Source organism: Ambystoma mexicanum, chromosome 7q (assembly GCF_040938575.1).
Source record: "Ambystoma mexicanum isolate Mex_15411 chromosome 7q, UKY_AmexF1_1, whole genome shotgun sequence".
In the NCBI taxonomy this organism is placed as follows: domain Eukaryota; kingdom Metazoa; phylum Chordata; class Amphibia; order Caudata; family Ambystomatidae; genus Ambystoma; species Ambystoma mexicanum.
In genome coordinates this window covers 285,230,439-285,518,796 of record NC_090941.1, presented here as the reverse complement: position 1 = coordinate 285,518,796, position 288,358 = coordinate 285,230,439, and the positions used below count along the sequence as shown (strand labels likewise).

At 46.3% G+C, this 288,358-nt stretch overlaps 1 long non-coding RNA gene across 1 annotated transcript; it reads right to left on the bottom strand.

The window, feature by feature from the left end:
* Positions 1 to 145,990: 145,990 nt before the first annotated feature.
* LOC138528362 (uncharacterized) lies at positions 145,991 to 273,821 on the bottom strand. The gene is made up of 2 exons (XR_011284130.1): positions 273,628 to 273,821; positions 145,991 to 146,489 (listed from the first exon to the last, which is right to left on the bottom strand). It is a non-coding gene; the product is annotated as an uncharacterized lncRNA (long non-coding RNA).
* Positions 273,822 to 288,358: the final 14,537 nt, after the last annotated feature.

The following is a 288,358-nucleotide window of genomic DNA, read 5'->3' as shown; positions in this document are numbered from 1 at the left end:
TGGAATGGGCTCTACCTTTGAGGACCTAGGAATACCGTGTGAAATGGCCCATTGATCATCAATAAAATTTCCGGCTGCTCCACTGTCCACTAGAGCTGGTATGTTTTGAAGCAGACGATTACCAAAAGAGAAGGATACCATGAGTACCACCATCTGAGAATTACTCTGACTGGTACAGAAGGATGAGAAGGATGTTGGAGAGGAACCTTGTTTACATGCTGGTTCCCGTACCGTGGTTCCTCTTACGGCCGGGAGCTGGCGTTTCCCGAACGCCTAGGTGGTGTAATTGGGCAATCCTGTACCATGTGGTTATTCGAACCGCAGTACATACATAAACCCAAGGTCCTCCTACGGTTTCTTTCTTCGGGAGTCAAAGGACCTCGAGCTGTTGTACCCAATTGCATAGGTTCATCGTTAGACTGTGAACGGGAAGAAGGAGCGAACGTAATTCGTGTATTCCTTCCCTTCTTTCTCTCTAGTACTCTTTCCTTCATGCGGTAATCAATTTGCATTACCAATGCAATGAATTCAGATAGTGTAGTGGGGCGTGGGACCCGAGACACCTCGTCTTTGAGGTCTTCAGATAATCCCCTTCTGAAGAGTGTGACTTGAGCGTCATCTGACCATGTGGTTTCACTTGCCATCTGCTTGAATTTGGTTATATAAGCCAAAATGTCTAAACTTCCTTGTTTTAGATCTAGGAGGTGTTCCTGTGAAGCCACACGAATCTCTTGACGGCCAAACATGGTACGGATGCTATTGCAAAATGCAGTATGAGAATCTAAAATGGGATTATTGTTAGTGATTAATGGTGTGGCCCAAGCCAGTGCTGGTCCAGTCATTTGTGCGACCATATATCCCACACGATCTCTATCGGTATGAAAATATGCTGCTTTAAAGGCAAATTGCACAGTACAGGAGTCTAAGAACTCCTTAACCTTATGCGGGTTACCATCAAACTGTCCTCCAGGTAAGGGTCCTGGAGGAACTTCTGAGCAGTGTGGGGTACGAGGGGCTGCAGCCTGTTGGGCCGTTTGCTGTTGGAGTTGTCTTAAGGAATTATTCTCATGTTTTAACTGCTGTACTTCAGTAGTTAAGGATTGAACGGCAGCAATCAGCTGTTGGATTTGCTGTTGCTGTTGCTGCTGTTGTGAATCCATGATTTGTGATTCTTATGCCTCTTGCCCAGCGTAAAAGGAACAAATGTACACTCGGGCGTTGCTAACTGTTATGACTATTATGGTTGTTTAAGAATCGACAACAAATTTGTTCCAAAATACTCTGGAAAAGAAGCAAAGACCACCTACCTGGGATCTTGCAGGATGAACAGGTACCCGAAGAACCCCTGGTGTTTCTACGAATAGGTGTGATCCTTTGAAGAATAAGAGAAATTCTCCTGAGGATTTCTCAAAGGACCTGCAAGAGCTTGTCCTCAGTGAAACCCTGAGGGAAACCCTCGTGGGGAATAAAACCCTTGAAGAGCTGCTGGGGTACGTTGTTTCCCTGTGAAGACCAGGCGAGGAAAGTTGATCTGGGTATTCTTCTGGCTGATTTCCTGCTGATTTAGGCGAGTTGTTTTAGTTACTGGGCTACATGTAGTAAGTAAAAGAAACACAGTTAATCCTGATAGTCTGGTGAAAAAAGGAATACCTATAGAAAGGTTTTAGAAGCTTACCATGCGTCTAACAGGAAGAGTGCGGAGAGGTAAAGGATCTCCGTTGGAAAGTAAAAGGTAAGTGATTCTATAATGGTAGAAAGAGAGAACCCATAAGATTAGGATAAATGAATATAGTCCTGAAAATAGCGGGATGGATAAGGAGGTAACCCTACCCTTTCTCTTTCAAGTCTTTTTTGAGCCAGCCTGAGTAGAAAAGAAGCGTCCAAAGAATTCCAACAGGATATCGCTAGAAAGGAAGGATGAAGAATGAAGATCCGAAGTCTGATCACCGAAAACAAGATGGACCACAGATTGTACCTAGGAACTCACTAGAAGGAGGTATGAAGAGGATTCCGGTTCTAAGCGTGCTTAGATGAAAATCCGATCCCGGAAATGAAAAAGAAGGGTTCCGTAATACCTTCTGAAATCAAAGGGAGGAGAGGAAAACAAGAACGTGAGTATGGAGTAGAGGAATTGTTTGGAAGAGAGAGCTTTTCGTAATTCTAGCAAGCGGACTTACGAAGCGTGTGCCGGCTCCTGTGAGAGTAGCAACGCCTCTTCCTTCTGAAGTTGCTGGGTTATAAGGAGGTAAACAGGAAGTTAAGGTGGAAGATTGAGAGGCTTCCTGGGAGAGAACAACTAGCCTGTGCTGTGCGTTTGCGATGGTTACCGCTGCGGCGGCCATCTTGGAATTGGTTTCCTCAGGATCACGGAGTGGGCGATTTCTGGCTACAGAATCGGCGGCCATGTTGGATGTCGGGTGGAGGATGAGAAACACATTTGGAATCATCACAGGCATGGAGGAACATTCCCTCCCATGAGAATGAACACGTCTCCCTGACTGCATCTGATGGCATGCAAAGGCCTTGCACTTCTTGTTTACAGCAGTCACAAAGAGATTGACGTCTTGAAACCCCCACCTGGAGAAGATGCAGAGTACCTGGTCTTACAGAAGTTCCCATTCATCGCAGGATCAGAGTTGCCTGCTGAAGGAATACACCACCGTGTTGTGGATCCTTGGTAGATGAAAGGGGATAAGGAACATCTTGAGGGTCAGAGCCCACGACGACAGCGCCTGGGCCTCCGTTGACAGAACAGGTAAGAGGACGCAGCCCTGTTTGTAGATATAAAACATGATGGTTGTGGTGATTGTGAAGACCTGAACCACATGGCCCTGGAGTTGGGGCCAGAACACAGCGCCTAGCTCTAGGACATTGATGAGAAGATGCTTCTTGTTGGGCAACCAGAGCCCTCTGGCATGAAAAACAAACCGGGTAAGCTCCCAAGCTCTCCATTGATGGTCCGGAAGGCAAAAAAGTACTCTGAGTCACAGAAGCGATGTGTGAAAAGAATCTGGTCTTTCAATGATCCCAAAATGTGTTGCCCACGGGCATCCAGAAACTATTGGAGGGGCCTCACCTGGAACCTGCTGTCTTGAATCAATGGTATGTGCATCCTTTCTAGCAAGGATTTCAGAGTGCAGATTGAAGCAACTGACAGTCGTGACAACAGGACTTTATGCAGTCTTCGGATGGTGTGGCGACACAAGACAGTGTGTTCAGATGGGATCCTAAGAACAGAGCGTTCGGAGATACAGTCAAGCAAGACTTTGTATAATTCACTGGGAATCCTAGTAATGTCAAGCAAAGGATTGTTGCTTTGTTATGCTAAACTGCCAGTGGAAGCGACACAACCCTCACCAACCAGTTGTAGAGCTAAGGCTAGACGTGGATTGGTAAGGTAGATTTGGATCCCTGAACAACAGAGGTGATCCGCGACGGCTGCGAGACACTTAGTGAACACCCTTGGTGCTGATTTTAGACCGAAGGCCAAAGCTCTGAACTGGAAGCATCGTCCTGCCACCATGAAGTGAAGAAAACATGCGTGTTGCCAATGGGTTGGGATATGGAAATATGCATCCTTCCCATCTTCCTCCAGTCAGGATAGGAAGCCTCCTTGCTGCAGCTGGCTCAAGTTGTGTTGGAGCGTCACCATGAGGAAGGTCAGGGAACGGAGGAACTTGTTGAGTCTGCGTAGGGGGAGTATGGGACTCCAGCCTCTCTTGACCAGAAAGTATCTGGAGTATACTACTGTGCCCTGCAGATGAACCGGACGGGCTGTATCGCTCCTTTAACAAGGAGGGTGTCTACTTTGCGCAGGAGCAACAGTAGATGTTTTCCAGCCTTCGGAATTGGAGGGAGGATGGCCCTAAGTTTGCCTGTGCCAATTGAGGAATAACTCTCATTTGGTCGTGGTGGTGGAATGCCACCGAGAGACGAAGCTGGAAAGTCACCCTCACACTGGGGTGTGGAAGTGGGGCGCCAGGGCCAGTCAGGGCCATTTTTAAACCTAGCTTCTGTGGGAGGAACCACAGGCATGCTGATTTCCCTGATATGTTTGGGATTTCCCTTTGTTTTTCCTGGGCGGTGCTGGAACGAGATGCCTGTGACCTATAGGGTGTCTGTAGTCTGCGAGTTCCTAGGAACATGGGACTTGCCAGAGTGAAAGGACTGGTGCCATTGATGTAAAATCCCTAGGGAATGTTAATGTAAAGGATATTTGTACTGCGCACTATCACCACCGGAGTGGTGCCCTGGCACTCGAATGAGCAGTGTTTGTATCAGCCTTGATGGTTTGGATTGTGCCATCCAACATTGTTGCCTCAACAAGTCTACACAGTCGAACAGCATATCCACCACCTTGGACTGTACCTCTGGGCAGATGTTGGTGGCTATTAGCCAACACTGATGGTATAACAGAGCTCCATTGCCCATATGTCTGAATCCTGTGTCTACTATAGCCACTGCAATGGAAATTGCATGGTCCGACTCTGCCTCACCTTCATGCAAGAGTGTCAATGTCTCATTCTGCTTGTTGTCAGTCAGAAAGATCAGAATAGACTCCAACCTATACCCGAGCTCCTGGTCATCTCGGACAAGGATAGCCATGGAGTTAGCCACCTGGATGGTGCTAGCAGCACTGGAAATGACACGCTTTCCAAATGTGCACAATTGCTTTCCTTCCCTGTCCGCAGGTACCATGAAAGATGAGGAAGGGTTGGCGGAGCGTTTCAGAGCAGCTGTTGAGATGACTGAATCTGGGCTAAGTTGTGTACAGAGACATTTCAGAGCAGATTCAGGGACTTTGTACTTTTTCTCTAAATGGTCTTTCCTGGGTGCTGCAGTGAAAGGATTTCTCATAACCAGAAGACCGTCCTCCCAAATGTCTTCTAGGACTGATATGGCCACCCCCGACTTTCTAGTGGCTTCTTGCCATTGATAATGGAAACCTTCCTTTTTGTGCTCTTCAGGAGGCAGATCAAATGTTGTTCACTGCCTGAGACATGAGGGGGTTGGGGGGGGGGATCTCATTTCATAGGGGTGGGTGGTGATGCCTGGGGGAAGATCCGCTGGCACCTGCACCCGGAAATCTAAGTGATCAGTTAGAGAGGCCTTGTCATCCTTGTCTGTATTCGAGTGGTTCCCTAGTTGAGGAGGAACTGGAACACTGAAGGGGTGACCGGATGGCAGTGGAACCAGGACGTGTTTCACAGGAAAACTATGAGGACTTTTAGGAAGAGGCAGAGACAGAATAGGCAGCCAATGCTGTAGCTCAGAGACCAAAATCTGCAGTGGGGACAAGATATCCATTGAGACATCACAAGACCCCGAAGGAGTAGGGTCTTGAAGGGGGCTCAGAATGATCAGGAGACTGTTGTAGCGAAGGTGCGAAACTCGCACTTGGCGATGGTACCGGATACCTTTGACAATGTTTAGACGTTAGCCCTGCAGGTGCCAAGAGTGCGCATGGGGGCTGCATGGCAGTAGGCAGTCTTCTGCATCAGAAAAGATTCCTTCCTGACCTTTCAAGTCTGAGTCTAACCCATGTTGCAAAAGGTCCTCAGGGTGTGGCAGACATAGGTGGGCATGGAACAGCAGTTGGCACTGTGGGGTATGTTCAGCCCCAGGATATAAGTGAACTGCATGAGGCTAAAATGCTGGCCAAAAGACAGAATGATGGAAAACTCATTGGGCCCTGTGTTCAAGTGACAAGGCCGAATGGCTACAGGCCTACTTCACACTACATGTGACAGATGCACTAAAGTGCAGCTTTGCCAAAACAGAGAGATGCCATGGAGAAGTAGGTGCATTCTGTAGCTTGGATTGATTGAACAATCAACATATTAAAGATGATAGCCCAGTGCTAGAGTCATTCAAAGGCACCATATAATGCAAGAGATTGAAGCAGGCCTTGTGTAAAGAAAGAAACATGCAGAATTTAAAAACACTATGTTCTGTTCATAAGAACTGAAATAGTCATAAGCAAAGGGCAAACTTCCCCTATCAGCTCACAAAGGTCACACACTCCTTCAGCTATCCATTTGGTCAAACCCCTTTGAAGCTCAGCAGAGCCAGGAAGTCGACAGAGCTTGTGCCTGGGACAGAGGTTATTGGGTGGAATGATGATCACTGAGTAAACAAAATTGCAACCCATGGATTCTGAACTTTCTAAAATACACAAAAATGAATTCAGATTGTGGTGGGGTTCTGGGCTGGCTGACAATTTGACATATAACAGGAGATAGAATGATCCCAGGGGGCGGGATATACACCTCTGCACAAGGAGATAAAGAAACGCATGTTCAGATCATTAGCCTTGGAAGAATCTTAAGATGTTTTATTGCAGACTATGTCAACAGGAGAGATAACCAGGCTTGCTACAGCATTTGGGAAGCAACATATGGCATTTAATTAAGCTAAAAGTATGCATATATGTAATGGAATTCTATGGAAAATCATATATTTCTCATAAACTGGGGAACAATAATAAATACAGAGATGGTTCATACGTCTTTGCGAAACACAGGAGGAGCACTATATATGTTGATAGGACTCCCCTCAAAGTTCAACCTAGGGAAACAACATTATAAGCTAAACTATGATTGCCACTCCCAGAAGAAGTTACAGATCATTAGTACCTGGCACGCGCGGCGCAAAGGGAATACTGTGTGGTGATTTGCTCCTTTGCGAGCCATACCACACAGTATTCCCAGTTACGCCGTACGTGCCGGCTACTCTGTTCCCGGCAAGGGGCGTGGCAGCCCCTCAGCCAATGAGGAGGCTCGAAACTGGGCCATCCCCGCTCCGAGCCTCCCCGCGGCTGAGAGGCTGCCTTCGCCGCCCGCCGGGGACTCGGGTAAGTCTTTTTTTTTTTTATTCCCTTCCCTCCCACCGCCCCCCCAACTTACCTTCTTGTTTCTGCGTCCCCAACGGGGGACGAGGGAAGCCTCCAGCCGTGTGGAGACTCGGAGTGGTGCCATCCCTGCTCTGTGCCTCCACACGGCTGGGGCCTTCCCTCGTCCCCCGCCGGGGAGGCAGGTACGTTTTTTAAAAAATGTTTCCCCTCTCACGCCCTCTCAACCCCACTTACCTTTTTTTTAATCCTTTTTCGGGAGCGGACGCGCTGGGAACACTTGTGTTCCCAGCGCGTCCGCTCCCGATGGCCGCCATGGAAAGGGAAAACAGACTCAGTTTTCCCTTTCCATGGCGGCGGCCATTTTCTTGGTCATTTTTTTTTTCTGGTCCGAAACGTTTCGGAACAGAAAAAAAAAAACAATTAGTACCCCGGTCTAACGGACTGGGGTACTAATGGCAATAAGACCCTCGGCGGCGGGCCAATACCGCCCACGTTAATGCCCAGGGCTTCGTTAAGGCCCTCACTATGCTCGGGCCTATAACTACGGCCCTGGGCATTACCTGGGGTGGTATTGGCCCGCCGCCTCGGGTATTATTGCCACAGTATATTGTAACTTATGGAATCAAATACCTGTCTGTAAAATATCAGGCCCCTAACTTTAATTCTTTCTGGGGAAATCACAAAAAACAGTCATTCGTGCTAGCAAACATCTGCTGACACCGGACACAGTTCATTGCAACTGGTATTATCAGAGCAATTTAGAGTTATATTGTCTGTGACGATTAGTGGAAAATTGGATAAAAGTGCCATGTTGACGAGTTTTAATTTTATATTTGTGTTGTTCAGAAATGCAATATCATATGGGTGGAGGAAGAACTCCCAGAAATGGGGTTTGGGGACCTGATGGCCAATCCGTGGGAAGGGGTTAAGGCCTTGTGCAGTGGGAGAGCAATTGATATCCAATCCAAATCATTAGGCAATGAGCTGGCAGAGCCTAATTTAGATATTTTGTGGTGTGACTAGGAGAGGTTAAAACTGAATGCACAATGGAAAGGGGGAGAATTTAAATTTCTAGGAGGGAATGTGAAACTAAACTCAGGAGAGAAATGCAGGAGAAGGGCTGGGTGCCATCTAGGTCATGGACCAAGAGAGGTATACAGCAGGATGTTGCCGGAGGTCATCCATGACAGACATCAGGAGAAGCTGACAGAAGTGCTTGGCGTGTGATCCATAATCCGGTCCCATCGCTTTGTGTGAGATGACACAGGATGCCTGATGACATCTCCTGTGCACAAACCCAGAGAGATTCAAAGTAAGCGCGTTACTCCAACAGAACCAACCACTGGTGAGGATCTATTGGAATTAATATCTTCCCCTATATAGACCTTAATGGCGTGGGCATCCTAAAGTAGATCCCTAGCATGTCCTTATTACTTAATAATGTAATTCATTCCCACATAGACAAAGAACGCAAGGCGATCTCAGGGAAATTCAAAATCTCTGATCTCTCCCAGCACTGATAATGAAATACTTGTTAAAGTAACTGTGGATCACCTAGTACCAACCCCAAAAATGCAGGGGTGCATTTAAAAACGTAATTCCAAATTGTTCAACACTCCCCAAGCCCTGCATTACAGAAGAAGGGGTTCCAAATGGTAAACTGAATCTCTGTGACTGCGTTGTGCAGAAAAGTTCCTTTATGGTTAAGCAAAGTGAAAATAGTTGACTTAAAAGCATCCTTCTCTATATAAATTGTGCAAGGAATTCCGACTTGAAAGGGGGACAGTTTCACTGCATAGTGGCAATGTAAAAACGTTTTTTATTGGTCAGAGTTGTTTTCACAACAATAATTACTACTAAATAATTTACTTCGATTCACTTTGAAGAAATACATGTAGTTGAGAGTTAGGGGGTAAAAAGAGGGTGGGGAGGGGGTTGGGGAAGAAGTGAAGGGGAAGGAAGCGGTATGGGAGGAAACATGAAACAAAAAAATGAAAAATCAAAGTAACATTTTTAAGTAATTAATTCAAAGTAAATTACTTCGAAGTGATTACGGTCCTTGAAATAGCATGGAAACTTTTCATTATATGCTGAAAAGAGTATTTCCTTAAATGTTTGTTGTGCTAGACTTTTGCTAGAAATAGAAAGTGCACAGGGAGAGATGAAGAGTGCAGCGCAGGTACATTTATTTTGTTCAACAAAAGGGTGCTGCATTTTATTTAAGTTGGACAACATACAAATTACACTATAAAGCAGAATTGTCATGTTATGTTCCAGGGTGCTTCATTAGTTATCTTTACACTAGCAGTATTATTGTGAGTGACCCAATTATCTGAAGTATTCTTTAGACCAGTGTTTCTTTTTGCATGTGACCATGGGAAAATAGAGACCAAAAGTGGAAAACTGTACATGTGGTTGTGTCTTATATGTTATGTGAATTACGGTTATAGATAAACTAAATTGTGGCTTGTGGAGTGGCATGTTTCTTGATAATAATATTGGTCAATAAGGATGTCTATTGATTAAATACACATTTATTTTATGCCTGCATCCCAGCCTGATTCTTGGCTTCTATATTGAAAAAGGTGTCAGGGAATATAGTGGTGATATATATATATCTCAGAGGCAGTGTTAGTAAAGAACTCAATTAATTTACCAATTGGTGCGACGCTCCTGATTGGGGTGGGGGGAATTAACTATGAAATTAATTTTTCCCCATGAATATATTATACAGAAATGGGGTCTGGTTCCGGGATCTAGCTTTCCAATTTGATTTGTGGCAATTTGCATTGTCAACAGGATATCCATTTCAGTGAAATGTCAGAGAAGAGCATGGAAGGTTTTCAATACAGCTGTTTAAAGTGCCACTGTATTCTTGAACCCTGAGATATCAGGGCGGTGTCCAGAAGAATAAGATTGTGCAGTGTTAATGCCCAAAGATTTGGTATTCATTGTTGAGAAATATGGCAGGAATAAAGCATCAGGTTTGTATTCCTGTGTAGGGAGAATTTTGAGGGAGGGTGTGTGAAAGACATTCTCAAAATGAGTGACGTAGAAATGGAAGATTTTGGGAAACACATCCTAGCCAAGCTCTCGATTTGTGGAGATTGGCCTGAACAGGAGGCAGGGAGTTGGCAAACCCGAATGGTACAGAAAGTCACATTAGCAGGCTCTGACATTTGGCAGGATGGTAGAGTTTCACAAAAAGCTCTAGAGCAATTTTATGTGACCCGAAATGGCCATGAGGTACAAATTAAAACGGCCCAGCTCACGGCTCAGTTGTATTTCCATCTGCAATTAATATAAGAGTGATTACAAAATAAAACTGCCAGTATGCTGAAACAGACTGGAGACCTGAAACAGCCCAATCAGTTGACAGAACAGGTCAAGCAATCACTCAGGCAGTTAGAGGATACATTACAGCAAAGCCAAATTCTTGAGCTCAAATATGAAAGCCTCATTGAACACCTTAAAAATGAAGTAAAAGCCCACCAACAAGTCAGTAAAGACCGAGAAATGCAGTTATCTGCACTCCAGGACATGCATAAAGAGATAATAGAAATCTTGAACCAATTTCAACATAATTGGAATGACCAGACTATACACAATAGTGTATTGATGAAAGAAATGATGGCCTTCAAACAGTCCATTAATGAGCCAAAATAAAAAAATAGTAAATTAATCATAAAAGATATTCACTCACAAAATGATTTTGATCAATTGCACCCGGATTTAAATATTCTGAAGCAACAGAAAATACAGCTGATCAAAGAAAAACACACTTTAAAATTGTAAATGGATGCATATTAGCGTCAACCTGTTTCTCAGGAACTTCCCAAAATCAGAGAAGAAAATTTGGATGTTAGAGAGCATTTGAGACAAGCAGAAGCTGACCTGTTGGAGGCAGTTCATAGTAGAGACGCTCAGGAGAGAGAACTTGTTGGTTTAAATGAAAAATGTAGTGAAACAGAACGCATAATGCAAGGCTCTCAGAGGGAATACAAAGTCCTCCAAGAAGAGGTACAGAACACGAGTGACTGACTGGCTGCTCAGAGCAGAATGCTTGAAGCTAGACAAGTCTCAGTGTCAGATTTAAAAGTTCAACTCTCTGAATGTCAGCAGAAAATGATGGCAGCGAGAAACAAGTGTGAGAAATTAAATAATGAAATGAAAGAATACAAACTGGCGCTGAGACAGTCTGACCAGTTAGTGTATGGGATAGGGTCCTATGATGGAGGAGAGCATCCCCTCCCATCAAGGCCCTCATTTCATTTGCCTACATCTCCCCCCATGCAAAGACTGGAACTGACCTCATGCATTCCCCCTATAGAGATCAAGGAGACACGAGGCAGGTGGGCACGCCTATCCCAAGCCAGTCTGATAAGGAAGGCCAACCAGTCCTTATCAGATATTGATGGATATGCGCCCTTACCAAACAGAAGGGAAGGTGGCCGGGCCAGTGTGTTGTGGGAGGTCGAAGATAGCCCTGCGAGTACTTCTGAACCTGAAACTACATATTAGGAGAAGATCAGACAATTAGATTTGCATAAGATTATGCTGCAGAGAGATCACCTAGCCTGCTTAGCTAAAAGGGAAAGGCAAAAGCTTTTACAAAGTGTATTTTAAAAATCTCACCACCAGGTGAATGGCTGGATTCACCCAGGACACTGGGAAGGAGGGAAAGTGCATATTTGCAACAGACTGAAGAAGAGACTATTATCCTGTGCCAAAAAATGGGTACAAGGAAAGTGACCCTGGGATCTCACTGCGACACATGCAAAAGGAGGAGTCCAGATCCCATGCTTTTGGAAGGTCGTCCCAATATCACAGAGATGGGGAATGCCTAGAAGACAGGGAATGGAGTTCCAACAGCAGCACAGATTCGGAAGGAGAATGGTCTCAGGTTCAGAGGTGCAGAAGGAATACAAAATGGAGAAAAGATTTTGATAAGGAGCCCATCAGGCAAAGTAAAGCCATAAAAAGCGTTAGGACCCCATACGACAAGAATGCTAAATATTTGGTCTGGAAACATTTGGAATTATACGAACAAATGCTTTCATCATTTGAAACAAAAAACGATGTCAATTACATTGAATTTGTAAAATGGATCTTTTCTCCACAGTACTCCAGTTTCTTTGCAGGACTGGAAAACCAAGATCATTATTAATGGTCCACCTACAAGGTGGCCATTTTGAAAAAAGTTTCGACCCACACAAACCCACAAGAGGCATGCAAGGCTGCCTATAACTTACAATGTGGGGAAGATCAGGTGCCTAAGGAGTTTGCACAAGAATTGAAACGTGCCTTTTCCGCAGACTTCAAGGTGGGTAAATACAAATAGCAGAGAATGTGTTACCACATACTGCCACGCATTGCCCAAATACATTATTACTCAATTATTTAGAGACTTCCACAATCGTAGGACAGTGGATGGGGTAATAAAGCACGCTACTTGGATTAATGATGTGCAGAAACCCAAAGACACTAAAGGTAACCCCAAAACCAACTAGCACGCCCCCGTTGCGAAAGTGAAAAGTACCCCTCCTTTGGACCTGGAGACTGGGGGGGGGCTAGAAATAATCCCCCAGCTGACAACCAGAGTGAAAGGCAGAGGAGACCCTCTGCACAGGCCCAATCAAATGGTAGTCAATCAGGGTATCAAAGCAATGACCTCTCTGACCCTACTACCTACATAAGTCCCAGGTATAAAGGTTGAGGCCCATTCCAGATTTTATTTACACTCCCCTAGCACAGGGTGGTAGGGGGGGTTTAAACCAGGTAAGCACATACCCAGGGAATTTCCCTCCGAATTTCCTGCAGGAAAGTACCACCACGCCATCCCCAAACATTCATTTTTCCAACAGGTACCCTTCAAACCCTCATTTTCAAAACAATTCTGCTCTTTGTCCCCGGTTCTAGGACAATAGATCCCTGAACCAAGGAGATGGGAAGATCAGGACTAAAAATTATTGGGGACATTTTCAACAAGACTAGAGTCAAAATACCAGAGTCAATTCGCTAGAAAGGATAGTTATGCTTTTAGGGATCAACAGAGGTATGAGCAAAGACCTCTGTAGTACCCTCAAGGAAGAGAAAAAGTAACCCTTTCTTACCCAAAAAGAACCCCTGGAAACCTCCCAACCTGATAGTGACTCTTCTACCCCCTGGAAGCTGGAACCCAAACAGCAGAGACTAGGTAGAAAAGGCAGAAGAAAAACTCATTTTGAATCAAAACAAAACCAAATAATCCCAGAGGCAAAGGGTGCTGCTGTTTGTGAGCTGTTCCCTGTTGCTTTCTGTCTGTTCTGTGTGACGTACTGGTGGCCCTGCCCCTCCAGGTGGAAGAGGAGGGTGTGTATTTAACATACAGCAGGATATCCTTGGAGGGAAGCCTGCTGAGGCAAAGGGCGCCGCTGTTTGTGAGCTCTTTGGGAAGCTGCTGGAGGTGCCTAATGTAACTCAATTAGGCTGAGGTGCCCAGACAAACTTAGAAGTGGATAGAGGAGATTCAGTGCCATAGCTGAACTAGTGCACAGTGAGTGAGCTTTTGAGCACCACTTTGAGAGATTCGATGTGGAACCTGTGCATGTTGCGGCGAGATATTAGGGCACATTAAGGCACACTGACAATTAATGGGAGGAAGTGTTTGCAGAGCCCTGGAGCCTCTGAATTGTTGCCGCATTAACCTGGTTCATTAACTTGGCAAGTATGTAATAAGCATCTTTTAAAAACTTGCAAGAGGCTCGTTATCCTTCCAAAGAGTTAAAGGCACTCCTAAAAGCGGAAGACTTACTGTGCCAACACTGCAATATTGTAATATTCTGGCGCAGATATCCTAAAATCGTTGTGAAGGATTGTTGAACTCAATTCTGCAACGTACGGTGCTTACACACAGGCTTCATTAAGAGCATTGTTAGTAGTGGGGAGGGGGAGACGGACTATGGATGTCCACTGAGCTATCGTGCATCCCCCGCTCTCCACACTCCCTATGCTTTTTCCATGTTCTTTTTATTTCTGATTTGTATACTGTTTTGTAGTGTTTATATTGGACATTTTTGATATACAGGATTTAGACTTTTTATGACATTGGCTAGTCCTGATAAGGGAAACTACTACGACACTCATACTAATATTATCTTGCGTTTTTGCACATTTTATGTACTTGGTTGCTAGCAGTTTTTAAATTGACCACATATTTTAGATATATTTTTAGAATAATTTCATACATACAGCTAAAGTGCCGAATTATTGTCTATTCTCTGTCCATTTCTGTAGTCAGGGAGTTTGCACTTTGTCGCTTGTACTTTGCACTCTGTATTTTGTAAATGCACCTGCACTTTGAACCAGGCAGACATTTTAGTACTTAAGCACTTAATGAGGAGTAACGGAATAAGCAGCCTACTGGTAGGGAAGTAGGTAGTACAATCTACCTCTGAGGTACCAGCAGTGACTGTCCGTCCCAGGGAATTTTTAAAAAAAATATAGGATCAGCGAACTATTTTCCAAGAACGGTGAAGCGCAAAGCCAACACTACAATCTCACCTGAGGCTGGGCCAAAAAGAACATATAAACTGTAAGCGAATTAACAAAGTAAATGTACTTGTTTCAGAAATCAAAAGTTGGTTATATGATATTGATGGGGGGGCCCACAGGAATTACAAAATCTAATTGTATAATTCAAGATGAGGCCAAGAATGAATGGAGTGTGATCTGGCAGATGAGCGTGGTTCTGCCTCTGGCGATGGTAGAACAACTGGCTTGTGGTGTGCAAGGAGATTAGGCAATGATGATCCCCTAGACAAATTTATATTAGAGAATGCTAATGGTCAGCGGGAGAGAGGGGGAGAATTACCTCATCCCTGTGCATAGCTCTAAATCACAGTGTTTGCCAACCAGTAATGTGATCGAAGTATATCCCATCCCGGGCAATTACAGGAACTTGTAAGTACTGAGATGGCTCTGTCTACTCCAATTCCTAATGAAGTGGAGGGGGTACATATGATGGGGTCAGATGCAGGATTAGTAAAATCAACTAGCTCTAACCAGATTCCGGGCCCCACCAGGGTTGAGCCCGAAACTCCTCTTCAGAATAGATTTTCCGCCTTGATGGTAAGAACTGTGGAGAATTGGTTCAGCAGAGTGGCATTTCTAGTTTAATATCATCAAAGGCAGCTGTCCATTGTGAGGTGGGTAAAAATAGCCACACCCCAGAGGGCGGAAAAGCCTTAGGAAAGTACCATCTACAAACAGAGCGGAAAAACAAAATGGCCCGAAAAGACGGACAGCAAACCCCAACCCTCAACTGGAAGAACATCATGGATTATTGATGTGTGGGTGTGAATGCAATCTATGCAATAAAGGAGATATTAGGCAAGGTTGGGAAACTGAAAGAAATGGTGGTTGAAATGTCTAATACCGTTATCAAAAGGGGATCCAGTTATCCAAGTTCCTAAATGAGGTGTAGCTTCAACGACCGACAACCTGCTTGGGATGGATGCAACACGAGTATCAGTCAAAGGGTTGGCCCCGCCACAGTACCAGAGTGTGGCTAATAGTACTGTTGGGGATCAAGTGCAGTCCACAGGTAAGGCTATGAGGGCTGGGAAAGATCCCCAGTGGGCGAAATGAATACAAAAATACTATTAATAAGCATCACCTCAGAGTATTTGTAATAGGAGGCATAAACCACCACCCAATATAAGATGACCTAGCCCCAGTGTTTATACCATTAATCAGGTTGGGGTGAAGAGTGCTACAACTGTCTATATGTGTAATGTTCCCAAACTAAGACCAGGATCTTATGAGACCAAAGAGATCCTAATTAATAAGAGCTACCATTGGGTATGTCACGACAGGGGATGTACTTCTGTCATAAAAGAAGACATTATTACCTGTGACAGAGGGACTGTGCCCAATGGACAAAACAATTATATCCAATTAACACTGAAGGACAAACTATTTGTTGAGGGGCTATTGGCAATCGAGGCAAGATCCTACCGCCCACGTGGAACAACAATATCGCTAAGGTCTCTCCCCCATAGTGGGTGGCAAACGAGAATCACTAGGCAACTGCCGCCTGGAAGATGTTATCTATCTCCAATGGGTTTAGAACTAGAAGAGATGGATTGAAACCTCCACCCCCATGCCCCATCCTGCAAGCCCCAATTCCGAAAGCCCTGATAAAGCCCCAGGGAATAAGGGTGCTATCCTGGAATGTTGCTGGGATTGAAAGGGACTTGATGGACCCAGACTGAATGCTTTAATACAGGATAGTGAAATTGTATGCATCCAGGAAACCTGGACCTTAACAACAGCTGAAATACAGGGGTTCAAGGTATGCAATACCCCAGCGGCTAAGGGTGCTAGATGGAGACCAATGGGTGGCAGGGGCGGGGTTACTGACTTTAGTAGCAGTAGGCTCGTGGTGGGAAACATATGTAAACGGAGCTCATTAGATCTGCAACTGAGAACTGGTAAAAATAGAGAGGGGCGTACCCTACTTATATTTAATTTGTACAATAGACCTTATGGAACCAACCCTTTGGGGGCATTAACATTATTGCAAAAATGAATAACCAGCCTGGGACGACAAAACACCTCGGAAATTCCATATTTTAGTAGGGGGGTTAATTTACAATTGTAATCCTTACGAGAACTGGAAGGGTTATGGGACGAGGTTGATTTGGAGTGGGAGATCCCAGTCCTAAGGCAAGTTATCCCCTGTGGGTCCATAAACAGGCAATAGATTCAGCCCGGATATTACAAGGGCTCCATCTAAGGACATATAATGGCAGGTGTAATGGTGATCGTCCAGGTAGGAGTACGTGTTTGGGGGTTGATTGTTCATCACAGATTATCTTCTTGTGCTATTATTATTATTATGATGTTTAAGCACGGACCTAGCTTCGATAAGCAACGGAGTGCTTCACAGAGGTATACAGCAATACAGATGCATAATGGAGCACTTTACAGTGGTAACAACAGAACAGATATACATCGGGGGAAGGATACAGAGGGGCATAGAACAGAGTTACGGCTGAGTTGGGTGGCGACGAGGAGAGGGGCAGGCGGCATCTAGCGGGTCAGGTGGCGCGAAGGGCGACGTGACAGCCTAGGTGTTGATATATTGAACGATTCTGAACTTGTTGAGGAGTTTACTATCATTGACTGCAGAGAACGCTACCATAAACACCCCCCCACCCCCGACCTCCCTTTGCTGGTTGTGGGATTAAAAGGCAAATTAGGTGACATGCCAGTGCCAACTGTACCGATTAGGTTTTCTGGGACCACAGAGATGGCTAGGTTAAAAAACATTATTTACCAAACAGCACTAGAACATATTGAGAGTATCTCTAGCAGTGATCTCAGTGATAGGGAGGTCCTGCTTCATTTTGATCATCTGGTTGCAGGTCTCTGTCCCCTTTTTACTAGACCGGTAAAACATAAAAACGAAAGGGGTGGCAAAGCCAAACTGGTTTGATGATTAGATGTAGATGAAGGCCCAGAGATAATTGAATGTAATCGGCCACTAGTGGGCATTACCTCAGCAGAGATAAAGAGTTACATTTTAAATTCCAAGAGTCAGAAAGCCCCAGGTCCTGATAGGATCCCATCGGACTTGATGAAGGCATCAATTTGGGCACCAATTGATATAGTTTTCAGCAGTTGCTAAACTTAATCAAGTTCAAAATTCCTGGTGAACGGCTGAAATGCTGATTTATAAAAGAGGTGGCAGGGGAAAAAGTCTGTAATTGCAGGCCTGTTTCATTACTTGATACTACCAGAAAAATATTTGCAACGGTAGTATTAAAACAGTTTCAGGATTGGATGAACTGTAACAAATTAATTTCCCATCTTCAGGCCAGCTTTCAACCAGGCAACAAGCATTATTGATCAATGTTTCCGATTGTCCCTTGTCTTACAAAAATATATGCTACTGAAGAGGATGCAGGTTTATGCGGTCTTTGTAGACCTCCAGACTACTTTTGATTACATCCTCAAAGAGCAGTTATGGCAGGTAATGTTGAAGTAGGGGGTGCCTGTCCATTTGGTAGCAGTAATATGCCACCTTTATTGCAATAATACTGCAGTGGTGAGGTGGGGCCTTGCAGGTCAGATTACTGACGAGTGTAGGGTGGACAGGCGCATGCATCAAAGCTGTGCGCTTGCCCCGCTCCTGTCCTGCCTTTACATTAATGTGGTCACTTTGGAGAAGATGACTGAATGCCCAGGTGGCAAGTCTTGCCCCCCCAAACTTAGCACCTACATCATTCTGGCGTTATTTTTTGCCGATGATATTGTTGATGGAAAATCACCTATAACGGCTCCCAACTGGACTTGACACTAAATAAGAACAAGACCAAAATAATGCTATTTAAGCCAAAGAAAAAAAAATCCTGTGTATGTCAATTGGCAGTAGTTGGGACCAACCTCGAGCAAGTAACCCATTATAATTACTTGGGAGTAAGATTCACTGATACTGTGGTAGGGCCAGCACAGTTGGAAAAATCACAGGTTATTCTTGAAAGAAATAGTGGTGGTCTTAGAAATTTTTTTGTAGACCATGGGAAAGAGCTGTGTTTCCAGCCATTCATATCTACAAGATTCAGACTGCTTGAGCTGCCCTCTATGGAGCCGAAAAATGGAGCACATTAACTGCCAGAAACTGGAGATTGTGGAGAACACATTTTTAAAAACATTATTACTGTAAGGCTCACCTGGTTCCCACGGAGGCGCGGCGTCAAAGGCGCAGAACTCTGAAGATGGACAGGAAGGGCCCCTCTATTCTGGCTTCCCTGGCTCGTTGGATACCCTCCTTAGGGTTTGGAAGGATGAGCTCTCCATCCTGCTTCTGATGCAGGGGCGCGTTGAAACCCAGTTACTTCACTGGATTGAGGATTGATGGGAGTTCAGGTAAGGCGCTGTAAAAGTTTTGTTCAAAAGTTCAAGCTTAATAATAATGTTCGTTGTCTAATTGCAGCAAGCGCTAATGCTTATGTCTTTTTCCCCTTAGGGGCCGGGGTTCGGAGTGCCGGAGATATGGCGCCGACCCGAAGTGAAACAGTTCTGGATGAGCGCTCAGGTAATATCTATGCATTCGCTCATTCAATGTCTTTGTCTTTTTTCCCCATAGGGGCCGGGGTCCGGAGATGCCAGGAAGCGGCAGGACCCGAAATGCAGTGGGAATAATCCAACAGGTAAGACTTAAAAGGAAACTGAGCTTTCCTTATTCCTTTTCTCCCTCTCACCTTTGTTCTTGTCTTTTTTCCTCTAGGCGCCAGGGCGTAGCTGAATCCGGAAGATCGCTGCTGAAGATGGAAGCGCCTTGCAAAGGTGAGTAAAATGCAGCGCTGCAGCGATCGAAACAAAATGCCTTTAAAATGATGTCTTCCTTTTCAGGGCCGTTGGAGAAATGACTCCGGAATGCAGATTTAGCAAGTAAGGGCTTTTCTTCTCCTATTCTCTACCTTTCTCCCCTTGCAGGTGTTCCAGGGTGCTGGCAGGCGTGGCTGAAGTCAGGATGCAGGAGCTGACACGGTGAGCGTCCAAGCTGCTAGGTGCAGAACAACGCGAAGCATGTGTGGCTGTTCGGGTGGGGTTTAAATAGCCTTGGAAGAAGTTCCTGGTATATATCCTTCCACCAATCAGGTATGTATCCTTCCCCGACCACACCCGGGTGGTGAAGTAGTCCTACAGGTTAAGTAGTCCCATTCAGGCCTCAAGAGGGCCTGGATGAAGCAGCAAGGTCTGCATCAGGTAAGTGTGCACCCAAGCACTTAAACACATATCCTCTTCTATGAGCCTGGCGCCTAAGGCGCCAGGACTGGGGTCCGCTATGAGCCTGGCGCCTAAGGCGCCAGGACTGAGTCCAAAGGGCCCCGACTTGGGCCCGCTGAGACTTCCCTGGGGAAAATGATGTCTGCCTCTGGGGTTGCTGGGCCCGGCCTGGCTCCTTAGAGGTAGGCATCATGACAGTACCCCCCCTCAAGGCCCCTCCCAAGGTCTTTTCCTCCGGGGGTTTTGGTTTGTGCGGGAATCTTCGATGGAATCTTTGAATTAATTGTGTGCGTGAACATAGTTACTGGGTTCCCAAGATCTTTCCTGAGGTCCATATCCTTTCCAATCAACAAGATAGAAGAGTTTCGACTTGGAATCTAAAATGTCTTTCACTTCAAATTCTAATTCTCCATCAATTTGGACAGGGCCTGGGGGCTCAGACAGTCTGGTTCCAGGTTGTACTGGTTTTAGAAGAGATGCGTGAAAAACGGGATGAATCCGCATGTTGGATGGTAAATCGAGTTTAAAGGCCACTGGGTTGATAATAGCTTTGATGGGGTAAGGCCCAATGAATCTGGGATTAAAAGTTCGCTGACCCTTGAGGGGTAGATGTTTAGTTGCTAGACATACCTGTTCGCCTACTTGGTAAGGAGGAGTTTTACTTCGGTGCAAATCAGCGTTTTCTGTATACTTTTTCTTGGCTTGCTGTAAGTGGGTTGTAGCTTCTTTGAAGGCTTGGGTTATTGTGGAATGTAGGTGATTTACTGCAGGCATCTCCAGGGTCAGAGGTGGATCTAGGTCAGAGGTCCGAGGATGGTGACCATACAGGGTATAAAAAGGAGTCTGTCTGGTTCCAGAATGCACTGAATTGTTGTATGCATATTCTGCAATCCAAAGGATGTCCTTCCAATTCAACTCGGATTGGTGTAACATGCACCGCAGATATTGCTCGAGAGTCTGATTGGTTCTCTCGGTTTGTCCGTCGGTCTGGGGGTGGTGGCTGGTGGATAACTGCACGTCTATTTGTGCTAGTTGGCAACATTTCTTCCAAAAGTGGGAGATAAATTGACTTCCACGGTCTGAGACTAATATGGAAGGGAAACCATGTAACCGTACTATATTTTCCATAAATTCCTTGGCCAAGGTGGAAGCTGACGGCAATCCTTTTAAAGGGATAAAATGGGCCATTTTGGAGAATAGATCCACTATTACGAGAATCGTGTTGTACCCACCACAAGGAGGCAGGTCAGTTATAAAGTCCATTGACAAGGTGTGCCAAGGTGCTGGTGGAATGTCCAAAGGTTGAAGTAGGCCGGCTGGCCTTTTCTTTTGACTCTTATTTTGGGCACAGATTCCGCAAGACAACACAAATGACTTTATGTCTTTTCTCCAAGAAGGCCACCAGAAGTGGCGTTTGATCTTTTCTTCTGTTTTCGCGATACCGGGGTGTCCTTCCATTAATGATTCATGATGACGGGTAATGACAAGTTCCTGCAATTCTTTACTTGGCAGAAATAACCGCTCTTGGAAGTAGGGTAAATCATCCTTAACGGTGTAGTGAGGACCCTTTTGACTCCATTCCAGTAAGGCAGAAGAGTCAAAAAGCTGTTTTACTTGAGCTTGGATGTCCTCAATGGTTTGCAATGAAGTCAAGCCCAGAATTCTTTGTTCCGGTATGATTGGCACATGTTCTAAACTCGAATTGGGTTCTTCCATGCCTATCCGGGATAAGGCATCTGCCTTACCATTCTTGCAGCCAGGGCGATAGTTAATTACAAAATCAAATTCCGCAAAGAATAAAGCCAATCGGAGTTGTCGCAAAGATTGAGCTTTGGCCGTCTTTAAATACTGCAAATTTCTGTGGTCCGTAATTACGGTGATGGTGTGTCTTGCACCGAGAAGATAGTGACGCCAAGCCTTGAAAGCTGATTTAATAGCCAGTAGTTCTTTGTCGGTAATTGCGTAATTGAGTTCAGGTGGAGAGAATTTTCTGGACCAAAAGGCTACAGGGTGTAGTTGGTTAGTTTCGGGGTCTCTTTGTGACAGGACAGCTCCCATGGCCGAACTGGATGCATCGGTTTCCACGATGTAAGGGAGATCTGGGCGCGGGTGCTTCAATACAGGTGCAGAGGTGAATTTGGTTTTCAGGTCCTGAAAGGCTTGTTCAGCCTCAAGAGTCCATTCAAAGCGTTTGTTTTTCTTTAGGAGAGCTGTGATGGGTTGAACAGTTCGAGAAAATTCCGGGATGAACCTTCGATAGAAATTGGCAAAGCCAAGCATGCTTTGCACTCCCTTCACAGAGCTAGGAGATGGCCATTTGAGAATGGCGTCCACTTTCCGCGAGTCCATTCGGATTCCTTGAGGTGTCAGGATGAATCCGAGAAACTCCACTTCTGTGGTATGAAAAACACATTTTTCGAGCTTGGCAAATAATTTGTGCTGGCGCAATTTCTCAAGAACTGCCCTAACATGGTTTCTGTGATCAGATTCTGAGGAGGAATACACCAGGATGTCGTCAATATAAACGATGACACAAACATCGATAAGTTCCCGAAGAACATCATTCATGAAGTACTGAAAGGCGGCAGGTGCGTTGCACAAACCGAAGGGCATTACTTGATATTCGAAGAGCCCAAATTTGGTGCGGAATGCAGTCTTCCACTCGTCGCCCTCTTTTATACGTACCAGGTGGTAGGCTCCTCGGAGATCTAGCTTGGTGTACACACGAGCATCTTTTACTTGGTCGATAAGCTCAGGTATCAGGGGCAAAGGGTAACGATTCTTAATCGTTATCTGATTTAGGGCGCGGTAGTCAATATAGGCCCTAAGGTCTCCTTCCTTTTTAGGTACGAAGAACAAAGCGGAAGAGACTGGTGACTTTGATGGGCGAATGAAACCATTGGCCAGGTATTGATCCAAATACTGGCGCAAATGCAGGTTCTCAGGTTCAGTAAGAGCATAAATCCTACTACAAGGTAGTTGTGCATTGGGTACCAAGTCGATTTGGCAATCGTAAGATCGATGGGGAGGTAAGGTGTTAGCCTGCTCTTTCTGAAAAACGTCTTGGAATTCTTGGTATTCAGATGGTAGCTGTACAGGGGTGGAAGTTACAGAGGCTAGACCCATAGCTGGATTCCTTGGGTAACAGGATGGTTCACACTCAGGAAAAGTTATCTTCTTTGCTCGCCAGTCTATTCTCGGATTATGTGTTTCTAACCAAGGGATTCCAAGAAGTACTTGAAATTGTGGGGCCTTGATCACATCAAACACGATTGCTTCCCGATGTCCGTCCTGACCCACCAGAGTGATTTCAACTGTGGAATGCGTTACAGGCCCTGAGGCTATTTCGGTTCCATCAACTGTAGTAATTACATCTTGGGCTACTTTCGGGCGGAGAGAAAGCTTAATCCTGGAAGCCAATTCACGGTCTATGTAATTTCCAATAGCTCCACTGTCTATGTATGCTTTTATAGCATGCAACTGCTGAGGCTGTTTTGGGTTCACAAGCACCATTGGCATGACAAAATGCGAGGTCAAAGAGTTTGTTTTCAAGCTCGGCAAGCGGACCCCTACGCTTGTCGGGCTAGGTCGTTTCCCGAACCAGGTGTCAATAACTCGTTATCAGTGGCTCCAACCACCTTCTTGGGTGGTTTAACTGGACAACTTTGAAGAAAGTGACCGGAAGTTCCGCAATACAGACAAAGTTGCATTTGTCGCCTTCTCTCTCGTTCCTTCTGCGTTAATGGTCCTTTAACACTGCCAATTTGCATAGGTTCGGAAACGTCAGTACTCTTGGAGTTAACGTGGGTCTTGATAGGTACTCTGGTTTCATACTTGAGCCGATCTGCTTTTCTATTTTGAAGTCTGTGATCAAGTTGAACCACTAAGTCTATGTAGTCTGCGCAGGCCTGGGGTGGATCTACTATCTGAGCTATAACATCTTTAAGCTCTCCGCGCAGGCCTCGATGAAACAATGTGATCCTTTTATTTTCAGGCCATCCGGTTTCCACAACTAGTCTATTAAAGGTGGCGATATAGGACAAAAGATCCTGATTACCTTGTCGTAAGGATAGCAGTTCGTTGTCAAGGGCCTGTCCCTGCGAGTGTCGAGCGAACAATCTTTCCATGCTGGCCTGGAAGCCCTGGAAATCCCGGAGAATGGGATCATCCTGATTTACCAATGGAATAGACCAATCGGCAGCACAGCCACTGAGGTAAGATAGTACAAAGGCTACTTTGGTCTGGTCGTTGGGGAAGGCCCCGGGCCTGCATAAAAAGTGTAAACGGCATTGGTTCATAAAAACGGCATATTTCTTGGGATCCCCCGCAAAACGTTCTGGCGGGGCCAAAGGCATGTGTTCAGGTAGATTGATTTGTACCGGGTTATTCGAACCCATTGTTGTAGAAATATCTCCGGAAACAGGTAAAGGAGTGTGCTCTGCCTGGCCCTGCAATAACCTTTTGGCCAGATCATCAGTTCTTTCCTTGGATAGGATTAGTTCCCTTCTGAGAGCATTAGTCTCCTGGCGGGCTGAGTGCACTTCTGCCCGTAATTCCCCTAAAAGATGGGCCAGCTGATCTGTCTCAGAAGTCTCCATAGCGCCCAGGTGGGAAATTGTGGTAAGGCTTCGCGTTCTGTAACGCTCACCTGGTTCCCACGAAGGCGCGGCGTCGAAGGCGCAGAACTCCGAAGATGGACAGGAAGGGCCCCTCTATTCTGGCTTCCCTGGCTCGTTGGATACCCTCCTTAGGGTTTGGAAGGATGAGCTCTCCATCCTGCTTCTGATGCAGGGGCGCGTTGAAACCCAGTTACTTCACTGGATTGAGGATTGATGGGAGTTCAGGTAAGCTTGACTGTTCATGTAAGGCGCTGTAAAAGTTCTGTTCAAAAGTTCAAGCTTAATAATAATGTTCGTTGTCTTATTGCAGCAAGCGCTAATGCTTATGTCTTTTTCCCCTTAGGGGCCGGGGTTCGGAGTGCCGGAGATATGGCGCCGACCCGAAGTGAAACAGTTCTGGATGAGCGCTCAGGTAATGTCTTTGCATTCGCTCATTCAATGCCTTTGTCTTTTTTCCCCATAGGGGCCGGGGTCCAGAGATGCCAGGAAGCGGCAGGACCCGAAATGCAGTGGGAATAATCCAACAGGTAAGACTTAAAAGGAAACTGAGCTTTCCTTATTCCTTTTCTCCCTCTCACCTTTGTTCTTGTCTTTTTTCCTCTAGGCGCCAGGGCGTAGCTGAATCCGGAAGATCGCTGCTGAAGATGGAAGCGCCTTGCAAAGGCGAGTAAAATGCAGCGCTGCAGCGATCGAAACGAAATGCCTTTAAAATGATGTCTTCCTTTTCAGGGCCGTTGGAGAAATGACTCCGGAATGCAGATTTAGCAAGAAAGGGCTTTTCTTCTCCTATTCTCTTCCTTTCTCCCCTTGCAGGTGTTCCAGGGTGCTGGCAGGCGTGGCTGAAGTCAGGATGCAGGAGCTGACAACACTCAGAACTCTGCCCGCTGTGTGATTCAGGTCCAGGCACAATTATGCATATCTTGCTATTTTGCGAGATTTAAAAAGATTTGAGAAGTTTGTATTTATTGCCCTTGTTCAGGAAAGCCCACGTGCTGTGGAAACTTTAATCTTATGTTAATCTTTTGAAATTGTAAATTAGATATATTCTGGGGCAAGATTTGTATATCAAGCTTGGTCACGTAGGAAATATTTGACATGGGAATTGAATTAAGTTTGAGCTATTGTCTTTCTAAAATTCTTTCATTTGCAAGTCACGTGTATTTTCAGTATTTGAATATCGTCGTTTTAATGTATGAAATATATATCCTGGATGTCACACAAAACTACTGTTAGAATGTCGATGTGATGAACTGTGTCTGATGAAGGCAAATCTATCGAAGAAAGCATAAAGAAAGAAAAAAAGATAATCCCCTTTGAGAAAAAATAGTATCGACTGAGGATTCAGGTAAGGAAATCTCTTTCAGGAATGGGGGAATCCCTCCCAAAGAAAAATGGGTCATAAGAGACCCAGAGTCCAACAGTGCATATACTGAGTCTGACACAGGTAGAGAAACCTCCTAAACCTCAACTACGTGAGCCAGATAATCCCAAGACCGTAGAGATATCCTGCCCACAAATTGGTTCTCAGGACTCTCTTCAGATACAAAGAGACAACAAAAATCTGGTGAGAAAAAGAATCGGCCTACTACAAATATTTCCAAATGCAGGTTTATTCCCACAGATTCCTGATCTCAGCCTCTGGAACTCCATCTTAAACAGGGTGAGGTCTCCACTGAAACCGCCCAAGATCACACAGCGACAAAGTTCAACACTAAGAAGATGACTGCCGAGCTGGCCACTAACGCACACTTTCTCTGTAGATTTGAGGCAAAACCGGGCAGATGTTATGCACCCGTCAGGGTGAATAATCAGCTATATGATATGATACGATATGGCATTTATAATGCGCCTATACACAAGTGTTTCAAGGCGCGACGGGGCAAGGGAAGGGGAACAGAGGGAAGACAAAGACAACGATCTTACTGTCACGCCACATTGGAGACCGGGGTCCACCGCGCCCACGCATCCCTTCACCTCCTGGCGAGTCTACCCGCGCTTCCGCACTTGGGGGCTCGCCAGGGGGAGAGCGCTGGGCGTCGGAGCCGGAGGGTTACGGCGCATGCGCGGAAGACCTCTGTCTCGGTTCCGCGCATGCGCCGTGGACTGGGCTCGAGCCCTAGGAAGGGCTTCCCTTCCAGGACTCGCTTTGAGTACGCCGGCGCCCGGAGGTGAAGCGGCTTGCGTTCCAAGCCTCACGGGTGCCGGCGACCCATAAAAGGAGGTCGCAGTCCGAGGCAAGCCGCGTCTCAACGCGGTTTGCTTCGTTCTGCGAGCTTCCTACCTGGGCCGCCTGTACTCACCTGAGCCCACTCTGGGCTGCCTGTTACCTTTCCTGAGTTGTTTCCTGGGCCTGCCTGATTCCTTACCTGAGTTGTTCCCTGGGCCTGTTTGTTACCTTACCCGAGTCCCTTCCTGGGCCTGCCTAATTCCTTACCCGAGTTGTTCCCTGGGCCTGCAGCTTACCTTTCCAGTGTTCCTCCCTGGGCCATCCAGCTACCTTACCTGGGCTCTCCCTGGGGTTGCCAGCTTTCCATATCTGGGTTCCCCAGGCCCTGTCATTATTTACCAGAATACTCAGGTTCTGTCGGCATACTTTTACCTGGACCATCCTAGGTCTGCCCACATCCTCTAACCAGGGTCCCCAGCGTTTGCTGCCCTAGAGTTCTTTTCGGGCTCCTCCTGTTTGATATCCAGACCTGTCTTCGTTCCTTCCTTTCCTGTCCAGCCTTACTTCTTCATTCATTCCTGTGGACCAAGAAGATACCTGCCTCACCGGAATCTAAGACCTACGCTTCAGTTCACATACTTTGGACTTTATTCCTACGGACTCCATCCCGGCCCATAATCTGTTACAAGACCGCTGCCTCTCCTGCCTGTGCTTGCACAGTCCCTTCGTCACGTTAATCAGGAGAGTGCCTTCCGTGACATTGGGAATCGGCCCATCCTCCACCCAGTATCAGTTTTTGGGTGGTGGAGGGGCTGGTCTCTCGTGCCACAAGCTCATCTTTCAACTGGATACAGACTGGCGACCCCGGCAAGATCAAAGACCAAGAAACCAGGTACGCAGCCCTCTCGTGCTTCCCAACTTGACACTTACTAGGCCAGATGACATTGAGATCTTGCAAGTGCAGAGGACAGGGGGGAAGGGAAAGTGCGGGGGAAGGGGAAGGGGCAGTGCAATACATAGCATCAACAGTAAAAAAGAAATAAAATAAATAAAAACAATAGGTAAAAGTGCAGCCAGCAAGTGCAGGCGTAAGTGCAGACATCAAGTGTCAAGAGCTGGTGGGGACTGTAGGGATACAGAAACAGCCCCCAAGTGCAGGGGTTACCCGTGAGGCAGTGCAGGTGTGCAGCTGGCGGGGGAAGGGGCCTGGGCCCAAGATCAGAGGGTAGCCAGGTGACCAGAACAGTTTCAGTCAGAAGTCCAGCAGGGGAGACAAGGAGAGAAAGCAGAAGCAAAGAGAAAGGTCTTAAGGTGCTTCCGGAACCGGAGATGGTTCTCCTAAAGTTTCAGGGAGGCAAGGAGTCTGTTCCAGAGGGTGCCCCCAGCCAAAGAAAGAGATCTACCACCAACTTGTTGCTTGGAGAAGCGACTGACCCTGAGGGAGTTAGAAGCGGATGATCAAAGAGCTCGATAAGGAAGATATTTAGGAAGAGAGAGTTGGAGGTATTGAGGCCCCAGAAGGCCTTGTGGACAATGAAGAGGGTTTTTAACTTAATCCTTGCAGCCACTGGGAGCTAGTGCAGAGATTTCAGTCCTGGAGAGATACCATCCCTCGGCTTGAGTCCAAGGACAAGTCTCGCAGTCCTGTTCAGGATGAGTTGCAGAGGGCGGAGAGTAGAAGCAGGCAGATTTAGAATGAGGCTGTTGCAGTAGTCCAGCCTAGAGAACCAGAGCTCTGGAGACAGTGAGCTTCTGTGGGAAGGAGTGGAAAGGAAGAATACCTCTGAGGAGGTGCAGCTGGTAGTGTGACTTCTTAGAGACGTCAGAGATGTGAGGAGAGAAAGAGAGAGTGCAGTCGAAGATGACCCCGAGATTTTTAGCCTCACAGGTGGTAGAAGGAAGAGGGCCAAGAGAGGCCGACCAGAGAGCAACAGAAAAGGAGGGAGCAGGTGTGCTGATGAGGAGAATCTCAGTCTTACTGGCAATAAGGCGGAGATCATTGGCGGCACACCACTCCTGAATAGCAGACAGTCGGAGAAGAGGTGGCGGAAGGGAGCCTGAAAGAGTTTTGTCCACATAGCACTGAAAATTGGTGCAGAGTAGCAATGCGGTGGCCAAGAAGTGCTAGGTAGTGGCTGAACAGCCAGGGAGAGAGGTTAGCCCCTGGGGAACACCACAGGTAGAGATAGAGGAGAGGAAGGATCCAAGTTGGAACTGGGAGGGTCGATCAGAGAGGAAAGAGGTCAGCCAAGCTAGGTCCTGATCGATGATACCCAGGTTATCACAGAGACGGTTGAGCAGAATGGAATGGCTGACCATGTCAAAGGCAAAAGAGAGATCAAGTAAGATCAGGACAAAGGGATATTGGAGTCAAAGTTGGAGAGCAGGTCTTAATGGATGTTCAGAAGAGCAGTTTCCGTGCTTCTGGCAGCTCTGAAGCCGGACTGATGGTCATGAAGACAACCAACCAATTCAGTGTGAATATTAAGCTGAAATGAGTATTCCTGTACTTCCAGGATATCTTTCAGTAGATTCCTATGGACATACATCTATTCATTCAACTAGGATACCCACAGACCCAGAGATGGCTCTGCTATTTATCAAACAATACTGGTTACCTCTCGCATTCATGGAGTCACTCAAAGAGAACTTGGAATCCCGTGGGATAATTTGTCCATTCCACTGTACCTTTAACAACCCGTTACTGGGGATACTGAAACCCAATGGGCAATGCAGACTATGTACAGACCTGGAGTTGAACAAACTGGTCCACATGTCAAGGTGGCCACTTCCCTACATCGATCAAGGGCTGGCGCAGATCCATGGGTCAAATGTGCTCTCAGCCATTGACTTGACCAACGGTTATTGGATGGTACCCCTGAGTAGAGAAGACCAATACAAACTTGGCTTTACCTTTGGAGAGCAGCAATATATGTGGAACCGAATACCCTTTGGATAAATAAACTAAGGAAATTAGTTCAATATATTCCTTCATAAGGCCATGCTCGACTTGAGTGAAAGGGGAAACCTAGCCTATGTAGATGATGTATTGATCAAAAGCTCGACTGTGGAAGACCATATTGCAGAAATCTGCTATTTTATGACCTAGTTGCAGGAAGCTGGAGCAAAACTGTCCTTTCAGAAGGCACAATGGTGTAAGACCAGGGTGATCTTTCTCGGGCACGAAATCCCTTCTGAGGAGCTCAACCCCAGGTTAAGAAAGTGGAAGCATTGTTGAAATTGAAAGACCCTGAGAATTGAGAAGCCTTCTTGGATTCACCAATTACAGTCAAAGGTTCATTGATGACTGTGCAGGGGTCACTCGAACCCAGGTCCATTTATTGAAGGCCGGCATCAAGTGGGAGTGGGGACAGAACAATCCGAGTTAAACAACTGAAAAGAAGCCTTTGTCAAGCTCCTTGTTTAGCTTACCCCATTAAGAATAAGGAGTTTTTCTTAGAGACAGGATTTTCAGAAACCTGCCTGACAGCAGTATTGTATCAAAAGCAGGACAAGGACAACAAAATGATCTGTTACGCAAGCAAAATGTTGCCCTCTGTTGAAGAGAAATTCAATGATTGTGAAAAGGCACTCCTGGCAAGGATCTATGTGATCACTGCGCCGCCCGCAACTGCGATGCCGAAAATGCCGACGGCAGTTACGTTGCAGCACAGTGATCATATGGATCACTGTGCCCGCTTCCCCTCGCCTGCATTACCCCTCCAAACCCCCCCACCCCACTTACATTTTGGGCGGCACACTTCTGTGCGTGTGCCGACCACACTCTGCGATCCCTGCAGTGCCAGCTCCTCCCACTAACGTGGGTTAGAGCTGATGCCGCAGGGTGCTTTTTTTTTCTTTTTCTTGCATGTCCCCCGCTTTCCGAAATGGTAAGCGGGGGACATCGCCGCAACCCCGAACCCCATTACTGTGCCCAGGAAGAGCAGGGACACCCACGCAACCCCTGCTCTGTTTGGGTGCAGTAAATGTCACCCTCATTTTGTGCGCCTCTAAAGTCGCAGTGACTGCGGGGGCGCACAAATGAGGGCAACATTTTTGTACAATACCCGTGGCAATGGTATGGGCATTGAAAAATCATGCCCGTTCATACAGAGGGGCACATCATTGTAGGGACTCGGCACAAGCCCTTGCAGTATTTACAAAGTGACAGAATACAGGCTGGGAATGTATCCAATTCCAGAATTACTTCCCAGATTCCGTTTATGCAAGGCTTTAATGTGGCGGTCAGGAATGTGCAAAACAAGAAGAGTGCTTTAGCAAAAGGGTTGGCGAACTTGCATGGTTGTGCTCAAGAAGACTGTCTTGAGGATGAAAGTTTAGCGAAAAAAGATCATCTGGAGGCATACCTAGGAACCCCAGACAATGCCTATGAAGACATTTGCCAGGAGATGACCACAATCTATGTGGATGGGTGTTCGTACCATGTTTTCAACAATGGGGAAAAAGGGCTAGTGGCTGACATTAGGAATGCATGCATTAATGATACCGCAGAACCCTCTGTTGGTTACAAAACAGGAACTTGACCTAGTCAGGTGACAGAGTTGATGGTTGTATACCACAACGTCACTGTGGTACCCCATCAACTCAAAGAATTATTGATAATCACTGACCTTGACAATGTCAGGAATGGGTTTGTGGAACACCTGATCGATTGGAAGGATAGAAGCATCCTTTGTGCTATAAGTATATGTTGACGGTAACATGCTGATTTACAAAGTGTGTAGAATGTCTTCCTGCCCCCAACTGTAAGGCAGAGACAGCTGCCTGTCTAAAGATCAACCACGTCTTCTCTCATTTTGGCCTTCCGCAAAGGATTGAGTCTGAGTCATTTTACCAGTGAGGTGATGACCAAGATGTGGAAGATTCTATTGGTAAATAGAAAACTCCACATAGCTACCGCCTGGCATCGAGCAAAGGTGTTGAGAGATACAATAAGACCATTGTGAGTATACTAAAGAAGTTCATGGCTGACTCTGGGCCCAGTTGCGACATTCGATTACCCCTTTTCTTGATGGATCTTAGATCTACAACCTCTTCTGTAAATAAAATGTCTCCATTTGAACTGACAGACAAATGTTATCTCAGCATCTGCTCTTTAGAACTCAGGAGAAGACTCTGATAAATGTATCCCCCACTCATAAATATATTGAGACCCTAAGGAAGCACCTCCAGCATTCTTTTGCTTATGCCCAATGTAATTTAGAGACATCGGCTAAAGGAATGAAGTCATACTATGACTTGAAGATCATGAAAAAGGAGTATGAAGTAGCTGAAAAGGTCTCTCTATAACTTTCAGACGAACCAAAGCAAGGAATGGAAATTCCTTCTGTCTTGGGTTGGCAGTTTTGAGATAGTGGACAGAATATTGCCTGTTGCCTATAAGATCTGCATCCCAAAAGGAGAACAGATGGAGAAGTGGGTCGATAAAAATCAGTTAAAAATCTGTCATCCCAAACTGGCTTTAAGAGTGATTAAGGAGCCTGCGGAAACTAGAGCCACAGAACCATCTGAGTAATGAAAGGTAAGCTAGAGATCAAGTTGGAAAATAAACTGGTGAGTAAGTAAATGAAAAGACAATTTGAAGTGCTGAGTAAGAAAAATTAATAGTGTCTTGTATTAAACATTTTAAAAGAGAAACTGCCTCTTCAATTATGTAAAATTTTTATCCAGGGAAATGACGTTTAAACAAATTCTTAACAACTCGTTTTACTCCTCTCTTTAGAAAACTAATTCAAATTCCTTCAGCCTGGGGACCTGATGATGAGGAGTACAAAGAGGACACTGCAAACTAGGAAAGGAAAAAAAGTAATGGAAATACAGGAAGGAGGCCCCTTCCATACCCCGATAACGCAGAAGATGGATGGAAGTAAGATCAACCGCTCCCGAATGATAAACAGAGAATGGGCCATTCTCAATCGAAATGAGTGAAGAAAGGTTTGTGACTGCAGTGAAAATATATTTAAAAAACACTGTCCCCTGCCTTTCTCAGTAGTTTCAATGTGAGAAGAAAAACAGGTAGGGGGTTACTTCTGTGATATTTTCAGCCCCATGATGTAAGTGAATTGCATCAGGTGAAGATGCTGGCAGAAAGATGGAAAACTCACTAGGCCCTATGTTCGAGTGACAAGGCTGCATGGCATCAGGCCTACTTCCCAATATATGTGACAGATGCACTAAAGTGCAGCTTTGCAAAAAAAAAAAAAAAAAAACAGAGCTGGCATAGAGAGGTCTGTGCATTATGTAGCTTGGATTGAACAATGAACATATTAAAGATGATACCACATTTCCAAGTCACTCAATAGGCACCATATTATGCAAGAGATTGAAGCTGGCCTCATGTAAAGAAAGAAAAATGCAGAATTTAAATGCATTATGTTCTGTTCATAGGAACTGTTGTAGACCTGAGTATAAGCAAAGAGAAATCTCCCCCCATCAGCTCAAGAGGTCAAACACTCCTTCAGCTCCCCATTTGGTCAAACCCCTTTAAAACTCAGCAGAGCCAGGAAAGAGGCAGAGCCTGGGCATGGGACAGAGGTTATTGGGGTGGAATGATGACCACTAAGTAAACAAAAATGCAACCCAAAGATCCTGAATTTTCTAAAATATTCAAAATTGAATTCAGTTTGTGGTGGGGTACTGGGCTGGCTGACAATGTGACATGCAACAGAAGATAACATGATCCCAACGGGGCGGGGTTATACCTCTCTGCACAAGGAGATAAGGAAACATGTTCAGATCATTAGCCTTGGAAGAATGTTAAGAGGTTTTATTGCTTACTATGTCAACGGGAGATATAACCAGGTCTCGCTACAGGGTTCAGGAACCGAAATGTGCAATTTCATTAAGATCAACGTATGCATGTAAGAGGGTGTAATGAAATTCTATGGAACATCATATTTTGCTCATGAACTGGGCCACCGTAATATATACAGAGATCGTTCTTACGTCTTCAGAAAACACAGGAAAAACACAATGCGTTGATACCACTACCCTCAGAATTCAACGTAGGGAACCAAAGTTATAAGCTAAACTATGATTCTCACTCCCCAGAAGAAGACACAGACCGGAGAGCCTGGTATCTTGTAGCTTATGGAATCAAATACCTGTCTGTAAAATATCTGGGTACCAAATGTAATTCTTTCTGGGGGAAATCACACAAATCTGTCATTCGCACAGGCAACCAACCACCTGCCGACACCAGACTCAGTTCATTGTGATCGGTATGATCAGAGCAATTCAGAAATATATGGGTTGTGACCATTAGTGGAAAATTGGAGAAAAGTGCCATTTTGAAGAGTTTTAACTTAATGTTTGTGTTGTTCAGAAATGCAATTTCAGATGAGTGCAGCAAGAACTCCCAGAAATGGGGCCTGGAGACCCAGTGAAAAATCTGTGGTGTGGGATACATTGACCGACTTTGCTGTGCTATGCAGTATCACTCTAATACTTAATGCGCAAGAAACTGCAACAATGGCGGCAAAACTCTTGTGCGCGTAAAAAAACCTACAAAAAACCTACAAAAACGGTGTGCTTCAGCACACAAAGAGTGGGATGCACAACCAACCAACCAGGGTGCATGTGTGGTGGAATAGAGCACACCCTGCAGAAAATGTGCCAGTGGGCTCCATGACCAGCCAACAGAGTGCAGAGAGAGAAGCAGCACTTCACAAATGAAACTCCCAAAATGTGCTTCTAAATGACATTTGCTATGTTACTAAAAACTCCAAAATGCCTATAACACAACACTTCTCAACATCCAAAACCTTGCTTGGCGCTAAATTTTATGTAATCGAATGAAGCATTGCGAACATACAAAGTCCTAAGGTGAAGAGCAAAACATTTCATCAGACAAACTGGATTGTCTGAAAACTGACACCCCCTGCCAAAACCTAGGTGCAGTACCTTGGGCTATCTGAATGACAGCTGTCAGATGAGTTACTGATGAAACTTTAAAGTGATCTAAACTAAAAAGTCTGCTGGTTTAGCAAACACAAAAAGGATTGTGGCTAAAAACAATACAGATCTCAGTTGCTTTTTATCCCACAAAGTAAAGCTAAGAAAATGTATTCATGTTTGATGCAACAAGTTTGTTTTTTCCTGGATTTTTAATTAAGAATACATTTAGCTTGGCTGAGCTGCCACCCTTTGGAAGTGGGCAAACAGGTTTTTCCCAGGGGGAGGGATATCCTCTCAGCTGAAATTTGGAAATTGTGTTCATAGCGAAAATGACAAAATTCTGTAGAAAGTTGAAACAAGATCCCACAGCCATGGGATTTTGAGGTACAGATGCTACATAAAATATGGAATCATTGTGTGTGATTTATGTAAAGAGGACCAATGCAGAAAAATGTAGTCAGTATAAAATCTGATTTTGAGACCAATGGCTAAAGGGAGGTTTCTTAGAACTGTAAAGCAAACCATAAAATGTGACATCATTCGGCCTTCATCCAATCACTCAAACGCAAGGCGCAGATGAAGTTTTGGTCCAATCCCAGCTCATAGGGGCAAGCGTAGCTAAGCCGGCCCATACACCCATTTTAAAGCATAAATAGAGACAGCTGACAACACATAGGGACTTACTGATCCACTCACTTTCCCGATTCCGGCAAAGCACTCTGATCCAGCATTCTAAATCTAGCCTTTAAAATCCTTCCAGATCCACATGCCAAGACTCTTGCCAGCAGTAGAGGACTATTGATTTCAGCAAGGTCCAAATCCTCAAACTTATTCTCACCCCCCTTTGGGGTGAGAAGGCCTTTTGAACTAGTATCCTGAAACTCTCTGGCTTGCCATCAAAAGGCTTGCCCGAGGAACTCGCTATCCAGCTGATTGAACTACTCACAAACAAGAAGTACAGATCCTGCGCAAATCCAGTGACCGGCCTAGCTGATCCAATCCCGTGCCTGATGTGCTGTTCTTCCTAGACCAGATCCAATCCATGACCAGAACTGACAGTCCAATTTAATAACTTATTTTGTGAGTATTAATAGGAAGAAAAGTGACCCTAATATATCTGCATTGTATGATCCAAATCTCAAACCCATCCCATCTGTAATTCAGAACCATCGTATTGCTAGAACTATCTAGGCGCTGACTCCTCTCTCATCTGTGTTCCTAAACCCTAACTTCTTATTGATTGATTAAGAAAAGTAATTCCCAAACCAAACGGAAACTAGAGTATCACACATGAATTGTTATGATCGGCCGTGAATGACCTTCCTGTGTTGCATTCTCCTTTTTGTAGTCCTTAATATAGCATAACAAAATCTACCTGTCATTTCTAAACCAGAGTTTCTGTTTCCCATTCTCGCACCTATTTTATAAAAACCGATCTTACTAAAACCTCTACAGCTCCCTCAGATTTTATGATAGAAACAAAATTTCAACTTCTACTTGTACCTAACATCCGTAGCTATCCATAGAACCCAGGATTCTCCAATTATATCTCCCGAATATCGCACAAGGAAAAGTTTGCCGCGATTTTACATTCTGAGAAATTTTACATATGTGAAAAAGCTTTAATTTGTTTCCGACTTGGACTTTAAGATTTCAAATGTTTTCTTCTGACTAAATCATTGCTTGTGATTGTTTGCAACTGTTCAAAGCGGCTCCCATAGGAATGTATAACAAATTAAGTATTTTTGACCACATTTGGTGTTTTTGCTCAGTCAATTCCAAAGAAAATTCAAAGCCATTCTGACAGCTGAAAAGTCAATTCCGTTTTTCTCTTGTGTTTGAAGGGGGAAGGTGGGACTGATATTCTGTTTGACTTGGGCTATTCCTGTATACCTGCTCTCTCCTCGCATCTATTTAATTGCATATTGGGGGGTTGAGGGGCATTGCAGGGGGAACCTCTAACCATAGTGCCATCTGTCCAAACCAATACAAAAGTAGTCTGTTCTGTGCTGCATTTGTTTTATGCTCGTTCCTTGATTCTTAGTGTATTAAAGATAATATCCAGTGTTCTGTCACCCCATTGGTGATTGTTGTTTACCTATTAAAAGATATTGTGATTAAATTCTAAATATATAAATAAATATTTACCTTTGCAAACTAGCCTGATTCCTGGTTCAGTGTGACCAGTGGGGGGAGGGAGGTTCCAGGAGAAGGGTGTGATACGAGTGGTATATCGTTCAGAATATTGAACTTATAGATACAAATAAATAAGGGTTTCAATTGTGCACTACACGCTGGGCTTGACTTGGGTGTGTGCCGGATTGAAATTACTTACAGTGGGGTAAGGGGCTAGGCTTTGTTTAGGGGAGAGGAATCAATGTCCAATCCAAATCATTAGCCAATGAGCTGGTACATCCTATTTTAGATATTGTGAGGTGTGACTAGGAGGGTTTAAAACTGGATGCACAATGGAAAGGGAGAGAACTACAATTTCAAGGAGGACAGGTGGAAATAAACTTGGGGGAGAAAAACGGGAGAAGGGCTGGGTGCCATCCAGGACATGGACCAGGAGAGGTAGACAGCAGGCCGGAGCCTGAGGACATCCATGACAGAGACCAGTAGAGGCAGACAGAAGGACCTGGATTGTCATCCATAACCAGACCCCATTGCTTTTCATGAGATGACACAAGACGCCTGATGATTTCTCCTGTGCACAAACCCAGAGAGATTCAAAGTAAGTGCATTACTCCAACAGAACACATCACTGGTGGGGATCTATTGGAATTCATATCTTTGTTCTAAATATAGCTTTATGGGGTGGGCAAACAGAAGTAGATCCCTAGCATGTCCTTATTACTTAATTGAATTAATTCCCACATAGCCAAAGGATGTGAGGTGATCTCAGGGAAATTCAAAAACTCCAATATCTCTCCCAGCACTGATAATGATATAGTTGTTAAAGTAACTGTGGATCACCTATTACCCTTGTGCCAACCCCAAAAATACCCTAAAGGGGAGGGGTGCATTTAAAAATGAAATTCCAAATTGTTCAACACTCCCCTACCCGGCATTAAAGCAGAAGGGGGTCCAAAAGGTAAACAATCTCTGGGTCTGCGCTGTGCAGTAAAGTGGCTTTATGGTTAAGCAAAGTGAAAATTGCTGACTTAAAAGTATCCTTCTCTATATAGTGTGTGCAAGGAATGCCAACTTGAAAGGGGGTTATTTTTTACTGCATAGTGGCAAAGGAACCATGTTTTGCATTATATACTGGAAAAGAGTATTTACTTAAATGTTTGTTGTGCTAGACTATTGCTAGAAATGGAAAGTGTGCTGGGATGTTGGAGATAAAGAGCGCAGGGCAGGTCTATTTCTTTTGTTCAACTAAAGGGCGCTGCATGGGGGTGTTGTTTCACAGCTGGACAATGGTCGTCGCCTGCAAGAGCTCTGACTCGGGCCAAATAAATCCTTCCTGATATCCTCCTTTCTGGCAGCACCGAATTAATTATCGATTGCTGTGCACTGGAGCCTATTGTGCTGCAGTGGGGAGGCTCTCAACCCCCCCACCCCACATTCCTGCAATCTGATGCTTTAGCTTCGGCTCTCCCACGAGCGGGATCACCATAACCTCAGAGTCTGCGGTGCAGGACCAACGCACACTACCCGCACACCTCCCTAGACCACCTTAGCCTGCATTGGCTTGGAGACGCCGCTCTGCTCGCACCTCTCAGACCGGCGGCCCAGTTAGGGTTCGCACCCGGCTTAGCCGTGCAGCTCCAGTCAGCCCGAGTCTAGCAAGCAAGACTGAGAATGCCAGCAAGATGGAGATCCTCCTCATCAGCACACCATAACCCTCCTTTCCCCTCACTCTCTGGTCAGCCCGCCTCTTACCCCCAACTGCGAGGCTAAGAACCTCTGAGTCATCTTTGACTCCACCCTTTCCTTCTCAGCCCACATCTCTGATGTCTCTAAAAAGTCAAACTTCCTACTGAAGCTCCTCAGAGGTACTCTGCCTTTCCTCTCCTTCTCCCAGAAGCTCACTGTCTCCCAAGCTCTGGTTCTCTCTAAGTTGGACTATTGTAACAGCCTCTTTCTAAATCTACCTGCCTCTACTCTCTACCCTCTGCAACTAATCCAGAACAGGACTGCGAGACTTGTCCTTGGCCTCAAGCCCTGGGATCATATCTCTCCAGCTCTGAAATCTCTCCATTGGCTCCCAGTGGATGCAAGGATTAAATTCGAAACCCTCTGCATTGTCCACAAGGCTTTCTGGGGCTTGGGTCCAAAATACCTTCAGCTATGCCTCCGCAATTACCTCCCCTCTCGAGCTCTTTGCTCCTCAACCTCCGACTCCCTCAGGGTCAGTCGTTTTTTTAAAGAAACAAGCCAGGGGTAGATCTCAGTCTTCGGCTGGGGCCTCCCTCTGGAACAGCCTCCCTGCCACTCTGAAACTTGAGGAGAGCCATCTCCGGTTCCAGAAGCACCTCAAGATCTTCCTCTTTGCTTCTGCCTTTGCCCGACGCCACCCTTAATGATCTGTTCTCTCTCGGCACTGTGCACCTAGCCTACCCTCAGTCTTCCGGGCCCAGGTACCTGCTCACCCTGCCACCCTCCTGCACTGACTCCAGGCCCCCCCTCGCACTGGGGTCTATATCTGCACCCATACAGCCCCCCCTTTTCTTCTTGCACTTATCAGACATACCCTGTCTGCTGCCTTAATCCCAGCACTAGCCACTTGCTGGCTGAACTACCACTGTTTGTTGCCTTTATTATTATTTTTTTATTATTTATCTGTTTCTCCTTTGTTCCGCACTTCCTTCCTCTCCCCCCCTTCCATGCAATTTTCCCTATCCCTCTCCCATGCACTTGCGCGTTCTCCATGTCAGTGGGCCCAGTAAGATTGTTGTTTTTGTTAGCCCCTGTTCCCCTCCCTTGCCCTGTCACACTCTGAAACACTTGTGTACAAGTGCAATAGAAATAAAATATCAATTCAATTCATTGCAGGCTTTCGGCTGCTCCCTCCTGCGGCAATGTGGGAGGGTCGCGCCTCCCTGCATTCTCGGGAGGAACCTTCTCCCCTGAGTCTTGTTGATCCTCGGCTGACCTGGCCGGCCCAGCCCTCTGCTTACCCTACTCCACTCTGCATCCAGACCCCTGCACAGCACCCACGACCCACCATCCCTGGGTGTTGCGGGGAGCCTGTGGAACTGAGCCACACCTGGCTGACTTAGGTGAGATTGGCCCCATTGTTCTTGTGGATACCCCTGCCCTGACTGCTCCTCTCATTGGTCAGCCCGGTCCTGGAACGTGTCTCTACTGGGCCGCTTTGCTTCTGTCCTCCTAGGCCCTGCCTGCTCCTACAGACCACAGAGGCGGTCATAGGCCCAGACTGTGATAGTCAGCAACATTAGACCGAGGTCCATCCCCGTACTCCCATAGTATTCTAGTTGGCTGGCGCTGCCCCGTCATTCTGACACCCGACCCCATACTTTATTAGAATTTCTGGGTGGCCTGCACTGCCAACTGGCCTGGGGGTGTAAGGGTCCCCCACATGCTGCCCCCCCCCCAAGTTAGAGGCCCAATGGAATCTACTGTTCTGTGGATCCAACGCAGAGATTGGGCGGTTGTTGCCGGGTGTGGGTGCTGGGGTGCCCGTAGTACATGCATGGGTCCATACGGTCAGCCGCACCATATTATCCTGAACCTCTACAGACACAGACCGACTTAGCCACCCCAGAACATCAGCAACCATCAGTACCACTGCCCACGGTGCAGCCTTTTGGCTGCTCTGCACAGCACCGCCACAGCTCATCCTCCTGTTCAGTGAAGAGTTCCTGGTTGGTTGACCAGGCAGATTGGGAAATGCACAGACTATCAACCTTGCAGTAAGTGTGTGGGGTTGGGGCTGTATTCACTACCCCTGGTTACCTTTTGAGGCCCCATAATCCCCCACCCGTCTTTTTTCATGTTGAACCATCTGCATCAAGAGGGAGGGCCTAAATTTTACGCACAAGGCCTCCATCGTCTCTCCACCCCCTGTTGTCCCGGGGGTACTCTGCCTCTCCTCTGCAGGCTCAACGGAAACCTGTACTCTACCCATATTATTCTGGCACTGTTTATCCTTCAATCAAGTCCCTGTCCGCTGGTGGGGCAACTGCGAGGCCTCTCCGGTCTGCCGAAAACAGAGGAGATTGACATTGTAACGCCAAAGCACATTTTGTTGTGAATAACCTCAACCTTTGCACCAACCTTTCTCTGTGGTTCGGTGGGGCAGATCGCTCATCCACCCCCCCACCGGGGGTGGCGGTAGCAAACCTATAAGGTCTCCATGAGCCCTACCAAAAGTGGCAGTGCATACACCAAGATCCTTTTGTGTGCTGTATATGATGATATGATATATGTTATTTATAACACGCTTACTACCCAGAGGTTTCTAAGCGCGGACCCGGGGATCGAACCTGTGTTGCTCTGTGTCATCTTGCTTCCAAAGCGAGCATGTTGCCCCTGAGCTATCCCCCCGAGACATCAACACTAGCACCCACTGGCCCTAATATTGGCAACCCTAAGAATCAAGCTAAAATCAACCAATTTACCAGATCTGATCAGATGCCCCCCCCCCTTGAAATTCCAGTTTCATTTCAAATGGACGTTTCCATGCTAAATTAAATGTTACTAGCTCTGAAAAACAGTACTGATAACCTAGGCGCGAAGATCGACGCTCTTACTTGCAAAGTAGATATTTCAGCAGTCCAGATTGACCAACTTTGTAGCCGAATGTCGGAAGTAGAACAAATTGGCGATGGGGAGGACAAAATAGTGGCCCTTCAGCGAAAAGTCTCAACCATTCAACAACATTTTAAGAAAGTGATGGCTAAGAATGATGATCTCAAAGGGGGATATAGGAGAAATAACATTCACATGACTGGGGTACCCGAGTCCACTCCAATGGACAATATGGAATCATTCACAGAGAAACTGCTTAAGGAGGTCCTTGGTGACCCCCCGGTCACAAATATGTTCATGGTGGAGCAGGCACATATATCGTTGACAGCGAGGCCCTCTCCAGGGGCACCAGAAAGGTTGATCAAAGCTTGCATCTTTAGCTACAGAGACGTCCTACTCCGAGCAGCCAGAGAAAAGAAGGATTTATGCTGGGGCTCTGCCACCATCCAACTCTTCCCTGACTTTATCTTTCAAGTACAGGATCAGAGAAACACATTCCAGGCTGCAAAGAACATTCTAAGGAAAAAGTAGGTAAGCTACTCAATGTTATTCCCGGCCAAGCTTAGGGTGGTCCTGGACGGCAGGGTGTCATTCTTTCCATCCCCAGAGGCCGCAGAACGCTTTGCAGGGGACATTCCAGATGCGGGCGGCTTCCCCCTGCAGATCTCCATAATGACCTACTTCACTGGATATGTATCCCGACTTATCCTAATCCTACGATGTGAACTTAAACTGTACAGTTAGTAGCAAGGTGCATGGAACCCTCCAAAAGGCAGCAGAAAAGCAACCGCAGCTTTCGGCATGTGTCACATGGAGTGACCCCGGCCGCGCTCGCTCCCTGTGACTGATGGGAAACGTTGCACTGTTTGTTTTTGGGTTTTTGGTTTCTCTTTTTGCCCTTGAGGGAATGCATAGGGTGTGGGTAGGGCTCAGGGGGCCGGTAAATTGCTGTTTCTGGCATGGGTGTGGGGCAGGAGAGTACGCAAGATGATATTGCTGGTTGTTCTGGGTTGGGGAAATAGGAAGTGTCAATTACTGAAGCGTATGTATACAGTTAATGCCATGAAGGAGTGGAAGTGCTTGCCTCCACTGGAGGCACCATTATTGGGTTCGGGAAAATTGTATAAATGCATGCAAGGGATCTTAAGCAATTCACAACACAGGTACCCCTAATAAACCTCGAGTACACAATATGACCCTGACATTGTTAACCTGGAACATACATGGCTTCACCAATGGGAAAAAGGCAAGGTTGTTCTCAAACTATGCCAAAAACCATGGGGCTAATATCCTTTGTCTGCAAGAAACTCACGCAGCAAGGGATGATAAACTTCCCAACCTGATGGGATGGGGAGTCCATAGATACGGCTCATCCTACTCAACTCACTCCCGAAGAGTAGCCACGTGTATACATCAGTCACTGGAATTCACATTGCATACCCAGACTGGGGATGAGGAGGGTAGGTACTTAATGCTCGCAGGAGAGATAGCAGGCTGGCGGGTCCTCATCATTAACGTATATGCCCCGAATACTGACAATCCAGACTTCTTTCAGCACTGTGCCGCTCAGTTACATACATCTCCAAATTATGAGGTCATATGGGCAGGGGACTTCAATGTAGCCATCTCTTGGACCTAGACAGATCCTCATCGATCCAAGATGCTCTACCAAAATCTGCCCAGAAATGGGCAGCCATAGCAGACTACCATGACCTCCACGACTCCTGGCGAATCCTACACCACACTATTAGAGAATACTCATATTACTCCGGGATGCATGGCAGCTCCTCTTGGATCGACTATATTATGGGGACTTCAGACTTGGCCCGAGATAGTATGAGTGCCCAGATTCTCCCCCAAACCCTCTCCGACCACTCTCCAGTGCTGGTATGTTTTTGTGGCCCGGTTCGCCCTCCTATACTCATGTGATGGCGTTTCAGAGCGTGTGCCCTAGAAGACGTTTTCTTTCGCGATGAGATCCGCCGGAATATTCAAACATTCTTTTAAGTAAATGTAGGCTCTGTGTCAGACCCCAGAGTGATATGCGAAACCTTTAAGGTCTATGTTAGGGGGTGCTGCCTGGCTAAAGAGGGTGGTGTATTGAAATCTATACGTAATTCCATATCCTCTTTTGAACGAGAGATGAAGGGTTTAGAAGCTCAACAGGAGGTGCGTTCACTACACCAAACAGCCAGGGAGCAAATGTGCCTCTTGATGACTAGGGAGGAGCGCTACCTGGATGACCCCATTACAGTGGCCTCTTACACCAACGGTGACCGCCCAAGCCAGACTCTGGCATGGGTGAACAAACGCGAATGCCAGCTGGAACCTATAACCGATGCACACCCAATAAGGCCAAGAAAAAGTTTGCAAAACAAAGACATGAAAATCTTTGGATTCTTCACTATCAGAAATGAAGGTTGTAGAAACTTTGGGAAATCGAATGGCATTCCATCTGGCAGTGAAGTGGCGGGGCAGACGAATTGGAGTTGGCTTGCGGGAATCCTGGCAAAGTCCACAAACAAATAGATCTCCACAGAAGAAAATTGAATATCCCTTAGAGTGGGATCTTGGAATACACAGGGATTTGAGTTTCTATTTACAGATGAGGGGTTGATTCTTGGGGACTATGATATCATATGCCTCCAAGAGACATGGTTAAGGGACAAGCCGGCATATGAAGGATATGAAACTTACTTGAACCCGGCTCTGAAGGGGGTGCAGGGTAGACCCTTCTCTGTCCTGCTTACCCTTATCAAAGTAAATTGAGGCTTTAAGGTTTGTCATCACTGCTCACCTAATCCATATATCCAAACATTGGCAATTGAAAGGTTACAACAAAAGGGAAGCCCAAAACTCCTGTTGATCCGAAGGTAGATATGTACACATAAACGCTACATTATGGAACCAAACCCTTGCGATTATGGCAATATGCTCCCCACCGGCACTCCTAGCTACACTACTGGCAGAAATTACCCCCATCCTCACCGCAAATACAGTGGATACCTGGCTTTTAGGTGGGGACTTCAATGAGGTTATGGACAACACACTAGAGGGAGGAACCCTACAACTAGTACCAAACAGGCCACCTTTGCCTCTGCACTGGGCTTGAGAGATGTATGGCGTGACCTGCACAGAGACACATGCGAATACTCCTTTCATTCAGACGTGCATTCCTCCCTATCTAGGATAGATGGCTTCTTCCTACCAGCTCAGAATATCCATAAGGCACATAGCGCGTCCCTACTGCCGTGCGGCATATCCGAACACTTCCCATTAATGTTAGAACTCGAAACAGAAAGACCACGCCCTCCACCCAACTGATGGCTTATCAACTATTACCTGGGGTTTCCAGACCTACAGAAAAAAATTGAAAAAGCTACCTCCACTTATTTTGAGCTGAATACAGGCTCTGTGGACAACCCCGGAACATTATGGGAGGCTTATAAGCCAGTTTTGAGAGGAGAAGTCCTCTCATGGACGGCAGCACAGAAAAAGGCACACTAGAAAGAGGTTGTAGACGCTAAAGAGGAAGTGGCACATAAAGAAACACAACATATAGAAAACAACACACCTGAGACAAATAGAGCCTTGATACTGGTGCAGAAAAAACTACACAATCGTTCACTAGACTGCGCCAAGAAGGCCTATAGAGCCATCAAAGCACGTCTGTATGAAACAGGGGAGAAAGCGGGCAAACCGTTGGCCAGGCTGGAAAAAAGAGACGAGGGGCATCGACAAATAAAAAATATAAAAAATATAAACGCAGAGATAGTCTCAACTGACGAGGAGATAGCAGAATGCTTTGCAAAATACTACGAAGAACTATACAGCCCCCTGAATACCCCAATAGAGAATACAGCAATAGACGAAATCGACCTTCCCTCACTCACCACAGAGCAAGCAAGCACACTAAACAGTAAAATAACAGAGGAAGAGATATCGACAGCCATCTCCCAACTTCAATCAGGCAAAATCCCAGGTCCGAACGGTTTCCCGGTAGACATTTGGAAAAAAGTAAGTCATCTAGACATAGCAGCCCACCTGCTCAATATGTTTGAATACTCCAAAAGAGAAGGGATACTCCCGATGGGCTTACATAAAGCCACCATAATAGTAATACCTAAAGAGGGAAAACCCACAGACGAATGCAGCTCCTACAGGCCCATATCCCTAATCAATAGCAAAGCCAAAATACTGGCAAAGGCACTAGCCAATAGACTTCAAAAGGTAATCACATCTCTGATCCACCCAGATCAATGTGGCTTTATGCCACAGAGATCCACGAGAATGAATATCCGTAGACTACATTTAGTGCTTGAAAGAGCACCTACCCTACAACAATCGCTGGCGCTGTTAGCCATTGATTTTGAAAGCCTTCGACTCCGTCCACTTGGAGGCACTATGGATAATCATGAGGAAAATGGGCTTCAGGGAACAATTCATAAACTGGGTCCAGCTCCTATACAACGCCCCAATAGCATAAGTGAGAGTGAATGGCTGGCGCTCCCGTAACATTCCACTGGGGAAAGGCACCAGACAAGGTTGCCCACTATCGGCCATGCTATTCGCATTGATTATTGAGCCACTGGCAGTAATCCTGCGAAACACACAGAAGTGGTCTGGTTGCCGATGAAACCCAACCTGGGAGGACAAAGTATCTCTCTACACGGATGACCTACTGATTTACCTGGGCGATCCGGCAATCTCTTGTCCTATAGTGACACAAATACTGATAAAATACGGTGCCTTCAGCGGCCTGAGAGTGAACTGGACTAAATCATTACTTTTCCCGGTTAAAGGAATATACTTTACATCTCCCGGTGGCTCCCCATATAAAGTCGAACTAAACCAATTACGATATCTGGGCATCCTGATATCGAACAGACTAGAAGACTACGTAACCCAAAATCTATATCCAATCATGAAGCGCTTTGCACAAGACGTAGGCCACTGGGGGTCATTGCCACTGACAGTATTAGGAAGAGCACCGCTCTTCAAAATGCTTACTCTGCCCAGCTTCTTATATATATTACAAATATATAATATATATACACACACACAGCAGAATTTCACAAAATAGACAAGACACTACGAAAGCTATTATGGGGAGGGAAACACCCGAGGATAGCTTTAAGTACCCTCCAACGCTCTGTGTGGGAAGGAGGGATCGGGCTCCCAAACATCCAAATATACTACTGGGCGAGCCAGATGGCGACAGTAAATGATATACTACACGGCAATCCAGAATTACCGCACATACGGGCAGAAAAAGCAGCAAGCCACGGCATACCCCCAATCGAGAGCCTGTATAATATGGGAGGCCGCCCCCTAGCCCGCACAATAACAGCCCACACAATCCAAATCTGGAGGAAAACTCACAGACACATAGGCTGGGAATCAAAATCACCCCTGTCCAACCCCTCTGGAACAATACCTACCTCCCGGAACTTCGCAACCTGCCTAAATGGCCAAACTGGGAAACAGAGGGAATACAAACTATCCAGCCAATGATCAAAGAAGGCAGAATCGTATCCTTTGCTGAATTTTCGGCCAATCATGGTCTCCCACCTTCTGAAAACTATCACTACACACAATTATCCCATGCACTCACCAAACAAATGACAAACTTCATAGACCTGCCAGAATGCACACCGATAGAGAGGAACATAGTCATGGACAGTGTGAATGCCAAAACTACATCTATTATGTACAATGCAATCTCTTCCTTTGCTACGAAAGAAATGAGTAGTCTAAAAGCAAAATGGGAGAGGGATGTGGGCCCGCTGTTACCCGAGGAATGGATATCAACTTTAATGTACCCCAGAGAGACAGCAATATCGGCCAGGATCCGACTTATACAATTGAAAGTACTACATAGAAAATACTACCCCCGAGTAGCACTATACAACTGTGGCAAAACTACAGATGCCAAATGCCTACGCTGCAAGCGTAAAGAGGGAACCTTTTACCACATCCTATGGCAATGCGCACGAATACAGTACTTCTGGCAAAAATGTTGTGACAGGTTGTCAAGGGTTATGGGCCGACCTTTCCTAAACGAACCAAAACACCTTCTACTGGGGATTGAAGAGGAGGGAGAAATGACCCGCTTCGAAAAGCTTCTGCTTTCAACGACCACAGGGCTAGCCAAATGGAAAATTGCACAACTATGGGGTTCAGCGATCACCCCTCAATATGATCAATGGGTAACTGATGTGGACGCCTGTATACTAATGGAGCGCTGAGTCTACCAAGCAAGGGGATGCCAGGGGAAAGCTGACAAAATATGGCAGAAATGGGAACAGACTATGTAAATAAAAAATCAAACCAAGGGACCCTGGTGTGCGTTATGCAATAAGCTTGAATATGTAAAGGATCCAGCCCGGGAACGGTCATACTATGTGCTAATGTACTTTAACTAAGTATGGTGACTAACCGCAGTACCTTTAACAAATGCATGTAAGTTATGTTTGTATATTGTATGTCGTTGTTTTGAAGTCACAAAATACAATAAAATGTGTTATTTAAAAAAAGAAAACTCCTATTGATAAATGTGTACCGTGGTATGAAAGAACCCTTAGCGGAAAAGTGGCTGGGAGTAATCATGGATAAAGTGGATCTATCACTAATAGAGGGGGAAACTTGGATATTCCCATCTGTGGAGACTTACATTTTTGCCCGTCTAAAGAGGGTTGGCCTCTACAGTGGGAGAAACTTGATGGGTATGCACAGAGATGGAAGGAGGAGGCAAACATGCAGGAATTGAGATTGTTGAATGGACAAACGACAGGCGATTGCCCGGGTGCTCCTACCTGGAGCAATGGTACCCAGGATGCATGTATAGATTTTTGCTTCGCGTCATCTACTCCGAGGGATAGGATCTCCGAATTTGAGGTAGTGCATCTACCCCAGAGTGACCATGACCTGCTATCCGTCACTATTGGCATTCCTGTAGCCCACTATAAACATAAAATCATGCCCTCCGTTGAGATAAATGAAGGCTTAAATCGAGTGAAAATCCCAGTAGGAAAAATTCCCCTTCTGGCCCCCTGGTTAAACCAAGGCTTTGCTAGGGACGATAAATTGGTGGAATACGATTGGGTTCTGAGAGGTTTCATGCAAAAAGTTTGAAAACGCAGCCAAACCAATCTTGCACCCAAGCACACCTATAATATTGAGCTAGTTAAAGCCTGACGTATATAAAGGGTGGAGAAGAGGAAATTAAGACTAAATACAGCTTCCTCTGAAGTGCTACTTAAAAAACATAGGCAGGCCTATATAAATTTGGTGAAAGCACATAAAGCAATACTCGTTCAAAAGGACGCAGAGCGAATCTTGTTTGCAGTTTGCAGGAATAACTCCTGCAATCTATGGGAACTCATTAACAACAGGGATTGTAGTAGAAAGAATCGATTGATTGGTGGGGTCACGGAAGAATGATGAGTCAGTCACTAGTCTGAAATCTTTGAGGGATCTTCCTCTACAACCCAATTCCATTTAGATCATGACCCTTTTGGCTGGTCTTTTGAATTTGATGAGGCAGAAGCCAGCTCTATGATCATGAAGCTCAGTTCATCTAGAGCGGCAGGACCTTATGGGGTCTCCAACTCAATGATGAAGACACATGCTGATGCCTGGGCAAAATTTGCAATGTCCCTATTTAAACAGGTGATAAACAGATGTGTGCCGGGATCATGGCGGGAAGCCTGATTGGTGCCAGTTTTCAAGAAGGGCGATAATACTGATCCCAAGAACTATCGCCCCATCGCCCTCTTGGACTCACTAGGCAAACTTTTTGAATCAGTGGTCCTTCGTGATCTTAGCTCGTGGGCGTCTGAAAAGGGATTTCTTGATCCCAGGCAAACGGGATTCGTCAAGGGGGTGGGTTTTTGTCCTGAACATGTTAAAATGGATTAACAACAATTAATTAATAACAACTCCACAGTTTATATGGCCTTCTTGGATTTACATCAGGCATTTGACAGAGTTGACAGGAACAGTCTGTGGGTTAAACTGAAAGCCTGGAAGTTCCCAGTAGACATCTTAGAGGCAATGCAAGCTCTCTACACACAAACATCTATACAGATCAGATTGGGGGCTGGTGGCTTGATGTCTAGAAAGATCTTGACATTCTGCAGCCTTAAACAAGGCTACATGCTTGCTCCCCTCTTATTTCGTTTGTATCCGTCTGATCTGTGGATTTCACAAACTACCATTCGCGCATTTCCTCCTAAGTTGAATGGAGGTGTTATCCCATGGCTGCTATACGTAGGCGATATCGTCTTTCTTGATCAAATGGCCGTAGGCCTTCAACACAGAGTATAAGCATTTAATGTGTATTTAAAGGAAAATGGCATGAGAATGAATGACAAAAAATCTCAAATTCTTCTTATGTGTAATGCTAGGAAGAAATCAAGGTTGTCTTTCTCACGGAAGATTGAGGCACTGTGGCTGGATGTAGTAGAAACCATCATATACTTAGGAGTCAAAATCAATAAGAACATAAATGAAAACGCACATTTGGTTTGGCCGAAAATAACATTTCAAAATCTGACTAAGGAATAGCCATTCATAGACGCTATGGGGCCTTTTCTATGTTACCTATCATCAACTTTTATCAGCAAAAGGTGATGCAGGTCCTAACTTACGGATCAGAAACCCTGCCCAATCCAAGTAAAAAAACCTGGTCCCTGATTGAAGTCCACTTTTGGCGCAAGGTTTTAAGACTTCCAAAGTCTTTACCAGTAGCTAAAATTCAGTATGAGTTATGTTTAACCTCAATGGGCTCCATAGTTCTATGGAAGGAAATGTCTTTCTACTGGAAACGCATTATGGTGAAAGCATCCCCTCCATTTGCCATTCTGAAACCTCTTGATAGGACAAGTGAACCCTTGAACCAGTGGTTTTAGATAACAAAGGAGGCACTGTAAATGTGGAGCAGACTTTGACCTATTGAGGAAAAACCCTCTGAAAGTAAAGTCAATCTTGGAAAGGGCGGATTCGATCAACACCTGTGAAGCCAGACTAATCACCCCCCAAACTTTTAGATGGTGGATGGAAAAAAAGGGTCTTAATGATCCACCTTCATATCTTTGCAAATTTCCCTCAGCATTTTACAGGGATCTCCTTTTATGTTGCCGGCTGAATATCACGCCTACATGTGAAGTGCAGTCTAAATGGCACCAGGGAGAGGTAACGATTAATGTCTGTCACTTCTGTAAGAAGGCAGATCAGGTCGAATCATTATTTCACATCGCAATGGAATGTGAGGCACTCCAGGTGAAAAGAGCACCCTTCATGGGAAGGCATTTAGAGGGATGTTTGTCCCTGGAAGATCATTGGGATTGGTTACTAATGGGACAAAGAATTGTGCGAATTTTGGCTTTGCTTAAATTTATAGACTCAATAATTGGTTTGAACTCTAAAGGAATTTGCGAACAGGTTAATTGAGGGAAAACATTTATCTGAATTCGCGCTTGACGTATGATATTTTTTCACCTTGCTTTTTGATTTATCAGTGGAAACTTTCATCAAACTCGTAAATCCAAGGAACAAATCTGGCTCCCCCATGGATCCCTGTCCCCCTGAAATCTATAAATCAACCCTTGCACAAGGAACACCAATGGAATACTACAGGAACGTCCTCAACCAATCAATCTCAACAGGAGGAGTGCCTCAAGCCTTCAAATCAGCATACATCAAATCACTCCTCAAGGATACACCAGGAAACGTAGAGGACCTCTCTAACTACAGACCCATCTCCAACATCCCCTACCCAGCTAAACTCCTGGAAAAACACATATATAGAACAACCCTAGATTTCATAGAAGAACATCACCTATTAAACCAGGCACAAGTAGGCTTCAGACCAATGAGAGGAACAGAAGCAGCACTTATTTCAATCTGGGATGATCTAAAGGCTAACGCAGACTCAAACAACAGCACCGCTCTGATACTTTTAGACCTCTCTGCAGCTTTCGACACAGTTAACCATGAATCACTAACAACACCTTACTTTGGGTCAGATCCTTCCGAACAAACAGAACAGAAATAATATGGCTGCAACCTTACAAATCAAGCCCACGAGAATCATGTAGAGTCCCACAAGGATCATCTTTCTCGCCACTATTATTCAACATCAACCTGTCACAACTAATTAAAATCATCGAAAGACATGGCTTCACCTGTTACAATTACGCTGACGACACACACACAAATAATCTTCAAAATACAAGACTCACAAGAAGACAACGCAACATTAGAGAACTGCCTTTGTGAAATATACAACTGGATGAACTTAAACTACCTTAAACTCAACCCAGGCAAAACAAAAATAATGATCATCACAAAAAATGGAGAAGACAACCTTTACATCCCATGGCCAATCGAACTTGCGAAACCTCAGCCCCATCATCGACTGTAAAAAACCTGTGATGTGATGAACAACAAACTCACTCTAGAGCCACAAGTAAATGCCCTAATCAAGAAATCTTTCTTCCTCCTGCGATCGATTAAAAGGATCCTACCATTCCTCTCTTTCACCAACAAAACAACTGCCGTCATCGCCCTCATCATGTCCAGACTAGACTACACAAACAGCCTATATCTAGGCTTGCATGAACGACTGCTGAATAAAATCCATCGCATACAAAATGCAGCGGCCAGACTGCTCAAACTACCTAGAAGAGAACATATCACACCAATGCGGAAAAGGCTACACTGGCAACCCATCAAACAGCGGATCAAGTTCAAATCAATGTGCATAACCCACAGAGCAATCCACAACCAAGGTGCAGAGTTCTTCAGAAGAAAACTAAACGTACACCACACTGCAAGGCCACTCAGATTCAGCAGCGACATCGTCTTGGACCCAAATTATACAACAAGAGGAAACTCTGAGGATCCTCTTTTTCTCACCTCGCCCCAAAAACCTGGAATGAACTACCAAAGAACATACGGAACACAATAGATCACCTACAATTCAGGAAACTCCTAAAATCATGGCTCTTCACCCCATAACCAGAAAGAATACTGATAAGGACATACACAGAGGAACTAGACTGAGAGAAGAACCTACCCTGATACCCTAAATCATCACCCTTATTAAATAGGACATACAGATCTGTAACATATCCACTTATCAATAAACAAACCACATCAGTCATACCACGGATTACACCCCAGATCAATCGGGAGAGCAGGTTATGACCCAAGAATGGCACCTGGCTTTTCCATCGAAGGCACAAGCAGTAATGGATGGTTTATAGTCAAAATGTCGACTGCAAAAATGTTGCAAAAAATAATGTAGAATTTTTTTTTTCAAATGTGTTTTTTTAAAAAAAAAGATTTTTTAATGGGGGGGTTCCCCCCCATCCCCCTGTTTATTTTTACTAGCGAAACCCAAAAAACCATACACATTTTTAAAAAAAAACATTCGGATTTTTTTTTTTCCACATTTTTGTATTCAACTTTTTTTTTGATATTATGACTTGATACCGTAATGGACCACTGACAGTAATAGATAGGAAGGAGCGGGATTGATAAAATAACTCCACTACCTAAGCAGGGATCATACTCGCCCCCCGCGTGTACTAAGGTCAAACTGCGTGTACTAAGGTCAAACGTAGATAGAGGCCAGCCTCAACCCCTGAAACTAGGCAGTCAGGAAAGGGAAGAGAAGATTATACCACCCAATGGACCATCAACAGTAAATAGATAGCAAGGAGCTGGTTAGGGATAATATAACACCACTATCGAACTAGGGACAATGCTCACCAAACCTGTGTGTGGTACTTGGCCAATTTAATCTGCTGGGACTAGCCATGGTATCACCACAGACTAGACAATCAGTAAACCTAGAGAAAGAATATACCAACCCAGTATGACAACCTGATACATAAACTAAACTTCAGGGATTATGAGACATACAACCCACCTCTCACTTTCCTACACCCTATTCACCCACTAACCCACCCCCCACCTTTTTTTTGTTTACAGATCCGCCTGAACGCCTGGAGACCAATTCAGTTGGTGATGGTGCGCTATATAAATACCTTTAACATTAACATTTCTCACCAGTTGGTTTTAATTCTCATTGCAATAAGAAAACAAACTGTTTTTATCTTTGGAATGGATGGATTTCTGTTTTTGGTTCCTTTAAACTGTTAAAGGTTTCTTTTGCTATTACTTTGTTTATAGGTTGAAACCAATAAAACTTTAAACTATTTTTTAAGAAATAATGGAAATTGAGGATTCTGAGGGAAATTTAAGTAGAGATGAGGTAAGAATCAATAATGTGTTCCGGGACTTTTATGAGAGACTATACTCCTCTCAATCATAGTTTGGACACAACTCCATCTCACAATACCTGGACAGGGTAGCGCTAGGTTGGCTAGCCCCCACCTTAGGTATGGCTCTAAACGACCCCCGTACTGACGAAGAGTTCCATAAAGTAATTTTCTCTCTTCGCAACGGCAAGGCCCCAGGTTTGGACGGATACCTGCTGAACTATATAAAGCATATGCTAACCTGCTGATCCCCCAATTACGCGATATGTATGAGGCTGCCAGGATACTCAGAGTACACTCAGAGTACTCCCAGAGTCCACCAGGACCACCCTCATAACTGTGCTATTGAAACCCACTGAAGATCTGGGTAAGTGTGCCTCTTATAGGCCGCTATCACTGATTAACACAGATAATAAGATTCTCGCGAAGGTCCTGGCCGACAGGCTCCTGCTCCAAATGCCGGCACCGGTCCTCGCTGTAAAGACCGGTGGGGGGTGTCTGTACTTCCGCTCTCTATATGGTAGAGGAGAGGCACAGCGGACCCCAGCCAAGATTCTCTATAGGGTAGCAATAGACGAGCAATCAAGGCCTAGCTTCTCAGGAGGTGATGCGGGCTGGTTCTTAAGTACAGTGTAGTCCCCAAACCCCCACAAAGGTATGTCCACACACTGTATTACTGAAAACACAGTCTTTATATAATTAACATTCAAAGGTATGTACACGATCACAATAACGCACTTTGTACTCGGAAGTCAATAATGATAAATATATACACGTCTAGAGTGCTACCACTAATGTTATCAAATCTCATTAAAGTACATCAACTGTACGGTTAAAATGTCACACAGATCAATAATGAGTAAACCAGCAATAGAGATAGGCAGGAACGTAAGATGGTTGAAACAATAGGCAGAATGCTGACCCCTACTACTAGGCACAGTTCTGTGTGGAGATCCCCCCACCTGGGTGTGATGCTGGAAATGCATCAGAGGGACAGGGCCTCTGAATCCTTGTCCTTTACTGCTTTTTATCGTGTGTTCTGTCATGTTTTCTGCCCAGGAGTCCATGTGGGACTCCTGGCAGTGCAGCTCTCTCTTTTGGTTTGGTGAACAGACCCATGGGATACCCTTATGGCACCCATGGGTAGGGGTACAACCCTGTGCCCCTAGTGTATGTTTTTGGGCACCTGTGGGTGGCCCACAGAGCATGGTATGGGCTGGTGGCAGCTCCATGCTGAATTTGACAGGTGCTCTGGGTGTCCTCCATTTTGGGATACCCAGGCCCTGCCATTGGGATCAGTTGATTCCTGATAGGAAACAAGATGCCCCCTGTGGCCTCTTGCTTTCTATTGCCTGTTACCTTGTTTCCCAAAGTCCTTTGAAGCCCTGACTCTGTCCCTTCCCCCTGACTGGCTGTTGGGTGGAAGTTCCATATATGGTGTTGTTGTGAAGGCCCAGCAAGACTGACTGGAGCCTTCCCAGTGACTGTATGTTGTGGGTACCTCCTGTGGGTGGGACCTGGGTGAATGGAGTGTGTGACCAATATACACTCCTTGTTGTGGTTGTCTGGTTTCTGGCATGAGAGACAAAGACTGAGACAGCCCTGCCCGAAACTGGCCTGAATGCAGTGTGTAGTGTTGAATGGCTGGGTACTTGTCCCAATCCACATTCCTTGTTGTGAGTGTCTGAAAGGGAGGAGTGTGGCCTGAATGCACTGTGTGCCTGATTGGCTGACTGACTGCATGAATGCCCTTCTGTGTGATTGGCTGCTGAGTGTGTGCCAGCAGTGTGGATGAGAGACAGAATAGTATATCTGGGGACCTCTCACCACTGGTAATTGTTCAGAAGCGTTCAGAAGCTGAGTCTCCACTCTAAGAGTAACTGGAACTGCTGATCCTCGACGCCCAGCTGGAAGAAGAAGACTTGCTGCTGCATTTGCTTCGACCGATTCGATGGCTGCCGAAATCGTCGAAGACTGACCCGAGAGAGGACCTGGTAAGGCGCCCTCTTCCCGTGCTCCGAGGGACCATCGAGCACCGCTCCATCTTCGCCGAAGCGCCCTGGAAGACAGACCCTCGAAAGGCTGCCGACCCGAGACGGGACTGCCGAGGAGATCGAAGTGAAGCACCCGGACATAGCCGCCGTCGAAGTCCACTGCCGTCGACCCGGGTTTGCAGGTTTGTGTAACCGCTGGAGGCCCGTCGAAGTTGTGTTGCCCAGCCGTGGGAACCACTTGACGCCGTGCCGCCAACGACCGGAGCCGCCCGCTCCTTTGCCTAAGAACATTCGAATCGAAGGACTCCCTCGTCCGCACCGTCGACCGCTTTATCCTGCCGGAGAAAGTCTAGGACGACCAACGTGCCGAGGAGAGACCTGCCGGTGGGTTTCCCGCCACCCGAAGACCACAAAGACTCGAACGACTCGACGCCCTTGCTGGGCCTCCGTCTCCACAATCTTTGCGGTCCAGAACTATTGTCACCGAGGTGCCCCGCACGCCTCTGCCTTGCAGGACGCCGAAGCCCCGATGCCGACGAGCACCGCTCGGACGAAGCTGCCGCCTCATCGAAGCCGTTCTACCCTGTTTGTCGACGGACGTTCGACACCCCGTGTCTCCCGCTTGAAAGGGAAGGCATTCAAGAAGGGCCGTCGATTCCCTGCCGCCGAACGCCGAGTTCCTCGGCGCTTCTCGACGCCTCTCGACGATCTGTGACTCCCGCTTGAAAGGGGGTCGCTCAAGAAGGATCTGTCGACGCCTCTTCGAAGAACTCGACTCCACCAGGTACATTGGGGGGGTAAAACCATTATAGGAGGGAATAAGACTTGCAGAACAATATATGGACTTGGCTTGTGCTATATCTTTATTTTACAGGTTGCCCAGGTGGGGGGGATCTCCACACAGAACTGTGTCTAGTGGTAGGGGCCAGTATTCTGCCTATTGCTCAACCATATTATTTTCTCTCCTCTCTCTATTGCTGGTTTCACTCTATTGATCTGGGTGACATTGTTACAGTATTGTTGATGCACTTTAATGAGATCTAATACAAAGGGTGGTACCACTTTAGAATTGTATATATTTGCCATTGTTGATTTTCCTAAGTACAAAGTGAGTTATTATGATAAGTGTACATAACCTTGAATATTGATTATATAAAGACTGTGTTCTAACCAATACAGTGTGTGGACATTCCTTTGTGGGGGCTTGGGGACTACACTGTACTTAAGAACCAGCCTGCATCACCTCCTGAGAAGCTAGGCCTTGATTGCTCGTCCATTGCTCCCGTAATAGAGAATCTTGGCTGGGGTCTTCTGTGCCTCTCTTCTACCATATAGAGAGCAGAGGTACAGACACCCCCTACCGGTCCTTTACACTGGTGGCAGCGGTGGGATACTTATGGTTTTAAGAATCAGTGTATAACCGTGCCACTTACAAAATATCTGCACTTTATTAAATTAAGGTTTAGTTGTGTACAAGATAACTGCATTACAAACAATGGAGTCTATTGCAAATGGCAAATTGACTCGGATGAGCTTGGAGGCTCTCCAGAGTGCTTGTGAAGCCAGGGAGTTAGACTTTGTGGATATGTCTAGGGCTGAGCTGATAGCTGCCCTGGTGGACTACCAGACTGATGGTGAAACTCTTGATGAGGGGGGGAATGCAACCAATGAGGACTCTGCCCCTGGGGTTTCTGCTGAATCTGTTTCTGGGAATGCCGCCATTCCTGCTGCCTCTGTTCCAAACCCCAGCAATTCCTTGGAGCTTGAGTTATTAAGGATGAAATTGGCCTTTGAATACCGCAAGTTGGAAATAGATGCTGAACTTAAGAAAGAGGAGTTGGCTCAACAAGTGGAGCTCAAGAATAGGGATCTTGAACTCAGAAATAAGGACCTTGAACTCAAGAGCCAGGACACTGAATGTCAGAGAATCCAGCTAGAGAAAGCTAGAGTGGAGACTTCAGCTAAAACCAGTGAGAGTGTCAGGTCCCCAGCCACCAAGGTTATGAAAGATTTGGTTGGTGTATTTGTGGAGGGTTCAGATACCCTCCAATGGATTGAAGCGTTTGAAATGGCTTGTGCGATTCATGATGTTGATAAAAGAGATTGGGCTAAGTGTTTGCTAAGCAGAGTGCCTCAAACTGGATATGACTGTATTCTGAAGCTGAGTGTGGAAGAAAGGGGTCAGTATGTGTGTATGAAGTCTGCTCTGATTGCCAAGTTTGGCAAGACACCTACCCAATACCTTAGAAGGTTCAGGGATTTTAAGAAAAGAGAGAATGTGTCTTGGGTTGACTGGGTGAGTGCTGCGCACATGAACATGATGGGGTGGATCGATGTATACAAGGTTAAGACTTTTGTTGAATTGTCCCACCTCTTGTTTTTTGAGCATTTTTCTGAAGCCTGTTCACCAGAGCTGCGTCAGTATGTGGCTGACCAGAACATTTTGGACCCCTCTAAGCTGGCTAGGTTGGCTGACAAGTGGGTCTCCCACCAGGTGTCCCCTAAGGACTCCAGTGGGAAGGACAAGGACAAAGAAAAGGGGGCCTCTCAGAAAGCTGAGGAGTCCCACAAGCAGTCACAGTCGGGTAAACCTAAACCTTCCTCTCCCAAGACCCAAAAATCTAGTGGGGATAAGTCATCTGCGGGTGGGAATAAGAGTAGTGGTCCACCTGCTGCAAAGCAGGCTCCCAGTGGTTCCAGTACCGTACCCCGCACTCCTGGCGCTTGCTGGGACTGTGGGGCTCTGGATCACAAAAGGGGTGACTCCAAGTGTAAAGGTAAGGCACTTGGAGTACAGGCTGTCAGCCTGACCTACCCTTACCCCGTGTCTGAGGTGGAGGCCACTGTCCTCCCCTCCTCTACCGGGATCACATTTGGTGCTCCGGTAGAGATTTCCTTGGGGCCTGGGACCAGTATGCAGAAGTACTGGCGACTATCCCACAGAACACCCGTAGGTTTTTGAGAAGTGTCCTCTTGAATGGCCAGCCTTCTACTGGTTTGAGAGACACTGGGGCAAGCATGACAGTGGTGGACAGGACCCTGCTCAAGCCAGAGGACTATGTAGGTGCTCCTCTGAGAACCACCAGGTTAGCTGGTGGGCCTCCCAAATTATCACCTGTAGCCTTAGTCACACTCATGATTGGAGACAAGACAGCAAAGCTTCCTGTCCTGGTTCAGGACAATGTCCCTGCTAACATTCTGTTAGGAAATGATCTAGTAGAGTTGGGGTTGATCTCGGATGGTCTTCCCATGACTGCTGCTGCAGTCACTAGGTCACAGGTGACACCGGGTCTGGCTGTGGGTCAGGTACCCGAGCCAAAGGCGAGGCCGAAGGCAAGAAGAAGGAAGACCAAGAAGGCCACCTCTGTGGAGGGAACACCTTCTCTTCCTGCTGTTCCGACAGCACCCATTGGGATCCATGCTCCGGACGGGCTGGGTCCAGTGGAAAACCCAAACTCAACTCCAGTGGGAGAAGAGACAGAAGACTCTCCTGTGGGAGAGGTTCTCAACCCGGAGGATCATCCCGACCTTCAATGCTTGTTAGCTGAAGGGGGACCCTCCCGGGCAGACTTCTGTAAGGGACAGAGAGAGCGCCACTCTCTCGAGGGACTGAGGAAACAGGCCCTGTCCCAGGCACAAGGAGAAGTGCCTAGGACATTCCGGATTTATTGGGCGGGTGAGCTCCTTGTTAGTGAGCCCACTAAGCCTGAACCTGGTGCCCTCAAGAAGTTGGTGGTACCCCAGGTTTACAGGCCCTTCCTACTGCAGTTGGCCCATGAGGTGCCCTTAGCTGGTCATCTTGGTACCAAGAAGACTAAGCAGAGGCTCTCTGCCCATTTCTACTGGCCCCGGATGGGAGTAGAAGTGGAGTCCCACTGCAGGACCTGCCCAACTTGTCAGTTGTCTGGCAAGACTGGAGGCAGTGTCATTGCCCCACTGCAGCCATTGTCAGTGGTTGGCACACCATTTGAGAGGGTGGGCATCGACATTGTCGGTCCCCTGGATCCTCCCACGTCAGGTGGACATCGGTTCATCCTGGTTTTAGTAGATCATGCCACCAGGTACCCTGAGGCTATACCCCTTTGGACTGTTACTGCCAAGGTGGTTGCCAGGGCTCTCCTGGGCATTTTCACCCGTGTTGGATTCCCCAAGGAGGTTGTCTCTGACAGAGGATCCAACTTCATGTCTAGTTACATGAAAACCATGTGGAAAGAGTGCGGGGTAACCTACAAGTTCTCCACCTCTTACCACCCCCAGACCAATGGTCTGGTTGAGAGATTTAATAAAACTCTCAAGGGCATGCTAGGGGCTTTGGAAGAACCCCTAAGGAGGAAATGGGATCTCCTCCTGCCATGCCTGCTGTTTGCTTACAGAGAGGTACCTCAAGAGGGTGTTGGTTTCAGCCCCTTTGAGTTACTCTTTGGACATCCCGTGAGGGGGCCCCTCGCCTTGATCAGAGAAGGCTTGGAAGCCACCCCTCCAGGTCCCGCCAAGCAAGTGGGGGACTATGTGTTAGGCCTCAGACGGAGGATGACACAGATGATGGGTCAGGCAACAGCAAATCTCAAGGCCAGCCAGGAATTGAATAAGTACTGGCATGACCTTAAAGCCTCGCAAGTGGATTGGACTGCGGGACAGGAAATCCTTGTGATGGAGCCTACCAAGCCTAGAGCTTTGGCAGACAAGTGGACTGGACCCTTCATGATCATCTCCAAGATGGGGGAAGTCAATTATCTGGTTGACATGGGAGCCTCTGGGGTAGCCCCTCAGATATTCCATGTCAACGGGCTCAAGCCTTTCCACCGGCGAGCAGAAGTCTCATGTCTCTTCCTAGCTTCAGGGCAAGAAGAGGATGAGAGTGAGCCCCTTCCTGATTTGCTGCATAGCAACCCTCAGGATGGTTCAGTAGAGGGAGTACATCTCTCTCCGGATTTGACAACAGAGCAACAGAGGGCCTGCAGGGCTTTACTCCAACAGTATGCCTCTCTGTTTTCACTGACGCCAGGCCTTACACCGTGGTGTAGGCATGAAATTGACACTGGTGACAGTGTGCCTGTCAAAAGCAGGTGCTACCGTATGTCAGATACCGTCAAGAACCACATCCAGGCTCAGGTCGCCAAGATGTTGGATCTGGGTGTTATTGAACCCTCAACCAGTCCCTGGTCCAGTCCAGTGGTCCTTGTCCCCAAGGCAAGTTCACAGGCGGGTACCAAGGATTGGAGGTTCTGTGTGGACTACCGAGGAGTCAATGCCGTCACCAAAACTGACGCGCACCCATTGCCCAGGGCTGATGAGCTCGTGGACAACATAGGTGCTGCCAAATTTGTGAGCACCTTTGACCTTACCTCAGGCTATTGGCAAATAGCTCTGACGGACCATGCCAAGGAAAAGACGGCCTTCTCAACACCTGAGGGACTCTACCAGTTTAGGGTCATGCCTTTTGGGTTGAAGAATGCCCCTGCCACCTTCCAGAGATTGGTCAACCATGCGCTCAGTGGGCTGGAAGCCTTTTGTGTGGCTTACTTAGACGACATTGCCGTCTACAGTTCCACCTGGGAAGACCATTTGACACATCTGGATAAGGTGTTGCAGGCCTTGAAAAGGGCTAACCTCACTATCAAGGCCACCAAGTGCCAGATAGCTCAGGGGAAAGTTACCTATCTTGGTCATGAGGTAGGAGGGGGTCAAATCCAACCTCTCTCCAGTAAAGTACAGGATGTACAGAACTGGGAGACTCCCACTACTCAAACCCAGGTGAGAGCCTTTTTGGGCCTCACTATCGCAATTTCATGGCAGACTATGGAACCATAGCTGCACCCCTGACAGCTCTAACTTCACCCAAACAGCCTGGGAAGGTTAATTGGACCGAAGACTGTCAGAGGGCCTTTGATGGCTTGAAAGAAAGTCTGTGTAGGGCACCTGTGTTGTGTGCGCCTGACTACAGCCGACCCTTTATCGTCCAGACGGATGCCTGCGACACCAGAATTGGAGCTGTCTTGTCCCAGTTAGATGACAAAGGGAGAGAACATCCTATCATATTCATCAGTAGACAACTGAAGGGTAGAGAACTTAGGTGGGCTACTGTTGAAAAGGAGTGTTTTAGCATAGTTTGGAGCCTTAGGCGTTTTAGGCCCTACCTTACGGGGTCTACCTGCAAGGTCCAAACAGATTATAAGCCCCTGAAGTGGCTTATGCAGATGAAGGGTGAGAATCCGAAATTGCTCAGGTGGTCCATTAGCCTGCAAGGGCTAGACTTCACCATAGAGCACAGACCAGGGAAGAGTCACGATAATGCAGATGGCCTTTCCAGAAGGTATGTTGACCGTCTGGATGAGGGTGTCTATCCCGTGGGAGATTAGACACCCTCCACCTCAGTCTGGGGGGGGCGACTGTGATGCTGGAAATGCATCAGAGGGACAGGGCCTCTGAATCCTTGTCCTTTACTGCTTTTTATCGTGTGTTCTGTCATGTTTTCTGCCCAGGAGTCCATGTGGGACTCCTGGCAGTGCAGCTCTCTCTTTTGGTTTGGTGAACAGACCCATGGGATACCCTTATGGCACCCATGGGTAGGGGTACAACCCTGTGCCCCTAGTGTATGTTTTTGGGCACCTGTGGGTGGGCCCACAGAGCAGGGTATGGGCTGGTGGCAGCTCCATGCTGAATTTGACAGGTGCTCTGGGTGTCCTCCATTTTGGGATACCCAGGCCCTGCCATTGGGATCAGTTGATTCCTGATAGGAAACAAGATGGCTCCTGTGGCCTCTTGCTTTCTATTGCCTGTTACCTTGTTTCCCAAAGTCCTGGGAAGCCCTGACTCTGTCCCTTCCCCCTGACTGGCTGTTGGGTGGAAGTTCCATATATGGTGTTGTTGTGAAGGCCCAGCTAGACTGACTGGAGCCTTCCCAGTGACTGTATGTTGTGGGTACCTCCTGTGGGTGGGACCTGGGTGAATGGAGTGTGTGACCAATATACACTCCTTGTTGTGGTTGTCTGGTTTCTGACATGAGAGACAAAGACTGAGACAGCCCTGCCCGAAACTGGCCTGAATGCAGTGTGTAGTGTTGAATGGCTGGGTACTTGTCCAAATCCACATCCACATTCCTTGTTGTGAGTGTCTGAAAGGGAGGAGTGTGGCCTGAATGCACTGTGTGCCTGATTGGCTGACTGACTGCATGAATGCCCTTCTGTGTGATTGGCTGCTGAGTGTGTGCCAGCAGTGTGGATGAGAGACTGAATAGTATATCTGGGGACCCCTCACCACTGGTAATTGTTCAGAAGCGTTCAGAAGCTGAGTCTCCACTCTAAGAGTAACTGGAACTGCTGATCCTCGACACCCAGCTGGAAGAAGAAGACTTGCTGCTGCATTTGCTTCGACCGATCCGATGGCTGCCGAAATCGTCGAAGACTGGCCCGAGAGAGGACCTGGTAAGGCGCCCTCTTCCCGTGCTCCGAGGGACCATCGAGCACCGCTCCATCTTCGCCGAAGCGCCCTGGAAGACAGACCTCGAAAGGCTGCCGACCCGAGACGGGACCGCCGAGGAGATCGAAGTGAAGCCGCCGTCGAAGTCCATTGCCGGTTTGCAGGTTTGTGTAACCACTGGAGGCACGTCGAAGTTGTGTTGCCCAGCCGTGGGAACCACTTGACGCCGTGCCGCCGACGACTGGAGCCGCCTGCTCCTTTGCCTAAGAACATTCGAATCGAAGTACTCCCTCGTCCGCACCGTCAACCTCTTTATCCTGCCGGAGAAAGTCGAGGACGACCAACGTGCCGAGGAGAGACCTGCCGGTGGGTTTCCCGCCACTCGAAGACCACAAAGACTCGAACGACTCGACGCCCTGGCGGGGAATCGACGGCCCTTCTTGAATGCCTTCCCTTTCAAGCGGGAGACACGGGGTGTCGAACGTCCGTCGACAAACAGGGTAGAACAGCGTCGATGAGGCGGCAGCTTCGTCCGAGCGGTGCTCGTCGGCATCCTGCAAGGAAGAGGCGTGCGGGGCACCTCAATGACAAGAGTTCTGGACCGCAAAGAGATGATGAAGAACGGTGGCCCACCAAGGGCGTCGAGTCGTCGGCGTCTCTGCGGTCTGTAGGTGGAGGGAAACCCACCGGTGGATACTCGGCGCGTCGACGGTCGGGCCTTCTCCAGCGGGAGACGAGCGGATGACAATGCAGAAAAAAGCGTCCGATGATCAATGAAAGTTCTTAGGCAAACGGGAGCATGGCGGCTCCGGTCGGCGACGGCGGTCGGTGACAGTGGCGGACAACAGTCCGAGTGCTTCTCCTTGGAGTACCGCGGCAGTCCCCGTATCGGGTCGGCAGCCTGTCATAGGTCTGTCTACCAGGGAGCGTTGGCAAAGATCAGCTGTGCACGATGGTCCCTCGTAGCTCGGGAAGAGGGCGCCTTACCAGGTCCTCTCTGGGTCAGTCCTTGGAGGCACAACAGCTTTCAGATTGTGAAGGAGAGCAACAGCAATTCTTCTTGTCCAGCAGGGCTTCAAGGTCAAGCGTCAGTTAATCCAGTTACTCGTCGTAGTGGACTTCAGCTTCTGAACACGATTCCTAGCAGTGAGAGGTCCCCAGATATACTGTTGATCTCCCATTCATTCCGCTGGGTCACACTCAAGCATCCAATCACGACTACGTGCATTCATGCAGGCAGGCAGCCAATCAGGCACACGAGGTATTCAGGCCATTCACTTCTCTCCAGACACTCACAACAAGTTATGTGTATTGGGACAAGTGCCAAGCCATTCAACACTCCAAGCTGCATTCATACCGGTTTCGGGCAGGGTTGTCTCAGTCATTGTGTCAACCACCAGATACCAGATACTAGATACCCACAACACAGAATGTATATTCGTCACACACTCTATTCACCCAGGTCCCACCCACAGGAGGTACCCACAACATACATCACCGGGAAGGCTCCAGCTAGTCTGACTGGGCCTTCACAACAACACCATATATGGCACTTCCATCCAACAGCCAGTCAGGGGGAAGGGACAGAGTCAGGGCTTCCCAGGACTTTGGGAAAACAAGGTAATGGGTAATAGAAAGCAAGAGGCCACCGGGGCCATCTTGTTTTCCATCAGGAATCAACTGATCCCAATGGCAGGGCCGGGGTATCCCAAAATGGAGGATACTCCGCGCACCTGTCAAATTCAGCATGGAGCTGCCACCAGCCCATACCCTGCTCTGTGGGCCACCCACAGGTGCCCAAAAACATACACTAGGGGCACAGGGTTGTACCCCCCACCCATGGGTGCCATAAGGGTATCCCACGGGTCCATTCACCAAACCAAAAGAAAGAAAGCTGCACCGCCAGGAGTCCCACATGAACTCCTGCGCGGAAAACACGACAGAACACACAATACAAAGCAGTAAAGGACAAGGATACGGAGGCCCTGTCCCTCCGATGCATTTCCAGCATCACACTCGCCGATCAGGCCAGCTCCATCCCAGGCCACGCCACCCAGAATAATCTGCATTGCCTATTCTCGCTCATACACAATGTCGACCCGAGATCCCGATTGTTGTAGCAGCGCTAGAAGCAGAGAAGGCTTCTGATTCAGTGAAGTGGCCCTTTCTTTTTGAGGTTCTTTGGAGTTTGGGCATAGGGACCTCCTATATGTAGTGGGAATGGTTGCTATATACTGCCCCGAAAGCAAAAATATATAGTAATCGCATACTATCCAACTGTCTCCTCCTGACTCGGGGCACCCGCCATGGTTGTCTCCTGTCTATTATCCTCTTTGCATTGGTGATTGAGCCCCTGGCCCGTGTCATTCAGGAATATCATGCCCACAGAGGGGTTAAAATGTACTCTCAACTTTCCATAGTCTCCCTATATGCAGACGACTTGATGCTGTATGTGAAACATCCCAGACATAATCTGCAGTCCTTAGTGGAGGAGATTGCCTGATTCGGAGACCTCTCTGGGTAGAAGATTAGTTGGTCCAAGTAGGAGGTACTCCCTTTGACACCGAGCACAGTCCGCTCTGACATTGGTGACGCGTTCCGCTGGTTTCCGGACGGCATCCGGTATTTGGGTATATTGGTGACAACCTCTCCGTCTGAACTGTATAGAGCTAACTATTTCGAGACCCTATCGAAAATTAGGGCACAAGGTTGAGGCATGGGTTCTTTCATCAATTTCCCCAAACAGCCAGTTTGTCACTAGCAAAAATGGTGGTCCTTCCTAAACTCCTTTACATCTTTAATAATGTCCCTGCTTGGCTACCAACTGGATTTTGGACGTGCCTCAAGAGTTTTATGGTTCGTCTTGCCTGGGTGGGAGGTCAAGCCAGGATCTCTTACGATATCCTAACATTGCCATACAAACAGTGCGGCCTAGAATACCCTGAGTTGTGGACCTACTTCTGTGCAGCACATACTCAATATTAAGTGTGGTGGAGGGTTCCGACACACAAACTCCCGCATATCCTACTCAAAAAGCCTATGACTCACACAAATAACATGAAGGGTTTGCTCGGGGGGTCACCAACCAGGGAGGAGAAATCTGAGATACAACCTGTGGCTACCACCTGCGAAGCTTGGACTAGTCTACTACACGTGACTGGGCAGGGAGGTTGGTTCTCCCCCAAGTTGGCACTTTACCAAATCATTGGAATACCCCTCACCAACCATGAGAATATCTTCCAACAACATTTGGAGAGGCTGGGGGTACACACCACCGGGTGACCTCCTGCAGGATAATTTCATCACATTGGAGGCCTTGAAGGGTAGAGGGGAATGCACAGCGGTTACAATGCTGTTATACTTCAAGTTGCGCAAAGTACTTAGGACTAAATGGCCGGATTTTCTGGCGGCCCTCCCTTCTCACCAACTCTTCAATATGTTACAGCCCCCCCACCAAAAGGAAACTCGTCTCTTCCCTATATAAACGTATTAGATCTCAGAACATCCCCTGTATCTCTAACTTTAATGTTAAATGGGAAACCGTACTGAAGAGAGAGCTAACCGAAATACAATGGAGACAAATAGGCACACAGACACGCAAAATATCCATGAAGAATCGTCTATGGCTGATACATTTCAAATTCATTCACTTCACCAGATGTACTATTACCCAGCTCGCCTACACCATTTCTACCCAGACAGATCTCTCCAATGCATTAGATGAAGATTTGACCGGGCCGATTTCTTTCACGTTTCATGGGATTGCCCACTGATACACCCATTTTGGGATGATGTAGAGAGCACCATGACCCAGATACTAGAAACCCAAACGCAATACACCCCGAACTATGGTTGTTGGCCCTATCTGACCTGAGGTCAAGGAGTGAAATGAAACGAATATTGATGGCCTCCGTTGTGGTCAGATCTTTAATAGCCAGGGCATGGGGGAAACGCAAAGCTCCTTGTCTGCAGGAATGGATTAACAGCACTAGCATGTGTGAAAAGAGGGAGTCCCACTACGCTGCCTCTCTAACCGAGGGCTATAGGCCCCTGGACTATTGGGCCCTTCTTAGGAGCTATCTAAAACAAGATCCAGGCAACGCACTAAATGGATAGTCCGAATGATCCGGTGGTATTCCGATCCACCCAGCCACCCAGCTGAATCCTAATTTTTCTTCTGGTATCCCCGTAGGATTAACAGAATGACACTGTTTGATGCGCTACCACTGTGTATGTACATTATATTTTGTAAAGGCGATGAGTCTTGGCACTTCAGTTGGGGGGTTGGGGTGCGTGGTGTGAACTGTTTCGTTGTCTTTTCTGCAGGTATTGTTTGCATTTATTCGTGTTGTTTTTCTATTCTGCCAGTTGATTCAAAATAAATCTAATAAAGAAAGTTTAAAAAAAAAGGGCGCTGCATTTTATTTAAGTTAGACCACATACAAATTACACTGTAAATCAAAATGATCATATCCTGTTCCAGGGTGCTGCATTAATTATCTTTACACTAAGGGTATTATTGAGTGACCAAATTATCTGAAGTATTGTTTTGACCAGTGTTTCCGTTTTACATGTGACAGATAGAGACCAGAAATGGGAAACTGTACACGTGGTTGTGTCTTATATGTTATGTGAATTACTGTTATAGAAAAATGAAATTGTGGTTTTAACCGGTTTGCTTGTAGTGGGAATTTGTGTCAGGAAGGAAAGATTTTGTGCCACAGAGTGGAGTGGCATGCTTCTTGATAATTTTGGGGAATAAGGATTTTGTCTATTGATTACATGAAAATAAAAATATACTCTTTCTGCACCCCCGGCCTGTTTCTTGGTTTATATATTGAAAAGGTGTTAGAGAATATAGTGGTGTTATATATATTACATGGCCACAGTAGTGGCCATGTAGTTATGGTTAAGTTGCTGTTTCCATAGGAAGAGCACTTTTTGGGCGGCTTATAACTTCGCTCTCCCTGGACGGATCCTCACCAAACTTTGCAAAAAAAGTAGTTGGGTCACTCTGAATTTATTTGCAAACTTTGGTGAGGATTCGTCCGGGGGGGGGGGGGGGAACTTGTAGGGGGGTCCCAAAACTTTTTTTTTCCCATAGACTGAATGGGAAAAATCTTTGCGCACGGCTACAGCCCGAACCGCTGGACGGATTTACACCAAATTTGCGGCAGGAGCGGCGGCCTGGTCCCAAAAGCTTTTGTAAAATCCGTCCAGTAGTTTTTTTAAAAATGACCAAAATGTAAGGCAAAAAAATTAGTGATATCTGCGTTCGCTTCGCGGACGGACTTCCCTGTTCGCTCCGGGGACAGCACCCCGATTGGCCCATGGCCTTGCGTCATGTCTGCGGACATGCGACGTATTCGCTGATTGGACGGCGAGGGGCGTGGAGCACGTCAGATTTTCTGTGGCGCCCGCCATCTTGTATTCGCAGTCGACCGCGTACAGCGCAGTGAAACGTGGATAAAAAATTGTATTTAGTGCCGTGTGTTGGTGTGTAAGAGTGTTTGGGAAGGGTGGGGGAGTACGAGATAGGTTCAATGTTTTGTTTTTTTATGTGCTATACCTTTTTGTTGCGTTCAATTTGTCCGCGGAGAACACGGCTGTTCTGACATTTTGTAAATAAACTAAATGGTGGGGTGTTTAGAGGACGGAGTATGTGTCATTTTTGTTCGCAAGGAAGGTAAAAATGAGCTATGAACACTCGCAGTGTACTTAATTGTTCGTAAATACACAAACTGGGGGTGTCCTCAGGACACTGTCCGTATTGTAATCTGTCTAGTTGAATGTGTTCTAAGAACACTCGCAGTGTCCCGAAATGGTTGCAATTACACAAAATGGGGGTGTTCTGAGAACGTTGTTTGTATTGTTCGTTGTCAGGGTGAAAGTGTTTTAAGAGCACTCCTTTTGTCCGCTAATAGTACAATTTCCTAGGGGCGTCAACCGACTTTTTGTCCACTAAAGAAACGATAAATCTGGCTGGTGTGCGCCGACATTATGTGATAATCCTATGACTGGCGCTATTGACCTGGCTGTCTTGCTTTTGCGACACTAAATCATATCTCCCGCCCCTAAGCCTGATATTATCAAAGCATTCATATTCCCCGCCTTTCTCTGTGACGTTACAGGGTGCGTAATGAAACGCGCCCAGTCGTCTCCAGTACTACGCAACTTTACACAGAACCCGGAAGACAACAAACATTATGTCACAACACAGCGCGCCACAATTCGGAATATGAAACTGTGATTTAAAAGCAAAGAGCAAAATTGTAAATGTTGTAAAGTACATTTATTTGACATTAAATGTTTAGAGAATATTCAGCAATTTGCATTTGTCTTTGTTGTCGATCCGCAAAAGTTCATGTTGAGACACGCGATGTTCCTTTGCGGTACAGAGAGTGTTAGATCAGCTTACAACTCAGTGCGCCACAATTCGGAATATGAAACTGTGGTTTAAAAGTAAACAGCAGGATTGTACATTTGGTAAAGTACATTTATTTCACATGAAATGTTTAGTGAATATTCAGCGATTTGCTATTGTCTCTGCTGTCGATCAGCAAAAGTTTATTTGGAGCCACACTTTGTTCCTTTGCGGTAGATAGGGTGTTGGTTTATGATAAAAGCAGTAAATGGTCGCTCTGATAATCGGAAGGTTGCTCCAACAACGAGCCATTAGACCACCCTATTGGTTGGTATGTTGTTTGTAGCCGCTAGTACTGCGTAAGGGCATATTGGTCCTTGGCGATTGTCCCATAAAATGGTGAGGGTCATGAAGTTGCATATTCGGACCTGCACCTGGCAGTTGAAGACCCCATCCGCTGGAGTCTGTAAATCATGACATAGGCAAAATGGGGCCACGTACCTGTTTTAAAAAACATAAATTAGTCTCACCAGCCGATCTTCATTAAAAATCATCATTTTATTTATTAGGGCATGAAAATATTTGCTATCGAAGATAGTGCAACAGAGTATGTTAATAATAAAATAATAATATTTTCCCATTCATATAGCGCTAAGAACCGTGAGGTATGTAAGCGGTGCTTATTATTAACCACGGTGTGTGGTGCTCATTTATCGAACATGGAAGGATGAAAGGCTGAGTTTGGCCTTGCCGGGATTCAAACTTGCGTTAGCAAGCTGTGCACGGATGTCAAAGCGAGCGCTGTACTCGCTGTGCCACTTGACAGGCTACAGTGAAGTGGCACAGCGAGTAGAGCGCTTGACCGCCTATAGACCGGTTAAATTATTTCTATTAACCCACCATGTGTCATCTGCCTTTTTCAGAGCCCTCTAAACGCCAGGGGATCAATTCGGCGGTGATAGTGCGCAGTAGAAAACATGCCACTTTCAACGAACAAGTTCAACTTGAGCGGTCTTTAATGCTACGCTATTGTAATTATATTTGGTATAAAGTAATCTAAAGGGTTACTTACAGTACAATTGCAATTTCCATTGTCTACGAGTGGTGCAGTCCCAAAATACGACTCCGCGTGTGCCAACAATCTTTCGCATAGTGATATAATATATAAAAGTGGTTTCGTTTCAGAAATTTCATCTTTATCTTCTCTTACGTTTTAGCAACACTCCTTCAAGAGAAGTCTTTCATCACAATCTCTGTCTGTCAAGGTCAAAACACAATACAACCTTATAGTCTGCTTCGTGAGCCTCTCCGGGGCCCGAGAAAAAAATGGAAGCAACTGACCTTCACTGTGAACGAGCATAAATTCTTACTTTGCAAAATTCTGTGTAAAGCCATCTTTAGAAGTTGTGGAAGCAGCTGACCTTCACTGTGAACGAGCATAAATTCTTACTTTGCAACATTCTGTGTAAAGCCATCTGTAGACGTTGGTTTTTGCACGCCATGTTTGTATATTGTTTGCGTGATATTAAAAAAAGTTTGTTTAAAGGACGTTATGGTTCTAAGTACAGCCGAAAGACCCCTGAAAATCGCAAGTTATGGTAAGCTTTGAAAAATAACTGGCGCCACCACCGTGCACTGCTAAGACTAACACCCAGGACATCAAAGATGACATCGCAATTATCATTGATGGAATCACTGATGACATCACATGTGTATGTACTTTTCATGGAATTTGTGTACTAGGGATTTTTATTATAATGTTGCGAAAAAAGTGTCAAGGATATTGCAATAAATATCATACCGTTATTAGTGCTTTGAACGATGCATTGATATAAATAGCATTGTATTATGGGATTCTATCTAGTATACTGAGCTACTAATGGAGAAACATAGCATTGTGTGCAGAGTGCAAGATGAAAGTATAATATTTGTAATGTTAATATGTTGAATAATGAAATAATAATTGTCCTGAAATGTTCGAAAATTCACAAAATGGGGTTGTTCTGAGGACGTTATTCGTATTGTGTGATTGCTTAGCTGTATGCAATGAGGGAATGGCACAGAGAGTAAAGTGGACGCCGTCCGCGGACACCGCGGCTGTTCGTGGACAGGGCGTGCTACATCCGGGTTTTTCCAGGAAATCCAACATGGAAAGAACACTGTACGGATCAGCCAATCAGATGTCGAGGTTGTGGATTTGTGTTGAAAGAGACTGTGTGTGGTGAAGATGGCAGAAGTGGAGAAAGTAAGGGTGTTGGTGCTCGGAGATATGTTTGTGCATGGTTTACAGCAGTACGCTGAATGCAGGCATGTTGCAAAGAACTTTTATGTGAAAGGAGTGGAGGTGGTGTGGAGCAGTGTGCCTGATTGCAATGTACAGGGAATTGTACAAGTTTGTGAGGATATGGCCACGATGAATAGTCCGCATGTGGTAGTTTTGCACTATGGTGCTTTCCATTTGGGCAACGTCAGTGCCCCTACTTTGTTGGCTGATTTGGAACGCTTGGTTCAAGCAGTAATGAAGATCCTTCCAAATGCAAAAGTAATTTTTTCTGAATTACTGCCTAGGGCAATATGGGACAATAGTTCAGTTTTTTATCCTCAGCAAAATATTGCTAGGTGTGTCATCAACCGAGGCATGTGTGCCTTCATGCTTAGAGCTAGTATGTTCTTCTGTAACAATGAGAATATTGATGCCAGTAATGCTCTTAATTTGAAAGAAGATGGCATTTCTTTATCTTTTACGGGAAATGCCTTTCTATTTTGGAATGTAAGGGTTGCTTTGGAGAAGGTTATGTGAAGATTTTAGGAGTAAAGTAAGAAAAAAAACCAAGAAAAAAAAATACAAAATAACAGGTGTCTGTCAAGCATCTGTAAAAAAAAACCAAAAAACAGCTCTTTTCAGAGCCAACTTCAAAGGGGAAATGGGGCACACTATTTAAATTTACATTCACCACGCTCAGATTTTCGATGTGTCCGCGGACATGAAAATCACTATGAGGGGGTTAGTATGTTCTATGTTACATGTATCTGAAGTCAGGGATATTATGGTTAAGTTGTGCTACTAAAAACCTATGAAATTCAGTGAAAAAACTTTGTTAAAGGGACGTTATGGTTAAGTTGCGCTACTAAAAACCTATGAAATTCAGTAAAAAAAACTTTGTTAAAGGAATGTTATGGTTAAGTTGCGCTACTAAAAACCTATGAAATTCAATGAAAAAACTTTGTTAAAGGGACGTTATGGTATCAAGTAAAACCGAAAAACCCTTGAAATTCGCCAGTTATGGTAAGCTAAGCAACCATAACTCGCGCCACCACCATGCACTGCTAAGACTAACACCCAGGACATCAAAGATGACATCACAAATGTCATTGATGACATCACTGATGACATCACATGTCTGGCTCACTATTTTTTCTTTTGCCGACATATCTAGGCCACATGGTTTTCTTCAGTAACAGTCAGAAACTAAAAATGTTATTTCATTTGTAGACGTATCCTTCTAGTAGGTTCTTACAGTAATTCCCTTAGAGTACAGTCACATCATATGAAACATATACATATGGGAAAACACAAGCTTGAAAGACAGCAATCCTTTTTGTGCATAAAGATAATCACTAGACTTATGACCACTTTCTGATAGTTCTGTTTTTTTTATGGCTGAACTTTCCCTGTATATGGTCATATTTGTATACATTGTACTCACACTACTTTCCTTAGGGTCCAATCACATCAAGTGATACATGTACATAGGCTAAATAGCAGCTTTGAAACAGAGCAATCATTTATTTGCATGAAACTAATCAGTTAAATTATGACTTGTTTCTGCTACTACTTGTGCTTTTTTGCTAACTTCACTTTCCCTGTGTATACCCATATTGGTATGTGTTCTTGTGTCTTTGTGTTTTGTCTATAGTAATGCAATTATGTAATAGATGGGTTTTATTAGCTACTTATTACATATTTCACAGTACACAAAAATGTATTAAGAAAACAATTATCATTTCATTATTCAACATATTAACATTACGAATATCATACCTTCATCTTGTACGCTTCACACAATGTTATGTTTCTGTATGAGTAGCTTAGTATACTAGATAGAACCCCATAATAGGATGCTATTTATATCAATGCATCGTTCAATGCACTTATTAGGGTATATTTCTTGGATTGATTCTTGACACTTTTTTCGCAACATAATAAGAATCCCTTCTACACATATTTCATGAGAAGTACATACACATGTGATGTCATCAGTGATGTCATCAATGACATTTGTGATGTCATCTTTGATGTCCTGGGTGTTAGTCTTAGCAGTGCACGGTGGTGGCGCAAGTTATGGTTGCTTATCTTACCATAACTGGCGAATTTCAAGGGTTTTTCGGTTTTACTTGGAACCATAACGTCCCTTTAACAAAGTTTTTTCACTGAATTTCATAGGTTTTTAGTAGCGCGCAACTTAACCATAACATTCCTTTAACAACGTTTTTTTTAATGAATTTCATAGGTTTTTAGTAGCGCAACTTAACCATAACGTCCCTTTAACAAAGTTTTTTCACTGAATATATATATATATATATATATATATATATATATATATATATATATATATATATCAAAGGCAGAATTAGTAAAGAATCCAATTAATTGATCAATTGGTGTGGCGCTCTAGTTTAGCGGGGGGGTGAACTCCCTGAATTATTGTTGCCCCATAAATATATTCTACAGCACATACAGTGCCAGTAAGAGTGGCTGCATATGAGTCAGTCTAGGGTGGAATGACAGCACAGACAATGGGGCTCGACCCTGCACAACCCCTTTCAGAGCTGTCGACGGTGAGACATAAGCCTTGGTGGCAGACAGGGTGGTTGTAGCAGTAGTAGATGCAGACTTCTGCACCATTGACGAGATAGTTGTCGGCTTGGTGAATTTGGTCATCATGAAAGTGGACTCGACTCATCTGTGGGTCTTTAACAAGGAGGGCGTGCATGGGGCAGCCATCGTCATGGATGAGCCTTGTTTCACTGAAGCAGAGTGTTTCGTCGATGAGGTCCACGATGGAGCACCCTGAGCATGCAAACTATGTCCCTTCTTGACTCTCTTCCCCCAGGAAGAATCCTCATGGGACTTCAACCTTTTGATGAGGAAGTATGCTCAAGGGGTCTACCGTACCGTAAAGAAGCATGACAGAGGCAGCAGCAACATCATCCAACCACAAAACTAACCTCCTGTGGCAATCCTTAAGAGTCTTGGAGAAAAATTACTGAGCAATGTAGCATCCAATTATGTCATGTCCCAGATAAAGGCAATGCAGGCATTTGTCGTGAATATTTTCCACGTACACATTTTTCAGGTGACAGGTTGAACAGGCCTTGAACAGGCTTTTCTTACGTGAATCTGCCATGTTGTTTCAGTCAACAGACTTGCAAGGGCCTCAACGGTAGGAAGCATGCCAGCAACCTCTGAGGCAATGGAATGGACAGGAATTCCACACCAGCAGGCCAAGGAACAATCCAATACCAAACTGTGAATATGTTGATCACAAAAAATGAAGAATATAGACAAAAACGTCAAAAGACTGAAGAGATTGTTTAAGGCCTCCCAACACAAACAAATCTGAAGATGGCCTCCAGGGGTGGAGCTAAGGGAGGCATGTATATTGGCTCTGGGGAAATACGACCCAAAATGACTAATAGTGCACTAAAGTGACACGCAGTTTAAAAATGTAAAGGTAAACTTCTTTGATGTTACTGAGAATTCCCAGCCTGTCTAAAAGGAATATTCAAGCAGTATGGGAATCTATGAATCTATGCACACCATTCAGACAAATGAGATTCTGCCTTACCTGTTATCCCTGGCACAAACAGGTTTGGCGCATTCCTCCATCAAGGTGCATCTGGCAGTGATATCCCAATACAACCGCTCCACGTCCATGCCTTCTCTCTGGTCTAATCGTTTAGACAAGATATTACTCGAGGGCCTTTTTTGTTCTTTTCCACCAACCAGGCGGCCAGCACCGGTCTCGGACATCAATGTGGTCCTGTCCAGACTGATAAGACCTCCGTTTGAACCTATGCACAAGACTTCACTCAAATATCTCTCTTGGAAGACTGACTTTCTAGTCGCAATCACATTGGTGTTAAGGGATAGGTGAGATCCAGGTTTTGTCCTGCAAGGCACCCTTCCTGACCTTCCACAAGTCCAGGGTGATTCTACGAACCAACCCGTCCTTTGTGCCCAAGGTGCCTCCAGCAGTCCACCTCAATGAACCAGTGGTGTGACCTGTTTTCTTCGCACCCCTGTCTTTACGGCAGAGCTATCCTTATATTCCTTGGACATCATGCATGCTCTGAAGTACTGCAACGCCCACACACAGGTAATACGAAAGGCAACTAAACTGTTTGTGATGTTTGGCCCCTCTGGTTCTGGTAAGACTCTCTCCAAGTCTTCAATTGCCAGGTGGATTTTATCCTGCGTTTCATTCTGCCACCAACAAAAGAGCAGACCTCTCCCTGGCAGGCCCCAACATCATTCTACCAGAACGGTAGCCATCACTATGGCTTTCCTCTCTGGGGTTCCCCTGCTAGACATCTGCATGGCAGCAACCTGCAGGTCGTTGCCCATGTTTACTTGATTTTACTACGTCAACAGGTAGTATGCGGCTGAGTCGAGAGTCGGCCAGGCAATTCCACGTAACCTGCTTGTGTAAGGTCAGTGTCTCCTGTAGTAAGCGTTGCTACAAGGAGCTTGCCTCTGCCCTTTGCACTTATTGGTACTGCTTTGTAATCTATTCACAGCCTGTGAATCTATGAAAGATCTACTGCTGGAGAAGACACTTTTTACCTGTAAACCTTGTTCTACAGCATTTCTATCTTTCATAGATTCACATGCGACCCCCATAGCTACCCCTCTGGCTCTTCTTGGCTCATACTGCCACTCCACGTGCACTATGCTAAAATCTGAAGATGGCATCCAGGGGTGGAGCTAATGGAGCCCTTGCTATTGGATGTGGGCAGTATGACCCCAAAATGACTGTACTAGAGCACTAAAGTGACTGAAGTTTTTCAGATAAACTGCTTTATGTCACTGGGGATACGCAGCCTGATGATTGGGAATATTCACAGCATGTGAATCTATGGTGGAACCAATGCGGGAGAAGAGGAGGTATGCTCCTAGGGTCTGGTAGGGCGAAGCACAGCGTGGCTCCGAACAGAAGCAGAGTCTAAGGCCACAGTACCCTAATCAAGCCAAGTCACCAACCTTTTGTGCCGATCCCCGAGAGTTAGTCCAGAAAAAATGGCAAATGGAATACGATTTGAGGTTGTGTTCTGGAAACAGGCAGTAGATGCACTGTACAGAGTGGTCTTCCAGGTATATTTCTTCAAGTGGCAGGTGGAACATGCCTTGAAGAGACTTTTCTTAGCCTGTGGATCAGCCATGGTTGGGTGAAAACAAGAAGCCTTCAACAGTCCTCAATCATGAGGTGGCAAAGATTTGGCTAGAGATGTAAAGACACTTCCCACCACCACAATAGGAAAAAGCTGAAACAAGGCTTTCTAAACTGTCAAAAAGACTGATGAAAATCAAAGAAAAATAAGTGTAGATCGAACAAAAAAGAGAATTTACAGAGGACTCCGAATACTTGAACGTGCGGCATAAACCTGAAGATCACCCACAAGGGTGGAGCTAGGTGAGTCTCTGCCTACTGACTGTGGGGCAATATGATCCAAAATGACGAAGAGAATGCTAAAATAACTGCAGTTTCAAATTTAAATGTAAACTGCCCTAATGTTACTGAGTATTCCAAGCCTGATGACGGGGAATATTCAAACAGCATGTGAATCTATGCAATTAATCTGCATATGGATGGGATAGTTGAAAGGAATGGCATTTTCAACGCAATGAGCCTAGGCAGGCAAAAGTGCGATGGCTCAAAAAGTGCTCTGATTAGGAAGGTTGACACTTGATAAAGGTCCCAAGCCAGCACAACGAGGGGGCTGGGGGGAAAGAATGGGGGACGGTAAAAATATATTTGTCAGACCTTGTAGGAATTGGATTACAATCGGAATAGAGAAAAAATAGCCCTATCCAGGCATGCGCTTGAAGGTAGAAAGCGCCCAAAAATATTTCTTGACTGTTCCAACCCTTAAACCCTGCTTGGTAAAATGCAACAGGAACGACAGAACCTTTGCATTCTCACTGAGAAAGGAACCACCACATTCATCTGTGTACCAGCTGCAACATTTCTTCTATCAGCAGCAGTACAGCGTCTTTGTCACCAGTCTTCTGGCACGAAAGCAACACTTACATAACATCTTCAGGAAGGTACCAATCCTGTGCCTTAACCTTTCAGTAGCAAGGCATGCAGGTTGAGCGTGTTGACACTTCCATGAAGGACTAGAACTTCCTGATTTGAGAGCAGTTTAGGTCTCCGAACAAGACTAAGTGGAGGACAGATGGCCATGTCCAGAAAGTCCAGTATCACCTTCTCCTGGCTCAATCCGGAGCAACTATGATCCTGGTTGTTCTGTACCTCCACAACCTCCTGTTGTCTTGAAGTATGACTTGGATTGGGAACGCATACAGAAGTGGAAAGTTTCAGCCCACCATGAATGTGTCATCCAGAGATTCCATGGAGCAGAACAGCTCCCACTTCCTATTGGAACTGGATGTGAACTGATCCACCTTAGGGGTTCCCCCAAAGGGTGAAGATCTCCAAAAGAACTTCTTGGCACAGCTCCCACTCATGACAGAGCCCCGCCTACTCAGGGTGTTAGCCATTGTGTTCTACATCCCGACTAAGTGAATTACCAACAAGGAGGTCTTGTTCTGTTATACCCAATACCCAACCTGTATTGCCTCCCTGCAGAGGGAGTGACCCTACACCACCTCTCTCGCTGATGTGGTGGATGGCCACCATGTTGTCTGTCATGATCAGGAATGTCTTCCCTTGTATGAAAGGCAAAAAGGCCATCAGCGCCAGTCTGATGCCCTCAGTTCCAACATGTTTATGTGGAGTCTTGACTCTGCCACGGACCACAGCCTGCTCACCGTCTGCTGGTTCAGATGAGTACCCCATCACTTCAAAGTGGTGTAATGAACCTCTGGTCATAGTTGCCAAAAGGGTACTCCTGTTATCAAGTTCTACTTGCAGATCCACCACAGGGAGTTGTGTGTGACCTTGTTCGGGACCTTAAGTAGGGTCCATCATGCTGCCCGAGAACTGGGACCACTGAGATCTGAAGGTCCACTGTAGTGACCTTCACTGGTAGACCTCTGGAACTAGAAAAATGCAGGCTGCAAGGAGACCCAGCAAACATAAGATGTATTAAGCCGGCAACATGTGAGCATTTTGGAATCTGTTGACAATCTTTTGAATGTGCAGAGCCTTGTCCTTGGGAGAAAAGGTCTTCCATCCATGAGAAAGAGTCAGAACCACTCAGCTGAACCGGAGTGTTTGAGAAGGGGTCATGTGGGACTTCTCACTCAATTTCTAGAAGCCCAGTCTGAGCAAGTGGATGCAGATGTGGTTGAGATGGCCCAGACCTGGTTACAGAGAGTGGGATCTGATCAACCAATTGTTGAGGTAATAAAATATGTGAATTCCCTCCCCTCCTCAGAGTGCCCGCAACCACTGCCAATGGCTTGGTGAACACCCTCTAGGCAGAGGTGAACCCAAAAGGCAGAACTTGAAAATGGTAGTGAAAGCTGCTGATGGCAAATGTCAGGTACTCTGTGATTCGAATGGATCCGCATGTGAAAGTAAGCATTCTGGAGGCCGAGTGACACCAATCAATCCTGGAGCTCCATGGCCTTTAAGATCTGCAAGTGTTATGTTGAACTGGTCCTTTCAGAACAAATTGTTCAAAAGTCTCAGTCATCAATCCTTCTTTGGTACAAAAAAGTAAAGGGAGTACCACCCTTTGTTTCTGCTTGAGGTACCTCTTCTATGGCATCCTGCTCCAGTAGGGAGGCTATCTCCTCTCCTGCTGACACAGCGGGTCCGGAGCATAAGTTGGCTGAGTGGGCGGGCTACAATCTGGTGGGCTTCACAAGAAAGGGAGACAGTACTGGGCCTCATTACAAGTTTGCCAGTCTGCTATCAACAGTACCGGTAAACTTGCCGGTACCGTCGTTACCGGACCGGCAAACTATGAGTTCTGCTCGTAGGTGCCTACCCACCCGCCAGGTCTGACCTGGCGGGCATATCGGCACCCGTGATCAGACACGGACGGTAGCACCAGCACCATTCAGAATGGTGCTGGTGCTACTGTCCTCCCCATTCCCATTGAGGCCTATGGGACTCAATGGGAATGGGGAGTAAAAAATTCCGGCGCCTGGCAATGGGGAAATACAGGGTCCGCCAGGGCTGTAATAGCCCTGTATTTCCCCATTGCCAGGCGCTGGAAAAATTCGCAAGTTTGGCAGCAGCCTGCGGTTTTACCGGCAAGGCTACCGCCAAACTTGTAATGAGGTCCAGTACCATTGGTTGACAACTTGCACAGGCGTCTGAAATATTATTGCACCATTCTTTGGAATGCGCCAGATGTCCTTTATCGCAGTAGAATGAGAGAAGTTCTTAAAGGGGTCTTGGAGGCACTGCCGTACAAGAGGAGACTGAAGCATCAGTGGACTGTGGTTTTTGCACTTGTGCCTATCTATCGTCTCGCAGATCTTCTCTGCCCTTGTAAGGCGCTTGACCGTTCCTTTCTTTTGCTCTGATAGCTGTAGTAACAAAAAGGTTTCCTATTCAGGTGCGAGTTGCAGTCTGAGTGGGTTGGCATACTGCTTTGCCTAGTGACTGAGCAGTTGCTCTAGAAGCTTGCAACTTCTCCAGACTACTGTCTGCCTTTGGACAAAAGGGTTACAGCCATCAAATGGCACATCCAATAGTCTTGGCCAATAGTCTGCCCTGTACATCTGGGGCAAAACCTGATTTCCTTAGCCAAGAGAATCTCTGACCGGGAACTCATACCCATGGCTCTTCCGACACAATTAGCCGGATCTACGCCGGACTGAAGCACCTGGCACAGTACCTCCTTGCCGTCGCTAACAATGCTTAAGAAGGTGTCCTTCATTTCTTTCTTTGGGACGTGCTCTGCAGCCTCAGAGAACACTGCCCATAAAGTATGGGTGTACTTGGCGAGGGTGAATGTCACATTCACAACTTTTAAGTCCATAATACTGACACCATACTTTTTGTCATCCTTATGCGGGGAAGAGGATAGATATGTAATAGTTTTTGCTCCAGGCGTAGCCGCTTGCATCACAAGGCTCTCAGAGCTGGGGTATTTTGAGATGAAATCTGGGTCAGAAGATGCTGCTTTCTGACTAGATCAGTGTGCACTGCTGGTGCAGAGCAGGGTTTCTTCCACAGCTACAGTAAAGGATCCCTCAAAGCAGCATGAAAGGACACAACTGTAGATTTGGAGTCCTCTGTCCAAGAGGTCTGTGAGATGATATTCTGTGATCTCTTTGGCTTGGCAGAGGGGCCATATCCCAGAGCATCTGTTACCTTAGCCATTACTCTTCTGTATCAGGGGGTCAGGGTGCCCATGAGGATCTAGATGTTCAAAGTCTAGCTCCGGGGAGGTGTTCAGACCACTAGCATCCATCAGGTTAACATATAGTTCTGTTAACCTGGCATCCTCCGACTAAGTGTTCTCTGGCGCCTTAAAAATGTAAAAGTCTCAAAGCCAAAATGAAAATCAGGTCACTGCCGAATTTCAAGAGTCATCGACGCCATTGGTCGTTACGCTTGACTCGATGTTTTTCATCGCATTAGTACCCACCTCAATGTTGAGGAAGGGTCAACTGTCGCCTAACCTTTCGAAACAGGTGCTGATGTGACAAAGAAAATGAAGCAGGGCGAAACCACTGATGGTGTCGACGACTTTCGATTTTCTTCGAGGTTGCCATCATACCCGTTCTCTTGGCCGCACAGGATGTTCGGGACCCCAATACCTGTGCTAGCTTTGTCAGGTGTGGGGAGAATCGACTGCCTTCCGAAGAGGAGCTTGTTTTATCAAAAACGTGCATCATCTTACTAATTTCTATGCCGAAGCTGATTTGGAAGGAAAACGTACCTGTCTGTCAGGTGAAGAGTTGGATGAAGAGTACCTGTGCTTTCTCTTCTTTTTCAAAAAGGAGGAGGAATGTCGAGATTCGCTCCTCGAATGGGATTTCTTCCAATGTTCGTCTCTTCTCTTCAGTTTCTCTGGAGATCTGCACTGCCTCAGACCTTTCTCTCTGAAAATGTGCTTTTCGATGGGGTTTAACTGTGTGACAGAGGTCTCCTTCAATGCTTTTGGTGTCCTAGTTAGACAGGAGCCACAGTCTGTTTCAGTACCGAGGTACCAAACACAAACCTTGTGATGGTCTATTGGTGAAATCTTGGTGTCACAATCTGGACGGCTTTTATTACCGGAAGGTTTAGGTGCCCATAATTTGACAAATAATTTAGAAATGCATTGAGTACGTCAGAAGAAAAATAAGAGGTGCAAAGAAGGTTCCTGAGAAGCATGTGGAAATAAGGTTATGGGGGTGTGGTGCAAGCTATTTATACTGACGCAGATGTCCCATCTGGCCTCAAAACTGAGGAGTGCCAAAGGACATCAACGCCAATGCCGCCCCTTGCTGTCAAAACGTTCCAGAGATCTGCTGTCAAACCGCAAGAGATCTAAGATGAGGAATCTGTGGGTTGACACAATCTATTAGAACAGTGAGTGAGTTAGGCAATGTTGTCATATCATTACAAAACTAATAAGAATAACTAAACCCAAGCCTTTAAAATAATTGTAAGCAATTCATTACCCCCCACCCCCAAAGTTTTTTTTTTTTTTTTTTACTCATCCCAAAGCAAGGAACCAATATTGCGTTATAGAAAGTGTCCAACATTTTAGTTTCAATTAAGTCCTAGAATAATAACCATTTGCAAGGGTCAATATTTTTCACAGACACCAAAGTTTGTCAATGGTTTCTTTGACAAATTTAGCAATATCGTCACTGAGTGTCTGGGGGGGGAGCTTCTCCGACGTGGCCAGGGAAAGGCAGAGGCTACTTGACTCTGACCCAGGGGTCAGGGGGGGAGGAGGTATCTATCTGTGGGAGGACCACGTAGGGGAAGACAAACTCCACAGGTACAGAATACTAGATCAAAGTAGTCTTGCAGTCACAATTCCCAATGACACATATATGCCTCTGCAACATACATGCATGGCTTACTGTGGTATAGATGAAGAAATCCCACCTTACACCAGGCAAACACCTTATGTGCCCCAGCACTCCTTTTCAGTACTGAGAAGAGGAATAGGGATGGAGTAATGAAGATGACCAGAAGTGGTAAGTACACTGTGCCAGGACATTTAAAGTTGACACAGCTGAGAGAACACCAGAACAAAAAGACCTGTTCCGATTCCAGCCAGAACGCTGAGGACAAGCAGACCGGCAGAACCAGAACGGAGGCCAACACGAACGGCTTGCAGGAGAGGCAAACCGAAGGAAGCTTCCCACTTGAGGGCCCGAAGCAGCGAGAGTCGTGCGCCAAAGAGGAGCGCAAAGCAACAGCTTATCGGCTCACGGGAAGCACACCGAGTCAGCAAACCGAATAAGACAGAGAAGGGAAGACATGACAAACACTGATCCCGCCCGGTAAGCCTAGAGAATGCAAATGGGTTACCGGAAAGCATGTAGGTGAATGCTTTGTCTTGTTAAGTAACACCATTGAAGAAGTTGATGCAGATGCAAGCAATATTAGAAAAGGGTTGCTGACCCAACGTTTCAAAACAGGAATTTGTGTGAGTGCGAACAGTGCTGGACAATGGTTGAGGACCTTGTACCTGAAGGAAGAAGTGAAAGCAGAAATGAACTGTAATGAGAAAGGATCGGTGACCCAATATTTAGAAAAGATTGTTTCGTGGATGACAAAGAAAGTAGTTGCAGAATGAAAAATCCCTGGCAGATTAATCAAACTGCAAATAGTGAGCCTGGGGCTCAAACTCTCAGGAGAAGTGAACTTTGTTAAAGAGTGCGACATCTTGGCAAGAGAGTAAACCAGGACAATTGAACTTTTTGAAAAATGATATGATGTGGCATTTATAACTCGCCTGTACACAAGTGTTTCTAGGCGTGACAAGACAAGGAGGGGGAAACAAAGGGAGGACAAAATAACGATCTTACTAGGCATTGTGTCATTCAGTTCGCGCAAGTGCGGGGAAAAGGGAAGGGGAGAAGTGCCAGGGGAGAGGGGAAGGGGGAAGTACAGTTAACACACAAGTGCAGTCAGCTGGTGGCTCATAAGTGTAGAGAGAAGGGACTGTCGGGTTACAGATATAGAACCTTAAGTGCTGGGGGATCTGGAGGCAGTGCAAGGGTAACTGGACATGCAGGAGCCTGGGCCCGAGTTCAGAGGGTGACCAGGTAAGCAGTGTGCGGAGCAACAAGTGCATCAGCAGGGGAGAGGAAGTGCGGAAGCAAAACGGAAGGTCTTGAATTGCTTCCAGAAGCGGAGGTGGTTCTGCTCAAGTTTCAGAGAGGCTGTTCCAGAGGGAGGCCCTAGCCGAGGAGATAGATCTGCCCTCAACACTCTGCTTGGAGAAGTGTCTGACCCTCAGAGAGTTGGAGGTGGATGAGCAGAAAGCTCGAGAAGGAAGATGTTTTGGAAGAGAAAGTTGGAGGTAGAAGGGTCCCGGGCCCCAGGAATCCTGGTGGACGATACAGAGGGTCTTGAACTTGATCCTTGCAGCCACAGGGAGCTAGTGAAGAGATTTCAGAGCTGGAGAGATATGATCCCTAGGATAGAGGCTAAGGACAAGTCTTGCATTCCTGTTCTGGTTAAGTTATAAAGGTCGAAGAGTAGAGGCAGGAAGATTTAGAAAGAGGCTGTTGCAATAGTCCAGCCTAGAGAGGACCAGAGCTCTGGAGACAGTGAGCTGTTGGGGGAAAGTGAGAAAAGGAAGAATACCTCTGAGGAGCTGCAGCTGATAGTTTGACTTCTTAGAGATGTAAGGAGAGGGTGGAGTCGAAGATGACACCAAGGTTCTTAGCCTCACCAAAAGGATCAGGAAGAGGGCCCAGTGTGTGCGACCAGAGAGAGAGAGGAAAGGAGGGAGCAGGTGTCCCAATGAGGAGGATTCCAGTCTTACTGGCATTAAGGCACAGATCATTGGCGGCATACCATTCCTGAATTGCGGCCAGACAGTCTGGTATGAGAGAAGAAGCAGAGGTGGCTGAGGGGAGCCTGAAAGAGCCGAGTGTCATCCGCATAACATTGAAAATTGGAGCAGAAAGTAGTGATGCGGTCGGCAAGAGGTGCCAGGTAGTGGTTGAAGAGCCAGGGAGAGAGGCTAGCCCCCTGGGGAACACCACAAGTAGAGAGAGAGAGAGAGAGAAGAGAGGAATGACCCCAGTTGGACCTGAGAGGGTCGGTTGATGAGAAAGGAGGTCAACCAGGTCAGTGCCTGATCAGTAATACCAAGGTTGTCGCTGAGGCGATTGAGCGGGATGGCATGGTTGACTAAATAGTGTGATATCCTGTCAGGAGGGTAAACCAGGAGAATAGAACTTTATGAAACAGTGTGACATCCTGGCAGGAGAGAAGGCAAGGGGTGGGAAGAGAATCTGAAGTTGGGAAACGTATAAAACCAATGCATACAAAGACAGAATTATACCTCTTTTTGGAATCAGTGAGAAAGGAGTAAATACTCTGGCAGAAAGAGTCAAGAGGGACTGTAGAGGAGGTCCCAGACATGGCCTTCACCCCTTCCCCTCATTTCGAGGTACCAGGCGCGTACTCGCCAAGGTATGTGACGTATGAGGAACAAATGAACACAACAAAGAGCTGCACTGGGACTCTGCCCAGTATACATCAGAAGATCCATACCTGTTGAAGCGCCCATAACCAGACAACCCTGGGCAGCACGGTACCCTATCAGACAGCCGTACCAGCCGCTGATACAAAACGCAGAGTACCTACAGATGGTCCATGAAGAGACCCAAAGAGCCCTAAGGGAAGGCCAGTGGAAATGACACAAGGGCTTGAACAGACCCGTGAATGAACAAAAGCGGCTATCAAAGATAGCACGCCAGTGCGAGAAACTACGAAAATAAATATAATGGACACAGAAAAGAGACAATGTTAAAACGTGAGGAAACGTTGCTACGAGACAAGATGGGAGCAACCGACCTGTCAGACGTGTGTAAATAGGCTTGGAACGCAAGAGGCAAAAGAAACGATACTGCTTGCAATGCTTAGTAGAAGATTAGAGCGGCAAGCGCCAACCATATATCTACCTCAATAAGGCACATTATGCAAGTGCGACTCCATTTTGTAAAAGCAAAAATGTACCCAGGCTGCCAGAGGCCTGACAGGCCAAGTTTCGTAACCCAGCCAAAGGCAAGAGAAGGAGCGGAATCGAAACTCAACAAAGAGCGGCTCATGCCTAGGAAATTGAGGTCAACCAGAGAAAGGGAGGAGAGCGTCAGCTAACAAGACTCAAACCTCAGAGCATACCAGCCTACCTCATGAAGGTCAAGATAAGGGGGCCCATGCAGGTGGTGAGGCTGAAACAGAATTAAATGCACTAAAAGCTGGAACTGAAGCAGATTCATGGTGAACTAACACGTGACCAGCCAGGCGCGAAGAATTACCACTGCCTGATGTCATCCAGGACCCGAGGATGCCATAAATTTTCCCAATAAGAGACTACAGTTTCAAGGCCATCCTTAGCCAACTAATTGACATATCACCCTAAAACACTGATTGATGGAAAGGAGGCAGGGTGAATCCTGGGGCACTAGGCACCTGGGTGTCCACTCTGCATGCTGCTACTTAAAGTGGAGATTTATGCTTAGCGTTGTAACCTGCCCAATCACAATGGACCAAGTTATCTGGAGTCCTATAGATAGTAGAACCAATAAGACGTCGTACCTGTAGTGACGTCAATCACGTGTGGTGTAATGGGATGGGCGTAGATGCCCACCCGATAAGAGTTATCGAATCCGCATGCCCTATTATCATATACAGCACCTATTCTTAAGTTACCTTTCCTAACCAATTAAATTGCATGTCGAGTTTTTGTAGAGTTAGACGTCAATGACGAATATTCCTATAAAAACTGCTGTTCAACTGAAGTTCGAAGAAGTTGGAGCGAGACAGGTGATCGCAATGCTGCTGATTTCCATTTGTTTCTCTGTTTGATGTACTTGTCATTAAACGGACGTCCCTTTGCCAATTTACTGAGTCCTCATTATTGAGTCGTGTTAGAGTAAATAAATCCTGCACCCCCTGTCCTCACATGGTGCAGCTATCTTGTTTTACAAGTTCTAGAGGGTGACCGCTGACCTATGGGCCCGTCAGTGAATTCCTCTCCTACTGAACAGGACAAAGAGGAGCAATCAGTGGAGAAGGGTAGAGCGATACCCCTGGGAGGCAAGTGGAAAATACAGAATGTGACAAATAAGAACAATTAAAAGGAATTGTGTATTTAAAAGGGAGATGCAAAGGTAGGCCCCTTGAAATTGTGAAGTGAAGAGAACCATATGTGTAAAGGAAACCCATGGAAAGATTCATATCATTTAAGATTGTGAATAAAGTAAAGCATTGAAGGTTGAATGAATACAAGAGAAAAGATTATTTTTTTTCCTTACATAGCGTGAAGGCCTAAAGAAAGATAGAGAAGCTCAAGGGAGGAGTCATTCTCATTGAACTTGTAAAGCAAAGCCTTAAAAAGGGAAGAGAAGCACAGGGAAGTAGCCCCGCTTTTGTTGAATAGAGAAACTTTGCTGAACTTTATCCGGAGGCCCCAGATAAATACTGAAGGATACTGAAGTGACATGGGGGAAGGGGAGGATCCCTTTTCCTGATGGAGCTTTCTTTCTTTTCTGCACTTTAAACTTTATATTTTTGGAAGTCTGAAAGAAGGCTACGGATGCATGGTGTATAGAAATCCCCTTGTGCAGATTTTATTAAGTTTAGAGTGTAAGCGTCAGGTTAGGGTTTTTGGACACAGGATGCTCTTTTGTCTAACATCCTGACACAGACGTTCCTTAGTTTTATTGAGGCAGGAAAACCTCTCTTAGGTTAAGTATATGTAGGATTTCCCCCAACCATCTTATTGTTTTGAGAAATAAAAGTCTATAGAAAACAACAAACATGCCACTGTGTCCGAGTCTTACTCTTGATCCCTTACATTTCATAGAAAACTAAGTGCCTTTTTTGTTTCCAACTTTATCCTGAGAACTGCTTCTCTTGATTTCAAGGGGATATTGCTTTTAGGTAAACACCAATTCTATAACGTGGGTTGTGGGCATCAAGTTTTCTGAAACTGAGTGTCAATTTGTATACCACAAATATGTATGTATGTGCTTATTGTCTATAACAGTGGTTCACATTTGTTGTTATATGTATGGATGTGTGTTCGATTTAAAATGAAAACATTAGTGAGACATCAGCAGGCAGGTTGCATGAACCTTTCTATAATGCTGCAGCTGTTTAATTTCTTGGTTTACTATCATTTTTAAACGTATTGAGATTTAAAAAAATACTGTTTCTTGTACCAAATTGTGGGGTGGGATTGTTGTGGTATTGGTATTAGATCAGAGAGATTTTTCAATAAATGAGTCAACCACTACAAATTAAATTACTTCCATATATAGATGTCATTAGGGTATTCCAAATATTTGTATATATGTTCTGAGCACTACTCCTGCCACTGCAATTCTTTGTTCAACTGAAAAATGTGTTAACTAGACTAGCATGGAAAGGCCAACAAGCCAGGTTGAATTGGGAAATCTCACAAAGTCACATAATGGGGAATGACTGGAAGTCCCTGATCTCCAATTGTATCACGTTTCATCACATGCACGTTTCGCCAAGCACTGGATCAAACAGATATAGATTTGCCACCTATCCAGATGGAGAAAATGCTAATTGCGCCACGACCGCAGGCCACATCACTTGCTGGTACTCTGAACCATCCACTAACAGACCAGGATGCAATAAAATGTACACATTGGGCATAATCCTGAATGGACAGTCTATTTGGAAATAAATGTTTTCACCTTAATTTCACTGCTGGAGAGTATTGGGCTTGGAGATCACGTTTGATACTCATGTTAGTATAACCTAATTTAGTCATCACTAAACGGACAGACATGTTGAGTAATTGCGAGTTCACAACCCTGGCATCTTTTCGAACACAGAAAGCACATTTCAAATTTATATATTTTCATATCATAGGAGTCACTGACCAGAATTTCCAAAACTACCACAATCACAATTGAAATTGCAGATATGATAACTAGCAAGGGGATGGCCACAGGCCTAATTTTAAAAAATCTATTCTGACAAATAGTGCAGCATTTTGCTTTGATGAAATACAGAAATGAACTCACATGTGACCTTGATGAAAAACCATGGGCAGCAATATTCAACCTATCCAGAAATATCTCAATAAAACAGATTATCCATGACTCACTTGAACCAAGTACACCAACTGTGAGGGATTTGACCATCCACAAGGTGGGCGTGCTTTCGCCTGGGCTTTTTGAAATTTTTAATTAAATGGAATGATCCACACACATTTTCCTATGCTCACACCAGAACAAACGTATAGTCCCATGTACTCTGGGTGGACACAGCCTACAGGTACAGTCCGGCCTGTCATATTTTGTTGGAATGTGACAGCCAGGAGTACATGATGTCATCTCCAGAAAGTGGGGAGGACCAAGCTTCGCCCTGGCCAGCCTGATTAAGAAAGTCCCAATGGATCTGCGAAAGTCCCAATGGATCTGCTGTGCAGCTTGTGATAGCGATGAACATACTAATTAGATGGTTCTTCAAACAGGCCCACATGGGGCTTGGTTGAAGAGATAAAAGGAGACAGGAAACCCAACAACCTTTCACACGGAACTGTCAACTTGAAGCCAACTCCAGCCCTCAGTATCAATGACAGTGAGTTATGTCTGGGACTGTGTGTTTACGGTAGGCCACCCCGGTAGGGGGACTCCTTTCATAAGGTATGAGAATGTGGTTTGCAGGAGCCTAAAAGTCTGTTCTTGCTGCAGCTTCAAGGGAGACCTGCCGCTTTAATCATGAACCACAGAGAGTTCCATCAACCAGAGAGACACTGATCAACAACAGACAGGAAGATGGGTGGGATTTAGTATCACATTTTTACCCCTTTCCCTTTACTGTTGCACTCTGGTTACGACCTCATGCGTACAGGAGGTTGTTGGTATGGACCCCAGGATTGGTTCATTAAGGTAGGCTTAGCAAAGGCCACCAGGGGGCGCAGAGATGAGCTAATTTCTCTGCGTTGCTCCGTTACTGCTGGGATGAAAAGGGTCCTGAGCCCCCCCATATTCTCGAGCAGAAGACCCCTCCAGGTGCCCCAACACCCCAGGCTCAAACGGGTGCAGTTTGAAGCCACAACCACAGGGATTTATGAAGATACAGAAGAAATCTCCAGAGCCAGGGACGACAGCCCTCCAGGGCCGTCCCTCAGTCACAGGCCGATAAGGAGCAGCACCACAGCAGCCGTAAAAGGTGGTGAGTGGCCTGCCTAGACCCCCCTCCTGGTCGAGGTCCACTGGGGTGCTGCTGGCCCCGGGTGTGCTGACAATCCAGGACATCCCCCCCAGTTGGAGGCCCAATGACGCAGCCCCTGGAGACCCCAGGGGGTCGGGTCGCGAGTGACGCAGTGGAAACCATCTCAGGGCCACGCGTGAGAAACTGCGACCTGCCCCCTTAACGAGCCAGGGTAAAGGAAACATTTAGGCCCCCCTGTCCCCCCACAGTGGACAAAGGGAAGACACCAGAAAGGAGGGGGCCTAGTGAAGATGCCCAGGGAAAAGGCTAGCCCCTTAAGCCAAGCAGACACAGGGCCTAGGCTGGGCCCGGAAACTTCCAAGTATACATCAAGGAGGGACTCCCTACGGAGGGGAAGAGAAAACGAGAGCCCCCAACAAGGACAAGGAGAGCGACTCCCCAGGACTGTAGAGGGATGTGTGCTGGGGCATAAGGAGGTAAAATCAAGCAGAGTCTGCCCACTGGACCTAATCTGCATAACAAAGCCAAAGAAGGGTCACCACCACCACCCGCGCCAGGCACCTCAAAAATCGGCGACCCGCCAGCAAGCACCAGCATACAACCCACGCCTGCAACAGGGTGCGGTAGCAGGCCCAGGATAGGGCCGTGTTATCCAGAAGCGCAACCTCGCTCCCACACAAGCACATACCATGACACCAAACCGCCACCAGCCGTGAATGCCTCAGGAGGGCCCACACCCTGCCCACTCCCCTGTGGGGGTCTACTCCCTACTCCACAGCTAGTCGGCCCGGATGAGCTGGAAGGTGGTGTTACAGGAATCCTGCTGTCAGGATAGCCCAGCACAACCAACGGTTGGGACCCCTAAGGGAATGGTAGACCAAGCAGACAACTCCATGTCCACTAAAAAAGACATTGCAGCCCTGATGCAAGAAATTAGGGAAATGCGAGACGACATAGGGCACAGACTCCAAAAAATAGACCAACGGGTGGACAAGCTAGACCAGAAAGTGGATAAAATGGAGGACAGAATCCAAGGTTTGGAGGCCAACCAATCCTCAGTTTGATATTCTAGAAGCACAGATTGACACTAGACTGGCGGCCCTGGAGATGAGGGACACAGAGAAAAACTTCAAAATTGACGATTTGGAGAACAGGCAGCGGAGGAACAACCTCAGGATTTTTGGCCTCCTGGAAGCAGACGGAGAGACAGACCAAGACATTTGCAGAGCCATCAAAGAAATAGTCTGCCCACTGTTCTGCGATGGAGCAACAAATGAACCCACCATAGACAGTGCACACAGGGCCGGTGGTAGAGCTGGAGGACCACGATCCATCCTGGTACGCTTTCATTACTATGCAGAAAAGGTAAAGATCTTGGAGGAAGCCAAGAATTCCTCCACCATCACATACAACAATGCATCAATCTCAATATTCCAAGACGTCTCCTTGTTTACCCTGGTTGAGAAAAAAGGGGATACAATACCGGTGGGGCTACCCATTCTCATTAACCTTCGAATATAGGGGTCAGCAATCCAAGCTGACCTCCGAAGAAGATATCAAGGGAGCGATCCGTGAATACATAGATGGACCGAATGGCCAGAGACAACCCTCCGCTGAAGGGAGAACCGAGAGAGGATCTTTAAGGGATAGGAGAAGGGTCCAAGGCTCGAAAAAATTAAAACAAATTGAACACACTGCTGCCGAACGACGGCATTGGACTCAGATAGTTTGGAAAAGATGGTATTCATGTCTAGATCAACGGGGTCAAACTCCAAAGAGGACCACGAAAGAGGCAGAGGGGGAATGCAACGATTTCACATGCATTGTCCCGGAGAGATCCATGGAGGTGTGAGGGGTAAGGGTAGGGGGAAGGATCCTTCTACTGGGGGGGTAATGATCTGGGCGAGGGAGACAGAGAAATTGGGGGATTTTCTAAGGAGATCCGGGGTAGGGGGGCTCAATGAAAAGAGAAACTTAAGAATTGTCCTGGCGTGACCGGGCACCATGGTGGTTCAGTCAGGGTCCCAAAATGGATTGTAGACCTGACTGGCCACTGGGGGAGGAGGTTGGGGGGACCCTTAAGGGGGAGTTGCAGAGTGCAGTTGTGGGTGGGGGTGAAAGGGGTGGGGAGCAGGCAGCTCAAGAGTCACGAGGGGTGGGGGTAGGGGGTCCTAGGAAAAAAGAAGGTAGGGCGCAGTTAAAGGGTTCTGGGGAGTTGGGGTTTACAGTTCTGGCGGTTCTGTGCTACCGGCAAAACACATGTTCAAGCCCTTAGCATCAGTGGCTAAACCAAGGGTTGAGTGTGAAATAAAAGACACACAAAAGGACCAAGTTTCTCAAATCTTAATGGCTATTGTACTACCAGCTCTGGTGATGGGCTCTCTAAACGCTAGAGGAGTCAACTCTCCGATGAAGAGATCGCTCCTGGCCCAAGAATTCTACTGAGCCAAACTCGATTTGCTCTTTTTCCAGGAAACGCACTAGGTGAGAGAGAAAGAACCAGCTCTCCGAGTGGGGAGAATAGGGGAGGTACACAGAGCATAGTTTACATCTAAAAAAAGAGTGGCCATTGTTATGGCAAGTGGCCTGGGGTTTGAGACAAAGGTGACACTGGGGAATCTGGAGGGTCGCTACCTATTTGTTAAAGGAGACATCAAGGGGAACCCATTGACACTGGGAGTGATCTACTGTCCGAATGAGGGCCAAATAACCTATTGCGAAAGAGTTGGGGATAAGCTGCAACTTTTTTCAGAGGGCCCCATTATTGTAGGGGGAGACTAACATGGTATTGGACCCCATCGGAGACAGGAAGAGACTGACTCACAGAGACTGTCCCAGTTAGACAAGGTCACCTCTCAAAACTTCCATAGAGTTAATAGGGATTTAGGATTGGTAGATTCTCTGACACCTCCGACAGCGGGGGATTCCCCCTTTCACATTCTATTCACGAGTCCATGAATCTTTCTCGAGGATCGATCACATCCTGGTGGACAGTACCTTGTTAGCCACATTGAGGACTCCCGGGTAGACCCAGTACCCTTGTCGGATCAAGACGTAGTGCGAATAGTGGTGGGAGATCCCTGGGGGCACCCACGGCCAGGGAGATGGACGTGTAATTACTCCCTCCCTAAAAGATAAGGAAACTGCGAACGCATTGCTCGCAGTTATTACAGAATATTTCGAGCATAACGATAACTGGGAGGTGGGCCTGCATACCCTAAGGGACACATTTATGGTCACCATCCAGGATCCCAAAAAAAAAGGAGAGGCAGAGACAGGAAGATCTTCTCAGGGGAAAGATCACAGAGCATCAGCCGGGGCAAATCCCAGGCAGCTCCATATCCCTGGACCAGACGAAAACACAGGTGGCCCATAAAGCAGAGTTAAAAACTCCTGCTGAATAAAACCGAGAAGAAATTGCTCTTTCTCAAACAAAAATATTACGAAAAAGGCGGCAAGGCGGACAACATTCTGGCCTGAAAACTGAGGGAAGCACAGAAAAGTAAAATGGTTAGGGCAGTGAGAACCAACGGGGGGACCACACACTACGACACCACCAGTTTAGGGGCAGCGTTCAGGCAATACTACAAACTATTATACAAATCCGAATTTGATGGCGATGAATCGCATACAGTAGAACTCCTGGCACAACTATCCATTCCAGGCCTACCAAGGGAAACCACTCTCAACCTAGATGCACCAATATCAGAGGAGGTGGTCCTCCAGGCAATCAAATCGATGAAACTGGGCACAACATCAGGCGAAGACGGGTTCTCATTGAAATTATTTAAGTTCTACCGGTCAACCCTGGCCCCGTACTTGATGAGTCTTTAACGCAGTTCTCGAGGGTGGATCACTGCCCGAGTCAATGATTGGGGGCCATTATAGTGGTGCTCCCTGAAAGAAGGGAAGGACCTGACACAATGCTCATCCTACTGGCCCATCTCCCTACTCAATACAGATGTAAACATCTTGGCAAAGGTGTTGGGGGAAGAGACCCGAGGGAGATATGCCGTCCCTGGTCCATGTGGACCAGGTCGGCTTCATCAAATGGCATCAAGGGTCAGACAACATTAGGAAGAAGCTACATCTCATGCATTATGCCCAAGAGGTTGACCTTGATGTAGGTCTCCTCTCAGACTCAGAGAAGGCTTTTGAGGTATATGTATATGGCTATCCTCCTGGAGAGGATGAGAATAGGGGAGAATTTCTGGAAATGGGTGGGAGCACTATATAGGGCGCGCGCGTGCACGGGTCCAGGTCAAGGGGGAGCTGTCCACCCCCTTATGGCTGTCTAGAGGCACGAGGGTCCTCTGTCCCCCCTATGGTATGCACTTACAATGGAGCCCCTGGCGATAGCAGTAAGAAAACACCAGGGAATACAGGGGATCCAAAGGAGAGTGGCCGAGTTTAAACTCCTGTTATTCGCCAATGATATTCTGGGGTACTTGCTGGACGCTCCCTCCTCGTTCCCAGTGCTGTTCGCCCTCATTGACGCTTTTGGGGCCTTCTCAGGTCTGCAAATCAACAAACCAAAATCAGTGATAATGTAGATCCGGCCCACTGACCAGAACTTCAATAACAGAAACCGTATGATGGGACTAAGGGTTTAGCAATCAGGGACTCATTGTTACGCTCACCTGGTATCCACAGGGACGCAACCCAGCTGGGTTACTCGCTGGTATGCTTCTCAGCTTTGCCCTGATGTGGTCTGCGGGGACGGTTTTGCCTGAAAATACAGGAGGACTGTGTTCAAGACTGACCGACTGGGGTAAGTATCCTCCCTCCACCCCCGTATGATTTCAGTACCTCTGGCGCCCTCTCCTCACCTTGTGGTAGAATCAGGCGTGCTCTCCGTCATGCCTTCTTTGCAGGGGCGTGTTGTCTTTCATGGGCGAGTGCGGTCCAGTTACTTCACTGACGCCGGGCCGTTTGATATTGTTCAGGTAGGTCTTATTGCTGTTCTTTAGTTTTGTTGCTATCCTGCATGCCTTTCTTTATGTAAAATTTCTCTTTTTTTCGCCCTTAGGTATGCAGAGCTTCAGCGCGGAGAACTGGCTTGGTTGAGCCCCACTGGTAAATGATGGCTCATTAGAGCCCTATGATGCGGTAAGTAAGCGCTATGCGCAGCACTGCGAAGTCTTGCCTTTGCTAACCTATGTTTTCCTTCCTTGTAGGTCGCGGTGTTCTTTAGCACGAGTGGAATGTCCGGAGTGGTGCCAGCCAAGAGGCGACCAGCCAGGTAAGCCTTTTGAGCAGTTCGTAATTTGTAAATGTCTCTATTGCTTTCTTTAATGTTGTCTCTATCTTCCTCTTTCAGGTCGATCTGTCCAGGAGGCGTGCAGATTTGAGGAAGCAGTTCTCAGTAGCTGCAAGTGTTTAAAGATGAAGACTGCAGGTAAGATGCTGCTGCTAATGATGTTCCTTTTGTCTCCTTGCACGTTCTGCTTCTCCGAGGTTCGAGAGAATAGCTGGACACGGTGAGCGTCACGTTACAAGCTGCAAAGTAACGCAAAGCGTGTTGTCTTGCTCGGGTGTGGTTTAAATAGCCCTAACAAAATAGTCCAGGTAAAGTAGTCCCTAGGCTACCACACCCAAAACACTAGACCGCATAGCTTGGTTCTTAGGAACCAAGCTATGTGGATGCCTCCATGTTGGCTGACAATACAATAAAGTAGTTCCCAAGCACATTGTTTTTCATGGTGTATGAGCCTAGCGCCATAGGCGCCAGGACTAGCCGCATGAGGGCTTTTAAAGAGGATGTCAGGCTCTAGAGGCCCGAGTCCTGACTCCACCTGGCCAATGGGTTTGCCAGAGGGGGTTTTGGGCGAGGGCTGTGGCACTCATATCTTGGGGTCCGGATACCTAGAAATCTGGCAACACTCGCAGCGGTCCACTAGGAGCCTCTCCTTACGGCCATTAAAACTGCTCTAAACCAGTGGTGCGCACATATACTCTTGTAGTATGGGCGAATGACAGTGTTGAAAATGAACATACTTCCGTGGCTCCTATATCTATTCACGGCCCTACCCACGAAAATCGCAGAAGCCTATTTTAGCGACCTTCAACACTGTGTGCAGAGGTCTGCCTGGCAGGATAAGACTCCAAGGATTAAAAAATCCATCCTCACCCTCCGAAGGGAAGAAGGGGGCTTGGGCCTCTGAGACTTTGCTCTTTACTATAAAGCGGCCCAATTACGAGTCATCCTGGAACCCATGAGGGACAACCTGGGGACATATTGCAACTACCTTGAAGATATGGACACCCACCCGGTCAAAGTGAGGGACTGACTATGGGCACCATATAGGGAAATACTAAATAGGCTGAAGAACCACCCGTGTCTGGGGTACACTTGGTCCTCTCCGATGACCTCAGTGTGGGATCCAGTGATTGGACTGGGGAGTAAGGGATTCTACAACACACAGACATGGTCTGAGAGAAGTCTGGAATGGGTGGGACAGTTGATCAGAGAGGAGGCATTTTTGGAGCTTGGAGTGGTAGCAGAGGTGCTTGAGTGGGGAGGGAATCTCCATATTCGAATATCTATGGCTGAAAGGGAACCTCACCATTCTGAGCTGGGGCGACAAATTGAAATGCCCATTTACATTTGAAAAAACACTGGACACTTCGGAGTTGAGAAAGGGAATAGTGTCAGGACTGTATAAGATATTGATCACAACAGATATGACAGACAGTCAAACATTTTAAAAAAATTCTGCAGCGATTTGGAGGGAGAGGAGATCTCAGAAGAGGCCTGGGCGAAAATATATAAAATTACGTTCCATGGGAATATTTTCACGGCAGCCATGGAGCATAACTTCAGGTTTCTACAGTGATGGCAGAGGGACCCCCTGAGAATATCACAAATGTTTCTGGGGCCCTCCCCACTATGTCCCAGGGGATGTGGCCTAATCGGGTCCCAAGCACACATGTGGTGGCACTGCCGGCGGGTTCAAGCATATTGGCAAGACCTCCAGGGCTGGATGTCAGAGGTTATAGATGAGGTCCTCCCCCTAGATCCCCTCCAGATGTTGCTGCCGCCCCCCACCCCCCGAGGAATTCTGACATTTATAGATATCCGAGAATGTGAGTGAGAAGCCACGTTCAGGGCCGCTAGGGTGGCCATAGCTCACAAATTGAAGAACAGATCACTCCCTAATAGAAGTGAATGGCTACAGAAACTCAGGGATATATATCTGATGGATAAACTGACCGCAATGGTGAACGATCAGATAAGCGCATTCATGGTAGAATGGGGCTTCGCGATAAGTTGGTGGGGATGGGATGTGCACTAGCAGGGTGAGGGGAGAGGATGCCCACCAGAGGTTGGAGGGAAGGGAGAGGCGAGGCAGTGACAATTGCGGTAAATTAGAGTCATTGATGGGGGGGATGGACCTAGGAGCCAGGGGGCCACCAACGTTAAAACACAAAGGAAGAGGGGTTAGTCCACCACCAGAAAGATATTGTGCAATTAGCTGATTTCCACTACTCACCAGATCTTGGAGGTTAACCTTCATGGTGGCAGTGGAGAAGCAAGGCCTAGAAGAGACATTACACAGAACCACCTGTTTTGTTGTAGGGGGGGGGGGTGAGGGAGTTACATTTGGAGATCCAAGAATGCTTTACTGTGATTTGTACAATTGGTTCCTTAAAAATTCAAGTTACAAAAGAAAGGTTGACTCAGCCTACACCAATCACTGAGGCCCATTTGGCTTTAAAAGAGGGATGAACCCCTCTTTTGGCAGGTCATCTGAAGACTTCACAAGAAGTAAGAAAGAAGAATTTATCCTTGGACCCTGGCAAAAGGTACATTCTGTCTTAAATGTTCTGCCAGTGAAGGAAGGCCAGGATATCCAAAGAGGGAATCACGATACCTCCCCTAAATGTCTCACAGGGAACAGAGGGAGAAACAGAACTCCAAGGCCGCTCCAGAAGCGGTACGCAGCCAGCACACAGCGTGCCCTGCTAGGCTCTGCAGCAAGCATCCTGGATAGAAAGTGCCAGAAAGTCCCTGAACCTACAACCAAGGACAAGGCAGCTGCCTGTAACACACTCCTCAGCTTTGGGCTGTCCGCCTTAAAGGACAATACAAGCCCATTGAAGAAGCTAGGAGAAGTGCTTTGACGAGCATCTACGACGTCTGCCTTAAAGGACATTTCGAGTTCCTTGAGCTGCAACCGACTGCAACGCTGACTGTTGTCAAGCCGCAGTCGCTTAAAGACAACCAAGACGTCTCGACCAGTGCTTTAGAACAGCCAGACAACAATGAGACAACAATTCCTGACCCTGAGCCTTGTGCGCAGAATCATCTTGCCCCCAATACCTGCAGCTGACTCCCGTCTTGAACTCTGTCACAGAAGCTGCAAAGCGCCGTAAAGCCAACTTGATCCTGTCGAGCACAAAGAACATCTACAGCCCAAGGTACATTGTGGTTCTGTTCCCCTGGCCCTTCCAAGAATGCTCCTATAGACATTTTAATACCCATTGCTCCCTTTGCGCTTAAGCCAAGAAACCTTAAACTGTTATGGGTATTAACCATTTCAACGACCTTCCTGTCGGTCTCCAGAGCGCATACCTTCTTCTTTGAAACTGCCTGTCCCCTGCATTCCTTTACAGTGTGGGTTGAATTCTGTAGTGTTGCAAGAACTGTCTGTTGTGATATAAAGTAGATATTGTGGATACAGCATTAACTGGAGAATACCTTTTATCAATGGGTAATAATTGTTTTTTTGCTGTGTTGCAACTAACAAACGATTCACAACCTTTCGGCAATAAGCCTGCCGTTCCGGCCACATTACCAAAATTGGACAAGGAGGTTTATAATGTGCTTGTTATTCAAAGTTTTCAGATCCCTTCTGGTGTATTAGAGGTGTGGGGCTGATTGATGGTTTAGAAACCAATATTGACTCCTGGACCACTGATGCCCCGGAAGTTGATTCATCACAGCAATTGTACTGCCCACAGGTCAGACTTGGAGCACTAGAAGCTTCTAAATATGACTAATGTCTGAAATGTAATATCTCACTAGCTTTTTTTTCATATGGTTTGCTATCGTAAGAAAATAACTATTTTGGGAAAAGATTGTGCAAACACTGGCTAAAACACCTGAGATACACAACTCAAAAAGAAAGTTGTGAGGTTAGATATACTATTTGCTAAATGCAGTAGAACAATGCATTGTAGCCCCTACGTGTGAGCACTGTTCAAAGATATGGTCTATGTAAATGATATCGAAATTTTCATTTTGAACCATGTAGAGGAAGAAGCACAAGATGAAGGTGACAGAAGATAAATACATGTGGTAAATAAGAGAGTTGGTAGTCTTGTACAGGTATCAACTTCCACATGACTTAATTCATGAAAATGAAATGTATCTAATAGGAGTGGGGCACAGATTAAAACGTGTGAAAACTGTATAAGATAACTGCATTATGGTCTGCAGAATCTGCCAGCAGAATATGGGAATTATTAGTTGCCATTAATGGTTATGGGGAAATTGTTATTATTGCAATCCTAATGATGTATCAAACTCAAAGTTTTTAAAAAAAATAGACCATGTATGAAGAACAGCTCAGTGACATTGCAACCTTACTTAGCAGTTACTGGTCATGAATTGCATGGCCTACCACTTAACAATAGTCCTGCACGGTGCACACCTTGATGTGTGTAGAAAAGTATAGAATAAAGTAATAGAAGTAACATGCAGAAATTCTAAGGAGTACAGGTGCTGGAGAGAAAAGACAGCCCTGGCACATGTGCCGTATAATAACGTGAACAAGGGTTCCCAAAATTAGGGAGCTTGAATCCTCTGCACACTATCTAAAGCCAAAACTAAGCAAAACCTTTTATTTAGTATAAATCAGAATAAAGATATTCTGTTGTCAGGCTTAGGATAATAATTCCATGCGACCTAAAACACTTCACATTTGTAAGCTTATTCAGCAAATATTCAACAAGACAAGAACTTTTCTCAACTTATTTTGGTACAAACATGTTTTCTATATATTTTAATAAACATAAGCTTGTGACCACGAAATATGAAACCGCACTAGCATTTAGTGAAGATGAGGCAAGTCTCATTCTGGAATTAATCTCAGACATCTACCGAGACACCAGTTCAAAAGAAAACCAAGAAAGACTCATTGTAAAATTAGAAAGACTTATCAGGATGGAGATATCTAAAAAAACTCCAGCAACACCATAAAGCACTGACGATCCCACAAGGACTCAGTGAACCTCCGGTCAACTCTCTGTAAAGAAAATCAGGAGTTTGTAAAGAGGTGGAAGCACTCTTTCTAAATCTACCTGCCTCTACTCTCCGCCCTCTGCAGCTTATCCAGAACAGGACTGCAAGACTTGTCCTTGGCCTCAAGCCCTGGGATCGTATCTCTCCAGTTCTGAAATCTCTCCACTGGCTCCCAGTGGATGCAAGGATTAAATTCAAAACCCTCTGCATTGTCCACAAGGCTTTCTGGGGCCTGGGTCCAACATTCCTTCAGCTATCCCTCCGCAAATACCTCCCCTCTCAAGCTCTTCGGTCCTCTACCTCCAACTCTCTCAGGGTCAGTCATTTTTCTAAGAAACGAGCTGGGGTAGATCTCTGTCTTGAGCTGGGGCCTCCCTCTGGAACAGCCTCCCTGCCACTCTAAAACTTGAGGAGAACCATCTCCGGTTCCGGAAGCACCTCAAGACCTTCCTCTTTTCTTCTGCCTTCGCTCCCCCTCCCCGCTGCTGATCTGTTCTCTCTTGGCACCGTGCACCTGGCCACCCTCTGTCTTTTGGGCCCAGGTACCTGCTCATCCTACCACCCTCCCGCACTGCCTCCAGGCCACCCCTTGCACTGGAGTCTGTATCTGTACCCATACAGCCCCCCCTTTTTCTTCCTGCACTTATCAGACCTACCCTGTCTGCTGCCTTAAACCTAGCACTTGCAAATTGCTGGCTGCATTACCACTGTTTGTTGCCTTTATTATTTATTTATTGTTATTTATCTGTTTCTCCTCTGCTTCGCACTTTCGACCTCTCCCCCTTTCCATGCACTTTTCCCCTCCCCCTCTACCATGCACTTGCGCGTTCTCAATGTCACTGGGCCTAGTAAGATCGCTGTCTTGTTCTCCCCTGTTGCCCTCCCTTGCCTTGTCGCGCTCTGAAATAAAATATATCATATATCAAATGCTTATTAGATCTCATACTATTAACAATACAGGAGCTCTCTAAATCTCCGACGAGCATACATCAGGAGATAGATGAAATAAAGGAACAACTAGTGAGCTTAAAATCAAGGGGCGATCTAAATAAGGTCCTGGAAGATATCAACTGGAAATTAGACTCCTACCACAAAGAAATCGAACAACGTAATATTAGGACATTTTGCATATACACTCTCGATTACACCTAGCAAGAATTTTGCAACACAAATGGACAACCTAGACAAACACCTACTACGGGTAATACTGAGAACAGTGATGTCATAATTAGGAAAAGAGAACACTACCAACACAACTTTTACCACTGTAGCCCAAGTGGAACAAACACTACGGACCCAAGCAAGTACTAGTTCTACAAGGTCTAATATAATAACAACTACTTTTTTAGATGAAGGAAGACCAGAAAATGGGAGAAGAAAACAAAGAACAAGTGACAGATTCTATTTTCATGACTATTTCGCCCATAAATCTGAGTCAAACACAGATGGACACACTCAACCTAGGTTTATCATTCATACCTGTAAACAATAGTTCACATATTGAAGAAGAAATCAATCTCTTCAAACTTGTAAGGAAGATGGAACTCGAGGAATTTTCTGAGACATTAACGAACCTTCAAGAAAGATCTGCTACTTTTGATTAACTTGAGATGAAACCCAAGAGTATATTCCATCCACAGGTTAATCACACTGCTATGTATATGTTCAAATTGAAGGCTACTGGGGACCTAAAGAAAATCAACTACAGTCCCCAATATAGAGGTAATCTCAGGAAACATCAAATATGCCTCCTTAAAGAATTGGCAGAGGACATATCACTGAAACCAGCCGATAAAGGGGGTGCCCTGGTCATCATGGACACCAACTTTACCATTAGGGATGTCTTGGACTGCTCCAAGACACCAGGACATATCTAGTATTGGACCAGGATTTCACTATCTTCATCAAAAAAACAATTGCGGAAACTATCTTGAAGGCCAATTAATTTGAATGGATAGCCACTAAGACTGACACATTTTTTATCCAAAAGTATCACATCATTCCATTTTTTTATGCACTCCCAAAAATTCCTAAAACCCCAAAAACCCACCATTTTGACCGGGTACGGAGAGATCTTTGATCCTCTGGCCATTTAACTAGACACAGCATTACAACCACTAGTGCAACGGACATCTACATACCTAAAGGATACTTCTCACTTCTTACAACTATTAAGTCAGAACCAGATATCATATTGTTCACATTGGATGTAAACAGCCTCTACACCTCCATGCCTCATGGTGAGGGGAAAGAGGCAATGGAGCGATTTGTTAAAACAGGATGTTGTTCAAATTCATAAAGTCTTTGCAATGGAGCCGATTTATTTGATACTATATAACAACTACTTTAGATAGGACGGTAAATTTTACTTACAAAATCGGGTACATCAATGGGCTTCCCCGTAGCACCAACATACGCAAATATTTTCATGTTTCATTTCAAGAAGACATACATTCTTGACACAGACCCTTGGTCTACCAAGATACTTTTCTGGAAACTGAACTCAAGCTGTTCAATGAATATCTTAAACGATGCCATGAGCACATTAGGTTCCCTTTGGAAATACAAGAGCCCAACACTCACTTCCTGAACATTACGGTCACCTACAAAGAAGGCTCACTACTGGCTAGTATATACAGGAAACCAACTGACGTCAACAACACATTACACTTTGGCAGTTTTCATCATGCACACCTCAAGGCAAGTTTACCCTACATCCAATTCCTGAGATTGAGGAGAATTATCTGTAACATGGAGGAACTGCAGAAAGAGTATGACAAATGTCAGAAAGTTTCGGGAGTGTAAATACTCAGCTGATATCCTAAAAAAGGCAATAGCAAGAGCAGAAACTCAAAAGGCAGGAGCTCTTAAGATCAGGCCCAAGAAAAGAAAAAACTCGGATGATGCACTCTCAACTGTATTCAGCACAAAGTGATCCAGTGAGTAGGATCATCATGAAAAATTGGAACTTAATAAAATTGGACTCTGTTAGGCAAGAATGGATGTAGTGCTTGCTGCGCCATAGGGAACCAACCATAGGGAACCAAGCTGCACCTCACTGAGGAGGCCCAACAAGGCCGAAATATGTCTGGGGTTGGCTTGTGTTTCCGTGCAGAGGGGACCTGGTCTAGCAGTTCGGGCTGGGCTGCTACCATTGGTGGCAGTACATGACTAATTTGCGTATGGCTGGACCCCTTTTGCAATGGCGCAGACGGGATAAGAAACGGTGGTGTGGAAGGTTGCAGAGCAATGCCAGTGGTTCAGATTCATTTAAAACCTTCCACCCATCACTTTTGTGGTCACAGTTTGTCTCACTATGTGAGAGAGGGTATGCCCAGACGTGGGTCCCTTGCTCCCTGCGCCATAGGGAACCAAGCTGCACCTCACTGAGGAGGCCCAACAAGGCCAAAACATGTCTGGGGTTGTTGTGTTTCCGTGCAGAGGGGACCTGGCCTAGCAGGGCTGGGCTCCTACCATTACTGGCACTACCTGACTGATTTGGGTATGGCTGGACCCCTTTTGCAATGGCGCAAACGGGCTAAAAAACGCATCACTTTTGTGGTCAAAGAATGGATGTAGTAACACTGTGTGAGACTACACAACCCCTGTCTACTTGGTATTAGGTAACCCACCTTTTGGTATAGGGCTGTAATATACACGCTTTTTTTTTTAAAATAAAACATTTTATTGTTTTCTGGTACATCATATAACTTACATACAACATTCCCACCGTCCCTCTGGACCCAGAGTGGGCCCATTGAGCCACGCTTGCCACGTCACAACCTTCGCAACATTATAGGTGCGTAATTCTTACTATGTTCTCGGTACCTTCCCACCCGCCATACCCCCACTTTCAGAGTATTCTCAGTCTACACCATTCTCCCATTTACCCATATTTGGTAGCCTTTGTCGGGCATCCCCGTACAGCATATATTCTATGTTCCGTCGCGGCACACATGTCCATTTCAGTGGACCATTGAGCCAACCATTGAGCCAAGGTCGGGCATTTCGGGGCTCCCCACTTCTGTGCAATATCTTGCTTTATCAGTTGTAGCGCTGTGGATAGAAACATTCCTTCCAACTCATTCGTAGTATTTTCATCTGGGACCCCCAGTAACAATGTCGCTGGTTGAAGTGGCACTGGACGACCCGGGATCTATGTCAGTGTGTGACAGCATTGTGTCCAGAAGGTTTTAATTTGGGGGCATTCCCAGAAGATATGAATGAAAGTGCCTTCCTCCCCTCGACATCTCAAGCAATTAGGGTCGGAGGTGCTCCCCCAGCAAAACAGAGCCACATGAGGATAATAGACCCGGTGAAGTATCTTGAGCTGTACCAATCAGATTTTGGAGACTATTGCAATTTCACGTGAGTGCATAAGGAATCGGATCCAGTCTTTTGGGTCTATAGTGCTCACGACCCTCTCTCACTTGGCCCGGAGGTTAGCCAGTTCCGGGGTGGCAAATGCCTTTATGGCCTTGTATAGAAGAACAAGTTACTCTCTTACATGGTAACGTTCTTTCGATGGGATGGTCCGACGACGTATTCCATACCTACGACAGTAATCACCACAGCTGTGCTGCTTCGGAAAATCTTCGGCGTCTGCGTCCTGCGTCAATGACGTCGATACGCCGCCCTCGAGGACCTCCTCTGACGGCAGACGTCACTGGATGTTATAAGTAGGACACACGACGCCCGTAGCCTCAGTTGTAGTTTTTTCCCAGAATGTGTGCCACCAGTCTTCTGCCAGTCTGACACACAAAGCCGTGCGGAAACGTAAGCTGCAATCGCATAAGAAATTCTGTAGCGGGGAAGGTAGGGAGGGAGCGATATGGAATACGTTGTCAGACCATCCCATCGAAAGAACGTTACCAGGTAACAGAGTAACTTGTTCTTCGAGGGGATTGGGTCCTCCGACGTATTCCATATCTATGACAGACTCCCAAAGCAGTACCAATGCAAGGAGGTGGGAAAAGAATTTAGAAAACAGAAATTTAGCATGCCCAATCAAATTGCGTAGTAAAGGACCGCCTTGCCAATGGCCAGATCCAGCCCAGGATGGAATAGAGGGAATAGTGACGTACAAATGTATGCACCGAAGCCCAGGTGGCTGCATCACAGATGTTGCGAATAGGAAAACCCCTCTGCAGGGCAGTAGAGGCAGCCATACCGCTGGTAGAATGGGCCCGTAAACCGACCGGTGGGTCCTTACCCGCCAAGCGGTAACACTCAGATATAGTCAAAATACTCCAGCGAGACAAAGTCTGTTTCGTCACAGCCTGTCCCAAACGCTTTCAAGCGTAACCAATGAAGAGCTGATCGTCCACTCTGACCAGGGACATGCGTGAAATATAAAAGCTTAATGCTCTCCTAGGACCAAGCCTATGGAGCCTCTCCTCTTCCTTACCAGGATGTGGAGGAGGATAAAATGCCAGAAGAACAACCTTCTGGCCTAAATTAAATTCCGACACCACCTTCGGAAGAAAAGAAGGACGAACTCTAAGGACAACCCTGTCCTTATGACACACAGTGAAGGGTGGCTTAACTGAAAGTGCCTGTAACTCACTCACTCTGCGAGCGTAAGTGACCGCAACTAAAAATACAGTTTTAAGAGTTAACAGTTTCAAAGGGCATGAATGCAGAGGCTCAAACGGAGCACCCATCAGAAACTTGAGAACAAGGTTCAAATCCCAACCGGGCATCTGGAAAGGCGACGGAGAGAACACGTTAGTGAGCCCCTTCAGAAACTGAGAAATTAAAGGAATTTTAAAATAGGAACACTCTTCAGACTAGTGCTTAAATATGGACAGCGCCACCAGGCAACCTTTAATGGTACCCACTTGAAGGCCCCTGTGGGCCAAAGAAAGCAAAAAAGACAGAACCATGGGAATTTCACATGCACCAGTCGCAGAACTTTCTTCAACGGCAACGGTACAGGGACTTTGTTGCGGGCCTTCTGGCCGAAAGCAACACCTCTATCACGTCTTCAGGGAGGTCCCAATCCTTTTTTAAAATTTTTTTTTTACCCTTTTTATTAACATTTTATTCGTTTTTCAATACAACCAACAATTCAAACGAAACACGCAGTGCAATCCACCATCATTACATTAGCATCAATTGGTCTTTGTTCACTGCCCCCCTGTTGCCACCCCCCTTCGCGAGCCTGTTTGTCCTTCACATCCAGTATCTGCCGCACATAGCTGGGCGTCATTTTCATATCAGATTCCTCTGGGTCTGACACTGTCCCAAATAAGCCTGATATCAATGTTTTCCATGCCATCAGGGTACCCGCTTCTTCCTCCCAAACCATGCAACTTGCTTCCTGCCACTCCACCGTCTCAGCCTCTGCCCACTTCTGTAAGTCTTTCCACCACACCTCCACCCGTGGCTTATGACACTTCTTCCAGCCCATAGCTATCCTTCGCTTTGCAAGCACGTACGCTAGGTTTTTCAATTTCCCAACATGCTTCAGCTTTCGTGGCCTAGGAAACCCTCCCAACAGACAAGCCCAAGCCGTGTCAACGGCAAGCGTGACCCCTTTCTCTGCTAGCTTTTGGGCCACTTCTCTCCAGAAACCCTCAATCACTGGGCACGCCCAAAACATATGTGTCATATCCACATTCTCCTCATCGCACTTAGGGCACGCCGGTCTCCGGCATTCCGGAATTTAGATTTCCTCAGTGGGGTCATATACGCTCTATGCGTCACATACAACTGTATTTGCTGCAGTCTGGCATTCCTAGATACTTTCTTATGGTATCCCAGGGCCCGCTCCCACATCCCATCATCCATTTGGGCTCCCACTTCTGTTTCCCAATCCAATCTCAAATGTGTCAATTCTTTCCCAACCTTAGTCATTACCATTTCATACAATCTGGAGATCTCATGCCCTCCCTCAGTTATGTCATATATCATCCCCACAATGGCGTCTGGCTCCTCCGCCAGCACCGTCTCAGGCCACGTTATCCGAATCTTCCGCACCAGCCTGTGATATGTAACATATTGGCCCCCATGTAATCCCACCTCCTCTTCAAGTCCTTCAAACTCTCTGATGGACCCCTCCTGCCATATATCACCTAACGTTACCAGTCCCACAGACTCCCAATAGGTTCTAATAATCCCCCTCAGTTGCTCATCTCCACCCGCCAAAGCAACTAGAGGTACCTGCGGGGAATACGGCAGCGGATCCCCCATCATTATACATGCTCGTCGCCACATTTTCCACCCCAGCCTCATCATCTTCGGGTATTCCTTAGTCTCTGCCTCAGGCAACCAGATAATTTCTTTCAGGTAGTACAGGGCACAATCACGCCCAAACAATCTAAAATCGCTGGTCGGTTCGTCAGAGAGCCATTTGGCCACAAACTTTAATTGACCTGCTATATAGTAGGCCTCAAAATTAGGTAGCTTGACCCCCCCTTTTACGTGAAAGTTCTGCAACTTCCAAAGCGCTACTCTGTTCCTGGTACCATGCCACAGAAAGTCTCTACACACCCCATTCAATTGGGCAAAAAACCTCTTAGGAATCATATATGGGATATTGCTAAAGAAATGCAAGAGCCTAGGCAGAGCCACCCTCTTAAGCATCGCACCCCGTCCCATCATCGCCAAGGGCAACTTCTCCAAAAACCTCATACACTTACGGATTTTCTCAACGGCCATCTCAGTATTACGCCTGTGTTCCTCCTCCGCCGTATGGCACACCTCTATCCCAAGGTTGCGGAAAGATACCACAGTCCACGGCACCTGCAACACCGGTAACCTTTCCACAGGGATCCCTTTGTAACTGGCCAGCGGGAAAATGCTAGATTTTTGGGGATTCACCGCTATACCGGACAACCTTGCATACCCTTCCATCACCTCCAGAATATACTGAAGGTTTTCTTCCAGGTATCTCAAATATAATAACAGGTCATCCGCATACAGGGATATCAGGTGCCTTTCCCCCCCAACCATGATGCCTATCTCATCGTATTGCTGCCTCAGGTATAGTGCCAAAGGCTCCAGAGCTAGAATGTATAGCATCGGGGATCAGGGGCACCCCTGTCTAGTGCCCCTGCTAAGTTGCCATCTCTCAGATATCACTTTCCCTGTTCGCACCCTGGCTAATGGCGCACTATACAGCATCTCCACCCATCTAATGTATCCCGGTCCCATTCCATACCCCACCAAGGCTGCGAGCAGCCACGCCCACCTGACCGAGTCGAAAGCTTTTACCGCGTCCAAGGACATCTCTCCTTCATTGTCACAGCCCCATTCGATCACCGAATGGAGTCGCCTATGGTTGCGAGTAATATTCTTGTCCGGAACGTAGCCCGTTTGGTCTGGGTGTATCAGTTTGTCTATTACTTTCCGCAATCTATTCGCCAGGACAGCCGTTAATATCTTGCTGTCCTGGTTCAACATTGACAACGGCCTGTATGATCCACAGCTATGTCCCGGTTTATTAGGTTTGGGGAGTGGTATTATGACCGCCTCTCTGAGGGACTCCTGCAACTGTCCCACCTCAAACGCCTCGTTGAGCATTTCCAACATCGGGGGGAGCACTTCCGCCCCATATGCTTTATAAAATTCACTAGGTAGACCATCTGCTCCCGGGGTCTTACTAATAGGTAGCTGCCTAACAACCTCCTCCAGTTCCTCCAACGTAATCGGAGCATCTAGTTCCTCTCTTTCTTCTGTGCTAATCTTAGGCAATCCAATGTCTTGCAGAGTTTCCAGCATTTCCTCCCTGCTGCCTCCCCCTCTGTCTCCATATAATTCTCTATAGTACTCTGCAAATTCTCTGTTAACTCCCTCTTGGGTGTCTGCCACCTCTCCATCTTCTCTGGTTATTGTCCTAATCGGGGGCCTCAGGGTTTCACTTTTATATAGCCACGCCAAAAGACGGCCCGTTTTATCTCCGCCTGCATGTTGTCTCTCAACGTACTTTTTGTAGTTGAGATTGCAGAGCCTTTCCCAGAGTTCCATGCACCGTTGCTGTAGCTTAAGCACCAGCTCGGTGTCTATGCGTTCACCTTTTAGTTCCCTCTCTAATTCGCCTTCGGCTCTCTGTAAATCAGCCAGGACCCCATCCTGCAAGCCCTTGGATTTAGAGATGGCCACCCCCCGTATCACCACTTTGAAGGCCTCCCACAGTGTCCCTGCCGAGTCCACACTGCCTGTGTTCACCTCGAAATAACTAATGATTTCATCTCTCATATCCTCCCGAAAAGCCGGATCTTTGAGCGCCTCAGCCCGGAGGCGCCACGTCGGTATCTGTGCCCTAGGGGTGCAGTATTGCCACCCCACGACCAGAAGCGAGTGGTCCGACAGGACCCTCGCCTTGTATTCTATATGAGCGATCTCTATCATTACATCGGACATGGCAAAGACATAATCAAGTCTAGTGTGTAACTGTTGCGGTGCCGAGTAATGTGAATACTGCCTAACCTGAGGGTGTTTAGTTCTCCACACATCCACCAGTCCAAAGTCGTCTAATAATGATTGCAATGCTCTAGCTGCTGGGGCAGGCCTGGCCATCTTGTCATCCGACCTGTCCACTGCGGGGTTCAGTTAAAATCCCCTCCCCAGATCACCGCACTACCCGCGCACAAGCTCAGGCTGGTGCACATAGTCCGGAAGTACTCCGCCGTGTTTTGATTAGGGGCGTACGTGTTCACAATGCACACCTCTTTATTCTCCACCACTCTTCTCACCATGGCCAAACGCCCCTCAGTTTCCATCGTTTCCTGTAGCAGCTGGAACGGGACATGCGGCGCCACCCAGACCAGCACACCCCTAGCGTAGGCCGAATATGAAGACCCCACTACTGTACGCCTCCACTTCCTCTTCACCAGCTCCAGTTTTTCCCGTGTCATGTGCGTCTCTTGTAACAATGCAATATCTATCTTTTGTCTTTTCAAATACATCATGACTTTGTTTCTTTTTAAATAGCTATTAAGTCCCCTGACGTTCCATGTCACTATTTTAAGATCTCCCATGGCTCATCAGCATCCAACTCCCTCCCTCTTGGCCCGCTCCGTCCGCCTGCGCAACACAAATACAATATGGGGCTATTCCCTGAAGGCTCGCGTAAAAACTCAAACTCCCAAAAACTGCATACACCCCAAACTCCCCTTCCCCCTCCCCTACCCCCACCCATCCCTTCCCCAAAAACTCCCTCCCCAACTTTTGCCCAGCTACATCCCTGGATCTCAGGCACCCCCACATCTAGCCCCGTCTGATACACACAGAGCTCAGTAGGGTGAAGTCGCCCTAATAGCCACTTAACTATTAATACTAACTGGGGGTATGAGGACTAGCCCTGGAGGGCTCCCTACAAAGCAATAGCCACAGTGCAAACAGTGCATTATCTATGCTACTCCAGGCCCGTCTACAAACAGGCAATTCCAATAACTATAATCCAGTCCCATAGTCTTACACCGCACAATCTCACTGTGCTCCCAGCACTCTTTACTTATCTCTACCATCTCCTTCTTTCGCCTGGACGTCCGGCTCCTGGGGGCAGCCTTGTGTATCAAGCCATCCCATGGCATCCTCCGGCGTGTCAAAAAAAAAAGTTCTGTTCTTATGAAAGACCTTCAATTTCGCCGGATAAATTAACATGTATTTCTGGCCCGCCTCCCTCAGTCTCCTCTTTACAGCCCCGAAGTTCATTCGGCTCCGCTGCACCATCAGGGTGTAGTCCGGGTAAGCTGTTATGCTTGCCTCTCCTCGCTTGATTGTTCCCCCTTTACGAAAATGTTCCAAAATCCTCTCCCGGTCCCGATAATTAAGGATCTTGGCGATCACTGGCCTGGGTGGATTGCCTGGCGCCGGCCTCCTCGTCAGGGCCCTATGCGCTCGTTCCACAGCAAATCCCTGAGACAGAGCTCCTCCTGTGATCTCCTGCAACAACATGTTTTCGATGAACTCCGTGGGGTTGTGGCCCTCTGTTCCCTCCGGTATGCCCACAAGACGGATGTTGTTCCTTCGGGCGCGTCCCTCCGCTTCCTCTGCTCTGCTCTCCAGGTTGCCCACTCTTTGCACAAGGGCATGCAGTTCAGATTTGTGTGCGGCACAATCCGCTGTGTTCGAGCTCCCTTCTTTATCCAAGCTCTCTGTGCGCTCCGCCAGGGACCTCACATCCTGTCGGAGTAGGTTCGTCTCCTCCTGCACTTCACCAACTTTAAGGTCCAACACAGCCTTCAATTCTGCCACCACTATTTCGAGCTTAGCCTCCAAGGCCGCTTTTAAATCTGCTTTTAAGTCCGCAATTGCAGCCAGAACCTCTTGATTTGGCCCTGCGGCGGCCATGCCACCTGCGGGGGGTTTATCTTTACTTCTAGCACTTTCCGGGCCTGTCGGCGTCCTGGCAAATTCGTCCAGTGTAGGTTGCTTCACTTTTTGTCGTATCGGCTTGGTAGACATAACGCAGCAGTTACTTGTTGTGGGTCCACCCACCGCTTCAACTCCGCAACCAGAGGAAGAAGGGCACACGCCCCGCTCCAATGTCCAATGCCCTACCACAGCATGGGGGGGGCCACAGACCCTCAAAAGCTACAAACAGCAGACTCCCCCGCCAAGCCTCCAGCACACCCGTTCATTTCAATGGGCCTCTCGCTCGCCAATAACACAAATTGTTGAGAGGTATGTATCCAGGGCTGAAACTGTAGTGTTATTATGGGGGGCACCGTTGGTGGCTAGCTGCCCCTATACCTTATCTCATTGTCCGTGGCTGTACCCCTCAAGTGCGCTCCTTCGTTATCTGTATCTCCCGTGTGATCTTCCCCAACTGTCCTCTCCTTGTATCTGCCTTCTCTGGGGAGAGCTGTCTTTAGTGCCTGTTTGAGGCCAGTCCTGTGCACTATGTATCACCACACAGCCTAATGCTGCCGTGTGCACTGTCTTTTGTTACCGGGCCCCCCTCCGCAGCCACTCTTTTGCTCGTTACTGTGGCGGATACTTTGTGTCCAGCCCCATGCATGATCGCACTGCACAGATCGATGGCCTGTTTTGGCGTCGGAGAAGAGCTACAATGTGTCCCGCGGCGTCCGTCCCACGCCCTTCCTCATGTCTCGGAGAGGCAGCCGTTTACTAGCCTCATCCGGCTCTCATGATCAGTACACTTCTGGTGTGCTGCTCCTCATACCTGCACCGCCCGTATTTCATACGCTTCAGGGGGTCCTATGACTTCCAGGGCGGCGTCTCCTTGACCAGGGTTGCCTCCGCTTCTCCGTCGCCCGCAGCAGGTCTCTTTATCCTTTCACTGTCTGCCATCGGCCATCTTCCTTTGCTCGGTCGCCTTCATGTCACGACCTTCCTTTGGACACTCTTCCTCTCTCGCTGCCAGGATCACTCGCACAATACGCCTCCTTGTTCTCCGAGGCTTCACACGCAGCTTCCTCTTTTTCCAGGTTAAAACGCTGCAGTTTGCACTGTCTTTTTTTCGGATGTTTACCGGATCTGCGGGAGCCCACGGAGAATCCCGTCCTCTCACATGGCTCCTTAGCCACGCCCCCCGGTCCTAATCCTTATACCTCAACCTTTCAGAAGCCAAGCGTGAAGATTGAGTGACCTGACCTCTGGATGGAGAACCTGACCGCCCTCCTGTGAGAGCAGATCGTCTCGGTAGGGAAGACGACGTGGAGGGCAGATGGACAAGTCGAGAAGGTCTGGGTACCAGGTCCTCTGGGCCCACGCCGCAGCAATGAGGATCATCCAGGAACCGAACCTCCGTAACCTCCGCAGTACTTGCGGGATGACAGGGACTGGAGGAAACGCGTACAGCAGTGGGAATGACCACTCCACCACGAATGCGTCTCCTAAGGCTCCGTTTGGAGGAAATTCCCGCAAGCAGAACCTCTCGCACTTCCGGTTGACACTGGAGGCGAAGAGATCCACTTGAGGGGTCCCCAAAGGGCGAAGATCTCCAGAATCTCCTGAGCCAACTCCCACTCGTGAGAGATCGCGCTCTGCCTGCTCAGAGCGTCCGCCACCTCGTTTTCGTCTCCCGCCAGATGAACTGCTGGGATCAAAACTTCCTGCTGGATTGCCCAGAACCAGAGCTTCATCGCCTCCCTGCACAGAGGAAGTGACCCTGCCCCCCCCTTTTTGTTGAGGTAGTGCATGGCCACCGTGTTGTCCGTCAGGATGAGGACATTTTTTCCTCGCACAGTCGGCAGAAAAGCCTTCAGGGCTAGCCTGACGGCCCTCAGCTCCAACAGATTGATATGGAGTCTGGACTCCGACGGAGACCAACGACCGCTGACTGTCAACTCGTTGGCATGAGCTCCCCATCCCATGAGGGATGCGTCGTCACGATCGTCACCTCCGGCCAGGGCAGCCAAAATGGAGCCCCCCCTCATCAGATTGCCTTCGTCGGCCCACCACAGAAGGTCCTGGGCGACCGAAGACGGCACCTGAACAGGGTCCGACATCCTGCCGGAGGACTGAGACCACTGGAGCTTGAGTGCCCATTGCAAAGATCTCATCCGCAACCTGGCCTCTGGCACCAGAAGAATCCAGGATGCCATGAGGCCGAGCAGTCTCAAGAACTCGAACTCTGGGAGAGTCTGGGCAAGTTGAAACTTGTGCACCATCTGCTGAATGTGATGAGCCCTCACCTGGGGAGGAAAACACTGCCCCAGGGACGTGTCGACTACTGCTCTGATGTACTGGAACCTCTGAGTTGGTGTCAAATGGGACTTCTTTAAGTGGAGGGAGTGGCAGGTGACGGACAGATGATCCAGGACTTGCTCGGGAGAGCGCGCCCTGATCAACCAATCGTCCAGGTAGGGGTAGACGTGAATCCCCCCTTTCCTGGGGTGCGCTGCCACCACTACCATGAGCTTGGTGAAGACCCTCGGGGCGAGGGTCAATCCGAACGGCAGGACCCGAAACAAAGTGCGAGTCGCCAGCAGCGAACCTCAGGTACTTCTTGTGCTTTGGATGGATCGGCACATGAAAATAAGCGTCCTTGAGGTTGAGAGACACCAACCAATCCTGAAGTTGAAGGGCCTGGAAGACTTGAGAGAGAGTAACCATCTTGAACTTGTCCTTCCTGAGGAGTTTGTTCAACCCGTGCAAGTCCATGATGGGTCTCAATCCCCCGCCTTTCTTGGAAATCAAAAAATAAGGGGAATACAATCCCTTGGTCCTCTCCGCTACAGGCACCAGTTTTATGGCGCCTTTCTCCAGCAGGGATTGAATTTCCTGCGCAAGGAGCGGATCCGGACTCCCCAAAGAGAGATTCCCTGGTGGATTGTCTTCAGGCCTCTGCCGGAAAGGAAGACAGTAGCCGTGGGTTAAGATCTCCAGAACCCACACATCTGAAGTAATGGCAGGCCACTCTGCAAGATGCTGCGCCAGCCTTCTCCCAACCGGCAAACCATGGGACATGGCCTCATGACTGAGCTGAAGCAGCTGCGGCGTTGCCTCATGGCAAAGAGGCAACAGCCCGAGCGGCCTTGGCACCTCGAGTACCTTGTTTTCCACCTCTGGCACTCCTACTGTGGCCCCTTTGACTGGCAGCTCCTCTCGCTTTACCAAAGGATGAGTAATAATGAAAGGAACCTCCCCCTCCATTGCTGTCCCCTAGGACAAAAAGGCAGAGGTTGTCTAACTGCAGCGCCCAATGACTTTGCTGCAGCCTTTGAGGTCTGCAACCTCTCAAGGCTCTCGTCAGCCTTGCTGCCAAAAAGATGTTCCCCGTCAAAGGGCATGCTGAGGAGCCGGGCCTGCACATCAGGAGCAAACTCCGACTTCCGCAACCACGCAAACCTGCGTATCACGGTGCTCGCTGCCGTGGACCGGCTGAAGCAATCTGCCATGTCCAAACCCGACTGAACGGCCTCACAAATGGCATCCTTGCCATCCTGAACCATGGCAAGGAAACCAACCTGTTCGTCCCCTTCGGGAATATGTTCAGCCGCCAAGGAAACAGTTCCACAGAGTGTGCGTGAAACGTGACAAGGCACATATGGAGTTGGACGCCTGAAGCGCCATACCCCGTGCAGAAAACACTTTCTTCGCCCAGCCATCAAAACGTTTGTCGTCCCTATCCGGAGGGATGGTAGGGTACGACGCCTGCTTTGCCGGGGCCGTAGCCGCCTGCACCACCAAACTCTCCGGAGTAGCAGGGGTCACTACTGGCTGGGCGGTATTTTCACAGGAAAGACTTGCCCACTGCCGCGAGACTCTCCGGAGCAGTCCAAGCCACCGTCACCCTCCTCTGTAGAGCCATATGAAACGGCAGTACCAGGGTCAGTTGGTGGACCAATGTCGAGGATATCCGTAAGGTCATCCTGAACAAACTCCCCCGGCGGAGCAGACCATCCTAAGTACTCGGTGACCCTTGACATAAGGCGCCGGTACGAAGAATCGGCATGAGTGCCAGGCTCAGGCCTACAAAACTCCACCCCACTAGCATCATGCAGGGACTGTCTCAAGTCCTCAAACTGGCTATGGCCCGAGAGAATCTCGTCTGGCACTGTGTCAGGCACCATGCCATCATCAGAGCCCTCATCCACCTCTGAAATGAACTCCAGATGGCGGTAAGAAGGCACAGAACTTGAACCAAAGCCATGCTTGACCTTGGCCAGAGCCTTTCTAGGTGGTTCCCCCGAGCCACAGGGTACCCCCGTTGACTCAGCCTCGAAAGGCGTTGAGGGCGTCGAGTGAATCGGTGTCGACGCCGAGCGTGGCGTCGACAGCACCGACACAGTCCTCGAGGCCGGGGCTCCGAGCGTGTCCCTCGACGGCCGGTACGCCAATGGCATCAACAACTTCTTCGAAGGCAAGTCCCCGAAAGAGTCAGTTGACAACCTTGGCGCCACCAGCGTTGACGTCTTCCGTGAAGACACCACAGGTTCACACGGTCTCGAGCGCGTCGAGGACCGGGACCTGGACCGGCATGGCGAGAACGATTCCCCTTGTCCGAGCGGGACCTTTCCCGCGAATCGTGAAAACCACCCGAGCCCGAAGGCGTGTGAGCGGTGTCTCTCGGCTGATCACGACTGACCCCACTCGGAGGCGCGGACAGACCAGTGCCCTGCGATTCGAGAATCGCCAACATTTTCTTCCCGAAGGAAGCCCATTCCTCCGGTGTCGCATGCTTGGTGGGGTAAGCGACCCGCCGACGGGGGGAGTCCTCGGATGAGGATGGGGAAGGCGACTGACGACGGTGCTTCCGGGAGTGCCTCGAAGAGGCAGAGGAGTGGCGAGACTGACTCTGGGACCGAGAGCCACTGGACTTCCGACGATGATGCGGAGAGTCGCCCCTCGAGTCGTCCGTCGAAAGCCCCGCAGACCTCGACTTCCGGGGCTTGGACACCTTACCTACTGATAACTTCTTCTTGCGCTCCCGCAAGGCTTTCGACGTGAGCGACTGGCAGTCGACACAGTCATGCATGTCATGGGCCTCCCCGAGGCACCAGAGGCAGGCGTCGTGCAAGTCCGTAACCGACATCTTGGACCCACAGGCCCGCACTTCTTAAAGCCCGGACGCGGTGTGGAAGACGAGGTAGACATCTTCACGAAGAAATACTTCACAAACACCAAACAGGTTTGAAGAACCGAGAAACAACAGAAACTCCAAAGAGTTGAGGCGCGCCAAGATTCCCGAAGTGAACACGTTCGCGGAAAAAACGGAACTGAGGCTACGGGCGTCGTGCGTCCTACTTATAACATTCAGTGACGTTGGCCATCGGAGGAGGTCCTCGAGGACGGCGTATCAACGTCATCGACGCAGGATGCAGATGCCGAAGATTTTCCGAAGCAGCACAGCTGTGGTGATTACTGTCATAGATATGGAATACGTCAGAGGACCCAATCCCCTCGAATAGAGGTGACTCTGGTGGGAATTTGTAAGTATGTTGCGTTCTAAGGGTGTACAGTCAGGTGAGTCAGTGAGTGCTGGCAGGTGCTTTCTAAGGGCGTGGGTCATTTGTGTATAGTGGTAGGGTTCAGTCACGGGAATTCCGAATTTCTGTTGCAGCGAAACAAATGGGACAAGAACACCACCAACAATAATGTCGCCTACTTTGGTTATCCCGGCCTCTACCCAACTTGTCCATGCTGCAAGTTTCTTTAATTTAGTAAGCATATAATTGTGCCATAAGGGTTGCAACAGAGTGATTCTATTCCCCCAGCCTTTGTGGGTGTGCGCCTGTCTCCAGTTGAGCGCAATGTGTGCCACTGTCATTTGTGGGGGAGGTTTAGTGAGTGGCTAATACAACCTATCAAGTGGTGGAGTATTCTGGGTATTGGGTGTTTCGGCCCTAATGTGTGGCAATTCAGTATCCCTGTGAAGGTGGTCATTAACCACTGTCATCTGGCTGGCCCAATATTAGGATTGTATGCGGGACTTCAAGACAGATCTTTGTAGTGTGGCCAGCGCAATACGAGGTTGCCCGTCCATATAAGTTTCTTGAGGAGGCCTTCCACTCGGGTAAACTGAGCTAGCGACTCAATTGCCAAAGCAAAAAGGAGGGGGCGATAAGGGGCAGCTGTGCCGTGTGCCTCTGCCCAGCGGGAAGGCCCTACAGGGCCAGCCGTTCACCCGAACCTCTGCGTGTGGAGTTTCATATAGAAGCTTTACTCAGCTCAGGAAGTTTTCTCCGAAGCCCATGCGCCTCATCGTGACCCAGATGCTTTCCCAGGTCACCGAATCGAACGCCTTCTCGAAATCAATCGCGAGGAGGGCAAGTGGCGATCGAGAACAGGGGTCCTTTCCAGTTATAAGTGAAGACGGTGTATATTCATTCTTGTTGACCTATGCAGCATGAAGCCACACTGATCGGGATTAACTATAGAGGATATAACCGATTGAAGTCTGGTGGCTAGCAGTTTGGTTAGGACTTTGGCCTCTCCATTAATAAGTGATATCGGCCTATATGATGTACATAATTCAGGGGGTTTGCCCGGTTTGGGAATGACCACAATGCTGATTTTATGTAAATCCAGAGGGAGGGTGCCCTGTTCTTTTGCTGCGAGAAACATTTCATGGAGTGGAGTTGCCATCTTGTCACTGCCCAGCTTCTTCCAAGTCTCAACCGGGAATCCGTTGGGGCACAGCGTTTTCCCAGACTGCAGCTGGGCCAGGGCTTCAGCGATTTCAATTTCTTCCAAGTCTCAATCAAGGTGTGTTCTCTGCTGTTCCGACAATTGCGGAAGCACAATATTATCGAAGAAAGACAGATCTGTTGGGGATGTTGGGGCTCGATAAAGGGTCACATAAAAGTTAGAAAACGCCTCCGCTATGTCCGCGTCTGTTTGGGCCATCCCATTTTCGCTATCAATGACCTGTCTGACGTGACAGTGCCCCTCCTTGCGTTTCTCCCACCAGGCCAGCAACTTGCCTGCCTTATCACCACATTCGTAGATCCTAGTCTTTGATTCCCTGTGTGCTTGCTTAGCATTATCTAGTGCTGTGTTGTGGTGGGATTCTCTAGCTCTCAGAAGGGAGTGATGTGTCTCTGGGGTGGGATCCAGTATAGATTTAGTTTCACATTTCCCTACTTCCTCCTCTGCCTCTATCACTTTCTTATGTTGCTCTTTTCTTTTGTTGGAGTTCCAGGAGATCACCTCCCCCACCTAAGCACCGCTTTATGTGTCTCCCACAGCATGACAGGGTCATCCACTGCGCCAGCGTTTATTTCAAAGTATTCATTGGATTTCTCTGTGATGTGTTCCACGAATTCGTGGAAGCCCAAATAGTAATTATTCAACTTCCAAGTCTTGGGGGGCATTGGGCGGTCAATTCGGACCACCACCTCCATAGGTGAGTGATCAGAGATGCCTCGGGGGAGCAGTTGTGCAGTGGTTACCCTGTACACTTCAGGGGTCAGGAGGAAGAAGTAATCTAAATTGGACAGGGAAGCGTGGGTGCCTTAGTGAAAGGAGTAACCTTTATCAATGGGGTCAAGTTCTCACCGCACATCACAGAAGCCTAACATGGATATAAAGGTCGCCAGTTTTGTGGGTTTATTCGGGTTACGATTCTGGATAGGAGTATTGCACATCACATCATTGAATTCCCCACCCCTAGGATCCACATATCTGGTTGTTGTTTTGCTAGTAAGGTGGTTATTTCGTCTAGAAGATTCTCCCCAAGCCCGGGCGTGGAGTATATCGCTAGTATGGCTAATGTCTCCCCCCAAAGCGTGCCCTGCAACATCACAAAACGACTGCAAAGATCCTGTTCCAATGCACGCAGTTCGAATGGGAGACAGCGCTTGATTCCAAAGCCCACACCATTCACGTTCCAGGTGAGAAGTTTGAGGGATTTACAACGGTCGGTAGCTATCGTTGGGGTGCGTGTATCTGCCATGGGGGGTCCACAGTGGTCGTGTGATGGCCGCCATGCATGAGAGGATCATGTGTCGTGTATGGCGAGTGAGTGGTGAGTGTGTGATTAGGAAACATGGCGGTTGTGTGAGATGGGAGCGTGAGTTGCGGGGGTAAAAGTGAATGGTGGCATTGTGGTTGGCGTCATACTGATGTAACATCCCAAGAAGTAAACATTGAACAACAACTTATCCTCCCCCCTCCCCATACTCCTCCCCAACATGAAGTATCTGTCACCCGAACTCTCTGGCGAACTGCAAAACTGTTGCCAGCTCAGCTAAATTGGTATAAACTGTTCCTAACTCCCAACAAACTTACTGGTCCTAATGTATGTCAATTGTTCTGGATAGACACGCCATCAGCGGTCATAGTGACCGCTGATGGCGTGTCGTCCTGACAAAGATGAAGTGCGACAACTTTCACCAGTGCTCCAAAGCCGGAGCCGATGTCGTGATATTAAACTTAATTTCTGCCTTCATCGCTTTCAGGCGAACTGTTGTGAGAGGATCTCTCTCAGGAGTACACTGTTAGCTTGCATCTGACCTTGCGCCTACAGGGTGCAGATCTTGCAGGTCCTAGGGGTCTGCGCCTTCGCCCAGTTCATCCTGGGCCTCCGGTATGGGTTGTCAAGCAGGTCTGTCTCGGTTCAGACGGGGTCGTGGTTTACCCACAGGGTTCTGGTTGATCCCTGTCCAGTCCCAGTCAATGTGGTTCTCTGCCCATTTCCAGGCTTCCTGCGGAACAGTGAAGTGTACCGTAGTACCACCATGCTGGATCCTCAACTGGGCAGGGAAGAGCAGCCCATATTTTACATTCATGGAGTGAAGCTTTTTCTTTAAATGTTCAAAGGACTGTCTAGCCTTCTGGACCTCATGGGTGTAGTCAGGAAAGAAGACGATTCTGGCACCATTGTATGTGACGGTTCCTTTTGTTCGGGCCATTTGCAGAATCTCATCCCTATCACGATAATTGAGAAGTTTTGCAATGACTGTTTTTGGAGAAGCGCCCGGGGTTGGTCTTCCTGCTGGTATCCGATCTGCACGTTCTATCGAAAATACATTTTAGAAGGATTTGGGTGTGAAGAGATCGGCCAGCCACTGGCTCAGAAAGAGTTCCATACTGGGCCCCTCCGTTCGCTCCGGTAGGCCGAGGATACGGATTTTGTTTCGACGTGAGACTACTGGAGCTTCTGGCCGGATTGCAGAAGTTGCACTAGACTACGGATTTGTTGATCCCTGGCACTCTGTTCCTGCAGCAGCAAAGTACAGTGTTACGCTCACCTGGTATCCACGGGGACGCGACCCAGCCCTGGTTGGATGATTTGCACTCTCGAACCCTCTCCCTGTCCCTTGTTAAGGCCTCTGGTTAGAGATGGGTTTGCAATATAGGAGAGCTGGATTCAATACCAGATTGTCTTTATGTTTTCCACCTCCCTTGGCCTCAACTCCTTCCTCCCCCTTCGGCCCTCTCCTCACCTTAATATTGTAAAAGGTGGATTCTCCGTCCTGCTCCTCGTGGCAGGGGCGCGTAGGTGTGGGGGGCGAGCAGCGACCAAGTTACTTCACTGTTGCAAGCCCCCCCTGTGGGAATCCAGGCCTGCTGCGACTCCGTAGGTTTGCTGCTTTACAGTCTTTATATGCAGTTCTTATGTTCCTCTTAGTTCGAATAATAATGTCTTGCTTCTTTCCTTTTAGGTATGGAAAGGTATTTTGGTGTTGTCATGCAGTTTGAAGATGAGCATGGGCCGGTAGGCGAAAGCACGGTGTGCGCGATGCTATCCGGTGAGTAATACGCGATGCCCGGCGCTATTTTGCCTTTTATATTGCTAACCTGTGTCTTTTCTCTCCTTGCAGGTTGCGATGTTCCTCGCCGAGCGCCGTAATGTTCCAGCAATGATACTGACCAGGAGAGGACTACCCAGGTAAGAATTATGTGGCTATCTTCATTCGGGAGGGAACGTCAGTAAACGCTAACTAATGCTGTCTTTCTTTCTCCTCTTTCCAGTTTATGGTATTCCAGGATGCATGCGGTGCCGGATGATGGAGTTCGTACCTTCAGGTGAGTGGAACTGAAGTCGGCGATGGATTGAAGACAGGATACTGTTCAAGGTATGTTTCGTAGTGTTCTTTCTCTCTCTGCATGTCCTTGGTTTCAGGTAAGCTGGAATCAAAGAACTGGACACAGTGAACATTACGCTGCCCACAGCAGAATAACGCAAAGCATGTTCTGGTGTTTGGGTGCAGTTTAAATAGTCTCAGGTAAAGTAGTTCAGGTAAAGTAGTTCCAGGCCTGCCACACCCAAAAGACTAGACCGCATAGCTCAGTTCCTTGTAACTGAGCTATGTGTGTACCTCCATGTTGGCTGAACCCCTCTCAACCCCCCCCCCCCCCCAAGTTAAATAGTCCCAAGTAAATAGTCCCATTCTAATGTTGGTCTTCATGATGATTATGAGCCTGGTGCCAAAGACGCCAGGACTGACTCCAAGAGAGTCTTGGATGAGGGTTTAAGGCCTTTGACCTGGCCCTAACTGGAAGGCTGAGGGCCAGGGGCAAGGGTCATGACATACAGTCAGTTGGAGAAGATGGTCCAGTGAAGTTCGTCTCAGGGTTAGTTGGTCCCACTAACCCAATGGAAGAAGTCGTCCCTGCTGGAGCTTCTCGTGTCGATCAGAAAAAGGAGTTTTCAGCCCAGCAGCATGGCTTCACTGGGCAATTCAAGGGTCCAGGAGGATGCTGCAAGCATTGTTCATGGTTTGGTCGGGTGTTCTTTCCAGTTGTCCACTCTGCCTTTAGTCCCAGAACCCTTGCCTTTTAAGCAGGTTTCTCCCATTCATGCACAGCCTAGGCCGTCAATCACACAGCAGGGTGGCTGTCCTGAAAGGACAGCCAGCCAGCCAGGACTGGTTGCATTCAGGAATTCCTAGAGACAAAGGACAGGGGAGTTTCGGGAACCTCCCTCACTTCCTGCCTTTCCAGACACACTGGAGCCAGAGGCAGGTTTCAGGACTGACGCCCGCCAAAGGCAAAACGAACAAAGGGCTCAAACCCAGCCATTTAAAGTAGTGAGGGTAACATTACATTTTTTACATGAGTAGGTAGGTAGGATAAGGGACTACTAAGCAAACCCCGAGCACTCCACATAAGATGGTGTGTGCTGGACCTACAAAGAGAAAAGGTAAGTAAAATCAATTTCACTTGCCTATTCGTGGGAACGGTAGTTCACACAAGAAAAGCTATTTGAAACTTATGAGAAATCTAAAGGATTTGTCTGTGACCCTGCACTAAAGGTGCTGTGTGTCACCATACAAAAAGTAGATGCCTAAGGAGTTTGTCAGACTCCAAAAACAAAGGAAACACAATCCAAATCAGGTTAAAACACATGAGTGAGAAAAAGGTCCCACTAACTTCAGGGTTAAAATAAAAAAGTCCTGAAGTCCAGCAAAAGAGGTTGGGGTCTCCAAGGTTGAAGGGAATTAGCACAGAAATGAGAATTCTCCCTAACAGACCCCACTCTCCAGAGATTGTTCCCTGAACCTCTGATGATGGCCTTCGAAAGGGGAAGGAATTTAAGAGAAATCCTTGTTCGAGCAGAGAGAACCGAAAAACCTCCCCAGAGACTACTGCATTAACCTAAACTGGGATAATTTCCCTGTTTGAACTGCTAGCATTGTTCCAGTATTATTAAAGGGGACCATATCATACTCTCCAATACAGGGGAGAAAATCCTACTCAGTGACTACATGACTTATGACCGCATGAATGCAATCTGTGCCCTGGGATGCAATTGCAGGAAATATTATGTTGGACAAACGATCTGAAAAACAAAGATAGACTGACTATAAATCAAAGAACAGAACCGCCAACAATGAAACTCTGGTTTACAGACATTTCCATGAACAACGCCATACAGCTGCACACATGAGATGTGATATCTTGGAGATAGTACATCCCCCTCACTAGAGGAGGAGACTATGAAAAAACATGTACAACGCAAGCTCTACTGGATATATCATTTAGATGCAATAGCCCCACTGGGCATGAAGAATATTGCCAAGGTCCTTTCCTCTAACGAGTCTGCAATTCACTGGATAAATCTGATCAATATTAAACATGACCTACTACCTCCCATCGGATACCAATTTTTCAACTCGCACTCGGAGTATATAAGCAACTCCTTAGGTATGACACCCTGAGTCGCTCCAACATCTCGAGGAATATTTACAGGTATCGACATTACTTTACAAAAGGTTATCACCTATAATGGGTTCTTGAAATGACTTATCATAGGACAATCATCAGAGATCAAATATAAGGAATTCTATCATTGCCTACTAATATGAAAGTGGCATGAAACACGCATGAGGATATCACAGTGAAGACCGTACGCTCCCAGGAGATAGAACAATAGAGTTTGTTCAATTGTGAACAAGCAATGTCTCTTATGTGAATAGAGCATTGATAGAAATCTTAAAAATGTACTGTCATGAACTACAGAACACGCCCCTTTTGGACTTCCTGGTCCTTGTCTCAACGGGGCTTACACTCCCTTGTACTCCCAACATGGCCGTCCACTGTGAAACACCTTCCTCGCTCTACACCTTGGACATAGCGTGGTCTATTAATAGACCGCGGCTCCACGCGTCTCAATGCTATTGGGAAGTAGCGACCAGACGTGTGCTCCGTAACTCGCGGTATTGTTTTCCTTACTTCTTTCCAGCCAATCCCAGTAGCGCACTCTGTAAATTTCCCGGATTCCTGGATCTTTGCATCCCGAACTTTGAATGCACGCTGGAGTCGGAAGAGGCTCGTGCAGCCTTACTCAAGACTCGATCCGTCCGCAAGAAGGCATCGATCAAGAAATCCAGCAAGGATCGAACTCGGGTGAGAAGCGGGGAACTCCTTGGCAGTTTGAGACGCCACCCGACCGAACTCGATATGGACATGGAAGCGGCCGTCCAGGACCTGATGCGTGGCATGCAAGAGCTATCAACCGAGGTGCAGAATCTAAAGGCGGAAAACGCCGCTCTCAAACAATTAGTTCTATCCTGTGATTCTGCCACAAAAGAAAGTGCGTTGCTGGGCGGCATAGTAGACAAATACAATGGGTCGGCAAAAACCCATCGCGGATTCCTGGATTCACGTTTGGTTCACTTTACTTTTAAGCCCTACTACTTTTCAACTCCCAGGGCTAAGGTGGGGTTCATAATTTCCCACCTTTCAGGAAACGCCTTAACCTGGCTACACCCCTCGTTAATTCCGGCGATGCTCTCCTAGATGACTATGATGGCTTCATACAAGCCCTTAAAACCAGGTTTGACCGTCCAGAGCAGGTCTATAGTGCCCAGGAACACCTGTTAGACTTTCAGCAAGGATCCCAGGATATGCTCACCTATGTTACCCAATTCAAGCAATTAGTCAAGGAAGCTGATTGTTCCCCTGAGGCGAGTTTTACCCTTTTCAGGAGAGGACTGAATGAGGAGATTAAGGATGAGTTGGCCAGAGTGGCTCGCCCAAACTCATTCCAGGCACTAATGGACCTTGCCATGCAAATAGATTTCCTTCCGTATCCAGGAAAGGAAGGCAGAGACAAAGAAATCCAGAGTTAATCCTCCGAAGCTGTCCTTTGAGAGTACCACCAAGACGGACACAAACCCATGCTCAGTCTCTGAACCAGAACCCATGCAGATAGGAGCCTTCCGTGGACCTATATCCCTGCAAGAAAGAATGAGAAGGATTCATACGGGGTTGTGCATGTATTGTGCCTCAGACAAACACTTGGTTAGGGAGTGTCCTCTAGCCCCTCCTCGGCGTTCGGGAAATGCCAGCTCCTGATCCTAGATGGAGCAGAGCTTCGGGAGAGAGATGTTTGCTCCACATCAATTCCATCCTTGAACTCTCCTGGACAAAACAATTTGGTGATACTACAGGCCTTCCTGTCGCCCTCCAAGAATAAGACCTATCCCATTCTAGCCTTGGTAGACTGCAGAGCTATGGGAATTTTTGTTTGTTTTTTTATTTGTTCATGGTTCAAGTACAAAATGTAGAACCTTTACAAAATTGATTTAGAAAAATAAAATATTTACATTTACATTAATTTACAGAAACATGATACTTTTATAGCACACCTTAAAAAAACAGGATATCATATCTAATGATTGGTATCCTCTAGTTTTTTAAAATTGAAAATCTCTTTTTCTATGTACTTGCACAGACTGACCAATTCAAAAACAGGGGGCTTATGCATACCTTGCATCATTCGCACCCATAACGATTGCAAAGAATCCTCAAAATAAATGTTTACAAATTTCATCAATCGGTTGCTTCGCATTGAATTGAAGTGTGGACATTCCAAAATAAGATGTTTCATAGTTTCCATGGGTTCATTGCAAGAGGGGAAACGACATTTGATTTGATTATTTTTGTCTTTGGTACCCCAATTAGCTGTTCTTTCCCTGGTATGATATAGGTTCATTCTGTACCATATGTACGCTTTTCTATTATGGTTACATGGAAACAACAGAACATGATCAAATCTTGGAATACGTTGTTTAACAAACATGCTATATTCTTTATACAGTTTGTAGGAAGATATTCTTTCTATTGTTAGCCGCCAATGCTGTTCAAATAGCTTCTTTTTAGAATAACCTGGACGCTGATGGACATCTTCAATAGTAAAACATAAAGACTTCAGTAATTGTTGCATTTTATGGTGGAATTGATTGAAGGAAGCTGAATTAGAGGAATCTAACATACCTTTCAGGTCTTCATATAATGAATTTTTAGGAGGATAGGGAATTTTTACATAACTGCATAATTGCCGCCATTTCCAGCGTCCAGATAATGCCACACGGCCAAACTCATGGCGAATCACTGAATTTGGTACAGACATTGGTAAATGCATGGCAGATTTAATCAATGACCCGTGTATAGAATCTACGGTTGCACTCAAGTCGCATAGGCACATATCGAGGGAATATAAAATGACGCTTTCAATTTTTTAACGTCAGGAAGTCAATCATAGGTGTCAATGAGAATTTACAGTATTTTGTGTAAATCCTTTTTAGCTGGGACAATAAAGGACGTGTCTTATTTCTAATAAAGTCCGTCCATGCTTTGATTGAATTTTGAGTAGTGAGATTATATCCCAAATAAAACGCTCTTGAAACAATTGGAATTTGAAATTTCATAATCTCCCATCGATATCCCTTGCTATTTTGTTTTGTGCCAAATTTCATAATAGCCGTTTTTGCAGGATTTGATGTCAAATTGTGTGCGACTGCAAAGTTCTCAAAAAGTTGGAGCTTTGTTTGCAACCCAGCCGGAGTGGGGTCAAAAACAATGATATCATCTGCGAATGCAATCCATTTCATACGCAGGGAACCAATTTTAACAGAAAACAGATTACTATGATCCCATTCCTTGTCATGATCTGTAAGGTATAAATTAAAGAATGTTGCCGCAAGATTACAGCCTTGTTTAAGCCCAATGGATGTTCTAATTGGCGCTGTAGTTCTGCCATCAAGTGAGATTTTAATTTTGTACAAGGTATTAGTGTGGAATTTAATGAACCAATATAGTAACACTGTAGGTATTCCCATGGCCCTCATTTTATTCCACAGCAGGTTTCGTACCACATTGTCGAATGCTGATGACATATCGTTCATGGCCACATAAACAGAGTAAGCATTCTTTCCTCTTGTACCCTCTATCATATGAGCCATGATAGCAGCATTCAAAGCAGTACTCATGCCCTTCCTAAAGCCTGTTTGGTATTTTGAATAGAGGTTATTTGCTTTGATGAATTCTTCCAGGTCATATAAGAGGAGAATTGCAAACAATTTTGCATCGGTATCAATCAGAGAGATTGGCCTGTAATTCTGTGGTAGGGCAGGGTCGCCTTTTTTGAATTTCAGAACAATATTCGCGGTGGTCCAAGAGGGGGGGATAGAGCCGGTGTTAATAATAGCATCAAATTTGTTTTTCAAAATTTCTGCCCAAAACTCAGGATCCGCTTTGTAAAGGCAAGGCGGAACCCCATCAGGGCCAGCCGATTTAGAATAGGATAATCTTGAAATGGCCCATCTAAGATCTTCCCGTGACCATTCCAAGCGAGCGATCTACTGTAACACAACTGTACACCTGGGACAGACAAGAATTATTTTGGAATATGATATTTTGCTGTTATATAATCATGCCATTTTTGATCTGATATGCAGTAAGATGTGGCCAATGCAGCGCTTTTATCACCGCTTTTAATTGTGCGCCAAATTGTGCGAGTGTCATATGATGATATTGCTCTTATCAGGTCACAGTTCTCCCTATTATATTTTAGAATACGAGCATGTCTGAGATTCCGTTTGTATGCCTTCAAAATTTGTAACCGCATGTTCTTACAATTCATTACTCCCTGGTCAGTTATTTTAAGTTGTCTTAATGCCTTGTTTTCATTGATCAAGACTGGGTTGTTAGTCATCATATTCCGTACGAGACACGAAGCACCATCCAGCCGGTGGAAGCAATCAACGGAAAACCCCTCACTTCAGGACTCATAAGCCTGCAGACAAAAGAGATCCAGCTTTCCATAAACCATCACTAAGAGCGGATTATATTCAACATCATTAAGTCAGCTCATTACCCCATGGTATTGGGTATGCCCTGGTTACAGAAGCACAATCCGTATATCAATTGGACAGCAGGATCACTATTCCTAGGCTCAGAGCTTTGTATGTCCCACTGTCTATTCCTGGATCCCTCCTCGACACCCCCTAAAAAACCACTAAGAGACCAGCAAACACCACTCATGGTTTCCAATATCATACAAGTCCCCGAGGCCTATCAGGGATATTCTGATGTATTTTCAACTGCCATAGTCCAGGCCTTACCCCCTCACAGACCTGAAGACTGTGCCATAGATACAGATCCCTCAGCAGTGATTCCCTTCGGCAGAATGTTCATCCTTTCCGAACCAGAGAAAAAGGCCCTCTGAGAATACCTGGATACCAACCTTGAAAACGGCGCCATAAGACCCTCAAAATCTCCAGCGGGTGCTTCGTTGTTCTTTGTTCCCACGAAGGACCCCAAGGAACTCAGACCTTGCCTTGACTATTGTGGCTTAAATCAATGCACCCTCAAAGATCGGTACCCACTGCCCCTGATCTCGGATATCCTGGAAGCTGTGAGAGGCGCAGTAATATTCACGAAGTTGGATCTCCGGGGTGCCTATCATTTGATCCGTGTCCGGGAAGGAGACAAATGGAAAACAGCCTTCAGAACACCCTTTGGTCACTATGAATATCTAGTCATGCCCTTTGGACTAGCTAATGCCCCCGCAGTCTTTCAACGTTTTATGGCTAGGGTGTTTTCTGACATGTTATTCCTCTTCGTCATTGTCTATCTGGATGACATATTGATTGTTTCCAAGGATCCTCTAAAGCATGAAGAACATGTAAAGGCAGTATTACGACGACTCCGTGAACACAAACTTTTAGCCAAACCCGAAAAATGCTCGTTTCACGTTACTTCTGTTCACTAACTAGGATTCATCCTTAGCCCAGAAGGAATTGGTATGGACCCTTCAAAGGTAAAGGCCATACTGGCATGGCCTGGTCCCACGTCCGTGAAACAAGTTCAATCCTTCCTGGGGCTTGCCAACATCTACCGGAAGTTCATTTCTACCTTTTCCGAGATCGTTCAGCCGATCGTTGCCCTCTTGAAGAAAGACACCCCCTTTATCTGGTCTACACCGCAAGATAAGGCATTCCAATGTTTAAAGACAGTTCACGCAAGCCCCCATCTTGGCCCACCCTGACATGAATCTGCCTTTCCTAGTGGAAACGGATGCCTATAACTATGCCATAGGAGCGGTCTTGAAGCAGGAACTTGAGGATAAACTGGAACACCCCATTGCTTACCTCTCACAAACCCTGACTCCCAGTGAGACATATTACTCCGTCCTGGAAAAGGAACTGTTAGCCATCCGCCAAGCCTTCACTGAATGGCGACATCTACTTCTGGGTGCTAGATATCCAGTTCAGGTCCGCATGGACCATCGGAATCTTCAAATTCTACAGTCGTTGGAGTGCAGGAACAGTCGTCAGGCGCTTTGGGCCTACTTCTTTGCCCAGTACCAATTCCAAATCACTCATGTTCCCGGATCACAAAAAACTTGATTGCTGACGCCTTATTGTAACGCTCACCTGATTCCCGTAGAGGCGCCGGTCTTGACTGGGCGTATACCGTATCTTCAAAGGTGCTGTGTAACACACGACTGGCTCTTTGGGCTGGACCTCTGTGCACTGTATGTCTGACTCGAAGGGTAAGATGTCTGCAGATAGAAAATATGGTATTAAGGAACTGGGTTATTGAATGTCTCTCTCTTCTTCCCTTTCTCTTCTCCTGTAGAACCCCAAAGGTTAACGCTCTCACCTTAGGTAAGTGAACGCCGTGCTCTCCATCTGCCTCGGGGCAGGGTGCTGTAACCAGTTTCTTCACTGGATAAGGGGAGCAGGCCTCTTGACTTCAGAGGACTGCTGTCTGTCGTTTACTGCAGGAACGGTAAGTTTCGAGTAATTCTAATGTCTTTAAAGTCTTTAGTAATGATGTTTCTTGTTTTGCAGGGTTCCGGCGATGGCGGATGACGGGCTGAAGTGAGTTGAAGATGGAGCCCGTGTGATGAATAGACGCGCCTGGAAGCACGTAAGTAAGCGCTTGTTGCCTGCTTCACAATGCGCTCTAACTGTCTTTTTATTTTGCAGGTACAAGTTCGGAGCGCCTGCAGGGTGCCGGAATACCCACTGGGTTAGATGTGGAAAGGAGTAATGGCACGTGAGTATTAAAGTTCCCCACTGTCTTTAAACGCACCTTGTTTTGTCTTTCAGATGCGGGATGCAGCGCCGAAGGCCTCCGGAGCGTGCAAAGAGTTGGTAAGCTTTTGTCTTTCAGATGCCGGAATGCAGTGTGAAGACCTCAGGAGCGCACGAAGAGTAGGTAAGCCTTTGTCTTTCAGATGCCGGAATGCAGCGCGAGGCGTTGGTGACAGCCGATGGACCAGGTAAGTGAAGAGCTGTCACTGAAGACTGTAATGCTAACCTGTTCTTTCTTGTCTTTATAGGTGTTGCTGAAGACTGGATTCAGGATGGTAAGCCTTTTTTCTTAGGCCCAGGATCAGATGCAGAAGACACGATGAGCGTTCTGCTGCAGAGGATGCAGAATAACGCAAAGCAAGATTCATCCATCGGGTGTGGTTTAAATAGCCTCCTGTAGTGCTTAGGTGTCTCCTTCCACAGCCACGCCTAGGTAAGAAAAGAGTTCCTGCTTTCCAGAAGAGTTCCAGTGTTCTGAATCTAGGGAGTGGCTCCTGCCCCACCCAACAGGAAAAGTAGTTCCAAACAGAAGAGGATCAGAGGCTCAACTGGCAGGCAAGTAAGCAGCATGGTCTGCTGCAGGTAATTCCACCCAAGCATTATGAGCCCGGCGCTTCCAGCACTGGGACTGGGCATATTTATGAGCCTGGTGCCACTGGCGCCAGGACTGGGTCCAAAAGGTCCCAATTGGGACTGGTTGGCACTCGGAACCTGGGTTATGGATCTGCTTCCAAGGGAGTTGGGAAAACCCTGACCTTTTGGAAGCAGAGAACATGACACTTATCTCGACGTCCTGACTATGTAACTACTGAAGACAGGGCCTATCCTAAGATATTTCCCCACACGATCTTTGTAGTTCAAGCAGTCAACCTCCTGGAAGAAATTTGAGTGCAAACCCAATACTCTGACCTCTGGAAGGATATTTCAAGGAATAAACCATGGAACCTAAGAGTTAAGGAAGGATATTTATTCAAGGACAATGCACTGGTCATTCCTACACAGAAATTACAATAAAGAATAATAAACCTCTGTCATGATACCCTTCACTCCGGACATCGTGGCATAATCAACACCCACCGTCTCATACAAAGAACTGTTTTGGTGGCCTGGAATGAAGACCAACGTAAGCAGTACATCAAAGTTGTACTATCTGCAGTCAAAATAAACATGATAACAAGAGACCGGCGGGTCTTCGACTGCAACCTACACTGCCAACAAGGCCATGGGAATTCATTGCTACAGACTTCATTGTGGAATTACCACCTTCCCGAGGATACACAACCATCATGGTTACCATAGACTTGTTCATTCATACGGTTCATTTTACACCCCTGTGTAAGCTACCATCCTCGTCCGAGCTTGCTGGAATCTTCCTGGAACACATACTCTGTTTACATGGACTTCCTTCCAAGATCATATCTGATTGAGGACCACAATACGTCTCTCAATTCTGGAAACATCTCCGTCGCATTTTGGGAATCCAACGCGCCCTCTCATCTGGTTATCATCCCCAAACCAACGGGGCCACAGAACGTGCCAATCAGACCCTGGAGCAGTATCTTCGATGTTTCGCCACCAAGGTTCAGGATGACTGGTCGCTCCTGATACCCGTGGCTGAATTCGCCTATAACAATTCCGATCATTCAGCACTTAAGACCAGTCCCTTTTATTGTAGCCAAGGTTTCCTTCCATCGGTTCTACCCTCTGTTCTCCCTCATCCTACACCAGTACCTACTGCCGACTCCTGGATAGAAACCCTCATCAACGTAATCCAGGAGGCCAAAGAAAACTTAGAGAGGGCCAGAACACAGACCAAGAGGTATGCGAATTCCAAAAGAAGACCAGGTGCCTCTTATGCAATTGGTGATCAAGTCTGGTTGTCCTCGAAATTACTACCCCGACATCTACGGCCAAACAAGTTGGCCCCTCGGTACTATGGTCCATTTCCCATCAAGGAAATGATCAATCCAGTTTCATACCGGATCAGACTACCAGACTCCTGGAAGAAAATTCACCCAGTATTTCACACATCCTTATTAAAACCCTACACCCAATCCTCCAGGAAATCCTGCCGACCTCCTTCTCTGCTGGTCGACAACCAATTGGAATACGAAGTATCCTGAATATGTGACTCCAAGTATAAACGGGGTCAGCTTCAATACCTGGTTGAATGGAAAGGATATCCTCCTAGTGAAAGAACCTGGGAACCACTTTCTAATCTCAAGGCCCCTCGACTGCTCAGAGGATTTCACCTTATACACCCGGGCAAACCCGGAGGAACGGGTCTTCGGAGGAGGCATGCTGTCATGAACTACAGAACACGCCCCTTTTGGACTTCCGGGTCCTTGTCTCAACGGGGCTTACACTCCCTTGTACTCCCAACATGGCCGTCCACTGTGAAACACCTTCCTCGCTCTACACCTTGGACGTAGCGTGTTCTATTAATAGACCACGCCTCCCACGTCTCAATGCTATTGCGAAGTAGCGACCAGACGTGTGCTCCGTAGCTCGCAGTATTGTTTTCCTTGCTTCTCTCCAGCCAACCCCATTCCTAATCCCTTTCCTTCCTTTCTTGATTACTGGACTCGTGTGCTAGTAGCGCACTCTGTACATTTCCCGGATTCCTGGATCTTTGCATCCCGGAACTTTGAACGCACGCTGGAGTCGGAAGAGATCAAGAAATCCAGCAAAGATCGAACTCCGGTGAGAAGGGGGGGGAACTCCTTGACATGTACGCTCTAAGGAGATAGAACAATGTATTTGATCAAACTGGGAATAATATATGCTTTTAAATGTGACTGTAATGTGCTACATACGATATCTAGGACGTTGGGGACTACATAACCCTACAGGCACTCTTATCATCCAACAACTTATCCTAAGTGGAATTACTAAGTGTGATAATGTGTTCTTTAGCCTAAATTTCATGTAAGAAAATTCCGACATGTTGAATCCACTCTCAGTAGTATGGAAGACCTGATTCTTACCTACTTATATATAAGTATTAACATACAATCTTTAGTACCATTATAAGTTCAACATAGCTCGATTGAAAATTGTACTAATACACATATATCCATTGGTACCATTAGGCATAACACGTACTCTCCAAGGAGAAACAAGTACCTACCTTACCCACTGGCTACATTCCATTGACATTAGCTATTCCATTTTACCCATTTTTTTTGTTTCATTACTTACACATCATATTTCATCTACACCATTCCGGATGCACGTAATGAATTTTTTTCCTTCCAGATTGAGACCTAATGATAACACTATTTCATTTACACATAGCCTTTTATTTTACGTTATGGTTTTACATTGATACAAGATAACTTGTGGTCATATTCTCTTGTCACATATTTAAACTATTATTACCATCCATAGCGACTCAATCTCGGGGAGATTCTATCCTCATTGGACACCATTCATCCTATTGCAAGTAAGATATGATTTAAGTTACTTACCTGTAACTATTGTTCTCTAGCATGGGTCTAAAAACGAGAAAATGTCCTGACCAGTTCACTAAACATACATATAAATTAAATTTATAGTAGTCTCCTCAATACCAAGGGCATAACTCGAAGAGTCTGTATATTACTCAACTCGAGTTGGAGAGTCCTAACTTGGACTTCCTGTATATCTGAAAAAGCTCCTAGCATGGGCCTGGCATGGATTCATTCACATGCTCATGAATATTCACTTTCAGGCTGGGAATCCTCAGTGAAAGAAAAACACAGTTTCACTTTCACTTTAAAACGGTTTCTCTTCTAAACCAAACACTGTCCACTGGGGTCATACTGGCCCATCCAATGACAGTCCTCTCCCCAAGCTGCACCCTTGGTGGCCATCTTCAGATTTGATGAGCACAGAGTGGCAGTATGAACCAAGAAGAGCCACAGAGGAGAAGGAGGGAGGGTTTGCATGTGAATCCATGCCGGACCCATGCTGGAGAACAATAGATAGTTAAGTAACTTAAAACTTCTCCAGCATGGGGTCTGGCATGGATACTGTGCCCATGAATAATGATTACACAGCAGTACATATACACAACCAGGGGAGGTGGCAACGCTAAACAGAAGCAATAAACACTCACCTCTGGAATAGACTCACCTCACACAAACCGGTTGCGTAGACTCCTCCCTGGAATCCCTGTCGACATAGTAGAACCTCGTGAAAGTGTGCGTGGACTTCCACATAGCAGCTCTGCAGATGTTGAGCAGGGGCACACCAGAAAGAAACGTAGTCGTTGCTGCAATGGCTCTGGTGCTGTGGGCTCTCGCTGGCCTGGCACTTGCCGGCTAGCCATCGATGACAGTGCATGATGTAGCCGGAGAGCCACCTGAAGATGGAAGCCTTCGATAAGACTTTTCTGTGATTCACAGGACCAACGAACAACTGAGAAGTCTTTCGAAAATACTTTGTATGTGCCACGTACAACTTCAAGGCACAAGCAATGTCCTTCGGCATAAAGGTGGGGTGGGTGCGCAGTACCAACCTTTAAGACTGGAAAGGCAAGTAAGGCTGCTTGCAAGACAGGGCAGCATCTCCCTGACCCGCCTCGCCGTGGTAATAGCGACGAGGAAGGCCCTCTTCCGTGAGAGAAACTTGAGCTTGATGCATAGGCTCGAAGGGAGCTCCCATTTATAATAAATGTTCATTTATTCTTCACCTGTTAGGTGCTTATACAGGAAGGAAATACTGTTTCAAAGCACCAACAAGGCAACAGGGATGGGACATGGGATGATAAACAATGTGATACAACCAGGTTAATTAAAAACAAACAAAATAATACGATACAATGGGGAGGACGACCATACTATGCCTTGAGAGTGTTCAAAACCTGCAAGTGCAGAGGGGAGAGGGGTGTGGGATGGGTGCTGTGATGCTCATGGAGAGAGCAGCAGGTGAAGTGCTATAGAGAATAATAAGTGCAACCTCCAGTGGGGGAGAGTGAGCTGAGGCAAGTGCAGAGGACAGACAGTAGCTGGGAAGATAAGATGTCGAAGGTCAGGGGCCCAGGGAAGCATAAGGGCTCCGGGGATGCATAAGGGCCCTGCACACCAGTCTGGCGACTGCGAGATTAGACGGGGAGGAAGGGAGGGAAGGAAGCGATAAATTGGAAAGTCTTGAGGCTTTACCAGAAATTAGCTTAGTTAGGACTACATTGAGCTCCCAAGCCGGTGCAGGAGCCTTCACCGGCGTAAAAATTCCTGAAGAGCCCCTCGAGGAACCCCTTGACGAAACTGTGCGACAGAGAAGGTCTACCCAGAGACCAGGTGTAACGGATATGGCGGCGAGATGTACCTTGACAGAGGCGTGAGCCAATCCCGCCTTGGCCAAGGAAAGCCAGTATGGTAGAAGTTGCGGGGCTGTGACACACAGAGGGGTAATCTTCTGAGCTCGGTAAAGCATAACCTCCAAACTCTAGGGCTGCAGGAGCCATGCAACAGGTTCAGTGACTAATCACCCCTCCCTCTCTGGTGAGAACGTCCGGGAGCAGTGGCAAGCCTGACGGATGGGGCCACTGAGACGCAGCAGGTCTGGGTACCAGATCTGTCACGGCGACACTGGGGCCACAAGTATTATCCTGCAGCGGCACTGTCTCAGTGTGTTGATCTCATGTAGCAGGAGTGGAAACCGAGGAAAAGCATACAGGAACAGTACCTCCCATGAGAACGAGAATACATCCCCCGATGATTCTTGGCCGAGGGAACCTGCTGGCTAACTTCTGGACTTTGGAGTTTGCAGCCGTCGTAAAGAGCTCGATCTGGGGTTGGCCCCATTTGTCGAACAGAAGGTCCGCCTGGTCCTGGCAAGGCTCCCACTCGTGGCTAGAACGCAGCTCCCTGCTGAGCGAGTCCGCAATGGCGTTCTTGACGCCACGTCAGCTTAGAAGGGATGAGGAACATGTTCTGATGAATGGCCTAGCGCCACAGGTACTGGCCCTCCTTAGAGAGGGCCAGCGAGCAGGTCCCTCCTTGCTTCCCGATGTAGAACATGGTGGTAGTGTTGTCTGTTAAGATCTCCAGCACCTTGCCCCTCAATGAAAAAAAGGCTTGAGGGCCCGAAATATGGCCAGAAGTTCCAGGACGTTGATGTGGAGGCCCTTTTCTTCCGTTTGCCAGAGTGTTACGCTCACCTGGTAGCCAAAGGGGGCGCCACATGATACTGGATGGAGGTTTAAGCGCTTTCCTGGACCCCTCTCTGCTGGTTGTGCTAGACATGGGGTAGCGCCTATAACAGGAGAATGGAGGGTTAAGATACTGGTTCTGTGATGGGTGGACTCCCACCTCCCTCTGGTCCAAATCCCCTCCCTTGGGGTTTTCTTCACCTTAGGTTTTTCTGCGTTGAACCCTCCGTCCTGCGTCTCAGTGTGGGGCGCGTGGTTGGTGCGGGCGTTCCGTGGACCTAGTTGCTTCACTGGTCTGTGTGCCCTTACGTTGGGTCCAGACCGGCTTTGACTCCGACTCCGCTTGCTGTCTTCCAGGTGAGTTATAATGTCCTTTCCGTCTTTATGCTGTCTCTTTCTTTCCTTCTGTTTTCTCTGTCTTCTCAGCGTATTGCTCCACTACGCTGTTCCCTAACAATTTCTCTTTGTTTTCACAGGGATGGTTGTGATCTCGGGGTTGCCGCACCGATGGCAAGACCACAGTGAGTTATTGATGCGGAGTGCTGCGCTGTTTATTGGTGTTACTTGCTAACCTGTGTTCTCTTCTCTTTGTACAGGTTGCAGTGATGTTCTGAAGTGATGATCGATCAAAGTGCTGCTTGCTCAGGTAAGTGCTTTGTTAATGCTGATCTTGTTCCTTCTCCCTTGCAGGTTGTGGTGAAACCCGGAGATGGGCGAGGTAAGAGAAGTGCAGGGTGCTGCCAGGACTCGCTGCTTGCCCAGGTAAGAATTGTTATTAATGCTGTCCTTGTTTCTTTACCGTTGCAGGTTGTGGCGAACTCCGGAGATGGACGAGGTAAGCGAAGCGCAGGCTGGATTCAAGACCGGTTACTTCACCGTTAAGTGTTCTTGCTCACTAATGCTGTTCTTGTTCTTCCAGGTTATTAATGGAATCTGGATCGAGGGCTTCAGGATCGGGCCGCTGGACAAGCAGGTGAGCGGGAGCTGGACACGGTGAGCGTTACGCTGCAGGAGTGCAGAATAACGCAAAGCGTGTTCTGCTGTTTGGGTGTGGTTTAAATAGCCCAGGTAAAAGTAGTTCCAGACCCAGCCACACCCAAAACACTAGACCGCATGGCTTGGTTCTAAAGAACTGAGCTGTGTAATAGGCCTCCATGTTGGGTTAAGGTCCAAAATTGGCATTGCTTTATTCCTGATAATGAGCTAGGACTGAATCCATGTATGTTTCTGATGGAGTTTTAAGGCCCTTGGGGCCAGTGTGAAGGCATTTAGCCCCACTGCTGCCAGGGGGCTGTTAAACCTGAGGGGGTCAGGGGCATGGATCGTGACACAGAGGCCTCTGGTGTGCAACTGTCCGGTGTGGGCTCCCCAGCCTTCTAGAGAGGCGTCCGTGGTGACTGTCTCCAGGTAAGGCAGAACTTGAAATAGAGTCCCCTTGACGAGATGCGGCCGTACGCCCCACCACTATACCGCCTGACAGATTCCTCATTGAGGGAGATTGTACACAAAGGTCCCTGATAGTTGCATCCACTTCACATCCATGAACTCCTGGAGAGGCCTCATCTGAGGGCTGCAGAGGCGGAAGAGGCTGATGCAGGAGGACATCATACCCAGCAGTGTCTTAATGGCCCTGCACTGTTGCCGTCTGTGCTGATGACAAAACGCAGTACTTTCCCTTGTATGGCTACCACCCTCTCCTCCAAGGGGGACGCAAACATGTTACTGTGTTGAGCCGGGCACCCAGAAACAGCACGTTCTGAGATGGCGTCAAGCAGGACTTTGGATAGTTTACGGAGAACCACAACTCCATCAGCAGACGTACGCTCCTCGATGTGTGCTTGCTCGCCATAGCGTGCAAGCGGGATCGCAGAAGCCAATCGCCCAGGTAAGGGCATATGTGGATGCCCTACAGACGAAGATGCACTGCCACCGTGGCCAAGTACTTTGTAAAGACCCTCAGAGCTGATTTTAGCCTGAAGGCAGAGCCTTGAACTGGTAGTTCTGACCCTTAACCATGAATTATAGGAATTTGCAGTGTTTCTTCTGAATGGGGATGTGGAAGAAAGTAGGCGTCCTCCAGATCCGACGTCAGAAAATCTCCTTCCGCCAGCTGGCCAAGAACGTGTTGTAACAGGACTATCCAGAACTTTTGGGACGACGCAGATCCAGGATTGGTCTCCAACCTCATGGTTTTTCCCCAACCAGAAAGTATCTGGAATATACTCCAGAACCCCAGAGGTGGAGGGAGATGGGTTCCATCGTCCATTTCTGTAACATGGCATGCACCTGACTCACCGCACGCAGAAGTTGTGGCCCGTGTTGTTCTTGTCGAGGCACCGGTGGAATACGAGGACACATGCGTTGGAACTCCAAGGTGTGCCCCTGTACGGGAGCATCCAGCACCGATCTGTCGGTGGTGATCTTTTTCCACGAGCTGGTGATCTTCACCAGCTGGCTTCCCACTGAGTGGGGGCCCGAGGTCAGGGCAAGTTCAGGCCTGCTTGGGGGTCGGGGCCCTGCCCTTTGGGCATTGCTATGTTGTCCTCTGGTATTAAGCTTGGGAGCGACCCCTGTATGCTTGAGTGGAGGAGCGTGAAGGCTGTCAGTATGGGGTAGCATATCCTTTGGAAGATCTGACGGGCTTTCCTCTGGACTAATGAAAAGATGACATCTAATGTTGCTGCAGGGTTCTCAGGGAGCGCGCCATCTCCAGGTCAGTCTTTATGACTTGTAAAGACTAGTCGACGGCCTTGCCGAAGAGGTTTTCACCGTCAAACGGCATATCCAGCACCTTAGCCTGAACGTCCACGTGGGAGTTTGTGGCCTTCAAACACTGTGGTCATTTCCCATCTGGCGGAATCCTGCGTCCAACGTTACTGTAATGGCGTGGTCTGAGGCCACCTTACCCTTCTGAAACAGTTTTAGTGCCTCAACCTTCTTATCCCTGTGCAGGAAGTCTAGACTAGGTCCCAGCTTGTACTTTAGTTCCAGGATATAGCCGCCTTGACAGTAGAGGCTACTGTATAGATTATTCTCTTGTCCATTGCGCCCAGCTTCTTCCTCTCCTGGTCCAGAGGCACCATGGCTGCCGACGATGTGTTTGCTGTTTGCTTCCTGGCTGCGGCTGAGACCACAGAGTCGGGCGAAGGCTGATATCTTAAGCACTTGGGAGCTTAATCTGGTACACTGTACTTTTTCAGTCCTAACTGAAACAGTTTGGAAGCCCTGGACATCATGGAATGAAAGAATCACACTTCATCCAGTGGGGAGGCCCTATCGGGGTCGTCCCTGTGTGGTGTTCCCCCGTCAGCTGGCACAAAGTCGTCTTCCTCGTCGGTACTTGTAGCTGTAGTAGCCGTGTCCGTTCCTGTGTCCAGAGCTCTGAGTGCGGTCAGGTCGTGATGCGGTAGTGGTGGCAGAGGGATCAGGTGACATCTAGGACCAGCACCCCCTTAGAGTTTCTCTTCCGAAAAGGAGGGCTCAACCTCAGAGGCTCCTCAGGGTCCTGTGGTGGCGCAGGCATCAGAGCAGGGGGCATCCTCTGCTGGATCTCCTGGACCAGTGTGTGTAGTCTCGCCAAAATATCCAGCGAGACATCCCTCGGTTGAGGGGTGAAAGGAGCCAGTGGCATAGGGTCTGGACCAATGCGTCTCCTTTTGCGTGTAGGTGACTTAGGCTCACTGCCTTCAGATTCTCTCCTGCATGGTTTGTATAGTAATCATCAGACAAATCATCATTGCTGTCGCCTGAGCTTGAATAAACCTGCACCCGTTTTTCTGGAGCAATACGTGGATCCACATCGCGTGGAGATTCCATTTGGGGTACCTTGTCCTCCTCCCTTTCCTTCCCCGGAGGCCTCAGGCCGATGCAGTCGCAGGACCTTTCCACATCCCCTGGGTGCCTGCTGCCTTTGTTGCTGCTTCCGCAGCTGTATCACGCCTCAGGGGTAAGGACACACGTGGGGTGGCCGTCGTAGGCACCACCTTCACGAACCAGCTCTCCTTCAATGCTGTTGTGGTTGACATCACAATGTGCTCGTCTAAGTCCTCGTTGTCAGGGCCGTCGTAAAATCGGTTGATTTGGAAGGCTGAGAGGTCTTAGTTTTGACTTGTCTTCCTTGGACTTCTCCCTTGCCGTTTTGTCTGCTGATGAACGGAGTTTGGACGGGTTTAGGGTCTTTCTATTCAAAGAGGACACCTTCAGGGGCAGGCTCTCCATGGAGGCTGATGGTGATCGCAATGTGCCCTACTTGGGACCCGTATCAGAAGTGAACCCAGCAGAGCCAGCCTTGCCGAGCTTGGTCTTCTCTAGGACCCCCACAGGCGGGTCTCTACCTCCTGCCGGAAGGAGTTCATTCCTCAGACTGGCCGGTCCTGGGTGACGCATTACCCTGCTCAAAGGCCGTGTTAGGGGCCTTCCTCAATTTGAGCCACGCTTCCAGCCTGCTCTAGCGATCTTTCTTGGTTTTCTTTGAGAAACCACAGCACACCTCGCATCCTCTCTACTCATTGGTCTGGATGCAAGCAATATAAGCATTTATGATGTTGATCTTGTACATATACGTTCCTTAATCCACACTTTGCGCAGAGTTTGAAAAGGCTCCTGCTTTCCTACTTCTCCTCGGACATGGTTGAAAAGGCACGAAGTAAAACCAAGGCTGGGCCGTCTCGAAACTTTAATGGACGATCCGACGGTGGATGCAGCTCTTCGCCGGCAGCGGATCCCCTCTGTCGGTAGCGATCCTTAGATTGAAAACGGTAAGCAAAAATCAGTCAAAACTAGTTCCATTTCTATGGAAAAACTTGAAAATGCACAATAATAGCCTTGATCGTAACATGAGGAGCAATACAGTTTTAAAGTGAAACAGTTTTTTCTTTTACCAGGATTCCCAACCGGACGACGGGGAATGTTCATGAACATGTGAATCCATGTCAGACACCATGCTGGAGAATTGGAGCTTTCCCTCCTTTTAGACATACAAATAACATTTTGCTGTACCCAATAACATTTTTCTGTATCCAGCACCACTAATCAATTGGTATTTTCAATTTATAACATGGAGAACAAAATGTATATACAACCATGTGAGACCCTTCACCACCTACTTTGCAACCCGCGATTCCATTGGACTTTGGGAAGAGGGTGAGTGAATCCATAAATAGTGAACAGCTTTTGAAATATGTCATTTGGTTACCCAGACCCTCAAACTAGGCATTACTCACTTGGATACTTATCTTTCTAGGAACACAGTCCCTTATGACCCACATTGTTAAAACCATACAAAGTTCATGCTGACACTTTTGAAATTAGGAACAGCAAGTTAGGCGAGGACTGCTTCTTAATTCATTGTTGGGCCATATTCCATATATCCCCCGTACTATACGATTACATTCCACCATAACCTTGGTTTTAGTGATGCCACCCTTATAGGCATATCCTTCAACACTACACTGCACAAATTGTGACTACTATTGATAAATCAAGGTGAACTTGAAGAAGAATAGGTGAGATTGTTGGTCCTTCCTTCATCTCTTTACCTTTAAACCTATGTGACACATTCTGGCTGTCCTTTTTTAAATGCATTGAACCCCATCTCATACCTATAGGATCAGTGGACCATTGCCACATTTGGACAGCTCCATCTATAATTTTAGATAGCACATTTGTGCTGGATGGACCAGAAGAATATATGAGGTACATCCATTTGCAGAAAGTATTATATTCATCAATTTAGTTTAACATGATTATGTTTACAGTAATATTACTGTATTGAAGATAAACATACTTACAGTATATCTTTCTGAACCCCTGTTGAAGAGATGACCTCTCGAAACACGTACCAAAAACAAGTTGATTAAAGTTCTTGTGTCTTGTTGAATATTTGTTAAATAAGCTTACAAATGTGAAATGTTTTAGGACACATGGAATAATTATCCTAATCCAGACAACAGAATATCTTTATTCCGATTGATACTAAATAGTATGGCTTCAGATAGTGTGCAGGGGACGCGCGCATACTAATTTTGGGAACCTTTTTCACGTTGCTTCCACCACTTCCCAGAAGGAAAAAGAACTCTCAAAGGCTAAGAAGGTCTTGGGTGGAAGAGGGGAGTCAAGAGGAGCTTAGTCTAACGTCAGTGGCCGAGCTTATAGAGTGTGCATGACCACGTCTTGACACTACTGCAATAGGACTACCATGCTATCCTAGCAAGACCTAGCAATGCTTGGAAGCAATTCCTTTGTGAATACAGCAAGTCTTCTTAAGCTAACCCCTGGTATTCAGGTCAGGATGGGGCCTCTAGATCTCGAGCTTTTGTAGTACCAACCTGCACTCATGCACTCCCGTTCTTTTCAAGGGGTACAGTAATGGAAAAGGTGCTACGCTACTTATGCTATGATGGACAGGCATGACCCCAGTTTCACTAGCATGCTTACTTGGAGGTCACCACACTGAGGGCTCATCTTTCAGCTAGTGGGTCACAGTGCTGTTTGCAGCAGCTGTGTAATACAAAATAGGAGCCCCCTGCAAAATATTAAGGGTCTCTGGCATTAACACTCCCAGAGGCAAACAACTGCCTTAGGGCTTTCTAAGGGACCCTAAATAGTGCCCCCAAACTCACTTGCACTGCAGCCCAACCAGTTATGTCACTACTTGTTGGGCTTAAAGTGAGAAGGGTGTGGACCAAATATGGAAGACTGTTCTAGTGCCAATTGAATTGGCTAGGTTAGGGCTGGAGAGATGCATGCACATTTCTAAGGGTACAGCAATTAAGAGACAGGCTTCTAAAAATAAATGTTGCTAATGGTACCCACTTTTCATACTATGCATGCACAATTAGAAAATACACCCACTCACCTACTCACTTTTTAAAAACAATCTAATAAGTGTATTCATGCCAGATTTAAGATTGAATGTAAGGCTTGCCAAGACAGATATTGGATTAACTTGTGAAGGTGGTGGCAATGTCCTGCAAATTGCTGCATATTTTGCAGATGTTGATGACCTGCTGTTATTAACTGTCGTTTGTGTTCGGCATGATTCTGGTTTTAGAAAACATACCATTTTTGCTTAACAGGAGAAGAAAGCAATGCACTGATATGATGTAGGTGTAACCCATTTCCTTTTGACAAGATGCTTGAGATGTTTAAGACAGCTGCAGGTACGGCTCATGCGTCGGCACGCAGGCCTCAGCAACTTCAGTGGCGCCCAGTGATTACCGCCCCAAGTAGTATGTTGGTACCAATGCTCTTGGGCTCGGAGCAGCCCGTTGCCAAAACAGCCATGTCATCAAAGCCGTTATCGACAACGTCTGGTGTGGGTACATCAGCGTCGATGCACAATCTTTCGTATGTCCCGCAGTCCCATTCTGCATTTTTCAACACAATGAGGATGGTGACCAACTTCCTTTTGGTCTCGAACCAGCAGGTGGATGCTCTGGGAGCAAGGATCTTTTCTCAGACCAGGCCGATTTACTCATCTTTACAGACGGGCTGCCCGATGCAAGTGGCTCGGACACTTCTCACGACTAAGAAATTCAACAAGGCCATCAGTATGGACATGTAAATGCCCAGTTCTGTACCACAGTAGACAGGGTGGCTGATGCCTGGGCTTGGGCGCCCCAGTCAAACCCCTGTCAGGCTATGCACACACTGACGTCCTTGACCAAGGGCCCCAGACAGAGAGGGCCTTGCCTTTCAACATTGCCATTGTTGACCCTGTTGTCGCCTTGTGGCAAAAGCCTTGTTCAAACCCTCGTGTGAATTCTGAATTCACAAAAAAACAGAGCTAGAAGATCCATCTTTCCTCTCCACCCATACGTCTCCAGAGGGCCTAGTTGTCCAAGCTGCCACTGCCAATACTAGGCCTGCCACATGCACATCCAATATCCCTACTGATAGGGAATGTTAGAAGTCTGAGGAATGTTAGAAGTCTGATGGCCTTGTGAAAAAAGTTTTTGCATCGGGCAGTATGGGCCAAAAGGCTGTAAATGCTTCCTGTGCATTTGCAAAATACACTTTTGGTCTTTGGAAGACAATCAAGGAAGCGTCAGAACATATTCCTGAAGGAGAAATGTGGGATGGGTTCTTGCGGATTGTGGATGACGGAAAAGTGGTGACCCGCCAGTCTCTGCAAACGTGCCTGGACGTTGCTGACTGCGTCGGAAGAGCAATGGGAACAGCTACCATTGTAAGGTGGCAGGCACACCTGTAAAATTCAGGTTTTTCACCAAATATCCAGGAAAAGCTATTGGATATTGCCTTTGATGGCGAGAACCTGTTCTGCCATGGAAACATTTAAGGATTCAAAGCCATCTGGCAATTCACTGGGCCTAGCTGTGCAACAGCTGGCTAAAGCTTCCTTCAGCTTTACGTCTAGAGGGCGGGAGGGGGGTATGTCCCCTTTGGAAGGAAGGCACTGCTCCTGCAACCCGGGCAGAGGTGCTTCCTGCGTTCCGGCAGGGGGGCCTCTAGGGGCCAGCAGACTGCGGCAACAGCGGCTGGGGTGGCTCAACTCTCAAAGCTGCTTTGCGTTCTACTCCCATGTTTCCCCAGTTGGAGGAAGGATTGGCGAGCACTGGCCCAAGTGGCTGATTACCTACGACATCTGGGCCTTGCAGTTTGCCCAATGGGGGTACCGACTGCCTTTTAAACTGAGATCCCCAGACAGACTCCTCCCCCCTCCACCCCAACAACTGGAACAAGAGCTCCAGGAAAAACCAAGAGCACTGCTTTTGAAGGGCGCCGTGGAAGAGGTACCTCCCGCGCAGAGGATCGGGTTGGTATTCCCAGTATTTCCTGGTACCTAAGAAAGGCAGAGGACTTTGTCCCATTTTGGACCTCAGGGCCTTGAACAAGTTCCTGAAGGAAGACAAGTTCAAAATGGTGAGGTTGAGAGAGATTCTCCACGCTCTTCAGTTTCAGGACTGATGGTGTCATTAGATCTCCAAGATGCTTAATTGCACGTGCCTATCCATCATAAGTACAGAACATTCTTGAGATTCCTCATAGGAGAGGCGCACTACCAGTTCAAATTGCTTCCCTTTGGGTTGACCCGCACCCAGGGTCTTTACAAAGTTAATGACAGCAGTCGCGGCTCATCTAAGGAAATCAGTATCAGAGCTGCCGGCACTTTCATAGCGGGGTTGGATGGGAGTGTGATGAAGAATCCAAAAAAAAAAAAAAAAAAAATTACCGGTAAGTAATTTCTCCATCTGCATGGCATTTGGCAAGGGGTGACCCAGTTCACGAGCAGATGCAAACAAGTCGAGGTTGAGTCACAGCTAAACTGTTGGCTATCTATTTTGAAGTTAATCAGGGTAGTAAGAGAGAATAATGCATAGCAAAGGCAGTTGACACCAATAGCAGAAGTATGCTTGCCGCCTAAATTCTTGTGACATGCTTTTTGAGACACTTTTATTATTACCCATGTTACCATGGGAATTTCCCCCTTACTGTGGCAAGCATATGGTGCCTCTCGCAGTTTGGTTACTCGTACAAATATAAAATTAGATAGTAATGGGGTGGTCGCATGTGGTTGCCGAGCAAAAATGTGGCGTGGGTTACAGTACTTTTTCATATTTCAGTGAGATTGAGACATGGAAGAAATAGGGTGTATAGAAATGGCTAAACAGATGAACTCATTTTACCTGATAAGCACAGTGTCCCATCTGCCTAAGAATTGAGAAGCAATAATGTATATTACATGTGGAATGGAGTAAACAACAAAAACCACACAAAACAGGCATATTAAAAATATATATTTATTATAAAGTAGTGTTCTTCTCATATTTTAATGCTACTGGAATACACATTTCTGTATTGCAAATGTAAAACACATTTGACATTGACTTACAATTTCAAACATATTACTTGATTGTCAAATAAATATTTGTGGGCCAAGAAAAAAATGTTTTCAAAGTGTAAAGTTACTAATCCTCTTATTTATTCTCCCATGATAGAGAAAATAGTTCAGAAAGGACCAATTATCACAAAGCATGTCTACTGTACACATTAGAGGAGGTCAGATACCCATAATCTGCCTTAGTTGATCTTCCTACTAATAGGCTGGCGACACAATTTTGTGAAAGATAGGAGTAGAAACTGATGTATTTCAAGCTGATGAACTTCGTGGATACAGGAAAATAATCCCAGAGAACAGATCAATTAATATAACGGACGCACTGTACAGTATAGTATAAATTAGAACCTTGACTGTACTATTGGAAAGGAGATGGCCCTCGCACCTGCACAAAGAAATAAAAAAGAAAAACTTCCATGATTACAAATCATAAAAACATTGCTGACTTGAAGTGACATGGTCAGAAGTACAGTGGTATGGTTTAACCATTTGGAAAATACCCAAGAAAAATATAAAACAATCCCATATATGCAAAACAATGCAGTACATTCAAGATACTGTATTTGAAACTACTGCAGTTAACAACTCAAGGCAGACTGCTAAGGCCATACGTACTGCCCATTATTCAGATTATAAGTAGACAATTTTTCATCAAAAACACTACTTTTTTTGGACACACATGCCACTTTATTTGCATTTTTGAGCATTACAAATCACCACTCATTACTAAATGTGTAATTTGCTTGCCCAGGTTAACTTCATAGTACTCTCACTAAAACACTGTGGGACCAATTATTTACTGGCTGGGATTTCCTCAAGTCAATATGCCTTCTTTTTGTGATGAAACAGATTGCATGATATTGCCTTGTATACTCAAAGCAGAACATCGGAGGCCACTGCAAGGACAATGATGCACGAGTTGGGTCCCAAAGAAACCAGGACATGGAAATGTATGGAGGGGTTTCTTGATGAGGAAAACTCATCAAGAAACAAACATTTACAAGAACGTAGTATACGTTAAAAAGTGACAGAACCAGAGAAAAAATGTGCAAACATCGATTGAAGAAGAAAAAACCTTTAAGGTGGGGATACTAATGAAGGCACCCATAAAGACCCTTCCTTCCAGTCGCAGGAATTAGTAATGTATACATACAAACACTAATGTTTGTAAAGGCTCATCTAGAATCTATACGCTCAGTGGATATGGTGCAGTGGGTGCATCATGTGCAAGGGAAATAGGTGTTTTTCTTGCCAAGAAATTGCAGAAGACATAAGACCACAGCTTATAGTGATAAAAGGTAGGATGGAGTTAAAAGACGTTGGAAGGTGCTTGGTCAAATGGATGGATGCACCGTGGGCATGTGCAAGAAGGAAAACGGGGGCACTTATAGGGCACTGTAAGGGAAATTGGGTGCTGCTGGGTGTAGAAAATGGGGTGGTGAGTTTTAGGAAGATTTTTGTACATCACTCTGGTGAGGTGCTCTGTATTTTTTATTTTTTTTATTTTGGTTGGCTAATTAGATTAACCTTTCAAAACAACATTATTCTTACAAAACATATACACAAATACACAAAAAGGAGATTTTTTTTAGCAATAAAGTAAAATTAAACTTAAGCAACTTGACTTGAATATATTAAATAAAAACAGATAAAAACATCATACTATATCAACTTATGATTAGTATAACTACTCATCCAAATCAAAATCAAAGGCAACACCTCGAATCCAAATATGAACACACTGTATACTGGTAAATATCAAAGCGTTACGAGTAGTAAGAAGGCCATAATTTGCATTCCTTCTCCCGTTCACCAGACATCAAGTTACTCCCTAATTTATAGTGAGCACAGTATCTTATTTAAGAATTGAATAGTAGCTATTCTTACTGTGATCTTTGATGTCGCAAATAGCTCATGCCATAGTTCATCATTGGAGCGTCTTATACAATGGTGCCTTGTTAATTTTCTAATGTCTTTTCTCTGCGTTTTTAGAGCAACACATTCTATTAGTAAATGTTTCAGATTTTCTTTAGCTGTTCCATCATTGCAGAAACGACATAATGAAGAATCTGGCTTAATAATTCCCCTCCTTAACAGGACTTGTTTTGTTGGCCATAAATTTAGGCGAAACCTCAATATTTGATTTCTAAGAGTGTGTGAGGGACATTTTAATAGATAATCAGCCGTATGTCGAAATTTTTTATGCCCAAACAGAGCTCTGTCAAAGTCCTTTAATTTGAGACAGTTCTGTTCAGTTAAATTCCAATCCAATTGATATAATTTAGTTTTGGCTTTAGTAGGATTGGATAGTAAAAGATCTAAAGAGATGTTCGCTTCCGCCAAATCTAACAACACAGCCTCTCTCCAATTTGATGGGAATAAATGGTCAGATCGTAGTAAATAGTCTGCCAGAATCTTAAGTACACTATTACTAGATAGACCAAGAACGCATTTCCGAAATAAACAGCATCTCTTCCAAGATGCTTGTATGTTCACTGAAAGAATTCCCAATTCAAAACGAAGCAGTGCCATTGGGCTAGAGTTCGGAAGATTCAAAGTTTTCTTCCAAAACCTTGCCTCTAATTTGTTCCAATAACAGGCCCTCAGGGGTGACCATGCCTCGGACCCATAAGTAACAATAGGAATTACCTTTTGCTGATAAAAGATAAGAATGTGCTTGCACGAGAACTTGCCATACTTATGTTGTAAAATCCTCGCCTGTGATATCAAGGTTGACAGTTTACCCTTTATACTGTCTCTTTGAGGCTTGTTTGTAGGACAGTTACTGAATATAACACCTAAGTATTTATACTCATTAACTACATTCAACTTTTGCTTATTCAAAAACCAACAATACTGTTTCCTTACTCTTGACTTATATCTCCCCAATTCCATTACTTGTGTTTTCTCCAGATTTAGTGTTAAATTATTATTTATCACATACTGACTCAGTTTATCAAGCATATTCTGCAGGCCACTCGGCGTCTGCGAGATAAGAACTAAATCATCTGCATACAGAAGCCAAGCAATTCTCTGGTTCCCAAGTTTAGGAGCATCATTCAATACATTACAAAATTCACTACCCAGGTCAAGTATAAACAAATTGAACAGTGTGGAGGCAAGAATGCAGCCTTGTTTCAGGCCGAGCTTGGTGAGAATCTCTTCAGATAACAGCCCTTCCAAATTCATTTTAACCTTCATTGAGGTGTTAGTGTGAAGTAAATATATTAAGCTTACAAGCGAGGATGGACAACTAAATTTCAACAATTTTTCAATTAGCAGGTTCCGTTCTACAGAGTCAAAGGCTACTCGGAAATCAACATACCCCAGATAAATTGGTTTATTTCTTATAGCACACAACTCTTTAATTGCATTAAGAGTCGTTATGTTAATGCTAGTTCCAAGGCCTGCAACAAATCCCGTTTGAAATGGATCTCGCCGATTTTCTTCCGACGCCCAAATGTTAAGATCCCTCAAGATAATTCTACTGAAGATTTTACCAGGTGCGTCAAGAAGTGAAATCGGACGATAACTTGCAGGAACCGCTCGATCACCCTTTTTGTAAATAGGCACCGTTATGGCCTTGCACCATGATGAGGGAACTGCTTGTTTAATTTGCACAGCTTGGAAGACTTCGTAAAGAATGGATGCCCATAATTCCGGATTTTTTTTTAAAACAAAATTTGACAAGCCATCTGGCCCAGGAGCTCTAAATGCGCTAGCTTTATTTATGTAAAATAACACATCTTCTTGATCAAAATTAATCTGAAAAGATTGGTTAATAGATTCCAAATTTAGTTGTGAAAAATTATTGTTTGGAAGATCATAAATGCCAGAAAAATAAGTAACCCACCTTTTTTCCGACACACCATTAAGTTGAGCTGTTAATTGGGAGCCAACTGCTCCATTATTTATTAACTTCCAAATTTCCGATGTATTTTTAGATTTAGCCACCTGTAACCACTTTTCACCATCATGCTGAAACATAGTTGCCTTATGGCATCGGACCCAATTCTTATAATTAGTCTTCAATTTGCGTAAGGCAAGCTCTCGATGATGTACCGGTAAATAGGCTATTTGTCTTTTCTGTTTTCGATACTGCGTCTTTCTCTCTCTGATGCCTTAATCAAATATATGGGTGTGACACTTGATGCTTTTTTTAGCACCTGAAGTTAAAAGGGAAGCAAAAAGATGCATCTTTTCATGATAATCCGCTGAGTCCATACCTCTCAGCAGTCGTCGGTGGTCATCTGATACACTGCACGCAAAGGCGTGCAGTGCGTCACCTGACCATTGTAATCTGTTCCGTTGTGAATTTATAACTAGATTACTCAGTTGATGCTGACAGGATCGTGGTTCATCCTTAGCCTGAATTAAAAACTCAGCTCTCAGCATCCAGTGATCACTTGCTGTGGTTGGAATAACCTTAAACTCGGAAATTTTCTCAAACAATCTTCTATCAACATACATATAATCAATTATAGCATTTTGGGCTCCACAGGTCCAAGTATGAGATGGAGGATTGTCAGTCTGCACTGCTCCATTTAGCATAATTAGATCCCACGTATTAATAAATGCCTTCCAATATGAGACTCGATCCATATTTCTTTTCTTCGTTGATTCTAGGAGGTGTATATTTAAATCCCCAGCTAATATTACATGTGCAATATCTGTGATGGTTAGAGTGTCTTCCATTAGTGCATTCAGTTCATTAAAAAAGGTAGAGGTAAGAATTGCAATTGGGTTCCAATAAATATTTATAACTAAGAATTTCAATTTTTGGAACATTATTATTGAGCCTTGCAAATAAGAATTTGGATTAGGCCCGTCTGAAATAATACTTGTCGTGGACACCTTGGAAATAATTGCCAAACCAGACATTGGTCTACCTTTTTGTCCCTTAATGGCTGGTACTAAGTGGACATAGTGGTTGTCCCACAATGGTGGGACCGTTAGCCAAGTTTCCTGCATAAGAACTGGATCACATTCTTTTAGATAGCAATTATCGTTGTTTAGCAGATGTTTGTGTCCCCTTGTGTTCCAGCTCATAACTACCAATTTCTGAGCTCGAGCATCGAGATCATCTGTTCTTAGTTACATTTTCCCACAATTGCATCCTTTAACTGAAATGCAGTCACCATCAGTTCCCTGACTAGCAAATTTGGAAACAACCTCAGCCATTAGGGTTTCTTTTGTGGTTGGTATTAAATTAAATCCCAAATCAAAAAGGTCAGATTTAGCAGACCAAATGATGTTAAAAATGATGCGAGATTTTATCCACAGACAGGATACTGTTGGATCGTTCTCATCGGGGAACTCTACTTGTATCACATCACTAGAGGAGATATCCTCCAAAGCAGGAATATCTGAGAATATTTGCATGATGCTCTCTCTGTTCATGGTGTATTTTGGGAAGGAAACCCCCCGACAACTAAGAAACAAGGAGAACAACTGGGAGGGTTTTTTACTCTCAGCTGTTACTCTTGAATCTGGACCTCTCTGGTTATTGGATGTTTCTATATGCATGCTGCATTTTGTCTCCTCTACCGGGGATTTAAATGAAACACTCCTGAGAGAGCCTCTTTCATCAGAAGCTTTTACCACATCAGATTGATTACTAATCACTGCTTTCAAGGATGATTTAAGATTTTTTTGTTCTGAAGTTAAAGCAACTAGACAGTCTTTGATTGTGCTTAAGATATTATTTTGCAGATTGTCTTGAGCATCTGATGTTAAATCTGTTACTGTTGAATCATTCCTGGAAGACTTTACTTCTTGATTAGAAGAGGTCCTCCCAGCATTTGTGTTCTTATCATACTCTTGTTCAGGTTTTTTTATGATTGGAGTAGAAATCCGAGTTAAAGGCTGAGTCAGAGACGGCTTCGGTTGAAATTGACTCATATATTCATCTACTGCTTTCCCAAGATCCTGAGTGTTGACTATTGCATTAGATACTTGGTCATCCTTTACTTGCTTCTTCTTTGCGGTAGATAAAACTTGAGTCTGTGTTGTCACATTCCTAGATCCACTTTCTAGCTTCTCCGCAATTTGCACCAACTCATCTAGAGGTGCATGAGAAGGAATCACATGATGTGGGATCATACCTTTGTTCATCATTCTTTGTCTTTCTTGTGATAAGTTCTGATATTTTTTTGTGATCGCATTCGAAGCTAACATTGAGCACTTATCTGGTTTAGACAACGATTTAAAGAATTGTTTTGTTTGCCCACTTGGAGCCGTTATTCTGGACTTTTGATTTTTTGATTTCTTTGCATTTGCCTTCGATTGGTTAGTCAACCCTTTGGAATTTTTAGTAAATATTGTGTACGCCTCTTTTAGCGGCTTCGCGTTGTTTGTTTCTGATTCGTCATCATTGGGGACTCCTACCTCCTCTTCACTTGACACTAACTGGTCGGATGGGAGAGCCATTACTGTTATCTTCATAGGATTTTCCTCCCTCTCTCCCTCAACAGTGGGTTTAACTGATGCTGTTATTGGACCCGTCTGCAATTCCAAAGGTGCATTCTCAGTCTTCGATGCTATTGTTTCTCTTATAATACCCTCGACAAAAGGCACAGCAGTCGTATAGCTTTGTATATTTTTTCCAGCTAAAAGTAAACTCGGTTTACTATCTAACTGGACATCTATATTTTTACATATTGACAACAACAGTCCCAGTTGTTTGGAAAAGAGAACTGCCTGTTCGGCATCAGATTCATGTTTTTGGGCCAAGGACAAACTAGATTCCTTCTGTAATCTCATAATGTTTTCAATGTTATCTTGAATGAAATTAACCTTTGAGTCTAATGCTTCAAATAATTTGGCAAGGGACATCATGGCCATATTCATAGTTTCTAAAGTGATAGGAGTTACTTTTTTTGTCGCGAGGTCCAGATTAACAACTGAGCTGTTTCTGTTTGGTCTCCTGGGGGTCGGCGGAATAAATGAAATGGAGCTTTCAGATTCCGATATATTTCCAGTTTTAAATAATGCTGGAGACTTAGACAGATCAGAGTCGTCCTCCTTGGCCACAAAACAAGAATCCGATGACTCCAGCTCTATAATTGCATCATCTTCAGCTTCATCGTCATCAACAACATAATTTTACTTAGTCAGGGGCTTTGAATTGACAACCCCAGACCGAGCATTCTGCAACATCATTGAATCAGTCAGAGATATATTACATGGCTGCTCCATCAACTTATTACCACCATTGGTGACCTCTGCCAACTGTGGGCTCAAAATGGGTTGCTGAACAGGGACAACCTCCTGATCGTTACAAAGTGGCAGCGCCTCTACATTTGATACACTTAGGTCATTAACTTCAGTCATTCGTTCCATAGGGCGTGATGAGTGTCTGACAGCAAATCCAAAGTCTCTCAAATCACCCACGACGAAATCAGGTCGAGATCTTTTCTTCTTTACTCGTCTATCCCAAGGCGCACTTTTTACGGAAGGACGCACCATTTTTGGAGTGACCGTTGGACTATCCTTTGAAGTCGACTCCAATAAGGCACGCACTCGTTCTGTGCATGGCATGCCAGTTCGAAGAGTAAACATGTTGATCAGCTTTTTTATTTCACTGTGGTGCCTCTTCCTGAGCACCACCAAGTTTACAAAAATATTAAACTTAAATCTCCCGCGCTAACCGCGTTGCCGCGGCAAAGCGGGACTTAACGGGGCTTTACACGGGTGCGCGCGCGCCCCTGAGCTTATATAGCTCCGCCCAGCCCTTAATGCAGTGAAGCCTAAACAAGAGAGAAATATATTAAAATCTATTTCATAGATAGTATAGCTCTTATTTCTACAGACGTTAATAGTTCTTTCTTTTCTCTCTTCACCTGCTGGGGCTTGTAGTTGATGCAGGTAAGTTTCACAAATCCACAAATCCACAGGAAAGCGCTGAAGCAGGGTCCGCGGCAAAGCGGGACTTTACACGGGTGCGCGCGCCCCTGAGCTTATATAGCTCGGCCCAGCCCTTAATGCAGTGAAGCCTGCTGGGGCTTGTAGTTGATGCAGGTAAGTTTCACAAATCCACAGGAAAGCGCTGAAGCAGGGTCCGCGGCAAAGCGGGACTTAACAGGGCTTTACCCGGGTGCGCTGTATTCATCCAACCTAAAGTTGGAACAGTGCAAGTCCCAAAAGCCTGCACTTTTAGCCAGCTCCATTGGATGTGAAATCTTGTCTGCCAAGTACTGACGCAAATCTGGAGGACAAGCCTCCACGATGTGCTCCAGCATGATCAGACTAATCATGCAAGTCCACCTTGTAGCCCTTCACCAAACCCATCAGGTTTCTATGGGACTCATTCACCCACAACACCCATTGGACATCATCCTTTTTGATAGACTGCCTAAAAATCCTCAGATACTCAGTAGGCGTCTTGCCAAATCTCCTTATGAGGGCTGCCTTCATACTCTCATAATCCAGTCTCTCTTCGTCACTTACCAATCTAGGGTATCACTCCATTCCCCATAAATCTTAGTGAACTTAGGACAAGAGGGAGGAGGGGCGACCCAGAACAACCATCAGAATCAGAACAAGAACCTCTAGAATTACTCACCTGTAACTCTAGCTTCCTTGTCTCGACCTGCTGAGGCAACTCCTTGCCCCTAAGAGACTCCTGGTGAGCTCTCTGTAGCTCCGTAGTCCTGCTCCCTTTCCGTATCATCTGTCTTTTCTCTCGATCCAGTATCTGATCTTCCAAGTTAATCCCTCTAGCTCAGACTCTTACAGGATCCCCCCTGGGTTGCCAGCAGGGCCTCAGCAGAAGCAGGTCCAGAGGGAGACACATTGCTAGAAGTACCAGCGGTGGAAATCAAGAATGGCTTGTACAAGCTCTGTTTTTGTACCTGATGAAATGAGACCCCCTGTTGAACAAAATGCAGTCCATTCCTGAACAGACATTTTGTTCAGGGTCTAATTTGTAAAGCTATCCATCTTTACTTAGCTACAAGAACCAGATTACCCCTCAGAAACAACCTTACACTTGGGACAGTAAAAGCAACGTTCTATTGAAAAAAGGGTAAACTTAAAAAGGAATATAAGCAGTAGAGTTTTTATCTTTTGATAACCTTACTGAACGCTAAACCCCCAGAAAGCAGCTAAAAAAAATTAAAGAAAAAGGTGAGGGACTCTAAGGAAAACCAACTTGCAAAGGGTACAAATTAGTTGGTCTAGAAACCGCAACCCACAGAAGCCCAATGTAAGGGGCCCTACAAACTAACAACCTACACAGTAAAAAGAATAGCTTTGGCATGAAACACGGCAGCCTTGAAGTGGACCAGTCAGTTGCAGAGCACAGCATAAACATTTTTGGAGGGAATTATACTATCCCTAAAACCTACAAAAATAAGTTAAGTAAAACTACATCACATAAATCAGTCCCACTTAAGGAAACCCTGAATGTCTGGTGCAGAACGATACAAATCTGAAAAAGAAGATACGGTAAAATACATTAGGATTCATGATATAGATACCGACTTTGTAATGTTCTCTGATTACTATGCACAAGGAGAAGTTGAACCCTAAAACAGTATGGAAAGCCACACATAAAAGGTAATTACATAGCAAAAACAACCCACCCACTGGTAAGTATGACTGTTTTTGTTTGCAGTGTCTCCCAGGGATGCGAGGTAAATTATCCACCAGAACCCATTTACACTTGAATAAAATTACCAGTTTTTTGTATTTCAGGAACCCTCCACACTGGTATACAGTATAAATATACACTTACTTATAAGGTCAAACACAAAATATTTATGATGGGGAAAAATAAGTACAAGTTGCACAGAACAAATAGAGCACAGTGTACATAAAAAACAGTAACTGGCCAGTAAAGGCTTAACGCAATTCTTAACCTAAACTGTAGGCACCATACCTGGTGGTAGGCACTACACACATAAGCTTTCAGATGTAGTTTAATAAAAAGACACCTAGACAACATTAGACACAGTAATGATGATCATGTTCAGGTTCCAAAAGTACCAGTACAGGATTCCTATTACCTTCTACATGCAGTATTATACTGAATGAATACATAAGCATATAACACAGTTGAACACAGGGGAACACTATGTTCATCATTTAGTTGAGGGGCATCTGCTACAATAACCTCTGAAGGTATGCCTAATGGGGATGCATTGATAATGAAGCATATAATCGCGTATTACCAGGTGTTTTGTCTGAATTTGTGGCAGAGGGCCTGTGTGACATTAATTCAAGATGGGCGCTGTTACTGATACTAATTTAGTTATTGAGCTGTAACTGGTTCTATGAAACATTTAGTAGGTTTTTTTGTCAAACATGATCAAAGGAATAGAAAAGTTAATATGTAGCCCGGTAAATTATTGCTACTTCATAGCAAACCTTCAACAGTATACTCAATAAATTAGAAAGTTTGAAATAATTTGCAACTTGCTCATTCAAATATACTATTTATTAAAACTACAATAGCTATTTACATCGGAAGAGAGAAATGAAGGTTTTACAAGTCATCTTCTGAGTCCCAGAGTTCATTTTCATTATCAACAAAATCATTATCGCAGAGCTCCTCATTGCCACCAAACCTACACAGTTCTGTGCACCTTTGTGACTGAGCTCGGTATTTGCAAAGCATAGCACACCGTCCTTTGATGCATGCACCCTGTACCAGCTGTATGATTGATTGTGGTGAACATGGAAGCGTACACATAGGAGAATATTGATTATCTGCCTTCTCCCACCCAAATTGTGATGGCGGTGGGAGATTCAGATGTTGTTGATTAGCGCGCTGCCACTCCATCTGGTAATGAGTCCTTAAGATGTGTTGTATTAGAGAGGATCTTGTTGCCGGCAGATTTTCCCTTTGCATCTCTTTTATTGTGAACAGCCACCAATGCAAGTGGCCAATGTCCGAAATCTTTGCGAATGACGAGTTGACTTGACAAATTAATCGCTCTATCAATTGTTCATCTTCCTTCTTAAATTCTCCTAGACATCCAAGTCTTCCCAAAGCTTCAAGGATTTCTTTTTCTGAAGCCTTGAAAACTCTCCAGAAGAACAAGTTACTTCTTACCTGGTAACGTTCTTTCGATTGGATGTTCCTCCAACGTATTTCTCATCTTAAATGTATTCCATCCAGCTTTGCTGCTCTTCGGACATTTTTTCGGCAGAGGGCGCCGTGCATCGATGTCGTCGAGTCGATGGTCGCTCGAAGGCCTCCGTCGAGGGTGACGTCATCGGGTGTATAAGTAGCACACGCGGCGCCCATTGGCCTCAGTTCTGTTTTTCCCCCTCTTTTGTATCTGTGATCTTGTACTGTTTTTGTAGATTGTGCCGGCAGACGGGTATCAGCCTTGCGAGATTTGAGATGGCAATAACCCGGAAAAAATCTACAGAGGGGTAGGTTGGGAGGGCGATGAGGAATACGTTGGAGGAACATCCAATCGAAAGAACGTTACCAGGTAAGAAGTAACTTGTTCTTCGAGTGGATTGTGTCCTCCAACGTATTCCTCATCTTAGATAGGCTCCCAAAGCAGTATTTTGCATAGTTCCTCTGGAGGAGGGGTCAGATTTTTTTTTTAAACTGCCCTTTGATGGCAGAGTAAAGCACTGCTTTTCCAAAATTTAGCTCCCTAGACTGGGAAGCATCCAGGTTATAGAATTTTGAGAAGGTGTGAAGCGAAGAACAAGTTGCTGCTTCGCAAATGGACCTTATAAAGACACCTCTTTGAAGGGCTGTGGAAGAGGCGATGCCTCTGGTGGAATGAGCTCTTAACCCTTCAGGTGGGTCTTTTTGTGCTAGTCTGTAGCATTCTGAAATGCAAAGCACGATCCTGCGTGAAATTGTTTGTTTTGTTACTGATTGACCCAGATTTCTTCCAGTGTAGCCTATAAACAACTGGTTGTCCACTCTAAGTCTAGAAAGCCTAGAGATGTAAAAGCTTAAAGCTCTTTTTGGGTCCAGGCTGTGTAGTCTTTCTTCCTCCTTAGAAGGATGAGGTGGAGGATAGAATAGGGTAAAACAATTTTCTGATTTAAATGAAAATCAGATATTACCTTCGGTAAAAAGGATGGTTTAACCCTCAACACAACCCTGTCCTTATGGAACACAGTATAGGGTGGCCCAGAAGATAGTGCCTGCAATTCGCTCACTCTTCTTGCTGATGTTAGAGCAACTAAAAATGCTGTTTTCCATGTTAATAATCTTAATGGACACGTGTGCATAGGCTCAAATGGGGCACACATTAAGAATTTTAATACCAAATGTATATCCCAAATCGGTACTTGAAATGGGTGAGGAGGAAACACATTAGTGAGACCTTTTATGAATTGTGTTATCAAAGGAATTTGAAGTAGGAGCATTCTTCCGATGAGCGCTTGAAGATGGAAAGCGCTGCAAGGTAACCTTTGTAACGCTCACCTGATTCCCGTAGAGGCGCCGGTCTTGACTGGGCGTATACCGTATCTTCAAAGGTGATGTGTAACACACGGCTGGCTCTTTGGGCTGGACCTCTGTGCACTGTATGTTTGACTCAAAGGGTAAGATGTCTGCAGATAGAAAATATGGGATTAAGGAACTGGGTTATTGAATGTCTCTCTCTTCTTCCCTTTCTCTTCTCCTGTAGAACCCCAAAGGTTAACGCTCTCACCTTAGGTAAGTGAACGCCGTGCTCTCCATCTGCCTCGGGGCAGGGTGCTGTAACCAGTTTCTTCACTGGATAAGGGGACTGCTGTCCGTCGTTTACTGCACGAACGGTAAGTTTTGAGTAATTCTAATGTCTTTAAAGTCTTTAGTAATGATGTTTCTTGTTTTGCAGGGTTCCGGCGATGGCGGATGACGGGTTGAAGTGAGTTGAAGATGGAGCCCGTGTGATGAATAGAAGCGCCTGGAAGCACGTAAGTAAGCGCTAGTTGCCTGCTTCACGATGAGCTCTAACTGTCTTTTTATTTTGCAGGTATAAGTTCGGAGCGGCTGCAGGGTGCCGGAATACCCACTGGGTTAGATGTGGAAAGGAGTAATGGCACGTGAGTATTAAAGTTCCCCAATGTCTTTAAACGCACCTTGTTTTGTCTTTCAGATGTGGGATGCAGCGCCGAAGGCCTCCGGAGCGTGCAAAGAGTTGGTAAGCTTTTGTCTTTCAGATGCCGGAATGCAGTGTGAAGACCTCCGGAGCGCACGAAGAGTAGGTAAGCCTTTGTCTTTCAGATGCCGGAATGCAGCGCGAGGCGTTGGTGACAGCCGATGGACCAGGTAAGTGAAGAGCTGTCACTGAAGACCGTAATGCTAACCTGTTCTTTCTTGTCTTTATAGGTGTTGCTGAAGACTGGATTCAGGATGGTAAGCCTTTTTCCTTAGGCCCAGGATCAGATGCAGAAGACACGATGAGCGTTCTGCTGTAGAGGATGTAGAATAACGCAAAGCAAGATTCATCCATCGGGTGTGGTTTAAATAGCCTCCTGTAGTGCTTAGGTGTCTCCTTCCACAGCCACGCCTAGGTAAGAAAAGAGTTCCTGCTTTCCAGAAGAGTTCCAGTGTTCTGAATCTAGGGAGTGGCTCCTGCCCCACCCAACAGGAAAAGTAGTTCCAAACAGAAGAGGATCAGAGGCTCAACTGGCAGGCAAGTAAGCAGCATGGTCTGCTGCAGGTAAGTCCACCCAAGCATTATGAGCCCGGCGCTTCCAGCGCTGGGACTGGGCATATTTATGAGGCTGGTGCCACTGGCGCCAGGACTGGGTCCAAAAGGTCCCAATTGGGACTGGTTGGCACTCGGAACCTGGGTTATGGATCTGCTTCCAAGGGAGTTGGGAAAACCCTGACCTTTTGGAAGCAGAGATCATGACAACCTTTTATTGTTCCGATATTCAGACCTCTGGTGCTAGGGTCAGAAGGAAAGATAGTACTTCAGGAATAGAACATAGAAAAGGATCAACATTCTTTTCCCTGCACCAGTTGCAAAACGTTTTCCAACGGCAACGGTACAGAGACTTTGTTGCTGGCCTTCTTGCCGAAAGCAACACCTCCATATCATCATCTGGAAGGTTCCAGTCCCTGTATCTCAGCCTTTCAGATACCAAGCATGAAGGTTGAATGTTCTGACCTCTGGGTGCAGAACCTGACCATCCATTTGAGAGAGAAGGTTCTCTCTGTGAGGAAGACGTACTGGAGGACAGATGGACATGTCCGGATAGCACGTTCTCCTGGCCCAATACGGGGCAATTAGGATCATGCAGTTCCCGAAGCGTCTCAGCCTCCTGATGACTTGAGGAATGACGGGAATCGGAGGGAACGCGTACAATAGTGGGAAATTCCACTCCACCACGAACGCGTCCCCCAGGGCTCATCTCGGGAGAAATTCCCTTGAGCAATACCGTTCGCATTTTCGGTCGATTCCGGTTGCAAACAGGTCTACTTGAGGGGTTCCCCAAAGGGCGAAGATCTCTTGAATGACTTCCCGAGTCAGTTCCCATTTGTGGGACACCGTGCTCTGCCTGCTCAGAGCATCTGCCGTCATATTCTCTTCCCCGGCTAGATGAATTGCTGTTAAAGAGATTCCCTCCTGAATCGCCCAATACCAGAGCTGCACTGCCTCTCTGCACAGGGGTAGTGACCCCACGCCTCCTCTTAGGTAGTGCATGGCCACTGTGTTGTCCGTCATTATCAGGACATTCTTTCCCCTGACGAATGGCAGGAAGGCCTTCAGCGCTAGTCTGATTGCCCTCAGCTCTAAAAGGTTGATATGTAGTTTGGACTCCGATGGAGACCAACGACCGCTGATTGTCAAATCGTTGGCATGAGCTCCCCACCCCAGGAGTGAGGCGTCCGTCCCTACTGTGATCTCCGGCCATGGTTGCCAAAAGGGTTCTCCTTTTAGAATGTTCTCTGTATAGGTCCACCATAAAAGGTCTTGTCTGACCTTGTTCAGAATCTGAAGATGATCTGTCGTTTGACCCGAGAACTGGGACCACTGAGTCTTTAGGGCCCATTGAAGGGATCCCATCCTCAAGCGTGCCTCTGGCACCAGAAAAATGCAGGATGCCATGAGGCCGAGCAACCTTAAAAAGTCGTAAGCCTGGAGATTTTGGGCATTTTGGAATTTGGAAACCATCTGAAGAATGTCTTGAGCCCTCGACTTGGGAGGCGAGCTCTTTCCCAAGGACGTGTCTAATACAGCTACTATGTACTGAAGCTGTTGGGAAGGTGTCATCTGACTTCTTGAAATTGAGGGAGAAGCCCAGTTTGTGGAGGAAGTGGCAGGTGACTTTCAGATGATCCAGTGCTTGCTCGGCAGAGAGCGCTCTGATCAACCAATCGTCCAGGTAGTGGTAGACATGAATCCCCCCTCTCCTGAGGTGCGCTGCCACCACTACCATTAACTTGGTGAAGACCCTCGGGGCGGAGGTCAACCCGAATGGCAGGACTCGAAACTGATAGTGTGAGTCGCCAACTACGAACCTCGGGTATTTTCTGTGTTTGAGATGAATCGGCACATGAAAATAAGCATCCTGGAGGTCCAATGACACCAACCAGTCCTGGAGTTGAAGGGCCTGAAGGATCTGAGAAAGGGTAACCATCTTGAACTTGTCCTTCCGGAAGAACTGGTTCAAGTTTCTTAAGTCAAAGATGGGTCTCAGTCCTCCGTCCTTTTTAGGGATAAAAAAAAATATGGGGAGTACCAACCCTTGTTCCTCTCCGCTGCATGTACTGGTTCTATAGCACCTTTCTCCAGCAGGGTTAGAACTTCCTGCTGTAGGAGCGGGTTTGAAAGTTTCAACGGGTGTCTCCCTGGTGGATTGCTTTGAGGTTGCTTTAGAAAAGGAAGGCAATAGCCTTGGGCTATTATTTCTAGAGCCCAACCATCTGAAGTAATGGCTCGGCATTCTTGCAGATGCTGTGACAGCCTGCTTCCCACAGGGGTTTTGTGGTGCAAGTCATCAAAGTGGTTTTGTGGCAGATGTTGCAGCTGCTGATGGCAAAGAGGCTGCAGCTGGAGCTGGCTTAGCACGTTTTCCTCGTCCACCACGAGTGGCCTTTCTTTGGCCCCTTTGACTGGCCATTCCTCGTCTTCCCGTATGAGGTGTAATAACGATAGGATCATCCCCTCCATGATTGCCCTTGCGCACGAAAAAGCTGAGGTTGCCTAATAGCAGCTCTTAAAGATTTTACCGCTGCTTTTGAGGTCTGCAACCTCTCAAGGCTCTCGTCAGCCTTGTTGCTAAAAAGGTGAGACCCGTCAAAAGGCATGTTCAGGAGACGGTTCTGTACGTCCGGTGCAAAACCCGACTTCCGTAACCACGCAAACCTGCGCATTACCGTGCTAGTGCCCATGGACCTGCTTACACTATCCGCAGTGCCCAATCCAGATTGAAGGGATTCCTGCATGGCCTCCTTTCCATCTCTAAAGATGGCTAGGAAACCTTCCCTTTCTGGTATGTGCTCCGCCGCCATTGCGATGCACTCCCACAGAGCCAAGGCACATGTGGAGTTGGCAGATTTTAATGCCATGCTCCCGGCTGAAAATACCTTCCGTGCCCAACCATCCACACACTTAATCTCCCTGAATGGAGGGATAGACGGGTACGCAAGTTTGTTGGAAGCTGTGGCTGCCTGTATGACCAAACTCTCGGGAGTTGGATGTTTTGACAGATAGCCGGGGTCGCTACTGGCTGGGCGGTATTTTGATGTTAAGGATTTATTCACCGGAGGAATAGAATACAGAGTTTCCCAATTCTTGGCCACCCTGTTTTGTAAGGCTACATGAAAAGGTAAAACTGGGTCTTCAGTGGGACCATAATCCAATATGTCTGTCAAATCGTCCTGGACGAATTGGGCTGTTGGTTTAGCCCATCCCAAGTAGTCTACCACCTTGGTCATTAATTGACGATAAGATGGACTGGCATACTGGCATGCTCTCCTAGCTCTGGTCTACCAAAATCATTCTCAGGAGAGGTATCAATGCCACTTGCATTGTGCAAAAACTCCACCAAATCCCTCATTCTGTTTTCCTCTGAGATCAAGCACTCTGGGACATTTGGGGTGCCATACTCCAATCCAAAAGGTACATTTTCCTCCTCGGATCTCTCCTGTTCCTCAAAAATTGAGGTCAAGGATTCGAAAAACTCCTTTCTAGGGAGAGGCTTGAAAACCTTCTCTGGGAGAGGAGGAGGAAGAGGTGTAGTACCAGGCTCTGAAGGAATTACATGTTTTTTTTTTAACTTTTTCCTTCTCTTTTTCTTGCTGCCCTGGCTTGGTTGGAGCCTTTGGCGCCGAGGGTTTCGGCGTTGATGTCGATAAAGGTGTTGACGGCGTTGATGACATCGTGGTCGTCGACAAGGTCTGCTTCGAGTGCGTCGAGGAAGGTTCCCTATCCTTCCTTTTATGATCACCCGGGCTCGAGGGCGCGCGAGTGTCAGAACGAAGACGCTCCTGGCAGTCTTCCGAAGAAGGCGCCGACCGAGGCTTCACTTTCTCAAACAAATCCATCATTTTGACCCTAAATGCTTCCCACTCTTCGGAAGATGAATGCTTTGTGGGGCATTTCATTTTCAGAGACTCGTCTGACGACGAGGTGGAGGGAGATCTATGGCGTTGTTTCGTCGACTTTTTCGACTAAGACGAGCGATGAGAATCGCTTCGAGATCTGGATCTATGCTTTTCGCGTCGAGGAGATTTTTCCCTATGGGGTCTCGACTCGACGCTAGAGGCTTTCCGATCCTTCCGACCTACCTGTAGCTTTCCTCTCCTTTCTTGCAAGGCCTTTCCCGTCATTGCCTGACACTTCAAACAGGCCTCCATGTCGTGGCTTTCCCCGAAACACCACAAACACTTGTGGTGCGGGTCCGTGATCGACATTTTTGAGCCACACGACTTGCATTTCTTAAAACCCGATCTCGGGGTCATGGTCGGCGTCGATGACGAGGACATAATTACTTTTCGTAATATTATATTTCCTGACAGAACTCGAGGCGTGCCGAATGTCCGAAGCAACGTACTGCGGAAAAACGGAACTGAGGCCAACGGGCGCCGCACGTGCTACTTATACACCCGATGACGTCACCCTTGACGGAGGCCTTCGGGGGACCATCGACTCGACAACATCGACGCACGGCGCCCTCTGCCGAATACATTTCCAAAGAGCAGCAAAGCTGGATGGAATACATCTAAGATGAGAAATACGTTGGGAGGACACAATCCACTCGAAATCTAGTTTTCCTTTCTTTGTAAAGCACCCGGTAACAACACATGCTGAAACAGCAAGAAGGCAAAGTATGCCTACACTTTTGTAGGTCCTGAACAGGAGCACACAAGTATGAGATCTATAAATCTTTGATTAGTTTCAACTCAAGTGGCAAACATGCTGTCAGATGGGGAAAGCAGTGACCAATACAGTGAAAGGACAAAAACATTACAAATGCAGAAGGCAGTAGCAGGACGACGTGATACATAAAGGGAGTGAAGAATTGTTTGTGTCTGCCTTCTCATGTGTGCTTTCAATGTCTCCAACATAATTTTCATCTGATAACTTGGCTTCATTTCTCCAAATGGCTACCAGACTTTTTTATCCTCTGTGCATGCAGAATTGCTTTGAGAGGTAAGCTGTCAACTCCTCTTTCGTTTTAGAATGCTATAGGAGGGTTCTCATGGAAAAAGATAAATATTTGTAGAAACTGTGATTTTTGTATTCAGCAAGTGTTGCTTTCCAGCTCTTTCCTTTGCGTGGAGTTCTTGAGTGTATTTTCTAGGTAGGTATCAAATACTAAATGTGTCATACTTGAGCAGATAAGGTTCTATTTTCTTGTTCAATTCAATTGCAAGGTCATAGCATGTCTTCACATTTGACAGTTTCTATAGTGCTTGCAATTCTGCCATTCCGTCAAGGAAAGCTGCTGAATAGGTTTGCTCGGGTACATATACTCTGTCCTTAGTAACAAATGAAGAGACCTGTGCCATGTTGTTCGAAACCTCTGTATGTTGTTCCTTTTAAATATCCTCATCAGCTTGCTTTTGTTTGCAGCTAAATGCTTTGTACAATCTGAGTTAAACCACTCAAGCATTCCTGTAGATCAATGTCCGTTCAACTTCATGAAGCAATCAGCAAACGTGTGAACAACCTGCCTTCAACTGCACTATGGGTTCTGATACTTTTGTATTAACAACTTTGTGTGCACTTTTACACAGCTGAAGGTTCTCTTTCTTCATTGGGGCACACAGGCTACAACTGTCTGATTTAATTTCGTCTTCTTTAAAGCCGATGTACATTTGGCAACCATTTTCTGTCATTCTTGATGCGTCCTTCAGAATTCTTTCATCAAAAACTACCTTTGTTGAGATGTTGAGTTTTTTCCCCCATCATAATTCACAGGATTAGTCAATGTCATGATCGAGTTGTAGATCTGTTAAACATCTTTCTTTTGGCGTGTTTCTTTTTATGCTGTTATGTGGTGATGTTTTGACCATTCGTAATCTCCGGTTCCGACAATTTCTTTGCTTCTGTAGACAGCCTTGACAGTTCAGGAGAGGCTAAAAAGAATCGTGCTAGAGCCTGTTTCTTTTGAGTAATTTTAACCACACCAAGTACGTTCATTGCCCCGTTTTGATGTTCCAGAGCTTCATCTGAACCTGGTACTTCTGTTTGCTGACTACCCACCCAACTGCCTTTCTAAAACTCACTCCACAAGTCTGGGTGTTTGCTTTCAAGCGGTTTCATTCCTGACAAGTACCAACCAATCATACTTGTGTACTTTATCAAATTGAGGGTGAAAAAGTACTTAAACGCTTCAAGTGAAGCAAGGTGTAAATCCCAGTTTGCAGCTCGGATGGATCTGATTAAAAAAAAAAAACACATTGTGCCCACCATATTAATGAGTGTTTGTTTTTCTTGAGATGCTTTAGCTTCAAATGCTTCCATTTTGGCCATCCCATTCAAATGTGTCAGAACTGTCACAACATAATTATGGACTGATGTTGCTTCTTGGGAATCATATACTTGTAAACTTTTAAGCAACTTCTTCTGCTCGGGTTCCATAATTTCCTTGATTTCAACATGATCTTTGTAGAATTCATTGATGATGCGTTTGAAAAGTGCAAGCCTTCATCTGCTCGCTTTACACACTAGAAAGATAGAAACTTTGACACAACATTCACTTCATAAAGTATACTTTTTCAATGCCTGTACCATACAAGAAATAACCAATAGCTCAAAGCATCACCATTATCATATGTAGCTCACCTGGTCCAAGCATCCAGTTCTTCGACAAGTATGTTTTATCCATAGCTAATTTTAAAACAGGCTTGTAAAGGCCAAAATCCTATGTTACAACTGTTTTTGATTGATTCTGGGGTGATAACAGATATTATTTTCTCCATCTTCTTCGTAAATATGAGATGCATTTGTGTGCTTGTTGGGCTTGCATCTATGAGTGGCAGTACACAGACTCTAGTTTCATTAGTTGGAGGATCACTTATAATGGAAATGCAAGCTGACCAAGGCCGAACTGTAATAAGTGGTTCTGACTCTGTCTCACATTCATTCACATTCATCATCAGTCTTGGTTTCTTCAGTGAGATTACAATGTGTGTCCAGCATTTCTTCATCAAAACATTCTTGAAAATCTCTCAACTGAAAGACATCCGTATCATCCAAAGTAGGTCCTCAAGCGTGTTGGAATCTAAAATAAGCTTATTCCCTGCTTTCTAATCAGTGATTTAACAGATTACAGGATTCTGTGGTCTACACCCTTTGGGAATGTTTCAAGACATGACCTCAGACGGGGACTGAAGAATCTGCAGTGATCGAAGTGATGATGGGCCTGATATTTCAATTGGGTTTTGGACATCCGACTCCATTTTGCCCGATAGACCATGACTGTACCGTGCAAAGTTCCTTTACGATACAGAGTATCTTTGAGGAAGTCAATGTTGTCAGCAGCACAATAGACAAATCTGCCTCTGACCAACTCTGAGGGAACGTAAGATCCTCCACACTCATCCATGAGTTTTATTACCTCTGTGGCTGTGTCTCAAACTCAATGACTCTGGTGTAATCTATAGAGGCTCACATGCTATGTAGAACTTGAATGATGAATTTGTTGTGCGTAGCTGTGTGTATTGTGAGCCCAACGGCCACTTGCAAGGGCATGCTGTGTGGTAAAAGTGCTCGCATACGAAGCTTGTCATGGTGATAGCAATATATATATATATATATATATATATATATATATATATATATATATATATATATATATACACACACACATACATCTATGACAATTTAGGAGTTCTGTTCATTACAGTGGTATCCTGCTTTTTAAAATTAACTTTTCATATCCGACAGTCCTTGATAGCACCACTTGTAAAAAAAGAACAACTTCCTTTGAAACATCTGCCAAATTCAAGTCTTCAAATCTTCCAGTGAATTTCCATTTTTCACAAGTTAGTACGGCTCTCTGTAAATAATGTGTAGTTGCTTCAAGAGGGGCTCCAATATCCTCAAATTTTTCTTCTATATGAGGTAGTGCAACATCTGCTGTTACTTTCAGTCAGACTTGTGGTTCATGAACCCTTTTGGATTACTAAAAAATAATGGCAATATATTGAAGCTCTGTCCTTCTTCTAAACCATTGTTAGCTGCTATTTTCCTGTAAAGATTTTCAATTTCCCCCATTCTTGTTAAGTTGCCTTGAAGGAGAAAATCACTGATTGAAGACACAAATTCAACATTTGTAGCTTCAAAAGAGAGCGAGTTTGGCTCCATCTTTGCGCTTAGTACAGGCTTGTGTCGTGAGCCATTCACTACGTGTGTTCCAACATAGCTTGTGATATGCAATTTCCCTTGCATGAGGGTCTCCAAGTTATGTACAATCGCGAAGATGACTCTTCAATGTGTTATTGTTAGACCGTTCTACTGCTCAATCAGTTGCTATCAAATATAATTGATTTCTCTGTTTTCCTTCTTTATTGCAAAAGCAGCATTTATTTCTGTCGTACATAGGTATTTTTGATCTTATAGCATACCTTTGGTCTTCTACTTACTCTTCATGTCTGGAGATAGACCGCTTTGGCTCACATAAATGCACTTCATACAATCTTCTGCTTTGATTCAGGTTTAACTTCCGAGCACATTGCTTTTATCATTCGGAATGCCACAAAGCTTTTTCACTTTTCAGTTCTTCTGGTGCAATTGCCTAACCGTAGACTTTTGATGTTCAAATATTCATTGTTGTTGCACTCAGTTCTCTACTGAATACATTCTAAAACCTTTGCATACATTTTGGATCAACCAGGGGAGATTTCTTTCTTTGTTGGCATAAGATACAAAAGGAAAAGTCTGTTATAAGTTTTCCTTTTTTGGCTGATGGTGCAAGTTCTAGTTTTAAATGACTTTCGATATCTGGAGGTATCAATATTTTAAAAACATTTATTTTACTGGAAGAGATAATCAAATTTCACGCTTCAACTGCTCTTCATTAATTTTCTTCAAATGTTCTTGCCAATTTCCAGAACCTGTAACAAAATGGAACGAATACAATGGAAGAAATCGTGAAAAACGTACTGCAAACAAACTTCTAAACAATAAGATATCCAATTATTTTAAGGACCTTCTTTATTCACTTTTTATGGTGAACAATAAAAGGTCCATAGAAAATATTTCATAGGATCACTCTGAAACTAGTTCTAGATCAAATTCTGATTCATAAATTGTGGTGGTGGCCATCTTTGAGTAATGACATCATACAAGCCCTCTGCCACAAATTCTGTTAAAACACATGGTGAAATATGATATGCTTCTTTTGCAATGCATCCTTGATATTCATAAATTCCCTTCATTCAAAATCCCACTGAATTACATATGCCCCTCAACTAATAGCCAGGAGGGCTACCAAAGTCCAGGATATATTTTAGACAGCCCCTTGGCCCAGAAGGGCATATTACACACCAACGAGTGAAACAGTATCAAAACACAAGGATACAATATTTAGCAATTTAAAAGTCCTTAGTACCTAAGGGGAAGTCTCTAAAGATCCAGGGCTTGGTGAGGAACTCCAGGCACTTTAGGGGGTCCTAGTAAAATGTCAAGAGTCCAGGTGAGTACCTTGAAGTGTCACATTTAAGAGTTCCAGTGTTGAGAACAATGCCCCATGGGAAACAACAGGAAAAGGCAGGTAAGTCAGACTTTCTTTCCACAGGTACCAGGAAGAAGGCAATCAACTCCCGGAGATGCTAGGGAAGACCGAGGAGAAGAGCTCCAGCAGTGGGTTTGAGACCCAGCAGCCCCATGTGTAGAAAAGCAGAGCAAGATTCAGCCCCCAATGTTATCCAATGGTGAAATGCTGCAGAACCTAACAACCACAGATCACTGGGAACCTGGAGAGGGAGTGTCTGCAATAACCCAGCCAGCCAGAGGTAAGTACTGGGTGCCTTCAGAAATGTGGGTCCCAGAGGGAGAAACATACCAAGTAACAGCTTCTTTTCAAATGGCAAAATGAAGGATCCGGTCACCCAGGGAATGGCACCCACAAGCCAACGTTAACCCTAATGGCCCAAAAGAAGAACAATCATCCTTCATTGAAGTTTTACCTACCATCCAGAAGTAGAATCCACAACGGAGATGGGTCCAAGACAACCTACACATGGTTGACCCTGGTGGCTCAGCAGGCAAATATTGTCAGCACACCAAGAAAATATGGCCCCTGCAGCAGGACAAGGATGAGGACGACCAGAAACAAGCAGGTGGGTTTGGGTGGTCGCAACACATTTTCAGGTGGTGGCAAGCTTCCAAAACTAAGGCGGTATGCCGCCAAATGTACGAAACGGACCAGACGAGGAACTAAAAATGCAGCAACCCGGGGAAACAACCAAACATACCCAAGCAGGTAAGCAGACAGGTTTATCTTCCAAGAATCCAGCAGCTCTGAGCTCAGGAATAGGGTTTCTTCTATATATTCCTTCACTCGCAGGGGCTGGCTTCTGTAAACCCACCAATCCCATTAGGGGATTTAAAACAAAGGTTTTAGTGGCAAGATTAGCTGCAAAAAACGCCAAAGACTCAGGCTCACCCTCCACAGGAAGTTTAGTGGCCTGCCAATGGCCAGAAACCACTCTAAACTAGTCCAAACCAAAATAAAGGTTTCCATCTTGTGAGCACAAAAAGCACATGTGGCCAGAACGGCATGCCGCATGGTTTCCCTGAACAAAGGAAGCCCCCTAAATAAAATGGCAGAGAGTAGGACTTAAAAAAGGACTGAGCACCTTATGGATCACCCAAAACAACAAACCTTAAGTACAGAAAAAAATTATGTAGTGACAGGGGGACTTCAGAAGACCACCAAACTAAATTTAAAAAACCCCAAAGAAAGGAAGAAAAAACAAAAGTGTAGGGGTCCCATAAAATGAGACTGCAGAACCTGAAAACTGAATTCTGTTTTAACAAGTGGGTGAACGTATCATAGTTAGTGGGCACAGGAGTTACTGCCATTGAAAAGGTAATAGAGACAGAAAAAGTTATCAGAGGCACCTGGACAGGTGAAGGGGGATAAAGCATTATAAACAGGATAGTGACTTAGGTAGAGGCATCAGTGACATGGTGTTGTAGGGTACCTTTTGCTATGGCAATTTAACAATTGTACAAATGCAGAGATGCATGGGAAAGTGAGGGAGCATGGTCTTAATTCTGGCACCTCACGCTGTAAAATACTGGGGCAGGGATCTGATCTTGCTGAGATGCACAAACTGCCAGACAGACCCCATTCCAAAATAAAACAAGCCCACTTGCGTCCTACTGTGTAAAGCAGTAGTAGCGAGCCTACATTTGTCCAACACTAGGTACAACATACACACAATATAGTGACAAACATTTTGGCAAAAAGGGAAAGTTGCTCACCATAGTTACTACTGTCTTCCTAATGTTTCCTTTCTTCCATACTTACGGGAGTTCCCATGAAATGGGGATGGGACCAGAGCTTTAGCAAATCCATAATGCTTCCCCATTAAGAATTTATAGAGCACGGGGGTGGCCATGTGTGTGTAGCATGACCACACCCTGAACCTTGCCTCTCACACTCCTTCCTCTCAGTCCCTAATATGCAGATACCGGGAGGACCCAACTAGTTTTTAGGGGATGGAGGGTGGGCGTATGGCAGAAGAGAGACATTGGAATAGGAGTACAGTAGTCACTACAGTGAGCACATTTTCCTTACTCCTATGTTCTGTCCCCTTTCCTCCAAACTTATAGGAGAGTATAAAGCAATACTATGACACTGTGAGAATAGATTTAAATTGTTTTGCGAAAATGTGCCTGAAAACGGCTCATCAGAACCGGGCATCAGCCCTGGAGCTGGATTCCAGTACATAAGGCTTGCAAAAGGCGGATGGAGAAGCCCATGTAGCTGCCTTGCATATGACCCCGAAGGAACATGACGTTTAAAGGCTACTGCCATACTCTTTCCTCTGGTTAAATGGACATTCAGGACTTGACGGGTTTACTTGCCATGTATTTCATATGAGTGAGGAATGCAATTAATGATCCACCTTGCAAAAGTGGCCTTAGGTGGTTGTTTGACAGGGTGTATCCCACCAAAGGTGATACATAGTCTAAGACCTGTGAGGTATAGTTCTCTCGAGCTAGAACTTCAAAATCTGGGAATAATATGAGTAAAGACAGTTCCTGATTTATGTGGAAAAATGAAGGATGTGTCCATAAAACTACCTTGTTTATTCCTCAGCAGACAGGGATTGGAGCTCAGTGATCCAGTGGGTTGAAGTAATTGCCACCCGAAAAGTTGCCTTCCAAGTGACTAGGCATAAATCCATAGGCTTCAATGGTTTGTTGTGAGACGGCTTTCAAAACTATGTTTAGCTCTCAGCTTGCAATCGACCACCATGTAGGGGGAAACAAGCGAACTAGCCCCCCGAAATGCTGTTTAATTAACAGTTTAGCAAAGGAGACCAGCCTGTAATTATTTGAAAAGTACACCCCAAAAGCCGATGGATATGGCCACTCAGAAGAGATTTGGATCCCTGATTGAACCAGGCACATTAAGTAAGAGAAGATGTTTTCAATGGATGCCTGAAGCGGATTTCTTGATTTTCTTAACATCTAGTTGCAATATCAGAGCTATTTTCGGAAGTATTGTAAACAAGTGGAAGGTTTTCTGGAAGCTCAACACCGGAATGTTAACATCTGATAAACTCAAGGCACCATAAACCAATGTTTCAGGTGCCAGAGCATCAAGGAAAGCGATTATAGCCAGGGCTGTAGCACACCCCCCACTCGGCTGGCGAAGCTGACCCAAAAGGGAGGGGCAAGGGTAGAGGTGGGTCCACTTGCCATGAAGTAGGTTTGAGAACCAATGCCTCTGTGGCCAATGAGGAGCTACAAGAAGGAGTTCACTCCAATTGGAGACACTGAACTTCCGCAATCTGTAAAAGGTACAGTGAGCAAAAAGCGTGTCCTGCAAACTCATCTCAGAACAGGTTATCATGCTATGTTCTTTCTGGAGAGGAGCGCCTGCTACCTTTTTTGGAACTTCTGCAAGACCATCGGAATCAGATGGAGAGGATGGACTGTTTAAGCAAAATGATTGCTCCATGAGATCAACATTGCGCCCTCCAACACTCTCCCTCTCCCCTTCCATGAAGTGTACTGGTAACACTGGAGCTTCATTCCACTGTAATAAGATCCACACAGGGAGACCCCTGGGAGGTAAATATCTCTGGGAGCACCTGTTTGCTCAGTTCCCAATCATGGTTGACAAAGGAATTCCTGCCCAGCTCGACTACCTGAACATTGTCTGTTCCTGCCAGATGACCCGCCTGTCTTGTTAAGTGCTGGCTTTGTTCCCATTCCAATAAGAGAGACGCTAGAGCATACAGTTTCATAGACCTGGCGCCCCCTCCTTATTGATGTAAAACAGTTATTGCATTGTCAGTCAGAATTAATACAAGTGAGCCTACCTTCACAGCCAGGAATGCCTAGAATGCTAGGAAAACCAACTTAAACTCCAAGAAATGTATGTGCTCCTGAATTCTTGCTTGTCCCACATGTCATGGACTTGGAGATCTTCCAGTGTTAATACCAACCCTTACAGGGCAGTCTGTTGTGATGGCAAACTGGAGCAGAGGGTCCTGGAAAGGAGTGCCAGTACGGAGGGTCCATTAGTCTGCCCACCACTGAAGTTCTTGCTAGAGCCATGAAGGCATGTGTACCGTCTTGGCTAGGTGCAGCCTAGTGTGACGCATCCTTATCCTGGCCTTAAGTACTGGAAGAATACAGGCCATCAGACGCAGTCGTTCGGCAGTGACTCTGGATCATTGAAATAGTTTCCAGAAGCTTCTTTATCCTTGCCTATGTAGAAAAACTTCACCTAAAGCAGACTCCCAAAGGACGCTTAAAAACTCTAGCTTCTCTGTCAGGGTGTATGTGGACATCTTCAGGATGACTGATGGACCCAGTCCATACATCAGATCTATAACTAATTGCTTGTGGGCTGTGCTTGGGAGTGAGCCCTTATCAAACAGACCAAATATGGATAGATGAATGCCTTTTAGACGTAGAAATGCAGCTATCACCGCCATCAGCTTGGTGAACACCCTTGGGGCAGAGAGGAGGCCAACGGGTAAGACTTTGTACTGGTAATGATTGCAGCCTAGAGAAAATCTTAACACTGGTGGGGAGGCCAAATGGGAATGTGTAAATATGGGTCTTGCAGGTCCACAGCTATGAGCCAATCGCCTGGCAGAGGGGGTGCTCTGATCCTTTCAAGTGCTTCTATGAGCAACAGTTTGGATATCTCCTGCGAAAGGGAGTTTGAGTCTCTTTGGAGGGGGCGTGGGGATTGGCGGATTGTGGGGAACAGGGAGGCGATAGCCTATGTCGACCAACAAACAACTGTCGCAGTGACCATCCTCCATAGGGCACGATGGTGCACTTGTCGTCCTACTGGTGAGCTGTAATTCTCACCCTCACGTCACTTAGACTGCTTTGATTCTGGAGTGGGGGGAGGGTTGGGAGACAAACCATCAACACTATAGTGGAATGAGCTCGGGGATGGTTCTGTATGCACAACCTTTCCATAGGAAGAGATCTGTAACTCCTGTCCACCCACTTTGCGACTGGTTTAACTGAAGGAGGTTTCTGTCAAATCTTTAAGGCCCGCACCTCCCCCACGTCTGGCTGAAGGTGTATGCCTAATCTCTCTGCGGCTTTCCTCAGTAGCACTGATGAAAGGACTCAGTGTGTGGACGTTCTGAAACTGGAACCCCCCCCAGATATTCCATGAGCCCCAGTGTTCTGTTATGGTCTGACTTTGTTGACGTGGGTACTTCCTCAGTGGGTCCAACATGCCATCATGGCCATCCAATATGCCATCTGGGGGACCAGGAAGAAGAGGAGTTAGAGTATTTTATGGGAGCAGGGGAGGAACTGGCACCATAGGTTGAGAACCCATGTCCCACGCTGGATGAGCCAGTGGAGCCTCTACTGTCATTATCTGAGAAGTCACAGGTTGGCTTTGAGGGTCCACTGCCTGAGGGGTGGCAGCCAGCACCTCCTTCATTAGGGTCTTAAAGTATTACCACATGAGTCCATAGTGCACAACACCTGGAATCATCAAAGAACTGGTCTTCCCTTCAGGGTCCTTGACTTGAAGTCCATTGTGAGGCTTTTGGGCACCCACGTAGAGCGGAGGAACAAAGTATTCCCTGACACTGGGTGACCATTCTACCAGGGTCGAAAAAAGAGGAACCCAGAAGCACCAGTGAGGCAGAAATCTGTTTGCATCACTCAATGTATGCTCTGACATAACCACGATGTCCCGTTGGGGAAAAGGCCAGAATCTGACCCAGAGACCGTCACAGATTTGGTACAGTGAATCATGGCCTTCCGTGTTGATGGATATGAATTTGGGCACCGTACAGGCTGCAATGTCTCCCGAGGAGCAGGGCCTGCTGCTACTGCAAAAGCCTCCTAGGGCCTCCAGGTGTTTGTACATGGTGCAGAGTGTAAGGAGCCTCAGAGATGGTCTGGTATGAGGCGAAAAGCTCTCTGGAACAAATTCCGCAGTACAAAGCCTTGCCAGGGACCAAAGCCCCCTTTGTGCCAGAGCCCTGTGACTAACCTTTGCAAGGCCTTGTCAGTGGAGCTGAAAGAAGTCTCCTCAGAGACCTCAGGCATTTCCCAGTAATTCAGTGGCTAACCATGACGGGCCCAGATTGCGTCGTCCTGCTTTGGTTTACCCCTGTGAGGGTGTCACCTGGCCGGTGTGCCAAAGCAAATATGGTCAGACTCGTAGTCACCCTCTAGGACTTGACCTTTTTAAGGTGATTCAAAGCCATCGCCTGAAAGAGGTCCTCCCACTTTGTTAGCCGACTCCTGAAGGCATTGAAAGAAGGTAAGACCTAGAGCGCATCAGCGTCCCAGCAGTGAAGCAGGCCGAAATACTTTAAACAGGGTAAGGGCCCACTGTTGAGAATGATCTTGGACACCCGATGGACACAGAAAAACCTGCTTTACCTTACATAAAATGGGAGGGAGGGGAGAAGTAGTAAAACAATTAAATTTAAGTTACCACAGGGGGGAAAAAATAAAAAAGGAGGGCTGCATCGAGCCCAGAGAAAGGGACTGGTGGGAAGGGAGAGTGAGGTTCAGGTCATGGTCGCACTATGTGTATATGGCCCGCTCCTGCACACTCTCTAAATTCTTAAAGGGGCAGCACCCCAAGCTTGCTGTAGCTTCAGGCCCATCCCTGCTGCAGGAACTCCCCTAAGTATGGAGGAAATGCGACAGGACAAAGGGCTATGCAGTGTTTTGTAAACAAATATACATGCACTCTAGCCTGGTCAGATGATACGGATGCTTGTTTTTTTAATATTATTTTGAGAGTATTTCTCATCAAAGTAGACAATTACATTTTATCAATCAGAACTTTGAAAGAGCATGGCCATTGGCTAATCACCAACCTTTATGAATTGGTATATCCCGAACACTGACTGATAGCTGTGCCTCCCAAAGGTCCCACCGGTGGTTTCTGCTCTCTGAGCAGTGCTCCCTGTCATTTTAGGAGCACCGTTTTGAGTCCCATCGCTCCCCTCTAAGTTCAGGTCACTCTTGACAGAAGCAAATAGGAATTTGCACCTGGGCTGGCCCAACCCAAATTTTCCCTTGGACTGCTTTTGTCAGATGCAGCCAGGGACTCCACGTTTCCTGCCCGCCACTCCTTAACTTACACGCCAGGTGGCTGCTGGCAGACACAACCTTGGCCCTTCAAACCACTCCACACCACCACTTTGATCCTTGCCAGGCTGCACCTGGCAGACGTGGCCTGGCACCATGGATGAAGTCCCTCCCCTACTTCGTCCATTGTCCTCATGTCTCTGGCTTTACATGCTCCAGCCAGTTCCTTGCAACGTCCCCCAACACACATCTCTACCCCATTGGTCCATGTTCCCGCTTTTTTAAAAAGCTTAAAGGATAGTTCCGGGACTTTTTTTTTATTGTCCCTACGGGTCGGCCATGTGTTTGTAAGCATAAATCGGTAGATCGTAGGAAACTTTCCTATGGACCTTACCCGACTTTTCGCCCATTATCGCACTCGAAATCAGCCTCCATTTTGTGATAATCCTATCATTTCGCCGCATCGACCTGGCTCACCTGCCTTTGCGGCACTAAATCAAATCCCCCGCCCCTGAGCCTGACATCAGCAGACGCGTACTGCCCATTTCAAGCACGTCTCGTGTCAACAATCGCTGCGCCTCAGCTATTGACGTGTTGCCATGGAAATGGCAGGACGCCTCTTTCCCCAATAAGTATAAACAGACCGTTTCACAACATACAGCAGCAGATTTTCGATTCCATTCCTCTCTGTGTGTTACTTTGAGTATTCTGTGACTCGTTTCAGTGCTCTGGTCAGCTACCTTCGCCGCTTGTAGCCCGTGTGAACACCTGTACCATCTCTGTAAATTATTTTACTATCTTTACCGCACAATGGCCACAATAATGCCGTATATGTACGAGCCCAAGTACACCGAGGAGGAACTACTGGAAAGGCAAGCACGCGAAAACGATGGGGATTCGGACGGCAGTTGGGAGGACCAGTCAACGGATGAAGAGCCTGGACCATGTCGCATGGACGGCGTCTCCACCTGGTGCACGTGCAATCGGTGCGAGCTAATGCCAACTGAGGAGGAGAACTGCTGCTGCCGTGAAAATTCCGGGTGCTTGGCCTACATTTCGGAAAGCGAGCAAAGTCTGCAGGAAGGCGAGCAAAGTCCGCAATGCATCACCGAGCTGCCAGAGTTCAGGGAAGCCTGCCTCTCACGGACAGTGTTGAGGATGATGATGGTGCTTATGCACGAACTTCGTGGCACTGTTCGTCCGCGTAATCCGAGTAACGAGTAAGTATACTCTGTTTGTGATGTCAGTGATGCCACCACTATTTCATGGTCGTCTCCCACATATAAAATTACATTTACATATCATTCGAACGCATGTAAATTGGTTCCATATAGTGCATTTTCTAGATATAATTTTTTTCTAAGAAAAATGACATGTGTTACCTGAATCGACATTGATAAGAAAGTTTGGTCAGTTTAATACAGTTTGCATCTTTTTTTTTCACAGGTGGTACAGGCTGGTGGCCTATCGTTGCTTCACTTGGTGGCTTCACGGGAGGCTCGGACACCGCGTTCGGAGAGTAATACCTGCCTGTGCGGTACTTGCCATTAGACAACATTTCCCCAGTGACAGTGGACAATACCGCGGATTTTCCCTCGATGTGCTGCAACCTCAACTTTACAATGTGTAATGTTTATTATTTATGTTTAATTAAAATCTAAAATAAAGCCCAACATATATTTTAACAATGGTTGTTTTGATTTTTTAAATGAATCTAGTGTGTCTCCGTTGAATAGCCTTCCAGTGCCTTGTCTTGTCACACCACATGTCTCCGGCCAGCATCCTCCCTCACGCTGGCCGCACACCTTCAATCCACATAACCGTTGAACCCATATATGCAGCAGTCATACATATATTATTTTGTGGGTTGGCATCAAGCGTTGGCAATAAAAAGCTGTTGGATTTTGATACAAAACATGGTTATAGGTAAATAATAAATATGGTTGATCATAATAAATCCTCTTTTTGGGCACCGGGTACAGAGATGACCGCCATATATTCTCCTGGGAGGGTGAGGTATTTATAAACTCACCCCCCTGCCTTCCATGTAGTAGATCCTGCAGCCATCCTCTTACATTCAGTTAGATGGCCTCTCCTTGGTGAGGCCCTGCGGCAAACGGGTCTTGTCTGCACGACCACCGCCCCAATCCACCCCCCGCCCTATCAAAGGCAGTTCGCACCGGGGTACTTGCGCTGCTGGCAAGTGGAGCTGTCAGGGAGCGATAAAGGCCAAGAGGTGCCAAAGACCATGTACACTTCAAAGTGGTCTATAGAGCATGGGTTGTTGTTCCCATGTCTACCTCCAGACCCCGTGTCTCCTGCCAAGCATCCCCCTCACGATGGACGCCCCCCTGCAATCCACATAAGTGTGTCTCCATTCACAAGTCTTCCTGTGTCTTGTCTGCACGACCACCGCCCCGATCCACCCCCCGCCCTATCAAAGGCAGTTCGCACCAGGGTACTTGCGCTGCTGGCAAGTGGAGCTGTCAGGGAGCGATAAAGGCCAAGAGGTGCCAAAGACCATGTACACTTCAAAGTGGTCTATAGAGCATGGGTTGTTGTTCCCATGTCTACCTCCAGACCCCGTGTCTCCTGCCAAGCATCCCCCTCACGATGGACGCCCCCCTGCAATCCACATAAGTGTGTCTCCATTCACAAGTCTTCCTGTGTCTTGTCTGCACGACCACCGCCCCGATCCACCCCCCGCCCTATCAAAGGCAGTTCGCACCAGGGTACTTGCGCTGCTGGCAAGTGGAGCTGTCAGGGAGCGATAAAGGCCAAGAGGTGCCAAAGACCATGTACACTTCAAAGTGGTCTATAGAGCATGGGTTGTTGTTCCCATGTCTACCTCCAGACCCCGTGTCTCCTGCCAAGCATCCCCCCTCACGCTGGACGCCCCCCTGCAATCCGCATAATGCCACGACATATACACGTCATTCATTCACAAACACACCCCTGTTTCGAATTCTTTATAACCCACTTCATATTTCTAATGAGAACTTCTTTGCGCTTTGCTAGTCAACCCGTGAAGGTGCTGGTTATCTGCTCTTCGTCTCTGTGAACTTCCGTGACCACTTTGAGCAAACTCGTCAGTTTGCAACCTGTGAACTGCTCCCTGTTCTACGACAAGAAACTACTCTGATCCCTGCATCTAACTGTTTGTTCGTCAAGGTAAGTCCATGTACCATAATCATTTTGCGTCCAATTTTTTAATTTATATCTATTTGCTAGTAGTCATCAAATTGCATCCATGTTTTCTTTTCGTTCACGACAGTACATGCAAGGAACTAGTCACATGTTCTGAGTTTAGTCAAATTACTTTTTCTATTTTTTGAAAGTTATTGAAATACTTATCCGCATGTGAATAACGTGTATAGTTCCAAGAACCAAAACGGACCTTGCATTGAACCTTTTATGTGTCATTTAATGTTTTAACACATTGGTATTCATAGAGAATTGTTGATCTTTACTTTTCAGAACTTTCCATAATGCCTGCCTGTTCCATTGGCGGTTGCCCTTCGAAGACCCATAACAAATCTGAAGATACTATAATGCATGTTTTCCCTAAGACAATAGATCAGATAAGAGAATGGGTCCGATATTGCGGATATCCAGCCTCTGAGCTAGAAAGTAGAGTCCTAGAAGTCTTTGCGGACAAGAGGGGTGATCGATACCGCATCTGCAGCAGGCACTTTAGCCCAGACATGTACTCCACATCATTGCTAATAAAGAAGAAAACACCGCGAGCGAGGCGAAAATTGCTCTCAACCGCTATTCCCACTCTATTCGTCCACATCCCTCCACTGGTGAGTCAAGTTTACGTATTTGTCTCTCGGCCTTGCGGTAGTGTGTAGCATTAGCTAACAATAATTTCCCCATTTATGTATCCACTCAATATGAAGGCGGAAGATTCTCCATCCGTGTCGTTATTGCAGTCATCAGCCACTTCTAGCGCCTATCGGGTAATCTTACTTAGCTACTCTGACACTGACTTGTTTTAGGCATGTAAATCAATAGTTTTAATTGATCGTGTAATTATTTTACCTAATGGTACACCACAGTACTCGTCCTCTAGTCTTTGTTTTCAGTTATAATTATTGTTATCCAAAATAATGCAAGTACTGTCTTTCAGGGAGATGCTGAGGAGTCCAACGCATTGACGACAACCGTAGATGTCACTCAGATGCTCGAGGTACGTTTCCGGACAGTTCCATCGATGGAGATCATCAGATCTTGCATTCTTGTAGCGTGATTGTTACACACAATGTTTCTTTCGTTTTTAGCCATTGGTATGTCCTTCTGTCGTCGCCCTCCTATGTGTCTTCTTTTTTCAATATTGTGTTCATTACTAATGAAAGTCCTATGTTTCAGGGAGTCGATGGAGCATTAGTCCAAGAAGAAGGGGGAGCATGCAGTTACGGGTCGGCGCAACAGCTTGCAGAAGTGTGCACCGCAGTTACAGCGTCCCTTGATGTTCTTATGCATTTCGAGGTATGGATACTGACAGATCAATCATGCGAGATCAAATGACGTGATTACATCCGCTATACTTCCTTCTTTATTAACGCAAGTACTATGTTTCAGGGAGCTGACGGAGCTTCTTCAACAAGAACATCACCCCTAGTAGTTGATGCAGATCTCTGGGTGGTGACACTTCCAACGATGGAGCAAATCGAATCATATTTAGATATCCATTATTTATTTTAGACAACTGATCATTTGTGCAGGTCTATTTAGATGAGCCGTTGACGCCTGCAGAAAGTTTATGTTCTTTTAAACAAAATAGAAAACCATACTAATGCAATTACTGTGTTTCAGGGAGTTGCTGAAGCGTCATCTTCAATAATATCATCAATGGAAGTCTATGCGGAGCCCGAGGTATGGATCTTGACAGTTCAATCTAACTAGATCAACAATGCGTGAACTATTGTCGTTTGAATGTTCTACACAATGCGTTCATTCGTGTTTTGCTATTGAGATGTACGTATGGGTATTGGTCCCCAAGTACATTTTGTGTTTTCAATATTATTATACATACTAATGAAAGTTCTATGTTTCAGGGAGTCGATGGAGCCTCAGTGAGTGATGGATGTGCTTATCATGAAAATATAGTCGTTGCAGCGCGAGAGGAAGTGGAGACATGCACACACGAGTCGGAGCAACAGCGTCCAGATGTTGAAGTTCGAGGCAAGAAAGTTTCAAAGAAAAGAAAGCAAAAGAAGGTTAGTGTCCTGTTCACTATATTATGTTGTCTTTCACTGTCAATAGTTCAATACTGTAAGTTGTGTTTAAACTGAACATCCCTTTTCTAATCTGTCCTCTAGTTGCGAGTGGGTGTAAGAACTAGATCTACACAGACAGTGAAGCGAACGAGAGATGTTGCTTGTCAAACCTTTTGGCAGGGACTTGAGACTGGAGATGCATCGTGCCAATGGGAAGAATATGAAGTGATTGACAACGGAGCTATACCACCACCAGCCATTGATAGTGAATGTCCTCCTGGTAGTTTGGATGCAGTCGGAGATCAATTCACAGAATCCACACCCGCAAAAAATAAGAGCGCGCGAAAGTTGAAGACATTGTTTTTTTCTCCCATCTCCGCACAAGGAACAGATGTTGCAATGGAAGAGAATGAAGTGGACGACAATGAAACACCATCAATATCACTCAGCATAGCGGAAGACGATATCAGAGATTGTACCTTTCATGCGAGTGACATGTCCTCAACGTTACAGGCCGAACCAGCTGGGATGCAGAGTGACAGTATAAGGAAAGAGGCCAAATTCATTGTATTCGATAGCTGTTTGATGGATATTATTATGATGATGAAATGTGGGCATTGGGTTGGTGGGGAAGTATGTGGGGAGCCATTGATTAATGTGACTCGTGCAATTCGAGGCACTAACCTTAAAATACATGCCACCTGTACACAATATCATCCGTTCGCATGGTCTGCACAACCCATGCTGGGGCAACTGCCAGCAGGCAATCTACTTTGTGCAGCGGCCGCACTTTTTAGTGGTTCAAGTTTTAAAAAGTTACAGTATTTCTTTCAGTTTGTGGGAATCCATTTCATTGCGAAAAGTCAGTTCTACAAATACCAAACCGATTATCTATTTCCAGCCATCAGCGAAGCTTGGAGAATGGAAAAAATGTCAATGGAAAGTACATTCGCGGGCAAACGCTTCAGGCTAGCCGGTGATGGACAGTGCGACAGCCCAGGATTTTCAGCCAAGTACTGCACCTACCACTTTCAGGACATGGAAAGTAAGAAAATTGTGAGTTCGGTGGTCGTGCAGGTGTCACAAAGTACATCCTCAGTGGCCATGGAGAAAGTTGGCTTTGTAGCATCATTGCAAGAACTACAATCGCGGGGAATGGTGATCGACCTGATAGCCACGGACAGACACGTTTCAATTGCCAAGACAATGAGAGAAGAGTACAAAAATATAAATCACCAATTTGACGTTTGGCATCTTGCAAAATCAATCAATAAAAAATTGTCGGCTGCAGGTAAAAAAAAAGAATTGCAAGGTATTTCACAGTGGTCCAAGTCAATCAGCAACCATCTTTGGTGGAGCTCAAAAACATGTGAAGGGTCGTTGGAAATTCTACTGGAAAAATGGCGGTCAGTAATGTTGCACTGTAGCAACGTACATCGATGGTCGACAAATGAACATTTCCACAAATGTGAACATGGCCATTTGTCCACAGAGGAGGCACGGAAGAAGAAGTGGTTGATTCCTTCATCACCCACTCACAAAGCCATTGAAAAGATTGTATTTGATAAAACTATAACAAAAGCTTTGAGGGGACTCACGGAATTCTGCCACACAGGAGATTTGGAGGTGTTCCACAATATGTGCCTCAAGTACAGGCCCAAAAGATTGCATTTTGGCATGGAAGGCATGATAAATCGGACTCTTTTAGCGGTCTTGGCACATAACCATAATGTTGGCCGTCAACAAAGTAGGACGACCGGAACTTTAGGGACGCTTCGCTACAATAAGGCCTTCACTAAAAGAAGTAAACAATGGGTGATCAAACCAGTGTTTGAGGATATGCAATATGAGTTTATTGAGAGACTTATCGTAGATGTCCTCGATAGGCACATACATGGAGTGGTGAACGAACCTATGCAGGGGACAACTGCATTGCCACCCAACATTGCCTCTGTTCCATGTCCACCTAAAGCAGAGCTCATTGAGAAATACACATCACGGTTTAAATGATTGTAATTTGATTGTCTGTTCTCTCGAGTCTCCTCATGTTGCAGGCCCATTGCAATTAAACCAAACAGTAATATAAATCATTTTTACAAAAATTATAGAATGTTTCCGTATTACAAACACATGGCCGACCCATAGAGACAATAAAAAAAAAGGCACGCAGACAAGATGTCCCTAAAACTAACTGCAGCTAACTAGAAATGTGTGCTCGATCAAAGTGAAGGTCAGCTGCTTTGATGTTTTGCTCGGGTGGCGGAACGGCCCACGACCCAATATAAGGTTCTATTGTGATTTGACCTTGACAGGCCGGGACCATCCTGAAAGACTAAGAAAAGATAATGAATAAAATTTCAGAAACGAAACGATGAGCCACGTTCATTAGAAGAAGTAACGTCGGCAAAGAAGGAGTGGTGTTTCGGGTCTGCCCTACACAGAGACACAATGGAAAATGCAAATATAATGTAAGTAACTTTTGATGAGTTTATACCGCAATTTCATTACTATACAGTGGCTTTAAAGACTGAAGTACCTCAAAACCTTCCTCTTTGCTTCTGCTTTCTCTCTCCCTCTCCCCTGCTACAACTGGTCCACTGTCTGCGACCTCGGTCCTGGGCCCTTCCACTCTCCACCTGCACTGCCTCCCTGTCAACCCCTGCACTGGGGGACTGTCTCAGTATCCTACAGCCCCCCCCTTCCCAGCACTTGTTCTGCACTTACCTTGCACTTGCCACCAGCTGGCCCTATTTATTTATTATTTTATGCTACTTACCTTGTACTCCACTCCCCCCCCCTCCATGCCTCGCCACGCCTTTAAACACTTGTGTACACCCAGTAGCGCTGTCCTCGCTATGAAATGAATAATTTTAATAAGGATCTGATGGTGAGACTAATTTCATTTTTTATGTTTTTAGGTACATCATTCACTACTGTCTGTGTCACGAGTACCAGACACCGGCGGACGGCTTCTACAGCCGCCAGTTGCTTCTCCGCGTGAACAACGTTACCACCCTGACCATTTTATGGGACGATCGCCAAGTACAAGTATGCCCTTACGCGGTACTAACGGTTAGATGCAACATACCTACCGTTGTGGTGGCCTAGTGCCTCGTTGTTGGAACAGCCATGCGATTATCAGTGCGACCGAAGAGCTTATTTTTATCGTAAACCAACACCCTGTGTACTGCACACGAACATCGCTTCCCTCAAGACGAACTAATTTGGATCGAGAGCAAAGAAAAATGCAAATCGCTGAATATTCTCTAAACATTTGATGTCCAATAAACGTACTTTGCCAAATGTACAATCTTGCCGTTTGCTTTTTAACCCACGGTTTCACATTCCGAATTGTGGCGCTGTATTGTGAGATGCTCTAAGACCCTGTGTACAGCAAAGGACCATCGCGTTCCTCAATACGAACTTTTTGGAACATGAGCAAATAAAAATGTAAATCGCTGAATATTCTCTAAACATTTGATGTCAAATAAATGTACTTTACCACATTTACAATCTTGCGGTTTGATTTCAAAGTACAGTTTCATATTCCGAATTGTGGCGCGCTGTATTGTGAGCTGATCTGTGTTGATTTCCGGGGTCTGTGTGGAGTCGCGTAGAAGACGCCTGGGCGCGTTTGCCTACGCAACTCAGTCACGTCACGGATAGAGGCGGGGAATATGAATGTTTTGATAGTCTGTTTCAGGGGCGGGGGATTTGATTTAGTGCCGCAAAGGCAGGTGAGCCAGGTCGATGCGGCGAAATGATAGGATTATCACAAAATGGAGGCTGATTTCGAGTGCGATAATGGGCGAAAAGTCGGGTAAGGTCCATAGGAAAGTTTCCTACGATCTACCGATTTATGCTTACAAACACATGGCCGACCCGTAGGGACAATAAAAAAAAAGTCCCGGAACTATCCTTTAATTCGGGCGATAAAAGCTTCAAAAGACCTCACCCTTGGGGTGTTTGAGTTGTGGGCATGCATACCTCATTGAGCGCTCTGATACCCTCTGTAAGATACTTGGGCTATAATCTTGTGAACACTTCCTCAATTCTACTGTGAACGGCCTCTTTGAAAGCAAAGCTTAGTCCATACATTTCCCTCATGAAACATTTATTCTCAAAATTGCGTACATTCTCTATCATATCTATTCTGTGCTATTATCATTTGAAGATAGAGTCAGTTTTATTGTATGGGATGGATATGTGTAACACTGATCTGCGTGGTTATTTGAATTCCCTACAAGGTCAATTGTGGAAAAGGGTTCGGGATTGGCTCTCTCAGTACCAAATTCTGCTATTTGCCATGAATTGGCCTTAGTTTCTCTACAGGCACGTTGTCGGTGGAGGCAGTTGATGAACTATTTAATATTTGCCAACCTCCGGGGAATTCGCTCTATAGTGAATTAATAAAATAGTGAAGGACTGTTCTGTGCACTCATTAAATCTTTGTAATTTGAAAATGGAGGACTACTGGTGGATTATAGGGTCATCAAAAGAGGAATTTATAAATCGCCTGGGGAAAGCAAAGTTTAAGCTCTTCAAACAAGATTGGACTAAGACACTTGAATCGCTGAAAACGTATTCTTAGTATTCCAAGTATGCAAAATTCCCTCACAAAAGAGATCAACTTTCAACTTATTTATTTTGCCTTCTCTGCTACAAATTACATACTGTATATATCTGTTTTAGACAATCAGCTTTTTACGTGAAAACGGACCAAAAACTGGAAGTTGAGTAATGAAACAGACACCACGATGATCTACCTTATTTGTAAATGTTCAGATATGGTGGAAATTCTAGTGCATTGGGTCTTGGACTATACAAAATTTGTGGTGAATAGGAATAAGATGTTACATAAGGATAGGGACTGTTTTGGTACATACTTTTCCAGGAAAATATTTTGGTCTAGGCTGATGTGGGGGGAAAACATCTTTCATATTGCTTTGTGTCGTTTTCTTAGTGATATTGTAATTGTACTTCAGTGATTCTTTTTTAACTTGCTTTTAGGGATTCAGAAGTCTTCGTTTAATGTCTGTAATAGATACACATTTTATCTTTTGATATTTTGTGTATGGTTTATTTGAAACCATATCACAATAATACAAATAAACTCTGTATTTGGGGCACATCACTCACAGTATGGCCTATGGGCAAGGTCTATATAAAGCTTAAATACAACCCTTGGAATGCTGATAAAGCACTCTCATGGACTATCTGTGGGCTATATGAATCAGTGTCGCCCACAGATTGTTCAGAACAGCACATTACAAGCATACCAGCACATCAGAGTATATCTGCAACAAATGCCCATGACCCACACATCCCACCATCTGTGACTAGAGTGACTGATAGCAATGACTGAAGGTATGGGGTTTTCCAAAGGAGGATGTTTGTGAATGCCCACCAAAGAAGGCCCTTGTAGACCTAGGGGTGGCTAGTAGAACGCTCATTTGAAATGGGGTCAGCAATGTCTCACTGACAACTGTAGCAACTGCATCCGCAGTCAGGCTTCCGGGACAAGGGAGATGCATGATGCCATGAGTCCAAGCATCCAGAGGCAGGAATGTCACATTTGGATGGAAGAGGGCTACCGTGGTCTGGGTGTGTGCCATTCTCTGAGGGCAAGGCAATGCCAAGCCTTGCTCAATACCCAAGACTTGGAAGCAGCAAGAAAGGACATTTTTACGTTGACCCATTAACCTAAAGTATTGAGGAGGCCACACAACATCACAAGGTCCTCAAAAGTTGTCTCCTCAGAATTGACCTGAAGGAGCCCTTCATCAAGGAAGGGAAAGGCATACACCATCTTGGGGTACAACCAATACCATTACCCTTGTGGTTAATCAGGGACCAAAGCGAGGCTGAATGTGAGCCCTGAAATCAGGTAATGAGTGCTTCCCACTACAAAACAATGCCACTTTCAATGTTTGAGGTGGCTAGGGCTATTGACATATCTGTCCTGCAGATCTAGTGAAATAAGCCTAATGTAAAGCTCCAAAGCCTGAAGCATCTGCCCAAGGACCACCATTTTGAAGCTCCCCTTTGGATGAGCTGGTTGAGTGGTCTCAAATCTAGAATGGTTCTTTACTGGGCAACAGGAAATAATGAGAATACAAGCTTACCCCGACTTTCACAGGAATAAGCACCCCCACAAGAGCTATAAGTCTTGAATCGACTTTGGACACCTGAACAACCAAGCTCTCTAGTGTGAGATATGATGTAAGAAATGTGGGGGCCGAGGGGACTGCAATTTGTTTTTGTGCATGGTCGTTATGGACTGATGGTGTAGAGGAAGACCAGTTCCATGCTGGCAGGAGTCTTGTGTCACAGATGGAGCTGCCAAGTTCAGTGTACTTACAGGTCTAGACATTACCACTATAAAGGATCAAAAATCTGGCTCAATGGCAAAAATGGGCAAGGGCTTCTGAAAACCTGGGGGTCAGGTCACATACCTTGTTTAAATCCTTAGCCAGGTGGAGAGAATACTCTAACAAATCCTTCCGACAGAAAAGTTCCCTTAAAAGAATCACTTGGTTGAAACACACAGCACATATTCAAATAATCATCCCCTTGCATTTCACAAATATCCCTAAACATGGAAAAGGGGCTAGGGGGGTTGTTTGTTTGAAGACCTTCATCCCAGTTTTACTGTGTGGAAGAAGTTGCACGAAAAAACTCTGGGTGGATCACCAGCCTGAACTAGATGGGGTGCAGTCATCCAACTCTGACTGATGCTGTAACCTTTGGTGCACAGAAAACGAAGACTCACTCCTGGAGTGGTGGTGGTGGTTGTATTTGCTCGGGCTCTACAGATGTATACCCCTACCCCCCCCCCCCCGACTTAACCCCCGGATGAAAACACTTCAGCACAAAATGAGCCCGGGAGCCATGATGTAGTTGACCATGTAGCTGAATAGCACCATCAGATGACTATTTCAAAACGTTCTGCTTTAGTGTGCCTAAAGTGATTTTAGAAAATGAGGAATGTATGAATTAACTATGCATATCAGCTGCTGCAAATTGTGTGTGGCCTAGAATGTCCAAAATGAATAGAGCTGCAAGGAGCATGTAAAGAAATAGATTAAAAAAATAAAACTTACTCACTGTAGTGACTAACGTACTACTAGTGCATAGTTCCCTTTTTCACATACTGTAAGGGCGTCCGTCGATAGGGACAGGGGAGGGAACCTTTTTCACCAGAAAAATCATCTTCCCCTTTAAATTTAGATGCGTGCGTGGGCACAGCCCTGGGAGTATGCGTTCCTCTGACTCCACCTACCAGTGCCACTCCCAAGTCCCCTTTGATGCGTCGACAATATTAACATTGCCTAATGACACCAGTTCTACTGGGGGGGAGGATGGTGGGATGTATGGAGGAAAGGGGACTATGGACTAGGAGTATGTTTGTCACTACAGTGAGTAAATTATAAGTTACTCACTGTAGTGACTAACATACTCTTAGGCCTTAGTCCCCTTTCCTCCATACTGCATGGGCGTCCCTTTCTAGGGACGAGAGACGCTACCTTTTTCACCAGAAAAAACCTTCCCCTTTAAATTTAGAGGTGCGCGCGGGGGTGCGGCCCTGGGAGCATGTGCTGCCCTCACTCTGCCCTCCGCCACCACACCTCAGTCCCCATAGACGCATCGACAATAGGTTAAAATTGTCTAATGACACCAGTTTTATTAAGGGGGAGGATGGTGGGACGTATAGAGGAAAGGGGACTAAGAACTAAGAGTACATTAGTCACAACAGTGAGTAACTTATAATTACTCTTACATCCTTCCCCTTTCCTCCATACTGCATGGGCGATTACAACTGAGTGTAGCCCTAGGCTGGAGAGGAGAACCTCCTTAAGCAAACAGGTTTCTAAGAACCACCTGTCCGAAAGCCACGTCCGATCTAGAGCCGGCGTCCAAACAGTAGTGCTTGCAGAAAGCCGAAGGGGTGGCCCATATGGCTGCCCTGCTTATGACTTGCCAGGGGACATGCTGCTGGAATGCAATGGCCGTCGCCTTGGTTCTGACCGCGTGGGCGTGCATGTTGGCCGGCAGTGGCCTATGCTGTCCCTCGTAAGCTTCCTTGATGGCCGATACCATCCAACGGGCTATGAAGGCCCGATACCACGGTCTTGATCCGCCAAAGGTGACAAAAAATGCGTCCGACTTGCGGAAGCCCTTGGTCCTATCCAAGTAGAATTTCAGGGCACGCCTGACATTGAGGCAGTGCAGAACTCGCTGTGCTTCGTCCTTAGGCTCAGCAAAAAAAACGTAGGCAGCACTATTTCGTCGTTCAGATGGAATGCGGAAGGCACCTTGGGTAGGAATGCTGGGTGTGTCCGCAGGACTACTTTATCCTTGTGAAACGTAGCATAGGGCTCTGAGGCGACCAGTGCCTGAATTTCACTGACCCTGCGAGCCGAGGTGAGGCCGACTAGCAAGGCTGTCTTAATGGTGACCAGCCTGATGTCCGCGGATGCCACTGGTTAAAATGGTTTTTGCACAAGAGCCCCAAAAACTATGTTTAGGTCCCACACAGGGTGTGGCCTCTTGATGGGCAGGGAGAGCCTGGCGAGTCCCGACATATGCTTCTTGACAATCGGGTTGGCAGAGGAGAACATCTCTGCCTGCGAGTTCCTGTAGGCCCCAATGGCCGCCAAGTAAGTGCAGCAAGTGTCTACATGTACGCCCGAGTGGGTGAGGTGCGCCGAGAAGGTGAGCACATCGTCCAATGAATATTCAAGAGTCTGCTCAGTGGCAGAACCTGGTCCACTTGCTCTTATACTGGGTTCTGATAGACTTGCTCCTAGCCCCCTGTGCGATCTCTAGATTAGCCGGAGAAAGGCTGAGGTGCGCTAGTGTGACCTGCTCAGGAACCACGCTGTGAGGGATAGTTTCTGTGGTGCAGGGTGGATGACCCTGCCCCCCTGCTGCGCCAGATGTGCTGGGCCCGTCGGAAGGCGAAGGGGACGTCTCTCAGAGACTGAACAGCTCCGAGAGCCATGGTCTAGCTGGCCACCATGGAGCTATTAGAATGTCGCGGAGGTGGCGAGATTCCTTGATCTTGCATATCACCCTGTGTATCAACGGTGTGGGCAGGAAGGCGTATGCTGTCATGCCGTTTCATTGAATCTGAAATGCGTTGCCCAGGAAGCTGGGGCTCTGTTCCGACAAGGAGGCAAACAGTTGGCACTTCCTGTTGCTCCAGGTGGCAAAAGTGTCCACCTGGGGGAGTCCCCATCTGCTGAAGATCTCCTGCAGGACGAGGTTGTTCAATTGCCACTCATAATTGTCCCCTCCCAGTCTGCTGAGCCCGTCGGCCTCCAGGTTGGATTCCCCCGGAATGTGGACGGTCGTGAGGTAGATATTGTTCTCCAGGGCCCAGTCACACATGCTGTCAGCTAGCCTGCACAGTGGAGGGGACCTGGTACCTCCCTGCTTGTTGACACAGAACATGCTGGTGGAGTTGTCTGTCTGAATGAGGATGACCATGCCCTCGATAACCGGAAGGAAGGAGCCATGGATGCAGTGGTTGTCCAAGGTGGCCCCCACCGAGAGAGAGCGAGCGAGCGAGAGAGAGAGAAGTCCGTGGTGATGGTGACCTGTGGGGTAGGTTGCCGGAAAGGCTAGGCCGTCCACGGGTTGCAGTCCCTAGACCACCATGTGAGGTCCGGGTGAAAAGAAGGAAGAATGTCAATCATCTCCGCCTGAGAGCCCCGCTCCTGGTTCCATGATGCTGCAAATTGCAGCTGTATCCTCCTCATCCTGAGTCTCGTGTGGGGGACGGCCAGTAGGACCGCTGCCATGAGACCCAATAGGTGTTGGTACCACCAGGCCAATGTCGCTTCTCTGCTGAGGAAGTGCGCAGTGGCCATCTTGATGGCCATAATGTTGTCCTCCGAAGGAAAAACTCTCTCGGAGCACATGTCCCAGATGAGACCGAAGAAGGTCAGACTCTGTGTGGGTTGCAGCTGTGACTTATTGAGGTTGAGCAAAAAACCCAGATTGTGCAGTGTGTTGATAAGAGCACGGGAAGTGTGGAGCACTGCTTCAGGAGATGAAGCCCAGACGAGCCAGTCGTCGAGGTACAGGTCTATGTGGTGGCCCTGAGGAGGGCCATCACTGTATTCATCATTCTGGTAAAAACCCTGGGGGCTGAGCTGACGTCAAATGGAAGCACCTTGTATTGGAAATGGCAGCCCATGATCCTGAATCGTAGATAAGAACCATGAGGCTGCCAAATCGGGACAGTTAAGTACGCGTCCTTCAGAGCCAGTGAGCAGACCCAGTCTCCCCTGCACAACGTCTCTGCTAACAAATCTGGCATAACCATCTTGAATTTTTGTAGAGATATGGAGAGGTTGGAAAGGTCCAGCACAACTCTCAGGCCTACCTGGTTCTTTTTCTGTATGGCGAAAATCCTGGATTAAAAGCCCAAGCCACGCTGGGAGGCTGGGACATCCTCCATTGTCTGGCTCTCGACGGTCGACTGGCTCTGCGCCAGAAGAGTTGCTGTCCCAATCTGTGGGAGTGGGGCGAAGAGGGAGGGGAGGCTGGGATGGTTAGGCGGTACCCAGTGGATACTACGGAGAGGATCCATGGGTCCGCAAAATTCTGGTGCCAGAAGTGTGCATGAAGAGCAAGCCTGCCCCTACTGGAGATACGTGGACCCGGAGGGGCGTGTCATGCCTTCTTTCCCTCTGCGGCTGCTGCGGAGGGAGGTGACTGGAAAAAGCCCTTACGCCCTCCCCCCCTTTGTTGCTTGCGCCGATGTTGGGTCGGCGAGCGGTCCGGCTGCCTGGACCTCTGCTCTTGGAGGCCCACGGAAGCCTCTGTATGTACGCCCTTTGTCTGAGCGCTGCTGTGACTGAGTGTAAGTTTTGGGCGTGTTCTTTGTAAGGATCATGAGGACTTCTGCGAGGACCGCCTCTGATGGTTGCTCGATCTCGGGTTGAGGAAGGCCCAAGTACTCTGCCAGCCCTGCAAGACGTTCGTGGAAGGTCTTGGCTGACGGTGTGTCGGGGTCCTCCTCTTCATCTGTGTCCACCTGAGGGTCCGGTTGGTCTGGCACCGGTGGGAGGTGCTGGTAGTAGAAGGCTGGGGTGTGGAGACCGGCACGGGGGCTGGTACGGAACCACCTGCACAGGAGCGGGTGGCGGAGGCTAAACAGGTGCGCCTGTACTGGGGCCTGTGGTGCCGGACCATAAAACTTGCAAAGGACTTGGCTTTTTTTGTTTCAAGAGGCCTAGGACAGTGTCCAATGAAACTTGTATTGTCTGAAGAAAAAGGGTCCTAGCTCCTCTCACTACCTCACCCCTTAGGGAACCAAACTGAACTGTTCAGAAACCTTATGATCTGCCCTCCTTAATTGCAACAAATTACACTTACAACCATCATTGTAAAAATATGTATATTGCTATGCTTTATTACAAATTCATTTTATATTATAAAACCTTTTTTCTTAAAAACAGCATGTCAACCACAATAATTCTAATGTGTGAAGCAAAAAAAGAAAACAATACATGAGATAGAAAACTAGTAAAGAACAAAAGAAGAAAAAAAGAGGTCCTAAGGTAAGACTAAATGTTCTGTGTAAACATGAATAAAAAACCTGCACCATTAACAAACAAGAAAACGGAAGGACAGTTATTGTAGAAAATGTTACTCTTTGTGGTTGTTATTAACATTACGAACCAAAAACATCCAATTGTGTACTACACAAAACATATGACATAAAAAATATAAAAAATTAGCATCTTGGGTCAAACCACAAGTCTGATGTCTAATTTTGAATCTCTTGAATTAATGATGAGATCCTATTATTAGTTCTGAATACAAAGCAGCTCTTACTGCCTTATTGAAACCGTGACATCTTTCTCACAGACAAAAAACCTGACATGTTTCATTTCCATTATCCTTCAAGAGGATGGTTAATGGGAAATTCTTCAGGGGGATGTACTGTAAAACAATTGGCATTACAATTACTGGAATAATTCCAAGTATTAACAGTGTGACTTGATGCAAGGAAGAGGGGGCAGCTCTTTAAGGAAGGCTCTTATCACTGTGTAGTGCCAACCTAAACCAAAAAGGGGAGAGAAAGAGAGACAACCGGACGAATCAGTTGAATGTACCAAACACAAATACTAATAATAGTAGTTTGTACGCCTTTTAGACTATTGACAACTTGAAGGCTTACCTCACTGCCAACTTATCAATAGTAGCAGGGGTAACAGAAGAGTCTTCGCGTGCGGAAGTTCTACTCTCTGCAAGAAATTGGGATGGCAAAGCCTAGTCAGTGGTGGAACAGAGACGACTACATATAATCTGATAACGATCAAGTGGTATCAAAAAGATAAATGCACTCTGTTGATCTCTAGTAAAGTGACAATGAAAAACTTTCATCTCGTGCTCACATATGTAGCACACTATAAACCAAGTGTGCACTTCTATGTCGCGCAGTTTTATAATATGCAGGTTCTCTAAAATTCTGTTCTTTATGGAAACAATACATATACAAAGTATTATGTGTATATAACCACAACTGTACTGTGTAAAAGGAAATGTACCAATCTCATATCCTTGTAAATGATAGTCTCAACTGACCTTGAGCTTGGATCTTTATAATTTAGATGTCGGCAGGATTTTAGAATCGTCATGCAGCCAAGAACGTCTTGAAGAGTCTAGGCTTTAAATACCATCGCGCCATCGACCTTTTAGGGCACTAAGCTGTGCCTATGAACATGTGAAAAGAAATAAAGCAAGGAAAGATTCACTAAAAGTGCGAGCGGGAGCCGCCAGAAAGCAGGTTGGAAATCTGAATGTAAACAGTGATGGCGAACGGCAAGATCCGCTCGTGAAAATTCCTTCTGAACTTACCATGTATTGCCTTCTCTCCGCGTGTGCTCGCGCTGGGTGGTCTCGTCTCCAGCGTTCCTCTGTCCCGGTAGCGTATCCTCACTAAGCTTGGCAGCGCTACCGGATGTAAAAGTAGCTGTATGCTCGACGGACATTGAAATAGAAGACGGTAAAGGAAGCGGTGTATTCGTGGAAATAAAGGGGGCCATCTTGAAACAGAACGTATGGCTGCCATGCTGTACCTACCACACTGTGGGTTAAAGTGAAATCAACCTTGCTTTTCTTCAACGGAACTCTGTGATTTAAGTATAATGTTGCTCATAACTGAATGGTTCATTGACTGTTGTACATTACACTTGCCTGACGAGATGTTAATTTGAAATCACTCATAAAAGGATAGTGCTTTGGCATACAACTTTACACAACTAGGACTCCTTGATTTAGTAACACCAATATGTTCTATTATGTGGATTAAAGTAGATAATTACTACATTACAGCAGAGTTTTACATGGTTGGCTGCTCAGATCTTTCTCACAAATTTGTCCAGTCAATCTGTTTGTTAAGTTCTGTCTCGACTGAGTTGCAAAGGTAAATTAATCTTTGTTCTTTCTCAAACAGTCTTTTCTTGTTTGATGCTGTATTTTCTTTCCTTCCACTTGTGTCCGGACGCTCCAAGTTAAGGATTCCGGTGTGTGGTCCATGGCCAAAAAGTGACCCACAAGGGGGGCTGTAATGTTCTCATTTCTGATACAGCTTTTATGTTCTGTAATTCTTGTTTTTATTTTCCTTTCCGTCATGCCAATATATATTTTGTAGCAAGGGCATTTGGTGGGAGCACGTCCCTGAGGATGACCCCCATCCGAGGAGATTTCATAAGCCTGAGGAACCTTTAAAAAAATCTGTCCTCACAGGGCGGAGGGGTGGTAGGTGATATTGACGGGGTAGCGGGCAGCTGCTGGAGCTGGTGTGTGCCCTGCCCACACGGACACAGTGGGAACCTGCCCTGAGCAAATGAAGGATAAGACTGTAGGCTACAAACCTGGTTGATAGCAGTCTCGCCTTGACACTCATTCCTCCACTTGCTGCCTTCCTTGGTGCTGTATCGGGCGGGTGTTGATGTCTGATACGGCACGGCCATCTTGTCAAGCTGCCTTCTATGTGCCTGCGTCTTGTTGCTTGGCTCGCTGGGCCCAGCCTCGTCCAGGACTCTTAGTGTGGATCATGAAGCCTACCCTGCTACTCAGGCCAAGACCTGGTAGGCGTTTCGCCCTCGGTGGATCTGCTGGTAGAGCTGCATATAGGCACCCACTGCCGGTACTAGGGTGTGACCCCTCGGGTGAAGACCCAGTAAAAGATCCCTCCTGTCTCTCAGCAATGACACTGGGAGGATCCACTGATCCCTCGACCTGCCAGCCGGTAGCTGACCTAGCCTCGGTATTCGTGCTGGTATGAGAACCTGAGCGGTTCCTCTCACGCAGGCAAGTCCTTGAAAAGGAGTCTCCCTTGCGGGGTGTGCTGGAAAAGAGCGGCCCTGCCTTGGACCTGGATCGATGATTGACAAAGTCCTTCAGGTCCTCTGGAGGCGATCTCTGCAAGAGCTCCCTCCACCTGGCAAGTCTGTTCTTCAGAGACATCAATGAAAGCATGTTGCATGCAGTACAAGCTTGCCAGCCATGGCCTGGGCCAAGGCAACGTAGGCAGAGGGCGTGGGGGTCTGAAGTTGGAGAGAGTCCGTCGCAGGATGGACACCTGCTGAACACTGTAGAAGTCGACATGCGCCGGGGAGGAGCGTGACGCCTGAGGACCGAGTACCTGAATGATAAAAAGACAAAAAGACAGAAGAGTAGAAGTATCCGCGCATGGGATTACATGGCCGAAGCCAAACCCAGGAGCGCTAGTGTCATGCATGCTGGACATTTTATCTCTGGATCTGGAACTCTGTCTGTACGCAGAACGGGTTATGCTCATAGAACTGCTAGACCATTTTATTCGAGATGGAGGTTGTTTGATGTATTACCAGGAAAACAAAGTCTGCATTATTCACGTCGTTGAATTCACGTGATTGAGGATTGTCACATGTTTTATGGCAGAACGTTCATAAGCAGCGTGGATACGTGGCTCGCTGCTTTTGATTGAACATTTTGGCGTCTTGGTAGCTGAACTTTTCATCTGCGTCCTCGCATCCCGTCAGTTGCTTCTTTGGCCTTCATCGACGTGTTCCTTCACACGCGATCTCCTGTGTCTGCCTTCAGCAGATTTTGTGAGCGTGTCTTTTCACACACGGGTTCCTGTTTCACATGTATGCCGTTTTCCTGCCCGCGTGTAAGTTTCCGCTTTCAATCCCACGCGGACGCTGGAATTCTTCAAGCACGGCTGTCCTGGCTGCGTGTACTTGGTTCGCGTGTAAAATCACACCCGGACGTTGGAACTCTTCAAGCGCTGAATTTCTTCATTGACTTTGGTGGATACTCCAGTTCTAAGCCTACAGGTTAGTGTTGGATTTTGCATTATTGCCATTCTATCAGAGAGGTTAGTTGAGATAGTTTCTCATTATGCTTTATTTTTTCCTAGGCTGCCTTCCTATTACTCTCCCACGCCCTTTCCAGTGATACTTCTCTCTGCCTGTTTTACCAGTCAGAGAGCTGTATCATTTGGAAGGTCTAAATTGACATCACTTCTATCAAATCGTGTGAATTCAAGGATCCGGAAGACCCCTATCAATTGTATCCTTTTTGGTTACCGTATCCTTTTTCATAAGATACTTTGGGGATTTATGACAGAATCAGAAGCCATGGAGGGTACGGATCCTTTAACGGTTCTGACTCAATTAATCACAGATTTGAGAAATGAAATTATTACGGCACAGGACACATGGCGTCATCGCATGGATGTTATGCAAGACGCTATTTGGACTGCTTCTCAGGGAACACTGGCTCCAGCTGACATTGCATCCGGATCCGGTACCCCGGTACCACAACAGGAAAACCTTCAAGTGATTATAGAACCTTTGTCAATCAGTGCCGACCTAACTCATTTCCTGATTTAACTACAAAAGGTGGCCTTCGTGCTTTCCCATTTGGGGGGCACAGTGGCTGCTTGGGCTAATCCTTTATTGGAGACAAACAGTCCTTTGTTGTACGATTGCGACGAGCTCCTATCTGCCATGAGCAAGGTCTTTGATATGCGTTATTCTACTCGAGCCATAGATCTGGGATTTCTTAATCTACAACAAGGTAATCAAACACTATTAGCTTACATAGCCAGATTTAATCAATTAACCGCCGAGACCCAATGGCCTGAAGATAAGAGAACCGCATTTTTTTTTACAAGGGTCTCTCAGAAGAACTAAAAGACGTCTTATCTACGGTTCCTACGGGGTTCACAGAATTGCTCGATCTGATTCTACAAATCGATGCTCGAAGAAATGCTCGCAAAGGAGAGAGAAAAGCATTCTTGCAAGCATCGGTCCGTTCTGAGGTACTAGCAGCCTCATCTAATGATCCAGAACCCATGCAAATCGGTGCCGTGAGAGGCCGATTATCTAATGCAGAAAGGGAAAACCGTAGAAAAAACAATCTTTGCATGTACTGTGGTTCATCGGAGCATTTACTGGTGGCATGTCCCAAAAAACCAGTTAAGCGTTCGGGAAACGCCAAAACTCGACACTAGAAGGAGTCCCTGTGTTGAGTGTTACATCGGACTCCCGTACTATTCCAGTTTATACACCTATAGCTGTACAGGTGACGTTACATTTTGCTGATCAAGAGTTAGTTTCCAGGGCCATGGTTGATTCTGGAGCCACAAATAATTACATCGACATTATATATGCAAAAAAATGCTCTATACCCTTGATAACCAAAAACAAACCTGAAACAGTGAGCACTGTGGATGGGTCAGTCTTGACTTCAGGTATGGTCACTCAGGCGACTGTACCTATTCGAATGACTTTATCAAATGGGCATTCAGAGGAAATGGTTTTTGATGTTATCGCGGCTCCTCATTACAAATGATTGCTTGGTCTTGCCTGGCTGACTCTTCATAATCCAACCATTGACTGGGTTACGGGATTGATTCAATATCCTTCTGCCTATTGCAACGAACATTGCTTTACCAGTCAAGGGGTGTCATCCAAATCACATATTCTGGCCTCTATGGAGGGAGGTTTATCTATCCGTGTCGTACATCAGAGCAGTACACATATACCATGTGAATATACTGAATATACAGATGTCTTTGACAAGGGCCAAGTGACTGTCCGATTGATCTAATTCCTGGGGCTAAGATACCTACTGGTCGTGTTTATTCTTTAACTCCCAAAGAAGATGTTGTCTTAAAAGACTACATTGATAAGGCTCTTGATATGGGGTTCATACGGCCATCCCAATCGCCTGCTGCCCCTCCATCATTCTTTGTTCCGAAAAAAGAAGGAGACTTAAGGCCATGCATAGATTACAGGGCTCTTAACGACATCACCATAAAGAACCAATATCCATTACCCTTGATAAATGTTTTGTTAGATCAACTTGGCACTTCTGTGTATTTTTCTAAATTAGATTTACGGGGAGCATACAATCTGGTTCGCATCCAATCATGTCAATGCATCAATTTCCTTTGATTCCGTCCATTGACAGAACCTTGTAAACTTGCTTTTGTACTGGCTCCTAGTAGCGTTGCTCCTGGCCCCTTGTATGATAGCCAGTTTAGCCTGTGACAGGTGGAGGTGCTTCAGGGGAACCTGTTCAAGAACCAAGCGGCGAGGGCTAACTTCTGCGAAGCATGGTGAACCACTGTGCTCCCTTGTTGGGAGAGCAAATGGGCTGGGCCCACCGGAAGGTGTACTGGGGGCTGATCCGACAGGCTGAAAAGGTTCTGAGAAACACTGTCTCTCTTGGCCACCGTGGCGCTATCAGGATGAGCGAAGGCTCCGTGACTGCCTGATCCTGCAGATGACCCTGTGTACCAGTGGAAGGGGTGAAAAATGTACGGGATCTGCATAGCGACACCTAAGGGACCCCTGCCTCGCCCCAACCATGAGGCGAACTGAGGGCATCTCCTGTTGGTACTGGTGGCGAACAGGCCCACCTGCAGGTGAAACCACCTGGTGAAGATCCCCTGAAGGACCTCCCTGTTCAACTGCCATTCGTAGTTGTCTGATCCCAGCCTGCTGAGTCTGTCCGCCTCTAGGTTGGACTCCCCAAGAAGGTGGATTGCCGACAAGTGCATGTTGTTCGCCAGAGCCCACTGCCTGGTGCCGCCCTGCTTGTTGATGTAATACATGCAGGTTAAGCTGTCTGTCTGAATGAGAATAGATCTGCCGGTGATTAAGCGGAGGAAGGCTTTGAGGGTAAGCCAGAAAGCCATAATCTCGAGCCTGTTGATGTGCTCCAGCTGCTCCTGGCTCGACCATACGCCATGGACACTGTGGCTGTCCAGTGTAGCACTCCATCCCTCTAGGGACGAGTCTGTGGTAATGGTGGCTTGCGGTGCTGGCTGCCAGAAGAGCCCCCCCTAGCTGCAGGCTGGTGTCTGTACCCCATCAGACTAGATCCTGGTGGAGATGTTGTGGTATGCTGAATTGCTCCGCCTCAGACCACTTCTCCAGATTCCAGGAGGCTGAGAAGTGCAGCTGCAGCCTCCTCATTTTGAGCCTTGCATGTGGCACTGCGAGGAGACATGCTGCCATGACTCCCAAAAGGTGTTGGTACCATCACGCAGAGGTTGTTGCTCTGCTGAGAAAATGGCAAATGGCCCTCCTGAGAGCTGTGATCTTGTCTGGTGAGGAGAAGATCTGATCGGTTCTCCTGTCCCATTTATATGACCTAGGAAGGTCAGACTCTGCAAGGGCAATAAACTGTCATTTTTTTAGACTAATAGATAATCTCAGATCGTATAGCATGTCCATGAGGGCAGAGGCCGTGTGCAGTACCGCCTCTGGAGATCTCGTCCTGACTAATTAGTTAGTCTAGGTATGGATAAATGTGATGACCCTGTGCCCTAAGTAGGGCTGCCACTGCGTTCATTAGCATTGTAATGACCCTGGGGACCGAACTGAGTCCAAAGGGTAGTACCCTGTATTTAAAGGGAAAACCCATGATCCTGAACATCAGGATGGACGGATTGGAGTTCCCAAATCAGGACATGAAGGTAGGCATCCTATAGATCCATGGAGCACATCCAGTCTCCCATAGACAAGGTATCCGCAATGAAGACTGGGGTAACCCTCTTGAACTTTTGGAGGGGAAGGGAGAGGTTCAAGGAAGAAAGGTCCAACACAACTCTCAGGCCAGCCTGGTTCTTTTTGTGAATGGTGAAAATTTGTGAGCAGAAGCCCTTGCCCCGCTGTGAGGCTGGAACTTCCTCCACTGCAAACGAGTGGATTTCTGCCAACAGAGTTGTTGTACCAATTTGCGGAAGCAGAGGCGAGGAACGAGAAGGAGGAATTGGGAGCCGGAAGCCTGTGGAAACCACCGATATGATCCATAAGTCTGTGAACCTTGTCCGCCAGCAGTGTACGTGAAGGGCAAGCCTGCCCCCCAGCAGAGACTTGTGGATACAAATGAGCCTGTCACTACTTTTTTCCCCTCTGAGGCTGGTGCTGAGGAGGGGGACTGGAAAAAACCCTTGTTAGCCGTCTTGTGCTGTTTGCGTCTGTGCTGACTAGGGGAGGGGGAATCTGTCCGGGCGTCTCTCGCTAGGGACAGGAGACAGAACCTTTTTCACCCTACTCCGGCCACAGGTGCCACTCCTCAGTCCCCTTTGACGCGTCGACATTACCATCATTGCCTAATTACACCAGTTTTATTAAGGGGGGGATAGTGGGACGTATGCAGGAAAGGGAAATATGGACTAAGAGTATGTTAGTCACTACAGTGAGTAACTTATAATTACTGCTACGTCCAGTCCCCTTTCCGCCATACTGTATGGGTGATTACAACTGAATGCAGCCCCAGGGTGGAGAGGAAACCCTCCTAAGAAAACAAGTTCCTTAAAACAGCCTGACCAAATGCTGCATCCGACCTGGAGCTGGCATCCCAGCAGTAGTGCTTGCAGAAGGCTGAAGGCGTAGCCCAAGTAGCCACCTTACTGATGACCTGCCAAGGCCACAGCTGTGGCCTTGGCCCTGATAGAGTGGGCGTGCAAATTTGCCGGAAGTGGTTTATGCTGCCCTCTAAGCCTCCTTGATGGCCGCCACCATCCATCTTGCGATAGTCTGGCCTTGACCCACCGAAGGGGACAAAGAGCCTCCGACTTGCGGAAGCTGTTGGTTCTGTCCAGATAGAATTTAAGAGTACACCCGACATCCAGACAGTGCAGGACCCTCTGTGTATCATCTATGGGGTCCGCAAAGAGGGTAGGTAGCACCATCTCCTCATTTAGGTGAAACAAGAAGACTACCTTAAGTAGGAATGCTGGATGTGTTATAAGGACCACCTTATCCCTATGAAAGGTAGTATAGGGTTCTGAAGCCACCAGTGCCTGGATTTCACTGATCCTGCGTGCAGACGTGAAGCCCACCAAGAGGGCTGTCTTAATGGTGACCAGCCTGATGTCCGCAGATGCCACTGGCTCAAACGGTTTATGCGCCAAAAATTACATTGAGGTCCCACACCGGGTGTGGCTTCTCGATAGGTGGGTATAGCCTGGTCTAGGCCCACGAAATTGATTATCAGGTTGGAGGATGAAAAGACCTCCTTCCCTGAGTTCCTATAGGATCCGATGGCTGCCAGATAGGTGCGACATGTGTCTACTTGCAGCCCCCAGTGTGCGAGGTGTGCCAAGGATAGCACGTCATCCAGCGTGCAAATCAAGGGATCGATTTCCTTCGATTCTGCCCAGTGACAAAACCTAGTCCACTTGCTCTTGTTCTGGCTCCTAGAAGCGTTGCTTCTAGCGCCCTGTATGTCTAGGTTAGCCTGTGACAGGTGAGAGCAATAAATCCCCTTTGGTATCAGTCTGTACCACAAAGATTTAGTTGGTAGCTGTGGCTGAGCAGTCAGACTTATCTCAAGAGGGAGATGTGTAAACCCTGAATACTGCTCAATAGACCTTCAGTACTATGGCACAAGGAACCACTGACCAAAGCTTTGTAGTAAAAAGTAGTTATATATTTATTTTACACACTTCTAGATAAAACACATGTATCACAGTCATCAAGCAAGTTAAATTAAGTTAAAGGAAAAATATACACACTCCCAAGTTAAATTGTAGACCAAGTGAACCAGAGTGAAAACTGAGCAAAATGGCACAGTGACTACACACAAGGGATCCTCTAACAATTCCTCACAAAGGAGGGAAAGCACAAGTTATATAGAAATAGGTTCTTACATACCCTATCAACACTTCCCATAAGTTTGTGGACCAGTTTAAGCAAGACAGTGCATCAGTATAGGCAATACTTAAATGAAAACTGAGCAAAATGGCATTTCACAAGGTTTAAAAATGGGAAGGAAAGGGTAGGTAAACAAAATAGATGCACCACACAGTTCTAGCTGAGAATCAATCTAAAGAAGGCAGATCTAACAAATGTGACCAGAGTCAGTAGGCCTGTGCCCAAGTCAGTTGGTACAGGGCAAGGGCCCTGGTGCAAAATGTTCTTGTAGCTGCAGTCAAGTGTTTGGTTAACGTGGAAAAGGTGGATGCAGAAGTTGAAAAGACAATGTTAAGAGAGGGGCGGCCAACCCAACAGGTAGGTAAAGGATTTAAAACACCTTTAGTGCTACCGTGGAGAAAGGGCGGCCTGGCGGAACAATGTACCTTAAAATGAAGAAGTGGCTCCTGTGGTGGCGGTTGTTCCTGGTAGTTCCTGCAGTTCGGGTGATCCAGCAGAGGAAGAGAGGCTCTCATCGTGGAGGAAGGTCCGAGTTACTGCACTACCCAGGGTTGAAACCAGCCGCGGTGCTGCCCGACAAATAAAGGTATGCTCCTTTAAATCACGGTCCGGGTGGACTGGTGCCTGGCTATCCGGCCTTCGAGTACAGGGTACGGGCGATTCAACCAAGGCAGGATTGGCAAACTGGTTGGCCCCACCAGCTCAAGGGAAGAAGGCTCTGGCAGGTCAATATCTTCTCTCGTCGTGTGGAGAAAAATGGTGAGACGCTGCAGCAGGGCTTCACCAGTGGTTCAGTCGTTGCAGAACTTTTTGGCTTCTTAGTTCCAGTGACGACCTCTTGCTCTTCCAGTCCTCAGGACTTTGCTTTTATACAAAAAAATCCCTATTCATACAGCCTAGCTGTCACTCACACAGTGGAGTGGTCATCTTGGTGGGAGACCCTCCAGCCTATCAGGATAGAGTGCAACATGGGTTGCTAAGGAAACCCTGTCCAGGGGTCCTAATCCCTCTCCCACACAATGGACCCACCCCAGACTCAGTGGCGCCGAAAGGAGGGCTTCTCGGCAGAGGCCCGCCGAAAGGACGAACAAAGGATCCCCGACCTGGGTTAGGAGTTTAGAGGAATACACGAGAAAGAAGGGAATAGTTTCTTACCTGTAACTCCATTTCTCCAGCATTGGTATCTTTCATGGATTCACATGCTTAGAATATTCCCCATCAGGTTGGGAATCCTCGGTAAATTATATAGACCTTTTCCATAGGAAAAATGTTGACGCTTCGTATACATACAAATGGAAGAGATTCTGTATTTGGTGCGGGGATCAGCCAGGTTTACATCCACTTAACATCACACCGGAGCAGCTTCTACCATACTTGCTACTCCTGGCTCAAAAAGGTTTGTCTTTTTTATCGATTAAAGTGCATCTGGCGGCCATTTCGAGATTTACTCAGAAGAGACATTCAACTCCATTGTTTGGTGACCGGTTGATTAAGCATTTCATGAAAGGATTGTTCCGAACTTTTCCTCCAACGAAGAAGTCTCCTCCGATCTGGAGTCTTAACCTTGTTCTAGCAGCACTAATGAAGGCTCCTTTCGAGCCGATGTCGTCATTGAAATTCTTATCGTGGAAACTGGCTTTTCTGGTGGCTATTACTTCGGCTCGACGTCTGTCAGAAATACAAGCGTTAGTGATCGATCCACCATATTTGAGGTTTTTCAAAAATAACGGCTACTAATCCTCATTTCATTCCTAAAGTCCCTACCATGTTCCATAAGCACTCTTCTATGGTGCTACTGACGTTTTTTCCAACACCTTCGTCTGGTGCGTAGAGGACTCTCCATACGTTGGACATGAGAAGAGCTCTGAAATTTTACCTCCATCGCACTCAAAATCTCAGGGACACAAGACAGCTATTTGTGGCTTATGGCCCTTGGGCTAAAGGTAAAGCAATCTCAAAACAAGGACTGCCCCGATGGGTGTCATCTACCATTTCTTTTTGCCACTCAAAAGCTGGGAAACCGCTGGAAATACGTCCACGAGATCCATTCGTCGTCAGCGGCATTGTGGTCCGGGATTCCGCTGGGAGATATATGCCAGGCGGCTTCCTGGTCGGTACCACATACGTTTACCCGGCATTATTGCCTCGAACAACAACATGCTGAGGATAAACAGATGGGTCGTGCAGTCCTATGGCACCTGTTTTCATAAGGTAGCCCCCAATAAAGGGGGTATATCCTTCGGCCAATGTACGTTAAAGTGTTGTTTTTTAGCTGTTCATGTACTATGATTTGAAGTTTAGCTGTGGCGAATATGCATTTATGGTTATAGTGTTATTGGTTTGCATTCACACCTCCAACTACGGGGTATAATGCTGTACAATCTATTCTAAGCATGTGAATCCATGAAAGATCCAATGCTGGAGAAGGTAATAGTTTCTCACCTGTAACTCCATTTCTCCAGCATTGGTATCTTTCATGGATTCACATGCGCCCGCCGGCCTCCCCTAGCATGCAAACCAGATGTCCCCCCCCCATACTACTTTGGGGGTCGAAATTTGAGGGAGCCGCGGGGGCGGGGCTACTTATACTTCTACGTCCTAGTGGCGCAGGCGTACACGGCCCGAAACGACGTAGATAGGACACAAAAGTGTCGAAATTTTTCCTATGGAAAAGGTCTATATAATTTACTGAGGATTCCCAGGCTGACGATGGGGAATATTCTAAGCATGTGAATCCATGAAAGATCCAATGCTGGAGAAGTTATATTAAAGTTCTGGCAATAAAAACCTACCGGAGTAAAGTTAATATTAAAGTACACCGGCGGTATGTTAAGAGGCTGTCAAAAAAAAAGGGGAAGCCTCGAACAATGGGAAAATCCCATAGGGAAATATTTGCGGTCGAATATTTATGGTAGTAACCACTGCCACCAGCCAGAAACTTTTGAGAGCGGGACTGTACGGTACCCTCTCGAAAATGAACATAGGGGAAAAACTATTAACCCCTTCCAGTACCTACATAGTAAGATGGGTTGTACTGGTTTAGTTTATAGGATTTGACGGGTAAAGTCAATGGGGACTTTACATGCCCTGGGAGACAGTAGTCAGTCCCAGGGTATGGAGTCTATGTTTGGGGGTCGCTACGACACCCCTGTGTCACTGCACTGAGGGTGCTGTGTAACATGTGTGAATAAAGATGGTTCCTATGGGGTTGAGAAAAATCCCATAGGCATTAAACACAAAAATAGCCTAGAACACACATAGCAAAAATGCCTAAGAGTGGGAAAGAGAGTATCACTCTTAGCTGCTAAAAGGAAACAAACCCTTCAAATCCAGCAAAGCTGCTGGGGGACTCTATAGGTATCTGCATTGCATCTCCCAGAGAGCCCCAGCCTTGTCCCTGAAAGGACGCAAACTGGGGGCACCTCCTGTTGGCCCAGCTGGCTCTACCTGCAGGTGACCCCATCTGTTGGAGATCCCCTGAACGACTTGCTCGTTCAACTTCCATTTGTAGTTGTCAGCTCCCAGTCTGCTGAGCCTGTCCGCCTCCAGGTTGGTCTCCCCTGTGAGGTGTTTGCCCTCAAGTGCATGTTGTTGAGCAGGGCCTATTCCCACATGTTGACTGCCAAGGCACATAGGGAAGGAGACCTGCTGCCACCCTGCTTTTTGATGGAATAGATGCTGGTGGAATTGTCAATATGGATAAGGATTGTCCTGACAATGGTCATTGGAAGGAAGGCTTTGAAGGCCAGCCAGATTGCCTTGAGCTCTAGCCAATTCATATGGAAATCCTGTTCCTGCAGGGACCAAACTCCATGGACGCTGTGGCTGTCCCGGGTGGTTCCCCAGCCCTCCAAGGAAGAGTCTGTGGCGATGGTAATCAGCTGTGCTGGTTGCCTGAAGGGTCTGCCTATCCTCAAGTTGCAGTGTGTGCTCCACCAGACGAGGTCTTGGTGGAGAAAAGGAGGAATGCTGACGAGTTCCGCCTGGGAACCCCGCTCCTGACTCCATGATGCCGCAAAGTGCAGCTGCAAACGTCTCCTTTTGAGCCTTGTGTGAAATGCTGCCATGATACCCAAGAGGTGCTGGTACCACCATGCTGAGGTCTCCACTCTGCTGAGAAAATGACCTGAGGCCCTCTTGATAGCCGTGATCTTGTCCTCTGAGGGAAAAACTTTCTCGGAGCTCGTGTCCCAGATGAGGCCCAGGAACGTTGGATTCTTCGGAGGCTCCAGCTGTGACTTCTTGAGATTGATGGTAAATCCCAACTCGTGAATAGTATTCATGAGGGCGGAGGAGGTGTGAAGGACCATCTCTGGGGATCTCGCTCTGATGAGCCAGTCCCCCCTGGGCACTGAGGAGGGCTGTCAATGCATTCATAAGTTTGGCAAAGACCCTGGGGGCTGAGTTGATGCCAAAGGGTAGAACCTTGTACATGAAATGAAAGCCCATGATCCTGAACCTCAGGAGGGACTGATGAGGCTGCCAAATTGGGACGTGTAGGTATGCGCTCTTCAGATCCAGGGAGCACATCCAGTTTCGCTTGCATAGTGTCTCCGCAATAAGTGCTGGGGTAACCATCTTGAACTTTTGAAGAGAAAGGTAAAGGTTCAAGGTGGATAGGTCCAACAATTTTCAAGGCAGCTTAGTTCTTCTTGTGTATGGTGAAAATCCTGGAGTAGAAGCCCATACCCCGCTTGGAGACTGGGACTTATTCCACTGTCTGACTCTACGAGCGATCAAAATTCCCGCCAACAGAGTTGTTGTCCCAGTCTGTGGGAGTGGAGGGAGGGGCCGGTACGCGGTATCCTGTGGAGACCATAGAGTATCCAAGGGTCCGCAAACCTTGCACGCCAATTGTGTGCGAGAACGGCAAGCCTCCCCCTAACCAACCCCACCTCCCCGCCTGCCCCCCCCCCTCCCAGAGACATGTGGACCCGGAGGGGATGTGTCATGCCTTCTTTCCCTCAGACTGGGGCGGAGGAGGGGACTGAAAAAAAACCTTGCTCCCCACCTTGTGCTGTTTATGCTGGTGCTGACTCAGAGACCGGTCCGGCTGTCTTGACCTCTGTTCCTGGAAGATCAGGACTTTGCAGTCTGGGAACTGTTTCTTCTCATCTAGCTCCTCATTGGTGGCAGAATGAAAAAGGTCGCCACCCTCGAATGGAAGGTCCAATATGTGTTCCTGGACATTTGGGTTGAACTTGCTAGCCCACAGCCAGGCAGTCCTCATGCCTGCGGTGATTCAGATGGCATGACCTGAGGTGTCTATGTGTGCAACAGTGGATTCCATGATGTCCTGCGGCACCATTTTCGCTTCTGCCATCCCCGCCTTGAGACGTGCCTGACTGTACACCGGATGTTCCGGAAGGAAGTCGGCTATTTCCCGCCAAAGCCTCTGATTAACGGCGGCGAGCATGGCGTCTGCATACGACTGACGAAGGCAGTTTCATCCACGTTTCCACAGGTAGTTTTCCAATCTTTTCCTCGGAACACTGCCAAACTCCTTCCACCAGAAAAATATTTCTTGAAGAGTAAGCAGGCGCTGGAGCCATAGGAGGAATGACTATAGGTGCAGGAGGCGGGACTGGTGGCAGCATGTCCCTGATCTCATCCCGGAAGACACTCAGCTCATCTTCAGGCTACCCTCGGCCTACTCCTCTACTTCCCCTCATCTCTGTCTGCTATCCAGGAGTGGTGTGCCGCCAATGACCTCTGCCTCAATGCCAGTAAGAGAGATTCTCCTCATTGGCACACCCGCTCCCTCCTTTCCTGTAGCTCTTGGGGTCATCTTCAACTCTACACTCTCCTTCTCTCCTCACATCTCTGACGTCTCTAAGAAGTCACAATACCAGCTGCATCTACTCAGAGGTATTCTTCCTTTCCTCTCCTTCCCCCAGAAGCTCACTGCCTCCAGAGCTCTGGTTCTCTCCAGGCTGGACTATTGTAACAGCCCCTTTATAAATCTGCCTGCTTCTACTCTCCACCCACTGCAACTTATCCAGAACAGAACTGCGAGACTTGTCCTTGGCCTCAAGCCCAGGGATCGTATCTCTCCACGACTGAAATCTCTGCACTGGCACCCAGTGGCTGCAAGGATTAAGTTCAAAACCCTCTGCATCGTCGACAAGGCCTTCTGGGGCCCGAATACCTTCAACTCTCTTCCTAAATACCTTCCTTCTCGAGCTCTTCGCTCATCTGCTTCCAATTCCCTCAGGGTCAGTCGTGTCTCCAAGCAACAAGTTGTCGGTAGATCTCTCTTCGGCTAGGGCCTCCCTCTGGAACAGACTCCCTGAAACGAAGAGAATCATCTTCGGTTCCGTAAGCATCTCAAAACCTTTCTGCTTCTTCTCCTCCTCTCCCTTGCTTATTTCCTGGCTGACACTGAAACTGCACTGGTTACCTGGCCACCCTCTGATCTCGTGCCCAGGTCCACTACTCCGCCAGTCACACTCCTGCACTGCCTTCTTGGCAACCCCCATACTTGGTGACTGTTTACTGTATCCCTACGGTCCCTCTTCCAGCACTTGACACCGGACGTCTGCACTTACCCTTTCACTTACCACCTGCTGGCCATACTTTCACTTATTGTTTTATCCCATGTACTGCACTGTCCTCTCCCCCTTCCCCCACACTTCTCCTCTTGCCCCTTCCCATTCAATTGTGCGATCTGAATGACACCTGGCCTAGTAGGTGTCACGACCCTCGTCCCAAATCCCCACTGACAAGCCCATTGGCCAGGTGGGATCAGGACTCGGGTCTCTAAGGCCTGGCAGCCACTTCAAAAGCCCTCTTGGGGCCAGTCCTGGTGCCTATGGCGCCAGGCTCATACACCGTGAAAGACGTGTTCAGGGAACTACTTTATTGAGGCTTTCAGCCAACATGGAGGCATCCGCATAGCTTGGCTCCTAGGAACCAAGCTATGCGGTATAGTGTTTTGGGTGTGGTGGCCTAGGGACCATTTTACCTGCACTACTTTGTTGGGGCTATTTAAACCACACCCGAACAGGACAACACGCTCTGCGTTACTTTGCAGTCTGCAACGTGACACTCATCATGTCCAGCTATACCCACGAGCCTCGGAGAAGCAGAACCTGCAAGGAGACAAAAGGAACACCGTTCGAGTATCTTACCTGCAATCTTCATCTTTATCCTCTCGCAGCGCCTGTGAACAGCTTCCTTGGATTTGCATGCCTCCCGGACCGAAAGACCTGAAAGAGGAAGCTAAAGACAACATTAAAGAAGGCATTAGACACATTGCAAAACTACAAACTGCTCAAAAGACTTACCTGGCTGGTCGCCTCTCAGCTGGCATTGCTCCCGGAAATTCCACAAGCGCTGGAAGAACACAGCGACCTACAAGAAAAGAACGAAAACAGGTTAGCATAGCGCTTACTTACCGCATCATAGCGCTCATTACGCACCATCATTTACCGGCGAGGCTCAACAAAGCCAGTTCGCCACGCTGAAGCTCTGCATATCTAAGGGAGAAAAAAGACATTACTAAACAAAGAAAGGCATGCAAGAATAACAACAATACGAAAAAACAGAATAAGGCCTACCTGAAAGATATCAAACGGGCCGGCGTCTGGACCGCACACGCCCATGAAAGACAACGCGCCCTGCAAAGAAGGCAGGACAGAGTGCACGCCTAATTCTACAACAAGGTGAGGAGAGGGCCCAGAGGGGCTGAAATCATATGGGGTGGAGGGAGGATACTTATCTCGTTCGGACAGTCTTGAACACAGCCCTTTTGTATTTTCAGGTGGAACCTTCCCTGCAGACCACATTTGGGAACCACTGAGAAGTATACCAGCGAGCAGCCCGGCTGGGCGGCGTCCCCGTGGATACCAGGTGAGCGAACAGTAGGATTGTTGTTGGTCTTCCCCCTGTTCCCCCTTCCTTGCCTCATCGCTCCTTGAAACACTTGTGTATAGGCGCGTTATAAATGCCATATCATATCCCGAAGGATGGCACTCATCTGAGGGGACCTCATCAGCGTGACAAACTTCTAAAAAAACCTGTCCTTGCATGCTAGTGGGATGCAGGTGATATTGACGGAGTAGCAGCGTGCGGCTGCTGGGGCCTGTGCGTACTCTGCCTTGCTGGTTGCAGGGTGCATCTACTCTGCAACACTGTAGGATAAACTGTAGGCCACGTACCTGGTGAAGACAGGTCCCACCTGGACACCATCTCCTACCTGCTCCCCGAACAGGGGTGGTGTCGGACGAGCAGCCATTTTGTCTGGCGCAGCTGCCATTTTGTCGGGCTGCATGCCACGTTCCTGCGTCGTGGAGCTTGCCTGGCTGGGCCTGGCCTCCTACAGAACTCTTGGCAGGGGAGCTTGAGGCCTACCCTGCACCTCAGGATGAGGCCTGGTAGGCATAGCGCCTTGGCTGCGTCTCCGGAAGTGCTGCGTATAGGCACCCCCTCAGACATTTGTCCGGTAGTAGGGCTTAGTCCCTCAGGTGGACACCCGGTAAAAGAACCTTGCGGTCCCTTGGCACCGTCTGCGGAAGGATCTAGTGTCCCTTCGTCCTGGTGGCAAGTAGCTGAATCCCTGTGCCGGTGTGAGAACCTGAACTGTCCCTCCTACTCAGACATTTACTTAGGAAGGAGCAGCTCTACCTTGGACTTTGACTTGTGTCTTACGACATGCACCGGGGAGGAGTGTGTCACCAGAGGACAGAGTACCTGATTAACACCAAAAGACAGAAGACAGTATCCGGGGAAGTGCGCGTGGAATTACAATGCCGAAACCAAACCCAGGAGCGCTGGTGAAAGCAGTCCGTTCCCGTCGGTGCGGGAAAGGCAACTGAGTAGTGGCGCCGGTAGGCAGAGTCGGGGGCACACATGCTCCCAGGGCCGGACCCCTGCACGCCTCTACATTTAAAGGAGAAGAAGATTTCTTCTGGTGAAAAAGGTTCTGTCTCCCGTCCCTAGCGAGGGGCACCCATACAGAATGGAGGAATGGGGACAGGACATAGGAGTATGTTTTTCACAAAAATCATTTGCCGAGGACATGGATCAAATGGTCATGGAGTCAGGGCATTCAAATAGCACATAAGCTACCTATGGACCTTACCACTGATGTGAAAATATGTGATTTGAATTCCCCTATCATCCTGTAGCTAGTTGGGGTACTCTGGGGTTTCATTCATGACTCTCAAATACTACTAGACATCCCACAGAAAGGAAAACCTAAAACCATCACATCCCGCCTCCAAATGATCCAGGACAGGCTTATTGGTAAAGATCAGTTATTTTAACGCTGAAAAGAATTGTCTGTTTTGAGTTCCATTACCTTCCTTTAAATGATCATCTAATATCTATAACTCAGAAAACATCACCTCCAAAAAACAAACGCTCAAATGCAGGGGCAAAAAATAAAACAAAAAAACACTGCACCTGGAGATAAAAGAAAACTGTAGCAACCAGCCCTTATTGTATACAGACTGAACTACAGTAACACCATATTAATGAGCCTCCATAAAGAACTAATCTATTAACTTCAACTTCTAAAAAATAAAGCCATCGTAATGATTTTCAAAATCAAAACAGCAAAAGTATCTCCATTATCCTGAAACTTCTACACTGGTTCCCTATTGATCAGCGAATCACCTAAAAGACGTTATGCCTCAGACACAAGAAGTTGGCAACATTGCGTCTACCCTACGTCAATGCACATTCCCCTCAAAGATGTCCCAAAGAGGATTCTTACATCAGCCTCTTACACATCGATGGCCTGCTTACTCTTCAAGAAATATTTTTCTGGCGGAAGGAGTTTGGCAGTTTTTCCGAGGAAAAGAATGGAAAACCTACCTGTGGAAATGTGAATGAAACTGCCTTTGTCAAACTCAAGAAGATGCTCAAATGCTGGATGTGGGATCCACTTCAGCGAGTGAGGTGCAGAGCCTCATCCAGCCTGTAATCTTGCAGACTCACACACACCTTTGTGATAGAGTCCTTGGACTCAATTATACAGGTTCACATGGACCCAATTCTGCTTGACATTTCCTTGCTAATTGAAATCACTGGTGCTACTTTGGTCTTGTAGGAATGGGATTATTGTTCTGCAATTGCTAACCACCAAGCGAACCAGCCCATGTACTAAACCTATGTGAATGACCTGATGCATGCAATAACCACACGGACGTCAGAAGCAGCCGCACATCTCCAAGTGCCTTCCTCTAATCCCTGAAGCAACCTGCATGTGATTGCTGTCGCAGCTGGAGCACTTGGAGTTCCCGTACTCTCCGATCCGACCCCACGAGAACATTTCTGTGGTGCTTGGGCTGGGTGCAGTGCACAGGCTGTGGCCGCTAGCGAGCTGGTCTGCCTTGACAGTCAGAGCTGGGAGGTTCACTCAGCAATTGGTCTGTTGAGTTCTGTTTGTTTGCTGGTGGCGTGCAATACACGAGCCAGTGTCCTGTTGCGGTCTGCCCGACTGTGGCACTAGAAGGTACTTCGTAACTTAACCTTTGAAAACTGTAGCTGGTCCGTCTTGGCCAATAGGCACCTGTTACTTCCATTCACCCTCATTACCTTTCCTAATGTGTGGGAACAGGGATTTTTTGTGTGCCCCTATTTGCGTGTTTATATTGTCTTGAAAAAAATGGCCATTACTAGAACAGGCACGCATAAAGTTGCACAGAGATCAGAAGACTTGTGCTCTAACCCCCATACAACCAGTTACCCTGAGGCCATTGAGGTTACTAAAGATGCCAGCAATATAGTAAAATGTTCATCCCAGTTGCCACATGATGGGTTAATCGCCCCCCTTACACCGGGTGATAGCTGTATGCTGGATATCCAGGCGAGAAGCACCCAAAGACGACAGCGATTGCAAAATCAGAGAAGGGAATTAATGTCCGATAATCCCTGTCAGTACCCAGTCTCTCCTATTTCTATTCAGGTTGTGAAAAACAAGTGCATCAACACCATAGGACAACAAAGCCACAATACTGGACCCTTTGAGGTCTCTCAACCTGACTTTCCTCCAGTCTCTCAAACTCACTTAACTTCTGCAGTAAATGATGCAATTCATTCCCCTCATAAGAGCATGGACAATGTCATATTGGAAGTCTTCTTTAACCCCAATTTGGGCGGGAAGGGAACAAATGTCCATAATAACTGGCAGACTGTAAAGGAGAGAATTATTTGCGATTTGTAAAATGTGAAAGTGTCATCGATTTTTAGGTATGGGTCGACTCTTGACAAGACAATTGCTCAGTTAGTTAGGACCAACAGAGTGTCAAACAGATAACCATTTGATGCAGATAGTTACCAATAAGGCTGAGGCAAGTTGCTAAACTGACTTGAATTATTGTACTAACATACTGGCCACTACTGAAGTATCTCAGTCCTCAGTACAGTTACGTCAAACGTCCCATCCGCATCGCGAGACTGTAGATTCTCTTAAATCTTTGGATCCCAGGAAGCCCATTATCAAATCATTCTACTCCTCACTGGGCAGAGACTTGCGTATAAGAAAGTCCTCAATGCCAGAGATCATGGATCCCATTCTTAAAGAACTGACTGTGGACCGAAGAAATATTGTCATTGTGGATGTAAATAAATTGGAAAGCCCGGAGCCGAGAGAAGCTTTGCAGAATAAGGTCTTGGCTTGGCTACAATTGAAAAAATTGGTTAAAGTTGCATCAGAACTATGGACCTTAGATTCTTGCATACAGTGCAAATCAAGGCGTGGTCCTTGAATAGTGGCTCACACTGTCATTGTTGGCTCTGGCCGCAGCAATCTTCCATCATTTCCGAATAGTTGTAATAACCTGGAAAAATTGTCATCTACCTCGAATTTAAGAATCGTAATCAAATTGATCTGTTTTATATTTTGTCTTCTATGTACTCTTATGTTTGATATATAATTGTATGTTACATTCTAGCGCTCTGAGGCCCACAGGCGAGTCAGCGCTTTATGAAAATTAAAACATACAAGCAAGCACATGTTACTTGTTTCTGCTCCTCAATGTCTATTACACATGAGGGTAAAAACTCTGAAGATCAAACAATTTTGGTCAAGAGTGGAATCCAGAAATTAAACCAAGATTTCTTTGTTCAGCAGAGTACATTGAGTACATTTCTTTAATCTTCCCTTGGTCCGCCTGTTCTCCCCAGCGGTTTTACTCTCCCTCCTTCTCTACAAGTTATTCATCCCTTCCCATTTTTTTCATTCATCTTGTGCCTTTCATGCATACCTTTGTGATTCCACTGTCCTATTTTTAACTCCATTCTCTACGCTCTCACTCTTTTCTTCCACCCTTCTGTCCTGTTTTTCCAAAGGTGTCTCAAGTTGATGCATGCATCGCCAGAGGACAGGTACTTTAGAAGAGTCAGTGTCTTCAAAACATGTTTTGCTAGTTAGTGAGCTCAGTAATAATGAATCTGCACAGAGATCTGTACTTAAAGGGTCTTACATATGCAAATCATACAATTCCTGTGAATTAGTTTAATGATAGTAACACTGGTTTTCAGCCGTTGGATAGGATTAAATTCACATAGTCCGCTATGTCCTAAAGTAGTTTCACACACACTTACTAGAACAGGGTTTATTAAACAGGCTCATAGATGCATTTGGCAGTAGAAAATATTTTCTTTTTTCAGGTTGCCCTTTTTCTCTCTGTGGTTCTCATATTTTTGCACCTATCCATTTTAAGGCACATCGCAACAATAGTTTCACAACATTCTCGTTCAAGACATAACATCACTTTGATCGAATAAATTTATGTTTGAGTAAATTTCCAGGAGCCATTTTCAGCTCCTGCTCCTTAAATTACTTACTATTCCATGGTTGCAGGTAGGAATGGATGGGAGGCTAGAGCTGTGCAAATGCTAAAAACCTGAAGCATCGTCCAGCTGCAAGCAGAGCCAAAGGAGGCCTGGGTGAAAGACCCACCACCCTGTGCCACAAATACCACTATAGTATCTGAAAACCTAAACCACAGCTGCACAGCTAAAGGCAAATGTGCTTCTCGTGCCCTAGGAACATTTCTCTTTCAAGCAAAAGTTGTAGTATACATGCCATAAACAGAGGGCGTGGCACTCTGCCTTAGAGTGGCAACTTAAGTTGATATATAGCCTGGTGGCTCTTAGAGTCTGCTCCAGAATAGAGCAATCCTGCCATATTAACCATTGCTGGAAAGGTACACCCATGATCCACTGTAAGCGGGCATAGATAAGTTGAGATCCCCCTGTTCATTTGCATAAAACAAGGCAGTTGGGAATCCACCCACCCCGCTTCCCCAAACAAGTGCATGCTTATGTAGAGCATTCTGATCCAGAGGACCACATGTAAGCACAGTGCCATAAAGCCACATACTCATTGGTCCAATCAGGTCAAAATAAAAACAATGGACAACAAGACTTGGAGGAAGCACCAATGTCTAGGCCTTATCCCCAGAGCGCCCTCCTAAAAGAGACTAGATGGTATAAGACGAGGCTACATGGAGCTTAGGCACATTGAAGGATGCTCCATCAAAGATAGAATGATGGTCCGCTGGCTGGTACAGTTGTAGGTCACTTGTCCTAGGGCAGGAGGCCATATGATCTGTTTGAAATACTATGATGAACATTGTGAAGTAGTGAAGGGAACTGCAGTGGCTGAAGATCGGAACAATGTACAGGAATTTGGAGCCAGTGGGCACAAACCGCTAAATGGGATGTGAAGGTATGCATACTTGAGGTACAGGACTGACAGCCAGCCCACCTGAAGGAGACGGGTCAGGATTTAACTCACTGACACCATCTTGAGATTGCTGTACACAAAACACACTTGGAGAAGCAACCGAGGATCAAAACCCAGTTGGAACACAGCGATCATTAGTGATTCAAAATGCTGGACAATCTTCCGTCTGAAAATGAACTAGTTCCATGGCACCAGTTGGAGCAAGGTCCTAAATCTCTTCTATCAACAGCGGGGCAAACAGCCTGTGTTTCTGGTTGGGAAGGGACTGGGTGAAGTGACTGGTTTGGGGGGAGAAAGAGAGACTAGAAACCAGAGATAGAGGGAGAGAGAAAGAAAGTGAGAACATAACAAAAGGGAGCAAAAAAGATGAGAAAAGTAAATAGATAATTTTCTGGAAATTACAAAGAACAATACAAAGTGAAGGAGACATGCCTAGCATAACTCTAATGTAAACGACTAGCATTTCCAGAATGTTATATCCCATCCGCACTGTTTTGGCAGTGGCATGGCTAAAATGCAGTGAAGAAATTAGATGTTATTTCCCAAAAGCAGCAAAGAGGCTTGCACTCATTGACTGACTATAGTAAAGAGCTTACATAATTAAATGTCTTCTGGGGTGTAAGACCACAGAAGAATTAGCAATTTAGCTTGGTGCACTCAGCAAAAAACAGTATCATCCACTCCAGGGCACAGCCCATCATATGATGGAACAGCTCCATTTTGGACACTTCTTGTCTTGTTTATTTTGAATTTCAAGCCAAGCAAGGTCTATGTCATAAGGAAACCACGCACAAATTCCAAGTACCGTGATACAACAGGTTTCAACTTGGACTTCTCTTGAAGATTTGGATTGACCTATGGCTGATTCATATTAATTATAGGCAACGAAATGAGCAGTACCCGCCCCCACATTTAAAATCATTAGGAATGACAATCCAGTCTCTTCAATTAAAGTTCTTTCAAGTTCACAGGGAATACAAAAGCTTTTAAAATGTTATGTTCGAATATCACCAGATTTAAAAAGAAAGGAACAAGTTTTATCCCTGAATTCGATACTATGTGCCACTAACCCTGGTCTTAATCCAAGGTGGAGCTAGATGCATGCATGGCTTAGTCCATCACGATGACCATGATCGAGGTACCCTCGTATATGGCTATCATCTTAAATTATTATTACAGAAATAATGTCAGTATGCTCAGTAAATGTTTAGATTTTAACAGTGACAAAGACTTCCTGCTATCCATTACCATACCTCATATGTTGGTATAGGTGGTAGCCCTCATTTGAATACATTAAATGAGTTAATAAGATTAGAATATGGTGAGAGCCGTGGATACATCTCGATAATGGCCAGTAATGGCAAATCTTTGATGTGGCGGGGGTTCCCATAACCAGGATGGCCTGATGTAGGAAAACTGATCTTTTGACATACCAAGGACGACACTGGTGGATTCAAGATCCGATAATAGAGCCTTGGCTTATCTCCAATTTTTTAGAAGAAAACAGCCGTAGAATAGTTAAGGGTTGTACTAATCATTTAAATATGGAGACTGTACAAAGGCATTTTATGGTAATGGAGGGGAGGCAACAATATCTGATGAAAGATTGTCACGTAATTATTGTAATGATGGGGACAATATACTACATTTTAGAATGCTTGGGTATATCTTGCATTTCAAATCCTCTACTGATTAAGGCCTCATCTCTCAAGAGCACTAGGTTCAGACAATCATTTCTCCGAACACTATTTGGTACAATACCCTTACCCATCCACCATGGTAAATCATGCTGTATAAATCTCTCAAAAACATGCGGGACAGGGATGTGGCAGCATGTAAAAGTTACCCACCTTAGTGACTACTATACTCTTAATACCTAGTCCCCTTGCCTCCTGTTAGGAAAGATTTTCTTTTTGCAGCTTTATCTCCATTAACATCCATGGAACCCCCCACATCTTACTACTTCCTATCATGACCTTTAGAGTCAAGTAAAAACATTTTGCTTTACTTCCCTTGCTTAGCTCATCTATTTTGGGGGGACTGGTCAGTAGATACGGCTACCAGTACAGGGGGTGCTGTCTCCCTGATACAATATTCTTTGATATTTTTAATCTAAACCCCATCACCCAACAATGTTTTTTTTTTCACGTACACTTTTGTTCACGGATCACTTGGCGGAAGCAGAAGGTCTCGTTGAGCGAGATCCTTTCTTCGAAGCTGCCCGCTGCTTGCATCCAACGGGCATCGAGGAACTCTTGCAGTGGCCGCATCCGCAATCTGCACAGGCGCACTATGAAGATGCACGAGGACATCATGCCGAGAAGGGACTTGATGGACTACACCCTGGCCAGTCCATGGTCAACAGCCGCTGCACCTTTCCCATGATGGCCTTCGTCCTTTCCTCCGACGGGGAGGCCAATCGCGCTTCTGTGTCGAGCTTGGCTGCCAGAAACAGTGAGACTTGCGACAGAACCAGGTGGGATTTGGCGAAGTTGATGGAGAATCCCAGATCTGTGAGCAGCTGGACAGTCTTCGCTGTGTGCCCGACGGCGAGATCTCTCGTCTTTGCTCGGATGAACCAATCATCCAGGTAGGGGTAGACGTGGATCCCCTGCAGCCGTGCCGCCACTGGTGCTAGGCACTTGGTGAATACCCTGGCCGCCGTCTTCAGTCCGAAGGGAAGGGCCTTGAATTGGTAGTGCCGCCCTTGGACTACGAATCTGAGAAACTTTCGGGGTCCTTTTAGCATGGGGATGTGAAAGTAGGCATCGTCCAAGTCCAGCAACTATAGGAAGTCGCCTTCCTCCAGCTGTCCCCGCACGTGCTGGAGGGTGACCATCCAGAACTTCTGGGCGTTGACGTACTTGTTTAAACGACGAAGGTCCAGGATGGGTCGGCAACCGCCTGTCTTCTTTCTTACGAGGAAGTATCAAGAGTATACTCCAGAGCCCCAGAGCCTCTTTGGGACGAGCTTGATGGCTCCTTTCTTCAGCATCGCCCTTACTTCCAGCAGCAGTTGTGGGACGTGGTTTTACTTCCTGGACACGGGTGGAATGCGGGGGCACTTCTTTAAAACGAGAGTGTGCCCATGGGTTAGTTAGTGGAGATGGACTCCCACACGCTGACGAGCTTCGCCAGCCGGCCTCCCACCGGGGTGCTCAGGTGGGGGCCTGACGCTAAGGCCAGTTCAGTCCTGCTCGGCAGCGGCCTTGCCATCTTGGCCTCCTTGGCAATGACGAGCTCCTCCTGACTTGCCGCGTCCTCTGTAGGCCTCCTGCGATGAGGAGCGGGCCGCCCGGCGGTACGTCGAGTGGCTGCCGCCGAATCCTTTGGAGGCAGGCACCTTGCTTGCCTCCGGAGTTCCGAAAGGGCGGCTGTCGTTGCTGCAAAACCCCCAAGGCCCCGGCAGTGATTCGTCCACTGCCTTGCCAAACTGGTTATTCCCATCGAAGGACATGTCCAAAACCCTGGTTTGCACGTCTTGGCGGAAATCAGTCGCCTTGAGCCAACCACGCGCCGTCGAAGGCAAACACTGTTGCCCAACTGACGGAAACCGGTGTCCACAATGTCCGTGGCCACCGATATGGCGTGGTCCGACGCCACCTCGCCTTCCTGCATGATCTCCAGGGCCTCTGCCCTCTTGTCGTCCGGGAGGAAGTCCAGCAGAGGAACTATCTTAAACCAAAGCTCCCTGTCGTAACGGGCCACTATCGCTAGGGTGTTGGCTGCTTTTATCGTTGTCGCCGCTGACGAGATGACCAGTCGCCCCATGGCATCCAGTTTCTTCCCCTCGCCGTCCGGGGGGGGGGGTGGTTTTTGAAGTTGAAGCCGTAGCCCCCGCCACCTTCTTCTTGGCCGCCGAATCTGGGGTCGGCTGCGCCCTAAGGTACAGAGGGGCGGAATCCAGGACCCAGTACTACTTCTTGTACCGGTCTCTCTTGGCAGGGGTCGTGGACGGGTTCTTCGAGAGCAACAGCCCTTCATCCCAGATGTCGTCAAATAACAGGACCGAGAGGACCGTCTTCTTCCTTTTGGCTTCATGCCATTGATAGAGGAAACTTTCCTTCTTATGTTCTTCGGGGCATAGCTCGAAGAGCTCGGATGCCCTGGCAATCATGGTGTGAAAGGAGCCAATTTTGTCGGGCGGGGAGGCCCGAGGAGGTGGTGATGGAAGGTCCGACCCTTCGTCGCCACCGTCGTCTTCCTATCCCGTGTCCTCCCTAAGATCAGGGGAAGGAGATGAAAGCTGTGAGGGCCGCGAAGGCTGGAGGGGCGGGGGGATGAACTCTCCTCCGCTTGCTTGGAGGGCTCCCCGACGGGCCGGGCTCCGCTGGATCGTCCATTGGGGGTAAGGGCAACCTCGTCCTTATATCCGTACATAAGGTCAGGATCGCCATTAAGATGGCTCCCGAGTTGTCCCGTGGCTCGGGTACCGGCTGCGATGGGCGCGCCGGTTGGGGAGTGGAATCCTCCCCCTCCACGGGAACCTCGTCGGCACCGCCGTCGCTCTCTTCGTCCGTCTCGTCGGGATCCCTCCCGTGGGGCCGGACCTCCTCTAACTCCTTGTTGAGGATCTTCACGACTCCAACCAGCTCCTCTTCAGAGGCTGTATCCGTGTCCATGATGGCCACCGGCCCTCCCCCCTCTTTTTCCACTGGGGATCTCACGGGGGTCTTATCGATGGGCTGAAAAGAGGATTCCCTCTGCGGTGGCAGGGAAACTCTGGGCCCCGAGGTTGCCTCCACTGGGGGAGTCTCCACAGGCTTCGCCAGGGCCACCACGACTCCCTCAATAGATGCCTTAGCCAGGTGAATCAAGGCCTTCACGACTTTTGGCGCGCTTGAGGCCTTCACCTTGGGGCGAGGGTCACTGCCTCGCTTCCCCTCGGCTGCTTTCGTCAGGATCGACCGGGGCTTCTCCAGAAGCTTTCCCCGGGTTCTCCGACTTTCTCTTCCCCGAGCCAGAGTGTTGGCTCGTGGTTGATGGCGTCGGTGAAAGTGTGCCCTGCCTGGCAGCCGAGGAGCCCGACCGTTCGACGCGCCTGGTGCCCGCGGACTCGAGGTGCTTAGCCTTCTGTTGGGCCCCCGTCGCCAGAGCGCCCTCAAAGGACTTAGAATACCGCTCGGACCTCTTCTTCTCACCTACCGCTAGGCTCTTCCCTTCCAGCCAGTTGGTGAGACTGACCCGCCGATCCCTCATGGTCTGTTCCGACATGTTCTTGCAAAACGCACAGTCCTTTTCCACATGCGTTTTGTCTTTGTGAAGGCAGTAGAGACATCTAGAATGCTTGTCCTCCTTGAACACATTCTGCAATCCGCATCAGGGCAGTTCCTGAACAGCTTGGATCCGGGCGTCGAGCTTCCTTTGTCCTGGGCCATGTCCACGGGGTAGGCCTCAATGTCTTCTGGAATCCTCCAAGAAGCGTAACTCGACGAAAACTTTGAGGGGCGTAGAAAATTCCGAAACAGGTCCCCGTTGATCCGAAGTAGAAACGGTGGAGCTTGAGGCTCGACTGACCGAAAAAATGAGATTAAACTCTTTGAAAAATCGCAAAACGCAGTAAAAGCTCAAGAACTATAGCACGAGGACTCCCAACACTTGAACGTGCAGTAAAAATCTGAAGATGGCTGCCAGAGGAGGGGCTTAGGTAGAGGGCAGTCATTGGCTGGGGGCAGTATGACCCAGAGACCAGTGATTGCTTACTAGTAGAAACACAGTTCAGAAACAAAACTGAAACAGATTTTTTCTTTACCGAGGATTTCCCAGCCCGACGACAGGGAATATTCATGAGCATGTGAATCCCTGCCAGTCCCCATGCTGGAGAAGTAGCCTTGCATGTGGCACAATGAAGATCCATGATGCCATCATGAAGAGTATGTGCATTACTTTTCTGACATGGGATTTGTTGTAGTAGGTTTTGGACCCTCTCGTTGGAGGGAAAGACTAAATTGTCTTCTGTACGAATGACTGTTCCCAGGAACTGTTTTTGCTGGCTGGGAATTACATTTGATTTATTTTCATTGATTGAAAAACCCAGATAATGCAGAGCATTGTATTATGCATATTGTTTTGGCAAACACAAGATGATTTTCCTGTTGCTAGCCAGTCATCCAGATAAGGGTATACCAGGGTACTTTCCCTGAGTAGATGCACTGCTACCACTTTTATGAACACATGAGGCGCTGAAGCAATCCCAAATGGAAACACCTTGAATTGTTGATGCTCCTGACCTATTCTGAGCTCTCAATTTTTCCATGCGCGGGCAGCACTGAAATATATATAGCATAGCCATGAAGTCTCACTTTTTTTTTTAAGTAACGGGATGACTTCTTGCAAAATTGATATTCTGAATTTCTGTGGTTTGGCCGAAGTGTTCGCTGGTCTTAGGTCAAGCACTGGGTGTTTGGTTTCATCATTCTTTGGAATGCGCAAGTACACAGAATAAATACCCTTGTTTACCTCTGATGCTGGAACAAGTTCAAGTGATCCCTTTTCCAGTAATGTCTGTACTTTGGCTTGTAGAATATGTTGATGTTCTAACAGTATTCTCCTGTGTGTTGGCAGATGATTGCACGGTTTCTCTGGAAATTCCATGCAATACCCGTCTGTTGACAATACCACTTGTCAGATGTCATCCCCTCCCATATATAGGTAAATGATGTTATGCCACCCACTACTTCGGTGACATGGGAGGGGACTTTGTACAGGGAGTCATTGCTTTTTGGGCGTGGCTGAACCTTTAGGGGCTTGGCCTCCACCTCTGCCACATCCCCTTCTAAATTGTCTAGGAAAAGAGGACTGTGACATTCACTGTAGGCCTTGGTTGGTAAACCATTTACTGTAGCATACACCTGAGATGTAGCCTGACTGCCCTGATGATCTTGGGTAGCTTTGGCTATGAAAATTACGGTGGTTGGAAATGGAACCTCTTTGATAAGGTTTACTTGTAATCAAGTCATAATATTTTCAATGTTTTGTGCGCTTTTTGCAGTTTCTAGAACGTCGACACTGCTTTACTGAATAAGATGTTATCTTCTGCTGGCGTGTTAAGCAGCGGGGCTGGAAAGACTGGTCTAAAACCACTACTCCTCAGTCATGTATGTCTTTAAATGAGGGTACCTTCAGCAATTATTCTTCCTGCAGTTTCTGCTGCATCATGTGTATTCTTGATAACCATGTTGGTGGTTTATTTGCCTTCTGTTAGTGTCTTCAGCATTTCTGACCATAGAGGCTCATAACACTATCAACGGTATCTTCCATGTGATCCCATTGTGCTCTATTAAAGCTTGCCATGAGAGCTGTATTATTAGCGAGTTGCATTTGGTAAGCTGCTAATGTTTCCACTTTATTCCCTTAGGGTATACATTTGTTTACACTCCCTATCAAATGGTGCTTCTGACATGCTAAGGGTGTTTTTAGCTCTTTAACGTGTAGTAGCGACCACTAGTGAATCAGGATTAAAAGGCCCTTTTATGAACAGAGGGTCAAGTTGGAGCCGGCTTAAACGCTTTTCAATGCAAGGATTAACAGATTTAGTTAGGGTTGGAGTGGAAAGTGATGGTGTGCATCTTTTTTTTGAGAAGTAACTGTTAGGGAGAATTCTCTTATAAGGCTAATTTCCCAAACCTAGTGAGCCCCCAGCAGCTTTGCTGGATTTTTGGGGTTTGTTTTTTTCTCCTGCTAAGAGTGAGACTCTTTTCCTCCCACTCTTAGGCATGATTTGAGGTATGTCTTTGACTTAATGTGTGTTTATGGGCTATGGGGTCTTTTGCTCCATGGGGTATCATCTGTTTTAGTGTATGTGTTACACAGCACCCTCAGTGCAGTAACGCAGGGTTGTCATAGTGACCCCCAAACATAGACTCCATCTCCCAGGGCATGTAAAGTCACCATTGGCTTTACTAATCCAAAATTGTGAACAGAACCAGTACAAACCATCATATTGTGGAAGTACTGGAAGGGGTTAATTCGATTGCCCCTGGGTCTGTTTCCAAAGGGCCACTGTCCAGTCTCCCCTTGTCGAGTTTCTGGCTGGTGGCAGTTGTTACCACGCAAAATATTCCACCGGAATATTTGCTTTGGGTTTTTCCCATTGATTTTAAACGCACCACTTTTTGGTGCAATGTTAAAGATACCGCTGGTTTATTTATTTAATATAAAATCACCGGTTGGGTCTTTTCGCCAGAGCTCTTTTCTAAAATGGCGTTTGTGTCCGTCTCTGTAACTCCAACCAAGGTCAGGCCCTTTGTTCCACTTTTTGGCGGGCTTCTCCACAGAAGCCCTCCAACTGGTGCCACTCTGTCTGGGTTCCACAGGATGTGTGGGTGAGGTTCCACAGGATGTGAGGGTGGGGGAATGGGCACCCTGGACTGCGTTGCCTTAGCAATTCAAGTCACACTCTGTTCTGATTAGCCCAGTGGTGAGCCGCCCGGCTCACCACTTAGTATGTATGAGTGACAGCTAGGCTGTTGAATGGGGGTTTTTCTGCATAAAAGCAGGGCTTTTGGGACTGGAACTTCAGAAGTCGCCACAGGACCTAAGAAACCCGAAGAGGGGAGAAGCTGAGCCATCTGCAATGACGACACCACCGGTGGAGTCCTGCTGCAACGACCTCACCGCTTTCCCAACCACAAGAGAAGATCTTCTGCTGAAAGAATCTTCTTCCTCTGAGCTGGTGGGATCAACCAGTTCGCCATTTCACCTTCCAGGACGTCTCTTGGTCGAATCACCCGTGCCAAGCACCCCGGTGGCCGGATAGCCAAGCTTCACCACTGTGACCGCAAATAACAGGAACGCACCTTTGAACCGACGAACTCCGTGGCTGATCTCTTCCCTGGGCAGTGCAACGACTCCAAGTTTCCTCCTCGACGATATCTTCTATTCCCCTGGTCGAAACCACGAACTGCACCCGCTGCCAGGAACAACTGCCACCGCTGGAGCTTCCTCAACTTTAAAGGTACTGTGTTTTACCTGGCCTCCCTTTCTACGGTTTGCTAAAGGTGACCCTTAAATCCTTGGCTTTCCAACTGGGTTTGGCCCCCAGACCTTCTAACTTTACCTTCGGAATCAACCCAACCTCTTTTGAACATTTTTACAAAGACTTTAATGCATTTCTAAATCACTGTGTGATCTTGGGCACATTTCATCTTGCTCCATTTAAAGTGGACCTGGCCTATGAACTTTGGCTCTACAGTAGACTCTGCCTTCACTAACTTGCTTTGGTCTTAGAAAAGTGTTGGGAACTGTTTTATTTTCATGAACTGCCTTTTTCTCTCCCTTTAACTTAATTATTGGAGTGCCATCTAAGTTACGCGCTCGCATCCATTTTTACAAATAGTGGTGTTTTGACTTAGACTTGTCTAATAATTCTTAAGGGAGGTGTGTATACTTTTCTGATTGTGTTTGAACTTGCTTTGATTTATAGTGCTAGTGTATTTCCTTAAGTGTGTGTTAAATAAATAATTACATACTTTTGATGCCAAGCTCTGGTAAGCGTTTGCTTGCTCCACTGTGTTTTTGGCCCTATTGTGTATCCTCTGTATACTACCCTACTCTTCTTGAGAGAAGTCTGACTGCTGAGCCACAGCTATCAGGTAAATCTGGGTGGTACAGACTGCTACCAATTGGGGTTACTGCTTACTCCTGTAGTCTTAATCTTCTTGCAGTGGTCCCCAAGGGAACTGCACAGGATTCTGCCTAACAGTAACAAAGGAATATACTGTCCAATTTGCATTTTTATCGTTGAGAAAATCAACAAAATCTGTGTCTTGTTCAGACTCATGAGTTTCAATTTTAAAATATTCTGCTGAATTTTTAAGGAGGTTGCTATAGAAGATCTGGGCTCATCCATAACGTCAGAGAACGGGACAGTAAAGTCATCAGGCTCAGTGGCTGGCTCTTACTCAGCAAAATATTCCTCTTCTTCTGAATATGTATCTCATATATGGGCTCTACATAATGGGGGTCCTAACCCTTGATTTCTAGGTGGAACCTGCTCCTCATGTACAATAGGTTTATGTTCAATTGGATGGCTATGTAAAAACTCCATAAAATAGGCCATTTTATCTAATTTCTTTTAACATTTTCTTTTGACCAAGCACCACTAGAAGGTGTGGCTTCCAAAGGAAAAAAACACCTCTTCCGCCTAACTTTGAGGAGCCCGTTTTTTCTTTAGTGTATCCATTAAGTCACTCCCAGTTAGCAACCTCTCCCCACCTCATTGCCATCCTTTGAAGTACTCTCACTTGCTCACCTCCCATCCACCCACACCCCACCATTATCCACCCCAACACACAATCCCAACTTCGACACTGACTGTACTGACTTCTCAAATAACCACACCTTCCCTGCATCAAGATCTACATTGGCCAATTCAAATCTGGTAGTTCTTATCCAGAGAGCGACCCCATACTAAAGAGTATACTCTCTCCACTCACCCCCTATAACTTTACACAACTCATCACCTACCCCGCACAGCTGGCAACATCCTGGACCTTTCAATCTCATGCAAAATGTCTCTGTGGAAAATGGAATGTGATTGTCATGCCAGCCACTTTGCAATCCCTTTCACACTCACTCTACCACACGGGATTCCCCCCACATGTCACACAGCTCCCTCACCCACGATATAGACAAACACATTACAGACCTGTCCTTAGCAGCACTTCGACCATCCCCGCCCACCTGAAAACATAGCCTTACATTTGCCTCAACAATTAAAACACAATCGCCACACAAGCATTTGACAAAATTGCCACCTCAAAAAAACAAAACCCCACAGCCACTACCACCAACCATGGTCCAACAGTTCCCTCCTCCCTAAAATACAGTCATACGCAATGCCAAATCCACTTATTACCTCCAAAAACTAAGCCACTAAGGGTACATCGAAACATTCCAACATTGACAAATCAATCTCCAAACCACCCAACACACTGCAGTATGCAACTCCCTCATTGGCTACTTCTAATTCAACTCCAAAATACACATCAGGCAAGCCCTTCCTCTCTGTTCTCCCACACGTGGGACACCTTCCATCTAATCAACAAAAAATGTCATGACTTTTACAGCCAAAACAAAATCTGCACACTTCCTACATGATGCATGTCCACCTGAAACTGTATCGAATTGCATCACCACGCTCACTTCCCACTCGGTTCAACATCAACTCCTGTGTCTCTATGATGGCACTATCCCTTTTGTAATCAAAACAGGACAAATCTCACCCCTCCTCAAAAAAGAAATCTCTCGATCCCACCCTGCCTGAAAATTACCCCCCCCACCACTATCTCGCCATACCTTGCGAGAATCATGAAACGCTTACACATCACCACAAACAACCGAATGCCAGATTGGAAGGCTCTGGATGCAACACCAAGACCCCTACACTTCCCATCCTCGATGACTTCCACATCATCACTGGCAAAGGACACACAGCACTACTCATACTCTCGACTGCTCTGGAGCCTTTGATACCATCAAGCACAACATTCTACACAACATCGTAGCCCACAGGATGAAACTCCCAGCGCTGTTCTGGATTGGATCCTCTCCTCCCGGACGGACAGGACAGTTTGTCATCATGCCGCCTTTTTGGTCTGACTCTAACCTGGTCAAGTACGGCATACAGCAAGGCTCCTCCTTATCCCCACTCCTCTTCAACCTATATGCTGAATGTCTTGGACAGACGCCTAACAATGCCTATTTCCACCAATATGCAGACAAGGAAATATACTTCCAAATCTCATCCCCCCTCACCACCTGGATGGACACCCACTTTGTCAACCTCAACCCTTCAAAAATAGAATACCTCATCATCTGCACCCTAAGGCACAAACTTAAACTCCTCCACCTGGATCAAAGAACCCCACACTGACAACATATGCATCTCTCTCTCCACACCTGTGAAATCCCTTGACTTCATCAGAAACACCCACGTTTCCTTCACACCCACCACAAAGCTGCTACCACAAAAGCATGCAACCCACAACTACACCTCCTACGAAAGATCAGACACATACCTTCATCCGGATGAATATCTGCACTTCATTCCAAGCACATGTTCTCTCCAAGCTGGACTACGGTAACACTCCTCATTGGACTTCCCCCAAGAGTATCCTTGCTCCCCCCCCTGCAAGCCATACAAAACGCAGCACCCAGACTCATCCTACACCCACCCAAACATTCACACATCACCTCAGCTCTTGCCACACTGCACTGGCTTTGTGTAGACCAGAGAATTGTCTTCAAAAGACTCTGCATTGTTTTCAAAGCCATCCACCACAAAACCCCATTCTACCTTCCTGACAAACTCAAACCCACCACACACACAAACACTAGGCAAGCAAGTCAGCATTGCCTATACATTCCAATCTGCAAACTAATATGCACGCAAAAACAAGTATTTACCCAGTTGACACCAAAAGCCTGGATCACCTCACCTCTTCACATCTGCAGTGCACCCTTCCATACCTACTTTCAGAAAGAGCTTCAAAACAAACCTGTTAGCCCACACATAACCATCCCTTGACCGCCCATGTGACCAATTGTCTATCTTAATGTTACTACACTATCCTGTTAATATTTTGTAACTTCAGTTTAATTTACCACTTTCAACTAGTGAACCTTATAAGGGGTTCTGAGACACACTGGATAGGGCCAGTGCTCAACAAAAATTTGAATAAAATAAAACCAATACTAAACTAACATGGCTTATCAGAACTCTCCATCAGGGCTGTTTCTGAAAATCCATTTTAACACATTCAAACTCCCTTCATCCCAGCTTCTGCCTATAAGTGTCATGGCTTTGCGGGTCAAGTGGACTGGTGGGTGAAGCCGATGGGCGGGTCCATGCAAAGCAGAATTGCGCTATGCACCTGTGCACCAGAAGAACAAGACTTTTTCACTCAAAACCTGCAATTTTTTCAAATATAAAAAATTTCCCTAAATGTGAGGCTATGTACATTGCTCATCTGCCCGCACGCGCATTTGGTGTTGGCTAAATTTGTTGATCTGCCACCTCAGAATCCTCAGTTAAAGCCATGAAGTTCTCTTTGCATTGGCGGGTGGTATTAAAAGTATGCAGCAATTAACCTAACCTGGGGTAGAGGGGTTCTTCCCATATAAAGCCAAGTCGTCAACAAAAATGGATTAGAGAATAGGAATTTAAAACCCGACATGCATATTCAGGTAAGGCATGTTTGGAGGAAAGGAACCAGTTAAGTTCCAAAAAAAGGCTCTCATTGGGCAGAATTCAACTATGTCCTAGACATCTAAAGCTTGCATCAGATTTGAATGGCGGGAGAGCTTCATTATGAATGAAAATTCAAATGCTTCATCAAGTCAGTCACCTTTCATCAACCAATGCTCTTTTACTCAATGATTATTTGATAAAGCGATCAACCGAAAACAGTATTTCACAACAGTCAATTGAGTACCTATAGACAATTTGTTTCTGGACAGATTTCTACAGCAGTTGGTGCATTATGTTATGGTTCACTCAACTCATGCAATTTTCTTGGATATTAACACTCTCCCAAAAAATGTGGCTAACTGCTGCTCATCTGTCTCCACCCTCATACACAGTGTTGGTTGCATTCACCTCTGAGGGGGGTGAGGGGAGAGGAGTGAAGTGTGAATGAAGATTTCCAAAGCGCACAGCGCAGGAAGTCTCGATTCTATTAAAGACACGGAGGCGAGCATTATGCTTTCTTCTTTTATTACTGCCGAACAGAGCAATTCAAATCTAACCATCTTTTTAAATAAACTTTCATTTTTTTTAATAAAAAGAACATTTTTTTTAAACATATGAGCAAAACAGTCTACAACCTTAGTCCCACTACAAGTCCCATGAGGCTCTCTGCCCTCAGTGCTCTCTGCCTCAGTCTCGCCCTCCAATGAGAGCCCGCCTGCTGCTATAAGGTCCTCTTGCCTAGAGGTGCCTTCCTCTTCTTTTTTGGTGATAAACATTTTGTAAACTGGTGTAGATCCTAGGCTTTCGCGGAATATCTTGCTGCCCGCCTTTCTCATCTAGATATCCAGACCTGACTTTCCTCCAGAGTTAGTCTCGAGAGTTTTTCTGCTCTTCCCCTTAAAATAAAGAGAGATAACATGTTAGGGAGGGGAATTCGCTGATCTCTTCATCCCTGCGCCTGAAATAAACATGTTAGATCATCAAGTCTTTCATTATTTCATTAGCGGAATTCCCTCAGGGAGGGATAATGCTCGCCTCTGTGTCTAACAGAATCAAGACTTCCTGTGCTGTGCACTTTGGCAATCTTCATTCTATGACAAGACCGGAGGCGAGCATTATGCTTGTTCAAAGCTTTGCACTACTGCCATGGCAATATTCTCCACTGGCTTAAAGTAGAAAGTTCTGAAAACTGAGTCACTAGACCAATCCGCTGCTTTGAGGATATCCTGCAGCGGAAATCAAGCTGCAAAAGCTCCTTAAGCCATAGATCCTCTTGCCGAGTGTGCTCCGAAGACAGAAATGTCTATGCCTGCTTGCTCCATGACTTCTCTCACCCATCTGGCTACGGTGGCTGGGGCTACGGCCTTAAAGGGTTTTCTGCACGCTATGAGCAACTGCTTTACGCCGTCTGGCCTATACGCTGCCGTCGCTGCTTCGTAAGTTTTAATACATTTGGCCACACAGAGCCTGCTGTTAGGAAAATAAGGGTAAAATATGACTTTGGAATTAGTTTTGGTTCTCTGCGCAATGTTAAACGCTACGCACTCAGGGTAAAAGATCTTTCTATCAATCTCTAGCGCTTTTACATCTGACACTCTTCTGCATGAGACTAAACAAAGCAGAGTAGCTAGCTTCCCTGATAACTGCCTCTTTGGTAAAAGATCATTCCTTGGCCATTGCTCGAAATAGGTGTAATACTTTATTGACATCCCACAGTACGGAATACTTTGGCTCTGGGGGTTTTGTCATTTTAACGCCTTTGATCAATCGGACTACCGCTGGATGTTCCCCTACCAATTCGTGCACCGCTGAAATGGCTGATCTATAAACCCCAATTGTCCTGAAAGCCTTCCCGCTTGTAGATAGGGATGCAAAGAATTCATTATGTGCTCTATAGGGGCAGAAAAGGGAGAAACGCTCCTCCCCCTGCACCATAATTCCCAGGTTTGCCAAGCGGAACTATAGCGGATTGTGGATGGTGCCCATGATACTTTGATAAGCTCTGTAGCTTCTTCTGAAAGGCCTGACAAGCACCATCTGCGCCTGAAACTGTGCACACTATTAGGCTGTGGGTGTTGTCTTGAATCAGGGGATGAGGCGAGCCCTTCGGATCCACTAGATCTGTTCTGTGGGCAATCTTCTGAGGGAAATCCGTGGAAAGTTCCATCAGAAATGGAAACCACGCTTGCGATCTCCATTCCGGCGTCAATATGACTAGTTCCGCCTTGTCTCTGCTGACCTTTGCTAGTGCCCTCGCCAGCATCGCGAAAGGGGGAAAGGCATAATGAATGCGACCCTTCCAGCATTAGAGGAATGCATCCGTCCCCATCGCTCCCAGATCCAGTCTCCAGCTGAAGTACTTGGGTAGTTGGGAGTTTAGCCTCGACGCAAACAGATCTATATCGAACAGACCCCATCTCCGCTGTAACTTTTTGAAGACCGTTGTGTGCAACATCAAGTTGGTCGAGTCCGTCAGGTACCGGGAGTTCCAATCCGCAACTGTGTTCTTGGCCCCCGGAAGGTATTCCGCTTTGACTGCTATCTCTTTTTGTAGACAACAGTGGCAGAAGTCCTTGGCTAGCTCCGCCAAAAGCCTGGATCTTGTCCCACCTAATTTGTTGATATATCGCACTACCGATATATTGTCCAATCTGAGAATGATACAGCATTTCGCTCTCTCTCTGGCGAATGCTTGAATCGCGAAGGAACCCGCTAGGAGCTCCAGGCAATTGATATGTAATGCTAGCTCTTCCGGCGACCATTTTCCCCCTGTCTGCACAAGGCCACATCTTGCTCCCCAGCCTGACCTGCTGGCATCTGATTCTATAATCATCTCTGGAATCTCTCTGAATATAGAGCGTCCGTTCCAGGCCTCCATTGGATCTCTGATCTGCTCCCCTGGTCCAGAGTGACCGATTGGTGATATCTCCACCCCTTGCATAGATACTTTATCTTGAGTCTCTGAAGAGCTCGATAATGAAGGGGACCTGGTAAAATAGCCTGAATGGAGGCCGCAAGCAGACCAACTATCTTGGCTAGATTCCGAAGCGATATAACCGCCGTCTTCAGGGTCGATCTCAGATCTTTTTTTTATAGATCTGATTTTCGCTATAGGTATCTCTAATGTGGCTTTCCTCGTGTCTATCGTAAAGCCTAGAAATTCTATTCTCTTGCAAGGCGAAAGCTCCGACTTCTCGTCAGTTGTTAGGAAACCTAGCCCTGTTATGAGAGATATTGCCCATTGCACCTGCTGCTGCAGTCTTTGTTTGTCTTCGGCCATGAACAGTATGTCGTCCAGGTAAATTATCATTCGTAACCCTTCGTCTCTTAGTGCTGCTGCGAGGGGCCTCATCAGCTTTGTGAACGCCCAGGGGGCTGAGGCGAGGTGCCCTGAACTGCCATGTCTGTTTCTTCCATGTAAACTGAAGGAAGTGCCGATATTGTGGTGCTATCGGAACTGTCAAATATGCATCCTTCAGATCTAACCGAATTAGCCAATCCTCCTTTCTGAGCAGATCGGCTAATAGATGGATTCCCTCCATCTTGAAATGCTTATAAACTAGCCAACTGTTTAATTCTCTTAAGTTGATTACCGGCCGCACCTTTCCTGTGCACTAAAAACATATTGCTCAAGACACCTAGCGTATGGGGCTACGCTCTTGCTATCGTGTGCTTCTCAGCTAGCGCTTGGATCTCTATGTCTAATAGTTGTGTCTCCTCCTTCGAGCAGATAATGCGCGCAGGATGTCTCTCCTGACTGGGCAAGCTCATGAAATCTAGATGATAGCCCTGCACTGTCTGGATAATCCAGGCATCTGACGAAAGCTCTTGCCATTTTTTGGTCCTTCCTCCTACTGGGGGTATTTCGCACTGCGCTCTCTCACCTGCGTTATTATTTTGGTGCCTGAAATAGCCTCTTCCTCTCCTTCCTCTGAAGCCTCTACCTGGACTCGGGAAGAATGCGTCCTGCTGGCGTGTCTCCCAATACTGGGCTCTTGGTCCTTGAGGTCTTCTGTTCGCGTTGAAGCGGCCGGTCGAACGACCCCTGAATCGACCAGCCCTGGTAAAAACTCACCCGGGAAATACTTTGATTGAAGCCTGTGCCTACTCTAGGGCTGCGTAGGTTCCCACAAACCTACTCATTTCTTTGACAAAGGTGTCACCAAAACGCAGTACTTGGGCGCTCTCTCCTGCTTCATAAGAAGCTAAATCTCCTAGCTTTGCGTCGATTTTAACTAGCATGGATCTTCTTCTCTCTGCCGATAAGGCTGAGTTAGAAGTGCCGAGCATACAGACGGCGCGCTGCGCCCAGCTCGCCAAGATATTGGGGTCCATGGGTTCTCCCGTGTCCTTGGAAAATTCAGCCAAGTCCATGATTTTTGCAATGGGGCCTGATAGGTCTAGCACTTTGTCCTGGCAGGACCTCCAAGCGCGGTCCATCCCCTTTCTGAGGTCTTTGCTAGCTTTCGAGACAAAAGAGAGCATTTTGGGGTCTAGCTTGGGGGTTTCGGAAGCCTTACCGTTGAGCTCTGGCCTGGGGCACTCAGCTCTGAGTCAAAACCTTGTCTCTTTCTCGAAAGCTTCCCAATTTCTTGGGCCATGTAGATCGCCACTCTAGGTCACGGGGTCCATTCAGTGGACCTTGGATGACGGATCGTGCCAGGTTCAAACATATCTGAGATATCATCCTCAGGGGTACCTTCCACTGTGCTGGCTTGGGTGGTACCTGTTCTGGGATGTTTTGGTACCTTATTCATGCTTTGCGTCTCGTCATCTTCCTCCTGGTGACCAAATTCTTCCGATGACGACATAGCATCCCCTATATTCTCTTCCCCTGGGGTGGAGATGGGCATAGCTGATCTGGCCAAAAATGCATCCTTTAATCTGTGGAATACATCAGCTGACTCCAGGGGCTTCTCTCTAGTCCCCTTAATAGAGCCCGGGGGAGGAGGGCAGGAGGGGGGTAGAAGAGTGCTTCCTCTTCCGGGCCACCTTACACCCCCTATTAGAATCATCCAGAGGCTTAGTGGAGGTCCCCTCGTCCGGATCGTCTAGTAAACCAGCATTACTGCCCAATATATTTTCGAGAGCCAACAGTCTCTCCTGGATAGGCTGGACCCCCTGAGCTACAGCTCTGGCAAGTGAGTCCCCTAGGACTTTTTTAAAACTCAGGGAGAGGTCCATCTCCTCCTCCTGCAGCTCCTCCTCTGCTCCTCCCAGTATTCCTGGCTCCTGTCTGAAGCCATAGTGAAGTCTTAAGGGTGACAGTCACTAAGGGGTGGAATATAGTGTATGAGCACTTCAGCTCTGAAGCTGTCCGAGAGGGTCAGAAATTCGCACCTCACGAGTGCTTCTTTCCTATTTTTTCTTTTTTTTTTAAGCCTCTGTTAGAGGAGCATTAACTCAGCGTGAGGATCTCCGTGTGAAAAGGAAAACTGCCCGACCGTTACTGAGGAGATAGAAATGGGCTTAGATCTGCACTAATGCGCATGCGCGCGCGCAGATCCCGTTCTATTGCGATGCCACAGCCGTGCTCAATCGTCGGCTCGTGTCGTGAAGCACCATATGATTGAAATAACAGAGGGGAAACTAGCCCAAATGCTAGCAATAACACTTGCGGCCCGTTTCCCCTCCTGAGCAACAAGTGACAAGATTAACTATGAACGCGCGGACACGCGTACGAAATGTAAAAGTAAAACTGACTAAGTACAACCTTCACGCACGCTTTATCAAATGAAACGCTGCGCTGAGAATGTATACAAAGTTAATTGCCAACTAAGCTGAGTAGATTAATATCGGCTAAGTCTAATTATATAATATAACGCTGTTTGAATAATAACTTGAAAGGGTCACTTAACTCGTGCCTGGCAGCAAAAAAGAAGAGGAAGGCACCTGTAGGCAAGAGGACCCTATAGCAGCAGGAGGGCGAGACTGAGGCAGAGACTACTGAGGGCAGAGAGCCTCATGGGACTTGTAGTGGGACTAAGGTTGTAGACTGTTTTGCGCATATGTTTAAAAAAAGTTTATTAAAAAAGATGGTTAGATTTGAATTGCTGTGTTTGGCAGTAATAAAAAGAAAGCCTAATCTCGCCTCCAGTCTTGTCATAGAATCAGCAGTCTCAAAAATCTCAGTAGAACATGCGAGGATCCCTTTGTATTCGCAAGTAAGCATAGTTGTTTGGGCAGGACACAGCAAGTAAATATGGGAGAGAGTACATATCTAAATGAAGTCACGCCTCATCAATAAACTAGTACTACACAGTAGCTTAAACCTTTTCCAGGGGAGCTTTTAGACAGAATCAGTTTCTCCATGGTCCTTTCAGTTTGAATACACACAATACTAATCTAGTCTCTACTACTTTCACCACACAACTTCTACAAGAATCCGTGATTTCATTTCCTCAACATATGCTTTATGGAGTTGGCAGTCATTGGACACATCAATTGAATACAGAAAGGAATATGTTATTTACCTGCAACTCCTGTTCTCCAGCATTGGTATCTTTCATAGATTCACATGCTGTTTGAATATTCCCTGTCGACAGGTTGGGAATCTGCAGTAATAGTAAAGGGGTTGATGTTTACATTTTAAAACTGCTGTCAATTTAGTGCTCTATCAGTCATTTTGGGTCATATTGCCCCACAGCCAATTCAACAGGTCTCCATTAGCTCTACCCCCGGAGGACATCAGATTTTTTTACCTGCACTTTCAGGGTTTGGAGTCTTCAAAAAAATCTCTCAATTTCTTCTACTATTTTTCTATTTCTAAATTTTTTCGACTACTCATCAACTCTTCACTAGGCAAGGATCTTCCTCCACCGATCGGTGGTTTCGTTCCAGCTTCCGGACTACTCCGGACATATCGTTTAAGTGTCCTTTTAAGTGTCCTCTTGTTGAGGCCTTGGACCTGACTGTGAAGCTTTTGCTGACAACAGAAAAAAAAGCCTGCTGAGGGACTGTGCTATGTGAGGGGTCAGTAATGTGAGGCTCACAACTGAAGTTAGGTTCTTCAAAGTTTGACATTTTATCTGCAAAATAAACAATATAAAAATCCTAACTAAAGGTACTCTAGCAGGGGATTCCATGCCTATTCTAAGATCCAAGGGCAAACCTCCTAACATACACAAAACGAACCCTCACACTAAACAATCAAAATAAATTAACAATAACAAATTAAAGATAACCAAACAATTACGGTCATGGTTGACTTCTGCTGGTTCTGGGCAGATTCTGCTTCCCCAGAAATGTCCAAGTCACTTTTCCCCAATGAAAACAAAGTCTCCAATAAGCTCTTGAAAAGTTCCAAAGAAAAGAAACAAAAACCCAAAGGTAACAGTTTCTTCTTCTCTGGATGAAAAGCTCCCTTTTCAAAGTTTCATAAAGAAAACAGTACCAACGGTAATCCTGGATAAAGTACCACCAAAAATGCTACTTCCACTTAATACCAACTTTACTTCCTGCAGCGTCTTTTCTGCAATTTGTCAGGATGTTTCTTTTAAGGAAATTGCTCTCTCTATGACAATTTCCTTTCCTCGGGGTTACTGTGACAGTAGGTTTCTCTGTCTTACAGATTACTTCTACTTCAACTTCTTCAGCATATAACAGTACTGTCAAAATTTTAGACAACCACAATTCAACTGCAACTTGATTTAGTGGAGATGTTATTAGGCAAATTAAACACGACTCTTCGACCTCCACAGGTTGGCAAGACGCTTTTCTTTTCTTTCTACTTCTACAAGAAAGTGCAGCCTCTTTGCCTTTCTTATAAGTCTTCAAGCAACCTTAAGATCTGCTTCAATTTTGACTGCCACAATGCCGGCTTAACTGATATGTAGTAGTTTCTTGTTACAAGCGCCCAGCTCACTTCCCCAACTTCATTTGTTTATCTGCGTCTCTAGGGTTTACCCCACAGCTGGAATGTCACTCTCCCAGTCTCATAAGACTTAGCCACCCTTGTATCAGAGGACCCTGGGTTCGTAGGAGCTTCAACAACTTCAAGACAGCAAGTTTTAGTTCTTATTTCAGCTGGTTTCTGCTTGGTAAGGTTCCGCCTATTGGCTTGGGCAAAGCTTTTTCTACACATTTAACAACTTCAGCAACTTCTATAATATTTAAAAGTTGAATGTTACAAGAGTTAATAGTCACTTCACAATTGATTTTAGGCACATGCAATGACTTTTTGATGGTGAAATGAGACTTACTACGTGCGTTCCCTTTCACAAAGGAAGCTTTTGTCTAACAAATCGGGAAACAGAATCTCGCATACGCTGCCTCTCTGAAGTGATGTTTCCTTGCAACACAGTTGGAAAGTCGGTTACTGCTTATGCGATCATTACCGTTGCTGCTCTCCATGTTAATGGGAGACACGTGACGTAGCTGGTCAATTACTTATATGTAACTATGGGGAAATAAAGACTGTTCTCACATGCGAGCACTTCGGTTACTTCTGAATAAGCGTGCAATACATTTCCTTTTTGTCGGATAGAACTTCCCACAACTACGAAGACTTTCACTCGCTTTACATTCAGTGCGAATGAAGTTCAGCTGGTTAGAGTTACCGGCAAGGAATTTCTGCTGTTCTGGAGTTTTGTCTTTCATTCACCAGCTCCAATATTACAGCGGATCGGGGTTGCCTAGACTTCCCGACTTCTCTTCCTCTGCTACCTCTAGTAGAGGCACTGAAGAGCCACACCTTTCCTCAGCACAGGTTTTTCGGATCGGGCCTCATCAAGAGTCTCCAGCTTCCCTCGGCTTCCTTCTGCACACAGCCTCTGGTAAAACACAGAACTTCAGCTCTGCATTCACAACTATCGGGAGCACCTGGAAAGACGGTCAGCTTTCTCCAGTCTCTTCCAATGCAGCCACAGCCAGACAGGGTTTTTGAGCACAGGACCAAGTCAGATCCTGCAGGTGAAATCCACTTGTTCTTTGCTCACGTGTCCCGTCTGTGGTCACACTTCCTTGTGAACTGCCATCCTCCAGTTGTGTTTCTTCTCCTGCTTCTGCTGCCACCCTTACAGCTCCTGCTTCAGCTTCCTTCTGTGACACTCTCCTTCAGCAGTCTTTCATTCCCCTTATGTGGGTTCATTGGCTTTGGGCACAGACCCCGAGTCTTAATTGCCTGACCTTGCAATAGAGCTTTAGGCTTGCCTGCCTGGTCTCTACCTCTGCATGTCTCTTTAGCCCTCTCCTTCATCAGAGTCCCTGAGGGATTCAGGGACATGTAGTCCCTTTTCAGAAAATGAGATTTTTTTAACCTTTCTGCCATCAGAAAGGCAGGGCCACCTCGGGGAAAGTTAAAAAGGGGTTCCTCCCAGTCTTCCCGGTCTGATTACACAATCTGGGTCGGGATCAGAGAGTGCCTGCCTTCCCTGGGCACATGAGAAGGGTCTCAGACCAGGTTCCTGGGGGGAATACCAACCGATTCTTCACAGCTAGCTGTTATCTAAAGAACATCTATGTGAAGGATCTCCATGACTAATGCCTCTACTGTCTTTATCCTGACCACGAGATCAGTGACTGTTCAATCTGCTAATCATTCTCCAACAAAAACCTTCGGAACCGTCACTGGAGGTTAGTGACTTGGCTGGACGATGGTGGTGGAGGCCTCTGTCCGCAGCCATTCTTTCTTCAGCTCCTGGAATGCACCTCCCTGGGGTCAGCTCCCTTAGGTGTCTCTTTGGCTGGAGATTACGGTTCTACACTTTCTAGGACTATGCATACCCATCCACTAGAATTCCCAGCCTGACAACAGGAAATATTTAAACAGCAAGTGAATCTATGAAAGAACCAATGCTGGAGAATTAATAGTGCAACATGCTTGTCACAATATTGAAAACCATGTAATTAAATTACATGGCAATTTAAAAAATGCAGATGTGATAAAATTCCATCACCACTGTGCCAACGTTTCAGCCTGCCTGGATTTACACTACAAACCACCCACATCTCAATTAAGCTGTGTGTGTGTTAATTGTAGACCACTTAAATCAATCACTACAGTAATTACTTCAGCACCCCTTGTTTAAGAAGGTAAACTATACTTTGCACAATTGATCATCATATTTTGCTTTAATTGTATGCTTTTCAAGGCGTCTGAAGGCCATACCAGTTTACATACTAAAAGCACTGAAGGCTTTGTGTGAAGCCAGCTCCCATGGCTGAGCTTTTCAGTTTGCGGGTCCAAACCGCTTTATTCCCATTGCCATGCTGATGAACCAGGTCCAGCATATATAGGCCTATGCTCAATACGGTATGCCACTCTTCTGCACAGAACCGCAGTTAGGCGATGCCATTCAGTGCCTACTCTGCATGATATTAGATAATGTGACATGTTGGGTATGGTGAAAACAATGCTCATGTGTAGTGTGGTTTGCGTCTAGTCCAGCATGCTAGAGGGGTGCACTTAGTTTGGCCTAGGAATGGGTTGGAAGCTGCTCCCAGAGATGCAGGATATCTTATTGCAGTGGAAGGCACATTGCATGCTGCCATATATTACAAAGGACTGTGAAAAGTATTGCAAAAATGTTTGGCTGTTTAATTATATATTAAGATAAATTGTATTTAAATCCAATATTAATTAAATGGTTTGTCATAATGGGTGTTCCAGTGTATTCTATATATCTAAAAATTAATTTAGGAAAAACAGCACATTAAGTTACCATATTGCTTGAGGCCTCAACAGAGCACAGCCTGCATTGGAATTCCATCCAGGAGCACCTTCTGGAAGAGTTGGGACCTTGGTCAACCAGCATTGCCCCAGCAGTGTGGCACTTCGGACGATGACTTAGATGGTCTTAGTTACTTTCTTCCAAAACCGCTTTGTCGGGAGTGAGAATAACCATAAATTCCATAAGACACTCCAGTCTCTCCTGAAAATTGTGCTGAGCGAGATGCCTCAGCCATTTTAACATCCAACTCATCACCTACTTTGCCAGCGGAATCTGTGCCAACCGAAATAGGGGTTTCAAAAGGGTGAGGGGCTACATCAGGTACTGGCGACAAGGTTCTGGATCCGATGAAGAAATTTTCCCAATTTAAGGCTCCAACTGAACTGGAGAGGGGCGAGTTGGTGGCGGCCTCTTCGTTAAGGGGAGAGTTCCCATGGTGTGAGGTACTACTGGTATTGACTGAACTGGTATAGCTGCCTGGACTTCATTTATGAGCCCCATGAAATAGCCTCCCAATGTGGAAGCAAATGAGTTTTGGGAATTCGGAAAAGAAAAGGTCCTTGTTAGATGAAGATTGATGCGGATGCCACAAATGTCCCTTGAATGTGGACGTCACAGAGTCCATGGATCTGAATATATTAACAGAGAATGGGTTACTAAAATGATTAGACTGTCAGACGTGTAAATAATCCACTCAACTCTGGAGGTTTCAGAAGGGCTCTTCCTTGTGTCAGAAGGTTTTGGTAGTCTTCTCTAAATGCAAGATTGTTATTGGCCATGGACACACGAGGTGTGCCAGGCTCATACATTATAGATTGTGAGTCAACAGAAAAGCAATTAGGTGGGCATGGAGTATCCCAACTCAAACTGATACTAAACACAGGAGTAAAATCCTAAAACCTAGCAGACATCCTCACAAACCAATCTGTTACAGGCAGGACCATTGGGTTGTGGGGATAGCAATGGTAACAAAACACGCCACAGTGACACATTGATGGCGAACACCAGGGCGTACCCTAGTGTCATGCCACAGACCCCTAGGATGAAGCCTCCTGGTATTAAAAGGAATGGGGACAAGGTGTGGGAATATTTGGATTAATACCTTCCCTAGGCAACCAGGGCTCTGAAGAACAGGTACGGAGATAAAGAGATAACATCAAGGGATTAGCAGAGCCACTATACAAGAGAAAGCGGAATTACCATAAAATTCCTGAATTTGCAGTTTACTTTCACGTAATGTGACCAAAGACAAAAAGTCATAGTGCATTTAGGGATGAAATGATAGTTCATAGTGTAGTAATATCTGCAGTGACTAGCCCACTTTGGATCTTCAATAAAATGTGGTTACAAATATTTTATTTGGTCAGGCTTTATTGAATATCTGCACAATTTCAAATTGTGGTTGGAAATTCAGAACATGAATATAAAGTTATTGCTACAGTGGAGTGATGCTGAAATTCCTTTTTTTTTTTACACTTAACACAAACCTCAAATTGACTTAACAGATGCATTCATAAGATCAAATGATAGAAATACATCTTAAATTATAATAGTAACCTTCCAAAAAGCTTAAAGATGAATTTATCAGTTCAAGATATTTGTAGAAATTCCACAGATATATCGGATATTGAGAAACATGCAAAGGGTTTGAATGTGCGATTGAAAGAGGTTACCTGATCACATTTATCAATCAAGCCTCTGGTGGGGCATGTTAGAGCAACAGGGAACTTCCATTCAATAAACAGGGTTACCAAAACACTGGAGAACAGTTAGTATGTGTGATAACTTTGATCTCAGCCAAGCAACAAGATTAGCCAGGTAATAAGAAATAAAAGGACCTTAACAAAAATATGAGCAAAACCTTGGTTTGCATTAAAGTGATTTAAGAATATTAAACAAATGTTCGGAGAGCTGACCAATTATTTCAAACTATACAATGTCCACCGACTACCCTATGGGGGTTACCACAAGTACATGGTCAGTACATATGAGGACATAGGTTTAAATCTAAATTTACAAAATCCTACACATCTTTTCAATACAATGATTGAACCTGGAAAACATGTGGATTTACTAATTGCCAAACAGAACAAGTGATTAATGACATGATGAGTTCCTGTGAACCTTTAGACGTAGGCATGGGCATTTCATTTTTTAAAAGACTTTCTTTTGAAAGACAGCCCTTTGATCATGCACTGTTGGTCAAATTGACTAATTACATATACATATATGTATATTTGTATGGGGTTGGGGGGGGAGAGGGAGCCCACATGAAATAAAAACAGGTCGAACAAAAGTACTCAACCAAAGTACAGGCTTTCAAAATATGTGGAACCATAGGCATGACCTCACAAATACAGTGGGTCACGATGACAATACACTAATCAATGTGAACATACGATGAGGAGTCAACCTGGTGAAGCATTGTAATCCTGTATAAACATCGAAGGGACTGTAATGCATGTTGATGATAAAAGAAGAGTTAGTGTTTCTCCTTCGAGTAGACAATAGGTTAGATAAGTCCATGTACAATATACATCATTTGATACATTTTTTAATGAAGAGATACTAAACTGCTATTGTAAGAACTAGCTCAGTGGCTTCTTACTGAATCAGTTTACAGAAAGAGTGAAGTAGAAAATGTAATTCGAGTCAAAAGTACAAATGCTGACACAGTGAGCTGTAACAGGCATTTGAATCACACAGACTAATGCTGCACATGTGAGATAGGCAGAGTGACACCGCCAGGTCGCCACAACGCAATTAGAGGAGAAGATGCAGAAACCATAAATTCAAACAGTAAGGTTGATGGCAAAAGAAACATGAAAGGTCGTATGAAGGTGAATATTGAATAAACAAGAATGCAGATTGCATATGATGAAGGAGTAAGGGATGTGGATATGGTAGATTGTATTGCATTTTGTTATTCATTATAGCGCTGTTTCCCCACTTGAGCTAATTTCATATGTATGTAACAAAGAGAGGCTGTATAACAAGAGCACGTATAGAATTCTATCGGACATGAAGGAAATAAGTGACACAATAAGGATGCTTTCTGAAAAGAGATTGAGAATTTCATATCACAGTAAATAGAGTATCATCAAATAAAGAGATCTCATGGGCAGCAGGAAAGCTTTTTTCATTGGTGTTTTAACATATATGAAGATTTGGCAATAACTTTTGAGAAAACAGAATGTAACGCAGTAAGAGGTGCCTTGATCTAAATTGAAAATAAATGCAATATTTGTGAAAGAGCAACTGAGTATCATTTCAAACAAGGAACAAGTTACTTACCTGTAAGAGTTGTTCTCCAGCATGGGTCTGGCACGGATTCACATGCTCATGAATATTCCCCGTCGTCAGGCTGGGAACTGTCTTTCTCCCATAAACCAACCACTGAGCTCTGGGTCATACTGCCCCCAGCCAATGACTGCCTTCTACCTAAGCCACTCATCTGGCAGCCATCTTCAGATTTGGTAGCACGTAAAGTGGCAGTAGGACCAAGAGAAGAGCCGCAGAGGGGCAGGCGGGAGGGTTTGCATGTGAATCCATGCCAGACCCATGCTGGAGAACAACAGTTACAGGTAAGTAACCTGTTCCTTATCCAGCATGGGGGCTGGCATGGATTCACATGCTCATGAATAAGGAATACATACCAGTACACACATGCACAACCATGGGAGGTGGCAAGGCTCAACAGAAGCAATCTCTTACCTCCTCAACAGGCTCACCTTCAAGCGAACAGGTTGCGCAGCACCGCTTGTACGACTCTGGACTCCTCCCTGGAATCCACATTGACGCAGTAGAACTTCATGAAGGTGTGCGTCGACCTCCACGTAGAAGCCCTACAGATGTCCAGCAGGGGCACACCAGACAAAAACGCTGTTGTGGCAGCGATCGCTCTGGTAGAATGGGCTCACGGACGGCCAGGCAACGGTTGGTTGGCAAACCAGTGACAATGGGTGATGCAGCCGGAGAGCCACATGGAAATGGATGCCTTAGACAGGGTCTTCCGATGGTGCACAGGGCCAAAGTTCACAAAAAGCTGAGAAGTCTACCGGAAACTCTTTGTGAGGGCCACATAGAACTTCAGCGCTCGAGCCACAACCAACAAGTGCAAAGTCCTCTAACCCGGAGACGAAGGCGGCGGAAAAAACAAAGGCAACACCAAAGGTTTGTTGAGATGAAAGTCCGACGGAACCTTGGGCATGAAGGAGGGGTGCGTCCCCAGCATGACCCTAGTCTCGTGTAAAGTCATAAGGTGGCTTTCAGGACAGGGCCTGGTTCGCATCCATTCGTCGTGCAGAGGTGATGGCCATGAGGAAAGCGGTCTTCCACGACAAAAACTTGAGCAGAGCTCCATGAGCCTAGTCAGCACCACGTTGAGTTCCAACGCCAGGGCCGGAGCCTTCACCAGCGGGAATGAGCTGAACAGTCCCTTGATAAATTCCTTGACCAGACGGTGTGACCCAAAAGAGGATCTCCTTGGAGATCTGGTGTAGCAAGAAATAGCCACTAGATGCACCTTGGAGGTGTGAGCCAGCCCCGATGTAGCCAAAGACAGTAAGTACCTGAGGGGCCGTGACCGTCAGAGGGTTGATCTTCTGTGAACGCCACCAGGTCGCAAGCGTTTCCACTTGTCTCCGTAGCACTTCAAGGTCAACGATGCCCTGGCCTTGGCGAGTACCTCCCTGCAGTCCGCGGGAAGCTTGTACCCACCGAACTATAATGCTGCAGGAGCCAGGCCTTCAGGTTCAGCGATCCCGGATCGTGGTGTAGAATTGCATCTCCTTCCCTGGCGAGAAGATCCGGCAGCTTGACCGGAGCGGATGTCGACATGCTGGGAAGGTCCGGGTACCAGATCTGACTCTGCCACGCAGGTGCGACAAGGATCATCCTGCACTGGTGCCATCTGAGTTGACTGATGACTTGTAGTAGCAGCTCCCTGCTGAGAGAGTCCCCAACAGTGTTCTTTACTCCCGCCAGGTGGAATGGAACGGAGGAACATCCCCTGGGCAACAAACCAGTGCCACAGGTCCTGTGTCTCCTTGGAGAGCGCTGGTGATCTGGTGCCCCCCTGCTTTCGGATGTAAAACATTGTGGTGGTATTGTCTGTGAAGATCCTCACCACCTTGCCCTTGAGTGACGGTAGGAGTGATCGGAGGGCCCAAAACACTGCTCGTAGTTCCAGAACGTCGATATGCATGTCTTCTCTTCCGGTAGCAACAGGCCTCTAGCGTGAAGACGCCCGGTGTGGGCTACTCAGCCTTTTATAGAAGCGTCTGTCGTGACAGTCTTCTGGTATGGGGAAGCTCTGAAAATCCGTGCCCCCGGCGATGTTGGTGCGTACCCCCCACCACCTTATCACCAGACGGAACTCCTCGTCAAGCGTGAGCCAGTCCTGAAAACTTCTGGTCACCTTGACCCAACGGGCGTCGAGTAACTCCTGTAGTGGACGCATCCGCAGTCTGCAGAGCCAAATCAGGTATATGCACGACATCATGCCGAGCAGCGACTTGATGGTCCACACTCTGGCGATCTTGATTACCAACAGTCGTTGCACTTTGCCAGGATGGCTGATATCCTCTCCTCTGGCGAAACTGGCTGGCAAGCTACCATGTGATGTCTTGATCCCCGGAACAGAGCGTCCTGCGATGGAGTGAAGCAGGACTTTGCATAATTCACTGAATACCCCAGGATCGTTAGCAGTCGGACGGTCCATGCCGTGTGATTGACGGCAGTGTCCTTCGACTTAGTCCACGTGAGCCAGTCGTCCACATAAGGGTAGATGTGGATCACCTTGGAGCCTTAGATGTGCCGCCACCAGGGCCAGGCATTTGGTAAAGACTCCTGCCCGAAGGGAAGCACCTTGAACTGGTAATGTTGCCCCTTGACCATGAAGCACAGGAACTTGTGATGTATGTGGAAGTATGTGTCCTGCAGATCCAACGAGAGATAGTCTCCTTGCTCCAGCTGGCTGAGCATCTGCTGTAGAGTGACTTATTGAGTTGTCGTAGGTCGAGAATGGGCCTTCAGCCCCCGGTAGTCTTTCTTACACGAAAGTATCTGGTGTAGACTCCGGAGCCCCGGATTCGTCGTGGGACCAGCTCGATCGCTCCTTTCTGTAACATGGCCCGGACCTCCAGCAGCCGAGCCACCGGTGGTAAACATGGACACTTTTGTTGAAATTCCAGAGTGTGTCCGTGGGCTAGAGCGTCCAGCACCCAACGGTCGGTGGAAATGGCCTCCCACACGTTGACGAAGTTCGCCAGCCAGCCTCCCACTGGGGCGCAAGGGTGGGGGCCCAACGTCTTGGCCGGTTCAGTCTTGCTTGGAGGTTGAAGGCCCGCCTTGCGGACCTTGGCGATGACGGCGTCCACCTCCGAAGGCCTTGGAGTGACCGCTGAAGGCTTCCTGGGTTGAGGAGCAGGAGGGTTGGCGGTAAGAGTATGAGCCCCTTCTAAGACCTGAAAGACTTTCCTCCTGAGGAACGAAAGGACTGTAGACGTTGCTGCAGGGTACCTAGGGCATGTGCAGTCTCTGTGTCCGTCTTGATGGCCTAGAGTGATTCATCCACCGCTTCTCCGAAAAGGTTGTCCCCGTCAAAGGGCATGTCCAGGACCCTCGTCTGGACATACTGTCTAAAAGGGAACACATCACCGCAACCAGACAACAAGCCCACTCGCTCCCTATAAAAGAACGTATGACCTGCCTACTTGTCACAAAGGATTCACCCATCCACTTCTGTAAGGCCCACTAGAACGCCTTACTCTAACATGCTCACCGTACCCTCGGTCAAAAAAAAGAGTTAGAGCAGGCGGCGCTAGCTTCCCGTACCTGGCATCCCTACAGTGGACTGCCCTCCTTCCACCATTACGTGCAGAGGAATCACACATGGCATTCCGAAAGGCCCTGAAAACCATGCTCTTTACCGAACCCACTTATGCACGAAACACAGCATGCCTGCATACCTAAATATGTTGTACACTGCAAATGTATACTCAATCCGTGTGTAAAAGTATAAATGTATATTCAATCTGTGTCCAAAAAGTTTAAATGTAAATCCCGAAAATGTATAATCAACCTGTACCCAAGTGTCCCTCAACTAACAGCACCATGATGCCCAAGGGCTGTCTGGGCACTATACAAATGTAAAAAATAAATAAAGTTGGTGGCCTTGAGCCAGCCCCGCCAGTGAAAGCAGACCCCGTTCCCCATCTGGCGGAAACCCGTGTCCGCGATGTCCAGGGCCACCGCGATGGCGTAGTCCGACACCACTTCTCCTTGTAGGATCTCCAACGCCTCTACCCGCTTGTCATCGAGAAGGAAGTCCAGCAGCAGAGCCAACTTATACCAAAGTTCTTGGTTGTATCTGGCCAAAATCGTGAGGGGGTTGGCAGCCTTGACTGTTGTCGCGCCGCCAATTAGAAAACCTTTCTTCCCATGGAATCCAATTTCTTCCCCTCGTTGTCCAGAGGGGAGGAAGAAGATGCAGAACGCAACGATTTTTTCCTGGCGGCCACGGAAACCACAGAGTCCAGTGACGGTTAAGACCGTAGGCATTTGAGTGCGGAGTCCGGCACCCTGTATTTTTTCTCCAACCGTTCTCTCTTCGCTGGGGCTGTTGAGGGGTTCCTCAGCTGAGCCAGCCCTTCATATCAAATATCATCCAGGAGCAGGACCGAAAGGATGGTCTTCCTCTTCACCTCCCGGCTCTGATATAAGAAGCCTTCCATTTCTTTTCCTCTGGTGCAAGTTGGGAAAGTTCCAATGCTCAGGCTATCATCGAATGGAAGGAGCTGACTTCGTCCGGCAGAGAAGCTCAGGGGGGAGGTGACGGGGGTCTCCCATCCCGCCGTCATCCATGCCAGTCGCCACTGTGTCCGACTCAGTCTCCCTCCGGGAAGAGGGTGGCATGGAGTGCCGCCTCCTCTTCTTGGTCGGTGGTTCCCCCGTTGTCAACAGGGCAGCCGGTGCCGTGGGTGGATGGCCCATCAGCATCCTCCTCTGCATCTCCGACAGCAGCGTGTGGAGGGTCGAAAGGATGTCCAGTGAAAGATCCTTTGGTGGCACTGGGTGCAGGCACCCTGGGGCTCCGTCTTGAGGAAGAGGAGCGGCAGGCTCTAGGGCTTTGTCGACGTCCCCATGGACGGTATCTCTGCCGGCTCCTGAGGGCGATTCCCTGACGTTTCCTTCGTTGGCCACGTCACCACAGACAGTACGGATAGAAGTGATCTCATCCTCATCGGATGAAGAAATGTCTGTTCCTTGGAGACCTTCACCGTGCCCCCCCTTTCTTCGGGTCCAGATGGGTCAGTCTCTCGGGCTGAGGACCGGCATCCTCTTCTCCGGAGTCTTCTCCACTGGCCTGCTCAAAACTTCCCTCCTGGGAGGAATGGACACCCTGGCCGTTGTTGGGGTATGGCCTTCGAGAGCGACGCCCCCACCAACTCAAAGGAGGTTGATGCCTTGGCCTGGTGTACCTGGGCCTTTATGGAAAGGCCAGCTCCCTGGTCTTGCTTGGCCTTCTCCGGCACGGCGGGGTCAAACACCTTGTCCTGTTTGGCATTCTCTTTCGGGGCCTGGTCGGACCCCTTGTCTTGTTTGGCCTTCATCTTCATGGGCAGGCCGGACACCGTACTCTGCTTGGCCTTCTCCTGCTTGGTCTTCACCGGGGTCTCCCTCAGCTTCCCAGAGGTAGCAGCCTTCCTCTTGGATGAAGAACCAGAGTGGTGGCTGGAGACCGATGCAGATGATGATCGCGCCCTGACCATCGTGGGACGCGCACCAGCGGCGATCCCGACGGAAGCGGACTCGTGCAGACAATACAGACATTGGGAATGTTTGTCATCCATGTACAAATTCCGCAAACCGCCGTCCTACTTCTCCTACGACATGATCCACGCATTGTAGGCCTGAAGGAACTTTTGGAAGATTCTAAAAAGAACACTCGACGAAATCAGCCCTTGAGGGGCGCTGAAAGGATAATCGATGGAAAGGGAGAAGGACGTTCCCTGGCGGGCAGTTTGTTCACTATGTTTTAAAAAAAATGTAATGACCACCATCGAAAGGGAGAACGGACTAGGTCTAGTCCCCCCCAATGTATGAAGGTCATTTTTCTTTTCTCGAGTTGGAAAATGGCTTTTATGCCGTTTCACAACTCGGGGATAATTACCATTAGTGCCCTTGTACAACGTGCCAGGGTTCTAATAACAATAGAATCATGGGGGGGTGGGAGAGAGAGAGGCATTACCGGTCTGATAATACCCTGAGGCTTACGTTAACGCCCTCGCTTTGCTTGGGCTTGTAACTGACACCCAGGCATTACTCCCTCCTTGGGTTCTATTGCTTGAACATACTAATACAATTGAAAACCAACGTCTCTTGCACAATTGGATAATAATTTAAATAACTAACATGTGTTGAATCATGTGGAATTTGAGCATACCAATGACGATCACTATATAAGGGGGTTGAACCATGCACGTTGACAATTGACTTCAGCGTTTTTGGGATTTTTAAGCTGTTCTATCCAGTCTTTCTGTCATTTCTTTGCAATTAGGCACAGCACTTCAATCTTTGGAACATCCCCTTTTCCCCCCGGAATGTGATTGCAATTTGTTAATAAAATGCGTTCTTAGCAAAGGTGTGCAAATGAGAAGAAACTAAGCTAACGAAAATAGATAATTTATCAAGCTATTGCTTGTCGCTGAGTTTGTGTGTTTGTACCACCGTAATTGAGCAAGAGGAAATCGCTTCACCAAGCAAAAAGAGCAGTGGTGATGTAAAGCTTATATTTTAAAAAATTCAGGTCGATAAACTGGTTCAGGCTGTCATGCCATAAAGGGTTAAACTGGTGCCTTTAGGAAATTATTCAAATTTAAAAAAAGGGGTGCGCAAACAAGATGCTTTTATATACCAATGCTCAGGCTATGATGCACACTTGAATGCTTATTTTCCTGAAGATTGTGTGCCTGTGTGTAGTGTGGATAGAGCAGGCAGGTTCAACCCTTGTAGGAAAAGTAGGAGACAACTAGTCTCTGCTGTAACAGTTACCCAGGAGAGAAAATGTGAGGCCAAAAGAGTGACGTTTCGGCAAGATAGCCATTTCAGGTTCAAAAAAATATTTCCAAATCTCATGTACAGTATGTTTTCAAAATGTACTATTTATATTTGTTCAACACACATTTAAAGTATAATGCTAAACAAATGTTGACGGATCCCCAGTTTTAATCCAGGATGAGTGCGGAAAAGAACGCTCCAAAAATATATGCATTTCTGTAAAGATCCTAGTATGGTACGTAATTCAGAGAGGAAGTTCCTAATAAAAAAAGAAACATACAATAGGCCTCAGACAGAGGGAGTGAGAAATAGCAATAGAAAGATTGGGTGTGGGAGAAATAAGTATTTAGAGCGGGTTAAAGAGTATAACGTTTAAAACATAATAAAAATTAAGGTGGTGGAAGGTAGGAAGTTGTAGATGTAAATTATGATGGCATGGAAAGAGGGGTACATGGAGAGTGGGTAAAATAGATTGTTTATTTGATACTATTCAACATTAGCACTTCCTTTTGACTATTTAGTGACTTGCGTTAACAAATCCACTGACAGCAGTCGACAAAGTGATTGCATTCAATGTCAACCTTCTTCTCCATGACCATGGCTAAGAAGAAAAATGTGCATACAAGTCAAATGCTCAAAGAATTGTCAGCATCAATGTTAAGCTCTTACGGTTAACAGCAACTGCATATAAGACACTCCCAATGCAGCCCAACAAGTTCGTTAGAGTGCTGTCAGACAGATTGATCCAACACACTAACTGGTCTTCCTCTACAAACAGTGCATAAGTATTTATCGGGCAAGAAGCACTTTTTCATGTTTGTCACCTCATCAAAAAAACTATTAGCCAACCACATCAAACTCCAAAAACTAGGTTGCTGCTCCCAATTTGAATGTTCAGAAAAGTGTGCAAACTTCCAAATCAAATCTTCATCATGGTCAGATCAAGGATTTCTGAAACAAAAAGGTGATGAGTAGAAAGCTTTGAATTAATCCTAACCAGTGGAATTTTCTTGGGGTAGCTTTCACTTGTTTGAGGGATTTTCAGAACCAGGAGTTCTGGAGAGAAAGTCTTAGTGGACCTGCAAGGTTTACCACAAAGGTGTAACCAAACTCTCACTAGGTATAGAGGTTAAGCAGTAAGGCTTTAAGGCTTAAATGATTTGGGAGATGCCTAGTACAGTTAACATACATAAGGTTTTGTCAAGCAACAGATTGTCCACCCAGGCAAGTATAAAACATTTAATAACTGCACATGCGTGTATGCCCACACAAACCCAATTGGGACACCTACCACCCCATAGGAGTAATGAAGTTCAACGCAATACTCACAAGAAATGAAGATGAGCAAAAAGATGGAGTATCAGTTGTCAGAGGCCTTGTAGAATGATGATGCAACACCTGCATGCTTTAATTAAACTTAGAGTCCAATGCTAACCTAAAAAGATAGTCCAACAAAAGTCTCAGTTTCTCAGGTATTCCAAAGAGAAGGAATCCGATACCCCTTCAGCTTGGTCACAGTTAAAAAATAAAATATCAAACAACGTATGCATTCTTATGACACTTTGTTAGAAGAGAACTCCTAAAGCCTTCACCATGATTCTCATATGGGGTCACAGTGTTTCTCCAACTCGAGAATCTTTTCCTGTATTTGATTGTTATTCTTAATCTCTTCAAAGTTCCCGTTCCTCTCAGCCTCTTGTGGCTTACTGTCCCTTGCTGGCCGTATGCTCATTATACTATTCTGACCGCCACCAGGGGTCCGGATTCCCCCAGACTCTCCTAGATTGCTTGGCCTTGTTGGCTGTATTTGAGTTGCAATGTCTTTGCCTCCTTGTTCGCTCAGCCTCTCGTGGGCTACTTGGTCTCGTAGGCTGGGTATGAGTTTCAATAGCGCTATCTCCATTCAGGGTTATTAGTTCGGTCAACATCTCCTGGGCTGCTTGGCCTGTGTGAGGGGCAGTGTCTCTAACCGAATGGTTGAGACATGTCCAAGATATCCATTCCAGCGCTAACAGCAATGATGCTCGCAGCAGCTGGCATTTCTGGAGGGCTTTAATGCTGATCCCTGGTGCCATTACAAGCGATCAAACCCACAGATGCAGGAACGATCGCTATTGGTACCTTGGAGCCAACTGCGAGGTGCTAAATAGTGTGCTAAAAAAAAATCTATACAAAAGCAGAGACAGCAAGCGCGCGCATGATGGCGTTGAAGGCCAGCACGTAAATGGAAGTCCAGGCTCTGCGCAGAGCACCTCTTCCATTTCTGTGGCCATGGGACGGGGAGCCTGTATGCGACAGGGAGAAGCCGACAGCTGCAAGCGACAGACAATGACAGTCAACAAACCAAATGATGGCGGTTAGGAGAAAGGTGGCTGCAGGACAAGGGGAGGTTATGCAGGTGTTATGGACTACGCAGGAGTGACTGAGGTGTCCAGCAAGAGCAATGCAGATGGGTGCATGGAGCATGCAGTTCCCTCACAATGCAGGCTTGGATCATTACTTTCAGCCCCTCCTTTTGAGGGAGCCGATTGGCACACACACCCACCAGGGTGTCAATTCGAGATGAACAAACTCTTTGGTGTGTTGGAATAGGTTTGTAGCTACAATAAAGGTTTGACGAGTGTTTCTGCTTGTTGGGAGAGATTTTCTTTTTGCTAGTTTCCTCCCATAGACTTCAATGCAACATGCTGCATTCCGCTATTGTCTGCATCCTGAACAGACATTTTGGAGGTTACGGAAAGCCTTCAGCTTTACTTACCTTGCTTTTCCTTATTTTATGTGGGGAGACTGATCAGTCCCTAAGACTATCAGTCCTGGGAGACCCTGTCTCCCTTAGTGGAATTCTTGTATTTTCAAAACTGCACGACACCTTAACATGGAGCGCAGAGGGGGGGCACTGCGTCTCCCTGGAACATTCTCCTTTGAGACTTTGGTGTTGCAGACACAATGTATCCAGGATGGGCTCTTGTTAACTCATTACTCGGGCACTTTTGGATTTGACCGCATAATGCCAGAGTACCATATATTCGAAAGTGGCTGTGCCACAAGATTTGCACCTGCACTTTGGCTATTCAATACTTTAAGACTTCTTCCTGCTTCATTCCCGGGCAGAGCCTCTACTTTCCCAGCAAAGTGGATGCTGGGTATACGTAGATCCAGTCTACATCCAAGCCACAGTTTTTCTGTTGCTGAGCAGAATGTGCGGTCAGTTGCTGTTCATTACTGCACAGACCCAGCCATTTTGAATAGTGCAGATCGTTAACAGTGGTGGACTTGGTGTCGATTCCACTCCAAATCCTAGATAATGGGAGGACTCCTGCAGCCATTCAACAGATCCCTATTGGACCACCTATGATTTAGTGCAGCCCGCTGAAGATCTGAGGATGGTTGCAGTTCACAAGTATCGACTCCAGCCAAGTGCTGGTAAAGCCATGATCCTCTGCCCTACTCTCCAGAAGGCCCTTGTCACTGCTGCAATCCCTGGACTGGTGCCAACAACCTCTCCCTAGCCCTGCCCGAGGATTTGTGCCTGCTGAGCCTTCATAAGACTCCCTGGACCACCTGGTGGACTGACTGGACCTTCTCGCTGTTGCAGTAGCCATTCAGAGTGCATCCTTGGAATTTCGTGGATCTTCAGCTCATGTAACAAGATACCTGCTCCTGACAGTCCCTTTGTTTGCACTACAAATATCGCCTGACTGGGATGACTCCTGCCAAATCCTGTTTTCCTTGCGTCCTGGAGGTATGCTGAGGATGCCTGTTCAGAGGCACCCTGGGCATCCTATCGTGCCCAGGGTGCCCAGCTGTCAGGTCTTCATAACCGTATCACCTGTGGCCTGAAAGCGCAGACTAGCCAGACCCACTCCAGATGCCGAAAGAGACCTCTGCCTCAGCGGCCCCTCAAAGTAAGTGGGCCCGGCAGATTCAGGAACCTCCCGAAGAGCTTGCTTAACAAATCAGAGCACGGGGGGTAAGTTAGCATACCTATTCCTGGCCCGCCTGCCATAGAGATGCATGGTCGAAAATAATTCATGCCAACTCTCCCTTGTCTAACAGATCAGTGATGTCTGGTCAAGGATCCCCCGCCCCTTCCCTAGGTTGGTGGGACCAGAAGAGAAACTTATTTGAACTTTACCTACCTACAGCCTGTGGTCTTAGGGTAGCTATTGCCGCAATTCAATAGTAAATCTACTTGAACTGTGTGACTTGTGAACCTGATAACTTCAGGGCACCAAGCCTCATTCCTTATGAGGACTGGCTTTATTAAATAATAGGGTCCTTGTCCTAGGTTAATCTGTAAGGTGCTTTCCTAATTTTTCCTCACCTGTCTTCGTTGGGTTTGAAACGTTTCTCACCTGCTTCACCACTTGCAGTTGTTCAGTTGTTTACAGTGTTGCTTCTAACTTTCGTAACTATTGCATAACGTTTTCTAAAGGTAAAGTGCTGGTGTTCTGTTAAAAGAACCCCCAATGGTGAATGTATATATATGTATGCATGCACCATTGGGGGTGAATCTATACAACATGCCCACCATAGAAGTTGTGTGATAATACTTACCTGAAGTTTTCAATTGCTTAGAGTGCATTTTAAAGGCCTAATAAATAATTGTATATGTGTGTATTCTTCTTTCTAACTGGAATGGTTGGAGAAACCTATGTGTGTGCCAATGTAACCTTAGACCACTCTCACAAGCTCTACCTTGAATTGGTTTGGCTAGACCTCATTTTCTATCTTGTTCACCATAATGGGTTGGCCTCTGAAAATGCATTACCAGGGATGATTCTGCAAATCCATCTTAACAATGCTGGTTAAGTCTTGTTATTTTCTGACATTTACAACTGACTGAGAAAGCCTGCATTTTCAGCAGACACATTTAAATCACTCTCAAAGATGTTGTCTGACTAAAAATGTAAAGAGAAACCCAGTAGGCCACAATGTTTGCATACAAAGCCTGTGGAGAAGATTTTCATTAATGCAATGTTCAGATCAATTTGCAGCCTTCATTTATTTCATGTTTTATATTTCTCCTCACATAGGTCTTATATTTGCTTTCTTGCCTTAAGCAGACTCTTGATCTATGCAGATATGACATCCGATAGCACAAGTATTGTCATAAGACTACAGTGTAGCTTCTAGAAAGCTCCAGTTGAACCAAATAGTAACTTAACTATCGCACTGTTTGTGCATTATTAAATAGATGGCTGGCATATTGCTGGCAGTACTTTGAGGTTGGGTGTGAACTGACTCATAAACAATGATTCTTTTACAAGTGATAGATGGAAAGCTATAGACACATGAGCAGGGGGGTTTGTGATTACAAGCTACGGTTGGAACTAGAATTGCCTGGAATATTCTGAATGAGGTGATCAAATATGGTGGGACTGCACACTCGCACTGTGACAGAGGAATAATGCACTCACAGTATTCTTTGTTTTTAGTTTGTTATGTTTTCGCCACAAGACTGTAACCCATAAAAGGTCAAGGTCTGGTGGGCGAGGTTAGCTTGTTGTTGGACAGGTCACAGTCAATGCTCTCTGTATTTTATTGCCTGGAAACCCAATCAACGGTTCCTGTCCTTTGCTACTACAAACAATTGTGTGGGATTTGTTACTCTGACAATCTGGTGCTGCGGCCAAGTCCTTGGGTCACTGCAAGGGTGCAGACCACTTTCTACTGGACTCCTTCAGTGCCATCCCTGAAAGTTGCATTTAAAACTGGTCGACAGAAATATGGCAGCAAGTATTTTTCTTTGGGCTATCTTGAGACCCTTGCTAATGAAGTAGCAAGGTCTGACACAGATGGGGATACAAGGAACATTTCAAACAAACCGATATAAATGGGGAATCAGATTTGTAAACTAGAAGATATATTTGTAAAGAGTTGTGACTGGTCAGAATTGAATATGCAACAATATTGGAATATTTTACACATCTTCTGTCAGGAATACCAGATAATACCTGGTCTGAGTCAGTCAGGAATAAAGTAGGCAGTTAGTAAATGAAAGCGCTCATACTAAATCAATAGAGGTCGGTTGACAGCCCAAATGGAATCAGGAAGGCATGAGAACCATGGCAGGTGAGAACTGGATGGTGTAATGAAGTGCATGTGATGATGCAGTGTTTTTCCTTCTCAGGGCCACTTGGAGTACTCATGAACATCCCCTTGCCCCTCCCCCCCGACTTTCCAACCTCAGGGACACAGAAGAGTCAAGTCATTTTTGTGAGAATTTGAGTGCGTTGGAGTTGAGTGAGCATGCTCCTATAGACACATGAAAAGTGGGGTGGTTAGCGCCAACATTAGCAGGTCTAGCAAAGTCAATTAGTACAAGTCAATCAAAAGAGGTACGGAAACCATCAAGGGGGACCCAAGCACATTATAGGTTCTCTAAATTTAACAGCATAATGTGGCAGATATTTACAATAATGTCATACTTAAAGTGGGAAAATCGGCATAACCAATTCTTGTTAGATCATACCTTCCAATATCAGTCACCTCCAAAACCCAAGCGCATATTAGAATTAGTAAGTAAATTAAGGGGATTACAAGATTTGAATGAGACGTTGAGGTGCCAAATAAATTTTAAGGGAAAAGTCAACCTCAGCACCCCAGGGTGGTGATTAAAGGGAGCTGGCTTCCACAATGCTGTATCCTCAGGTGGTAAAAAATACACAGGATGAGGAAATGGCAAAGGATAGAAATTAGTTTTTCACTAGTGTGTAAACCAATAATATATTAAATTAGTGCAATTTACCGGGTATCTGGTAGTCGACTGCTACACCATCTCGATATAAAGCTCAAACCCCAGCTTCTGCTACACACATTATTTACTAACAGCATCTGCCTGTTCCCCTCCCCACCGCTTATCAGTACCCAGCATACCAGTGGTGGCTGGATCATATGGGATAAAGGGGCGGAGCCCACCCTCCTACCCGTGGACTGCAAGTAAGAGAAATGAGTGAGCTGCAGTAAAGTAGCAAGCACTGGATCAGCAGTGTTTTAACACCGCTATACTTGGATACTTGTTCTTGAGCATGTCCCTTTAAAAGGCTTCCTTAAAAGGGAGAACATTACTGCATCAGCCAAGAAAGTCTGGCCTTGAAACAAGACTGTGCTATGAAAAATGTTTCAAGAAATTGTAAGTTACTCAACGTAGTGACTAACGTACTCCTAGTCCATAGTCCCCTTTCCTCCATATTGCATGGGCGTCCATCGCCAGGGCTGGGGGACGGAACCTTTCACCAGAAAAAAACATCCCCTTTAAATTTAGAGGCACGTCCCTGGGAGCAGGCGCTCCCCTGACTCCACCCACCGCCACCACTCTTCATTCCCCATTGACGCATTGACAATGTTACCATTGCCTAATGACACCAGTTTTATTAGGGGGGGGGGTGGAGGTACGTACGTACGGAGGAAAGGGGACTATGGACTAGAAGTACGATAGTCACTATGATGACTAACTTATATTTACTCCTACATCCCGCACCTTTTCCACCATACTGCATGGGCGATTACAACTGAATGTAGCCCCAGGGTGGAGAAGTGACCCTCCTTAAGAAAAACAAGTTCCTTAATACTGCCTGTCCGAAAGCCGCGCCTGACCTAGAGCCGGCATCCAAAGAGTAGTGCTTGCAGAAGGCCGAAGACGTGGCCCACGTGGCCACCCTGCTGATGGCCAGCCACAGGACGTGTCACTGGAACGCCACCGCCGTGACCTTGGCTGATAGCGTGGGCATGCATGTTAGCTGGAAGTGGTCGGTGCTGCCCCTCATAGGCCTCCTTGATGGCCAAAACCATCCACTTTCCTATGGAGGCATTAGAAGCATGATAACCCGGCCTTTACCCCCCACACGCCCCCAAGGGTAACAAAGAGAGCCTCCGACTTGCGGAAGTTCTTGGACCTGTCCAGATAGAATTTCAGAGCACGCCTGACATCTAGACAGTGCAAGACCCTCTGAGCATCATCCTTAGGGTCTGCAAACAAAGTAGGTAACACTATCTCCTCATTTAAGTGGAAAGCAGAGACAACCTTAGGTAAGAACATGGGGTGCGTCCTCAGGACCACCTTATCTCCATGAAAGGTGGTGTACGGTTCTGAAGCCACCAGTGCCAGGATCTCAATAACCCTACATACAGTCGTAAGGCCCACCAGGAGGGGTGTTTAAATGGTGGCTAGTCCAATGTCCGCAGACGCCATTGGCTCAAAAGGTGTGTGCGTCAGGGCGCCTAATACTATATTGAGGTCCCACACATGGTGTGGTTTTCTGATAGGCGGGTAGAGCCTAGTGAGGCCCGCCAGATGACGTTTAACCACCGGGTTGGAGGATGAGAAAACCTCCTCCTCCGAGTTCCGGTAGGCTCAGATGGCGGCCAGATAGGTACGGCTTGTGTATTTGTACCCTAGTGAGAGAGGTGTGCAGAGAACGATATCACATCGTCCAACGTGCAAGTAAGCGGATCAACTTCCTTTGACTATGCCCAGTTGCAAAACCTGTTCCATTTGCTTTTGTACTGGCTCCTAGTAGCATCGCTCCTAGCGCCCTGTATGATGTCTAGGTTCGCCTGTGACAGCTGCAGATGCTTTAGTGTGACCTGTTCAAGAACCACGCTGTGAAGGCTAACTTCTGCGCAGCGGGGTGTATGACCATGGTCGGAGAGGCTGAGCAGTTCCGAGAAGCATGGTCTTGCAGGCCACCACAGAGCTATCAGAATGATGAGGTGACGCGACTCCCTAATCTTGCAAATCATCACCCTGTGGACCAGGGTAGTGGGAGGGAATTCATATGTGTTCATGCTGCTCCACTAACTGTAAGGCTTTGCCCATGGAGCCGGGCTTTGTCCCTGCCAGGGCGGGAACTGAGGGCACTTCTTGTTGTACCAGGTGGCAACAAGATCCACCTGACAGTACCGCCATCTGCTAAAGATCCTGTGAAGGACCTGACCGTTCACTTGCTATTCGTAATTGTCCGCGCCCCGTCTGCTGAGCCTGTCCGCTTCCAGGTTGGACTCCCCTGGGAGGTGTATTGCGCTCAGGAGTACTCCAGAGCCCACTCCCAAATGCTGACAACCAGGCTGCACGGGGCGGGACCTGGTGCCACCCTGCTTGTTGATCTGATACATGCTGTTGGAATTGTCCATATGAATGAGGATTGTCTTGCCACCGATTAGCAGCAGAAAGGCTTCGAAAGCGAGCCAGATAGCTTTCAGCTCCAGCCAACTGATATGGGCCTCCTGCTCCTGGAGGGACAGCACTCTGTGGACGCTGTGGTTGTCCAGGGTAGTCTCCCACCCCCCGCCCAGCCTTCCAAGGAGGAATCTGTGGTGATGGTCAGTTGCTGTACTGGTAGTCGGAAGGGCCTGCCTGTCCGCAAGTTGCAGTCGTTGCTCCACTAGACAAGGTCCTGGCAGAGAGAGGGAGGAATGCTGACAAGCTCCGCTTGGGAGCCCCGCTCCTGAATCCATGAGGCTGCGAAGTGCAGCTGCAATCTCCTTATTTTGAGCTTGGTGTGCTGTACTGATATTAGGAACGCCGCCAGGATACCCAGATGATGCTGGTAACACCAGGCTGAGGTCATGTCTCTGCAGAGAAAGTGCCCAGTGGCCCTCTTGATGGCTGCGACCTTGTACTTCGATGGGAAAAACTCTCTCGGAGCTCGTGTCCCAGATGAGGCCAAGGAAAGTCTAGATCTGCGTAGGCTGCAGCTGAGACTTCTTGAGATTGATGGAAAATCCCAACTCGTGGAGTGTGTACATGAGGGCGGAGGTGGTGTGCTGGACCACCTCCGGCAATCTCGCCCCGACGAGCCAGTCGTCCAGGTACGGGTAGACATGATGGCTCTGGGCACTCAGAAGGGCTGCCACTGCATTCATCAGACTGGTAAAGACCCAGGGAGCCGAGTTGAGGCCGAAGGGTAGAACTTTGTATTGGAAATGGAAGCCCACGATCCTTAAACATACGAGGCACCGATGAGGCTGCCAAATTGGGACGTCAAGGTACGCGTCCTTCATGGAGCAAATCCAGTCTCCTCTGCACAGTGTCTCCGCAATAAGAACTGGCGTAACCATCTTGAATTTTTGAAGAGAGGTTGAGGGTGGAAAGGTCCAACACAACTCTCAGGCCAGCCTGGTTCTTCTTTGGCGAAAATCCTGGAGTAGAAGCCCATGCCTCGCTGGGTGGCTGGGACTTCTTCCACTGCCTGGCTCTCTATGAGCGAACGAATTTCCACCAAAAGAGTTGTTGTCCCAATCTGTGGGAGTGGAGGGGAGGAGAGGAAGGAACCGGTAGGCGGTAACCTGTGGACCCTACAAATAGAATCCAGGGTTCCGCAAACTTCCAATGCCAAAACTGTGCATGAAGGGCAAGCCTGCCCCCCTCACCCCACCAACGGAGACACATGGATCCGAAGGGGCACGTCATGCCTTCTTTATCCCCGAGGCTGGGGCAGAGGAGGGGCACTGAAAGAAGCCCTTGCTCCCGCTACCCCCCTCTGCGGTTTATGCCAGTGCTCACTCTGAGAACAGTCAGGCTGTCTCGACCTCTGTTCCTGGAAGCCCTGGAACCCAGCAAAGGCCTTGTCGGAGCATTGATGTGACTGGGTGTAGGGCGTGGACTTCGTGAGGATAGATGAGGACTTTGCAGTTGGGACCAGTCTTCTTATCAAGCTCCTCATCAGTGGTGGAATGAAAGCGGTCCAATATGCGTTCCTGGACGTCTGGGTTGAACTTGGTAGCCCGTAGCCAGGCTGTCCTTCTCATGTCCATTGGCGATGCAGATGGCATGGCCTAAGGTGTCTATGTGCCAGGTGGACTCGATATCCTGGGCCACCAGTTTAGCTTCTGCCAGGCCCGCCTTGAAACGTGCCTGGTTCTGCACCGGAAGTTCTGGAAGGAAGTCAGCTATTTACTGGCAAAGCCTCTAATTAACGGCTGCCAGCATGGCGTCTGCGTTAGATTGACGCAGGTGCAGGGATGCGTTGGAATGGACCTTCTTTCCATACGCCTCCAAGATCTTCTCCTCCTTGCCTAGAAGTGCCGCAGACGAGGTGGCCGAGGATGACTGAGGCTTGGAGCATAGTAATGCAGTGGCAATCAACAAGGAGTGTGGTTGAGGATGAGCCAACAGTAAGAGTGGATCCCCCTCCATCTGCATGTACTTGGCGACGAGGCGCTGATGGATATGCTGGACTGAATGGGGTTCCAGCCACCCGTTTTTGGCCAAGGTGACAACGTCCTTCTGCATCGGGATCCCCGTTCTAGCCACAGGGCATAGGGTGAGGACCTCAGTGAGGACAGTGTAAGCCCCAAGTATTCGGCCAAACCTGAGAGGCGTTTGTGAAAGACCTTGGCTGAGGATAGCTTGTCAGGGGTCCTCCTCGTCATCTGTGTTCACTAGGGTGTCCGGCTGGTCTGGGGTGGGTGGAGGAGTGCTGGGCGCCGAAGACTGCGGATTAAGGACTAGAGCCGTCGGCTGCTGTGGAGGCTGGAGCGGAACAGCCTGCACTGTGGGATGCAGGGGAGCCGGAATCGAAGGACCCAGCAAGGGCAGCAGGGGATGCGCAGGGGTCTGCAGCGCTGGAGCCATAGGAGGAATGACTAGGCACAGGCGGAGGGGGCTGTAGGGAGCATGTCCCTGGTCACATCCCAAAGGATGGCCACCATCTGAGGAGATTTCATGAGTGTGAGGAACTAATCAAAAAACCTGTCCTCACAGGCCAGCGGGGTGGTATATGATATGGCATTTATAACACGCCCGTGCACAAGTGTGTGAAGGCGCAACGAGGCAAGGGAGGGGGAACAGAGGGAAACGTGTGGTGGGAAAGGGGCAGTGCAATACAGAGAATCAACAGTAAAATAAATAAGAATAATAGGTAAAAAGTGCGGCCAGCTTGTGGCAAGTGCAGACATCAAGTATCAAGAGCTGGTAGGGGTCTGTAGGGATACGGAAACAGCCCCCAAGTGCAGGTGTTTCCCGGGAGACAGTGCAGGTGTGCAACTGGCAGGGGAGGGGACCTGGGCCCGAGATCAGAGGTTAGCCAGGTGACCACTGCAGTTTCAGTGCAGGTGGGAGGTGGTATTGACGGGATAGCAGAGGGCTGCTGGGGCTGGTGCGTACTCTGTCTTGCAGGTTGCAGGGTAAATCTGCCCTGCGATGTTGATAAGCTGTAGACCACGTACCTGGTTGAGACCAGTCCCACCTTGAAACTCTTTCTCCCACCTGCTCTGCACCAGGGGGCGATATAGGACGAGCAGCCATCTTGTCTGGCGTAGCAGCCATCTTGTCGGGCTCACCTCAGGAGGGGGCCTGGTAGGCATATTGCCCTCAGCTGAGTTGCTGGTAGTGCTGTGTACAGGTGACCCCTCAGACATCTGTCCGGTACTAGGGCATAGCCCCTCGGGTGGATACCCGGTAAAAGAACCTTGCGGTCCATTAGCACTGTCCCTGCAAGGATCTATTGTCCCCTCAGCATGGCAGCCAGTAGCTGAAGCAGCCTCGATATCTATGCTGGTGCGAGAACTGACTGGTTCCTCCCGCTCTTAAGTTTCCTTGGGAAGGAGTTGCCCCTGCGGGGCGCAAAGGAAAAAAAGTGCCCCAACCCTGGGTCTTGTCTTGTTTCTGACGAAGTCCTTCAAGTCATTTAGAGGCGACTTTCCGAAGAGCTCCCTTCACCGAACTAACCCGTTCTTCAGACCGTGCGTTGCAAGTGTGTGCCACGCCCTACAACCCTCCCATCCGTGATCGGGGCCAAGGCTGCTGAAGCCCGCTGACGTCAACATGTGCCGGGGAGGAGCGGGGCGTCAGAGGATCGAGCACATGATTAAGACCAAAAAACAGAAGAAAGTATCGGGGGAAGAGTGCATTGAATTACAATGCCGAAGCCAAACCCAGGAGCGCTGGTGAAAGCAGTCCATTCTCGACGCGGAAAAGGGGACTGGGGAGTGGTGCCGGTGGACGGAGTCAGGGGAGCGCATGCCCCCAGGGCCACGCCCCTGCACGCCTCTAAATTTAAAGGAGGAAGAGGTTTTTTTGGGTGAAAAAGGTCAGTCTCCCATCCCTAGCGAGGGACACCCGTGCAGTATGGAGGAAAAGCAACAGGACGTAGGAGTATGACAAAGTACAGGTGATTTCCCTTGTACTGTACATTTAATAGCAGCAAAATTATCTATTAGTCCCACGCAGATAAGGTTGATGCTATTGTGTTCATCTAGAGGTTGATGGGTGCACCACTACGCACAGTCTTTGAGGTCCTTCCTTTCAGGAAGCATGTAAGTGAAGAGTGGAGGACCGTCCGAAGAGCAGCATTGAGGGATTTGGTGCAATAAATCTCTGAGTTAATTAATATGTACCCATCAAGTACTTCCTTAATGTGGAGCGACCCAAGCATTGTCTGGATGGAAAATGTTTAATGATGCAGGGGAGGAGAAAGGGGTCACGCACAAAGACATGCATGACAGGGTGCCCCCGAGACTTTTGGTAAAATGTTCAGCACCTAAATATATGACCGTTTTACATTTGGAAACCCTTTCCCACAACCCCACATGGACTCTCCGCCAGCATGCAACACTATCAGCACTAATGAGGGCAGGCCTGCACTCGTCTTCATTGCTCCAGGCTACCCACAAACTTGTGCACCTTGCGCCCTGTCTGTGGTAAATACCTTTGTCCTGCTAGGCTCTTCGCCAGTTCTGCTTCCGCTCCACCTCTCACCTCCATGCTCATCACCACCAGCCCTCCCCACTTCACAATCTCGCCATCACAATTCACCCTCAAGGCCCCAGGATCATCTCGCATTCAACCACCACACAGTCCTACCCTTTAACACATGCCAAACACCTCACACACCCTAACATCATGTCAACTGCACCTCACCCCCCGCCCGCATACTACCATGTCCATCCCGATGCCCAGAACTCACAAGAACTCCAAGTTATGGTCCAGGACCTGCAACCTTCCTACCGCCTTAGGCTCTCAGCCCAGGGCCAACAGGAATCTGCACATTCCATGCACACCCAGTTAACAAAGGTCACCATCCCTGCCTCGTGCACCAGCCCTCGCCAACCCCCTGGCTCCACACCAGCCAGAATACCACCACTACACCTTGCCCCTCATCAATTGCCACCAGAACCAACACAGTCACCTGAACCACAGTACACAACTCCACAACCACCACCAGACAACAACCTCTAAAGGGAGCCCTCATCAATGCCAGATCTATCCTGGTACACGCTATGGACATTAATGACCTTATGAGCACCCTCAATCTTGATCTCCTGGCCACCACTAAAACCTAGCGGCATGCAGCATCTGGACGAGAACTTTCCTTAGCAGTCCCCTCTGGCTAGGCTATATACAGGAGCGACAGACCCAGTGGAAAGGGGCGTGGGGTGGGGCGCTGCCCTGATTGCAAAAGAAACCAACTCAATCTGACACATGACTACCTCCTGGGTTGGGAACTGTGACTTACTCTCCATCAAAATCACCACCTCACACACTGAAACACTCAAACAGCAGATCATACATCGCCCTCCAGGACCCATCCTATCATTCGAGGAGGACCAACCCCACGCAAACCCAAACAAGCAAGGCAGGCCAACTCCTGGTTTACACCTGTGCTCCTCGAGCTCCGAGACATAAAATGTACAGCCAAAGCCGACTGAAAGACTAGCCCCACAGCTGGGCACAAAATCCTCTTTCCCAGCACCTCCAAAACCTACAGACAAGCAATTACCACAGCAAAAGCAACCTCATTTAACAATAGAATCGCCAACGCTAACTGCAGCACACAGGAGTTATTCATCATTCTAAGAGAACTCGAAACGCCAGCTGCCCCGCCTCAGCCAACACCTAAGACGTAGCTTGGTGCAGTAAGATAAAAAAAATGCCCTACTGAACAAAATAGATCTGCTACACACAACAATCCTCCACAAACAATCGCTTCTCTAATGTCCTAACTCGCCCACCTCTGCACATGCTCCTGACTGTGCTATTCACACCCCTGAACAGATCCCACTATTCAACTTTAGACCGGTCTCTGAAAATGAAACGGCCACCATCCTAAACAGCCTGAAACTCACCAGGTGCAAACGAGACAACTGCACAGCATCCATTGTCAAGGAATGCTCAGAATCCCTCGTCCCATTCATCACCAATTTCATGAACTGCCCCCCTTTGCCACTGGCCTAGTACCCACCGGCCTTAAAAAGCCTGGATCCTCCCACTAATAAAGAAAGCTTTCCTCGACCCAACCATTGCACTACCGGCCTATCACCACAGTCCCCTTTCTACTGAAAATTCTAGACAGAGCAGCCTAAACATAAAAATCCAGTATTTTCTTGAGGCCCATCACATCCAAGGAACGAGACAATCAGGCTTCAGGACAGGCCACGGCACTGAGTCTGCCCTGCTTGACCTGAAGAACCAGCTGGACGAGTTAAGGTACGCCGACTCTCCTACTAGCCCTCTATGCAGCGTACAACCTTATTGAGCACCACATCAGCCCATTTCTCACCCGGGGTGATGGCCTAGGTTGCATCTTCCCAGGAGGACCGTTCCATGAGCGTGTTCGCCGACAATGCCAATGCCCCAATGCCAATGGATTTCTGAACTCTGTCCTGGAGGGGCAGAGGTTCAGAAGGCCAGCCTAGTTTCTGGGAACCGGGTAACCTCTGGACAAGCCAGACCAATCAGGGTAGCGATGGCGGCGGTCAAGACTAGGTCTCAAGAGGGGTGAGGGTGACTGAAAGCCCGCAATGAGCACACAAAGCAAGGACGCTTACAAATTACTCCAGACAGGTGTTATATTAAAAATAGACACATTTATTACAAGGCCTTTGTAACATCGACCATAGTAAAGAATCACGGTAAAACTCCAATAAACCAACACATCACAAGCAATACAATATATATATACAAGACCAAGGGGTCTAAAGAGTTAGAAGCATGAAATATGCAGACCACCTAGATGGGGAGGAAAGCAGGGAGTGCAAGTAATCGTTAGACCCAGTTCGACATCAGAGGCCACCTAACTAGAAGGAAGTCCGAGCCCTACGAAGAGTGGAGCCTTGTGCTCAAAAGTACCTGCACACACGGGTGCCAACGGGCAAAGGGGAGTCTATTCAGGGAAATAGGGCAGTTCAGAGAGGTGAACCAAACAATGAAGAACAGTTCCCCGCTACTCAAGCACGGCCTCCACTTGTGGGCAGAAGCAGGGCGCGAGTGCGGAAAAGGGTTTCTGTTTACAACAGCGATGGAAAGCCACAGGCTCCTGTGGGAGGGCGACCAGTTAGGGTATTGACTACTCACCGGTCCCCGATGCAGGCAGACCCAGGCTTCTCCGGTTCCGTACTGGCAAGTTCAAATGCAAATCAGCAGGATGTCTCGACGCCGTGTAGATTCCGCGACAGCAGGAGTCAGGGTCTAGGGTGTCCCAAATGCAGCGAACACGCACAAGTTTGTTACCACAGCAGGGCAACTCGGCAATCGCGTGTATTCCGGTCCCAAAGCACACGTCTCACTTCAGACCTGGGAACGCCAAGTGTACGAATCGTGTGAGAGTGCCGAGGACTCAGAATTTAGCAGTAAGCCAGACAGCGGTGACAAAGCAAGGTTCCTGTGTAGGCTGGTTAGTCCACTGGATGGTCCAGGGACGCTTCCGAAGGCTTACGTACAGGATTTGTTGAAGATGCTGAGAATAGTTGTTCCCACTATTCTAAAGGGTCGAAGCGCCTTTGCAAACCTTCTTGTTCGATCAGAGGCCGAGTGGTCTTGCAGGACGACAACAGTACAGGGTGCCAAACCTTCAGCGGGTCACCAGCGATTCCTCGACTCAGCTTCTTAGTTGCAGGATACTTGGCTCCTTATCCTTTGTTCGTGAGAACTCAGGAGATCGACATGGTAGTGGGGTTTTCAGCCTCCTCTTATCCAGAGTTCCCTTCACGCCAAAACGGAGAGGGCCCAATGGGAGATGCGCTCACAAACACTCACACCATACGTGGACCCATCACGGACCACGGTGGTCCCAGGCATTCAGGACACTCTAGACTCTCTGGCACCCAGGATGTGTATTGGGAACAGACATCCTAGCCCACATCCTGGAGGCACACACAAGGCATGCAGAAGCCAGCTAAAGCGTTTCTCGCGGGAAAGTGCATGACCAAATAAGGACTGCCCCTGGTCAGCTCGACCTGGGGTAAGGTGAAGGGGCAAGACGGTCAGCGGACAAGACAAAGAACCTCGTGGCACGGCCATTTTGGAGGCCAGGCCACCCATTTGGGCCAAACGCGGGAAGCATGGTTAACATGGCAAAAAGGGGTTCAAAACACAAAGAAACGATGGCTGCCACCAGTCCCGTCCGTGACACACTTGCACATTTCATGATAAGTCCAGCAAGAGTTTCTAGGGCCATTGGAAAGACTAGAGACCCAAGAGCGCGGTAATGTAAGTTACGGTGCACTCTTGTTTCATGTTGCTCAAAAGCTGCAGCATGAGGAAAGGTCTTAGGGAAACAAAGTCTCCCGGTACCGACTGTCTTAAGGGCATGTCAGTTTCCCCGTAAGAATGGAGCGAAATCCCAGAGGAGTGCGGCGGAAGGCTGCGCTTCTCCGGCAAAGTCTAGATCAGGGTGTAAAACAACAGCAAAAAGTTTGGGGGTTGCCTCATGGAAGGAAAATTACCTACAATTATGAAATCTTTCCTAACACCCACCCAAGCCCATTCCCTACAGAGTGCCACTAGGGTTGTGCTCTGCCCCCACTTTATACAATATATTCAACAAACCCCTCTGACTTACTTGACTCCATCTGCATATTCTACACCAATTATTAAGATGACACTCAAATTCTCCTCCCACTGACCGGCAACTACTTAAATGACACGTACACCCTTAAAGTGCACTCCACCACCCAGGCCTCGATGGCCACACACTGACTGTGCCTCAACAATGAAAAGACAGAACTCTTCTTGGTCAGCCCCTCGCCTGCAATTAAAAACTCAACCCCACCTACACATCCTTCAACGATGACAGCATACAAATCCCTGTATCCTCTTCAGTTACGACCCTTGGAGTATAACTCGATGCAACCCTCTCACTCACACGGCAGGTGAATGCCATCGCATCATCCGCTGCCCACCCCAAAGCACCTCAATGACTCCCAGGACAGTCGCATCACCTTCGCCAGAGCAATCATAAGGGCAAGGCTAGACTACTGCAATGCCCTCTTCACAGGCACCTCAACACAATATCAGCAAGATGCAGGTGATCCAGAAAAATGCCATCAGGGTTGCCCTTAACATTGCCAAAAAAGAGGACATCTCTGGTGCCAGTAAAGAGATCCATTGGCTCCCTGTTCGAGAGCGAATCATTTTCAAAACTCTTTCCATCACACACAGATGCCTCTCTAACTCAGGCCCACCCTACCTCTCCCAGACGATCAACAGAGCCCAATCAGACAGACCACTCAGATCCGCATACACGAACAGGCGCATTCTTCCTAGATTAAAAAAATCCAGAGCAGGCGGGGCAAGCTTCCCTACCTTTGCAGCTAGACATTACAACGCTCTTCTGCTATCTGAGAGCAGAACACTCGTACTTGATGTTCAGGAGAACACTGAAAACATTGTTCTTCAACTAACTTTACCCTTGCCTGACCGTTTATGCCTCCCACTTTTCCCCAACCCCCCCACCTACGCTGTACGCACACTCAAGACTAAAGTGTAACTGGTTGTAACAGCGCCTTGATGCCTACGGGTTTAGTGCACTTTATAAATGTAAAAATAAATGACTGAAACCATTTAAACATTCCAAAATGAACAAAGAGCTACGTTTTCCCCACATGCCATTATAAATAAAAATGTACTCCTATTTATACATGGCAACATGCCCATGTTATTTAGGAAAGCCGCATGCAGTCCTTTTCTTTTTCGGTTTTCGCATTATAAATAAAACACTAAGTTTCATAATGTAAAGAAAAAACAGGCCGGGAAGGGTATGCAGTGATAAAATCGCGGCAAAAATGTTGCCTGTACAAAAAAAATGGTGGCAAAAATGCGGTGGTTTGACCCATTAAAGGTGTACCCCATTACACCATTTAAAGAGTGCAGGGGGTTACCAGGGTGTCCCCCGCTCCTCTTAAACGGTATAATGGCTCTGGGGTTTGCGGGGGTGTCCCCTGCATCCTTTTCATGGATTCCGGAGGCAAAACCACAACCTTTTTGCTGCGATTTTAACACATGGAATACCTGGAAGATCGTTTCCCCAATAACTTGAAGCATGTTTGCATTCAAGGTTATACATCTTATTCTAAACGTCCAGGCTTTATTAGTGCACTTTCTTAAATTACAATTAGGAAATTGTGAACTCAAGCACTGCAAAGAATTACAGAGTAAAGAAGCAGATGCATAAACACACGTTTTACAGACTAAAAACAATGACGGTTGAATGCGTATAACACATTTTAGGTGGCAACACACTGGGCTATCATTTCAAATGTGTAAAACCTGTAAAGCTCCCTGGTTTCAGAGAAACAATGCCTTCAGTGAGATTCCCTGTGCTATTTGCTTCAGTTCTGAGTTACCATCACCCAATGAAGCAATGTTGTCATTTTGGAATAAGCATTTTGTCTAAAAGTTTGAGATTTTCATGTTGGTTCATCACTAAATGGAAATCTTGCTTACCTGGCTGTTGGATCTTTTAGGAATGTTAGTTGTACAGTCTGAACGTTCTCTGTGGCGTAAAAATTAAGTATGCTGTACATTTCTATGAAATAATGCAGACGATAAGATGGCTGCTGAATTAGGGACCTGATAAAAATGCTATGGGCGGAATCTGGAGGCACTATATGAAATTTAATGGCAATGTGCTTACATTGAGAAAAACACAGATGTCCTGTTTACATTGACATGGCGTTGTATGATTAATTGGGGCAGTTTTGAACTGATTCGACATTCCGAAAATTGGCTTTGCAATGTTTAAACTGACTAGCATGCACAACACACACACACACACACACATATAACACAGCCTGCAGTAGCGGCCGTGTAGTTATACTTACGTTGCTAAACTCATAGGAAGAACACTTTTTGGGCCTGGAAGAATCCTCACCAAACTTTGCAAAAAAGGTATATGGCCCACTCAATTTTTTTGGCCAAGTTTGGTGAGGTTTTGTCAAGGTGGGCTCTGGGGGACAAAGTTGTGGGGGGGCTCCCAAAATCTCCTCCCCCCACAGACATAATGGAAAAAATATTTGCTCACACCTACAGCCCAAACCGCTGGATGGATTTTCACCAAATTCGCGGCATGAGCGACAGCTTGGTCCCGAAAGCGTGCTTTTGTAAATTTGGGGTAAATCCGTCCAGAAGTTTTTTTTAAACGGGTAACATAGAAGTTAAAAAATGTTTTCGTGATATCTGGCTCTGCCATATCTGACCCATTTCCCTGTTCGGTCCGTGGACAGGCATCCGATTGGCTTAAAAGGCAACATGATGTCCGCGGACATCGGATGCGCCCACTGATTGGATGGTGAAAAGCATGAAGTGAGTCAGATTTTTGGAAACGGCTGCCATCTTGGTTTCGGGGACAGCCGCCGGTGTCCACGGACATCGCAGAAAAAACATTAAAAAACACAACATTGCACTTGTCAAGCTTATCAAATAATCTCTGCGGAGATGAGGGGTGATGAGGATAGGAAGGGAAATGGGCGGAAGAAGCCAAAAAACTGGCGGTTTTCACTGTAAAAGTCCACGAATGGTACGGATGTCCGGGATCAGCCCTGTGAAGTTCATGGACACTTCAGATGTTTGGGGCATCATGCCTATTTCTGCGTTACAGGATTGGTGAAAAACAGTTTTTGGATGTCTAACTTTTATTTTAATTTTATTTCAGAGCTGGATCTGAATGGGTTTGTAAAGTTTGGTGGGACTGTAAAGAGGAGTCAAAATTAGAGTGGGATCCCAAAATATTGTAAAGGCTTATAAATGTGGTGCCATTTACAAATCTACAAAGGTTTGCAAAAAGATTATAGATCTAGATAAAAATGTTTATGCAAAGTTTGGTGGGACTCTGTCAAGAGGGGGCAAAATTAGAGGGGGAGGTGGGTTAAAGGCTAATAAATGTTGTGCCATTTATGAATCTACAAAGGTTTGCAAAAATATTTTACATCTAGATATAAAAGTTTTTGTAAAGTTTGGTGGGATTTTTTTAAGAGCGGATAAAATAGGGGGCATCTCACAGTACCTGGGTGCACTCTGGGGGAGAACAGTGTATTCTTTTCAGCAATCTCCTATTCTGCCATCTAATAACATGTTCATCCTTATTTCGGACTTCGATACTGCAGCATTACAATTTTGTCATCATTTTTCTAAATAATTGTTTCTTTTTTCATGCAACATGTCCTGAATGGAATGACAATGAATTCATGCTCCAATCGAATCTCTGGTATGGTTGGTTTTTTTTATTTTGTTTTGTTCTCTTTACACTATTTGCATTTCTGGGGATTTTTGCACTTTACTGTTTGACTCACCAATGAATGCATTGATAATTTTTCAAAATATTGATTATATTTGTTGTCTGACCTCTTGGTTTTGTTTCTTTATAACATTTGTTCAATGATTTCATGTTCTCGTGTGATGGTTTTTATATGTAATGTATGACACACAGCCTTGAGAACGACCACCGTGTCGAAACATGTGTCGGCTGTCCTTCAATTTGATTAAAATAACTATTTGTTTATGGCAATTTAGTCTTGTATTCACATTTGTAATTTTATACCAAACATAAGTGATTGAGCGCAAGCGATCACCCCCAATTTTCAAATTGAAAATCATATATATGCATACACACAAAGGTCCATAGGATGCACCATACCAACATACCATTTCTCCTCAGTCTCCAAAGAAGTTGTGTTCAACACCATAGCTAAACTGAAAGCATCAAACTGAAAAGGGGACAACTTCCCAGCACATCTAGTGTTAATGCCTTTTTTTAAACACAAACCTGGTCCCGGCCAGTATCAAAGAAGCGTGGGTCACACCATTATTAAAAAAACCCTCACTAGACCCATTAGTTCCTACTAACTACCGGCCCATAACCACGGTCCCCTTCCTTCTCAAAATTATCGACAAAATAGCATATAGTCAAATGGAAACCCACCTTGAACACAATAACCTCATAGGAGCTAGACAATCTGGGTTTAGGCTCAACCATAGTACTGAGACTGCCCTCATAGATTTAAAAATCCAAATAGATGCCATAAGAGATACAGGAAAAATGGCCATACTGCTGCTGCTGGATTCGACCTTGCAGACCATGACAAACTTTGTGAAACACTAACAAAAGACTAATTTTTCAAATAATGCCACACTCTGAATTAAATCATTCTTAGCGGAACAAACATCTAGAGTTGCCATTGGGAAGGAGGCCGCAGCCTCCATAGTAGTCCCCCAGGGATCATTCCCCGACCCTGTATAATGCCGACACAAAACTCCTATTCTCAGCATTAGACGATATGGGCGTCATCTATACAAACTTTGCAGATGACACCCAGATCCTTATGCCCATCACTGGGGACTACACCCAAGACACTCAGAACATCAACAAAGTCTACGCCATAATTCAAAACTGGATGGCGTTAAATATCCTTTGCCTCAACGATGAGAAGACTGAGGTCCTCATCGTGGGTTCCCAAACTAGAATAAGTATTCTCCAATCAGATTACTCACATATCAATATTGACGGTACCCTAATCGCATTACTTAAGCAAGTCAAAACGCTAAGAGTTGATGTAGATGCTAATCTCACCATCAAACATATCTCAGCCCTCTCATCTTCCACAGCATACACTGCCAAACTCATCGCACTAAGGCGCCAATTCATCACACCCACTAACTGTATTACATTGGCCAGAGCTTTGATACTAACCAAACTTGACTACTGTAATGCCCTCCTACTAGGAACATCCACAACTAACATCAGTAAGCTTCAACTACTGCAAAATAAAGCCCTTAGAGCGGCACTAGGCATAAAGAAATCAGAACATATCTCCAACATTAGGAGAGCAAACCACTGGCTGCCCATCAATGCCAGAATCATTTTCAAAATATTATGTGCTGTACATATATGTCTCATGAATAAAGCACCCAGCTACCTCAATAACACCATTAAGAAAAAAAATCTCCAGCAGGACCCTCAGATCCAATAACCAGTTTCTTTTGGAAATCCTGCATTACAAATATAACAAAGCAGGAGGTAGCAGCTTCAGAGTCCTCGCCCCTACTCGCTGGAATGCCCTAGCATTCAAAACGAGGAAACCACTTTAGGGTTCAAAAAAGCATTGAAAATGTGGCTGTTCAACCAACCTTGACCTTGTAAGCTATTCTGCTGGGCTCCAACTGTGACACTCGTGTGCCCTTGACCTGTCCTCTGTAACAAGGATTGCTCCATTTGTCTTTATGTATGTTGAAATGAAGATTCGCCAGGTGAATCGCCATGTTTTCTTCCGATTGACTGTAACTCTGTATAACAAACATGATAAGCTGTCTGTATCCTCGCTGTGATACCTTCGGGTCTGGGTGTGTAACAAATGTAATAAATAAAAATGTATATACGTAGAAATATGCACTTTTTTTTACAAAAGAGTTAAGTTACAACAAACACTTTACAAACATTAGAAATAATAACATTAAGGTAACAATTAAAAATATATTATCAATACAAATATTATATTAAAATCAAATATCATGTTAACCTTAACTCAGCCTGTTTTTGTTTAGTAATATTTAGCTTGGGCTGTAAAAAATTGTACAGTGAAGGTGATGCTATATTTTTTGTTTTCATTAAAAATGTGAAACCATTTTTATTGATTTATGTGTATTAAATTTAGGCTGCTTTTGTTACCATTTACATTTAGCATTATCTAGTAAATAATTTCTATTAGAAATTGTATGTTTGTAATTTTATTTATTAAAAGTATGACTATTATAATTTAAATGTTAACTGTAACTTTTATACATTGTGCATATTTTATGTTATTTATGTAAATAAATGTCTTTGTTAGACTAGATATTTGTTTAGTGTAGGTTTTATTTTATGTGTACTGTATGTTGCATTTTGTTTATTATAACTGAAATAAACCTTTGTAATTTTAAAATGTAATTTGTTTATTTTTTATATTGCAAATTATAAAATTGAAATGTGTAGATGTTTTTTAATTTGATGTTGAAATTAGTTTTTCATTTAAAATACGTGCTGAGTATTTTACTTTTTTAATCAATGTACTATATATGAATTATATGTATATATATTTAATGATCTTGTATTTTTGTATTATAAAAATATGTTCTGGTTTGCTTTATGATGCACGGTGTACATTTATTTAACGTATTAATACTTCAACATTTCAAAAAATGATTTGCTCATATGCATATAATTGTGTTTATTTTAGATTATGTTTTTTAGGTTTCTGCTTGAGTTAAGATTCCGATATTTGATATTAATATAACAAAATAACGCCAAAGTCGTCTTGGGGATATCCCTTCTTATCGGGTAAAGCAAGTATGTGACCCTGAGTAGAGCTGGGGGAGCCAGGGAATTCTGGGGTAGGGCCGAGCCTGGGGGTCTGGCTCTAAGGGCCCAACAGGAGCCGGGCCAGGGAAATGGACCCGTTGAACAGGAGAGCTCTGTGTAAAGGTCTGCGGGCATAGAAAAGAAGCTGGGGTTGCAGAAAAGCGGTGCAGGGGGATTAGGAACTCAGAAAAGGGGTTTTAGGGGACTAGGGGCCGAGAAGAGGGGCTGTTGCCTGAGAAAAGTGGTATGAGGTGGCTGAGGGCCGAGAAAAGGAGTGAGGGCAGGCTGGGCAGAGAAAAGGGGTGCACAGGGGGCAAAAAACAAAATTCACTTATCTTTAACTGCACCACCGCATAACAGGAGCACAGATATCCCGATTCTTATTAGGCTGCAACAGTCTGCTGCTGCTTATGCAGAGTTTAAATAAAAGGAGCTTCACAGGGCGACTCAACCTGGCTGCTCTGATTTAACATGATTAAAGGAAGCAAGGCACACCCTGACAATATGCCTATGACTGAAAACTTACGACCATAGTAAGTTACTGTTTTCTTGTGCCCCCTCTAAGCACAGGGCAGTAAGGGCACAGTGAAATGACGTACTAAGCATACATGACATCAAATCCAGATAATTGTTGTGTGATGCTTCGGGCGCAATCTTTGGTTATGTAAAGTTCAAACTTTGCCACCCCTCCTCTGATCAGGTAATCTACAGGGTCCCTTTACATACCTGCTGCCAGGCCCTATTTGAAGCTGGGCCCCCACCCTCGCACATGCTCAGGTCTGGGAACCTGCCTATGCCAAGAGTGGGACAATGTAGCTGTTGGGGTCTCATTAGAAACCATGCATCAAAACGTAGACAGATGAAGTGCCAAGCGTCGCTGATGAGGTTTGGGCACGGCGCTGAGTGTGTGCTCTCCCTCAAAGAATGATCAAGGGCAATCAGGGGGAGTGCTCTGAACCCATCAGAGGTACTCATACACGACAATTCTGACAGCCATCATCAATGCCAAACATCAATAAATACTAAACTTGCACTTGTTGTCAATTACTAATTGTAAAACCGGACGTGTCACAGGCATGACAGCGCACAACAAATGCAAACGCATCACCAGAGTTCCATTATCATTATAAGGGGTTAAAGATGCTGCCGATTGGCTTTGGAAAATGAGAAATCCCATCCCGAAAACAAGCGAGATGTTGGGGGATGGGTGCCATTGTCTGGCAAAGCCTCACACTAGTGGCTAACGAGCTGTGGTTTAGCTGCAGGAGGAGCCTTAAGCCGATAAGGCACACCAATGTAGCAACAAGGCAGGCCAGCATGCTCCTGTTGTGCAGTCAGCACTACAGGGGCGTTCTTTTTTTTTCGTTTTTAATGGTTCTGCAGGCAGCTGAAGGAGCTCATGAACGGCCCATGCTTTGGGCAGGCACTGACCCGAGATGAGGGTCAGGCCAGAGCCCAGGTTGCGACGTAGGCCGCCCCGAGGCCCTTCGGGCTCGGCCACCTCTAACCCTGAGTGCTAAGAAGATAGTCTTATCCCTGAGAATTAACCCACAAGCACATGGCACTCTAATGATCCATTATGGGTCTCTTCTAAAGCAAAGATTGTAGTAGGATTTGTCTTTACTATCATTGCTGGCTAATATGAATGACCAATGAATCGACAAATGAATTGCTTATTTTATCATTTTTATATGAATTTGTGATTTCATTATATAATGACATTTCTTTTTTGACATTTTATGTATTGTTTTAAATTGTGACCTTTTGTTCTGCAATAGTATTATACAATTTTGTATTGAGTTTAGCAATTGTTTTAGCACTGTGTTGTAATGCGACTGTTGGGTTCTAAAATAAACATTCATAATATTTTTATAAATGTATTGCTAATATATTTTATGTTCCCTTAATGTTATTATTTCTAATGTTTGTAGGCTAAGTGTTTGTTGGTTTAACCTTAACTCTTTCTGTAAAATATCTTTTTCAAATAATTCCCACTGTTTGCTCACGGTTCTGTAATTCTTTGAGAGGTTTTAAAGTATTATTTATATTTTGTAAATGACTGCGTTTATTTAATTGAAATATATTGTTTGTTGTATATGTGTTTTGTTTTCCATATAAACGTGTAATATCTGAATTATTTGTGAAAAAGAATTTATGTTTGTGACTGCCTCCACATCGCCCCTTACAGCCGTCCCTTAGCTCCAATGTGTATAAGAACCTTTGAAAAAGTTAAATAAAGACATTTTAAATTTCAAAAAATGTAAGCCTCCAGTGCAGGTGTTCTAGCAATGCTACCATGTTCCTTCACGAAAATTCGCCATAGACCCAGAGTACCTAGAGAGCAATAACTGATTTCTCCAAATGGCGGTTTCATTTCCCCTTATCTGTAAACCTTATGCCCAAGTTATCTAATACTTTCACCTTTTCAATGGTGCAACCTTCCCCCTCCAACGGCACAATTCGTAATTTTATTTTCTTTGTAAACAGCATATGTTTGTTCTTGTTGTAACTAATATGAAGGCCTATATTGTCACAAAAGTATTTAAAAGGATTCAAATGTCTTTTTCAGGCCAACAGGTGTTAGAGATGAAAGTATAGCGTCATCTGAAAATAACAGGACATTTACCAGAGGCCAAAGACGGGGCATTAGTTTGAATGGCTAATAGACTATTCATTACCCCATTGCTTTATACAGACAACAGCATTGGTGCAAGCATGCATCTCTGGCGGACTTCTTTCTTAACTTTGAAGAGTTCTGTCATTTCCCTTTTATATGTAGTAAATGAGGGTATGTATAAAACATACTTGAGTATTTTATAGTTATGTTATTCATATTTGATATATGATCATTTTGACTTTAATTGAACATCCGTTAAATGTATTGCATGTAGGTTATGTAACACATACATAGGTTTATTGACAGTTTGGAAAGAGGATTGTTTGACCTGATATTGATTTAAAAAATATAATTCTATTCTGAAAATATACAAATATTTGATTGAAATACATTGCATATTAAAAAGTAATGCCCGAAATGTATGAATAGGTGAAGTACAAACCTTAAAGTACAACTATTTATTCATATATAGTATATTTAAAAATCATGGTTTTAATAAATATTTACCTTTTTAAAGTATGTTTTCATTGATGATACTTTATTTTTTTGCAGTAGCAGCATTTGTTTCTCCTACTGCAATTGTTTCACATTTTAAGCAGCCTAAAAAAGAATGAGCATAGTATGGGTCAATATTTGCTAAAGTTCTAAGTGAGACAATCACCAACTTGATATTATTTGGGAACTTAAGGAGGTACAGATTCATGTATTTTTTCTACTGTTACACTTTCCATAGGCTTTCTTTTAGTATTCTGTTTATTATTTGTTTTATTGAGATTTGGTTTATACATTTAAACGTTACATAAATGAATAATTAACAATATAGAGTTACATGATGAATAAACACATGACTTAACTTGTCCTAACTACAGTAGAACAGATTTTTTTTATTAGTTAAGTTTGTTGTATTTTATAAATATTTTAAAATAGATCTGCTCATGTCTATTTTGCATATGTGCCAACACTGCAGAATTTCCTAAATTATATTTTTGTGCGTTACTGCTTTTTAAACTTGCTTTGCGAATGGTGCCAACTACTTGAGCAACGTTTCATACATTGTCTGGTTGAGGAGTTTCGAAGTAGTCCCAAATCCAAGATCTTAAGTTGTCAAATGGAAAGGTTTTGCTAAGAACACCACTTAAAATGCTTGTATTACTGTCAGTAGCAGGGACTATTTATTTCGGAAAAATACCTTTTTTCCTTTTAATCAGGCCAATTTTACTTATTAAACTTACTACTACTTTAAAGAGGAGTTTTGAGTTGTTTTTTGATGATGTTACAGGAGTTGGAATTGGCAAATCACTTGCTTTATTTGTATGTATGCAGGATGTTTTAACATTTGAAATACAAGTAGTCGAAGTGCTACAAAGTATTCTTTTGGGCTGAATGAACGTACTTTGCCTTGTTGAAAATGTACCCGTAGTAGTGAACAATCTTTCTTGGAGCCTAATAGAAGTTTGAACATTTGAAATAGTACTAGTAGTAGGCAATGCATTTGTGTTATTTTGGGGAATTTCTAGATTTTGGAATAGTACTGTCTACAGTATTAGGTGATCATTTATGATATTTTGTGTAACAGCACTTTCGATTATTGAAATAGTTCTAAAACTGGTAATAGGCAATACAGGTTGTTTTTCAATTTCAATAGAAGTTTGCACAGTTGAAACAAATTCACATTTGACTGAGTGCTTCTATTCATTTGAATTTGTTAATTTGAGGTGTTTGGCATGGATCATTAAATTGAGGTGCTGTGGAACAGGTAGCCACAGTAGTAAAATTGCAAGTCTTAAAAAGTAGATTAGTATTTTCAGTTATTTGTTTTAAATCCTTTAACGACTTGTGGATAATGAAGTAAAGACTTCATCCGGTGCAATAAACATTGTTTCCGTATTAACTTGGTGCTTATAAAATACATCTCCTACCAGTGTTCCTGTAACATTATTAATAATTTGGTACAGTAGTATTGTCAACAGTATGCTGTGAAGAGATTTTTGTGTTCCTTTTTGGAGGAAGGTTTCTGGTTTTTTCCTTAAGTCTTATTTTCGTTTACAGCTTTATTTTCATGCTTGTGTCTTCCAGCTGAAATTAAATAACCAACGACCATTTTGTTTATTAAAAACGACCATGTCTTTAGTCTTTTATTTGATTTTTAAATTTTTATTTCCAAAAGACACTTTTGTTTTACATTTCTTTTATGATGGAGAATGATTTGTTAAGTTTTATGTATCATCAAATGTGTAACAGAACAGAATTGTATTTTAATTTTATTGGACACAAGGCAATTTGGTTTTACTTTTGCTGACTTTGTAAGTTTTAGTTTGTAAGGAAAAAAGGTTCCAGTAAAACAGCAGCTAGGAGGAGCTGTTAGCAGGAAAGTGATGCAAAAACTGTTTCCCATGAACATCTTGCCAGTTGGTACAGGTGTTTGTAATTATTTACAGCACTTAAGCCTCTCCCCGGCCTGTGCTGCTTGTTGGTGATTTTGTATGCAGGCACGGGTAGGAGGAGGCAGGCGCTGACTTTCCTGATGGAAGATGTTTGAACTAGAGGGCCTGGCAGTGACAAGAGTGCAGCTTATCCCTCATTAGGGATCGTTATAGGCACGCCTTTGTTATTGCGGCCAGTCCTGAGCGCGGAAGGATGTTCTTCCTCACATAAGCATGCATGAATGATTTTGAAGTAGGAAAAGAGAAATTGTACAAGTTTAATTTTTATAATACTAGTGATTATTTTTATGAAAATGTGACACAAATGTTTGTACTTACTGAGTATCCGCACTAGCCACCATCTTCAATTGAAGTGTTTAATATTAATAGGCAAGAGGTTGGGAAGGTTCTGAGTTTGGGAATGGTTCAAAGCATAAACAGCATGTGCTGTTTAGTGATTGTGATTACTAAAGCAACATAGACATAGTTTACAGTTTACATTATGCATGCGCTGTTAGTAATTGTTAGCATGTGCATCTGTGAATGAAAAAGTGGCTGGTAGTAAATTGGGCCTCTCGCATCGATTTTTTGGCAGGCACCCAGCATTTCTTACACCGTTAAAAAAGTTAGCAAGTATTGGCCCCTGGGTTTTATAAAAAGTGTCCCTTAGGCCATCCAGCTCAGGCGATTTGTTTGGTGTTAACGTTTTAAGGCTGGTAGGACTTCTTAAAGTTCAATAGGAGAGTCTAGCCGTTCTTTATTCCCTGTTGAGAGCTTATGCAGGCTAACTGCGTTCAGATAAATGGTTTGTTCCCCTATTTTCGGGCTACTAGAGGTGTTCAAGTTTGTGTAAAATTCATGCAAGAATTCTCTTTTTATACTCTCCTCACCCCATTGGGTGCCCTGGGAATCCCCAACTATATGAATAAATGAACTAGCCAGTAATTTGCCCGGGATATTGCCCTGTTCATAATAATGACGCTGTATCTGTAACAAGGCCCTCTGCCCCTCAGTAATCTTAATTGGGAGGTGCTGAAAGTTTGCCTATTAGGTGCCTCACTATAGGTTTTGTCTGCTGTTTTGACTTCTGTTAACATTTGTCCTCTACTTGGCCTCTTACTCGCTTCAGCGCTGCAGGGCTTGTAATAATACTGCCACTAGCTACATCCTTCAGGGCGTCCCAGTGAAAACACTCAGCAGTCTCTCTAAATATGCCCAGATGAATATGCCACTGATAAGTCCTGCAATGCTACAACCAATTTCCAAGTTTCATTGTCACCATACTGTAGTCAGTCATGGTCATAGGGTCTATATCGGTAGAGAATACATGCTTAGCAATACTGGACGAGAATATATTCGATTTTAGAGGCTGATGCATGTACATGAGATGTATATGTAAAAGACGCGTCATTGGGATGTATAGTGCGCCAAACGTCCATCACATTTATTTATTTTATTTAAATTTATATAGCGCACAGCAACCCTGGGGCATCCAGGCATCCTTGGTTACAAAGGAACATTGAGTTTGAAATGAATGCTTGGTTACAGTGGAACATTGAATTTGAGTTGGAGCAAGGTTAATTAAACAGAATGGTTTTCAACATTTTGCGGAAGATAGTATATGAGTTTTAATTTCTGACATTCATGTCAGTCAGTTTATTCTTAAGTTTCTGAGATGCCGACCCAGTAGCCAAGTAAGTGGTCTGAGCTGGTCTATCTACGCTACCGTCCATCACCAGACTCATGTCCCCCATTAAAATGACCCCCCCTGTTCCATCGACTTGACCGCCTCCAATAGCCCACTCATGAAGGTGTCCTGAGACACATTTGGTGAATAAAAGGAGACTAACAAGAGGTGTCTCCCATGTAGTTCCCCTACTACCATCAAGTATCTACCAACCCACCTCTTTTCGCAGTGATGTGCATGAACTCAATGTCCTTATGCATAGGAATTGACACCCTTGCCCTTTTGCAGTTAGTCGACGAATGGAATTGTTGCAGGTACGTTCTGTTGCAAAGCTTAACCTGGTCAGCAGGTACAAAGTGAATCATCTGAAGCGCTATAATGTGTAGATGCAGGTGTTTCAAGTCCCTGAAAAGTTGAGACCTCTTGCCTGGTAAGTTAAGGCCCAAACACATAGTTCCTAAATTAACTGTCATTACGGTAGTAGTGTCACCCATTGATTGATTTATAAAGGCAGTGTTTCAATTTTCCCCATCCTCCCAAAAAACAATTGGAAATTGTGATGCCTGTGCCCCAGTCTGAATTGTCATGTTGCCCCATGCCCCCTTTGTCGTTAGCAGATATGTGAATTCCCAGTTCCCCCGAAGTGCACCTGTTCTACCACCCTCCCACCCCCCATAAATCTTCCAGTCGGCAACATGTCTCCCGCCTACCCAACCAAGCCTAACAAGTAGTTGCGATTTCTTACCACCCTTCAACAATGACCAAAATGCTTCTACATCAAATAGCTCCTGATTACCCTCTTCGCCCATCTTGCCCTCTGGTTTAGTCTGGCTCTTCTCAGCCCTTATCAGCGCCCACACACCCCCCTACGGCTGGCACACTCAGTCGTATCACACAACAACTATCTTATTGCTGGCTTGGATGGTTTGCCAAGAAGGATAGAGCATTCACTCTACCCCGGAAGCCCTACCACTTAGCAAACTAACCCTTTTGATAGTACTGTGATTGCTATCCTGTGCCGTACCCCAGAGATCTGTTCAGATTGACCTGCCTCATATCTAGAAGGCTCCACACTGTGATGGTACTATTTAATGCTAGCCTGCACCACACTGTGCTAGCATTATGATTACTAGACTGCATTATATCCCAAACAACTGCTCAACTGCCTCCATCTCTGTTTAGTATATGCTGTATCTACTGCATTGTTAAACATAGGCCTCTTTCCCACTATACAGGACTCTCAAATCTAGGGGTAGCCTCCATCCTTGTTTAGTACATGGTGAACATACTGCACCGTGAAATCTAGGGCTCAATAGCATGCAACTCCGAAATCTAGGCCAGTTTCCTCTGCTGCACAGGACAAAGATCTTCCCCGCCCGAATAAATTAGAAGCTTACAGTACGTATATCTCACATCACCAGTGTGGACACAGGCTGCAAGCACGGCCAAGCATCCATGCACGATAGAATGCTGCTATGGCTAAGCACATCCGGTCTAGCATCCCATATAGCTGTCCAGGCTGAAACACCCAACATACCTCAACACCTCAGCCACTAGCATATAGCAACTAACACCCAAAAGGAACTCGGTACAGCTGGCCACACATCGACTCTCAACAATATCAATCTCAAACCTTCAACAGCGCCAACCCACGTGCCTGACCTCTCTTCCGGCTGCTTAGTTGAGCCTTGACAGCCACCCAAGTCCTACACTGGCAACATGCACACATGTATCTCCTAAACAAAACTCCTTCGAATTTTTCACAAAATCGACTACGGTCACTGAGGGCGTACCAACTAGAAAAAAAGCACATCGAGGCCACACACGTGGGGAAAGAGCACTATATAAATAACCCAATACAATACAAGAGCCTACTCCGGAAGGCTTTCCAACTGGCGGTACGGACCCTGAGCTAGGAAAACTGTCTAGCCTATCTCCAAATTTAAACTGAAGCAGAATGGATAAGTCCACTTATATCTGATATTCATCTGCCTCAGTTACTCTGTGACCGTCTTCAGTAGCCTCTGTTTCACCAATGTGGACTGGGAGACATCCTGGTAGATCTGCCTTTCTCGCCTCTATTTGGATTAGTTCCTTTGTTTTGAAATCATGGAACTTAATGACAATGTCCCTTGGGGGACAGCGCTGCCGTCTCTTTTTTCGAGTCGACTGTGTGCTAGGTCTAGTCCAACTGTATCTTGTGGGCAGTTTTTAGTCACTTGTGAAAGAAGCTGCTGTATGCATTACTCCATATGGTCTCCTTCAGGGACCTCACAAAGATATTTCAGCTGCAGATTGTCCCCTCTGTGCCCAGTTTACTAAATCATCGCATTTAGTTCTTAGCGAGTCATGACTCTTTCAGCACAGAGACTATACCCTTCAAATACCAAAGGGTTCTTTCATTCTGGTAAAGCTCCCCCACACACCTCCAGTTCTGAAATGTCTTTCCTGTTTTCCACTATTGAGTCAATCATTTCCTTCTGTAGATCCGAAATTTCAGAGAGTAGGGAGTCTTTAATTTGGCATTTGAGTGCACCCAGGGAGCGAGTAAAAAAAAAAAGTCTGGGTAAGAGTCACCATGTCTTCCACAGTCTTGGCCTCCAAAGCCCCCTTGGTTGGAGCTCTGGGTCGTTGGGGCTGTTTAGGGGTGGACACTGGGTATGCCTGTAAGGCGTTCTCCTCCTTCCGACCAGGTTTGGGCATGTCTTGGCAGAGGGAAGTAGGGGTCTCAGCCCCTCCAATAATACTCGCCGCAGGGGTGTGCCGCTCAGGCTTCCCCGGGTATCAAGCTTGGTGTCCCATCAAAGTGTCTGGCCTCCCGTGCTGCCAGCCACGTCGAACTTCGTTCCCTTGCGGTCCTCCTGTGATTTAAGGATTATAGTGGTCACACTGCACAGCTTCAGTGCCAGACTGTTTAAGTAAGCATCTCCTCATCAATCAGGTTCTACATTAAGTAGTGATAAGGACCCTCCGCTATTGCCCTGGGCAGCTCACCTCCCTGTAGCTGCATTGTTTCACCAGGATTAGGCCCTTCGGTGTGGTCGCTGCAACCTTCAATCGCGTCCCTCCAGATTCGATCCACAACACCGAGCACCATGTTGGCAGGCTGCCGTATTCCAAAACAGTCTCCCGCCACCTGAAATACAAATCAGAAAAGAGTTCTCCTTGAAATCGGGGTGCAGATCCAGAGGAGCACATTCGTTGGGGTATGACTTCAGCCCATTTCAACAAGTGTCACTATATCGCGGTCATAAAAGTCGGTGGAAGAAGCGAGTCGGGATCATGCGTACTACCGCTTTGCCATATTCGCCACACCGCGAGCTGCTCCTCCTTTTATGTCCCACACGGAGACTTTCCCAGGTTCCAGGCATAGTCTCTCTTTGGTGTCAGTGTTACACTCAGCGTAACTCTATGGGGTCTTCCTCATCTCAGTGTCAGGCAACTTTTTAATCTCTGCTACTCTTTGGTTCTTATTTGTCACAGTACCAAATATACTTTTGTCTACCTCAGAGATAATAGCATAACAAATATAGGAGGATTATGGTTTCCTACTTTTTTATTATTTTCTTGTTTATTAGAAAAAGGGAGTGCCTTCTAGGAAAGGAAGTACTTATCCCGAAGAGGGGAGTCTCTCACTAGGAGATCCTGCTCTCTGCCACCCCTATGGGGGAATATTGCAGAGCGGGCTAACCTCCATAGTCTAACAAGAGGAGGCTCCCCTCTGGGGAGAAGTGACTGAATATCCCGATTTGTCACAATACCTTTGTCCATGTTTCTCTTGGCACTACCCGTCTCTTATTGCCTCTGTCTGCTTTCCAGGCCACATCGAAGTATCCAAATTGCTCCAAAGGTGCAGCCATACGACTTGCACAACAGCAAGAGTTGTTCCCTACCAGAAGGAAGCGGGATAACCGGGATGGCCCATGGAATGGGGCAACTTTTGTTCTTGCAGCTTGGAACGCCTACCAGGGCCAGTCTCTCAATGACAGTTCTGGTTGCATAGAAAACGCAGCCGGGCTTATAACCAGTGCCCCAGATAAGATTTAGAAGTGGGAGTATTTTACTCCCTATTTCTTAAAGTTCGTAGTAAAAATGAAATCCAATTCCCAAGGAGAGTATTTTATAAGCGGGTAAAAATATGTAACTGAAAAATGTAAATGTTTTTGTTAGAGTTATTTCTTTCCACATTAAAAGATGCATGTTTATTTCTTCTGATTTGACAGTTATAATAGTCATTTATTCCTGTACGAAGTGCACTACTGGTCCAAACCTATCCACGGAGCTGCGAGGGTGAGAGCAGGCGCACAAGGTTCTATGTGTCTTTTCCCCATTTTTTTGATGGGAGTATGTTTACTCCCTATTTTTATTTTTTGGGAGCATTTGTCTATTTTTTAGGGAGTAAAAGTGTCTGGTACCCCCCTTATCTGTAGGGCTGCTTATCACCTTGGGACAAGTGACGAATGCTGATACCAACTTCAGAGAGCTAGCGTGAATTTCTACTCTTGGCACAAACATTAAACAACTCCTGGCTAGCCTGATGTGGAACATTACTTTTGCTGGAGAAGCTCTAGAATGGGATATCATCTACGTAAAAGCTTAAGACTTTCAGAATGAACAAATTTAGGATTTGAGGGTCGTACATGGTTTTATAGACTGCTATTTAAAAGTCTGCAATTTTTTCATGCACATATGATCATTATGAATTGGACTCGTTTGGATGTCTATTTTTTAATGCAGCCCCCCACCCCCTCCACCCCCAGCCTACGCCCTGGGCCCTCACTCCACTCCATCCGGTATGTGAAGGCGTGTGTACCCGCTACTCAATGTTCCCTCTAAGCTGTGCACATTTGCCCAAATTTCCTCTGGGTGCTGCTCAGAAGCATTTTAGCAACGCACACAGACAATTCCCACCTTCTCAAAAATTAAAAGGGCAAAAGCAACAGTATTTTTTTGTTGGTTGTAATATGAATGTTCAAGCACCACAATTTACATAGCCAATGATGCCTTAGCGTATGCCTCACCCACACTACGTAACCGAACTGTAAGCTCAAATATCGGATGTTGACTGCAAGTAGGCAGGCTATTGGGGTGCGTAGCCCCATAACACGATTCTTATCCTTTGCACATATGTCACAAAGGTATTTTGAAGCGTTGCACTTGCTACTGCATTATAAAAGTCTAATATGAATTTGCCTTCTAATGATTTTGAGTGGGCAGATATGCTCAGCCTCTTATACTGTAACATCGCTAATGTTACTCCACAAGTACATTGCAATATCACCCTACTTGGTCTACAAGGGATTGTGTGTGGAATGTGCTTGGCACTACTCATACATAGCATTAGAGCAATAAACTGTCAAACGGCTACATTACTTTTCACACAACCTGCATGTTTTCCAAGTTTTCAGAGTTCCAGTGGGAATAGACCTTAACAATTTCAAGGGTGATTTTCTGCTACACAATAATGGTTTCACTGAGCACTTGTATAAACCTACCTAACAATACTAGGGGATGTTGCAAACAATAAGGTTTGTGCTGCAAAATAATTGTGTGTATACATGTCCATACCATTTTCTTAAACCAACCATAATATCATGGTTATGCGCATGCAATATGTTTTGTTTGCAAAGTATTGTAGGTAAGCAAATATCCCAGCGAGTGTTCTATTGCTATGTTCCCTCACTTTTTACAGAGCACAGTAACTAGTATTGGAGGCCAGCACAGCATCCAGGGGTGAAGGGAGAGGGACAAAGCAGAACATTCCTGGGGTGGGGGAGAGGAAGAATAACAAATAAACAACTTTTGAAAAGCCAAGTCAGATGTTTGGGCAACAGTACTGTGAAGGAAATGTGCTGTTTATTTGCATTAATGGAAAGTAAACTAATAACCCTCTAGGAAACTTCACCTTCTGTTTCTATGCTCAGCTGCTGAGGCCTTCTCAATATAATCATGTTTTCTGTGTTTAGTCCCTCTAGAATCCGCATGCATCTTGTTTAAATAACAGTGAATTCCAGAAGAGGGGGAAGGAGCAGGCACTCCCCTCTCTTGTACCTCCAAGCATTTGTGCCATTAACTTAAAAGACAAAGTTATGCCATTGTCTTCAAATGGGCTCCATAAAATAACCCTCATTGTGGCCCTTATTGCATTTAATCTCGGCTGGGGCGAGGAAGGGTGGGGGAAAACCAACTATAGGATGTTTTATGTGGCCAGTTATTTAACTTCCTGTGCAAGATTTTACTCTCTAGTTGGAATCAAATCATCTTTCAAGGAGTAAAAAAGTTATTAGCTTTGCCAAAAGGCTTATATGATATGATGTTATTTATAATGCGCTTAATACCCAGATGTTTCTAAACGCGGACCCGGGGATCGAACCTGTGTTGCTCCGTGTCTTGCTTCCAGCACGTTGCTGCTGAGCTATCCTCCCGAGAGGTTAAGAAAAAGATGTTCTTTCCTCTTAAAATTCCTCTTGTGATCCGGCAACAATATGGTACTGCGCTGTAGGTAAATATCGGTGGAACTTCGTGGGTGGAAGGAGAAGGTAGGCTCCGATTTGTTCATTGTTACCAATTTCCATTGAGCTTATTTGTACTCTCTATTGTTTGTTGCACACATTTTCCTGTTTTTAGGGAATAAAACTGGGTGGTGTATATATACCTCCTATCTGTAAAGCTGGATTTGAGTAAGTGCTGTTACTGCTATGTTCACTGGACATTTATTGATTTCATTTAAAAAATTTTTCGCATTTTTAAAGCGCTCACACAGTTCTATGCTGAACAGCAGCATGTGCTAAGGGAGA